Source organism: Microtus oregoni, unplaced genomic scaffold (assembly GCF_018167655.1).
Source record: "Microtus oregoni isolate MIOR12 unplaced genomic scaffold, Mior012 000028F_ref0000031, whole genome shotgun sequence".
Classification (NCBI taxonomy): domain Eukaryota; kingdom Metazoa; phylum Chordata; class Mammalia; order Rodentia; family Cricetidae; genus Microtus; species Microtus oregoni.
In genome coordinates, this window is record NW_024543087.1 from 6342244 (window position 1) to 6604715 (window position 262472).

General features: G+C 40.8%; 3 protein-coding genes across 6 annotated transcripts; 2 read left to right on the forward strand and 1 right to left on the reverse strand.

Annotated features, from left to right (window-relative positions):
* The first annotated feature begins 16824 nt into the window (after positions 1-16824).
* Cmc1 (C-X9-C motif containing 1) lies at positions 16825-85836 on the forward strand. Of its 2 annotated transcripts, XM_041676998.1 has the most exons (4): positions 16825-16962; positions 36766-36855; positions 74196-74286; positions 85554-85836. In XM_041676998.1, exons 1-4 carry the CDS (start codon positions 16944-16946, stop codon positions 85672-85674), a joined length of 321 nt encoding a protein of 106 aa, XP_041532932.1. In that variant the 5' UTR covers positions 16825-16943; the 3' UTR covers positions 85675-85836. The 2 variants fall into 2 exon arrangements, with proteins under 2 accessions (XP_041532932.1, XP_041532933.1); XM_041676999.1 differs by lacking the exon at positions 36766-36855 and having other exon boundaries at positions 16856-16962.
* A 1542-nt stretch (positions 85837-87378) lies between these two features.
* Azi2 (5-azacytidine induced 2) lies at positions 87379-110498 on the reverse strand. Of its 3 annotated transcripts, none has more exons than XM_041676994.1 (8): positions 110176-110498; positions 104674-104894; positions 102698-102823; positions 102147-102246; positions 101040-101188; positions 95968-96062; positions 91269-91387; positions 87379-89008 (listed from the first exon to the last, which is right to left on the reverse strand). In XM_041676994.1, the coding sequence occupies exons 2-8, from the start codon at positions 104887-104889 to the stop codon at positions 88599-88601; spliced, it is 1215 nt and encodes a 404-aa protein (XP_041532928.1). In that variant the 5' UTR covers positions 104890-104894; positions 110176-110498; the 3' UTR covers positions 87379-88598. The 3 variants fall into 3 exon arrangements, with proteins under 3 accessions (XP_041532928.1, XP_041532927.1, XP_041532929.1); XM_041676993.1 differs by having other exon boundaries at positions 110094-110497; XM_041676995.1 differs by lacking the exons at positions 102147-102246; positions 104674-104894; positions 110176-110498 and having other exon boundaries at positions 102698-102825.
* An 81-nt stretch (positions 110499-110579) lies between these two features.
* Positions 110580-222316, forward strand: Zcwpw2 (zinc finger CW-type and PWWP domain containing 2). Its single transcript, XM_041676996.1, is given in 10 exon segments — positions 110580-110680; positions 142666-143043; positions 150011-150170; positions 176572-176686; positions 184427-184473; positions 204532-204590; positions 206207-206274; positions 215439-215536; positions 221769-221838; positions 221841-222316. Coding segments are annotated over 9 exon segments (993 nt in total). The 5' UTR covers positions 110580-110680; positions 142666-142756; the 3' UTR covers positions 221930-222316.
* The last annotated feature ends 40156 nt before the right edge of the window (positions 222317-262472 follow it).

Sequence of the window (262472 nt, forward strand, 5' to 3'; positions counted from 1 at the left end):
AACTTTTAGGTTGTTATCCTATAGCAGACTCAGCTACTGAAGGACTCATCTCTGACAAAAAAAAAGTGTGTGACTTTGTTTATTGGAGTTTTACTGCAAATCAGTATAAGAGCCCTGAGTTCTAAGGGGTCTTTAGTGCTTCCTGTGAATGCTTACAACTGTCAAGAGTTGTCTGTCAGGCTTTGGTCAAGCGTGGCTGTGTCACAGGCTCTTGCTTTGAACTGGAAGCCTTGGGCAGGGAACTGGCAGCCAGGTAGTGCCTATCCTACCATCACCTGAGCCTCCCTCATGGAAGCTTGATCATTTTGGACACTACAGTCACTCTGAGGACAGTCCAGAAACTTCAGACACCCAATGCTACCATGCACACTTGATTCAGGCATTGCGAGACTTAAGGAAGCTATAAGTGAACGCACAATGGACCCAGAGGCCACTAGTAAGGACGTTAAATTGGCGAGGACAGCTCTGTTTGAGGAGGATGTGGGGGGCATCTTGGCTACTGTGGCACGCTTCACGGCTTCTCTCCGTGTAACTGAGAAACAGAGAGGACGCCGATGTAAAGCACTGTGTAGACTTGGCTGGGGAGATAAACAGGCAAAGTGTAGATAGTGCCAGCTGGTGGCTTCTTCTAACTATGACATTTTAACTTCAAGACAAAGTTGAAAGATAAAGAAACTGTTGTTTTGAATCAAATTTAGAGAAAACAGAAAATATTCTGAACTTCTAGGCTTGAAGATGGAACTGTTTTTGTTCCCAGTGTCTGTCTCTCTCCCGCCTCATGTTTTAATAAACAGAAAGAACACATATGCTTTCATTTATAATTTCCTTAGGGCTCCCAATGCCCACCTCAAGTGTGTATGTTTCTTGTGTGTGTGTGGTTGTTGTTGTTGTTAAGGACTACTTCCTTTCCATGCACCATAGCTACACACACACATACACAAATTCTATCAAGGCACTAGGAATGCAGCTCAGTTGGTGGAGTACTTGAAGAAGATGCATAAAACCAGTATAAGATAAACTGTACACAATAGCATACACTTGTAATCCCAACACTCAGAAGGTGAAGGCAGAGGATCAGGAGTTTAAGGCTATCCTTGGTAATAATATGAGCTTGAGGCTAGCCTGGGCTACATGAGACCTTGTCTCAAAAAATGAAAAAAAAATTATATCCAAGAAATGCCTTCAAACAATACTCAACAGGAACCTGGGCAGAGCCAGTATGCCAAGACTTCCAAGTCAACCAAAACTGGCATTAGTAAGCTTCTGGCCTAGCCTTGAAGACACATTGAAAAATCACATCTTTTGCTACATTCTATTTGCTATGAGTGAGCTGCAAGATACGGAAATAGGGAGAAAATGGGGAGAAACAAGAAGATATGGTTTACTGGGGGGACAGTCTTTGGAGGTTCAATACCATACATGGTACAGGGTAGCATGCTACTTGAAGACAAGGGAGAAGCACTGTAGTGTCATCATTCTCCATCCAAATACAAGTAAGAATCCTCCACGTTTTATTTGGTTTAGTTTAGTTTTTGGTGAGACAAGATCTCATGTATCCCAGGCCAGCCTCTAACTCACTGTGCAACTGAGGATGATCTTGAACTCTGATTCTCTTACATCTACCTCTCCAGTGTTGTGATTACAGACACATATAACCATGTCTGGTTTTATGTAGTGATGGGGAGCAAACCTGGATCTTTGTGCAGGTCAATCAAACACTCTACCAAATAACTATGTTTCAGTCCCACTCTTTAGCTATTATGAGCAATTTCTGTGTTGTATAAGTTACTTGGGATTTCTGAAATTCACTTTCATCATTTTGTGAATGGTGAAAATAATATTTAGATATAATAATTAAATTCATTTTATTTTACTTTGATGTGATGATTAAATTCAGATGATGAAGTACAGAACACATTAAAAGTATAATAATATCAATATGTGATAATAGTTATCATTATTCCTATAGGAATCTTAATACAAAGAATTTATTTGTAGAACACAATAACAACAAAACAGATGAAACTGAGATCTATTAACTGAGATAATTTGATTTTTGTTATGGACCCTCAGATGCAGATGTGGGATGTCTCTATGTATCATGTCACTATGTTTTATTACCACTGGCTAGTAAAGAAGCTGATTTAGCCAATAGCCAGGCAGAATTGAGCCAGGTGGGAAATCCAAGCAGAGATACAGGGAGAAAAAGGGCAGAGTCTGGGAGATGCCAACAGCCACTAGGGAATGATGTGAGGTAGCAAGCCACGAGCCTCGTGGTAAATTAAGTATAATAGAAATGGGTTAAGTTGTAAGAGCTAATTAATAATAAGCCTGCGCTAATAGGCCAAACAGTTTATAATTAATATTAAGCCTCAGAGTGGTTATTCAGGAACTGGCAGGTGGGAGAGAAACTTCCAGATACATATGCTCTTTAACAAAGGGATCTGCACTGATAAATGGGTCATTACATGGCCTCACGAAGTGGTATAATCTTATGAGACAATTGCCACACATGCAGTTCATCAATGACTGAAAGACTGAAAGTTGACAAATGACTATGTAGGTAAATGGTATTTGGAAATGGTGAACAGTGCTTTGGAAGGGCACTGAGGCATGTGAGCTCACTTTAGGACACTTCTGATTTTTACTTCTAAGTGTCTGCATGCTTCTAGCAGGTCTCGGTGTTATTCTGGAAAATATTTCAAACATGGGTGCAAAGGAGAAGTACATCATCCACAAGGCCTTCTCTGGCTAATACTCTGTAAAGAATAGGGCAACCTATGATGATACATGCCAGCAATCAATAAGAGGATGGAGCAAGAGGGCCTTCTGAGTTTCCAGCCGCTCTAGGATATGCTGTAGGGCTCTAAGTGTTATTCAGGGGAAGAAAACTTGCCTGCTCTTCTTAAGATCTTGAGTTTCATCTCTAGAATCATGGAAATAGGAGAAATGTCATCTTTTTAACACTGCAGGGAACCATTTTTAGGGAACCAACAATGATTTAGGGTAAGTTAGACATATTTTGTTCTGTATTCGAGGGCCTGTAGACATTGGTTCTACTGTGCACAATCTAAAGGCTGTGCAGTAGGTTTGATGATGCAAGCTGACCAAAGCATCAAGGGTGTGTTTCACAGAAGACATCCCCGAACCCACACCCACGTCTCTTCTCCCCTTTAGTCCTGCTTCAGTAGGTGACTTGCTGGGTCAGCATTATGGTTGGAATAAGCCCATGAGGGTGAGGTATTTCCCTTTCTCCGGAGGCAGACCAGTGAAGATGAAGGTTACTTTTCTGAAATCTCTTTTATAGAAAGGAACCTCTTGTCTTGGTCATATTTCAATTCATACTCTCATCTTAAGCCAAAGTTCTTTTTAGAATGCTTTTCTTTTTTTGAGGCTGTGGACATGTTAGTGATACTACTGGCTTGAACATTCTCAGGAGGTGTCCTATTAGCTCACAATAGGCCTGAGAGCTAACATATCCTACGGTGTGGACATTTTGACCTATAGGGTCATACTAACAAATGATGGCCATCCTATGCACTAGCATGGTGTTGCAAACTCAGATTAGTGACTGCTGCATTTGCAATAATGCCACATCGGAGGCTACCCACAGAACAGTTAGCAATATTAGAATGCCAGGCTCCTTCTTCTGACACTTTCTTTGGTTTTAGATATCACCTCATGTAGCCAGCCACTATTTGGTTCTTATCTCATTTTTCTGCTTCTACAAAACTTGGTGACTTAGCATCTGCTTGTCTAGTGTCACACCAAAACCAAGAAAGCAGTGGCACTTTGGGGCTATGTGTTTATAATTGAAGACAGGAAAGAACTCATCAGAGTTCACGTACATTCACACTGGGAGAAGGCTTGCACCCTGAGAGGTGCAGTGAGAAGAGGGCACTGTCATGGAGCAGACATTATTTGAGTTAAGAGGATGACATTTCAGTTCATTCCAGTCTCGACTCCACTGCGTCTGTGCAGGACCGAAGCTAATGCTGGCCTAGGAACTCTTACTTTCAGGATGGATGAGCATCTGAGGTTATATGAATGAATGTGGTTAAAGTCCTCATCGTCTTCATCCATATTGCCCACTCTTCCTTTGAGACAGGAGCTCATGTAACCCAGGCTGGCCTCAAACTTGCTATGTATCCAAAGCTGGCCTTGAACTCCTGATCCTCCTGCCAATGTCCTACTGCTGCGATGACTGGCATGCATTACCATGCTCTGCTTTCAGTTCCTCTCTTTTGGCATGCTACCCTACACGTCAAGGCTAATTCATTGAGACAGAAAAGTCAGATCCCCTGAGACTCAGTGAGCCAGATTCTAAATTAACAGAATTTATCATTAGGGAAATCAAAAGCCAATTGGAGAGAGCTTATTATAACTATAATGATTACAAGCTCTCCAATTATTGTTGTTGTTATTTTGAGTTACCAGATTTCTAGAATGCTTACTGTATTTAATTAATATTTCAGAGGATGAGTTCTAATTTCTGGCTTTGCTCTACTGAAGCTAGGGCAATTGTTAAAATCCAATAAAGGTTCTGTTCCGTTTTCTAATTTCACGAGAGACTGGCACGCTTGCAGAATGCCTTCTCCCATTCACTTACAGCTGAAGACTTGCATCAAGCTACTCAATTGTTTTATGAAATAGAATTAAAAGTGTAAAGCAGTTAACATTTGAAGGCATGTCAACTGGAAGCACTCCTTGAACTCATTTGACCAAGCCTCTCCCCCAGTTTCTGAAATCGCACCTGTGTTAAGATGTGCACCCTCTTCCTCTGTCTGGTAAGCACAGGTGTGGGAACCTGTGCAATGGATAATTAATCTCTATTGCTATCTATAGTTTCATAGTTAACACTGTCTTAGCAGAAGTGTGAAAACACATTCACACCTTTGAAAATGGATGATTAACTAATCAAACGACAATATGAATGCTAGATAGAATTACAGAAATGACTGCAAGGCAGAGCTATTTATGATTATAACATTCTATTTAATTTTTAAGGGTGGATTGTTCAGTATAATCCGGGCTCCTCAAACATCTGAGCAGATTCTCAACTTTTTAATTACACAACTCCTCCAAAAAGAATTAAGATGACTTCAGATTCCTCTCTAATTATGCATTTTACACTCTAGAGGTTAGAAAGGAAGAGAGGGGTACAGTTCAAGACCACAAGCAAAAAGAAGCCAAGAAAAGGAAGAAGTCAAATAAAAGAGAATCACATTTGAGTGAATAGTCAGTTAGCTTTTCCTCTGGACTTCATTAGTTCCATTTCAAACATAAACTGCCCTGAATAGAAGACGAATACACAAGTCGATCATGGCAAGTTCTCTGAGATTGTCTGATATGCAAAGCTCCAAAGTGGGAGATAGGTTACTAACTTTATGATTTTGCAATTACAAAACTATCTGTGTTTTCCTTTTAAATTAATGATTTCTGGGAAAATGGTGATACCACTGGAGGGGGTCAGACGTAGCCACTGAAGCTCTAGACTAGCATTCCACGGATACTGCATTGAAAGCCTTGAGAATAGCTGACCATGGCCGCGTGTGTTCAAAGGCAAAGGCAAGAGCATAAGGAGGTTCAAGGTCATCCTCAGCTACATTGCAAGTTGGAGGCCAGCCTAGGCTACTTGAGACTCTGTCTTAAAAAAGAAAGTAAGAGAGAGAGAAAGGGATGGGGGGAGGGGGAGAAAGTGAGAGAGGAAGAAAGATAGGAATGAAGAAAGAAAGAAACAAAACAACAAAGAGCCTCTAGAATAAAAATATTTACAAAACTTGTATTTTAAAGGAAAGACATCTTTTGGAGGCACATACCACCTTTTGACCTCTAGTAGTATGTTTCGAGGCTGTCTTAACTCCCCACAGTCCTCTGAAATCTGGCTACAGGAATGTCTCATTATCCTGCTCTGGATTAATGCAATGCTTTCTACCAAGCAGGCATCCTCGTTTACTGATTACAGTCAGTCTTATTAGTGAAAAGACTAAAGTTACTACATAGTTATACTTCCATGGGAAAATTTGATCACTTAAAGCATAAAGACACTACATTCAGTTTATAAATTAGTCATGCACTTCTCTGTTACATATAAAAACGACGATATATTACTTAGTAACAGTTTATATATTAGTGCATACTCAAGCTTATAGTTGTTATTAAATGTTACTTCAACAAGGCTTCTGTCTCCATTTCTTTCCTGAAACCAACCTGGCCCAGGTCGTTCCCATCTGCTTTTACTTCTCAATAGCATCGACACAGCTCAGTACTTCCTTTCAGAAACATTACCATCTCTTGGTTCCATGCCATGCTCCGCATCTCTTCTTGGGAGAACTCCTTTGGACTCTGCATACAGTTCCAGAGACCTTTTGTGATGTACTATTAAGACCACCATGTCCAAACCTCTAATCCTAAACTCTTTCGCCTTGGGTCCACACTTACCTATGAATGCAGAAGGGCACACCCGTACTTAGGCTCTGCTCTTTCGCCTTGGGTCCACACTTACCTATGAATGCAGAAGGGCACACCCATACTTAGGCTCTGCTCTCATCCTCCAAGCCCACCCCTCCATTGTACTTGTCTCTTTCCAAAACTAAGGATATACTTATTTTGTTATCCAAGTAGAAACCTGGGCATCAGGTATCATACCATCACATCTATTCTCTTATTGTATGTGATTAATTCTATTTCCAAACTGTTTCTTGGTTTCTCTTTCCACACATTTTCACTGCCCTACTGTGGTCTGGGTAGCTGCTGTCTGGTCCCACATATCAATCACCACATCCTACTAGCTGGTCTTCTTGTTTCTATCCTTATTCCTTTCTTTTTGTTTTCATAGTGTATTAAGGTGATTTTTCTAACTGAAGTTTGTGAGATACAGATTTGTATTTGGAAATATAAATATGTATTTTTGTACATATTTTTTAAGTTGACATGAAATTATCTGGTGCAAGTTTAAGTAATTGTAAATAAAAATATACTGTAAACACTGATACAGAAAAAGTCCTATAGAATATTCCTTTAGATGTACCCTGCTTTGAAGGAATCCCAATTGATATAAATCACAAGATTTGATATTGTTATCCTCTTAAAAAAAAAAAGCCTATGAACATGCCCGGTGTGGTAGCGCTCACCTTTATGTCAGCACTCAGCAGGCAGAGGCAGGTGGATCTCTCTGAGTTTGAGGCCAGCCTGGTCTACGTAGTGCATTCCAGACCAGCCAGGGCTACACAGAGAAACCTTGTCTCAAAAAGAAAGGAACAAATATAGACAAACTCTTCTCTAGTGGTCAGTTCACTTATTCCTTTGTCCTTGAATTTAACCCACTTCACTTTCCCCACAGATTTCATCTTTTCCTCATTGCCTCTCACACCACAGCACACACATAAGCTGAGATCTGTCTTCATTCCTGCAGCCATATTATCTAAGTATGAAATAATATTGTGCGTGTTCAATTATTGCTCTACATACCATTGCCATATAATCGATGAAAACAACACAGATTATATGTTCAAAAATCCTTATTAAGTGAATATGAGAAATTTCTTATAATAGTTTAGTTCTTAATAACAGTCAGCATTTCAGTGCAGAACCACATCCTTTCACAGGGCCAATTTTTTTCCACTAGTTTAGGTGTCTGTGGATAAACATTACTAATTTCTAGAATAAATATTGAGAATAGGTTATAATTAAATTTTGAATCTTATAAGTTTTGAGAAGCTTTGATTCTATAAATAACCATTTATGTTAAGAAGAAATTTTATACTGACAGTCACCTCTCTATACTTTCCCTAAGTATTTCACTAAAATTTACAAGGTTATAATACTAAAAAATTATGTTAAATTGTCTTTAGTTGGCATCTTGATGAAATAATTCTTAAGTTTTGTGAAAAACAAACAATTGGACATCACATTTTTTTACGGAGCAAGGGTTGCAGTGTAGTACCTGCCTAGCATGCAGTCACCGTGTGGAGCAGGGGATGCATCCGTATAGTACCTGCCTAGCATGCAGTCACCGTGTGGAGCAGGGGATGCATCCGTATAGTACCTGCCTAGCATGCAGTCACCGTGTGGAGCAGGGGATGCATCCGTATAGTACCTGCCTAGCATGCAGTCACTGTGTAGAGCAGGGGATGCAGCTGTGCAGTGGTTGTCTGGCATGCATGAAGCCTTGGGCTCAATTACCAGCATCCCATAGACTGGGCATGGTGATGATACAGCAAGCACAGCACTCAGCAGGTGAAGGAAGGAGGACTAGAAGTCCAAAGTCACCTTCTGGCTATAGAGAGTTGGAGGATAGCCTGGACCAGACAAGACCTTGTTTTCAAAATCAAAAACAAAAATAAACCTTACAAAGTGATATTCAATATTATTCTTTGATTCACACTTAACTTTTAATTTTGGATTATTTTACCAAAGTAATAAATGATAAATTACTGTCAATTCTTTACCCATTAGTTATTTTTCTAGCAAAAAATATTCACAGCATGAAAAATTAAACATTGTGATCTGGATTTGGGGAATGAAGTGCAGGAATTAAGTCCACAGATGATCTATATTAGAAACAGTTCAGTTCTTCATATACTGAAAGGAATCAAAGCCTTTGCCCAGTGTATTGACTTTATTGTTAAAGAGATCTTGGTCTGGATTCTCTGAGGCTCCTTGGTCCACATGATCTCCATTAAAAACAATTCAAATGAGACCCACAGAACATATGAAGAAAGAAAACACACTCTGATGTGGACAATGGCTAAAGATAGCATTGTGCTGATCTACATCTGAGGTAGAGGCAGGCTTTCTATTAAAGTCTTTAGAAAAAGCAGCTTTTCTCAATGGATAATGTCCTGTTCCAATAATTGAAAAGCCCAGTTGAGCCAATTCTTATGAGAGGAGACAACAGCATGTCCTTGGCCTTCATCAGAAAGCCTGCCACCAGACGGAAAGCTCCTAAGTCGGGGCTGCTGTGGAATAATCCTTTTGTACACTCTAAAGATTTGTCACTTGAAATGGTTAAATGAAAAGCTGACGGGTTGCTAGTGAGGCAGGACAACCAAACTAAAGATGTTGGAATGAAGAAGGGTGGAGTCTGAGGAGTCACCAGCCAGACACCACGTGGTAGAACCTAGATAAGAAATATGGGTTAATTTAAGTTGTAAGAGCTGGTTAGTAATAAATCTGACCTACTGGTGGAGCATTTATAATTAATATTGAGGCTGCACATCGATTATTTGGGAATTGGAGGATGGAAAGAGAAGTCCACCTACACAGGGCTCCAGAACCAGGTGTAGGAAGTCATTTCTTGATGCCATTCTGGACAGTTCAGGATGTCATGACTCTAAGGCCGGAGATGGGGCTCTGGTTTCAATCATCTGATTGGTGATTAGAGCCCCGCTGTTCCCATCCTTGGCTGTACGGGGTGTTAACTATGAGAGAGGTCTGCATCTTTCAGGCCTGAGATTATCCAATAAGCTACCTAAAAGCAGTGGTATCAAAATGAGGCTGGAAATGCAAACTTGAAACTTGAGAAAAATCAGAACTCATGAAATGAAGCAGTTGTGCTCCTGAAAATGGATCTGTAAGAAAAAGGCCTCAGTGAGGACCTGGATTCTCAGGTCAAGGATTTTAAACTGGGGAAGTACTAGTGAAAGAGAAAATCATGAATAAATAGAAATAAGTGAGTACAGTTTCAGTCTACTCAAAAGCAGGGGTGGGGTGGGGCTCAAAACAAAAAGACAGGAGAGTGAACAGTAGGGCCAGGTGCTACACAAAGACTGAACATTGGGTGGGAGGAAAGGACCTTGGTGTGCAGATATACTCGTGGCAGTGTAAGCTTGACTTCTTACTTGCCTGAGGTCTTGACAGTAGACACCATCTAGTAAATCTGATCTTATTCTGCAGTGGAAAATGCTCATCCTTGGGGCTGTGAACTATGTCGGCTCTCCTCCAAAGACTTCCTAAAGCATGGACAGTGTGTGATGGGACATTTACCACATCTAGTGCTCTTTTCTGAAACACTCTAAGGGGACCAAACACTTGACCAAACATATGTTTATGAGCATTTCTATTTCTCAAGAGTCAACCCATGGATGCTCAAAGCTCACAAGCAAGAGTTACAGAACATCTAACATGTATTGACAATCAAATCTAGCCATGCACTGGCTAAGATTTCTATAAGTGCTTTCTCCTCTAATATTGAGAACAAATTTAAAATAGCATCTCCCCATTTAAAAAATAGTATCTCAAAAACTGTTTGGTACCCAGTGGTAGAAAGCAGGATCACTATACTTGTAAAACTGAAAGATGTTTAACTTTGGAACAAAGAGATCAAAGAGTCGATACAGGAAAACACAACTCTAAAGAATAATGCATCAGGACACGTGCCACCTTCTGGCTTGTCAGTGAAGATCCAACACGTCAAGAATGAGAAATTGGATCTAGTAGACTGCTCTGACCATCTTACGTTCATGTGGTTTTCCCATCATTTCACAGTGTGAGGACTTTCTCTCAAAGCCAATTTGCTTGGCCCAAGCACAATTAAAACTTTTAATTTGAAACTCGACATGCTGGCATAGCTATTATCACTTGTGTCTAGTGTATCAGAACTTGACAGGTTGTCTTTGTTCAGCTAAACCCATTTAGCTTATATAGGCTATAGACTATCATCTATACTTAAACCCTACCTTCAAAGTGAAAGTAATATGCAAATACAAGGTATATTTCACCCTGAAAGAAAACAGAGTATATAATCTTTCAGGGCTAATAATTTCTATAATTGGGATATTTCTAGGCTAATTAAGGAAGAGTGGGTTTATTCATCCTTCCTGAAAATCCAGCTTATATTGCCCTCTTAATGGTAAGATGAAGAGGCTGTCATTAGCAATATTTCACAGACGAATTGTGTTTGAAATTTTATTTATTTATTTATCTGCCTAGCTTTCCCCCATTTATGATTTCAGAGTGTATATTAAATATTTTTCAGCAGAAATATAAAACACGGTGCCATGCTCTTTGTCTTCTTCAAGTCGAAGGATGAATTGAAGAATGGTGGGATAATAAAGTGAAGCCAAGAGGAAAGTGTTTGCTGGTAAGCCCCGAGAAGTCTCAACCAGGGGCCCAGAGTACAGGATCTATAGCTAAATAGAGCTAGTGGACACAGTTAGTTTCGAAATTCAGGAACCAGTGAGCCAAATCAGATCAAAGTTATTGTTCTGTCCTCACAGAACGTAGAAGCCAGGGAGACAAATGAACAGAAGGCCAGAGGACAAAGTCTGACCCTTAAGATCTGTAGATCAGAGAAGGCCGGAAGGGTGTCAGGCACAAGCATGGGCAGTAGAGCTCTGTCACTGTGATAAACACCATGGCCAAAGAAAGGGTTTGTGTGACCTTGAGGTTACAGTTCATCATGGAGGGATGCCAGTGCAGGAACTAAAGCCAAGAGCTTGAACCAGAAACAACAGAAGAATGCTGCCTACTAGCTTGCTCCCAGGCTCATACCATTCGTCTTATACTGCCCTGACCTACCTTCCTCGAGATGGTATTGCCCACATTGGGCTGGGCTCTCTGACATTAATTATCAACCAAGAAAATACTCCCGAGACACCCACAGGCCAATATGATGGAGAACATTCTTCAGTTGAGGTTCCCTCTCCCCAAAGATTAGCTATCACATATAGAAAGGTGGACACAGATGTCAGCTATGTCGACTCGTGGGTTATATGGGCTTAAGAATGAGACACTAACCAAAACAACTGTCTGCTAGGCTTTCCGGTCAGACCCTAATAAGACAAAAAAGAGCTCTGTATGATCTTACTGTGACCAGAGAGCACATCAATTTAAACTTTCATACAAAATTAAAATAAAGCAACTTTAGGGATGAATTTAACAGTCGCTAACCTTGTCCACTACGTGGACCATCAAAAACACAAACCCCTAAGGCTTGGCCCCTGTATGTAGCATCTTTCACAACTTAGATGGATGTCTACAGTCACACGTCAAAGGCAGTCATAAGCTATTGCATTCACGAGACACATTGGTAGGTTCAGTAGTTAGCCAGGACCCCCATTCCCTTGTCATGGCCATCACACCACAGATACTTCAGACAATAGCATTTGTAAACCAAGCCTCTGTCTCTTTTCCTTGTTCATTGCCTAATCATTCCTTAAGATCTACTTCAAATACCAACATCTATACAAACCCTCTAAAGTTAAATTCATTTCTTTCCTTTTTAATCTCCCATACCATCTTCTATCATGTGTTGTAACTTTTTATTTGTGTATTTGTCTCTATAAGTATTGGAGACCATTGGATTTCCTCAAGGGTAAGGGCTTCAGCACCTTCTTTATTGCTACTTTCCCAGAATGCAGTGCAGTACTTGGCACGGGAGAAGCTCTGATTTGGAAGAGAAGCCAGTGAATTCAAGTCATTTGCCCTCTTTTACAGTACCAGTGAGGGAATATTCAGTATAGGTCACAGACTTCATTTCCTCTACATGAACAGAAGACCCCTGAGATGTTTTTAGTACAGTTGGTCACTGACATAAGGGTGTCACGGCACTGACAGTTCAGACTCAAGATGGCTCAGTGGTTGGGAGCAGTGTCTGCTCTTCCAGAGGTCCTGAGTTCAATTCCCGGCAACCACATGATGGCTCACAACCATCTGAAATGAGGTCTGGTGCCCTCTTCTGGCCTGCAGACGTACACACAGACAGAATACTGTATGCATAATAAATAAATATTTAAAAAAAAAAAAGATTCCTTGTCAAGCTTCTTAGCACAAGACCAGAGAAATCCAGTTACCACGTTATGGTAGCACCCTCACTATCATTTCTGTTGTTAGCTTTTTGAGGTGCTGGAGATTGAACTTGAGCCTTGTGGCTACCATACAAGTCCTCTGCCACTGATCCACACCCCCAGCCCTGTCACTGTTACTTTTAAAGATACTTATTTTCCTGGTTTAAATCATGTGCATGCACATGTTAGCAACTTGCAGGGGAGGCCAGAAGAGGGAGTTGGATTTCCTGGTGCTGCATGACTTGGGTGATGGGAATGAACCAGGGTCCTCTGCAAGAACCGGACATGCTCACTGAGTCGTACCTCCACCCGTCACCATCACTGCCATCATTATTTCTTTTGAGATAGGGTCTCACTATGTTGCCCTTGATCCTTAGATCAGGATGGCCTGGAACTCAAAATCTGACTGCCTCTCCCTCCTGTGTTCTGGGTTTAAAGGCATCTGCCACCACGGCAGGTTCCTCTTCTTACTTCTTAAAAATGAAATGAAATCTTTGACCTGAGAGAAACAAAACAAACAGACAAAACAGAAATCTAGGCAGCTTTCTGTAGAAGCGAGAGATTTTGCCACACCTTTTTCTCCCCTCACTTGAAGTGACAGGGCACACTGCTAAATCTTCTCTGTTCTCTTGGAGCATGTTCACGGAATACTGAGTTAAGCATATTAGAGCCTAGATTTTAGTCCTGATGGCAGGCTAATGCTGAGTAATCAAAGTTTAAAAGAGCACACACAGTAAAAGTAGCTCAGAAGAACAACTTTCCAAACAATAAAAAAGAAGACATAAAAGATAAATTCCACAGTGACACCTGCTCTAAATTATGAATGGGATCGTGAGTCCCGGACACCACTGTCAGGATTTCTAATGGGTCATCTCCTGGGCTCAGAGGATTCGCAAAGGCACGTGTCTTAACTTCACAGATGGGGAAACTGAGGACAAGCAGTTTGACCAATGCCACACTGAACGTTAGAGGCTGTAGATGAATCTCACAGCTGTGACGCTGGGCAAAAGGAGCCAGTCCCAAAGGCTATCATGAATGATTAAAGTTGGAAAAAGATCCAGAATGGGCTAATGTAATCAATACTCACAGAACTAGTCACATGGGCACTTCTGTGGCCTGGGGTGTTACTAGGAAGCTAAACCATGGAATCTTCTAGATCATTAACACACAAGGGTATATTCACAAATAACAACTCATTCACCTGAGCAAAGAGTAGGGATTTATTGTATATAATACACACACACACACACACACACACAATGATACATAAAAAAATTGATTGAGAAAGAGTGAGTTGAGCTTGGTCCAGGCATCCCTGTGTAGTTCCAAGATCTTTCTTACTAGCTACACCTGTTAAATTTTACATTTTTAGGTTAAACAGAGCCTCTTACCCATTTTACCAGGAGAATGAACAGATAAATCACTACATGCAAGTTAAGGGAACAGAAATTGCCAGCTCATGTGGAAACCCATGTTATAGGCTTTATAATAATATTTCAAAATAGTGTAATTGGAATTATTCTACAGGATGACACTGCTCCTCCCAAATACCACAGTCAAACAAAAAGCCCACTTCCAAGTATGGATGCGTCCCTTCAGGTTGTTGGCTGGGTGCCAGAGATGGGCTCCATGTCCCCTATTGACAATGTACTTGGCTGCCCACCAGTTCTTGAGGGTAAAGCCTAGTGCTGAAGATACCATCGACTTTGCGTGCAGAACTTGGAGAAATCAAGCTGGTACTGACCTGGACGCCTTCTCCCTGATGGCCGCCGTCACAGAGCCACAGGAGCTAGGCTGGCTGCCAGAGGGGAGAAAAAGTACCAAGTCTTACCCAGCTGTGAACCTGTGAACTACATTAACGACTCACCTAGCAAGACACACTCATTAGTGCTTGTGCGCATGCACACACACACACACACACACACACACACACACACTAAAAAGTATATGAAAAAGTCCAGAAAAAATTGACTCCAAAGCTATTTTTCTATTACTTAGCCTTCAAATAGTACATATGTTCTAGACTGCTTATGACAAGTTCATACACGCTTGTGCCTATCAGCCTCTTGGCTCTTCTGGTATACTCTTATTTATAACTACTCTTAAATCTTAAAGCTTCCCAAATCTTTCAGTGGGTTTTGAGGCCCTCCTCCTGCATTTCTGTCAGTCAGCAATTTGATTCCCACTCGTTGGCCTCTGTCTTAGTCAGGGTTCCTATTGCTGTGATAAACACCATGACCAAGAGCAACTTGGGAAGAAAAGGGGGTTATTTTATCTTATAACACTTAGGCCATTCTCCATCACCGAGAGTAAACAGCACAAGGAACCCAGAGGCAAGGACTGAACCAAAAGCGTGAAGGAACACTGCTTACTGGCTCTATTCTGCGTGGTTTGCTCAGCCTGCTTTTTTACACACCACCCAGGACATTGCCCCCAGGTACTGCGGGATCCTGTATACGGTGAGTATGTGTTGTTCTCATTGGTTGATAAATAAAACTGTTTTGGCCTATCACAAGGCAGGATAGAGTCAGGTGAGAAATCCAAGCAGAGATACAGGAGAAGGGCAGAGTCTGGGAGTTACCAGCCAGTAACTTACTGCACATAGAAAACAGTAATAATAATGTTTCATGCCACAGTTATGGCAAAACAGTATACAAGTAGTCCCTTAATGTCTCTCGGATGTGTCCTGTTTTGTGTATTCCTAAAAATGACCTTGAAAAAGAAACTGAAGTACAGAAAATCCTTGGAACTTATTTTCAAGTCACAAAGCCAACAGACCTGGCACAGGATTCAAGCGAGGATACAAACAGTTCTGCCAGACTGAATCGGACCAAACTACACCCCTTACTGAGTTATGCTTTCGCATACTTGGTTTGATTACCTGAATATGGGTGCCTGAGCTGTTTTTTTAATAACTCAGTCTATTCTAAAAGATTCAGGCCCTCTGCTACACATCCAGCGAGGTCAATTTGGGCTTCAGGCCAGACTGTCCTAACCAACAACAGCGGAAACAACAAAATGTTGGTTTTTCTAAATCCTTCACTCCCGGAAAAATAAAAAGAGCACCCGTAACAGATTTCATGTGTGTTCCTAAGCACATTTATAAAACGTTCAATCACAGGAACCGATTTCCTGCCTGGCTGAGTGAAGGTTTAATTCTCCACCTTGGCACCTCAGCCTGCAGCTGTGAGGAGGGCCGGTGTGTCCAAACAGGCCCTTAAACGGGAGCCCTGCTGAGCGGAGACCCACTTTTCCAGGCCTGTTCAACCGTGGCATCTTTTCTGCCAACCGACCAGGCGGACGCAGCAGCAGGGAAGGGGGACCGCAGGTAGGTGGGGAGGGGATCATTTTGAAAGCCCCAAATCCCTTTCAGGGAAGAGGCAGCTGCTCGAGCTTTTCCAAACATCTGTCCCTGGCCTTACCCTTTGGAGACTCCAGCGAGCTCATTCATTACGTGGAGATCTGAGGAAGACTCAGAACTGAGGGTCGGTCAGAGAGCAGAAACAGGCCCAAGGGCCACCCAGAAAGTTACTTCTGTCGAGGAGGCTTTTGGGAACTGTTCCTTCCCCTTATGTCAGCAACAAACGACAGCTTTCCAGGACGGTCAAGACCCATGCTATTACTAAATCTGGACTCTAGGTGCCGGGAGTGTGCACAAGACAGAGCTCTTCTGAGCAGGACTCGGGCAGGCAGAGGTTTTTAAATTACTTTTCCTCTGGCTCTCAAGACTGAGGCTGAACCCTGACACGGACAGACGGACTTACATTACGACTGAATGACCGGGACATTAAGAGCCTTTGAGGGAAGAGGCCCAAGCCTCAAATCCCACCTAATACTATAGAAAAGGTAAGCGGTGGACAATCGAGGCCGCCTCTTGGGGGCGCATGCATAACCACGTCCCCTCCCGGGCCATTCCCGAAGAAACCAGCTCCTTCTAGAGCAGGAGTCCCCAGAGAGCAGTCATGCGCAGGCGCAAAGCTCAACGGAAGTAGGAGCAGGGAAAGGGGGCGTGGCCTGGCCTCACGGAGGCGGGCACGCTCCCGCTCGGCTCCTGCGGGAAGCGGGCGGGCGGCTGCGCGCGCAGCCCAGCTCAGGCTCCTCCCCTCCCGGCGCTCCCGAGCCCGCGAGTGGCCGGCTTCTTCTCCGCCCTCCGAGATGGCGTTGGACCCCGCAGGTACTGGGGTCGGCGTGGTTGTGAGGGCCTGGGCCAGGTGCTCTGAGGATGCTCGGCTTCCGCGGTTAGCGCCTCCCTGGGCCCGGCTGCTGGGTTTCCTCCTTCGGTGACAGCCACCCATCTGCCTCTCGCTGGGGCTCTTGGTGCTCAGTGAGGGGCGTTGGGTTCGTTGCGACCACTTCCATTAGCTCTTCAGCGTCTGCTATTTTTTTAATTTTTTTGACCTCGGTTGGGGCACAGGTTCGTTTTAAACAGTATCGGGTGCAGACACTGTTGTCCCAGAAAGAAGTCGAGTTTCATGCTGGTGCAGTTTGATATTTTGTTTCCGGGAGTTTTATGCCTCCTGCTCCCAAGTTCACCCTTGTAGCCCATTATCACAAAGGTTCCATGACCGAATGACCGGATGAAGTCCTTTTCTTGGAAAGGCTCTTCAGACATCTTCCGTGTCGTTTTAACTTGCATAGTTCCACTTGGGTTTACAATAGAATTCAGGTACTCAGGAAATCTTACAGAGCTCACTCCCAGCACATGAAGAGATTAGTGAAAGGGTGAGGAAGTAGAAGGGAAGGGTAATGGGTTAGTTTGTTTATTTTATGGGTAGAAAAACTCAAGGCATCGGTAAGTTAGAGGCTGGCAAACCTTTGGAGATGCTATAGTGGAAGGTCAGGTGTGACCCTCAACTAGGCAGGAAACTGGGTGCTGCACATGAGAGCTCGACACTTGATTCTCAAGCTAACTGTATTCAGTTGTCCCCAAATAGTATTTGCGTGTTGGTTCCTTTGTCTCTTGTTTTCGCAGAGTAGGAAACAGGCATTGAGAGGTTAAGTTTGTGCTATACACTCTCCCTAGCTCGTTACACACTGGCTTTCTCCTGGCCCTCAGAGTTGGATTCAAATGACAGTTTCTCATAGAACTCCTGGCTGTCTAAAGCAAACCTTATACAGTTATCACAGCACCCTGCTTATTTTCCATGTAACGCAGTAGACCACAGTCTATAAGTGTATCTGCATGTATCATGGTGTCTGAGCACAGGCCGTGGTAAACTCAGGCAGTACTATTATTTGGAGCATAAAGCAGTTGTGGAACACCACACGGCCATATCAGTTTGAGGCTAAGTAATGGGACTGGGCTGTGAAACGGTGAGCAGCAGACACAGGCTTTGAAGCAACACCATGAGCAGCGATATATGTTGTAGAACCCGCTGTGTCATACTTAGTTGTAGACTGATGACCTTGACTTAGAGGCAGGAGGTCGTAATGAGGCCTAGGCAAGGGAAGTTCAGGTAAAGTCCGTATAATTTTGGCATTTCACGACCCTGCAAATAATCTAATACAGATGAGAACAAGGAGACTTAGGTTAAAGCACTGGTTCTCAACCTCCCTAATGGTGCGACCCTGCCATACAGTTCCTCATGTTGTGATGATCCCCAACCCTAGAATTATTTTCATTGCTACTTCATAACTAATTTTGCTATTATCCTGAATCCTAACGTAAATATTTTTTTGAGATAGAAGTTTGTAGCTGGGTGGTGATGGTCGCACACCTTTAATCCCAGCTCTCGGGAGGCAGAGGCAGGCGGATCTCTGTGAATTCACGGCCAGCCTGGTCTACAAAGCAAATTCCAGGACAGCCAGGGCTGTTACACAGAGAAACCCTGTCTCAAAAAACAGAACAACAAAGAAACAAAGCGAGAGGACGTCATGCTTGCTGTCCCCAGTTTCTTACCGTCTAGTTACGCGTCACCAATTCAGAACTTGTAGTGTGCTCAGGGTTACATAGCTGTTGACTGGTGGAGCCAAGTTTCCTTCCCAGCTTAGGCTGTCATCCAGGCCTCCATTTTAGTGCTTTTTAGGGCCCAGTATACACCATGTATTGCTCTGTAACCTAGGAAACAGCAGCATAGGACAAACAAGGGCCCCATGCAGTAGATCATCTTAGATTGTGGCAGACACCATGAAGAAAGTCGATTGCAAGGAGAGAGCTACTTTTGCTGAGTTAGGAGCTTTATGGAGAAGTGCATTTGATTTAAAATGTCAAGGATGAGAAGAAGCTACCATGAAAAAACGATTGGGGAGGGACTGCGATGGGCATTCAGAGTGGCCAATGCTTGAAAGCACATTTGAGTGTGTAGAGGGCCAGAGTGCCAAGGCGAGCGAGCCTGAAGGGAAGTGCTGGGAAAGTGGGTCTGAGGTGCACATCTGGCTGCTGAGGGCCTTGAGTTCCAGGGTGGTAAAACATTCTCAGCTATTTTTTCCTTTCGGTCTTTCTCAAATTTTGACTCCAACAGCGAGATGCAGACTGCATCCTTATTCTTGGGTGTTGTTTCGTTTCAACCTCTTCGCACACATGGGTTTATCAGCTATTTTCTGCTGTAATTTGTGGGAAAGAGAGGAGAAAGGACAAAATACCAAGTAAAGCAGCTATGAGCAAGACTGAGCTTTTGATTGTGTTCTTCTTCCTGCCGGAGCTGCACTCCCAGATGTGCTGACATTTAAGTATTTCTTAGGCAGTTCCATTGTGTAAACAGAGTAGAGGAAAAGGGGTGTTCTGCGTGCCCCCTGTTTACTGACTCAGCACTCAGCTTTTTCCCCTACTCTAGTTCCTGTTCTTACAGGAAATTCTCCTCCCAGCCTTCAGTCATAAATGGAACCTTTCACCTCAATAATATTACAAGAGTTTGCAGAACAGCTCATTCTCCTATACTAGGGTTTAACTATTTAACTATATCTTATTTCAGTTTACAGTTCTTTGCAAACTCATAATGCTTTCTATAAACATTGTATATTTTAGAAAAAAATCTAGTCAGATTTAGTGATTGGAAATTCTTGCTTGCTAAATACAGTTTTTTAAAAAGTAAAACTATGACTCACATAAAAATGGATATGTGTTAAAGATTTTCCTCAACTCATTAATTAGCGAAGGAACCAGTATATAGTGAAGATGTAAAAATTAGTCCAAAAAATATTTGAGAGACTAGATACATAGTTTTATAGGTTACAGCCATAGGTAAGAACTTTAATTTACACCAGGTTCTCTTTGGGGCTGTCATTTCAGAAATTATTTCCGTTTCTACTTGACAGGAGTTTTAGAAGTTCGCTCCAGCCCCTGACAAAGTATGAGATACACAGTAATTGAAAGTATCAAGAAAATCCCCTCCTTATATCTTTGCTTATTGTGGTATTTCAGGAAAAATTTCTGCTATTACTGTGTTCCCAGATGACAACCTCAGGCACTTGGGTTCCATAAGTTTGGATTTTTGCTCTCTGTATCACCTTGGAGTGGTCCTGCCTCCTGCTCTCCTCCTTTCCCCATCTTCCCTCCTTTCTCGCAAGGCCAGGGATGCTCCCTCTCAGTGCAGAGTCCTTCTTCACTCTTACTTTCTGAGGATGGGTCAGTGTGCGTCTGTCTGTCTGTGTCTTTCTGTGCCTGTCCTTGCATTGGTGTTTTCTTCCAGGACTCTGTAAGTGGAGAACTGTGGAACACTGCTAGGACTTGGGTGGAAAGAGAGGGGAGGAACTTGCCGACATTCCGTGGGCAGGTTTGTAAAGTTTCTCTTGGAGGAAGGTTGCGGTGACAGCTCCTGAAGTGCTAGGTTTGCGCCCGTTCTTACTTCTTTAGTGGATAGATAGCGCTAGAGGTGCTTGTCCTTAGTATACCACTTGCATTTACTGGGAATTTCACTTTCTCTTAAGTTAAATTTTTTATATTTTTTATTTATTTATTATGTATACAATATTCTGTCTGTGTGTATGCTTGCAGGCCAGAAGAGGGCATCAGACCCCATTACAGATGGTTGTGAGCCACCATGTGGTTGCTGGTAATTGAACTCAGGACTTTTGGAAAAGCAGGCAATGCTCTTAACCTCTGAGCCATCTCTCCAGCCCCTAAGTTAGATTTTTAAACATATCTGAAGAATCTCTCCCCACCCCTTGAGCATTATGTGATTAATTATGTGAAGTGTTAGTCACTGACTGGGAAATTTTCATTTTATTGTCCATCCCCCTTTTTTTGGTGACAGGGTTCTGTTTATTCTAATCTAGTCTTAAATTATTTCTTTAAAAGTTTCATAAGAAGTTTGCCTGATTGTCCTCCCTCTTCAGTCTTTAAACGGTAATAGAAACTCTTCAAAAAATCATATTAAAAGTAATATAGACTGTGTATGGTGTTTCTCATTCTAAGTCCAGTATTTTTTTTTTTTTTTTAGAAATAATATCTATGAAATCTATAGATATGATAGGGAAGCTTGACTTAGAGAGCCCGAAGATTTGCCTGTATGGTAAAGAGCAGTTGTTTCTCATTTATGACAGGATAGGCCACGGCAGTAGGAGATGGTCCATCAAGAAGGCACCTGCATTGTGCTGGGTCATGGACTCATCACCGAATTCGTTAGGTGGGGCACTGACTTCTTGTTTCAGCTGTGGCATCAGCTGTAGGTGGCATCATAGGTTCCGGGATGAGAGAAGTTACACCAGGGATTTACTGACGTGCTTTCAGGCCCTAAATGTTTATGATTCTGAATATTGATCATAAATTGCAAGGGGTTCTTGACTTAGCATAGAAACTTCAAAAGAAAACCCATGTTATTTTTCATTAAACTAAATTAGTACTATTTAATGGCATATTTGTAGAAATATATATTTGTAGATGTCAAAAAAGAGAAATACTTGCCAATACTTATGGATAAGAACATTGATATGAAATTAAATTTCTAGCCTAAAGGGCCGTATTAGATCATTGTATTAAAAGAGTAAGATTGCTGGGAAAGTTTGAATAGAAGTGGTGTGGTGTTGTGTTTTTTTTTGTTGTTGTTGTTGTTGTTGTTTCTTGTTTTGTTTTGTTTTTTTTTTTTGCTGATAATGAACTGTTACTGGGAGTTTTTACAGATCAAATTAAGCACAGTTAATTGAGAATGTAGATTTTCGAATGTTTTGCTGCAGATAAGAAAGCTTATCTGTCTACAATCTCTGATGTGGTACCTAGTAAGTATTTATAACAGTAAATATCCATGACTGCTGGATTATGAAATTTTCTTATGTGTTGTTTGTTAAGTGGTTTCATTGCTTATCTGCAGTACGCTGGCTGTGAGTTAGAGGGTAGTTAGAAAGAACAGCTAGAGAGTACATAGCGTCAGTGAACATATCGCTTGCCGTCATTGGTAATGCGCTGCATGTTAGCATAATTGGGGAGCTTTGGATACTTCTACACTTCTGAAATAACTGTTGGAGCCCGAGCATCAGAGCTTTGCGAAGCCTTCTCTGGTGGTTTTAGGTACAACCAGGACAAGAACTTAGAGTAAAAAAAATCTTCTTTAGTTGGCTCACCCTAGCATAGCAAAATATCATAGACTGGGTGACTCAGAGTGGGTGGATAGCTTCAACAGTGGACATAATATATCAGCTTCTCTTTCTGGAGGCTGGGAGATCCGAGGTGCCAGTTGATGTCGATGTTGGTAAAGATCTTCCACCCTGCAGATAGTTGCTTATGTATCTTCATATGGTGGGAGGGTAGGGCTCTGTATCTTTTGAAAAGCCAATCCTACCTGACGGTCACATTTAATCGGAGGCACTGTCTGCACTCTCTGCAGACGTAGTCACACTCGGGAGAGTAAAGAGCAGGATTCATTCTGTGTAGCTGCTCACCTGGAGAGAGAAGACACAGTGTTATATGGAATGTTTGACGTTCACCGTAGCTAGAGGAACCAGGAATGCCTTTTGGGTTTGTGGTCAAGAAGGACCCTAAGATGCAGAAGTGCTGAGTTAGATTTAAATAATTTAATCTTGATAGTGAAAAATAAGAGAAAGTAAAGGCAGAAGATTGAGCTGGCATTTGATTTTTATCAGTGTGTTTCTGGATAATGTCACAAGACTGCCTTTCCTTGGGTTTCTTCATACCTGCTTCTAAGTGTGTGCGGTAGGATCCGTGTGAAACTATGCTTACACTCCCTCCTTCCCTCAAATAATTATTGTGCCTTGCAAACTATATTAACATAAGCTTTCTTCGAGGTGAGGGAGTAGGATAATATAACTTACAGGGTGGTGGTAAATGAAGGATCAAAGTTAAGTTGGAATTGACATGTTGATGGGACATGGAAATTTCCAAGATGGCTGAGAGCGTGAGCAGAGGGCAAGGAGATGGAGACAGGCATGGAAGCCTGGTGGTTAGCCCTGGCTCCTTAAAGAGAGGCCTGCGGTGATTGATTGACAGCACACATATCAATTGGAAGTACACAGAGACTGGCATGGTCCCATGTGCCAGGATAATTCAAAAATTTGTGAAGATTTCTATGTTTAAAAAAAGGATCTTGAGTAAACCCCCCCATGTCAGCTTTGATAATTTCTTTCTGGCACGCTTACCATTTTCCAGGATATTTTTGAAACATTTAAAATTTGTTTTAGGATTCTTTTAATATGTTAATTTTAATACCATTATTTTGGCAAGTTCTGGTTCTGAAGTAAACTTAAATCTTAGCCAGTTTAATTAGAGGTAAATATGATATAGGTAGTAGGTGATTATCTGGGAATGCTATGTGCTACACACACACACACACACACACACACACACACACACAAAAACAAACCAAAAAGAAACGATGTTTTATCATGGGCTGGTTATGCTTGAGTCTAGATCTGAAAGCCACACCAAGAAAGATGTAACTTGAACAGAAGCTGGCCCTGTGAAGTAAGCACATCACCTCTCAGTCATTTCCTACCCCATTCCAGAGTGTGACACATTCTTTACAGGAATTTTATGAAAAATTCTGAAGTTTAAAAAAGGAAACAGTGGAGATATGGGCAAAGACATTGAGAAGCATTCAGAGTTGAGGATATTCTGCTTTTTCTCAGACGTGTTTGTGAGAAAAAGCAAGTCATTTGGGCAGAATATTGCTAAGCAGGTCACAGGCAAGTTTTATTCCTTTATCAAGTATTTACTTTGGTTCCCTATAACTTGGTGTCATTTTAACTTGAAACCAATGAGAAATTAGGCTTGTATGAAAAGATGGTCTTAAAGTTGAAGTCAATGAAACTTGTGAATTCCTTTAAGGGTTCTTGGTTTTGGTGAGGTGTACAGCTTATTTCAAGATCAGGTATGATCACTACACAAGTCAGTTTCCTGCTCAGGTATACATTTAGGTTCATTGTTGTTAAAGCAATGCTGAGAAGAGACAGGTCCACACCTGGCAGTCTGCAGAGTACTGGGTCCAAGAAATAGGTGCTCCTGGGGCATGGACGGAAAGGAGAATGAGGCAGCAAGTGGCACGGAAGCCCCAGGACGAACATTCAGATCAAGTGTTGTGGGAGACGGCAGAGACAAACACAACTATCTCACTGATGTGGTTTCCATATTGTGTAGAAGCTTGAGCTTTAAGCAGATTTGTTGGTAACCTAGCCTTTCCTATTTCATGTCTTTGAATGCTTTCTGTTTCCTCTGTTTTTCAGTTAATTGGCAGATTGCTTCTCTTGCTATTCTTTTAATTTTTGAAATGCTTCTTCCATAGGATCAGAATTCTATTTAACTTTCTGACTTAAAAAGAAAAAAAAAAGGAAAAAGCAAACCTAGAAGTGTGAAGTTTTCAGTTTTGCCTGCTCCCAAGATGCTTATGCAACCTTCTTGTCCAAGGATTGTTTGCAGGCTTCTTTGTAATTGTAGATGCAAACTTAACCTCACTTGCCAGAGTTCCTTAAGTAGGCACCTGCTCCACATGTGTGATGGTGTCATGGAAGACTGGGTACTGGATCTCATGATCTTGATGTTGCCACTTCATGAGTTTCACCCATGTGAGCCTCCACTTCAAGATGTAATACATACGAAGGGATGCTGTGCAGACTGTAGCCTCATCTGCTCTTGCAACTCAAGGCAGACCAAAATTTAATTGAGGAGGGAAATCTCCCCTTCTGTTAAAGTCCCTTTGTGTTGTCAGCTCAAGTGGCTTGAAAGGAAGATGGGTAAGGACCGCTGGTGCTTAGCTGTCTTGATTTTCTCAGGGTAAGCCTTTCCCCAAGCCTTTCCTCACTGCACTTTTTTTTTTTTTGTACAAGAATTTGAGCAGTCTTGCAAAAAGATCTTGGGCATCCATATTTTAAGGGTGGAGGGAACTGGTCTGCACTTGGTGCAGAGATACCAACTGAGGGCTGTGCTCCTGTGCCGTACTGAGCCCACCTGCCAGGGCCTTTGTCTTCGAGTTCCTTAGGAGCTACTAGTACAGGAGGAACCCACAGATAGACAGTGTTGTCTCATTAAACACTTATCTAATTATTACAGGCATTTTGTTGGTTTTTCTCTAGAATAAACAGTGGCATGGAAATAAGAGTAACTTGTTAGGTTTATTTGTTGTTATTTATTGTTGTTATTATTTTAAAGGTGGTATTATTCTAAATACTAAGTTAGGGGGCTGGAGATATAGCTCAGCAGTTAAGAACACCCCGTGCTCACATGATGGTTCATAGCTGTCTATAACGTCAGTTCCTGTGAATCTAATGCCTTATTCTGGCCTTTGTATGCATCAGGCATGTCTGTAGTACACATACATACATGCATATATATACACACACACACACACATATATACATACACACACATATATAAGCAAAACACTCAATCATATGAAATAAAAATAAGCAAATCTTCTAAAATCTCTTAGTTAAATCAGAATATTTTCTTTACTGAAAAGACAGACCTGGCCCTTCATGTGCCATATTCTTTCCTAGAAAGATTCTGCAGTATTCTGATTTACTTTGCTGTTACCTTGTGGGTTATAGCAAATGCTGTTGTCAGTAGCCTTACAGTCTTATACTGCCGTATTGCAGGAACATGTGAACCTCCAAACAAAACCCGAGCTAACAAATGCAGTCAGTGGAAAAGGTGAGAATTGGCTTTCAGGTGATGATAGAATGCTGAGAAGCTGGAGCTCTGGAAATTTTCCCCAGTGCTGTTATCCCGATTCTTGTCTTAGGATAAATTTATATAGCTACCTTGTAGCGAACTATAAATTTGATAGTTTTTGTAGGGTCTTATACAGATATACAAGACAGGCACACACTACTTATACCAGGAGGTAAGTTTCTAATTTTTGTTTGTAATATTGAGGATAGTTTTGTACCACATACAAAACTATAAATAATAATTGGTATGATGGTTTATATACTATCAAATGAAAAAATTTTTAGGAGAATTTATGCATTCAAAACTATCTTACATTTTTTAAAATTAAAATTTATTTTTGAGAATTTCATTCATGAGTATACTGTGCCACCCCCTTCATCTCCTTTCTCCAACTCTAGAGTTTCTCATATCACTCTAGACTTTAAGCCCCTTCTTCTATAGTTACTATTGTTGCACAGACACCCCACAGCCCATAACAACCCTACTGGATCCAGGAGTGCTGCTAATATGTACATGTGATAGGGTTCACCACTAACAATTGTGTAACCAGTCAGGGACTCATCCTTGGAAAAAATGGATTCTCCCTCTCTCGGAATCCATCGACTTGCCTGTCACTCTTTACCTAGGAGTAGTGCTTTGTGAAACTTCCCTCCATGTTTGCATGTTAGCCTGTGTGACCTTTGCATGTCTTGTGCAGTCACCCGTATTTCTGACCTGTCCAGAAGAAACTGGCCTGTAGCAGGTGTCTTGGTCCTGGGCCCTGACAGTCCTGCCCCCTTCCTTCATGCTCCCTGGGGCTTCTGTCTGGGGATCTTGTCTAATGTGTCAGGTTGAGTTGGACAGCCCGTGGTTGTGTGTTCTCTGTAGTGGTCTCTGTCTGCTGTAAGAAGCTCCTTGGATGAGGATGAGAGCTGTGCTTGTGGAGAGCAGGTGGGGGTCCCCACCCCTTTCTGATTTGACATTTCCGAGTTTGGAAACTTGAAGTGATGCCCATGTAAGTCCAGACTAGTTTCTTTAGCTTGGGAATGTTTAGAAGAATGGTGGGAAGAAATTTTTGCAGCCTTTTAAACGTAATGTATTTGATGGGGATTTGAGAACCAGAGTTCATAACAGAGGTGGATTTCTAGTGCAGTTAGTTCAGTATATACAGTTATGTCTGTTGTCCAGGATTTGATTCAGAAAAACAGTTCCTTAGTTACCTAAAACCATCGCAAGATTTAGAGAGAAAAGAGTAGACTCCCCAGAGTACATACTAAATAAGCTATTCAGAAAGACTGTGCAGGTGAAAGCAAGAGGCGAAACTTTGAAATTGATTTTATAAAGTAGATCAGCACTCCATAATTATCCGGTTCTGTTCAACAGTTACAGTGTTAATTATGATTTACACTGTATATAAGAGACAAGGGGTGTGACAGATAGTCCTAGCTTCATGTACACACAGACACTGACTTTCTGCTCGACAAGGTGTTTTACAAGCCCTTTAAATCCAGCATGTCCACAACAGAATTCTCCTCCCTCCTGTCCTTTATCCTGTCTCTGTGCATGGCCATGTCCCTTCCCTCGGAGGTAGGGAACAAGGATCCCCTTGAATCTTCATTTTTCCTTTGTCCCTTCAGGCTCCACTGCTCTGGCAGGATCCTTTAGGTCTGTTCTTTAATGCCCATCTATACTTCTAGCTTCTTCTCAGAGATAGCTGTTTGCAAATTTTACCCTCATGCTATGGCGGTTTCTAGTAAACCAAGGGAGAAAAGGTAGACACAAATAAATAGTATAGTATAGAGCTTAAGAGACTGGCTCATGAGCCACGTGCTGTGAGGTAGGAACGGCTAGTGACTTTTTAAACAGTGTTGGGACATACAGACAGGAGCAGGACAGAGATAGTAGGTGGCCTACAAAGGTCGAAAACACTTGCACTCTGCCACTTAAAACACTTATCTGTCTTTCTGATGTAGGCAGTAGAGATTGGCTACAGTCATAGGTGTGGTCAAGGGCAAAGAAATCGGGAGAGCAACTTGCATATTTACCATGAAATTGTGGATGAGATGTATGGTGTCCTTGAGAATTGAAACTTATGCTTCAGCTGTCTATAATAATTAAGACAACCTTAGAAAATTGAATCTGCACACACACACACACACACACACATCTTGATAAGCCTTGATAAGCAGTATATGAGGGCTCTAGCAGAGAAACCATCAGTAGGAGGTATAAACTATATCTATGTATTTGTATATGGAGGCATTTAGTACAAGGAGTTGGTGTAGATAGCTGGTCAGTTAGGGATGTGGGCCTTCGGAAGGCCAGGCTTAGGGCTGAACGTCCAATCAGTGCAGTTGCTGGAGAAAGCCTCACGTTCGCTCTTCAGACCTTTGACTGAGTGAAGCAGCGCAATCTTTACAGAAGTCCGCAAAATGCCGTCCCAGCTGCTGCTGGATTCCTGCTCCTCCACTAGCAGGCCAGAAGCAGGTGGCCCACAAACACTGTCTTAGGTGCTTCCTAGCGACTGTCCAGGGAATGGCAGTAATCTCTATACAGATTGGAAACCCCTAATTTTGAAATATGAAATGTTCTAAGATCTGAGACACACAATTTATGGGTGCTCAACCAGTGAAGTCTTTATAAATATTCAAAAAATGATAAATGCCAAATTAGAAGCACTAGTTTGAAGCATTTCTGACGAGGAGCACTCAGCCCTCAGCCTGACCAGAGCTTGTCTGTAGGAAATATAACTGATGCTTACCTTGATTGAAGAGAAGACAGTCATAGGAAATCTTGCTATCAAGATTACTGAAAAAAAAAATCTGTAAACAGAACCTGAGCATCAAAGACAGGAGTCCTAGTCTTGATCTCTGTTTTCCCAAGGAGCATAGAAGATGTAAACCAGCTTAAGTTTGGCTCTGCAGAAACTGGAGAGACAACCTGTTGTCACGTTGCTAAGGTAATGAGAGCGTCAAGAGAGGCTGTGCTGAAATTATGTGACGTAGCACATTATAAAAATCACAGTTTTGCCCGTAGAAATAAAGTTAATAAAAGATTAGCAATATCTTTCAGGAGAAAATCATAAAACTTTGCTTAATTGTCTGACTTCCAATAGTTAGATGTTAAAATGTACACTGAGAACAAATTTTTATTTTTTAAACTATGTTATTTTAATGCCAATGAACCTTAAAGGTCTTGTATTTTATAAATGTGTCTCAGACTATCCACCAGAAATGGCCCTCTCAATCCCCATAGGCAAACATATCCTAAAGTGGGTTAATTTTGCTTGTTCTTGAATCAGTAGCCTATACCCTTGTGTCTGTCTTTTGTTTAACTTAGGTTTTTTGAGATTTATCCAAGTTGAATATTATCAGCATTTTCCTTGGTAATATCAGTGATAGGTTATCAGGTTTTGTTGCTAAGTCAATTTTGGCTAATATGATATACACTTTGTTTTTCCGTATCTTGCTTAATTTCGTTGCCAAATGAATACATAGAAATGGAACACAGGCTGGATGGAGGTGGCACACGCCTTTAATCCCAGCACTCAGGAGGCAGAGGCAGGAGGATCTCTGTGAGTCTGAGGCCAGCCTGGTCTACAAAGAGAGTTCTAGGATAGCCAGGGCTACACAGAGAAGAAAGGAACTGGAGCACAGGCTGAGTGCTGGTTAACCCCTCACGCAGTCTGCATTTCCCAGCGTGTTTCACACTCCCACCAGCAGCAGATGCATGCTTTTCCGTTCTCCATCATTTAGTGTTGCCAGTGGCTTAAATGCACTCATTCTGGTAGTGATGAATTATCACAGCTTGCATTTGGCTTTGCTTTTTTAATCTTTTTGTTAGCATATGTCAGTTGTCTGTCATACTGTTTCATTATGACATTTTCACACATGAATATAAACACATTTTGATCATATCACATTCACATCCCTCTTACTCTCTGTCCCCTTCCTCCTCCTCTCGTTGATCTGTCCTCTGCCCTGTTAGGTTACCCTTGGCATTGTCGTTTGTTTGTGTTCTGGCCAGTGAGTGCCGGGAAGGCGCTGAAAGGAGCACGGGTAAAGGATTGTTCACAGGCCACTTGCATTTCCTTGCTTGTCCCAGGCTCTCTGCTCTCAAAAATTTCTTTACTTTTTAAGCCATAACTTTACTTTGTAGTAATTTAATAATCTTCATAAGAAACCATAAGTTCGTACAGTTTCCGCATACCTTTCCCTCATTTTGCCTTAATGAAAGCTATGTAACTACAGCCCATGCCATCTCAGCTGGTGATACTGCCATGAAAAGGACCAAACTTGGTATTGGAGGGGAGACCAGAGTCCCGCTTTCTAATATATAAAGCCTTGTCATTCGTGACACATGCAAACATATACAGTGTCTCTGTGGTATCAGTATCTCACAGGGGCACAGGGAGAGAGGAAGCTAGCTCCGTTCAGGGAGAATATAACAGAAGAGGCTAGAACATGCTTTTGTGATTCATTGTGGAAGCCAGGGATGATAATGTCATCATGTTGTGGACTCTTAGTCACACTTCCTATTTTGACTAATTTTTCTGTCTATATTTTAATATATGTAGAGTTAAAGTAAGCATGAGCACAATCAGCAGCAGAGTGAAGCATTTATCTAATTATTCGTCATCAGTAAATCTTGGGAGTCAGATATCGGGGTGAGAACCTGAATGATCAGAGAAGAGGCTGAGAAGCCACCAGTAACCTCCTATCTCTTATGTTCCATTATCCAAAAGGCTGAGATCCTCTCTAAGCCCCACCATGCTCTTAGATCTGTTACCATTCTTAATTTTCCAGATTTCTTTTTAATAGCAAATATGGTAAAATTCCAAGGACTAGTCAGTTCTTCAATATGTTGAACATTTAGCTGCTCCTGTATCAGCTGTTTTAATGTCTGTAATTTTTCTGATGTGAACAGCCTGTTCCACCCAGACAGGATTGTTAGTTAACCATTTTAAAGGTAACACTGTTGGTACCTCTGAAAGATCAGCAGCTATTATGGTCTGTTTATGTACACCCTGAATAGTCAGTGAATGTTCTTGATAATGCCTATTAATATTTTTCTCAGAAGCATACATTAATTTATGTTTTGTTTCTGAGATTGGAGGAATGTTAATCTGGGTATTCCATTGTAACAAATCACATGCCCATAAATTCATTGCTATGTTAGCCACATATGACTTTAATTTTTCTCTCTGGCCCTATATACTTTTGGCCTATGTTACACTTTGTTTTACCTGAGATTAAGTTCCAACCCCTAGAAACTGAACATTTTACCTCCCAAAGAGCCCAGTTTGGATGCCAAGATTTTGGTGCATTATTGTTAACGTCTTTTCCTGTGTCTCCTAAACCCTCAATTTCAATGCCACCTACTTGTATTTTTAACTTTTGTCTTAGATCATTTATAGAAGTTTTCCAAAATACTTGTTTTATGTTTTCTCCTGAAAATTTAGTTTTATCAAATGAAACTGTTTTGTTATCCAAAGCAGTATGGTTTTTAACAACAGGCATTAAGTCTTTTAATTGCTCTGTGGAGGTGTTTCCCCAATGCTACAGGGAATGACATGGGGCCTGTGAGAGGCTGATCTGCATCCATTAGTCTAATGTTGGCCTTTACCACATTATCTGCATATTCCAGAAGGTAGTGCCTTCTGTTTGTATTATCTCTAGGAAAAAGAAAACTTTGTTCCTAGAAATGCCTTTTTTCAGATGACCTAGTTTACCATAATTAAAACATCTAATCTTTTGATTTTTAAAAGTTTTTAAGAAATTGCTTCTATCCAAGTATCATCATCAGTGTGAGATCCACTATCAGCTGTATTTCTAATCCATTCATCTGTGGGTGCTGATCTCATCTTTAAAGGCCTAATCACCCTTTTACAAAGGCCAAATGTCATTCTATTTACAGCTGAAGCCAATCTATTAAAAAAATATCAGTAAAGGATTCTTTTGGGCCTTGTATAATTTTAGTAAATGAAACAGTTTCCTTTCCTGATTCTTCCAAGCATTCGAAGCTGCATTGTAGCATAGAGCCAAGGTATGATTATGACATGTAATTTGTCTTTGCAAATCAGCAAGCTGGGCCTCACCAAGAAGCTATTCTTGGGAAATTTCTATACCTATGACCTTACTTCCTTGTTCTATGACCCTTGCGTTGTCGTCTCTCCTCTATGTTTTCCATTCTAACTGAGGGCCAGCTTCCAGTACTGTTATAACTAAATCTTCCCAGTTTTGTGGAATAATTTTGTGGCTCATGAATTTAACATTTGTTTCATGAAGGGTGAATGCACACCACATGAAATGACTGCTTCCCTAAATCTCTTCAAATCTAACACTTGTACAGGACCCCAGGTAACTTCTGAATAGCCTTGGGGGTGCCTATCCTGATGGTTGTTCTTGAATGGTAATTGAATAAATTAAGGTTGTTTTTTTCCTCTTCAGTTTCATAGTACAGTGGTGTGGTAAGTTCTGTTTTAAAGTCCTCTGTCTGTGCGTGGATATTTTTCTTAGTTTCATTAATAGGCCTTTTAAGGATTGTATCTTATCAGTCAGTTTCTCACATTTGTCACTGATATCAAAACCTTTTAAAGGATAAAACTTGAGTTACCAAACCAATAATAATTACAGCTGACATTATCTCAGTCCTGGCTAAGTTGACTATTCCTTCATTTAATTGTTCCATTTTCAGACTATGCATTGTGGAACTATACAGAGACCTAAGCCCAGCATTGTAATATTGTTCCTCATTCTTAACATGAGGAACCCCCCCCCCTTTAAAAAAAAAATCCCTGCCTTAAGAATTCGTAGGTGTCTCACCAGATCTGCTATTGATGACCACAGTGAAGTGTGAAGTTGGCTGTTGCTGTACAGCATGTCTGATCAGAGAATGTGGGCAGTGCACAACCTGGCTATTGCTTTACATTTTCTTCCAGAGTTTCTTCCTAGTCTAAATTACTTTTGAAATTATATAGCTTCACTTGAATCATGCCCGGTGTCTCTTTTCCTGTTCCATCTCCTTTTGAATTTTGAACATAGTTTGTGTCTGTCAATCATGCTAATTCTTTTACTAAATCTAGTAGCTTCCTTGTAGAGATTGTTTCTGATCCTCTGTAGAATTATTTATATTTCATAACTGTAATTGTACTTCTTCCTTTGCAATCTGGAATTTTAGCTTTTTTTTTTAAAACTTTTTTTGTGTTTTATTATACTAGCTAGAGAGTCAAGGATGACACTTAGGTTGGAATTGTGAGAGCTGTCTTCTCTGTCTTGATGTCTTTCTTAGGAAGGTTTAATGTTGGGTGTGCGGGATAAGTTGGGTTTCCCTTTAGAGTTGGATGTTATTATTACGTTGCAGTTTCACTCTGCTCTAACTTTACTGAGATCTTTGTTCTCTTCACATGGAAAATTTTTATGGGGGGGAGGAAGCAAGGGAAAAGAGAAGTGGGGGCACAGAGCGGCCTGGGGGAGGACAGAGGTAGAGATAGATAGAGAGGGTACAGAGAGTGGGAGAAAGAGAGAGAGAGAGAGAGAGAGAGAGAGAGAGAGAGAGATTATTGAGATCTTATTCTATATGGATATTGTATTTCTGCCACAGTGTCTGTTGTGATACAGTGTTTTCCCTATGTTGGGTCCCCTTATGTATTTCACTTACTGATTTTGTATGTTCAGTGAACCCTACAGTCCTGCAATAGATCCTGCTTGGTTATAAGTACCGCTGGTTTTGTTTCTTTACTTTTGACATATTATTATATTCAATTTTCTCATTGTTAAGAATTTTGCATCTGTATTCATAAAAGGGTAGTAAAAGTGATGTGTGTATATGTGTGTTTCTTGTTCTAACTTTGGTTTTGATATTAGGATTCTTCTGGCTAAGATTAATTTTCTGGAGGAAGGGTTTGTATAGAACTTAGTTTTTAAAATGTTCAATCAGCAGAGAAGCTATTTGGGCTGAGAATTTTAACTATAAATTCAGTTTCTTCGGTAAATACAAGATTATACTGGATCTCTTTTCTGTTACGAGTGATACTTGATTTTATGTCTACTTTATTTTAATTGACAAATTCATTGTTCCAAATCTGTAAGTACATACTTGAAATTTGTGAACACTCCCGTCGGTTTTAGTAGGGTTTATCAATTTTTATTATCTTAACCAGTTTTGTTTCATTACTTTTGTTTCTGTTATTTTGGTTTTGCTTTTTATATTATATCATCCCTTCGGTTTCAGGGTAGATGCTCACACTGACTTACTGCTTCTACTTAGGTTCTTAGTAGAACACATTTCCTTCAAGTACTGTCTTAGCTGTAGTATGGAACTTTTTATGTATTTTCCTTTTCATTAATTTTGAAATATTTTATAATTTTTCTTTCGGTATCACTTTAGACCCAGTGGATTACCTAAAAACGTGTTACTGTTTTTAAACACATTTAGAGACATTCAGAGATCTTTATGTCCCTGACTTTTTACTTAATTACATTATTGTCCAGAGGTCAAGCTTTTCTGCTTTTCTTCAGATGTTCAGTGATTTGCTTTATCAGGTTACAGTTTATTTTGATAAGTGTCCTGTTGTTAAGTGGAGTAGTCTATAAATTTTATGCCGAATTACTTGATAATGTTACGCTATTTTACAGTTTTAAAATTTGAAATTAAGGGTGTGTTTGTTTGGGGCTGACAGTACGGCACAGTGATTAAGAGCACTTGCTGCTCTTCCAGAGGACACAGTTTTGGTTCCCATTCTCTACAAGCAGCTCATAACCATCTGTAACTCCAGTAATAGGACTTTTTTAAAAAAAGCATTTAGTATTTTTTTAATCAGTGTATATTCTGGGTTTTTTTTTTTTTGCGGTTTTGTTTTACAGAGGTTACATTATCTCCTATTTCTCATGCTCATTTGTAATGTGGTCTGGATGCAAACTATGGAGTTCAGTTCCTTCCCACCTAAAGAGGGGCATTCCTAAAACGTGGAATCATAATGATGCTGCATGGTTTGGGGGGACAAGATCAGGAAAGGCCACATGGGGTTCATCCGGCTGTCTCGAATTGTATCACCTCTAGACATCCCTTCTCAGATTGTGGTCTCCTGAGCCACCTGCCAAACTGAGAATTCATACGAGACAGAGAGGCCTGTAGGTGACTTACAGTAAACAAGCCCTGCCTATGACCATTCCAGCCCAGATGTCAGATGCAGAGGTGAAGAAAGAATTGATTGTAAACCAGTCCTCTAGTCACAGCTTTTGCGGGTGTTGACATCAACACCAGTCACTGAGCCCTAGCAAAGAAGTCCTCTGACCTTAGGATCCTTGAGCATAAACATGGTTCTCAGTCATTCAGTAGTAATAAGGCGATCACTTGGAATAAACATTTTAGTTCCTGCATCTGAAAGCCTTTAACCTCACTCCTAATTGGGGTTTGACTCTTGCGGTCGTAGGCATAAGGAAACCACCTCTCAGAGACATCAAGTAACTTCTATCATCTTTCTACTCCATGATCCGGTAGACGTCCTGTCCATCGTGCCCTTCCCCTTTGTGGGCACCGTGCCTTTCATTTTGCAGGGTTAGGCATTTTATCCAGCTGCATTTAGACAGTCCTTGCCCCACTTCTGTCTGAGGACTCATGTCTGTTTATTTGTTTCTCTATTTTTTTTAATATTTATTTATTATGTATACAATATTCAATCTGTGTGTGTTTACAGACCAGAAGAGGACAGCAGACCTCTTTACAGATGGTTGTGAGCCACCATGTGGTTGCCGGGAATTGAACTCATGACCTTTGGAAGAGCAGTCAGTGCTCTTAACCACTGAGCCATCTCTCCAGCCCCTTGTTTCTCTATTTTTATTGTAATTTTTTCAACATCCTCTCTCTTAGGTTTTATCTCTTAGGAGTCGCATATTCTTTTATAGATTGTGCTTGGTTTTTCCGTGCCACTTTGTCCTTTAAGCTGAGGTGATTCTTGGATGCTTTGTCCTTGGTTGCCTGGTGTGTGTGTGTGTGTGTGTGTGTGTGTGTGTGTGAGAGAGAGAGAGAGAGAGAGAGAGAGAGAGAGAGAAAGAGAGAGAGATCTTCTCTATAAATACGTAGTTAGTTCATAGCTCCCATACCCAAAAGCTATTGATAGGTTTTTACCGGAAAGAGTTTAGAGGCTCCAAATCTTCTTAGAGAATTCCTGGGGAACTCCCTGGACTTTGGGGGTTAAGTACCTTTCTTTCGCTCTGGCAGCGGATGGTTAGTGACTGTGGGTGCTGCTTTGGTTCTGCATGGGGTAGCACCCACTTTGGCTTCAGTTTCCTGGGGCACTCATGGAAATGCGGCATCTCCTTTAATCACATCTCACCTCCCTTTTGTCTTTTGAACTCCGTGCGGATTTATAAGGAAACCTTTACTTTCCAGCGTGCTCAGAATTCAGGGAGCATGTAGGCTGTGGTTGCAGTTGCTCGTTTGCAGTTTCAGCCCGTGGTGGATGGTGTATTCAGAGGGCTCGGAAATCACACGCAGTTTCATAGGCCTCTGCAGTTCTGGTCTTCCTGTGCCAGTTATAATTTCTTAGGCTGCTTGAACCCAAGGTGGGGCACACTTCTCACGTATCTTTTAATGTTGTGTCTTCATCTATCCCTGCATCTCAGTATCTGAAAATCAAAACATTTGCAAATTACATTAATAAGAATGAGATTCAGACTTTAAATTTGTGCCAAGTCTGAGTAGAATACATTATCAGAGAATGTTATAATAAAATTTATAGAGATTTCTTTAGAAACATGTTGCTTGTGACCTTCCCATTTTCTTTCATATAAAAATATTTTAAATGATTTATAGTAATCACAACTTTATCCTGTAGCAAAAGAGCCATTGAAAACATGTTTGCTCAGGTAAATAAACTATAATGTTAGCATCATGTTCCCCTATCTGGTTATTGACCTGACAGCACCATAAAATCTCTTTCAGAGCAGCATCTCAGACATGTGGAGAAAGATGTTCTGATCCCCAAAATAATGAGAGAAAAGGCCAGAGAGAGGTGTGCCGAACAAGTTGAAGGTAAGATTCATAAATTCATATAAAGATCAAACTCATTTTTAATAATATGATATGAATTTAATCCTCTGCCTCAAAGTCAAGCAGTCAGTGAATTAATATGTATGAGTTGCTTCTCACCCTTCATCAGAAACCAGCATTCCAGGTCTCAGACTTCCAGTCAGCATTCAGTTCATTTACAATTTAAAAGCACGTCTCCAGTTTAGGAGCAAAAAGCCTCCTTCCCAGAGTGTAGTTTACTGAGAAGACCTAGATGTGAATGTTCTGGAGAGAGGCCTGAGAAAGTCAAGTATGCTGCGGGCCTTGGCTGCATCCGAAGCCTGGTCTGGTGTAGCACACACAGGCTCACACCGCGACGCTTTCCTTCCTGTTGACTCTTGCTGGACTTGTTTTGTGGGTTCTCTGTTTTGTCTTGTGTTTTGAAGTGGAAGTTACTTATGTAAAGCACGTACTGTTCCTGTGTATGGTAATTTTAGAAATATTGTTGATTGGTATGTAACACACTGGTAAAACACAAAGTGATAAGAACTGGGACCATCATAGGTCTGTAGTTGATGGGCTGTTAGAAAAGTAGGCGGGAACTTTACTGTAGATAGGTCTTTAAAAAGAATAGACCTCTTGGATTGGCCATCATTAACAAAAGGCAGCAAAATTTTGCTAATGGGATGGGGGAGATGGCTCAGTGGTTAAGAGCACTGACTGCTCTTGCAAAGGACCCAGTCATCTGTAACTCCTGTTCCACCTGATACCCTCGTTTGTCCTGTTGGGCACCAGAAATGTATACCATGCACAGATGTATGTGTAGGCAAAACACTCTAAATGCATAAAATGAGAATAAAGTCTTATTGTTTTATGCTGAGATAGGCTCTTTTCCCACCTCCTTCCCTCCCTGTACCCATAGTCACCTTTGTCCAAGCATGCCAGTGACTTTTAGTGAGATGGCTGCCAGTTTCTCTCTGGGGAGTCAGGTTGTATCAACTCTAGTTTTATGACTGTCAGTTAAGTTAACATGCTAAGGACCTTTTTCTTCTTTTCCTCCTTCAACTCTCGAATCGACTTCTGGAATACAGCGGAGGCAGTGAAACAGGACCAGTGCCTATGGTAGCATTGTGTTGCTCGCGTTGTATGACTTGTGTGACTTGTATATTTGAAATCCTCTATCAGTTTGTAATTTAAAATCATTCTGTGATCTTACTCTTGCCTGAAAAGTCCTTCTGTTACGTTGCTCTTGTTTGAGGTCCTTCTGTTATACTGACTGCTATGCTTTCGTTGGAGACTGGTTGTTTATCCAGCGCTCCTCCCTCCAGCTCCCTACCCCAGGTGTCGGCAGAAATTAGCCCATTGGCACCTGCAGGGGTCAGGACACATCTGGTGTTGGCAGGTGTCACACTAATAATCTCAAGGGGTGGTTTTCCACTTGCCTCATGGGACTTTTCAAAACACAATCTTTTTCGGGGGAGGCAAGGGAAACCTTCAAAGTGGATAAAGTTCTTGGAGGAGAACTTGCGCTACCAGGGAAATGAGTTCCTAGAATCGCCGGTCCAGAGGAGTAAACACGAGTGCATCTGTTCTGTTTTGTGGCCCGTTACCATGGTACCTCGAGTGCGAGGAATCTAACTTAGTTACTGGGTAACTTGTAAGATTGGATGAAAATGCAGAGTAACTGTGTGATTCTGGGTTTCAGAACCGCACTGACTTTAGAAAATGATTCTGTTTTGGTTCCTGAGATGAGAGAGTGAACTGTAAAATATTCGTGCTTTATGGTAACTACTTTATAATGGCAGAAAACAAAACTTGCAGTTTCAAGTTCTATCAAGAGTTATTTAGCATATTAAGATTTTGGTTTTAAAAATTCCATTATTTTACCTAGTAAAAGCATCTTAGTTAGTGGCTGGTGAGATGGCTTAGTGGTAAAGGCATTTGCCACCAAACCTGAAAACCTAAATTTCATTCCTGTCTTCTGACCCCCCAAAATGCATCTTGACATATACACCGCACACATATAAAACATGCACACACACAATAAATGAGTAAATAAATGTAAACCGTGCATTATAGCATCTCAGAATTTGAGATTCATTTAGATTATTTTAATGATTTCCCATTACTAGGGGAAGCATACTGTAATTGATTTCTGAATATTTGAATATTGACTTTTTAAAAAAAGACTGTTCCTAAATAGTGCTTAGAACGTAAAATTATTTTCTGGACACACAATGCTCCTTAGTCTCCATTTGCCGTGTGACGGGAGTGTACACAGGTGTTAGTCCCACAGGCGGTTCTGAAGCAGAGCAGTAAGTCACAGTTGAGAGCCAGGATATTGCCTTTTATGTACTGTTTATATTCTTCCTTGTTACATGATGATAGGATTTCACTTAGGAGCATTTTGTATGCTAATTGTATGGTTTCTGGATAAAGATATAGGAATTTTAAGAAGCATTCTGACTTTCTGCTAAATGTCAGAACATGCTATGTAGGGAAGCTTTTCTGTTTACTTTTTCCCCCCATGTCCTTTCAACCCAGCTGGTTGTAAGAACTGGGTCAGACTGGCAGCAGCTTAGGTTTGTGAAGGAGATAGATGGAAGCCTTTCTAGGGACGGCGAGAGGTGAAGTCACTTTTGGTGAAAGACGGGTGCCTTGTTCTAGTCACCAGCGGCGGTTATTGACAGCTACCCTTCCTATTAACAGCGAGCATTTAACTAAGCGTTTGCCTGTCGAATCTTTGGACTTGATCTAATTTGCTAGCATTAATTAGTTTCTTTTGAGCACAGACACTTGGTACTCACAGCTATAGATTTGGAGGGCTAATTAGGGTAGAAAATGGAACAGAATGGGGTAAGGCATTAACCTTCCACCATTACCAGCTGGGACACTGATAAAGCCCAGAGTCCAAATGGTGGCTATTGATGTGAAGAGCGCCCTGGTGACTATCCTTTCGGACGGGTGCTGTGGACTTACCAGTGCTCTCCCCGTTATGACTTTTAACCAGCGTCTATGATACCTTTGTTATCCATGCACTATTGAGTTTTCCTCTACCACTGTTTATTCTAAGTTTCCCATTTCATTGAGGTTTAGAGCAGTAAAGCTGGCTTTAAACAATAGGTAATGTTTAAAACTGACTATTTCATTTCCAAGTGATAAAGTTTAACTTTAGTATACAATGGTGTGATTCTGTATCTGTGTACCTCCTAAATGCTGGGATTAAATGGGTGTGTCACCGTGCCTGGCTGTAGATGTCTGTAATCCCAGTGCGTGGGATGTGGGGGCTGGAGCATCCAGTGTTTGAGACTAACATATGCTGTAGATGAACCCTGTCTAATGTGTGTGTGTATGCGTGTGTGTGCATGTGCGTTTTATACATATATAAAATAAGAAACACAAATATGGGTTTCTTTTTTGGTAACTTACCGTCTTTTGAAACTTTATTATGTAAAGGCAGTATATATAGAGAGAGATTAGATACACAGAATTGTGATTTTATTAGTGTAAACTCTGACAAGTCTGTAACTTTTATATTAAAAGAAAACTTTGTATCAGTCCTTTTCTGCCAGTAGTATTTGTGCTCATGAATAAAACCACTAGAACAGATGACTAAAGTCTGCCTCGCTGAGTGCACTGAAGATGGGACTGATGGGAAACCCAGTGGCTGAATTTCTAGACCCCTGTCCCCATCCCTAAACCCAAGCAGAAGCCCCTTCCTGAAAAGCTGTGAAGGCCTCAATACTCTTTCATTCATGGTTCTAGGAATTACTAGCTTCGTTTTAAGGAGATGGTTAATTACTTGTTATGTTTTTTTGTTTTTTTCTAGTTTATAATTGATATTTGATATGAATTCGCTGTGTTGTGTCATGATGTTTGTTTTGAAAAAAGTAAGATTTTCCTTTCTATTATCAAGATAAAAAAGATTTTGTTATCAAAAGTTGCCTAGAACACTCTTTAACCTAGCCTTGGGTCTTCTTTTACGTTGTTTTATCCTACATTTGTGTTGTAGTCTTTTTGATCTTTTGGCCAGAAAGTGGAGGTGCCCTCTAAAGGAATAAATGTAAAGCAACAAGAAGTACGACTTGAGTGTGTCCTTGGCACATTACAGCGCTGACATGAAGCAGCAGAGACGCTTGATAAAACGCTTCCCTTCTGTCACCCACATGCAGCTGAAATACATTGCTTTTGGCCAGAGTCTAATGTTGTGTGAGTAGACAAGAAAGAAAACCTGAGTGGGAGCATGTGGGATGGATGTTCTTTAGGATTTTGCCTGTGATGAGTTGTCTCTGCCCAGCTGCATCGCTTGAAGCGTCCCACACCTTTTATTTCCTTTGTGGTCTGACTTATACCATTATTGCCATACCGTGTTTTTGCCATTTGCATCAGTTTTCTGATTTAAACTGACACTGAAGTGGAGCTGTGACCCAGCTTCAGACTGGCTTGACTATATTGAGAAGGTCATCTGTCAAATCACCAGTATAGTGAAGACCTTGTATGTATATAACAATGTTGTTCAAGAGTTACAGATAGGTGTAGAGTCCTACTGATGCTTGTGGCCCTGTGTTAGAGTTCCTACCACCCTGGATTTAGTGATTTGCTCTAAGGACCCAGTATATAGCCATCCATGGTCATAAAAATGATATACAATTTCCAAGACTCTTCTCTGAGTAGAGTCACTTACCATGGTCTTAGCTTTGGCAATGTGGGATTGTGACAATATAGATTAGGTGTTGCTACCAGAGAAGCTTACTGGAGACTCCATCCATAGACAGAAAGCTTTACTGGGAGTTGGGTCTGTGGGCAACTTCTGCCATCAGGTACCATGATTTCAGATTCCTAGAAGGAAAGCAGATGTTCAGCATAAACCATATTGTTTGTACAAACAACTTGAGTTCAGAAAGCCACTCTTACCAGTTGCATAGTGATGAGAACACTCTCCAAATCCAAGTTCTTTGATGCCAGCTAAGAGCGAGCCTCTCCAGGGACAGCTGTAGTATCAGGTGTGCTCTGTTACCTCTTTTCTGTGAATGGACATAATAAAAGTTAATTAGCAGTATGCGTGCCTTTCTTATGAGGCCTCATGTTAGACAGCTGAATTAAGTTTTATACTAACCGAAAAGAGATCATGATGGTCATTGATGGTTGATCTGGTGTTGTTGAATTTGTAAACTCAGGCTTCTCCTGTCAGATTTACGGCTTATTGTAATTGCCGTATGTAACTAGACATAAATACCCTTGGATGTTGTGATTTCAGAAGTAAATGTAACCTTTTAATACTTTTAATATTTAAATGAGAATATTAACAAGGGACTTTTGTCTAAGCAGCTGAACTTAATTCTTTGTTTACGTATTTATTTCTGTGTTTATATGGTGTATAGATGTCTATGTGAAAGGGTATGTGCATACATGTGCAGATTTGTGCATGTGTGTGCATATGGAGGCCAGAAATAGAGGTGGCTTCAACCCTGTTTTCTGATATATGTTTTTTCACTGAGTCTGGAACTCACCAATTGGGTAAGGCCAGCAGGTCCCAAGCACCAGAGACCCTCCTATTTTGCATCCCCAGTGCTAGGATTAATGGCACTTGGCAGCATACCTGGCCTTTTAAATGTGGTTGCTAGGAATCCAAACTCAGATCTTGTTGCTTGCATAGCGAGCTCTTACTGTCTGCCTCCCATAGTAAGCATACTATTTTAAAACAACTGATGTGTGCCATTAATCCTTGAAGGTATGTTTTATTGTGGAAAGTCTACATTTGAGCTCAGTAGCAAAGAAGTGCATGTCTTAAGACTTAACAGTATTGTTAAAATGGATAAACATCATTATAAAATATGACATGGCTTTTCAGCCACTATTTCATTAACAAGTTTTTATTATCCTGGTATTCCTAAACATCAACTTTTAATTATTTTCCTGTAATAGACTTAAATCCTTTCATCTTATGAGAAATTAATCCAAAATTAGTTATAGTCTTTAAACAGTCCTGTGCCCTTGTATTTAAAATCTGCTAAAGATCACACTTTGCTTAAGCTACCTGATGATCCTAATACAGTGATTGCATTCTTCTAGGGATCTAGAGCCTGGCACATGCAAACTTTGTGTTTTGACTGAAGGATAGTGTAATAGAAATTCTTATCTGTTCAGGAATGATAAAGAGACTGTATGGTTTCCACAAAATTCTAGACTGTATTGACTAGTATAAAGAAAACCTCTTAAAGTCATCCTTTTGTGTGGAGTCCGTAAACCACAGTGCCTGAAGTGAATAGATGTTTCCGTGTCCGATTGGTTGTGTTACTCGCAGAGCTTGTGTGGAAGGGCTGTATCATCTGTGCATCTGGCTTTTAAATGGGAGCACGCAGATCACAGTTGCAGCCCAGTAACTCCTAGTTTATTTTTTGTTTCTTTTTCTCCTTCCTTCCTTCCTTCCTTCCTTCCTTCCTTTTTTCCTTTCTTTCTCTCTCCCCTCCTTTTTTTCTTTTTGGTGTGTGTGTGGGGGGGGGGGGGATTGTGAATTATAGAATAAATCTAAGTCACACAGATGTGCTCCTGATGTGTGGAGCTGCGCACCTGTAGCCTCAATGCTCGGGTATTGAGAGAGGAGTGTGAGTGTAAGACCGTTGCTGGCTGTCTTGAGATTGCAGGCCCATCCTGAGCTATGTACTGAGATCTTGGTCCTTTTCATAGGTTTTTTTTTTTGTTTGTTTGGTTGGTTTTTTTTGTGTGTGTGTGTATTGAAAATGAAAACCTGTTACTTCTTTTACTCGTATCCAACATCATGCACAAGTCCTAAGTATATATCATGATGAATTAGGACAGTGAATATGCCAGTTGAGTCACCATTGATGCCATGAAATACACATCATCAGAAGTCAGCCTTCCTCTATCCTTCTCCCCTGAAGTCATCACTAGCAAAACCAGAAATGATAGGGGAGTCAGACCATAGTGGTGGGCCACTCCTCAGTGACCTTGCTGGGGTCGCTGTAACTGCAGCAGCACCAAATGAGCAAAAAGGAGAAGAACCCTTTAATCTTTCTAGAGAAGTTTTTTAGGCAAAGACAGGGGTTGATGTAACTGGAGGCCCTGAAAAGTTTGTGTGTAGATTAAGTTGTCTGCTTAAATGAAACAAAAAATTTTTACAGAAACTTAACAGCTCAAAGTCTTTATGTCACACTGTCCACAGTAATCATAATACAATAAAAACAATTCAGTGCCCACAGGTGCAGGAAGCAGAGATACAGTCTCAAGTGCACTTAGTGAAGGCAGGTAACGTCAAGAGAACTCAGATGTTGAAATTAGTAGACAAGAATCTTAAAACAGCAGTTGTAATGAAGAATATAAAAGAACATATTCTTGTAGCAAATAAAGCAGGAAATCTTAATTAGAAAATTTAAAACTAAGAAATGCACATGCTAAAACTCAAAAATATATCCAGTTAAAAACCAAAGAATGGAAATTACAGGAAACATGATCCTAAAGATCATTAGAACTATTGAATCTAAAATATTTTTACAGATGGTAAAATGTGATTAAAAAATGAAACAAACCTTAGGACTTGTAGCATAAGGTAAGGCCAAGCTCCATGTGACCCCAGTGGTGCACTTACTCCTCTGGCTAGAGCTAAGATCGTTGAACCACTGCTTTGTTTACCTCTACAGGACCAGGAGGAGGGACACATCACAGATCCGAAGGCCAAGGCAGATGGTATACTAGAAATGCCTAACAACTGCAGATTGCAAGTGGCCTAGGTTTCTTTCAAAGGGAGATGGAGTTGGCTAATTGCAGTGTCTCCATGCAGTAGACCACTGCTTAGCAAAGACGGCTGTTCCTCACGGTAACAGAGATGGCTTTTAGAACGTCTTGCTGAGTGAAGTGCACAGTCTTTATAAACAGAGTGGTCCAGGATGGACTGGATTAGTTGATGGGAGTAGGGCAGGTACTGTTTGGAAAGGAACGTGGGGGAGTTTTTCTGTAGCCCTCTCAGTGTTGCCTTGTTGCTGATTGGTACTAAACAGGCGTTTATCTCACCACGTAGTGTGTATGCTTAAGATCTGCTCACTTCATTAACTAGCTAGTGTTCACATCAGCACTGTCAAAACAACTCTACTCACATATGGTGAGAGTTCTGTGGGTAGGAAAACATGCAACGAATAGTGTTGGCAAGGCTTTGAGAAACGTCTTTATGCTGTAAAGAACCGTCGGTATAATATTGTGAAAAGAGGGTAAAAAATAAAATTCTACAAATGGGGTCATTTCCCAACCTAGTAGTTTTTCTAATAGAATTTTATATTTATGTTGCCATAAAATATTCATAAAGATATCTTACATAGCATCATGTATAAGATTACTGCTAAAAACTTAGCTGTCGGCCTTCTACCTATTGTGTACTTTATGGGATAGGAGTTTTGCATACACTAAGAACATACTAAGTCTCATTGGCTTATGGGAAGCCAGTGGTCACAGCAAGATTTCATTCAGGAACTGCACCTGACCACACTGATGGTGAAATCTCCTCTGCTGCTGTCTCTGCATGAAGCTCCACTGCTCATGTGTTCTCCAGGCCACACACTTGCAGTGCTCTCCACGACTCTTTGAAGCCAGAGACGTGCAGACTCTTCACTGGAAAAAAATTTCCTAACCACAGTTTAATTAAATTTTTTAAAATTTAAGAATGAGAAGGGTTTACTAAAATAAGTAGTAATGGACATTTATCATATACATAGCTGTGTGCATAATATAAATATTGACTTAGATATGGCTGGGGGGGTTAGTCCTTATTCTTCTGGAGTCTACAGGAGATAGCACACAGTGTGGCAAGAGATGGTTGTCAAATACTTACAGTTATGAAAAATGCTATCAACAGTGATTTTCATGAGGAAACCGTAGTTATTTCTATGTTCCAGAAATACTGGTGATGTATAAGTTTTCTAAATTTTTTAGCAGTGTTTTTACATTTATCCATTTTTTATTGAAAAAAGGTAATAAAGACTGAATAGACAAGTAAATTTTTTAATTTTTTAATTAAAATATATGGTTGGGCAGTGGTGGCACAGGCCTTTAATCCTAGCACTTGGGAGGCAGAGACAGGTGGATCTATGTGAGTTTGAGGCCAGCCTGGTCTTCAAAGCAAGTTCCAGGATAGCCAGGACTGTTACACAGAGAAACCCTGTCTTGAAAAGAAGAAAAAAGAAAGAAAGAAATTTGAAAATAAAATGTTCCTTTTAATTCATAGAATTAATTCACAAGATTTGGAAAACATAAGGAATGTTGATATGGGATGCCCTTCTGTATGCTGTGAATATGTTTTATTACCATTGGTTAATAAAGAAGCTGATTTGGCCAGTAGCCAGAATAGAGCCAGGCAGGAAATCCAAAGAAAGATACTGAGAAAAAGAAGGTGGAGTCAGGGAAGCAAGATATGAGGTAACACCACAGCCATGTGGCAATATATAGATGAATAGAAATGAGTTGGTTTAAGATGTAGAAGCTACTTAGAAATAAGCCAGAGCCATTGACTAAACAGTTTGTAATTAATATTAAGCCTCAGAGTGGTTATTCCAGAACTGGTGGGCATCAGAGAAACCACCAGTTACGGGGTGTGTCTGTGCATGTATGTATGTACATGTTTAGGTATGTGTGCATCTGGGGGAGAGGCAATGTTAGGTGTCCCCTCCCCTTCCCTCCCTCCCTCCCCCCCCCCCTCCCTCCCTCCCTTTCTCCCTTTCTCCCTCCCTCCCTTTCTCCTTCCCTCTCTCCCTCCTGTTTGTCTAGATCCTCCTGCCCTTGCTTTCTAAGTGCTGGTATTAAAGGTGTGTGCCACCACAGCCTGGCAGTTTGTTTATTTTTTAATAGAATTGGTTTTAAAGACATGCCTTGCTGTGTAGCCCAGATTGTGTTGGACAGCAATCCTCCCAACTCAGCTTCCCAGGTGCTTGGATTATAGGCATGTACCACCAAATACCACCAAGATTGACTTTAATAAATAGAAAGAAGATTGATTTTACAGCAGAATATAGGACCTTGATGACAGTTCTTTAAGTTTTACCTCTGCATTCTTTAAAGCTTGATTTTGTTGATTAGTTGTGGCCAGCAGCCATGTTTGTTTGCCAGGCCATGGTTTCTCCTCTTGAATGGAAAGGACAGGCAGCTCTGGGAGGCCACCAGCTGTGGTGTGGCCTGTCGTTTACAGCTGTTCTCGGTGTGCATTGCTTTTCATCTTCTCAAATAGATGCTCTGTCAGATTGGTTAAGTCTTTAAATTCTAAGAAGCCTTCTTGGCTTAAGAATTGCTAAATAACATTAGCATGCAGCCAGTAGTCCTTTGTCTTGGTATCGCTTTGTGAGGTTTAAGTTACTAGCACAGCTACAGTTTTGAATGTTTAATGGGTGTGAGTTATCCCTTTGGCTGGCGTAGCCATGCTACCTACATAAGCTACCCACCCAAGTTACTCAGTCATCTTTGTAAGAACCCAAGCCTAGCATAGCAGTGCAGGGCTGTACTCAGGCACAAGGGTGCTGCGACAGAGCAGGTTAAATCACTCATATGAACTGAACATGCTGGTTTAGAAAAGTTAGTGCTACATTTAGAGTCTGAAGCCCTCGTTCAGGGAAGTTAGACAGTCACTACAGACTGGATTGTGTCAGTATATGACATAAACTCAAATTTAAGGTAGTTTTATCTTATTCATTGTTTGGGACATTGTCCACAGTCATACTTTGTGTTTAGTGTATATGACTAAATATTTGGAAATTATTGTCTGATCTTATTGAGAGTTTCAGTAACCGTACCTTCTGATGATGATGTTAAAAGTTAAAAACCTGACCCATTCCTTTCTTTGTAATATGGCCATAAGGAGCTGGCCTATAGCCCACTGCAAGTGTTTGATTTCATTAATGCCCATGGTTTTCAGATCTCCTCACTCAGTAGCTCAGGTTGAGTACATCATGGAATTTTTCCATGCTAGATTTTCTTCCCATGTCTTTCCTGATGACATGAATTCAGATGGTGAGCTGCAGCTCGTCATATCCACGCACTAGAACTTATTCTGTCTTCATAGTCTTGCACCCGGGTTAGCTCAGTGGCCTCATCCGTCACTGTACAGACTTATATGGAAATTAAAAACAACAACGACAACAACAGATTTACCATCTGTGTATATACAAGCATCTTTTCACACCAAGAGGAGGATGCCAACGTGTTGTGAGTGAGAAACAATTAAACATTGGGTGAATGGAGCAGTTTTATTAATTTCTCCGTAAAGAGGCACAGAGACAGAGGCTACATGGTAGCATGGTCTTCAGGTTGCCCAGTTTCACTGCTGTTGCTGTCTACACACACTGCAGCTTTGCTTCTCATTGTGGCTGGTAGTCTTGGTGTCTGTAGAGTTGCTAGGTTTTTGGAGTTTGACTGCCCCTTGTTTCATCATGGAGGTTGAGTTACAAGATCATCAAGGCCAGCCTTTAAGTTCTTGAGTAAGTGAAGCTGGTCAAAGGCACTCTTTAACCGTGGACCACCATCTTTTTCTCTTAGAAATTGTATGTCTACTTTTCCTGGCCTCACAGCACATAAATGTCACCTCTTCCAGTCAGTCTCACCCGTGTTTTGTCAGTTTGTTCTTGGATTTTCCAGGTTTTATCAATGGCTTCAAATCCAAATAAACAGAGGTTGATTTCTGATCATTTTAGTTTCTTGTGTATACAGGATGTACATGGATGTAAGTACATAGTTTTTTGTTTTTTGTTTTTTTTTTTTGATTTTTGAGACAGGGTTTCTCCATAGCTTTTGATTCCTGTCCTGGAACTAGCTCTTGTAGACCAGGCTGGCCTCGAGCTCACAGAGATCTGCCTTCCTCTGCCTCCCGAGTGCTGGGATTAAAGGTGTGCGCCACCACAGCCCGGCTTAAGTACATAGTTTATAAATCTGGTGGAGCAAATTACTGTGGCCTAGAGGGAGGGTGTTGAACCAGCCTGTGCATTGTGGTTTTTTTTTTTTTTTTTTTTTTACACTATAATGGATGGTTCTATCATTGGAGATAAGGAAGCACTGGTGGGCTTCCTGTAGGGAGAATAATGTGTGTCATCCCACCTCATCTCAAAACTGCTTATGGTTCGGGGGATAAATTTGTTGTAGTACATATTAGAGAAGCACACTCAAAAAACGAAGAGTTGGTGATTTCAAGTTTTCATCGGGGCCTTAATACATGTGACTGCCCAGGAGTTGCGGTGCGGGACCTGAGACTGAGGCAGGAGGATCTGCCCAGGGAACCCCTGTCTTTGAAAACTGGGTGAGGGCTGTAGCTCAGTGGCAGTGTTATCTAGATGGGTAAGGACCTGCCTTCAATCCCCAGCACGGAAGACATACAGAAAACAACCAAGTATGGCTTTCTTGCAAGTTCCTATGACCCGTGCAGGTAAGTTTCTGGCTCAGTCTGTCATGCTGCTCTATTGATGTGTACATTTTAGGCTTATATATGCGTAGATTTTAAGAGTGTGTCTAAAAAAGTCGACACTAAAATACCATTGCCAACTTGTGAAGGTTGGTGGTCTTTCTGTGTGGTAGTATTTCAGTGTTAAAAAACGTGCATACACACTTTCGTAATGATAAACAGCTTCCTCCTCCCATCAGTATTTTGAGTGTAAGCATTGCTACCTCATTGGTGGATAGTCAGCAGACTTCTTGATTCTTGACTTTGGAGGAAGAACTCTATATTGAGTTATATTGGGGGAGCTAATGTAGGGTTAATTGCTATTGGAGTTGGATTCTTCACCTTTTTTTCCTATAAATTTTAACATTTTATTTAATGAATGTAAAGTTATGCACAGCATTTATATTAAATGACTCGTTAAATATATCTTTCCTCTCTGGCACCTGATTCCTACTGAGTGTTAATATCCACTTTGTGATGTGTATTCAGGAGTAGGCTTATGCACCATATTCCTTTTTCAGCAATTATCATTTCCTTGGTGTTTTCATTAGTGGATAGGACGCAACCCCGTTGGTTTTTCTTTCCATTTCTTTTTTGTTCTAAAGCACAGGGTCCAGGATGTAAAACCGGCCAGGGCATCTGTAAATTGGCAAGGAACTGAACGCAGAGCATGTTCCAAAGTAAAGAGTGGAGCTTCATTGCCCTCTAGGGTTCGCTTTTCACACAGCCCATTTTTACTTTTGTATTTTATATTTCTAAGAATAGGTTTAGTGAGCTCTTTGAGGAGAGAGTTTTGCACCGAGGAACACTGTTATTAGCTATAGAATGTGACTATTTAACACTAAAATCTAGTTTACAGTGTTAGAAGTAAAAGCATATTAATGCTGTATAATAGTAAATGCCTTTGTTTTTAAAGACATGAATTTTCAAGAGTTATTTATTTGGTGACCAGTCCATTATTTAATATACCAGGGAATTAGGTTTGTAATTTGGGTGTGGGGTGGGAGTCATCAGGAAATGTGTCCTTTGGTTTCAGCCACTCTCTTGGGCATGTTTGTCTCAGTTTCTGAGATTACTTCTTCCAGTTTAACATTGTCCGTGAACTCTGTCTGAATGGTTGTTGAGTGCTGGATTGCTGGAGATCTGGCTGACTCACATGGCAATGTCTGCAGTTGGAGAGTGTGGTGAGCGAAGCAGTTTGTTTTGATGTTACTGTAAATACTAGCTAAACATTGGCTGTGCAGGTGGTGCACGCCAAGCCTGTGTGCAGATATGGCAATGCAATGTTTTGAATATTTAAGCATGTGTCTATATTGGATGTGAAAATTCATGTGGTTATTAACCTATTTGGAAAAGATTTTGTGTGTGTTAATTTGTATGTATTTAAATTTTTATCCCCTAGAAGGAAGCTACAAAGCTGCACAGTGGGTTTTTACTGTTTTTGATTTTGAGCTGTGATATCAAGTATTTTAATAAATAGTATATAGCTATATATTTACTATTTATATAATTATATACACACTATTTATATAGTATTTTATATATGCTATTTATGTAGTATATATATGCTATTTATATAGTATTATAGCAATATGTAAATGCTTTTACACTATCTCCATCTTGTGGTAGAAAAGGAGGCCAATCCTGTTAAGACAGTCAGTGCATGTGTTCTTGCCTCTTTTCTTCCATCATTATATGTTAAACATTAGATATTAAGAGTTTATTAAGAAAGATGTAGGTCTTGTCAAGGATCTAATTGAAAATAATTTTAAGTTTTGTAATTAGTATTAAAAAGAAATCTTGACTGCAGGCGCCACATCCTGAGCATGTTTTAGAATGTCGAGACAAGGAGTGTAAACATGTTAATAATCATGGCTAAGAGGAAAAATGAAACTTCAGCAATTTGCCAGGAAAAGAAAGTTTGTGTTAAAAGAATTGCAGTGACTATTTTACATGATGGATCTGTAAGACTGTGTCTTACTGCTTGCTAGAGTGAGTGTTCAAGCTTTTGAAGTAATTTTCTTTTCTCTGGGCTCATGTGGAGCTCAGTGGTGCATTGCTAAGCATGCACAGAGCCTGGTATCAACCCCAGCACCATGAAGCAAGGAGGCTTGTTGGTTTTTGTGTTGTTCTTGTTGTTTTATTCCCGTTTCATGGTTTTCAAGTTTGAAGTGTGGTCCCTCACATACTTACGTTTTTTTTAGAAGTAATGAAGAGTGTTATTGTAGGCTGTAAGCTGCAGCAGTCTGTGGACACACACTGTGAACTGCAGCAGTCTGTGGACACACACACACTGTGAACTGCAGCAGTCTGTGGACACACACACTGTGAACTGCCCCAGTGCCCGGCTCTGCTGAAGAACGCTGCTAGAAGAATGGGTCTCAGAGCAGGCTTGTTTTTATCACTCTGGGTTGCTTTTTAGTTGTTTAATTCTTTAAGGTGGCTTTAAGGTTTTTTTCTTTCCCCTTTTTTGGTTTAAACGGATATAATCTATAGCACAGTTAACTATAAAGTTTTTAAAATATAGAACTTGGAATGCCTTAAGTTATAAAAGAATATATTTTTAACGCTTTTTTCCTTATTTAAGGTATGTTTCTAGCCTCAGTCATAAAAATATTACAAAAACCTTTAGTAAACTTGAGAGATTATGTCTGTTCTAACTGCATATTCTAATTTTTAATAGTTTTGATTGAGTCTGACTAACAGTTATGTCAGTTTTGAAACCACAGTGCTTTGCTTACCCTTTCCTCAGTTTGTTCTTTTTTTGATCCATCTTGCTTAAATTTCATTGTCAATAGTTTTTAAACAAATTGTTGAGCTAAAAGTCACACGTTTCTGAGATTTTGAACTGAGCTCAAAATAAAAAGAACAGTTTTATTCTAAAATAACATTGGAGAGTGTTTGCTTTCTGGAATTTGGGGGAGAATTGCTTGTTGCGTGCGTTTTTGCGCCAGTGTGGATAAAGTATTGTCCAGTTATGTCTTCTCCACATCGGAGCTTTGTCCACAGCACATTGAACGTTGCTCTGAGAAGTCTGAGGCCAGTGTGATCTTCCTTCCTGCCCATCACAAACTCAGACATAAAGAGGATCCTTTCAGGGTCTTGAGTGTGGGAGCTTCATCAGAAAGTGTATCGCGCCAGACCTTTCTGTCTCCGCAGCCCCTTGCTTTGTAGGCGCCAGTTCTCTGTGTTGAGAGCGAGTTTTTAATTGTACTGAACATTAATTGTAGTTTGAAGTGTCTTTCTTCTACTTTAGAGTTGTCTTCCTTAAAGGTTGGAGTCGTTCTTGAAACGTGGAGACAAGGCTTCACCTGCCATATGTTTTTTTGTTTTGTTTTTTTGTTTTTGTTCCACTACTAGTTGGCTGGGAGTCTGGCTTGCACAGCGTCCATGCCCATTCATTGACAGATCTGGTGGTCAGGACCCCTCCAGTCTCGGATGCTGCTGCTCTTGATAGTCTCCAGGTCTGTACTGTCCTCTGAAGCCTGACCTGGGAAGGATCTGCTCACTCCTTGGTTGTTGGCAGCATCTGTTTCTCAGTTCCTTGTCAATTAAGTCTCTTTTCATGTAGCAGTGCATGGCATCAGCCCCTGGCTGAAGAGAGAGCACATAGAAAGAGACAGCCACAGGCTCCTGTGACCTGACCATGGAAGCGGAGTCCTCTCCTTGCTGTGTTCCTTGTCTGGATGGCAGTGGGGAGGTTGGCCCTACTTTGGGAGGCATTTTCCCTGCATCTGTTCACTGAAAATTTTTGACTCATTTTTATAAACCGTTCCACTTGAATTTTACCTATGTCTGTGCTGTCCTCTTTGTTTCTGCTGTGTTTGTTCACACTGCTCGGGATTTATTTTGACTTTCAGTCTCTTTATCTCTTTTCATCTCACTTTTGACAACGGTTCCTGGAAATACAGTTTTCCTGAATTTCTGCTTTTAGTAAGTTCTTACATAGTGTGACATCCGAGCGATGCCACCTCATTTCCCGAGGCGTCTCTGCAGAGTTGTCCTGCTGTTTCTGAAGCTCTGTGAGCAAATGCTCTTTAGCATCCTGCCACCTTTGTCTGATGTCTGTCCTCCCCTGTGGGCTCTCGTGAGGGCTCTGCTGCTCTGTGTGCTCCTGAAGCCTGCGGTGTGGGGGTGGGGGAGCAGGGGACAGCACCATTGTTTAATAGCATTTAGGAGGGAGTTTTCTTTCCTGGTGAGGTTACATTTGGCCTATCCTCTCTAGTAAGTGGATCCCTGAAAGATGACATACCCTGGGTGGTTTTGCTGAGCCCTGCCGAAGTCTTCTGAAGGTGCGTAGAAGTTCTTGTGTTGAGTGGTTTTCTTTTGTTTGTTTCTTTCTACTCTTTCTCAAGACATCCTATGTGCCTGCCTTCAGCACTCTGTTGAGAAGGAGGTGTTCTGAGGATGCTGATGCGTCTGTTCAGGGAGCACTTCCTAGGAAGTGGGATCGGGGCTGAGTTCCGCTCTGTTGACTCTGCCTGGAGTCTGTGAGGTCTGCAGTGCACGACTCTCCTTTTAGTCCAGTGTCAACCTTGTAAAAGCTCCTTTTGTTTGTTTCCTTAAATACTGAGGAAAGGTTTATGCATTTAGTATCCTGTAGTTTTTACTCAGATGTTTCTTCATCAAATTTTGTCTGACCTGTTCTCTTAACACACAGACTATCTTTCTTCATCTGGAGATTTCTTTCCTCCTCCAGTTCCATCCGAAACCTCGTGGCTAGTTAAGCTTCTTGGGTGCACAGCTCAGTGACAATCACCACTGTTTGTAGGATCAAGCCTGAGCTCTTACATTTAAATCGCAAGTTAGTTACATTCCTTTTTTGACCAAATGCTGCCTCTTTTCTTCCCATACATGCCCTGTGAGGATTGGAAGACCTGCTTAGTTCATATTATCCACTGTGGCCTGTCGGCCTCTCAAACCATGACCCCCTTCTCTAGGACTCTCTTCGTAGTGTCAGGTCATCTCAGGATGAGTTTGCAGAAGCCCGGGATTCGGCCGTGATGCTGAAGTTGCTGTTCCTGTCACATTAGGTTTCATCAGACGTTGAATTTTCTCGGACTTATCGACTGACACTCCATTTCTAACGTTTTAGGCTTTAAAAATCTCAGTGCAGGAAGTTGCTTCACCCTTGAGAAGTTGCACTGCACATCTCCACCAGCTTTGCATTGCTTCCAGGATCGTCTGGAGTCCTAGTTGCTTCTCTGCTTGGTCTCTGTATGCAGTTATACATGTGGTGGCTCCTCCGGGACTCTAATGTAAGTGTGACTTTGCGGGAAGAGAAGGATAGTAGTTTCACTTTTGTATCTTTTAATCTCTTATGGGTCCATTTTCTTCTGCTTGTCCCAGTGCCTTGAGCTTGAAATCATGTTCACTGTGGCTCAGGGTGGATGGAAGAGTTGGTTGTCAAGAGGTGCTTTTCCTTTGACAAAGGCTGCAAGTGGAAGGACTCTTCTGGGGGAGGTGACAATGGAATGTAAAGTATCACAAGAAACATCAGCCTGACATGGGCTCTAGAAGCAGAGCTGTGAACTCTGCCATGAACATCCAGGTCAGTGAGCTTGGGCATGCTAAGCTTGAGGGGTTGCTTGTCAGCTCGCTGAGGAGATACACAGCTCTCAAAGAAGTATGGCTTTGAGTCTTAGGTTCTAGGCTTTGAATCAAAATACCGCTTCTAAAGTTGCACCTATTTATTATATGTGGGGGCGGGGAGCGTAGTGTGAGTCCCAAATACCCGTCATGTCATCAGGCTTGGTGACAGGCACCTTTACCAGATGAGCCATCTAACTTGTCAAAATACATCGTTAAAAGATCCCCGTTTTAGTTAGGAGATGGCAGTGCTCGGGATGCAGAGGCAGGCAGATATATGAGTTTGAGGCTAGCCTGGTCTACAGAGTGAGTTCCAAAACAGCCAGGGCTACACAGAGAAACCCAGTCTTGAAAAACCAAATAAGTAAATAAATAAGCAAATAAATAAAGTTCTCCTTGGGCTGGAGAGATGGCTCAGAGGTTAAGAGCACTAGCTGCTCTTCCAGAGGTCCTGAGTTCAATTCCCAGCAACCACATGGTGGCTCACAACCATCTGTAATGAGATCTGGATCTGGCACTGTATCCTGGAAAGTGCATAATAAATTAATTAATTAATTAAAAAATTTCTTAAAAAAAATAAAGTTCTCCTTTAACTTGAGAGTCCATTCAATCCTGCTAAAACTATGTTGATTTTGTTTTGAATATAGCTTTGAATTTGATTGTAGTAGGTAGTCACGCCACAGGACTTTCTTCTCTGACCTAACTCAGTGTCTGTGCATTGAAACAGTCACTGTCAGGGTCATCTGTGGGTGGGGCAAATCTGTAGCCAAGTGCTGTCAACAGTGAGATGTTGGCCTTGTAGCATGAGAGTCTTAGCGACTGTGGTGGACTGGTGGACAGGAAAAAGAGAAATGCTCCTCCTCCCTTGCTATGCATGCCTTTCTGTACAGTTGCTTTATTTGCCTGTAGAACAGTGAGTGCTATGTGTCAAAATCCAGGGTAGGATTCTCCTTTCTGTTATGCAGAATAAGTTCCTGTCTACAGCAAATGCATTTTTATCTATTATCTATTTCTGTTAGGTGGATTTGGAGATGTTTTAATAGGTTTTACAAATGAGAGAGAGAGAGAAAGAGAGATTGGAGCAGTGGTTCTGGTGGCTCTGCAAGGGGGCTGTAGGGTATCCTATTGTGATCTCAAGAATTTTCGATACTAGGTTAGGTATGAAAACTGTCTGTGTCTAGCTTTATGACCAGAAGCTTTATCATTGGTCATTCAGGAGCTCCATGTGGCTACTAAAAACCCTAAAGGCTGAAAACCCAATAAGCCGGATTTGCAAGAAAATTTGCAGATTGCATCGTAGTTAAGAGTATTGAGTGAAGCCACTATGTACAGCAGTGCAGACAACTTTTCCTTTATAAAAGCCTAGGAAACCATAGCTCTAGAAGTTGGTGGAATGGTACTTACAAGGAACGATCGGATGGGTTTATTTTTTTTTTATTTTTTATTTATTTATTTATTTATTTTGGTTTTTTCGAGACAGGGTTTCTCTGTGGTTTTGGAGCCTGTCCTGGAATTAGCTCTTGTAGACCAGGTTGGTCTCGAACTCACAGAGATCCGCCTGCCTCTGCCTCCCAAGTGCTGGGATTAAAGGCGTGCGCCACCAGCACCCGGCTCGGATGGGTTTATATCAGATCCATTTTCTGCTTTGAGAGGCTCCTACACTCTGCTGCAGTGTTCATGCTCGTGAGTTCCTTATTTATAGCTCCAATAACTTCTGTTTTCTACACAGTCTATGAAACATTCCCATCTGATGCTCCTGGCTGGGAACAGTGGTGCCCACCAGTAGACATTTCCATTATAAACCTGAGTTTTTATTCTTTATGCATAGTAATTGGGCTTATGTTATACTGGGCTAATAGCTGAATTAGACTACTTATTATGTGTGTATTTTTGATCCTTAAGATAAGAGCATAGAAAACATTCCTTCTAATGTACTCTATAACAGAGTATATTTAGTTTTTAAAATAGTTTGAACACTTTGTGTGTGAACCAGATTTTTTTATTTTGTATGTACTGAAAGGTAACACTTCTAAAGAATTTCAGATTTTTAAAACAATGGTAGTACTCAGCCTAGTGCTGTTTGTAGTTGGAGTCATTTAAATCTAAGGGGAATATGTTGGGAATGTTTCTCATCCTCCGTTTTATACCTAGTACATTGAAGACTGAAAATAATGTGTTAAAAGAAACATAGCCAACATACAAAATTCCTGTTTCCTAAAAGTAAGTGTGGTGCTTAGCTAGGAAGACTTAAGTGGTTATGCCATCACTGGGTATGTGGTATTTCAACAGATGTGTTATTTTCTGAAGGAGTTATTTAACAAAAACAAGTTAAAAGTGCAACAAATGGACTTGTGTGTAGACCCTGAGTGCTGGAAGTTTGGAATGGATCTTCTATTTTGCAAGCACAAAGAAAATTCTTAATACAAGAAGTTAATGGAAATGATGCAGCCAAGTTAAAGCCAGCATAAATCAGCAATACTAGAAACCTCAGACTAGTTAAGACTATTTCATTTACTTTTAGAAATTTAATAACTCTTTAGCCTAAGCCTTTGAGTAAGAACTTTCATTGTACCCTCTGTCCTGCCTATGGTGTATCCATCACACTGCCCATCTTTGTTTCGCAGTGCTGGGAAGTGTCACCCACAGCCCCATGCTCTGTCCCTGAGCTGTGTTTCTAGTCCCCGGCCTCTCTTTAGAAAATCTGTGTATATTCACCGATTTGGCTCACACAGAGGTCCTTAGAGCAGGCTGTAGTTTCATTCCAGCCCATGAGTCAGCACTGGTAGAGATCGGGCTTTGCTGCTTGGGACTTAGCCCTTAATTGTTTGTTTCCGTTGGAGAAGTTGTGTCAGTGCTTAGTTCCTGATGCTTTTTGTTTAGCAAAATCAAGCAAAATAAGATGAAGTTTCTACATTCTGCAACTCCAGAAATATCCTTATGAATAATATTTTCCCAACGGATTGCTTTTATTACAAACCTTTTATTTTTATTTTTTAATAATGTATTTTTTCTTGAAATTATAAGATAATTACATCATTCCTTCTTTTCTTTTTCCTCCCTTCAACACCTCCCATGTATCCCATTTACACTCTCTCAAATTCATAGCCTCTTTTTCTTTGCTTTGTGTGTGCACGTGCTTGCGCGCATAAGTGTGTGCACATATGTGTGTGTGTACGCACTTTTAAATACATAAATAAAACCTGCTTGTTCTGTACAGTGCTGCCTGTGTGTATGTAACCTGAGGGCTAGCCATGTGGTATTTTGAAATGTAAGTCTTGTTGGCTGAGACACTTGCTAGCACTAACAGCTGTGCCTTTGGAATGGTTGATGGAGTCGTCTGTGCCGTGCTTAGGAATCTAGTAGTCTCGTCTACTCTTCTCTTTCTCGTTGCCCATTTTTCTTTGTAAGTTTTTTTTGGGTTGTTGTGTACAGAATTAGACATTTTGGTATTACTGACTGTGAAATTATATTGTTGGATTCCTTGCTTCTTTAAGTTTTTCCAATGACAGTTCCCTCGGAGGGTACTTCCTGGACATTCCTACCGAAAATGTATCCCATGGCTCCCTCGTTAGCCCCAGCTTCCACTGTCCTCTTGTGACTCTGTGACAGTCTACAGTGCTTCGCTTCCTGTCTGCCTTTGAGAATAAGCTTCAAAGGACAGTGTTCTGATTGATTTCACACATACAGTCCACACAGCCAGAACACAGCTTGAGGGAGAGATATGCTCAGTCTATACTTAATAGAAGAATGAGCTAAAATGTAGAATTTGTAGAGGATAAGAAGTAGCATGCACCAGACCAGTGACTTTTGGCTCTGCCCCACAGCAAGGTTCAAGCCAACATGGGTGATGCAGTCAGACTGTCTCATAGAACCAAATGGGGAGAAAGAGAGAAGGATGTTGTCATCACAAAGATAGGACAGATGTTAGAGGAGGTGCTTGTGTTCAACATGATCTAGATAGTATGCATGCGTATATGTAAATGGCATGTTCATATGCACTTCTTATGTGTTAGTTAAGCAAAGTCAGAGGATACTACCTTCTTTCTTCCATGTTTTTATGATCCACAAAGAGTTGCAGGCTTTACAGAGATCACTTGGGCACAGGACCTCGTTTTCCTTTGTGACTGCTGTTGGTGTCTTATTATGACATCAGACTGAGCGTGAGTGGTAGTTGTAACCTTTAAACATTTCCACGTTAATACCTGCTGACTGCTTGAATGGAAGGCTCGGGTGTTACGTGACAAGAGCAAACAGGACAGTGTCTCCTTAGTCTGCCGACTTGGAGCGCCCTTCTTTGCTCTTTTTCGAATAGAAGAGAGACTGAGAGTCTAGGGCTCATTTTGGAATTACTTTAAAACCTAGGACCAAGCAGGCCAGGAGCAGATTGTTAGAAATCTGAATTATTCTCTCTTCCCAGCTGTTATGAGATGTAACAGGCCAGAAATTATGCATATATTCAGTTAAGTAGAATGTGACAGAGTCTTCCCATGAAAATGGTGATGCTGAGACTCCTTACATGATTGGCTGGTTAGTATTGTAACTGTGGCATATTTTACACCAAGCCCAGAAGACCTAGGAAGAACATACTCTGTGTGACATGGAAAACATGATGATCCTATGCTGTTCAAGCTTTTTCATTTTAAGGAAGCTCTTTTTAGCTTAATGTCAGCAAAGCAGCTGCTGCTTGAGTTTAGTTTGCAAAACACTGAATTATTCATTTCTATAAACAAAACTTCCTTAGTAATTATTTAGCATTAATTTATTTCTATTTATTTCAATCAACCTTGTTGACATTCTGGTTTAAAATTAAAAATATTCTTTGTGGAGTTTCACAAAGAAGACTTTGTAGCATCTACTCTTTCCACCTCTGTTCCTATGGCACAAAAGTGTGTATTTGAGAGATGAGTTATATTGTCTAGTTCCCTTTTAGTCTTTTAATAAAGGTCGTAATAATACAAAGAACAAAGGTGAATTTTTTTCTGTAGTGTTTTCTAAGTTTTCAAGGCTTCCCTTGGCGCTGATGCTAGCACAGTGCTCTGTGCCTGCACATGAGTAGCACAGGGTCTGAGATCTGACATCGTAAATGCATTAGCAGTATTTTAAATATTTAGTCATTTGTGTTCATATTGTTTGATAGACTACTTAGCAGAATAGAAGGCTGAAGTTTGTTGTTTTGTGATCCTTTCAATTCCCTTACCTGCAAATGTAAGTTTGTGAAGTTTAGAAATAAGAGAGTACATTTTTACATTATAAATAAGATTTTATATATAAAATGCATCTAACATTACACTGTAACAGCAGTTCTGTTATATACCTGTACTGTGTGTACAACACAGTTTTGATTTACACTACTCCGAATTATCAACTCTAGTTAACTACATTTAGCCATAATTTTCATTCTAAAAATTTTCAGTTTTTCTAATTTTCTTCTAAATTTTTGAGCTTGCTAACAAACAAAACAGTTATTTCTGATCAATAAACACAGCAAATAATTTGGCTTTACAGTTTGTCTTGTTAAATTGAAAGGAGCTGAAGAAGGGTAAATTCCACATTCTCTCTTACAGTAATGATTATAAATTTATATAAGGTCTCTCTTATTTGAGGATTTGGTGATTTCTGTACTCACCAAGGCTGGGTCACCATGTTTTCCTCCTCTTGGGAAAGCCACTTAGAAATTGGCTTGGTTTCAGGTATGTGCCTGCCCTTTGGGGAGGATAGTTACAAAAGGGATGTGGTCTAGAGACGAGTTGCTGCTTTTGGGCCCATTAGAAATATGCCTGATATATCTTTATTTTCTCAGAGCAATCAATCTCTAATATAACTTTATTCTTAACTACTTGAGCTGGATAAACAGTGAGGTTTGTTTTTTTTAAGAAGTTAAGTTTATTTTATGTCAATATTCTGTTTGCCCTTTATAAGATATATTTAATTACCTTACCCCATCTCTGGGTTCAGATTAATCAGTTCCTGCTACATAGCGGTTCTCAAATTAGAATAAGACTTTAATCAGCTGTGTTAGCCACGCCACGGTAGAGCAGGAAAGCCGCTCGTGGCATATGGAAGGTGCATGCATTTTCTTTTCTATTGTAATTTAAAAGTAAAATCAGAAATATTGATTTCTACTTGACTGGAGAGATGATTTAGTTTGAATATCAGTCTGATGCTAATCAGGTGAGAATTAATTGAGTTGGAGATATTAGATATTCAGTGCTGTTAACTGAGCCGTGATCAATCTAGAGAGAAGCTTGCTGTTGGACTGCGCTTGAATTGTCAAACAGCTCATGCACTGCAATGCAGAATGATCTTTCCATGTTCATCCTCCTTGCTTCTTGTCGCATTAAATGCACCACTAAATTCATTCTAGACACAGACTAATCTTTCAAGTGCAGAATGTTAATAAATCATAATTTAATAGAAAATTAAAAGCATAATAATTTTGTCACAAAATGCTTTTGTTGTCACAATTTTTGTAACATATTATCTAGAACTGAATGCTAAAACCAAGTGATTAAATACCGACTTCTGAAGTATGCTTGTAACATAAAAGAGGAGAAAAAACCCTATATAGTTTTATTTAACTGATCAACATTGAAAAAAGTGAGCAGTAAAGAATTATTTTAATGTTTATTTCCTGAAATAAAAATAGTCAGAAGCATTTCGTTGGTCTGAAATGTGGCATGGGCTTCTCATTTATTTTAAGAGTGTGATAGCAATATCATAAGTGTTGTGGAAGTATAAATGGTGTGATGACACCTCCATAGGACCTGGTTTTAAGGAGTAACATTGTAAAATCTTTACACAAGTCGTAGCCAGAACTAAAAGGATCGATTCGCCTTGTTAACTAGTGATAGTTATACTTACTAATGTCTAATTAAATTTGGGGCACCGTTTCTTTTAGTCCCCTCCCCCCATTTTTTTCTTTAAAACTGTGAATTTAGATTTATTTACCACCAAGGTAGCACATGTTATTGTCGGATTCCTTTCATTTTGGCAGTGGGTGTGACTGTTCAGTTAGAAGAAAGCCTTCAGTGTGATTTTTGAGTCTTTTTACCTTGAAGTAATGCTTTTCACTTGATGAAACAATGCAGACATACATTTCACAAAAAGAAATTTCTAAATTTGTAGTTGAGAACAATGAGTATTTAAGGAAATTAAGCTATCCATTGGAAACAGCCCTGGAAGGTGATGAATGGGGAGTTCTAGGTCTCAGCGGGGTTCCCACCAGGTGTTGCTAAACCGAGACTGGGAAAGGGTGATAATGGCTTCCTCACGCCACTCCCTCGGTCCTGGTTCCCTTTCCACGTCTCCCAGCCTAGAACTACTTTTTTTTTTTTCCTGTTTTAAGTTAACACTTGGTTCCAAGCTTACAGAGTACCAAAATGCTGGACAGACAGTTTGTTCAACTCTTGTCCCTGAGACTGTCAGTGTCCCTGCTGTGAGGGAACCAGAGCTGTGGCTGCACATTCTTCCACTGGCGCTTTGTGCTTGTGTTCTGAGCAGTGATACTCTCCTGCCTCACTAGCATCCTCTCCATCCTGGGGACTGCTAGTGGCACAAGCTCCCTGTGCTGTGATCCTAGCTCCTGGGGCAGGGCAAGGCAGGAGATACTTGAGCTCAGCAAATTTACCGTGGAAACCCATCCTTCAGAAAACAGAAAAGAAAGAGTTGGAGACCAGCATCTGTCAGTGTGCTGTGTGTAATGGCTGCGTGCTGTTTTGTGCTGTAGTAAGAGTTAGAGCTGGTGGGGACGAACAAAGAGATAGGCTATGGCTATGAATATGCTGTTCCTCTAACGACTGCTTGTGTAATGCTCTCTCTGTGGGTCTTCACAAATCACCTTACTTTAGAAACGTGTGTAATAGTTATCTACATAACGAGGCGACTGAAGCTGCTCCTGTGGGTAACGTTGAGGCTCTTGCCGTCGATATGGACACGGAACTGTTTAGAAGTGGCGTGGTGAGTGCTTGTCACCCCAGCTCATTCCAGGGTGGACACCATTCTGTTTTATAAGTAGACCGTGTGTCAGGAAGATGGAAGAAACAGACTCTTTGACGATTTGGTTCTTTGGCTTGGCTTCTCTCTCAGCCCTCCACTTCTCATCATGAGTGATGTTCATGGATGCTGCCACCTGAGAATCTCCTACTTGTGCTCCTTGTCAGTTCCTGGCAGCACTTTGTTGGGATCAGGATGCCCTGCCCTGCCCTGCACTGCACCAAGCTCCTCCAGACTGTGTGGAACATTGGCTTTCAGCTGTGTCTTGCTCTGGTGGCTCCATTTCACAAAGCAGCATTTGGCTCCATTTTAAGTGCAAACACAGAGAAAGGATGACTCTGCATGCCATTGCATATGCAGGCACCAGCCCCGCATGTGAAGCACAGATTGATAATAACTTAATCCTGAAAATAAAAATACTGCATCACATGTAAATGAAACAAAGGGGATACAGACCATGTGGGCACACAGACATTCTAAAAACATACCAGACCAAGAACTTACTGAGCCCTCATTGCATTCCACACAGAACACTGCGGTGGAGACGGGAGCCCATCTAGGTCCCTTACTACTATTGGGGCCTTCCGATACTGCCATACACTGGTCTGTTCATGTGTCCAGACCTGGTGCTGCACCTCACTATTATGGTTTCCGGGGTCCTATCTACCCCACCTCTGCAGCCCCGGTCACTCCAGAGCCTTGCCCCGAACTAGCTTTCCTACTGATTTGGTTAATAATCTAACTACCTGCAGTGGGTTTAGATTCCTGGTATCTGTGCTCTCCTCCACATCCTTGAACTTTGTTCCCTCTTTAACCTTTTACGACCCACCCACGCCGAGAGAGAGAGAGAGAGAGAGAGAGAGAGAGAGAGAGAGAGAGAGAGAAACAGAGAGACAGAGAAACAGAGAGACAGAGAAACAGAGACAGAGACATAATTACTACTTGATATGTGATCTGAGAGCTAATATTAGTAATTAAGATTGAAATTAATCCCTCATCAAGCAGATATCAAGGGAAATTGGACCAATTGGCAAGCACAGTCAATATACTGACGATGTAGCCTGTGAAATTGCCATTATTCTTTAGGGTTTTTTTTTTTTTTTTTGGTTTTTCGTTTTTTTTTTTTTTTTTTTTTCAAGACAGGGTTTCTCTGTGGCTTTGGAGCCTGTCCTGGAACTAGCTCTGTAGACCAGGCTGGTCTCGAACTCACAGAGATCCGCCTGCCTCTGCCTCCTGAGTGCTGGGATTAAAGGCTTGCGCCACCATCACCCGGCCTGCCATTATTCTTTAAAACAATGGTTCTGACCCTGTGGAGAGACACAAATGTCTGTGTTTCTGTCACAGTGTGTGCATGACACACTTCAGATCTGAAATGCAGAGGTTTTCATTTTGCATGGTTGTTATGAGAAGCTTGTGGAAGGCTTGTGCATTTATGAATTTATTCTCTTTGGCCTTTTCAAATAGATAACAAAAGTGTCTGCCACTGTCCCTATAAGTAACCCTTCACCTGTGCTCGTGGCAGGAGCTCTAAGGAAACTTACCAGCTCACAGGAAAAATGAATACAAGAGAAAATCAGCCCATTCTATTCATTTTGGAGAAGCCACTTTCTAATGTGTAAAATTCTCGCTTTAAATATTTGAAAATACCACGTTACCATTCAGTAAGAACCAGCACACAGCCCTGACTCACTGTTTCTGTGGTAGTGATGGGGTCTTGAGAACACTGGCCTGCTGGTCTGTTCTGTTGGCCTGAATGGTGCCTATTTGGTGAGTTCTTCTGCACATAAAGCATTTAGTACAGTGCCCAGCACACAGTGAACAATCAGTGTTGTAGCTGCCAGTGTTGTTACTATCAATAACTTTAAGTGCCTTGCAGGAGAATAATAATGAAATTACATGGGGAAACAGTTTCTTCTGTGGAGCAGTGTATTAAAGGGCTATCTGAGGCCCTGTTTAGCACCACTAGCACATCTTTGGCCTGTGTTCTTCCATAGACCCAAATGCTCTGTGTGCCAGCAGCACGCAGACTGCTTCTTCTGGGAATCTCATTTCTATCTCATTAAATATATATTCTAGCAAACAGATGAGTCTGAGTGTTCCCTTCTAAGTTTGTAATTTCCACAAAGTTCTTGAGGTTCATATTATATATTTATTTATTTCTAACTTTGTTTTGGACAAATTCTATACACAATATGAAACTGAGGAGGTGGTAATGAACAACAGTGTCAGACAGACAAAAAGCATCTACATGGAGTGACTCACAACCTTCCTTAACTCCATCTTCAGGGGATCTGCTGCCCTCTTCTGGCCTCGCTGAACACCTGCACTCATGTGGACACCTTTCCACACACACATACACAAATAAGTCTTTTAAAAAACCTTTAAAGCCGATTGTAAAATAGTTAATTTTTAAAAAAATAATGGAGATATAAATAGTGGTTCTAGTTAGAGACCTGGATTAAAAAATCATTTATGTATATGAATATTCTGCTTGTATACAGGTGTATGTATCTTCCAAGTGTCTGCCTGATGCCTCCAGAGGTTAGAAGAGGTTATTGGATTCCTTTGGAACTGGAGTTACAGGTGGTTGTGACCTATCTACCATGTGGGTGCTGGGATCTGAAATCAGGTCATCTGCAAAAGCACCAAGAACTTCTAACTGCTGAGCCATCTTTCCAGCCGTCAGTAACAGATTTGTTTAGAAATGTGTCTTTTAAAGCTATTCTGTCTCAGTAGATACCTTAGTTCTGGATAACTGTGCTTATAAAATATTGTGATCCATGAAATTCCTTAAGTGAAGAAAAAAATGTAAAAGATCAAGATTAAGTATCTGACTTTTTATCTTATTATTATTATTTTATTTTTTTGTTTTTCAGAACAGGGATTCTCCGTATAGCCCTGTCCATCCTAGAATTCACTATGTAGGCCAGGCTGGCCTCAAACTCAGAGCTCTGCCTGGCTCTGCCTCCCAAGTACTGGGATTAAAGGCGTGCGTCACCACTGTCAGCAAGTATCTCATAGTTTTAGATCCCTCAGTGTATGGGTTATTAGATACTCCCTCAAAGTTTGTTCATATCACAGTAACTGGAAACTATACCTATAGATAATGAAATACACTATAAATTACTGTTTTGTCCACTATCTTAGACTTCTGGCCCTGCCTAGACATTTTTAAAAATATTATTTATTTATTTTACATCCCAACCACAGTTTTCCATCCTTTCTCTCCTCCCACCTCCCATCTGCCTGCCCCCATCCTCAATCCTCTCCTCCATTTCTGTTCAGAAAGGGGCAGGCCTCCCATGGGTATGAACAAAACATGGCATATCAGGTTGAAATATCTTGTTTTCTCCATTTATGATGATTGAAAGTTTTCCTGGGCATATTAGTCTGGGCTGGGATCCATATGTTACTTGGCCTTTTTTCCTTTTCAGTTTTTAATGTTCCTTGTTTTTTTTTTTTTAATATTCTTTGTTTTGATTATTGTGTGGCAAGGGGCTTTTTTTTCTGGTCTTGTCTATTGTATTTTTTAAAAAACCTTTATAGATAGGTATGCCTGTTTTAAGGTTGGGGAAATTTTCTTCTATGATTGTGTTGAGTATATTTCTGGCCTGTTGAGGTGGGATTCTTCATTATCCCTGTTATTCCTAGGTTGGTCTTTTCATGGAGTCCTAGACCTCCTGGGTGTTTCGTGTTAGGAATTTTTTAGCTTTAACATTTTCTTTTACCAATGAATCTATTTTCTCTATCATGTTTTCAGTGCCTGGGATTCTCTCTTCCATTTCTTGTATTTTGTTGCTGATACTGGCATTGTTGGTTCCTGATCATCCATACAGATTTCCATTTCCAGAGTTCTCTCAGTTCTGTGTTTTCTTTATAGCTTCTGTTTCGATTTTCAGGTCTTGAACAATTTTATTTTTTTCTGTCCACTGTTTTTTCTTGGTTTTCTTGACATTATTTAAGAGATTTGCTAATTTCCTCCAATTTTTTGGTTGTTTTCCCCTCAATTTTTTAGAAGATTTTTTTTCATGTCCTCATTAAGGATCCCTGTCATCTTCATAAAGTTATTTTTCAGCTCATTTTCTTGTGCTCTAGCTGTGTTGGAATATTGAGGTTTTGCTGTTGTAGGATAGTTAGGTTTTGGTGGTAACCCTTTCTGTTATTGGCTGTTCTTACACTGGCATTTAGGCAGCTGGGTTTGGGTTGATTATAGGTCTAGGTGTTCAATCCTGTGTTTGTCTTTGTTGGATGGGTGTTTTTTCCCTTGGTTTCTGTTTCCTCTCTGGTCTCCTGGCCTAAATGCCAAGAATTCTGGGAATTGGTGAGTCTTCAGATCCAGTAGGGTGTTTCTACTAGGTTTTGGGGGGCCTTGAGTCCCTGATCCCATCTGGCCTCTGGTAAAGCCCAAGTCTTCTTGGGTCTCTAGATCCGGCCTGGCCTCCAGTAAAGCCTGAATCATTTCCTGGGGTACCTAAGATCATCCTGGCCTGTGGTAGAGCTGATGGGGATGTTCTTTTGAATGGTGTGGAATGTATGCGGGCTTATGAGCTGGACTTGGGGAGGATGATGAGGTGGCAGGGGTTGGGCTGTCCTTTGGGTCTTGGGGAAGTAGTATGCAGGGGTGGCAGCAGTTCAGCTGGTAGGCACCACTTGTCAACTGGTGAGGACTGTACCAGAGCAGTGGGAGTCCTCTGGAGTTAGGGCCAGCACTCAGCAGTGGTGCTGGTGCTGAGAGGTGGGAGGGGCCAGGCTACAGGACAGGAGGGCCAGTCACCAGTTGTGCCTGGTGTGTTCTTTGCCTCCATGGTGAAGTCTGCTGGGGTTAGGAGGTAGGGCCCAGCAGCGGGGCCAGGGACAAGCTGGGAAGGTGTTGGCCTGGGGAAGGAAACGGGGCTAGGATCCAGGGAGGGGGTATAGGTCCCTGGCAGTCAAGTCTCCCACAGTCCCTGTGTGTGTGTACTGGGCCTACTTGACGAAAGTCTTCCTGGGCTGGGGGCAGAGGGCCCAGTAGCCGGGCCAGGGATAGCTGGGCTGGTGTGGGCTTGGGGAAGGGTCACCAGGGATGGAATGCAGGGAGGGATACAGTTCCTCAGTGTTGGGAGTCACCTGGGGTTGAGGGTAGCAGCAGAGGGGTCAGGGAGGAGATGGGATGGCTTTTGCCTAGGGAAGGGTTATGGGAAGACAGAATCTGTTCCTAGACATTTTTTGATGCACCCTTTATTATACATAAGGACTTTTATCAGTAGTTTGTTATATGATCTAGACAGTTTCTTAGAAATAAAATGAAGGTTGTACAAAATATCCATTTCCAGTTTCCAGGGTTCTTTTGTTGTTGTTGTCGTTTTGTTTTCAGACAGGGTCTCTCTGTAGTCCTGGCTATCTTGGAGCTCACTTTAGAGACCTGGTTATTTTTGACTTTCAGAGGTCTGCCTGCCTCTGCTTTCTGAATACCGAGATTAAAAGAGTTTCACATCTTTGGTATTTTGCTGAAGAAGGTCTTGAACACATATTTCATTATGCTTCATTATAACTTAGTCTTTTTAATCTCTCGTTCATTTGTGTTTGCATTACATTAACATTTATTTAATTAAATGAAAATTTATTTTTGTAGCTCATAATTTTACTTTAATAGTTCCTAATTTTTAGGGCTTTTTGGGTCCTATAATTCTTTGTATAGTTTTTATAGTTCTCATTAATTTTCAAAGACTGATAGGGTTGAGTATGCAAGCTCTTTAACATTTAACGTAATGGGAAGGTAGACACTTAAGATGTTAGAATATCATTTTAGAGTCACTTGGCAACAGTATTCTTGCATGAGTATATGCCAGTGCAGGAGGAAAGAAAGATCCTCTTTAAATGTGTTGCTAAACACATGGTAGAACCCTTTACAAAAACGTCTTGAGGTTTCAGGCCAGTTACCGTGATTCCAGAAGAGCTTTGGATAAAGAGAAACGACTGTCGGTACCTCTTACTGAGTAGAACCTAAAAATGCTGTTTCCGTCAGTTTCCACCTTAAGACATTTCCATTCCTTTGGGGAAATGGATATTAAAACAATGTGGTGCTCAAGTGTTCTGTGCCGAACTAAGCCAGGACGGTGTACCAGGCCTTTTCTTCTGGGCCACCAACAAGCTCATGACACAGAGACTTACTAGTTTTGAATGTTGGGCCTACCTTAGGTCTTTTCTTGCTAGCTCTTATCGCTTTGCCTGTTTCTCTATATCTACCTTTTACCTCGGGATTTATTACCTTTCTTCTGTATATCTCACTTTTACTGTTTCTTTATGTCTGCTGGCTGGTGTCTCCCTTGTTCTCTCTTCCTCTTGTTCCTCCTGTTCTTTTTTGAGCTTAGATTTCTCCTCCTATTTATTTTCTCTGCCTGCCAAAACCACCTATCCTTTCTCTGCTGTGCTATTGTCTGTTTGGCTCTTTATTAGACCAATCAGGTGCGTTAGGCAGGAAAGGTGAAACAAATACAACGCATCTTTTCATAATTACACAAATGCAGCGTGAACAAAAGTAATACATCCTTCACAGTTACAATAATATTCTACAACAACTAGATTGTTGGGTTTGTTAAATTTATGAATTAAACTCTTGAGAGTAGCTACTGTGTTTTCCAAAAAGGTCTGGAAATTTGCCAACTAGCATTTTTTTTTCCTCCAGGCAAAACTCAGGATGAAAATAATGTTTCATTTAGCCATTATCTGAGTGGACCAGTTTGGCACAGGTGTGATGAGGTCATAGCATGGCACAGTAGCTCACTTTTTTATCACTGCTATTAAACATGCTGTAGAAGGGAGGCCGCTTGTTGGTTTCTGGCCACCCAGCTAGCTTAGACCTGAAATAATCACACAGAAACTGTACTAATTAAATCACTGCTTGACCCGTTAGCTTTAGCTTTTTATTGGCTAGCTCTTACATATTAATTTAACCCATTTCTATTAATCTTGCATCACCACGAGGTTGTGGCCTACCAGCAAAGTTTCAGCACGTCTATCTCCAGTGGAGGCTCCCTGGCATCTTTCTGCCTCCGCCCTTCTTCCTCCCAGCATACAGCCTAACTTTCCCCGCCTAGTTCTGTTCTTCCCTGCCATAGGCCCAAAGCAATTCTTTATTTATTAACCAATAACAGCAACACATAGACAGAAGGACATCCCACACCATTTTCCCTTTTTTGTTTAAACAAAAAGGAAGACTTTAACGTAGTAAAATTACATATAACAAAACAGGCATCTAGTAAGAATTATAGTTAAAATATTTATATCTACTTTATTTTTATCATAACTAAGGAAAACTATAACTTGAATTCTTCAACTCCATCAGAGACTCCAGAAGGATATGATATTACCTAAGTAAACAGGAAGTGCATTGTAAGCAACTTCCAAAACTCTAGAATTGACAGAGACATCTCACTACCTGGATAGTCACCCAAAGTTTTGTACCATTGGGGCATCCATCTTCAGCCTATAAGCCCATAGTATCCAGCAGACTTTTCCACGAAGCAGGAAATTTCAAAGACAGTTCTGCCTATATTGGTAGTTTTTCAGTCACTTTCTTCTGTATCATGCAGAATGTCTCACTGACTCTTTCATGAAGGATCATCTCACCTTTAGGCAAGTTCAGCAGTCATTTCGTTGTGGGTACTGCATGTCTAGTTCATTAAGCAGTCCAGGCAAGAGCAGTTTCTTGCCCATATGGCTCACCAACTCCATAAGGAGCCTCTTCGATGCCCTCCTTCCTCTTGAAGTAGATTGGTCCTGCCAGGAACAGATGTGTCTCACTGTCATGAAAAGTCCTAATTTCTTAAAACATTTAAATGCCATATTCTGAAGTTCTCTTAATGATTTGAAGAATACCTAATTGAAATACATCCCTATATATCTAAAACACCTAACTAACATAACTATAAACTTGACTATTATAGATGATTATCATCTATTAACCTATATTTCTTAATTATACATTACATTTTTAAATGAGCTGCACAAACACAATACCTTAATCAAGGTCAGGAATACATGTATATATAACAAAATTGGTCTTAAATTTATATCAATAAACCAAGATCCATACCTATGCAAATTATTAATATCAATATCATATCCCCCTTTAAATGTAAACAAACATTTATAGACACTATTTGGGAATATGGGCATAGTTTTCCTCATACTGTTTCCTGCTGATGGGCGTAGTAATTTTTGGGGGTAGTCACATCAATCTCTGGGGGTGTGTGTCTTGTCCCATCAAACCACACCAGTCTTTTCGAGGCCAGCCTGGTCTACAAGAGCTAGTTCCAGGACAGGAACCAAAAGCTACGGAGAAACCCTGTCTCGAAAAATCAAAAAAAAAAAAAAAAAAAAAAAAAAAACCACACCAGTCTGGAAGCAATCCACAGTTTCTCACTCTTTGGAATCCAAAGAAGAACCTCTTATCCAAAGCAACATATCCTTAGACTCAAATTTTTAATTCAAGCCGGGCGGTGGTGGCGCACGCCTTTAATTCCAGCACTCGGGAGGCAGAGGCAGGCGGATCTCTGTGAGTTCGAGACCAGCCTAGTCTACAAGAGCTAGTTCCAGGACAGGCTCCAAAACCACAGAGAAACCCTGTCTCGAAAAAACCAAAAAAAAAAAATTTTTAATTCAAGATACCTTTGAAATATATATGTTGGTTTAGCTAAGCATCCCCCAGAATCAGATGTCTGTCTGCAGTCAAAAAACTCAAAGATAACACAATAATACACATAATCCAGACTCTCTGAATTTTCCATCTTTACGTGGCTTTTTTTGCTCCTTTTAATCTATGACTATCTGTACTCTGTCTCTTTAAAGACTTTACCCCCCTCCTTTTAAAGCATTAACTTTATTTTATGACTCTCTATATTCTTTTTCTTCTTCTCTTTTTTTATGTACATTTGTCCAACACTATAACTCATCTGGATTTGTCTTTATTGCATATCTGTAATTCTTTACTGTCCAGGAGGAGCACCTTTTAAAATGCTAAGCACTTCTTAAAACTTAAGCTATGCCATTACTATGGTATATATGGTACTTCCTGCTTGACCACCCAGTCTGAAACTTAAGCTGCACCATTATTATGATATATATGGTACTTCCTGGTTTCCTGCCCAGTCCAGCATGGTGGAGCCGCTCATGCCTCTGAGAGACATGCACACAGCTCCATTCTCAGGTACACAGCCAGTCCATGTCGCCATCAAGCAAACTGCAGCACTCTGCTTACAAACCCCACTCAAATGCTCTGTAGCCAGACCTCCTGCCTGAAGGATGGCCCAGAAAGCCGGCATTTCAAAACAAGACTTCTTTCCTACTAAGGCTGAATCAGGAAAACCTCTCCTAAAGGAGCCATACCTCTGTTCGCTTCTAGCAACAGAGCTCATCCAAGAAAATGCCTCTAGCAAACCATGCTTAACTCTGGTCTTTTGTGTCTAGAATTAATTTTTATGCTTTCTCAGGTTTTTATGCAGATGTAGTTACCCACGTTGACTTGCCAATTGTTGCAAGGAGCTGCATGTTCGTCCTGGATTCTCAGAACCAAAATAATTACACAGAAACTGAATTAATTTAATCACTGCTTGGCCCATTAGCTCTAGCTTCTTATTGGCTAACTCTACCTTATTAATTTAACCCATTTCTATTAATCTGTGTATCACCACATGGCTGTGGCTTACAGGCAAAGTTTTGGTATGTCTGACTCTGGCAGTGGCTCCATGACTTCTGTCTGATTCCACTCTTCTTTCTTCCAGCATACAGCCTAGCTTTTCCTGCCTAGTTCTGTTCTTCCCTGCCATAGGCCCAAAGCAATTGTTTATTCATTAACCAGTAAAAGCAACACACAGGCAGAAGGACCTCCCCACCAACATGCCAGTTCTTTTAAAGACCCCTATAGCCCAAGTGGTCAATTCTGCATTAACTTCATGGACAGGTTCCCTTTGAGGACTTCCCATGACTTTTTTCTGTGATCGTATCTTATCTGATCATGTCATATCTTATATGACCATATCATATCTATACATTATATAAGTTTGTTTGATCACTGTATCCCTTGGTCCCTTTTCCTGTTCTGCCAGCTCTGTTCAGAATCTAGCAGTGCTGCTGTGGTATATACAGGTGTGTCTGTAGTTTTGGACAACTTCGTGCCAGTAAAACATATCTAATTTAACTCAATCCATTTTGGTTGCTGTGGTTCAAAATATTTTTCACATATTTTAGGTATATAGCTGTATGGAGACTCCTGAAATTATCTGCTTTCTTTAAGCTAATTATACGTAACTTCTATTCCTTAGTGATAGGAAAGCAGAACATGGCTCAAAGGAAGAGGCAAACTTGATCATTTGTATTAAAGGAACTAAAAGCATTGAGACTGTACCCCTACAGCTTCTTTGTGAGACTGACATCATGTTTAACACCTGATGGGGGTAATGACTGACGACTTGACAGCAAAATAGTTACTGTACAGCATAGCCTGGAACTACTAGAAGCACAGTAGCCACCAAGTAGCAGAGCATTGGAGAGGACCGCTGTCAAAACTCAGGGCAAAGGGCACTGGCCTGTGGGGAGAGTAGGGTGCAAGCAGATGAGAGACAGAACAAGTGCCAGGCAGAGTGGCAGTGGCCTGGCTGTGGCTAGGGTGTGGCCCCAGAGACCACAGTGCAGTGTGATTCCTGCGTGGAAACGAAACAGAAACTTATTGTAATTTTTATGGTGTCTTAAGACTTGGTAATGAACGAGAGCCCTGTTACTAGCTATTCAGGCACATTGCAGGATTCTTCAGAAGGAGGAGGCTGTGGTGGTGTCAGAGGGAAGCCTTCAGCTCTGCCATGTGCTGAGAGGAAACATGGATGGACACCAGACACCCCGTCCTGGGAAGTCTTAACTCTTGTTGCTTATTTCCCTTGGAATATGCTCTTCCCATTAGAAATCCTCCATGGTCACTGTAGTCTGTGTGTCTTCAGGCAGCTTCCTGCCTTTATCTCACAGGTCCTCCTCTCACAACCTTTCTATAAAGTGAGCCGTGCTTGTAGTCAGCCCTTACTGGTGTCCATGTGTTATTGAGCATGGACTATGTACAGTCTGGATAATGGATTCTAAGGGAGAAACTCTGTTACAACTTTTGTTTGTTTGTTTTGGGTTTTTTTGAGACAGGGTTTCTCTGTGTTGCTTTGGAGCCAGTCTTGGAACTAGCACTTGTAGACCAGGCTGGCCTTGAACTCACAGAGATCCACCCACTTCTGCCTCCCAAGTGCTGGGATTAAAGGCATGCACCACCACCACCTAGCTGAAACTCTGTTAGAATTTTAAAGTCCTGTTAATGTAATGTCTTTTTTTTTTTTTTTAATTTCAGATTTTACCAGATGTTGCAAGGACTCTGGAGTCCTTATGGTGGTAAAATGCCGGAAAGAAAATTCTGCACTGAAAGACTGTCTAACTGCTTAGTAAGTAGTCACCTCAGTGCTTGTCGGCCAGAGAATGCCACGTAACTCATTGCCTGTTATACGTTCTGTGCCTCTACGTCAACATGTTACTGGTTATCCGAAGAGAGAAAAATATGGAGGAAGGAATTCTTTGGCTTTACATTTGTCAGAATTATATGTGTGACTTTCCACATGGCTTAGCAAATCCTCTTTCTACAACAGGTTTGTTTATAGAATTACTAAAGCCTGCTTTTTGTTCTTTTTGTTTCAACTCCTAGGGAAGGTAGGAAAGTTGGAAAAAATATGAAAGTTATAAAAGTAAATTTCAATTTTTGAAGCTTATCAAATTTAAAAGGTATATTATCATGTGTTTATGATGTGTGTGCATGCGTGTCACAGCATGTATGCAGATGTTAAAGGGCAGCTCTCAGGAATTGGTTCCTTCCCTCCTTCCACTGTGGGATCCAGGGATGGAACTCAGGCCATAGCACTATGCAGCCAGTACTTTCCCTTGCTGAGCCATTTCATCTGGCCTAATCAATTCTTTTTAAAGCAGCATTTTGATATCATAGTGATGAGTATGTCACAGTCATTCCCAAACTCTCTGGCTATGGGTTTTGAGATAGGGTCTGAATGTGTAGCTCTGGGCAGCCTGGATTTCCCTGTGGCCTTGAGCTTGGCCTGATCCCTTTGCTTTTCCCTTTTGAGGGCTGGGATTATACTAGGAGCTACCAGTCTCAGCTTAGTTCCTTAAGTCTTCAAATGAGTGTATGTGGATCTCAGCGTGGTGGGTACACGCCTGTGCTCTCAGCACTCAGGAGACCTCTGTGAGTTTAAGGACAGCCTGGTCTAAGTGAGTTACAGAACAGCGAGAGGGAGGGAGGGAGGGAGGGAGAGAGAGAGAGAGAGAGAGAGAGAGAGAGAGAGAAGCAAATTCCATTGAATACAGGTCCTTTTCTTTTTTATTTGTTTAAATATATATTTATTTTATGTATAATACTCTATCTGCATGTACATTTTTAAGCCAGAAGAGGGCATCAGATTCCACTATAGATAGTTGTGAGCCACCACGTACTTGCTGGTAATTGAACTCAGGACCTCTGGAAGATCAGTCAGTGCTCTTAACCACTGAGCCATCTCTCTAGCCCCCTTTTGTTTTCATCTCCATATGTGTTTAGTATATACATTATTGACAAATAATATCCCAAAATATTTTAGTAAGTTGTTAGTTGATGTTTAATTCTGGCAACCTTTTGTTCCCTCTGTTTTTCCAAGTGCAGCCCTTGAAACATAAAAGTAAGTGTGATGTGATACTTCTTAGGAGAGTAAACTATCAAAATGGCTGAATTATATAAGAAAGAGAAACTGGGGGAGAGGAAGGGAAGCCCAGTTCCTGGGATGGGGAACTTTAGGGTAGTGGTGCCTGAGAAGTGGGAAGAGCCACAGGTACTGAAGGAGACTTGTCCCAGGTCTGTTTGGGACCTGACAGAAGTGTTGTTAAGAGGCTCTCACGTGAGACTGTATGGTTATGGCTCCAGTAGGGTCTGCCCTGGCTGGAGTACTAAGGCCTCCAGAAAACAGGAGCACCTGCTAAACAGACCAGTCAGTCTCAGATGACTGCCTTTTTCCTGCAAGATGAGAGTGGAGAGACCTGCCCAGGGGTGTACAGACCACAGGAGGCTGGTGAAAGTAAGCAGCTCTCTTATCCTAAGCCCTTTAGTTTTGGAAGGGGCGCATACCTTTGCCTTGCTGCATCACACCCAGCAAAGTGTCTTGTTCTCTGCCTCCAAGCCACCCTGGTCCACAGGGACCCTGGGGATGGGAGAGAGACCGGTGATTCTTGAATCCTGATGTCCCGAATTCTTTTCCCACCAAAGTTCTTTGTGCTAGAACCATCTTTGTTTTACACTCCAGCTGGAGCCCTTAAGAAGCTCAAGACAGGGAAACCTTTGGTTTCCTCCTCCTCACAACACAACCTCACCTTGTCTTAGCTCAGCAGGCTTCACTGCTGTGCGTTGTCCTTGAGACTGACAGCGAGTCCTCCTGAGGTGACTGAAGGTCAGCCTACCAGATAACAAAGGCTCCAGTGGGTAAACAGCTCTTACCAAAACAGTTTGCAGGTTTGTGTTCTCCAGTGGGTCTAGGCAATCAGCCAGGATTCCAACCTGGGAGGTTCCTGGACTCATAGACTCATTGTCTGTGGAGGCTCAATTAATCTGCTGGTCATTGAAAGAAACTGGCTCTTCCTGTCTGTGTACAGGAAGCTGGTAAGCAGTGTTAGAGAAAGCTACAAACGTCTGCAGTCCTGGTGACAAGCGCACCACTGCTCTGTGTATTGGAGACACACACTAATGCTCAGCATTTAGTGCCTGAGCATTGAACCCTGGTTATGAGCCAGCTGGAATTTCTTCTATGAGCCTCAAATTTCCCTCGCCCTGGTGACTGCCAGTGCCAGTGTGTGCTTCCTGTGTGACCTTATAAAAGGCACCAGGGCCCTTCAGCGGGAGGAAAGGTGTTGGAGGAGTGGAGTGCAGACCACCCTGCAGTAGCGGTCACCTTCACGCAGTCTGCAGGTGATGCCCCCACGCACCGCAGCCGCCCTTACTAGACGTCCTCAGGTGACGTGAGGCAGTGTGCGTCAAGGCCCACTTTCCCCTTGGCCAGTTTTCACAGGTGAAGGCAGGACACCTGCAGAGCCTTGCAACCAGCCCAGAGTGTTCATGAGAACAAAAACTAAAGTTCTGCTTCCATCATGAATGTTTTACCTTGGCCAGGAAACCGTTCTTGTTCATGTCACACAGGACTTTAACAGTTGTCTGATCTCCCATGGTGCCCGTGCCCATTCAAGATATATTGGGGATATGGGAGGAGTCGGGGATGACCTTTGGACACATGATGCTTGGGCTCCACCGAGTGTCACTGCTCTCAGCTCTAGAGGAGGAACCATGTCTGATACCATTCCATCTTGTTTGGTCAGAAAAATCTTTTACACCTTCTCAGTCTAGAATATCTCATTTCCCCCCAAAAGTACAGTGAAAATTCCAGAGAGTAGAATATTATGATGCATGCTTGTAATCACTGCTAGTTCAAGGCTTATCTAGGCTACATAGTAAAATTCTGGGAGTGTGTGTGTGTGTGTGTGTGTGTGTGTGTGTGTGATGGGAGTGTTGTCCAAGAAGAATTTTAAAAACTCTATGTGGAAAGCCAGTCATGAAATCCATTTATTACAGAAATTACAAAATGGATATTTCCCTCAGGAGTCGTTTTGACTGCTACAAAACCACCCTGAGTGGTACGTAGGTAGCGCGGTGACAGGAAAGTGGAGAGGAAACAGGGTTGGAATAGCTGTGAGTGGTACGTAGGTAGCGCGGTGACAGGAAAGTGGAGAGGAAACAGGGTTGGAATAGCTGTGAGTGGTACGTAGGTAGCGCGGTGACAGGAAAGTGGAGAGGAAACAGGGTTGGAATAGCTGTGAGTGGTACGTAGGTAGCGCGGTGACAGGAAAGTGGAGAGGAAACAGGGTTGGAATAGCTGTGAGTGGTACGTAGGTAGCGCGGTGACAGGAAAGTGGAGAGGAAACAGGGTTGGGATAGCTGTTGCTTCTCCAGCAGTGAAACACTGCTGATGAAGACAAAACAACACAAGACCAAAATCTGGCCGCATCTTAGTTACGAGATTTGGGGTTTAGTAGTAGAGAAGTATTATGAATAGGTGAATGTCTTAAACTCTAAGTGTTCAAATTTGGAAATTGGTTTTTTTTTTTTTTTTTTTTTTTTTCGAGACAGGGTTTCTCTTTGGCTTTGGAGCCTGTCCTGGAACTAGCTCTGTAGACCAGGCTGGTCTCGAACTCACAGATTTGCCTGCCTCTGCCTCCCGAGTGCTGGGATTAAAGGCGTACGCCACCATCGCCCGGCTATATTTGAAATTTTTTTTTTTTTTTTTTTTTTTTCCGAGACAGGGTTTCTCTGTAGTTTTGGAGCCTGTCCTGAAACTAGCTCTGTAGATCAGGCTGGTCTCGAACTCACAGAGATCCGCCTGCCTCTGCCTCCCGAATGCTGGGATTAAAGGCGTGCGCCACCACCGCCTGGCTGAAAATTGTTAAATTGTATATATGTCTTCTAGTCTGGGTTTCCTAGGGGAACAGAACTGATAGAGTTATTCTGTAGAAAAGGGGTCTACTAAAGTGACTTAGAGGCTGCTAGTCCATCAATGGCTGTTTGTGACAGGAAGGCCAAGCATCAGTAGTTGTTCAGTCCCCGAGGCTGGCTGTCTCAGCTGGTCTTTGGTCTGTGTTGGATCCTAAAGAGGTATGTTCCACTGCCAGTGAAGGACAGCCTCTCCAGCAGGATAGAAGGACTCAGCAGGGAGAGTGAGGGCAAGCAGGTGAAAAGCAAAAGCTTCCTTCTACCATGTCTGTTTATGTAGGCTGCCACAGAAGGTGTAACCCCGACTTAGGACAGGTCTTCTGACCTCAAATGATCCAGTCAAGAACCCCCTTCACACACACAGGCAGGTGTGCCCAGCTGCTTGGGTTTTAGTTGATTTTAGATGTAGTCAAGTTGCCAACCAAGATTAGCATCACGAGTTCTCCCTTTGTCAACTTGACACACAGTCACATCCTTATATTTTCAGTTTCCGAATCAAACAAAACCCAGGTCTTCATGACAACATCACCATCCCACGTACAACAGTGAGTCTTTCTCCTCTCCCTTCCCACATGGACCGGCAGCCTTTACAAAGGTAACTGTTCACTGGGGAAAGGAAGTAATCAGACTTTCCAGGGTCTGTTGGATATAGGTTCTGAATTGACAGTGATTCTGGGAGACCCCAAGAAGCATTGTGGACTTATGGAGGGCAGGTGACTGATGGAGTTTTGGCTGATACCCAACTCACAGTAGGTGTAGTGATTTTCCAGCTCTAGGATGTATAACTGGGACAGATAAACTTAGAAGTTGGCAGAATTCTCACGGTGGTTCCGTAACTGTGGAGTGAGAGCTGCTGTGGTTGGAAAGGCCGAATGGAAACCATTTAGAGTTGCCTCTACCACATCCCTAGAAGAAGTGTCACCAGCAAAGACTTGAAAGGTGCAGGCAGTGCTTCCCACCACATCGCCCTTTAACTGGCCTGTACTAAAGACCGCTGGATAGTGGAGAATGAGACTTGGCTGAAAACATTTAATCAAGTAATGTCTTAGTTACTTTTCTGTTGTTGTGAAGAGTCACCATGACCATGGCAACTTACACAAGAAAACATTATAGTTTTAGAGGTGAGCTCATGACCTCCATGCCTGGGAGCGTAGAGTAGAGGCAGGCTTGGTGCTGGACAGTAGCTGAGAGCTTAAGTCTTATCTGAAAGTTGGAAGCAGAGAGACACACCACACCTGCCGTGGGCTTTTGAGGCTTCCAGGCCTGAGTGAGGCACCTCTTCCAAGGCCACACCCAGCCCTTCCCAAGAGAGTTCTATCAATGAGGGATCTAGCATTCAAACACAGGCACTTAAGGGCCATTCTCATTCATCCACCACAAGTATTAACTCCTATTGCAGCTGCTGTACCAGATGTGCTGTCCTTACTTGAGCAGATTGTACCACTTGGTACATGGTATGCAGCTGTTGATTTAGCAATGCCTTCTTCTTGATACCTGTTCATAGGGGTCAGCAGAAGCAATTTGGCAAAGGCAACATTATACCTTTATATATCTCAATGGTATATTAACTCTCCTGCCCTCTGTCATAGCTTACTTCGAAGGAATCTTGGTTTTCTGTCTCTAACACAAAATATCATACTGCTATACTATATTGATGACAATAATTATTGGACCAAGTAAACAGGAGATAGCAACCACTTTGGACTTGTTGGTAACCATATATACATCAGAGGATGGGAAATAAATCCAACCCAATTTAAGGGGCTTCCTCCTCAGTGAAATTCTTAGGAGTCCAGTGGTATGGAACATGTAGATTTTCATTCTGAGGTGAAGGATAAGTTATTGCACTTGGCTCCTCCCACCACCAGGACAGAAGCACAACATTTAGTGTGCCTTTCTGATTCTGGAGAGAGCACATTCTTCACTTGGGTGTGTTACTCTGGCCCATATACCAAGTGACTTGGAAAGCTGAGAGCTTCAAGTGAGGCCTCCAGGCTGTCGTGCAGGCTGCTCTACCACTTGAACCATATGATCCAGCAGACCTGATGGTACTTATTGTGGTAGTGGCAGATAGGGATACTGTTTGGAGACTTTTTTTTTTTATTTTTTTATATTTATTTATTTACTTATTATGTATACAATATTCTGTCTACATGTATGCCTGCAGGCCAGAAGAGGGCACAAGACCTTATTATAGATGGTTGTGAGCCACCATGTGGTTGCTGGGAATTGAACTCAGGACCTTTGGAAGAGCAGGCAATGCTCTTAACCACTGAGCCATCTCTCCAGCCCTTGTTTGGAGACTTTTGTCAGGCTCCTATAGGTGAACCACAGAAGAGACCTTTGGGATCTTGGAGCAAGTATCTACCATCATCTGAAGACAACTATTCTCCCTCTGAGAGTCAGCTCTTGGTCTGGTTTTGGGCCTTAGTGAAAGAAAACTGAGTATGTGGCAGTGGGTCACCAAGTTATCATGCAATCATGAGAGGGCAGCATTATCTGACCAACCAAAACTCAAAGTAGTATAAGCCCAGCAGCGCCCATTTGATTTGGCCCAAGTAGGTTTTGAAGGCACAAGCAAGTTTCATGAAGAATTTGCCCAAATGCCTGTGGTTTCTATCTCCATAATAATATGCATAACTTCTTGCTTCTAATTCAGTAATTAAAATAACATGTTTTTAATTGAACATAAAAACATGTTATGGTGGGGCAGCCCTAGAGCAGCAGAGTAGCAGGAGCTGTCTACACAGAGGACAGCCTGGGCTCAACAGGGTCAGTGAGAACTTAGCTAGCTCTGAGACCTGGGGCTGTCCTCACTGTGAGAAGAGACAGTTCTAGGAATGTTTGGGAAGCACTCTAAATCCATTGAGCAGGGTGCCTAGTGCTCCGTAGGCACTTGGTAAACATTAACCTTTCTGATCCACTCTGGTTTGATAGGTACTGTTTGTTACTGTTTGAATATCTTTCATTTCCTGCTCCCTAGATATAGGAAGCTCGGGGTCTAGTTTGTCATGAGGAGGGAGGGTGAAAACTGTTGCTGTTGGTTTTAGAAGAGAGAAAGCAACCAAAGAAGCAAAGGTGAATTTGATATTAGCTGAAGAAAACCACAAAGTATCGAAACTTTTCTTTGACATTAAGTCCCAGAATAAGTGCCCTTCTTTGTTAATTTCTATGGTGAGCATGCAACTGCAGCTCCCCTTTAGGGACACATTGAGATAATAGTGGTTTGTGCTCCTTTGTCTCTGCTTCTCATCTTCATTCTTCCCTATTCTGTGACCTACTTCTGAGTCCTCCAAAACTGCCGAAGACTAATATGCTCCTCATGGCCAAACAAGCAGCCCTTCTTCTTTCCTCAGCCTTCTGATAGTGAAGCTCTTTGGTTTCCCTGGCAGTGTTGTCTCGTTAGCCACTGTAGTTGGCCTTTCTTGTCAGATTTTCTCGTGGGGTCTGCCAGCTCCTAAATAATGACATGGAGACTTCTTATGAAAACTTGACATTTTGCTCAGACTTGTCCACAACTAACTTTTATAATTTAATTAACCTGTTTCTATTAATCTACATTTTGCCACATGGCTTTTTACTTGTTGGCATGGTTATATCTGAAGGCAACAGCCAAAGTCGTAAGGCCAGCGTAGCTGCTTGGCAGCGATCCAGCAGAGTGGAGCGGCACCACGCCGCCGTGCCACTTGGTTTTCCTCTCCACATGTTGGATATTTATACAATTTGAGGATATTAGATTGAAGGAAAATTTCTTATGAGTCATTTGTGCCTTCTCCCAGGAGTGCTGCTTCTAAGCTTCCAAAGGAAAGTCCTGAGCTACTACCCTTCCCAATTTAGGAAGATAACCTTATCTACTTGAAGGTCTTCCTTACCCTTGGAAGCCAGAGGTCTCTTTATAGAGATAAGAGATATTTCTGAAACATCTATCCTTGTACTTAACTGAGGAACACCAAAGCAGAGATATTGGGCGCTTCAAAGAAATCTCACACTGGCTCAGAACTGAGAGCTAGACAGTTATTTATTTGTGGGGAAAACTTACAAATCAGGATTCTCTGCTTGAACGGTGGATGGAGATGAGATCCAACCAAGAAAAACAGGAATCAGGGGTAAGGAGAGAAGGTGCTGGATGCCCTTCAGTATCCAGGTAAATAGTCTATGAGGCCACGCCCCAGTAGGTGGGCAAACCTTCCTGTAGCAGGAATAAGATAATCAAAGTAAACTTTAAAATGTCAACAGGATTGGATGGGCTGGAGGAGCTGGCCACAGATCAGATTGCAGGCCTCTTCCTACTGTACACTCAGGTGATTATGTGGTACATATAGCAACAAAGTTACCTCTGCCCACACAGAAATTTATATTGATGGGCAAAGAATGGTGTGGATAAAAAGATGAGGTGTCAGAACTTCCCGTTTTAGAAAAATTAGCTTGTGCAGAGCCACTGTGGTGTTTTATGACCAAGGAACAAAAGATTTCCATGATTCACGTAAATAAATTCTATAAAGATATAAAATGTAGACACTGTATTATGCCAGAAATTGAATATTAACTGTAGCAGCTTTGGCCTGATGAGTTTTCTTGGGCACTCTGGCTACTTAGAGTTGATAAACAGCTCGGGACATGGCAAACTGCCCAGGCAGGCTTGAAGATTTTCTGTCTATTGTCCTTAAAGCCCTAAAAGCTGACAGTCTGAGAATGGGCTGTCATATGCCTCGAGAAACTTAAAAGTTGTGTTACGGGGTTGATGAGTAAAAATGATTGTAAAAGATAATTTTTTTCTGTCATGGCTCATCAGTGATGACTAAACTTATGACTCCAGTGTGCAAGAGGAAACCAAAAATGATATGATCTGTATTTTGGAACACATGAATCTCTCCAGGCTTACTAAATTCTGTATAAAGAGGCACTCTTGCTGCTACTCAGTCAGGCTACAGGATTCTCTCAACAATCATGCCTGGCTCACTCCCCCCCCCTCCCCCCCGCACCTAGATTCATCCCTTGTTCTTTTCTCTGCCCAGAAGTCCTACCTAACCTCTCCTGCCTAGCTATTGGCCATTCAGCTTTTTATAGTGCAAACAAATATCATGCAACATTTCCTCCTTTTTGTGTAAAAAACTCTTAACACAGTAAAATTATATATGCAGTAATAACAATTATCAAATAATGATTACATTCATAATGTCTAGTTCATTTGTATTTGGCGATTCAGAGAAATTACTCTTTTACCTATCCTATCTTAGTGAGTTCAAAGTTTTATACCTAAACCACTTTCTAGCCGGGCGGTGGTGGTGCACGCCTTTAATCCCAGCACTCGGGAGGCAGAGGCAGGCGGATCTCTGTGAGTTTGAGACCAGCCTGGCTCCAAAACCACAGAGAAACCCTGTCTCGAAAAACCAAAAAAAAAAAAAAAAAACCAAACCACTTTCTATCATAACTTGTATTGCTTACCTAAAAATACCTTTTTAGACCTTAAAACAGTTTCTTAAATAACTTAAACTCTTATGTCTCTCATTCTTATAAACTTTACATCTTTTATAAGTTTCTTTTTTGACTTTAGTAACAAAGAAAATGATATAACTGTCTTAAGTCTTCAACACTATCAGAGACTCAAGAAGGATATAGTATTACTTGAGTAAACAGGAAGTGTAGAGCAAAAACTTCCAGAACTCTAGAAATAACAGAGACAGCTTCTGCCTAGACAGTCACCCAAGGTTACTCTGTAACGTTGGGGCATCCATCTTAGGTCTGCAGGCCTAGAATATCTGACAGACTGTGAAACAGGAATTTTAAAGGACTGTACTACTTTGTCTTAGCAAAGTTCAGCAGTTGCTTTCTTTTGTGTCCTGCTTGTCCAGTTTGGACAGTATATTGTCAGTAATTGAGGCAAGGGCAGTTCTTGACCTAGTTTTGCTACAAAGGAAGCAAAGTCCATATGGAGGTTCTTCAATGCCCTCCATCCTTTTTTTTGAAGTAAATTGGTGCTGCAAGGAGCAGGCATGTCTCAATGTCATGAATAGCCTTTATGTTATTAAAACACTTTTAATGGCATGTTCTGTGGGTTTCTGAAGTTCTGAAAACCAATTTTATATCTAAAATATATCTCTGATGGACCTTGATGGGAAGAGACAACACTCAGTCTCATTCTGAGATTCCTGGAGGCAGGATCACCATTTCAGATTGAGGTAGAGGTAAGAGCCAGTGGCTGTTTTGCTTTTCTGACCTTCACGTTGAACCCAAATATATCTCTTGGTTTTTATTAATCATGCTTCAGGTTTTATCCCGTTGCATCCCTACATGTAGCTCTTCCTTTGGGCTAGTGTAGGCCTTCATCATTTCTTGCTTGAATACTATTAGCAATCCAACTTTAAAAAACTTGCTGCCCCTTTCAGCCTATCTGCCACAAATTGCCAGCCATTCAATACCTCTATTTGCACAGTTATTCTATTGCTTTTGGGATGGATTGTTATAAATTGGCAGAAGTGGTCCATTATATTTAGGTCCCTGTGCACTGTTCCTTGGGTTCTTTCTGCTGTGTGCATCATTCACTGTGAGAGTACCTTGTACATGTCACTCTGCCCTCACATATGCTTTTCAACATGCCCTTTTGTTGGGTTTCTGTGGCCTTGCAAACTCAAGTTTGTTTTGCTGACACCTCTGCTTCCTTGTGTTTCCATGGCCATCTTTGCACTTTTTATATCTGTTAGGCCATGGGCTCCCAGAATGTAGCATCATTCGTTGTTCTGTTCTGTGATAAGACTAAACTCAAAGCCGGGCGGTGGTGGCGCACGCCTTTAATCCCAGCACTCGGGAGGCAGAGGCAGGCGGATCTCTGTGAGTTCGAGACCAACCTGGTCTACAAGAGCTAGTTCCAGGACAGGCTCCAAAACCACAGAGAAACCCTGTCTCAAAAAACCAAAAAAAAAAAAAAAAAAAAGACTAAACTCAAGACTTTGTATTACTATATGCTTTAATTACAAATTTTTAAAAATCTTTAATTCTATTTTTCTTACTAGTTTATTAATGTTTATTGTGTCTTGGTGACTATTATTGAAAGTCAACTTCTCAAGACTGATTCTCATGAATAATTTAATGTTACTAATGCTTATATTGTATCTATTTTGAAATACTTTAATTTACTCCTTGTAGCTATAATGATCCAGCCTTCTATGAAGAATGCAAACTGGAATACCTCAAGGAAAGGGAAGAATTCAGAAAAACCGGAGTTCCTACCAAGAAGAGGCTACAGAAGCTTCCCACAAGCATGTAGGCAAATAGTGAGTCAGGAAGCCACTTGCAATATAACCCAAAAATAATGGACTGAAAAAAATGTTTGCTCACCTAATCATGAACTACCGATTCTTTTGTATGAAATAAAATTCTTTATTTCAGAGTTCTAGTTTATTAAATATGGGATAGGAGGAAAACTAAATGGAATGTTTTCTGTTTTTTTGTCGTTGTGTTTAAGTTCTTCCACAACTCTGACTGTAGGCACAGAGCTGATGGTCTCAGAATTCCGTAAGTACATTACCTTCTTCCGATCATGCAGGCTGAAGCCTAGCATAGGATAAGAGCCATCAACTCTGCTCATGGCAACTGGACTTCACTCCAACACTGAGTGTGCTACTGTGGGCACCAGTCCCAGTGTCTGTGACAACTTAGCCAGCCTTGCCAGAAGATTGGGTATATAGGCAGGGCTTTGGCCTTTACATGGGCTTATTTGAAAACACAGATGAAGTTAGGTGAATTAATTTTCTGAAACCTTTGGAAAAGTTTCTGCACTATGTTTTTTGATCTTTTCAACTTCATATAATCTCTGATTTTAAGAAGTTGTCAAGTGTGAACTTCTGTAACACTGGGGATTCGGGAGGAGGAACTGTGGTTAAGTTTCTGCTCCAGTGTGTTAGTTTGAGCCTTGGCTGGGCTTATTTATTTATTCATTTATTCATTCATTCATTTATTTATTTATTTATTTATTTTTTCCACCATGTTCTTAAACAGAAAGATAAGATTTAGCTTTGGCTCCAATCCCATGAAAACATTTTTTTTTTTCTCATTCAAATGTGTGCTAAGTTTCACACAGTACTCACCAAAGAACTATTTTACTCCTGTCAAAGAATCCATTTTCTCAGACCACAGAACAGTAAGAGGTGGCCAAAGGCGAGCAAATACAGTAAGTCTAGAGACTACAGAATGGAGAGTCTGTTGCCACTGGTGCATCTTATAATTCACAGGGCCACAGTTCTTGTTTTCAGTGACTCAAAGAAAAGGTGTTGCAGTTGTTGTAAGAAGTGAATGAAGTTGTAACAAGATTTTTGTTGTGTGTCATATAATCAATAGGTATTAGACAAATTGCTTATAGTCATCTCTTGTACCTGCTGCAGATGTATCTTTGGTATACAGGGTTTCAGCAGTTGCACACTCATAGGGCATGTTTATTCTTGACTTACATATGCATTCAGTTTTATTTTGGCCTCAACTCAATACAAGAATCTTTAGAGGTGTAGGTTTTTCTCGGGCTAATAAGTTATCAAGAGGGAGGAACAGGTACTTCTAGTATTGAGTTACAGGTGTGCTTAACTGGATTTCCTTACCAAAAGAAACCCAGCTATTCCAGAAAATTTCAAGGGAAACACTTTGGAGTGTTAGGCTAATATGAAAAGGACTAATAAAAATGCCAATTTTAATGAATCACAAAATACAGATAGTACCATGCCACCTCTTCAACCACAGGGTTGACTAAGTGTATACTTAAGCATTTCTGGCTAGGTAAAAATATTTTGGGGTTCATCTTTTCTAGCTAAGGGTTCTTACACAGGTCATTAACACTTAAACTGTTAAGAGCATTAATCCAGCTGTTGTAGCATTCCTTTTTGATAACTTGTTACTACTAGGAAGAGGGAATGTTTGAGAAATAAAATTAATACCAGACTTTGGAAATATACATAGGCAAGGACATTATTTCACATCCAACTCCATTTTAAAAACAAAAATAATTTTAATTAAAACAATTTCTTGGCATTGTTCAAAACATTATAAGCCTCTGTTTACAAAGGAAAACTTCTAATCTTGGTTTAAAAAAAGGCAAACCAGTAAGCTATATTAGACACAAGACAGATGATGGATAGCTCCACAGCCACATGAGCAATGTCTCTGCTTTATTATTGTCTGTCTTGTATTACTATACAAGATCTGAAATCCTTTAAATCCTTTAAATTCAGGATATATGAAATGCCATTTAGGAAGTCTTACATCAAACAGGTAATACATGATTACTAATACTCTTAATGCTTCAACCCTGAAGGAATTTAGATGAATTTCCACATGAAACCATCTTTGTTATGTCCTTAGTTACTCACAGGTGACTTGCCAATTAGAATGAATTTGGATATATTTTGTAATTAGACAGCACAAAATTTAGTTCTAGATGCAGTTAAATAAAAATCACTTTCTCAGATATCATACCACAGTATCAAAGCTGCTCTGTGTAAGACAAACAGCTGTCCTGCCAAAAATGACCATGACACACAAGAGGCCACTAAAGATGCTGCTCTTTCCACTTCTGACTGCATGTTGTGTAGGGTTATATAGTTTACTCACACACCTTATCATTTTTAACACTTAGGATTTGAATATAGTGGGGAAAAGTTGGCCTCAATGGTCATTAGTTCAAGTCTTAGAATTCAAATTGCATTTTAAAATTGTATACACATTTTACTTAAAAATGATTCTAAATCTTAAAACTTGAAACACAATAGCATAGGTTTAACCTACTTTTATTCTATTATATTTCAAATTCTTATGCATCAGGAAGTCAAAGGAACACAACCTATTCACACTGCCATTTGCTTCTCGATACAATCTGAAGCAGCAGACATGGGTTTTTTTTTATATTAAAGGCTGCTTTTTATTTAATGAGTAGGTATTTAGGCAGGTCACATACTTTATGAAACCATGTCTAGAATTTCCATTTCCATTCTTAATCCAAGAAGCAAAACCTTTTAAGTGTTATTAAAGGTACAACTGGAAGTTTTCATACTGGAAATCCACTATATATAATGTTGTACAGAATGTACAAATGTACATATTGGAGAACTGCAAGGTTTTATTCAAAGTCCACTTCCAGTCTAAATAACCTCTTGGTAAACCAGTGGGAGTTGGCGTCCTCCTGTTCAAATCAAGAGTCCCATCAAATTAACTTTTGTAAATACAGTTCTGATTATGTTGATCCAAGTAATGCAGGGGTGGCAAGTTGGGTAAAGGTAAGGTTTTGTTTTTATTTTCGCCAAATGCTGTCTCACTTGATTTAGGAGGGCTTGGGAATACCCAAGAATTATCTTCCAGAGAATTTCTGCCATAGGAGCTGTGCTCCTCAAAGTCTGTACCATCATTAGGGATCCGTCTCTCGTTATCTGTCCACGACTGAAGAAATGCTTTCTCTGATAAAACCTTTATATCTCCTGGTAAAGGACATGAAGCATAACAAGCAGCTTTGCCATTTGGTGACAAAGGGGGATGTCTTTTGTATGTTGCAGTAAAATTTGTCAAGTGCAATTTCGTGCTGTCTCTCCCAAGGTCTTCAACACATCCTGCTGGGGTGCAGGCTACAAAGGAAGCACAGGCTAAGGGTCAGTTTCCTAGCAGTTGTGGCTGTAAACATGTCATATACTAACTCTGTAACCGACACTAACATGAACACTGCCAGTTCAGTATGTTCATCAGGAAACTGGTTTGGAGATTCTGAACAGATCTGAGTTCTGACAGACCACATACTTACTGCCACTGAGTTAAGGTCATTCCCTCAGCAGCAAGTGGATGTAGGAGTCCCTTCCTGCCATGTCCTGCTGATGCAGTCTCCAAGACATAGGAAGTGTCATCTCTTTACAAGGCAAAGACCAGTAAAGCTCTTGGCCTTCAATGTGGCGAGTTTTAGAGCATATTGGTGCCAGTGGGGACTGAGAAAAGTAGTAGCGGTTTTAAATATATTCCTTTGCTTATTCAAACTTCTCTGTGGGAGAGGGGCCAAAAATAACTTATTTTTATAAATATACTTTGAATTCTTAAGAATCAAATGAAATTTTAACATATATTCAATGGTTTTTTGGATAAAGCTTTAAGTTAAATTTCTTAGAATAAATACAATGATTAATATAATTCTGCTTTAGTCAACATAAAAGGAAATAGGTCTTTCATGCATACAATGGCTTAGGAAAGACCGCTGTGAGTAGTATTTCGCCACAGCCAGTGCAGGCACACCGCAGCATCTTCTACTCTTCTCATTCAGTCTGCTACAGTTGGAAGCTACATTTTTTCTCAACTTAAGGCTGACCCAAGTGGACTGAAGGCGTGGCTGCATGCAACCTAATTATGTGTGGGTGTGGGTGTGAGCATAAGAATGCAGGTACACACACACACGAACATGAAGGTCAGAGGACAACTTTCCGGAGTTGGTTCTTTGCTTCCACTTGTTCTTTCCTCACACTTGTAGGTGAGCCCTTCCAGTTGCAGAGCCATCTTGCTGGGTCAACTCATGTAATTTTAGAAGAAACAAACTGAAACATTTGTGTGGGGGAGTAGGAAGGGTGAATAGAGAGAAAAAACTGAAAGTAATTAATTCTTCTGGGCAGTAGTGATGGGCAGGTCAGCAGTAAGTAAGCCATAACCCTTCTACTTAAAACCATGACTTTAGGGACTCGTGACCCCTGGTCACCTGGACTTAACACTGTCAAAGGAAATGTTCTAGAAACTGACAGTGCAAAGGCATTAAAAGCCTGTGTTCTCAGTCAATTAAGAAGGAAGACAAAATGGAAAGAGTTCTTTTTTTCTGCTGCTTTGGAACACACTACTTCTGATATAAGTTGTACTGACAGCTTGCTCCACACTAGCTGATGCCCTCTAAGGGCAGTCTGACTTCTGCTATCCACCTATGGTGTCTTCATAAGTAAGCTGAACTACTGGAGAACGAGGGAAGGTGAACCATAAATTAGGTTATGCTTGCCTAACACCACATTAATTTGCCTGATTCTTAAGTACCCAACACTGCAGAAATCAAAAAAAACTTTGAATTCCGCCCCCTCCCCCCAATGTGAAACATTTCCCTTACAAACACTCCTGAGAATATTTTTGAAAGAATTTTCTTGTTCTCCTTTAGGACAATCAGAGGTGCAAATAACAATTTTATATTAGATGCTGATCACCTTTCAAAGTCATCACATTCCTTTGAGAAGTAAACTTAAGGCATTGAATGTATACTGTATGCGTCAGACATAAACCTTTCCTGCAATGGGAGATGCAAACACTCACAAGAACAGCGCTGGCAAAAGTGCCCACTACTAAGTTAACAAAAGCTCAAAAGCTTTAGTCAAACAATGCATGTAAAAAGAAAGCAACGAAAAGTTTTTGTTGAGTCTGCCTTCAATCAGACATCCTGTATGGAAAAGAAAGCCTCTAAGAAAATGTCAGGAACTAAATGAATCAGAGTTGTTTTGAAAATGAAGAGCTAGGTCTTTGGTATACTTCGCAGTACTGAAATGAAACTTTGGTTTGGAGTTCTTTTTAAATATATAGTTGTGGTGAAGGGCCAACTAGAGCAAACCTAACACCTCAGCCTTAGACATGAGCAACACTTGGCTGAGAAAAGCCACAAGGGGAAAGAATATAGTACTGAAGAAAAAACACCAGCAACACCTTTATGTGTGAAGCTGACCAGCTAGAGACTGAAGCCGCAGCAGGGAATGGGTGGAGTGGACACACTGCACACAGCCTGTGTATCAGTCATCGGATGAGATTTTGCTAAGATAAAGTAGCTAGCTGATCCTCAGACAGTGTGGCTGGAGTCGGCATCTCCAGCCAGCAGGGACTTGCCTTTCTTGACTGCAGCTGAGGTCTTCAGTTTCCTGAGAAGTTCTGCTTGCACCTGCGTCACCAGGTGTAGGTTAGACATCTCCCTCTTCAGCTCCCAGTATGCGTGCTGCATGTTATCACTAAAATGGAATTTTAAAAACAAGTTATACTAGTCCTTCTTAGGTGTAAAGGGGAATAACTTTACAAGCAAGCAGGTTTATTTTTATATTGTTTTCTGACAATATAAATGAAACTAAATATATTTAATTGGAATGTTTTAAGTGAAAAACACCTAGGGATAACATTGCCCCAATTTCAAGCAATAGCTACTGTAACAAGCAGATTATGATAAACATTCTAACCATTGAGTTTCTTACTGGCTCTTAAAACCAAGGGTTTATTTTAGCCAAAACTGCACAGTGCTGTTAGTAAAATTAGTAACTAGTAAGAAATACGTTTCTCCTTTGTCAATCTGATCAAGAATAAAATTGCATTTATTCATGTCTGGTCTCTGAGTCCATCTTTATCTTTGGATTGTTTTGACACTGTGAAATGAAGTAATGAGGAGATACCCGAGACCACATTACGGCAAAATTGAGGCTTCATGCATTACATTCTTTATGTCTGACTGGGCTGTCTCATACTGTTGGTTCTAAACCAATGTGACATGACAGCACAAGACATTAGGAGTCACATGACTTTCCCCATAACTAAGCAGCAGCTAGAGAAGCAGATTATAGGAAACAGAACTTCAAAATGCCTTTCCATAGTTTTATAATGAAAAGGATTTTATCTCAGAATCTGAAATTGTTTTATATCTAATTTTAAAAGCTTTTATTGTCCATTAAATTCTCTTAGGCCCATGATTTTCTTTAGGTTCGTAATTGCCAACTAAGTGAACTGAAATCTTCAGCACATATTCTTTTTTTACTGCACAGTCATACCTGAATTAGTCAATGTAAGAACTGACTCCATAATATTAGAACAACCACTATTACAGGTTCGAGAGTGTAAGTAGTATGGGAAGAAAACAAAGCAAACACGCTACCTCATGCTTCAATTTTTTTCTGTCTAATAAATAGAACTTAAAAGGGATAACCCTGAAATCTGAATCCAGTATCTAATTAAAGAAGCAATAGGTATTTTAAAACAAGTTAAATTGTGTGAGGTAAAATTTTATCTCTTTTAACAACGTATTTCTACCCTACTTGGGCTGCAGTTTTTGTATTATGAACTATACTGCTTTGAAAAAAAATCTCGCATTTTAAATATCATTATTTATCCTCTGGTGTATTTAACCAGCTCTACATCAGAACCAGTAAACAATGGAGATGCTTTTTACAACTGCTGTTGTATAACGAAGTCTGTCTTCAGTGTGAAGAAGATTGCTGGTTCCATGTAAAATTCTGGACAGTGGATAGTTTCAAAGAGTCATTTCAAAGTTGGGTCCTCTACTGAAACTCAGGCACACAGGCATGAATAATATAGTTTGAAAATAGTTTATTGTTATAAAATGGTGAATTTGAACCTAACTTTAAAAATATTCATGATACTTGGGTACTCAAACACCAAGTACACGTCAAGTAAAAGATGATTATAAAGGTGTTAGTATCAATACCTAAAGTACATGTTAAAAATTCAATTTAATGATGATTGCTTAAAAATGAGGGTAAGATGAAACTACATCACCAAAATTTGTCCTTTGCTCTTAGTGTCACCTACACTAAAACTACAGATTAAAAAGATACGTGGACTGTGGGAGAAATACCTAAGAAACGGCTCAGAAGTTCAAGAGTGTTGGATGGAGGCTGCTTGTGGTTCCTGGCCGCCTGGCTAGCTTAGACCCGAAAATAATCACACAGAAACTGTACTAGTTAAATCACTGCTTGGCCCATTAGCTCTAGCTTCTTATTGGCTAACTCTTACATCTTAATTTAGCTCATTTCTATTCATCTGTATATCACGACGAGATCGTGGCCTACCAGCAAAGTTTCAGCATGTCTATCTCTAAAGGCCATGGCATCTCTCTGACTCGGCCCTTCTTACTCCCAGCATTCAGCCTAGCTTTCCCTGCCTACCTAAATTCTGCCTTGCTATAGATCCAAAGCAGTTTCTTTATTTATTAATGGTAATCACAGCACACAGGGGACTTCCACATCACAAGAGTGCTTACTGCTCTTGCAGAGGACCAGAATTCAGTTCCTTGCATCCAACTGCCTTTAACTCTAGTTCCAGGGACCCAATGCCTCCTCTGGCTTCTACAGGCTCCTGCACACCTATTGCCCCCATAAACATGCAGGTTCACAAAACACATGTACATAAAAAGATACATTTTAAAACCCTAAGATGGGTTGGCAAGTGACCTGAGTTAAACTCCTGGAAGCAAGGAAAGAGTGAAGCTGAGATCAACTGTACTGTTCTCTCCGACCCCCACGCAGGCTCTGAGGCACACGTCCACACTGCCCTCCAATATCTAAGATTGTTACTGTTCACACACAGGCTCTGAGGCACACGTCCACACTGCCCCCAATATCTAAGATTGTTACTGTTCACACACAGGCTCTGTGGCACTCGTCCACACTGCCCCCAATATCTAAGATTGTTACTGTTCACACACAGGCTCTGAGGCACACGTCCACACCGCCCTCCAATATCTAAGATTGTTACTCTAAGATTGTTACTGTTCAAACACAGGCTCTGTGGCACTCGTCCACACTGCCCCCAATATCTAAGATTGTTACTGTTCACACACAGGCTCTGTGGCACTCGTCCACACTGCCCCCAATATCTAAGATTGTTACTGTTCACACACAGGCTCTGAGGCACACGTCCACACCGCCCTCCAATATCTAAGATTGTTACTATTTACAACTCCTCCTCTTGTGGATAACGACATCAAAGCATTATCTTTAAAGTGTGTGAAAATGATTGGTAATTCTATGTGTGTGAACAAATGCTGAAGCCATTATATAAGAAATGAAAAGGCAAGTTATCTCTCAACTTCTCAGGAGGGTTCCAAGTGTTTTTGAGCCTATGCATGGACTGCATACCAATACCACTTTGGCCTACTTTCTTTTTTTTTTTTAATTTTTTATTTTATGTGCATTGGTGTGAAGGTGTCAGATCCCCTGCAACTGGATCTTCAGACAGTTGTGAGCTGCCATGTGGGTGCTGGGAATTGAACCCGGGTCCTCTGGAAGAGCAGTTAGTGCTCTTAACCACTGAGCCATCTCTCCAGCCCCCAGGCCTACTTTCTTTAATGGGTGTATAATCCTAACTTGCTTTAAATGACATAAGGAAAATACATTTTGTGTATATAGTTGCTTCTAAAAAACTTGTATTGCAGTTTCTTGAGTACTAAAATGATAGTCACTGTACTTGAGAGCCCTGAAAAATAACACATAGGAATAATGATGGCTAAGTATTCATTATGTGCTAGGCACTTGATCACATTCTCATACCATCTTGGCAAAATGGCTGTGTGAGCCAGTGTTCTGTCACCTTGACACAGGCTAGAGTCATTGGAGAGGAGTGAGCCTCAACTGAAAAAAATGCCTCCATAGGGTTAGGATGAAGGCAAGCCTGTAGGTCATTTTTTAAATTAGTGATTGGCATGAGACGGTCCAGTTCATTGTGTGTGGGGGGAAGGGGGCACCCTTGGGCAGATAGTCCTGGATTCTATAAGAAAGCAGGCTAGGCAAGCCATGGGGCAAACCAGTAAGCAGCGCCCCTTCACAGTCTCTGCATCAGCTCCTGTCTCCAGGATCCTGCCCTGTTGGAGTTTCTGTCCTGACTCCCTGATGATGAGCAGTGATGTGCAAGTGTAGGCCATGGTGTTTCATCACAACCACGGTCACCCTGACTAGGGCAGGGAAATCTCATTTTGCCCACGATCAGACAGGTTCAGAAGTCAACTCCACAAGATTGCCTTTTCAAAGCTGTCTTACTTAGCCACTCTAAGTACTGATCACACTGCCCTTTTAGGGGACAATATTTTCTTAGGCATTGTTATTATATTTACACCATGTACCTGTAAAGGGGTTAAGGGCCCACACAAATAGGCTTATTCTAAGTACAAATTTTCACCCCTCTATCTGTCTGCATCTTAGGAGAGCATTCTATGTTCTGTTCAGAAAATACTATAAAGTCCTGATCTGTTAACCAACACTATATAACAACCTTTTTGTAAATGAATACTGTTTATGACAAAAAAGGAGAAAACTCATCTATGATTCCACTTTCAGACATACTGTTTTCTTTAGCATTTGAAAATTCACTCCATTACCTTAAAGAAGCGGTTTTCAACCTGGGAGTCCTGACCAGGACACCAGATATTTACATTATGATTCATTACAGTAGCAAAATTACAGTTATGAAGTAGTAACAAAATAATATCATGGTTGGGGTCACCAGAACATGAGCAACTGTATGAAAGGGCTACAGCATTAGGAAGGTTGAGAACCACTGCCTTAAAGGAACTAAAATGGTATTTGTTATAGAAGTAAAAGATGGATACTTTGAAAATTGTAATTTCTCTAAAAAAAAGTCTTTCAAATATACTTGATAAGTACGGCATAGCAGGTCAGGTCAAGCCTACTGGTAAGTAACTGTTGAATCATTTTTATAAATACATGATGACCAGAGATTACAGCCGGCACCCAGAGTATCTGCTCCTATGGTTAAAGCTCAAGCACATCATGAAGGTGGAAAGCACACAGACCTGTGGAGAAGGCCCTGGTGTTGAGTGTGCTCCTCCCTCGACAAGCTTGCTCTGATGAGATCTCTGTCCCGCAGAATGTCTTCCTGAGATGGACCCTGTCATGTGTTTAACAAAGAAAAGAAAGGAATTATTTCAGCTTTCTCAGTTCTTGACCATCACAGATGTTTCAACATCCGCAGAATACGTTTATAATTGTATAAAGTATAAGACTAGATTTCAGACTCAATTTTAATCAAACACCGCCACTATCCCCAAAATGTCCAAATCACTTTCAGTTATTTGGAGCGTTCATGCTTTCATTTTCCTTTTAAATGTGTTTGCATGAGTTTGGAGTCCTATAAAACATACGTTTGAACATATCGAAGTGTAACCCATTACATTACTGTTTAAGGTATATTTGCGTGAATTCTATGGAAAATGGGAGGTTTTGGCATTATTTCTGTACACCCCCCCAAAAAAAAAGCAAAAAATGGACAAGTTACTGTTTTAACCATCGAGCCATCTCTCTAGCTCCAAATTTATTTACTTTTATGTGCACTGGTGTGTTGTTGCCTGCATGTATATCTGTGTAATTGTCAGGTCCCCTGGAACTGGAGTTACAGACAGTAGTGAGTCACCATGTGGATACTGGAAATCAAACCTGGGTCCTCTGGAAGAGCAGCCAGTGCTCTTAACCACAGTTACTGTTTTAAGACATACATTTCCTCATAAAATGAATGACCTGGTAAGAACTTTCCTGTATGTGTAAATATTTTCGTCTTTATTTTCAAAAACTACATAAGAAATTGATTCCAATTTCAGAAAAAGCAATTTTATCTCTTAAAAAACCCAACAAACCCCATGCCTGAACAGTGTTCTCACTTGGGAAACGCTACAGAATTTTATCTTATTTTCCATCAAATGCATATGGGCCCACTGGTTTTATTTTTCTTGCGGTGGGCAGAGGAGAGACTGTCGTGTTTTAAAAGCATCGCATTACATTAGAATCATTCTCAGGAAATGTGGCCGAGGTTTCTAGTTGTCTCCTCGGCCTGTTCTCATCTTCTTCACTGATAATGGCATTTGATTTGGGGTTCGGTACTGTGACGCCAGCTCAAGACTGCATTTCCCAAACTCCCCTGCAGGTACAGCCTTGGCAAGAACTTCTTCCAGTCCCCACATCCTCCAAGCTTTTATTTATTTATATTGTAGGTGTGACACAACAAAACGAAGCCACACCTCTAAAGATACTTTTAAAGAATCTGATGTACTCGTGATCTTCTCTAACAGTCTCACAGGTATTAATTTGTTTATCAGGAGGAACTGCTGGTGTAAGGATGAAAAAAATTTACTTAATACTTATATAACATAAATTATAGACCAGGCATGTGGCTCACTCCCATAATCTAATACTTGGGAGATGAGGAGGACTGCCATAAGTTTGGGTACAGCCTGGGCTACATAGTGAGTTCTGGGCCAACTTGGGATACAGAATAAAGGTCTGTCTCAAAAGTACCATCTCAATGCTACACTTTAGTGTAACAAGGGAAAGCTATTAGGACTTCACATATACCCTACATTTGATGTACTGCAGTATAGGATTTCAAATAGTTTGGGGCCCTGGCTTTACTGCAGTGACAAAGTGCATGTGGACAGCCTGTGGAGAAGGAGAGACAGAATCAGCATCAGGGAGGTCTGACCACCAGCATCGGAGACATGCTCTGGGTTGTTCTTTACTGCTCTCCATAGAATAGAAATGAAAATGATCCTCAGACCCCTTCAGTTTTTGTGTCATAAATTAAAAAAATAGGCTCCTTAGTGAATATTTAAAATACACATTTACTGGAAACCTTCTCTTGAAAGCCAACAATACAAAATAAATATTGTTAGGATAAGAAAATAGTTTTATACTTACTGTCACTGCAGAAAAGGTTGAACCTAGACCAGCAAAAATTAAAATCCTCAAAAGGATTGTCCTTAACATGCAAAAACTCCTTACGGAAGTGAGTAGGCTGCACTGCTGTGAACAGCACTCTTGGGAATTCCCTCAAGGTCCACATGTCCACATGCACTATAGCTTTCCTGGGACCTTCACTACACTGCCCAACACTAGGGCCCCACACTGGTTATTTACTTTAACTCAATGTATTATATCACTGTGGCTGAGTCTGAACTCTCAGAACCAACTGCTCTGAATGTAAATGGCCAGGGTAAGGTGTTGGGAAAGCCCAGCAGAGCCACCTCTGAAATGCTGACCTTCCTAAGAGCAAACACTAGTAGCCAAGTTTGCAAATAGTCAATAGAGAGCTACTAGTATGACCACAAAGGCTGCTGCTACACACCCTGAAGGTATCCTAAACTATGTGTCACATAAATGGTGTCTTAGCATTTTAAAATTATGGGCAGAGTAGACACAGACAAGTTATGAATGTGAAAATAAACTACTTTCTTTGGCTCATTCTTAAATTTCTATATCCAAGAAGATTTTACTCAGATTTAAAAGTACATAAAACCTCATAGTTTTAACTTGGAAACCTTGGGGGAAAGCCACCGGCTCCTGTTAGTTTGTGTCTTAGCATCAGGTGTGGTATTTTTCACAGTAAGACCCCCTGCTGTCAAGAATGCAGGACTAGGAAAGCAGCACAGCCTTCAGGTTCTCTTGCCCCTTCAACACTCCTCCCTACCTCACACCAAACTCTAAAGGTTTCTCGCCTCTCAGAATTCATGTCATCATCAGTTTAAACTGATGGAACTTTCAAAAGGTTCTTGCACTTCTAATAACCTGTTTCTATGAACTGCTAGCATATGATAGATATAAACTAAAAGCACATTTATTCCCTAGCACCACCTAGTGGAACAGAATAAGTAAGAAGAACCACACTCCACTTCCACAGACACTGTCTTTCTGAATTACTCTAAACAAATTTCTTTTTGTTTTAATGTATGTACTGAATACACTCTGTCCATGTACTATGCTAACCTCTTTATACAATCCCTAACTTAACATTTATGAAAAGAGAGTTATTTAATGCCCATAGAAAATAAATTTCTTGAATGTAAATGACATTCCTAATTTCCATATTCAATAAAAAACACAGTGAGGGGCTGGAGAGATGGCTCAGAGGTTAAGAGCACTCACTGCCTGCTCTTCCAAAGGTCCTGAGTTCAATTCCCAGCAACCATATGGTGGCTCACAACCATCTGTATGGGGTCTGGTGCCCTCTTCTGGCCTGCAGGCATACACACAGACAGAATATTGTATACATAATAAATAAATAAATTTAAAAAAAAAAAACACAGTGAGCCAGATTTCTATGATCGCATGGTACTGTTTCTCATTCTATAGTGAAAAGTATATGTATAAAATGTAAACATACTTTATTTATAGAAGCTATCAAATTATTTCCTTTCAAAAAGAGAATACACACTGACAATGATTCCGAGTTTCAAAGTGCCAGTCTTCTCTAGCAGGCAAGCGAGCAAGCAGCTGTTTTCAAGGGACTCATTAGTGGCTGCGGTCACTGAGCTTATGGAACAGAACGCTCAAGTACGGAGAAATGGTGATATCTAGCCAGCCACAAGTTTAAAGGTAGGGCAGTAATGTTTAGTGCAGTCAAGTAACAGAGACAGAAACCATTTGGGCTCTAAGCCAAGTAGACATCAATTTTTGGGGTGCTTTCTTTTACCAGGTCCAGGGTTTCCAATATGGCTTCTCACTGTCCAGAATGGATGAAGTTAGTCAGGTGGAAGCAGAAAGCTCCCGTGCTCTGACATGCGCTCATTCTCAGCGGGCACTGACAGATAAAGACTACATTCTACAAGAGAGAAGTGTGAGCACATCTGCCACATTTGGGGTATGGGTACAAAACTCTGGCTGAGTCAGAGAATGGCAAGCACTCCACTTTTAGAAGGTGACCTCCAGGGAAAAGTAGACAGGAGTCCTTAGCAGTATGTAAGGCTTTGATAGGCAAATAGTTGAGGTGAGGATTTAAATACACAAATGTAAAAATATTCTGGTGCCATTTTTTCATATTCCCCGGCTTCATCTGAAAACTCAGCTGTTTTTGAACCCAGGGTAAATCATGGTAAACAGACTCCTAGGGAGAAACTGAGAGGCAGTCTGCCAGTCTGCGTGAATGGATGACTTTAGGCTAAGCATGCTAGGGTGGAGGCAGTCTGCATGAACGGGTGACTGTAGGTTAATCAAGCTATGGCAGCAGACTTGGCAGATGTTTTTCTTGTTCATTTTCCTAATTCTTGAATTCTCAAATGTTTTGAGTCTTCTGAAAAGAAACAGGCTATGTAAGGCTTCCTTTGTTAGTGGTAAGCTTGTTTTTTCCCCCCAAGAATTCTATAATGATGTCTCTTTTGTCTAAACTAACCAAACTGTTAGGTTAAATAAAATGGAAAAAGTTAAAACTAAGTTCTCTTTAAAATTTTCAGACACATTCAAAATGAGAGGAACCCTATGGAAGGGAAGTTTGGGGAAAATTAAAATAAAAATTAAATTATTGGTGGTTTGAATGAGAATAGTCCTCCTGGGCTAAGTTTAAATGCTTGGTCTGCTGTTGATACAACTGTTTAGGAAGGGTTGGGAAGCATGGCCCTGTTGAAGGAGGTGTGAGTGACACTGGAGGGTGGGGCGGGAGGTGGAATTTGAGGTATAACAAGCCCATGGGATTCCAGATAGCTCTCTTTCTCTGTCTTGCGCCTGTGAATCAGATGTAAGCTCTTTGCTATCGCTCCAATACCCTGCGTGCCTATTGCTATGTTCCCGGACATGATGATCATGGAGTTAAACCCTCTGGAACCTTGACCCCCAAATTAAATGCTTCTCTTATAAATTGCTTGGTAATGGTGTTTTGTCACAACAATAGAAAAGTAACTAAGAAATAGTTCAATATACATTTTAAATCAAGTCTTAAAATTATATTCTTAGGTGAGAATGAATATATAGGATATATGAAATCCTAGCAACAATGAACATTCTATGACTATAATTAATTATAGACCTATGACTTAGTACTTAGTTACACAACCTATATATGATTCACGAAGTGCACAAAGTTCCCAATGTAACAATGCTGAAGTACCATCTGTTTGGCTTTCTGCAGCTCTACTTTGAGATCGTTGCATTCCTTCCTCATGAGCTCCAGCTCTTGTTCCAAACCATGGATCTTCAAGTCACAGCTTAACTTTTCTACCTCCCAGTTAGATGAGGGTGGATTTAAATTCCTCATCACTAGAAAAAAGATAGACAACAAAATAGTTATTTTTGCTTTTAATACCAAATACAGTTCCTAGGTGACACTGGTAAAATATCAGTAAGTAACCAGCACAAAACAAGCATAAATACTAAGGCTCAGCCAGCATCATGAACTCCATCAAAGTTTGCAATTTGACTGACAGAATGCATGTCAAAACAACTTCACTCTTAAACACCTGACTATGGAACTTAACACAGCTGGACCCTACAGTACCTGACTATGGAACTTAACACAGCTGGACCCTACAGTACCTGACTATGGAACTTAACACAGCTGGACCCTACAGTACCTGACTATGGAACTTAACACAGCTGGAACCTACAGTACCTGACTATGGAACTTAACACAGCTGGAACCTACAGTACCCGACTTAGTCCTTCATTTCTCCATCTCCAAAATGTCCCGCCCATCAACCTGCGAAGATCTCACATTGAATTTTTTACTGAAAGGTCTGTCAATAGGTGTTTCTTTTGCTTATCTCACGAGACTGTAGATGGGAACAAGGCTATCATCTCTATTTCCCAGACAAACTTTCCTTTTCAGCATCTCATCTATACATTTCATCAACTTTCAGGAAGAAAAAGATTTAAGAGACAATCAGGCCACTCCATGACAACATGTTTAACTGTGGGCAGTAAGTTCAGTAGGAAGGCCAAGTCAGGAGAACTCAGTGGGTGAGCATTTTGGAGAGGATGGGGTTTTGTCTTTGCTCCTCTACTTTATCATGCACTGCCCTTGAATAAATACATCACATCTTCTGTAGGGAAAGTACAATTTTCAGATAAAGAAAAGTTAGTAAGATATTGTGTGAAAAAAAGAACAGAAAAAATTAGCCTTTATCATACAGATATAGGAAACGGATTATGAATATAACACACAAATGGAAAGATCAATTAATTCTATTAGAATATTCATAATAAGTAAGTGGCATACCCTGCTGAGTTTCCACCTCTGTTCTTAGCTGCAGAAGCTCTACTTCTTTAGACTGTAGCTGTTCATTCAATACTTTCAAAGATTCAGTGTTGTCTTTATTCTAGTTAAGTAGGGAAAATGCCAAATTACAGTCAATAAAATCTCTAGGTTTGTCTTATTTCTTACTTTTTAGGTCAACATTGAATAAATCTCATTCTAACTTTTAAAAGCAAGATGGGGAAAATGAACCCTGATTCTCACTAATCTTTGTTTCTTAGGACATCACTGCTCACTGGATTAAAAACAAAACAAAAACAAAATAAAACGTCCACAATGAGTAATCTGACCTTGTCATACTTTTTTCAAAGTCAGTCAGTGGTGCTAAGAGACTTTAAGTCCTTAACATCATTAAATACTAAGCATTTATTTTTGTATGTTATTGGAAAATATAGTTTTCCATATGCCATGAACATGTTTATTTTAATTAATAAATGTAAATGTTTAACCCTTTAATTCTAAACTTCTTGCAAGACAAAATAATTAAAATATAAAGTATTTTCAAATCAACTTACTATTTTCTCCAATTTGTTCTTCAAGCTGTCTCTCTCGATGCAAACCTCTCGATATGCATGATAGGCCTTATTCACTTGTTCTCGTCCCACAGAACTTGTTTCTTCATCTGCTCGAGCTCCGGCAAGCTGATAGCATGACATTAGGGGAAGAAACCTTCAGTGAGTATTCTGCAGAATCACGTAAGTCCATCTCGTGATGGCTCTACATCTTACTCTAACCATGGCAACGTAAAGATAAAGCCTATGTTTGCCTATAATTAAGTGACTATTGACTCCCATACAATCTCACTAACAAGACAAATATAATAGAAAAAAAACTCAAAAAAGAAACCCAAACACATATGTTTGTTGCTCAACAGTAATCTGTACTTTGTACTATCTGCTTTATAATATATGTAATTATCACACTATAATACAGTAGTCTTGGAAGTGTCCGGGTATTTTCCAAATCTACAGTATCTAATTTCTATCACCAGAAAAGTATCAAATCAGACTCGACTTCTTAAGGAATACACATGTCACTTCATTAAATCTTACATTATTCCAGCAATTGAAATTAATAGATTGATGGTTACAAAGTACAGATTTTGTATGTTAACTATGCACTAAATTCCATGATTTTATTGAAGTTTAAAAGCATAACTATTATGCTAATATATGACAAGCAGACTTAATTACTAAGTTAAAATGAATGAGAAGAAATTATGATAATACTAAGAAATGACTTCCTTGCTTTGCCATTCCACCAAGTGAATAAGTTCTACCAACACCCACCCCTCAAGTTTTTAAATACAGGGAAATTTCTTAAGAACTCATTTCTTGGACTGGAGAGATGACTTGACAGTTGGGAGCACTGACTGTTTTTCTAAAGGATCTGGGTTCAATTTCCACCACCCACGTGGCAGTTCATAGCTATGATTCCAGTTCCAGGGAATCTGACATCCTCATACAGAGACACATGCAGGCAAAACCCCAATTAAATAAATTAATTAGTCTTTAAAAGAAAACAAACTCATTTCTTTTACCATTTGAAGTTCTTGTTTTTGTAAGATAATAATACAAACCTGATTTGAAGAAATAAACTAATTAGAACCTTAAAATGCCAGAAATAAATGTGCAGCCAAGAAAAAGTTTGACATATAAAGTCAAGTTAAGTCTGATGATTTAGACTGCATTTCGGCTACCTCAGATAGTATTAAAAAATGTAAACCTTAGTATGGGAAGTACACATCACGGTCAGCTTCAAGGGTTACTCCTACTTTCCCCAGGAAAGCAAAGAGAATACAGAAGTAAAGGGTCCGTCCAGTCCCGCTGAAGAGCTTGCCAACCACAGCGAAGCAAAGTCATTTACTAGGATCTTACTCTTCTGTACAGACTTGGAAATGCTGTTACAGGCATATACCAGGGCGGGGTGACAGCTCAGTTGGTAAACGCTTATTGCACAAGCGTGCAGACCGGAGATCAATCCTCAGGTTAAAACCCTGGTGGTGTGTGTACTTGTAACCCCAGTAAAAGGGAGACAGTGACTGGAAGATTCCGAGGCTCCCTAGCCAGGCAGCCTAGTCTAATTAGTAACCACTGTGACCTAGTGTGAGATCATGTCTCAACAAAGAAGGTGAACAGCTCCTAAGGAACAACACCCGAAGCTGATTTCTGGCCTTCAAATATATGCAGGTACACATGCGTGTGACACGCACACACACACACACACGGAAAAAAACTGACAACAATACATAGCAATGACAGCAGACAATATGAAAACAAGGAAAAGAAAATGCTGGAACAGAAAATCTTTAAGTTTTGAAATCTTGTCCTACGAGATTACCAAGCACATGGTACAACTGATGCAACATAGTTTAGTGGTGAACAATTCAGAAATTCTTACTTAGTCTTGGAAGACAGATTAGAAAATATTTTAAATATCAAATATTTGGAATTATTCTTTATGTCAAATATAATCAAAAGAAAAAAATGACCTTTTCTTCCAAAGCCCTTATTCTTTTCTTTAAGAAAGAGTTTTCTTTCTCTGAATCTTTAAGTCTCTTCTTGATGTCTTCATATGCGGTGACAAGAGCAAAATGTGAAGCAACAGACTCATCTCCTGAGTACCCTGAGAGTGGAGTCACCGTCTCTCTTCTGTGGGCTTTCTCATGGTCCAGAATGCAGATGTCATCTTCTACTAGTGTGTCCATGGCAGCTATGGAGTCGAGAAAGCAGGGAAGACAAGCTAGATTTACAACGTGAACACTGAGAACAACCTTAAAGCTATCCTTTCAGGGGGAGCACAGGGTAACTGCTATAAGCAAGCTGCCCAGGCTCTAACCCCAAAGAGAGGCAGAGGCCTGGACTAAAGTACAAGATCTCCTTTGAGGACATGCCTCTAATGATCTAAGGATCTTCCCTAATGCCACACTTCTGGAAGGTCCACAAGACCATCACTACCACTGTGGGGACCAGACCATAACAGTTGTGAATCTACTTAACAAGTGTTAAGTGTAAGGGGCTGGGTGACTTAGTGGGTAAGCTGTTATGGCTCAGGAAATATTAATAGCCACTTTTATAATATAAAGGATGAAAATGAATACAGATAAAGAACTTAGATCCAGTACTATAATCTATTACTATTAAGTTCCATAAAAGTATGAAATTACACTGGATTAGGGTTCAGCAGTAGAACATTTGCCAAGCATGTATCAGGTTCTAAGTTGGATCCCTAGCTAAATAAAACATGACTGTAAAATACTATTTTACCTAAAAGAATATTTTATAAAGTTACATATATTATAATAGAGATTATATATAACTATATATAGCAAATCTATCTACCTACCTATCTAATAAATGCTGTGATGCAGTCTAATTTTAAAGGAGGTAAAAACTGTATCCGCACTATTCATCTGACTTAAATATCAAACCTACCCTAATTGGATAGAATTTATTGAATTTGTGTATCTTCTAAAATCAGCTAAAACCAAAAACTAATAAACTGCTATACGAAGACAAGAAATACTTTTAAAGACCTGAGCTTTTTACACTTTTGTTTTAAACAAAGCTCCAAATAATTTAATTGTAATATCTGTACTCATTTTTACTATTAGTCATTCTCTAAGCAGAAATACAAAATAAAACCCACATAACTCAGAATGGCTTTGTACAGAAAAATGATTATAATGTATAGATAAGTAATATATCTGAAACTTCTAGAGCTAGAGGGATAGGGGATGGTTTTCAAAGATGGTACCAAAATGACATTCGTTGACCCTTATAAGGAGGCATTTTAACTAAATTTAATCACACTTAACCTTTTGACAGTTTGCTAACTTCTAGTAGGTGCACAATTTTAAAGACATGACAGTGTGAGGAGGGGGAGCTGAAAGGGGAGTGACAGGAGGTAGGAGACAGACCAGAGAGTAAGTGAGGTTTACTTTTAGGATGAAGAGGCTGTCAATTTTGGCCCATATTCTATAAAAGGTTTTCAAAGATAGCCTAGACACGACACTTACACTCGTTAAGTAGATCCACCACTGTTACGGTCTGGTCCCCACAGTGGTAGTGATGGTGTTGTGGACCTTCCAGAAGTGTGGCATTAGGGAAGATCCTTAGATCATTAGAGGCATGTCTTCAAAGGGGATCTTGTACCTTAGTCCAGGCCTCTAACTCTCTTTTCCTACCTTGATGGGAGTTATTTCTCAGTGCCCTGCCACAATGGGCCACTTACTCCCCCCAGAGGTCCAAAGTCAAGACACCCATCTTAATAACTAAATTTCTAAAATTGGGACCCAAAAAGTTATCTTTTACTTCATAAGTAGCCCATTTACTCGTATTTCACATCAGAACACAAGGCTGAGTCATATAACCACCAATCAACTACTCGGCCCTGTGCTGCTCAGAAGCATCCACTTTAATTCCCAAGGCTCCCTACAATAAGAGGTAGAAAGTCTTATTGCAAGAGAGAAAATTGGCCAGGGTGGGTCAGATTAGTGTTCAGCAGATGCTGTCTTGTTTTAGAGCCAGAGTTACTAATATTTTCCCCTCCACAATCAACCTTTTTTTTCCCAAAGAAAACCTTACATCCATCAAGGCCTTAGAAAACGAGTAGGGAAGCTCACATCTGTATCCCAGCACTTGGAAGGCTGAGCTGGAACGACTACTACCAGTTCAAGACTGCCTGGGCTAGAGAGAGAGTCCCAGGCAGTCTTGGGCTAGCTACAGTATGGAACCTTGTGATAATGTAGCTACAGAACCAGCCAGCTAGCCCACAAGTTTGATGCTTCTGAGTAAATGGCACTAAAGTTAAATAATCAAGCTAATGCTAATATGCAACATTTTAAGAAACTTGCTGGTACGTATTCTTATTTACCATAATTAAAAAAATACTTACATTCCAATAATCTTTAGCAACTTAGTGTCAAGAATAGACAAACACAGTCACTGGACTGCTGCTGAAGTCTAGCAGAGGAGCATCTCTCTAGCATAGAGAAAACTGGGATTCTATGTTAAATTCTGCAAGGTGACAACAGTTGCTATGAGACCGTGCATCTACCAGGCAGCAGGTCATAGCACTCCTCTCCTTCCTTCTGCTCTTAACATGCTTTCCACCTTCTCTACCAGGATGATCTCCGCACTGCTGGTGCTGAGATTAATACAGATGTCTCACGCAGGGCTGGGCATTCAGTCTCTAATTCTCATCACTTTGACCCAGCATGCATCTCGCCAGTGACTGGTGACCACTGCAAAAGGAAGCTTCTCTGACCAAGTCTGAGAGCAGCCGGATTTGCCCATCCCTGCAGCAGGGCTGATCGAGAGAGTTGGGTTGAGTGGTTTGGGCCTGGGGAGGATTGGGAAGCCCTTACCTGCCTGCACTGAGGTTAGGATTAGGTGGGGGTGGGAGTTGGACCTCGTGCTCAAACCAAATACAGGTTTTTCATAAAACACACTGAATGTTGTGATTGTAATTTTTCCCAATAAGAATCCAGACAAGCTCTATGATACAATGGCCTAAGGTTAAGAAACTCAAGTTCTAGTCTATGATCCGTCACCCTGATTATATACTAGTTCACTTCAGCTCTCTGGATCTCAACTTTCACAGCTATACATAACAGGCTTGGATTGTATCATTAAAATACCACCTCCTAATCCAAATACAGAATGGCAACCTGAACAGATAAAAAAAACCTCACAGTTGTGTCAGAAACTGACTGATAAGTTAGATATATTTACACTAAACTTGGCTAGAAAAAAGCTACCAACACCAGAGTCAAGGAAATCGACTTAAAGAGGTGAGTAAACATCTTTATGATCATACCTATGGCGCGTGAAGGAGCTGGGGTTTGAATTAAGGCCTACTGTGCACTACTTTCTAAACTGAATACTGTTTAGAATTCCCACTGGCGGGCTGGAGAGATGGCTCAGAGGTGGAGAGCACTGAATGCTCTTCCAGAGGTCCTGAGTTCATGTCCCAGCAACCATATGGTGGCTCACAACCATCTATGAGACCGGGTGCCCTCTTCTGGCCTGCAGGTGTACATGCAGGCAGAACACTATATACATAATAAATAAAATCTTAAAAAAAATTTCCATTGGCTTCCTATCTCTGAAAAGTTAGGATATTTGAGAACCCACTTCATCTAGGTCAATTAAACAGTGGGCAAAAAAAGATTGTCTTATGGAGGAGAACCAGGAAATAACAAGTGACTCTTTTTCTCATTTTAAATAATTAGGGGTAGGAATGGCTTCTGTTCCTTTAAAAGGGATTCTCAAGCGCCCTTTTAAAAAGATGCCAGCACTTCATCGATGCACCTTTCCAACCATATGCTCTGTAATTCATTAAGTCTCCAAAAGCTTAAGCACTATCAGATATGCAATATGAGTAATTCCATTTTCATGATGATCCTGACTCACGGCCTGCAAGTAGTCCAGAGCCCAGCTGCCATGGCTAAGGCTTTCAAGACTCAAGTACAGCTCTGTCGGCCTTCCCCTCATCCTCTACTGCAGTGCATCTCAACGCAACCAACACCTCCATGAGATACTGTCAATAACTATTTTCTAACAATGAGACAACTTCAATTCAGGGAAGTGCCATTAAAGTTAGGTTGGTCCCATTCAGAAGTTTATTATTATTATTACCGCATCACTTCACTCAGTGGGCACTACAACGACCTGTGCTAACATTAACGAAGCACTTCTGGTTTAGGCAGTTTTACACTAGACACTGTGCTTCACCGTATTTTTTGAAAGAGGTCTCACTGTGTAAGGGGCTGGCCTGGAACTCAGAAACCAGCATGCCTGTTTCCCAAGTGCTGCGATTATTTAGGGCACGTGCCACCCAATGCAATGTGTGCTTCACCTTTTAATGAACTAGGTAGTTCTTAAGAATTCTTTAAATCAAGGTAAAAACACTGAGATGGGTAGGCACATATCAAGTCACAGGTGAGGTAATTACATATGCAAACAGGTTGCCAACTCAGAGCCAGTCCAGCTCTTAGAGACTGTTATCTGGAAAGTGAGCAGTGTACTTCAGAAAAGGGGAAAGCAAGCAGGACTAAGAGGCTTAACCTCTAACTCGTGTTATGTGAACAGATGGAAAATTCAATGCTTACAGCCCAGGGCTTTTGATCTAATCCACTGCCGTTTCCCATGACAGCATGCTGGCTCTTGGATATTAAACGCTCACATTTGCATGAAAACGAGCATTTACGAACCTTAGGGCAATCAGTATTTTGTAGCGATCCAGTAAATAATCCCAACTATTCCCAGTTTGAGAAGAAGGAGTGAGTACCGCGGACTGGGTCACGACATTTTTGGAGAACTAGAAATGAAACTGCTTTAAGATTTTGTTCACTCCAACTAAAAACTCAAACGGGGGGGGGGGGGGGCGGGACGGGGGATGTCTTCTGTATTTAAAGAGCAGAGGCCAATTTCAACCCCAGTGGTCAATGTTTTTGATTATCGTATTATTTTGTTCTGAGCAATTTATGTTCTGATTTGTAGTAGCTTCCATGGGTAGTCTATCTCACCTCTAAGAACCGGGTTCCCGGTGAGGAGGACTGGAGTGCTAGCCTACCTTGCAATACAGCCAAAAAAGGACTGACGGTCACTGCCCAGACGCCATTGACAGTACCCGTGTCCCTTTCCCTTTCCGACATAAATGCCACCTCAGTGCAGGAAATAAAACTGAAAGTATTCCCAGTCGATCAAAGTACGGCCGTGAAGGCTTGGGAAGAGCCTGTGGCAGCCGGGCGGTGGGGATGACAGGGGCTGGGGATGCTACGCTGGGCCGCTCCGTACCGCAGAGGGGCGCCGGGGACAGAAGACGACGTGTGTGTGGCCAGGCGACAGCCACCAGGCCGGTCCAGGCCGTCTGCACCCTCCCGGCGAGCGCGAGCGATCCACTCACCCTGAACCCTGGCTACGTAGGGCCGCCCCCAAGGCCACCGGGTTTCGCTTCCCCAGTGTTTGGAAACCGACTGAAAACAAACCGGGTCGCCAGGGGTCACCACGGGCTTCCGGTTTCCTCGAAGACACCGCCGCTCCCCTCGTCAAGGTGGCCGCCGCAGGTGTACCGAGGGAGTCCCATGTCTTCGGCCGCGGCTCCCGCAGGCCTGTCGTCGGGGGGCCAGGGAGGTCACGGGCGAGCCGAGCAGGAGCGGCCCGGGGCCGCCCGAGCAGGCCCGTTACCCAGCAGCACGCGCGCCAGCTCGGCTGACGAGAGGTTTCTAGAAGGGGCCACGAACGCCCCGCAGCCCACAAAGGTGTCGCCGCTGCACACACCCTGTGAACCAGCGCAGGGCGACGAAACCGGAAGCGGGACCTGAAGGATCTGCGGGCACCGCGGAGCGGCGCTCTGGCCGGGAAGGGCGGGGCGTACTACAAGTCCCATGAGCCTCTGCGCGGGCGCGCGGGGGGGGCGGTGCACCACGAGTCCCGTGAGCCTCCGCGGCGGGGCGCACTACGAGTCCCAGTGGTCTCCGCGGCGGGAGCGGGGTGAGTCGTCGCAGCGGGCCGCGGGGAGGCGGAGTGGAGCTGGGAAAGTCGCGGGCCGGCTGCAGCGGGGCTGAGGCCCGTGTTCAGGGCGCCCTCTAGCGCGTCCTTTCCACTCGGCGGCCTCGCTGGTACCGGAAGGTGGGTGGCTGCGGCTCGGCTTGGCGGCGTCTGGCGTGGTGTCTGCTAACCCGCGAGCTGACGTGCGTCCGCGCTCCCTGGAACCCATGCAGGCCCCGTGTTGCGGGTCGCGCGGCGATCTCCCTGGGTGTCCTGTGAAGCGAGGTCGCTGTGTATTTCCCACGCCCCTCACTGGCTCAGTTGGGGTTCCGGAATCCTCTTCAGTGACGTAGGAGAAGAGGGGACCATGGCCAACTTTGGCTTGTTCTGGCTTCCTTAGAGTTGCCCCCCCCCCCCTTCGCCCCTTGGTTATTTCTAGGTAACAGCCTGTCTTTTTTTTTTTTTTTTTTTTGAGGCAGGGTCTTATGCATCCCAGGGTGGCTACAAACACACGTTTTCCAACACCAGGTGAAGAATGAGCATCCATTAATTCTCGCTGTCTATAGCTGACTAAATCGTTTCCTTTTTCTCGTTTTCCTTTCTTTCTTTCGTTCGTTTTTTCGTTCTTTCTCCCTTTCTTTTTCTTTTCCCCCTTTTTCTTATTTCCCTTTTTTTTTTCTTTCTCCTCCTCTCCGTCCTTCCCTTCCTCCTCCCTCTCTCCCTTTCGGACCTGGAAGGCTTCAAGTAGCCCAGACTGGCCTTTAGACTCTTGAATTTCTTGGTCCTTGTGCTTCCACCTCCCAGGTGCTGGGTTCACACACATTACCAAACTCTGTGCAGCTCTAGAGATTGAACCCGAGGTCTTGTGCATGCTGGGTAAGCATTCTACCTCACTGCCTCTCTTGAGGACAATGGATTGTGTGCTTAGGTATAGATAAGTTAATTACAATCTTGGGGAGTCACAGACAGAAGAAGCCCACAGGCTCCAGATTATTTCCGGTTAACTGTGAGAGTCAGTTATAGAAAGTTAACGTCCATGCCTGCCGACTAGAAAAGCTCATGTTTCTTGGTACATTCTTAAATACTATTTTGTCAACTGGAACCTTAAACGTTGTCAGTGTTCTGTAGGAAGGTCTCAGGATATAACACTGTCTCTGGGTAGGTACCTTTTTCACTGGAGTAGATCTGCATTTGAACAAACAAAATAGATGGACCCTGGCATAACTCGTGACTGTGATGCAGCTCTCTTTGGGGCAGATACTTATTTTTATGATTATACAAGTCTTATTTTGATTAATTAGCTTGCTTGAGCAATGAAAAAACTTTTAAAGTGTTTCTGTTTTTAATGTGTGTGGTGCTTTGCCTGCTTGTGTATATTCATGCAGTACACATGGAGGCCAGAAGAGGGCACTGTATCACTGCCATCAGGAGTTTGCATAAGTTGTGAGCCTCCCTGTAGGTGCTGAGAATTGAGCCTAGGTCCTTGGGAAGAGCAGGCAGTGCTCTTAACCACTGGGCCGTCTATCTAGCGCCAACTTTTTTGTTTTAATTTTTTTTTAAGTGCTTCATCTCTGAAAAATGCTTTAGTATGAATCATGTTTTTAGAGAAATAAAATTTTCAGTGAGTTTCTATATATAAGTTGTATACTGAAATTTCATCATTCCACCCTCTGGATCATATATTCTGTGGTCTGTTCTATATTCTGAATACTGTATTCTTTGTGGACCTTGTTAGACGCGATTCTTAATGTCAGCTGAACAGAATTAAGGTGTCAGAATTGCCACATTGTAAGAGCGGAGTCTTCCTGTTGGTACCGTCCTCAATGCCATGCTGTCAGTGCATTTTAGAAGCATTCTCTCTATATGTCTTACATACAGACAAAGTCTTCTAGGGAGGGAATAGTTTTAATAAAAATATTAAGTATTAAAACAGTTTTTAAAATACTAGCAAAATCAAAGAACTTGGTATATAAGAAAACTTGATGTATAAGTTACTTTTCTCATTGTTGTAGCAAAAAAAAAAATCCTCGGCAAAAAGTGATTTAAGGAAGGACGAGTTTATTTTGACTGACAGCTTAAGGGTGCAGTGCATCATAGTGGGGAGGCATGGAGACAGGTGACTGGTCACTTTGTGGCTGCAGTCAGGAAACACAGAGGGAGGAGTGCCAGTGTTTGCTGCCTTCACCATTCTTATTCAGTCTGGTGTCCTGGTACATTGAATGTTGCTGCTGCCCACATTAGGTTAGCTCTTCCTTCCTGTGTAGCCCAGTCTAGACAGCCTCACCTTAGGCCAGGGCTTCCTTCCTGTGTAGCCCAGTCTAGACAGGCTCACATTAGGCTAGGGCTTCCTTCCTGTGTAGCCCAGTCTAGAGAGCCTCACCTTAGGCCAGGGCTTCCTTCCTGTGTAGCCCAGACAGCCTCACAGACACATCCAGAGGTTGGTTTCCATGGTGATGTTAAATTCCATTTAGTCGACAATCAAGATTAACCAACACATCCCTTGCCAATCTGACAAACATGTCAATTTAAGTTGTAACATTCCATCCCTGTCCCCTAGTGTTTCATTTTCATCTCATAATGAAAAATACACTTACTCTACCTTTGAATGTCTCTATCATCTTTCACAGTACTGACATTGTTCAAAAGCGTAAGGGCAGAGTCTCTTCTGGGACCAAATCATTTAACTGTAACATACCCCCTTTTACATGAAAAAAAAAGAATCAAAAGAAACAAACAAAAACCAAAACATGTACGTCTAGCATGCAATAAATAATTCCACAGAATAAATAGTTCTATCCCAAAAGGGAGGGATAGGCATATTATAAGGAAAAGTCATACCAAAGTAAGATCAAAACCCCTCATGGTAAACACCAAGCCCCTTAGCTCCATGTCCAACATCTGGGTCTGGTGATAGACTCATCTGTGTTCCAAAAGGACTTTTGTATTCCCGACCAGCTCTTCTGCCTGCAGCAACATCGCCTTTCTCTTGGGCCTTCTCTACTTTGTACCAGCGGCTTTTCTCAGCAGACAACCAACCTTCCTGACAATTATACAACCTTGGGTCTCCATTGTAATTTAGGCTTCATCTTCACAGCTTCATGCTGTGGCCAGTGGCTCTCTGAAATGTCCCTCTCAACCTTGCATCTTTTATGCCTGCCAAACCAGTACCATATGGACAGCACTGCCAGTTTTGCTACCAACTGAATCTGACCCCCTTGAACCACAGTTACAACAGCTTATCTGCATTGCTGTGACAAAATGCCTGGAAAAGCATCTTAAGAGAAAATTTACTTCAGACTTTAGCTCACAGTGTGAGGGAATCATGTCAAGAAAGTCATGAGGCAGCTGTTAGATTTATTTCATCCACAACTGGAAGCAGAGAGATAAAACTTGGTGCCCAGCTCTCTTTTTAAAATTTTTTAGTCAAGGACTGTCACCTAAGGGATGATACCAAACATGGTTTGTCTTTCCTTCTCAGTTAACCCAGCCTAAAAACTCCCTAGCCAGATATCTGTTTCCATGTAATTCTAGACCCCATGAAGCTGGCATGAAGATTAAGTATCTCAAGGCTACTAGGAAAGTCTCGGGCTACACAGTGAACTCCAGCTCACCCTCATTGTATCACATAGCTCAAAAACAACATAAAACAAAAAAACTAGCCGGGCGGTGGTGGCGCACGCCTTTAATCCCAGCACTCGGGAGGCAGAGGCAGGCGGATCTCTGTGAGTTCGAGACCAGCCTGGTCTACAGAGTTAGTTCCAGGACAGGCTCCAAAGCCACAGAGAAACCCTGTCTCCAAAATCCAAAAAAAAAAAAAAAAAAAAAACCAAAAAATAAAAAACTAAAAATAGAACTAGCACATGATCAAGTAATCCTGCTGCAGGGTGTTTTCCCCCAAAAGACTGATAATGGGATATGGAATGGGAATGTTCATTTCATTGGTGTTCTTAATGCTAAGATGTGGAAACAGCCTCAGGTCTGCCAATGGTGACTGGACAATGGAAATGTGGTATAAGAAGACAGTGGCATATTGTCTAGTCTTACGAAAGGAAGACCTGTTATTTGCAACAACACAGGTGAAAATGAGAACATTGGGTTATTTAAAATAAGCCAGGTACTGAAAGACTAAAAAACTACAGGTTTCATTTATGTGAGATCAAAACAGTCCCTCACTGGCAGCTGTCCTGTGTACGTCTATATTACATAGATCAGTTACTAAGATTTAAATTTGCATTTAGTATAATTTATAAAGTTTCTATGATTATTTTCTTTGTTTTATTAGTTTTTACTTTACCTTGGAAAAATTTTTAAAGATTTATTTTTTTAATGGTATGCATGTGTATTTATGTGGACATGTACATATAAGTATGGGTACCTACAGAGGCCAGAAGAGGGATTCTGGACATGTGGAGCTGGAGTTATAGGTGGTTGTGAGCTGCCCAGTGTGAGTGCTGGGAACTGAATTCTAGTCCTATGCCGAGCGGTGCATGCCCTTAACCGCTGAGCAGTCTTTCCAGCCCATCCTTGAATATTTCTAAAGCAGTAGACTATAGCTGCTTCAAGAAACCTAGCCTTTAATCATGTTGATGGATTTTTTTCCCTGCTACTTTGGTTTCTCAAATGGGATGAAATCCACCAGAATATTCACTATTGGACAAGATAAAAAATTATTATTAAGCATTTTAGAACTATGCTAGAAGCTAACCAGCAGTATCTGCATAAACTAGCCTCTAAATGATAGTCTCGCACAGATAATAGGCTGTTAATAAGCTTTTGTTGAATCATTAAGTGTAATCTAAAGTTGACTTATAGGCACAAATTTGTTAATTAGGTAAATGAATGAACAGTGAATGTTAAATTTGCATCATAGAGGAGATTAAGGATAAATACACTTTAAAGATTAGATGCAAACTAAATATTTAAGTTCATCATTTGAGCAAAAAATCATGAAAGACAAGATAATTAGCATGTTCTCATTCTGCATTTGTTCTTGCATATTTCAATTTTCTTAGCTACATTTAAAAGGAGTCTAAAAATGAAATCTCACATTTGTTGATTCTTCTGTGTGCCAAGCACTAAAATGGGTTTTTCTCATAGATTATTTTTTGCATCTGTATCTGTTTATGCATGCTCATGTGTAGGCATGTGAATGTCTGGGTATGTGCACTTGCATGTGTGTGTGCACATGTGTGTATGGATGTCTTTCTTGACTTTTCTCTATATTTTTATTAACCAAAACAGTTGCAAGATTAATTTCTTTGGTGTATATTATTTGCACAAAATAGTGGATTTCAACATGACATTCATACATATGTACTCTGTACTTTGAGCATATTGACCCCTTGTTCACACTGCCTTGGCCCCATCTACCCTCCCTCTGGGTTCTCCATCATACATAAACAAGTTCTTTTCTACCTTCATGTTTTCTAAAATGTAGATTCTACATATAATAGAATACATGGTGTTTATCTTTCTGAATATTTATTGTTTTTGTTCTGTGAGATAACTCCAGTCCAAACATTCTACTGCAAATGATGTAATTTCATTCTTTTTGTGGAAGAATACGACTGCACTGCTTATATATGGCTCATTGTCTTTAGCCACTGATTTGTTGGTGGGCTCAGGCTAGCTCTGTAATTTGACTATTGTGAATATATACCTGGGTGTGACCTAGCTGGACCATAGTTCAGGTTTTAGCTTAGTCAAGGAAGCCAGTGTAGAAGTATTACAATTTGAAAGCCAAGTAACCAGTGTTATAGGCTAAATTATAGATTTGGAAAACCCCCAAATCAGGAGCAATAGGAGAATAATGTTAATGTCCCAGCTTAAACATTAAGAAAGTGAATTCAGTCCTCCTTCGCCATTATGTTCTTTTGGTGCTGTCAAGATTTCACAAACTCAAATACTGATGTCTTCTGGGAAAATTTACACAGATCTGCTGCTGCTGCTGCTCCTCCTCCTCCTCCTACCACAACAACAGTGACAATAATACCCAACCAGTCCAATGCCCCAGTCAACAACAGCAACAACAACAGTAATACCCAACTAGATTAATGGCCCAGTCAAATTGGCATATAAAGTAGTTGAACAAACTAAAAGTCTGAGATCAAGGTGTCAGCAAGGTTAGGATGCATTTGAGTTACCTTTCTTGGCTTGAATGGCCATCTTTGTCCTGTTTTCTCACACCATCCTCTATGTATATGTTTGTGTTCTGATTTCTTCCTGTGTAATGATACCAATTGGATTTAGGTTACTCAGATGACCCAAATTTAATCTGCTCTTAAGGTTCTGGGTTACAGGTGAGCTAGTGAATCAACGTATGAATTTGATGGTTGTGGTTGGGAAATAGGAGGATATAGTTCAGTCCATAACAGTGACTTCACTGCTTTTGACTTGTATTCTGATAAAGACAAGTTCTGCAATGTTTTTGATTCTTCTTCCTTTCACAATCTAGGAAACTATTGTCTAGGTTAATAAAAAAGGGGAAGGGGGAGTGCATATACCATTTAAAATACTGAATATTTTAAAGAAATACTGGCTACTGCTATATAATGCTCTTAAGTGTTTTAAAATCCCTTTCTAACGAATGGTATTGAAATTCAGGGAACAGAAACAGTATTCATTGAATGACAACCCATGTGTAATTCTCTGTAATGAGAAGCTGTGGTTGAAGCATTTTTCAAACTATTTTCTATCCTGTGGTAGTTTGAATGAAATTGGCCCCATGATCTCATTGATTGGAATGGTACTATTAAGTGTCACTTTGTTGGAGTGTATGACCTTGTTGGAGGAAGAGTGTCACTTTGTGGAAGATCTTTGAGGTTTCCTATGCCCAGTGAGTCAGTTGACTACCTGTTGCCTGCAAGCCAAGATGTAGGCAGCACCACATCTACCTGCATGCCGCCATATTTTGTATATTGATGCAGTTTTAGGATATATTTATCATATTGCACTATACATTTCTTCCTCGGATCAAGATACTTTTATTTTATTTACATTTTAGGGCCATTGCCCTCATGTGCCACACATTTGTTTAAAGATTGTTTATTTTTTTTAATATGAAGCCTTAGTCTCTTAGTTATTTAGATATGAAAAATTACAGTCAATAGTCATCCATGTTTGTCATAGTTAAACTAAGGAGATTCTTTAGATGCATAGAGATTGTATTCCGCATAGATAAGTAATCTTCAAACACTTCAAAGAATTGTAAAATATGATATTTAAATAACAGGATTCTGTTGATATGAGATGCAATTGCTCCTGGCAGCACCAATTTATTTATGAGAGAATGTTGGGCACTGAAGACACTCAACTTGGAGCTTGTTTTCTTCTTGGCAAACCCAACCACTGACAAAATGCATGGTGTCCAGACTGGATAAGCAGGATACAAGCAAAAAGACTGCCCAAACCTTGCCAAGACATGTTGTAGGAGGTTGCTTGTTTGTTCCCAGGTGCTCAGACTCGAAATAATCACATAGAAACTATATTATTTGAAATACTGTTTGGCCAATAGCTTAAGCATATTTCTAGATCACTCTTACATCTTAATTTAACCCATTTCTATTAATCTGTGTATGGCCATGTTTTACCAGCAAAGTTTTGTCATGTCTGTCTCTGGCAGCAACTCTATGGCTTTTCACTCACTCTGCCTCTTTTCTCCCAGCATTGTGTTTAGTTTTCCCCACTTAGCTCTGCTCTACCCTATCACAGGCTTCTTTATTAACTAATGGTATTCACAGTATACAGAGGGGAATCCCATATCAAAGACAGGGTAAGATGGTTTTTCAAATAGTACTACCTCTGAAAATGGTTTGTCAGATACTCTAGACCTTAGCCAAAATTGGTTGCCCCAACATTGTGAAGGAGACTTTGGGTGATTGTCCAGGTAGCCGCTTGTCTCTGTCATTTCTTGCACCTTTTGGAAGTTGCTTGATTGCACTTCCTGTTTATTCCAGTAATATTATTTCCCTTCTCAGGTCTTTAAACTAGTCATAGTTACCTTCCTCTCATGACTTAGCCAAGCCATTTTTAATATAAGACTTCGACTCCTGAGGATAAGATAACTATTGAAATACTTAGCATATGTTTCTTGCTTGATGTGGTTCATGCTGGTTGTAATTCTAATTTTTATTTATGTTTTTGTCTCTTTCCTGGACAATACTTGATATTTATTCTTATTATATATAATTTTGTATTAGACTTAGAATTCTCTTATTTAGACAAAAGGGAGAGGTGCTGTGGGAATTCCTTCAGCAAGTAGCCTTTAAGATACTGATCCACTTTGGTACTATAAATGTAGACAAAAAGCTTAACAGGCCTCTTGCTGCTGGATTTGGTTCCAGTTCTCAGGACAAGCAGAGGACCGTAGATCACTACTCTTTCTGTGAGTTTATCCCCAAATAAATAAACCTTTGTTATACTCCATTCCGGGCTGCTGTGGAACTCTTTTGTACACCAACACCCTGCCATGATGGTACCTCTGAAATTGGTAGTAAGCAAGCCACCTCAATTAACTTTTTTTTTTAAAAAAAAAAATAAGAGTTGCCCTGGTTATGGTGTCTATATGCAGCACTAGGAAACCCTAAGACATTTCCTAATAAGAGATCTTTACTAACTTAATACAGATTCTACAGTAGAACTACTAGCAATTTTGATGTAAAGTTTATTGAAGTTCTGCTCACTAACTCTTCTGACTACCAAAATACTAGTCAGATCAGATTGGGCTAGCAAAGGCTAACACTACAAATGTTGAGAGTTAATTCTTAAATATATAAGCAAGTCACTTGACAGCATGGTATTGTGTGTCACCACCCCATGTATTAATATTCTATAGTGTTTAATATAATAAGTGGTTTTAAGAAAAACCAGAACTTAAGTATCAAGGGATCTTGGGTGCATTGAACCCAGCACTAATCATGCAATAGCTATGTATGCTATTAAAATGTTACATTGTTCAGAAAAGAAAGTAGTCAGTGTTCCTGGAGTATGTGTCTGTATGACTTTCCATGTGCATAAACAAGGACTCACAGTCTTATGACAGGTGATTTTGCTATAAATTACATGAGTTGATTTTAACTACAGATTCAGTTGGTCTTTGTGAATGTTTTACCTGAGTAAAGTGGGCCTTTGGCTTGTTTTCAAGGACTGTTTCTCCTTCTCGCTTTATAGTAGAAGAAAATTCTGTAAGAAGCAAAGACATGTATCCCCATTCTAAGTTAGCAGGTCTGGTTTTGCTTCCTGTAGTCAGGCTTTTGGACATTTAGATATGTAGCATGATTAATAAAACCCAGAGACAGATACTGGAGTTCAACCTGAAGGTCAGAAAAGAAAAACCTCCAGCCACTGACTCTTACCTCTACCTTAGTCTGAAATGACAATCCTGCTTCCAGGAATCCTCAGAATGAGACTGAGTTTAAGAGCTGTGTCCTCCCATCTTATATTCCTCTCTAGTGCTAAAATTAATGGTATGCATCACTACTGCCACTAAAATCCACAGCAAACTAGTGTGGCTACTGGGATTAAAGGTGTGCATCACCACTGCCTGATCTTGTAAGGCTGACCAGTGGGGCTGTTTTACTCTCTGATCTTTAGGCAAGCTTTATTTATTAAAGTACAAATGAAATATTGCTACACATGTTCTATGGTTAATGTATCTTGAATGTTAGCATTCTCACAAAACCCTCTCCAATGTAAGGCCAAACTGAAAAATCATTGTTTCTAATTTTCTAAATTTCAGGGGAGAAAAATTAGGAACTCAGACATTTCTAATGAGAGGAAATATATCTTCTACTTAAAATTTTGTTTTCTTGCTCCTTTTTTAAAAATTCGGCTTTGAAATTTTATAATACCAATAATAAACACTCATTATTTGTAAATTTTTTTGTCAGTTTTGAGAGACAGGATTTCATGATATAACCCAGGCTGTCCCTAAAATTATTATGTAGTGTAGGCAGAAGTTTCATGTCCTGCCACTCCCAAGTAGCCACACAGAGGCTTAATATTAATTATCAATGTTTGGTCAATAGCTCAGGCTTGTTACTAGCTAACTCTTACATTTAAATTAACCCATTATCACTAAATGCCCCCCCCCCACCTCCAGTCATCACTCAGGGTATGCAAAAAAAAAAAAATCCATGAATGCAGTGTTAGACTTTTTTCTCTGAAGGGAAAAATAAGGAAACACAGATGTTTTTTGATGGTGACTTTTTCTTTACTTTGCTTTGAGAAAAATCTCTGAAAATCTCTCTTGCTCCTCTACATAGCTCTTTATAGTTTTTTAATTAACTCTGCACAGCTTCCTCATTGTTCTACCTAGCAGCCTCCCTAGTTAGCTCTCCATAGCCTCTCTTAAATTTATGTAGTTTTTTTCATCATTCTATATTGCATCTCTCAAAGCCAAACTCTAAACAATTATATGTTACATTTTCAGGGCCTGACTCATTCTAAAAACACATGAAAAATCACACAGTTATTTTCAGGCTGGGGAGGTTGTATTGACTGGCTAGTGAGTAATGCTTGGCCATGCATGTAGCTCTAAGTTGGTGAGCTTCTCAGATAGAAAATGGCATTGAAATTCAAGATTTAACAATAATAATTAGTTAGCTGGTTTCTTAGTGGTAGTATATGCAGAAAGTCCATTATTACACGAGGTTTATGTCTGTCAAAGTTGTCTCAAGCTTGACTTTGAGTCAGCAATAAACATCTGGGAATTTGTCCTTGTGCATTTTCTGTAGGGGCAGCTAGTCTGTTTTGAATTTGTTCTGAATTCTAAACCTATCTGTCTTTGTGACTTAAAGTATTACTTTCTTATGTCAGTCTGAATAATGAAAGATATTCTAGTATGATTTCTGTTCATCAGAATTATACATCCTAAGCAGAAATCATCTTCCTGACCATTCATAGCTATGTTTGTGCCCAAAAGATGGAATATATACACGAGATAAACACACAAGCAGTGGGAAAACACCCATAGCTGTTATTAGGGAAGGAATGTGGCAGTACATGAGATAAATTACAGACAGAAGCAACCAGTCATTTACAGTCCATAACCCATGACTTTACCAAGTCATTTGTCTGGTGGGTAGACCTGCTGAACACTAGTTATCAACTGCTGTATACTCTCACAGCCTCTTGCAACCCATATTTCTTATCTATGCTTTGCGACGTGACTTGGTACCTTTTCTCAAAATGGTATGCCTATCTTAATTCTCTCTGCATCTGATCGTGACTCCTTTGACTCCTCCTCCTTCCCAGCATTCTCCATTTGGCTCTCTCCCTAACCCTATCCTGTCTAGCTACTGGCCAGTCAGCTTCTTTATTAAACAAATCACAGATATATATATATATATATATATATATATATATATTTACACAATGTAAAGGAATATTTCCCTTTTCTGTCTAATTAAAAAGGTTTCAATTTTAACATAGTAAAATTATATACAACAAAACAGTTATTAAATAAGAATTACAGTTATGATATCCAGTCCATTTGTAGTTGGCAAATTTAGAGAAAATATTCTATTATTTATCTTTGTGTACCTAATTTACCTTTTATCATAATTAAGGAAAGCTTATGTCTATCTAGACTTTAACTTCATCAAAGACCCCAGAAGAACAAAATGTTACTTAATGACAGGGATAATGTGGCCTAGGCTGACCTCAAATATTCATAGCAAATCCTTTTTTCTCAGGCTCCTAAGTGCTGGAATTACAGGTATGTGCCACCACACCCAACTTGTAACTTAAATTTTATAGTTGTTTATCTAAACTTGTATGATTCTACATTTGAAAAAAAAGCTGGTTACATACCATCATGTGTACACACTACCTTGTAATGTGTATGAATTCTCCCACAGCCTCTGAGATATAGCACAAAAATCCTTACAGTATTAGTATCTCATGGGAAGAGACACCAGAGGTCCATTCTGGCTCCTCTTGTGCACACCAAGGAAATACCACATGAAAAACTACCATATCTTGGTCACCTAGCCAGAAAAGTCCTTATCAGAAAACCAACCAATTAGAATGCATGTCTTAGTCTCGTCTACATTACTGACTAAAAGAAATGTCTCTTATTTTAGTAACCTGTTCTATGACAGATGGTTAAGGTGGGCATCATAGACTAATACATTGGTCAGTTTTATTTGCTCTCTGTTTGCTTTTTGATTTCTTGCCCATTTCTCTTACAAATCTATTCCATAAGTTTGGGATATGTCCTGTGACAAAAATTTTAACTTCATTTTAAAAATTACATTTATTTTTTGCATATATGCATGTATGTATATGTGTGTGGGCACATGTATGTCACGGCATATTGTGGCAACCAGAGCACAACTTCCAAAAGTAAGTTCTCTCCTTCCACCATGTTGGCCCTGAGGATACAGCAGACCTCAGATTTCTTGGCCCACTAAACCTCTCTTTGTTGGCCTATAGCTAAAATCTGAAGTTCCTTAATAAATCTTTTATTTGTTTTACTTTTTGAATTGGAATTGATTTACAGTTTTAATGTTTTGATTTAAAATTTCCATTATATTATGTTTTTTTCTCATATTAACGATATGTAATTAATACTACCATACAATGTTCCCTATTAAAACCATATTTTATGGGTTGTGAGTTCTTCTATTGTGCTTCCTGTCTTTCATTGTTATTTTTTATTATTATTACCAGATGGTCATCTGTGTACTTAAGAGTCACTGTCATTCCGTTTATGAATTCTTTGTTTACTTTGTCTGATGAAGTCCTAGATAGACTGAGGCAGTTGCTTCTGGGTATAAAAGCTCTCCAGCAACTTTTTTTCCCTGAAGACTTTGGTTAATCCCACCACATACCCTGACACCAACCATCACTGCTTCATTTAACAAAGTCATCAAACCAGTTTCCTCATGTCTGGCCCAACTAGGGATGCAGACCTTGAATCTGTCTCACGTTCTGGGTTGTTCTAGACCTCTTCTGTATGCACTGTGCAGTGCTTGAAGGCCTAACCAACCCATAGATACTTTTAATGTTTATGTGTTTGCATATTTTAGAAGTTTTCCCCTTTATTCAATGTCAGCCATTATGCTTTTGACCAAGTCCTGAACTTTTTCTGCTATTTCTAATGTGTTATGAAATCTAATGCATAGCAATAACTAGATTTTCTTTATCATATATTAAGTTCTCTTTGGAGGTTGGCACAGCACAGATAGGCAGCCTATAATGTTGCTTATGTTTTCTAAATGGTACTAGTGCATATTTTATTTTTAAAATAAAGGGCTGAAGAAACATTATATGTTCAGAATTATGGTCTTGATTATAAGTGAGTTATTATCAAGAAATTGCAAATGATGGAAATAGAAAAAAAGCTATCTGCTTTGGGGAGGGGCCTGCTGCAATCTTAACATCAAGCTGGCGAGTCAGGAGCATCTTGAGTTCTATGATAGCCTGTGTTACATAGGAGACCCTACTTAAAGACAAAACATTAGTCTGAAGAAGTGGTATGGATACTGTTGTTTTTATCCATTCCAGAAAAGATGAACCATCTGTGAGAGGCTGAACTAAAATGGTGCACTTCCTCTAATCACAGTGCTGGGACAGTACAATGACACCTTTCTTCTTCTCCCTTTTATTAGTTTGGAAGAACAATCATTATTTTCCTCATTCACACACAAATAATAAAAACTATTTCTATTATAAGCAGCCACTTATCTTCATTCCTACTCTGTATGTATTTATTCATACTGTCTCATTAAATTCTGATGCTTTTCAGAACTCTTTGGGTATGTTGTAATTTCACCATCTGGGATACATCAGTCACAAAATATATATACATTGTAATAAAAATTGATGCTTCACCATATTTTCTTGGCAATTCTCCATCTTAAAACATCCTTGTTCTATTCAACAATGGGACTATATAATATTTCAACTCAAGAATACTGTATTTTCTGATTTTTTTTTCAAAATCAGCTGCAGCATAACACTAAAATAATGCTCATAGAATACAAATACCTTTGGAAATTTTTTAAAAATAAAATCTACATAGACTTCTCTGGCTCATGAATGTTATTTAAAGACTATAGATCTCTATAATATACTGTATTAAGTTATTAGTTACCCTGAAGTCTTGGTGGTCCCTTTAATAAATTCAATTTAACTAATAATACTTGTTATAAATAAAAATTGCTCTCTGATCCCTTTCCCATCAGTTGGAATATTTAGCCAGTTCCGGGTGCTGCAGTGAAATGTGGAATCAGTGAATTCCAAGATATAAACCACTTTTTTAGGTATTTACAGGTCAGTGTATTATAGAATTGAACATGTCTATCAAATCCATTCATTTCTGGAGATAAAAATGTAATGTTTGTGCTCTCAAAGAACCTGTAGTCTAGTGGTATTGAGTAGGAGCACGCATTAGTATCATGTAAAGCAGAATAATATAGAAACCTGTTGACAGAGGTTTCTGTCCTGCAGCTGTTTAGTCCCAAAGAAACACACAGAGGTCTACACTAATTATAAACTGGTTGGTCTATTAGCTCAGGCTTCTTTTTAACTCTTATATCTTAAATTAATCCATAATTCTTGTCTCTGTTAACCATGTGGCTTGGTATCTTTTATCGGTGAGGCATTCTTATTTTGCTTCCTCTACATCTAGGTGATGACTGCAGACTGAGCCTTTTCTCTTCCCAGAATTCTCCTGTTATGGTTGCCCTGCCTATACTTCTTTCCTGAATACTGGCCAATCAGCATTTTATTAAACCAGTATAGGTGGCAAATCTTTACAGAGTTCAATACCATTGTCCCACAGCACTTAACCCTCACTTTTTTTCAGAACAAGAACTCTGAATTGAATCTCCTTTGTTTAGCTTTTTTGCTGACCATTATTAATAACAACTTGTAAGCAACACTCTAAACAAAGACAAACATCCGTAACCTATTTTTGGGAATATGGGCGTAGTTTTCTCGGCTACTTCCTGCTGATTGGGGCGCTGATAATCTTATGGGGACATAAAGAAAATTTAGGATTATGATCAAGTCCTGACTGGAATATTCTATGAGATATGATTATCTCAGCCAGCAGTCTTGATGCTGTTCTGGATGTAGAACTCAGAGGAAACTCCAACAGAGGTCCCCAGAAATGTTGGATCATCTGGGCCACCTACTCCTATCAGGGATTTTTCAGTGGGATTTCCTTGGTCACACCTGATTTTTCTTAACCCAGAGGGAATCCACAGTATCTCATTTCCTGTGGAAACAAAAGCAAAATCTCTTCTCCAAAGTGACATCTTTTGCCTTAAATTTTTTGTTTTGTTTTGGTTTTTCGAGACAGGGTTTCTCTGTAGCTTTGGAGCCTGTCCTGGAACTAGCTCTTGTAGACCAGGCTGGCCTTGAACTCACAGAGATTCGCCTGCCTCTGCCTTCTGAGTGCTGGGATTAAAGGTGTGTGCCACTAAATGTTTTAAGTCAAAACATTTTCAAAATATATATGTTGGAATAATCCAGCAGCATTTATAATCAAATGTCTTTTAGCAGCTGTTGCTCCTTCCTTCACTATCACAATTCAAAGACAACACAATAACATACAGTATCTGATGTGGGATCTCCCTTTGTATGCTGTGAATACCATTGGTTAATAAAGAACTACCTTAGCCTGTTGATAGGGCAGAACTTCGATAGGTGGGGAAAACTAAACTGAATGTTGGGAGAAAGGAGGCAGAGTCAGGGAGAAGCCATGGAGCCTCGAGACATGCTGAAACTTTGCTGGTAGGCCACCACCTCGTGGTGATGCACAGATTAATTGAGATGGGTTAATTTTATATGTAAGAGTTATCCAATAAGAAGCTAGAGCTAATGGGTCAAGCAGTGATTTAATTAATACAGTTTCTGTGTGGTTATTTTGGGGCTGAGCAGCCCGGGACAGACAAGCAGCTCTGCCTACAACAAATATCCAGATTCTCTGTGTATTTTCCATCTTTATGTAACTCTATTTTAAACCCTGTTTCTTTCTTTTAATTTTTGGTTTTTTGAGACAGCATTTCTCTGTGTATCTTTGGCTGTCCTGGAATTTACTCTGTAGACCATCTGTCTCTGCCTCCCAAGTGCTGGAATTAAAGGTGTGTGCCACCATACCCAACTTCTCTCTCTCTCTCTCCTTTCTTTTTTTCTTTCTTTCTGACTTTATCCTTTTTCTTTTCTCTCCCAAGCCTACATATATTTTTAAATACACTGTAAACCATTTGAAAGTTTTCTTCATCTGAATCTATCTTTACCGTATATCCCTCTTTTTCTGACCACATGAGCCTTTAATTTGCTAAGTGATATGGCTAGGATTAAAGATGTGTTTTTGATGGCTGGGTCCACCCCATTCCCTAGCTTTCTGAGAGTTTAGCCTCAAGGTGGAGGTACTAGCCAGAGCCATGTTTATTGACTCTATGGAGTTTCAAGGTCCCTGCCACCACTAAGAATCATGTTGTCGTCTATTCATAAACACCATTTAAGTGTTTGGTGGCGGGGCCTCTTAAAAGAGCTGTAAGGATTTTGCAGCTAAAGCTGAGTCAGGAAACCTCTTAAATAAGATGTACTTGCCTCTAGCAATCAGAACCCACCCAAGAAATTGCTGGTACCAAGAAGCCATGCTTAACTCTGTTCTTTTGTGTCTAGAATTACTTCCCAAGCTCTCTCAGGTTTTATGTGAATGTAGTTGTCCATGTTGGTGAAGGAGTAAAGGTATAAAGGGAGGGTAGAAAGATTACATAGGGGGAAAAAAACACAACTGTTTGGGCTTATTTTTCACCTTCCAAGGCCCACATTTGCATGGTGAATAAACTGGCTGATTTTGTGTGCCAACTTCACACAGAGAAAGGAGCCTCAATTGAGGATATACTTCTATGAAATCCAGCTATAAGGCATTTTCTCATTTAGATCAGTGGGGGTTGGCTAGCCCATTGTGGATGGTGCCCTTCTTGGGCTGGTGGTCCTGGGTTCTATAAAAAAGCAGGCTGAGTAAGCCATGGCAACAAGACGGTAAACCACACTTCTCCATGGTCTCTGCATCAGCTCTGGCTTCCAGGTTCCAGTCCTCATGCGTTTTTGTTCTGATTTCCTCCATTTATGATCTGGAAGTTTCCTCCCCAACTTGCTTTTTAGTCATGGTGTTTTATTACAGCAATAGAAATCCTAACTAAGACAAGTTGGTACCAGCATAATGGGATACTGCTGTGAAAGACCCAGCCGTGTTTTTGGGAGGATTGTGGAAGGACTTTGGAACTTGGGGCAAGAAAAGCCATTGAGTATTGAGACCTTAGTGGGGTGTTCTGTAAGAGCTTGAAAGATAAGAACATTGAGAATAGTACTTAAACACTCTATCAGGGCCGTTTGCAATTTTAATTTAAGATTCTGTGGTTCTGGTTAGCTGGGGCTGAAGAATCAGCTGTAATTAACAAGATAACAGAACTACTAAAGTTGCACTTTTACGTTATTGGGACAATTGATGCTTGTTAGCTGGAACTAAGAAATTAGTGGTGAGTTAGAAGAGACCAGCAACATTGAGGTGAGCACAGAAAACTGTCTTCCAGAGGCAGTTATGGTTGTCCCTTATGCTGGCAGGACTTGGTAATGTGTAAGAGTCACTTAGGTGGTACTGGTTTTGAAGGGACAAAGGGGTCATGGAGAGGAGCTGAGGTTTGGCACTGTGAGAGGCCAGGAGAGACCATTGATGAAGGTACAGCCTCAGTGTCAGTTGATGACCCAGGACTGAAGGGGTCAAGCAAAGAAGTTAAGACATGGCACCATGAAAAGAGCCCATGAGAACCCATAGTGAATGTGCAGCCCAATTGCAACAAGGGATCCCAGCATTTGGAAATGCTAGTACCATGGGAAGGTGACCAAGAGCAGCAGCAGTGGAGTGGAGCCTGTTGGATCTTAGAAGACAAGCTGTGTGTTCTGCAGAAGGCAGAGGCAGAGAAGTGACCCGAGTCTTTTGGAGGATTCCAGAAGATTGTGAGTGAATCCCAGATAATTTGACATTCAGTTATTTATACTGTTGGAGTTTGGTTTTGCTTGGTTCGAATTGTGATGGCGTCTTGGTTCTTCCCTTTTGAATAAGGTAGATACTTTAATTTTATTTTTAAGGAAGCCCACAGATGAAAGACTTGAACTTTTAAAAGAGATTGAATATTTCTTAAAGAGACTGAAATTTTAATGTGTTTGAATTTATAAAGGCTGTGAGACTTTTAAAATTATTTATGATTTTCATGTGAGATCTTGAGGATGAATAAAAAAGGAAGTTATGGCTTAATAGTGATGTGTTTGTGTGTCAAGTTGACAAGGGGTCAGTTGTGCTGACTGGTTTTATGTGTCAACTTGACACAAGCTAAAGTCATCAGAAAGGAAGGAGCCTCAGTTGAAGAAATGCCTCAGTGAGAAATAACTATATGGCATTTTTTCATTTAGTGATAAATGGGGGAGCGCTCAGCCCATGTTGGGTGGTGCCATCCCTGAGCTGCTGGTCCTGGCTTCTATAAGAAGGTGGACTGAGTAAGCCATGGGAAGCCAGGCAGTAAGCAGCACTCCTCTATGGCGTCTACATCAGCTCTGGCCTTTAGGTTCCAGTCCTGCTTGAGTTCATGTTCTGATTTCCTCCAATAACGGACTATGATCTGGAAGTGTAAGCTGAATAAATCCTTTCCTCTCCAACTAGCTTTTCGGTCATGGTGCTTCATTACAGCAATGGAAATCCTATCTAAGATAGTGGATTATCAGTTTTTGCCATTATCCTTTTAGGAAGTTCCCAATTGCCTCTCTTTCAGACAGCTTCATTTCTACTATTCCAAAGGAGTTCTTATATGTACTTGGTAGTAGTGGTTGTATTAGCTGATTAGCTTGCTTCTATTTCTCCACACTTAGCATTCTTTTGGTCTAGAACTGTATTTTTGCAATAGTAAATTGAATGTAAGACACTTAGCCAGTTTGGCCTGCTATAGAAAATGGTCGTAGATGTAGAGTTTTAAACCACAAATGTTTATTTCCTATAGGTCTGGAGAGTGGGAAGCCTGTAAGGTGACAACTAATTCCATATCCAGTGGGGCTCATTTCCTCACTCTGTGGTATGTAGTAATGAGGCGAGCAGGCCTGCTTTTCGTCTCGCATGGCTAGCTTAGCCCCGGAAATAATAACACGGAAACTGTATTCTTTTAAACACTGTCTGGCCCGTTAGTTCTAGCCTCCTATCGGCTAATTCTCACATCTTAATTAACCCATTTCTAATAATCTGTGTAGCACCACGAGGTGGTGGCTTACCGGGAAAGATTCAGCATGTCTGACCTGGTGGCTGGCTCCATTGCATCTGCCCTCACTTCCATTCTTCCCAGCATTCTATTCTGTCTACTCTACCCACCTATGTTCTCACCTATCATGCCAAGCAGTTTCTTTATTAATTAACCAATGAAAGCAACAAATAGACATATGACTTCCCAAATCAGTGGTTGTTGACATTTCTTAATATTTTTGTATGATAGCAAGTCAATGGGAAAGAAACTACATGCTGTCTGTTGTTAGTGCACTAATTCCATCATGAGGGCTATACCTTATTTGTGGCGAGCTCCCAAAGGCCCCACCTCCCAGTACATGTTTCAAATTCATAGAGTTGTTAGTACCTTCTAGGCCATGGCAGACAGCACTAAACTAGCAATATTTTGTGTTGTTATTTTTCTGTCCTTAACAAATGAAAGACTGCTGAATTGGACTATAATACACTGTTGTAGGGCCCTGGTCTGCCCTTGTTCTTTGGGGTGCATTTGTGAGGACAGTTTCTGGTCAGCTAACTAAGCATCCTGTTTGTTTCTGTGCTCTCCCTGCCCCGCCTGGTGATTAGCTGCAGGGCATTGTCTCCGTTGTTAATATGATAATTTCCCACCTGCCTGGGTGGAGATCCTTGTGCAGCAGTTAGGTAGATAAGGACTCCCCCAAATCTGAATAAACTGGCATTCGGCTGATCTCCCTTTGAATGACCCTGGTCTCTTTGTGTGTTTTTCAATCTCCAGGCCCTTGCCCCACGAACTGTACCGAGGGTGTAACACAGAATCGGGTGTTACACACCGTATTAATTCCTAAAAGTATTTTAGACTTATTTAAAAGTCCCTTCAAATGGACTTTGTCTTGCAGTCTTATATTTCACTTTGTATATATAATAAGTAAAGTAGAAATGAAATGAGTTGGTTAAGGAATTCACTTGATTTTAACTGAGAGACCAAGAAAAGCAACAGTGAAGAGATTTTTAAAACATCTTCATATGTAGAAGTAATTTTGGGTTGGGAAGATGCTCCATTGGTAAGTGCCTGCCTACTGTACAAGTTTGAGGACCTGAGCTTGACTCCCAGAATTCAAACAAAAAGCTTTGCACACCCATATCCCCAGCTTGGGGGGATCCCAGGGGCTTGCTGGCTAGCCAGTCCAGCCCAGTCAGTGAGAGCACAGGGTTCGTTGAGGGTCACTGTAAATGAGACTGAGAGTGAGAACATGCCCATTCTAAACTTACACGGACCCCAAGGTGGAAGCTAAACCTTAGTACACACTCAGTGTTTACTGTCTTTTACCGGTAAGTTTTTTCTTAGTGATCTGGTCCAGTATGTTAAATTGTAAATTGAAACTTTAAAAATTGGGTTTAGTAAAGCAAAGGATATTAGCATAGCTTTACCTTTGTCCGAGGCCTCTAAACTGTGGCTTATTTACACATATAGGGACTGGTCAGTGTCTGTCTAGCATCATTGTGATGACCTTTTCTATCATTTTATAATCTGGTTGTGACAATAAGTTTGAAAACAAGAAAAATGTGTGAGAAAAGTTACAAAAACAATGAGAATTTTGAAAATAATGGAGGATTTTATTATCTGCATTATGAATTCTATTAGGCTGGATAAAATGTATCAAATCCAAATTATCAAGAGGTTTAAGTGGTGAAACTACCACCAAGTAATAATGACATTTTCTTAGTGTTAATTTATCTTTGCAGTATTATCCACTGTAGGCCTGAAGTTCCTAAGAAAATCTAGAAACTTATCTACCATTTAAAAGTAATCTTTTAATCCCACTCTATTTTGTAATAGGCATCGTAGAGGATTTTCACAGACTCTCCAGTCACGTCCTGCTGCAGATGTAGAGTGCTCTCTGCTCTGGCGGTGGGCTGCCTGTAAGATGGGCAGGGTGCAGGGCAGCTGTCTTTCACACCCCTCCCCCGCTGCTCTGCTCACATTATTAATATTGTTTAATTTTGTCCAATATTGCTATTTGTAAATATTCTTAAATGACTCCATTTTCTGAGGAAATTAATTTAATAAAATTTAATGCAATTTGATCTCTAATCCTGTTAAACTCACTGGTCAAATATAGCTCCAGTACACTATAGTGTGGCAAAGGTGAATGACAGAAGGGTGTGTCTGAGTACTTATAGTTATATTACTTCCAGTGTGGCTGACACTTATAGCCTTATAACTCACTCAGGACATAGGATTCGAGTATTAATTGATATTAAATATTAATAAAAATCCTACATTTTCTTTAAAAAAATTCCCTAAAATTTATTATATGTATATGGATGTTTTTCCTTATCTGTGTCTATACAGCACATTTACAAAGTGTCTGCAGAGGCTAGGAAAGGGTCTTGGATCCTCTAGAACTGAGGTTATAAATGGTTGTGAACCACAGCATGGGTGCTGGGAACTGAACTCAGAACTTTTGCAAGAATAACCAATGCTCAGCCACTGAGCAATCTGTCCAAATGCTCTTGCAGAGGATGTAGGTTCTGTTCCTTGCAAACACATGATGACTTACTGTAGGAAAAGTTTTCTTCCCTCACAGCTTCTCTCAAATGGTCACCCAGAGCATTAATAGTAACTGTAAATGCCAGGCTATCTCAGTTGATAGAGCATGAGACTCTTAATCTCAGGGTTGTGGGTTTGAGCTCCACATTGGGTGCCATATGTTGATGGAGTTTCCTGTCCTGCAGCTCTTCTCAAATAATCACTCAGAGGCTTAATATTAATTATAAATGTGCAACCAATAGCTCAGGCTTATTACTAACTAGCTCTTACATTTTAAGTTAACCCATATTTCTTATTTACACTCTGATACATGGCAGGACCTTTATTAGCATGGTATGTTTATCTCCTGCTTCCTTCTGCATCTTGCTGACAACTCTTCTGACTCCACCCTTCCTCATTCCAACATTCTCAATTTTGCTTTCCCACCTAACTTTATGCTGTTCAACTATTGGTCAGTCAACTTCTTTATTAAGCTAATCACATCAACAAATTTTCACAGTGTAAAAGGATGATTCCACAGCAGCTTAACAGCCCTCTATAACTCGAATTTCAGGGAATCTTGTGCCTTCTTATGACCTATGAGAGACATCAGACAGGCACATGGTACACAAATATATGCAGACAAAACATCATATACATAGAAATCCCTTGAATCAACTTGATATTCTTATTCCTTCTAAAATTGTATCTCAATGCTTCCCCTCAGTTAAATTAGCCATAGTGTCTCTTAGTACCTGACTTAGACCTAGAATTTTATGTATATATTTTTGTATTTGATTTCTGGGTTATCAGACCCTCATCTAGTATACAGCATTGTGGCCTCGAGTACCATGTTCACAACTTGCTGTGAAAGCTTATGAAGGATGGCTGATAACATTTGGAACTTACAACTTGAAGAAAAATCTTGGCAAACATAAGTTAATATCTTCTAGTTTTGGTGTTCAGATTTATGCCTCAATACTGCTAAATCTTGTTACACAGGATAAAAACATATCCAGTACTTATGTTATTTAAGTTCTTCATGGAGTCAATGTAAAAGTTTTAAAATACATTTTTAATATTAAACATGCACATCATTGTCAATATTTGGAGCCATGTTGCTTGATAATTTCAAGAGACTTGTAAAACCCAGCTAGAAATAGTAAAAAAATCAAAGAAAATAGACTATAATGTGTACTAGATGGAATAAAAGCTTGTATTCAAAATGAAGTCATTGTTGAAGAAGAAAGGAATTATTTTGAAAATGAAAATATGTTGTAGTTTATATTATGAATTATATCAGCCATGATAAAATTTATCAAATTTAAAATACCAAGAGATTTAAGTTAGACTTAGCAAGGAAGAATGGTTGTATCAGATATTGGACCAACCCAAAATCCTTCATTGACACAAGGAAAGAAGTAAAATAGACTGTATACAAATTGGGCTCTCTCTTTATATCTATATCTAGCAATTTCTGACTGATGATAAAATAATGCACAATTAAATGAATGTTGTTTGGAAAATTGGCTATACAGGTACAAGTAAAATTTTTTTATTTAAATATTTGTGAGCACACAAAACATTCCAGATTGGTTATCTAAATGTAAGAAACAGAGCAATTGAAAGAAATATATGGAAGATTTTATTTCTAATCTTGGAGGTAAATAAGCATTATTTAATAAACAGAAATTTAAGTTCTATAAAATTTTAGCTTTCTTTGTGTTAAAAGTATAAAGTTAAAAAACATGGCAAGCTTTATGATGATGTTTCCAATATATAAAACAAAGAGTTAATATCCATTATATATCATGAGCTCTACCAAATCTCTGAAAAGAAAGCAATACAACCTAAGTCTAGAATAGAAACAAGGTTTTCCAATAAAAGGAAACATGAGTAGTCAATAAAATCTAATTAGTGGTCAGGGAAGTGTAAATTAAAACTGCAGTAAGATAACTCTGTTAATTAGATTTGAAGAAGTCATTGTTGCTATCCATTGTTGGTCCAGAGATGAGGGGATTGGTGCTTATAAACTGGTACTGGAAATTGAAAGTCAGAATAGCTTTTCACGAGGCCTGTTTAGAATTGTCTCCTTAAAATTGTGCAAACCTTTTAATGTAGCATTTCCGTTGTAGACATATATATGATCCAATACTTGAATTGACAAATATGCAATGATGTTTGCTATAGTATTGATTATACTCTCCCAAAACCGGAGAAAGCAAAACAAATAATGCCCCCCAAACCAGAGGCCTTTTGACTCAGTTTGTCAGTCATACTACATATGCTGCAATGATGTAATGTTATGCTGTATAAAGCTCATAGGAATGAAGTGATTTGATATGCTGTCCTCAGAGAAGGTCTATGAGACAAAGAAATATAATTACAAAAGATTCCATGTCTATATTAGAAACATGAATATACATATATAATATGTGAGGTTAATTTATGTGAAGGATGTAGGTAAATTAAGAAAGACTTTATCAATAATTAGGAAAATTAAGCATTTGGTCATATTTGGAAGTTGCAGTTGTTAATAAAAGACTATTTAAATAATTAAAGCCATGAAAGACAAAAAAAAAAAAACAAACCCAAGTCAGTCTTGAAACCATGTTACTTCTTCACAAAGCATAGTTGACAAACTTCATGGTATCACAAAGGGAAACTTTCTTATTTTCTTTAGCGCCAGAGTATTCCTTCCAGTATGTATTTGGTTGGTTCTGATCCATAACTATGAACATGACAGTCAAAAAGAGCAACAAACTGGGCGGTGGTGGCGCATGCCTTTAATCCCAGCACTCTGGAGTTAGAGACAGGCGGATCTCTGGGAGTTCGAGGCCAGCCTGGTCTACAAGAGCTAGTTCCAGGACAGGCTCCAAAGCTACAGAGAAACCCTGTCTCAAAAAAACAAACAAACAAACAAACAAAAACAGAGCAACAACTAGATATATTCAATAAACTTAAATTACAGAGCACAAATAAAAGTATAACATTAAGGCAAAGTTAATAGAAAAAAGTTCAACTAGAAGGGTGTTAAGACCCTTTTTGCTATATTGGACATTTAATCATAGCTGAGTCAGCTTAAGCTTGAATGAAGCTGTAATTTTCTCTTTCAATACATCTAAATTCAAATATTAAGAATAATTTCAAAAACAAAGTGGAGAATTCAGTGCTTGTAAAATCTTTGATTTGTGATGATGTAATTAAAGTTTTATTTATTGTACAAATGTGGTATCACCTCTTTTGATTACATTTTGTCAAATTACATTGCCAGAAATTATACATGTAAAAGGGCTGATTTGGGGGTTTTAAGAATTACAATGTGGTAGACGTAATTTCTGGTAGCCCAGAATCAGTGTTCTAAGGAGGCAATGAAAGTGAGTTATTCAGTGGTCAATATAAGGTTAAGAAAATAGAGTTATTAAATAAATATTAACAAATATTGACGACATTATTTTTGTATTTTATTGGGTCGTAATTTAATAAAAACAAGTTAGCAGAGCCAAGAGAAATTACAGAAAACATACAAACACATACAAAGTAAGCAATACTAGTGAGTCACTGAAGAAACCATAGGAAGAATAAAACTTCTTCGAGTCAAATGAGAATGAAATATCCAGATCTTTGGGTTAAAGAAAACAGTTCTAAGAGGGAAGTGTATAGAAATGTGTATCTATCAGGAGAAAACTGAGAGATACTAAATGAGCTATCCATAGAGCTTAGCCATTATTTTATATCTGCCTTGATTTTTATTGTTTCCCAGCTCTTCAGCTCTATGGATAGCTCATTTAATATCTCTCATACTAAGAATTACTTCTTTGCAAAGACAAGCATGATACTCAAGTCCTTCACCAAGCTGGTCAAAAGAGAGCATCAAGCCAATATGACTAGAGATAAAAAGAACATATTAGAGTGGATGCCCCTGAAACCAAGACCATAGTCAGGAGATTTTCAAAATTTATACAAAATAAATTGGAAATCTAGAAGAAGTGAATAAAATTCTATACACATAAAACTTGAGCCAAAATTTAACCAATAATATATAAATACCCAGATAGATACAGACAGGAACAATGAAACAATAAGACTGTTCCAACAAAGGCTAGCCCAGGCCTGGGTTGAGTCATTGTTGAATGCTTTTGTTTGTCATAGCCAGAACCTGGAAATAACCTAAATGCCCCTCGACTGAAGAATGGATAAGGAAAATATGGTACATTTACACAATGGATTACTACACAGCAGAAAAAAATAACGACATCTTGAATTTTGCAAGAAAATGATTGGAGCTAGAAAACATTGAGTGAGGTAACCCAGACACAGAAAGACAAGTTATCACATGTACTCACTCATAGGTGGTTTTTAAACATAAAGAAAACCAGCCTACAAACCACAATCCCAGAGAACTTAGACAACAATGAGGACACTAAGAGAGACTTACATAGATCTAATCTACATGAAAAGTAGAAAAAAAAGATCTCCTGAGTAAATTGGAAATATGGAGACCTTGGGGGAGGATTAAAGAGGGGAGGGGAGCATAAAAAATGTAGAGCTCAATAAAAAATCAATAAAAAAAAAATAACACCAGTGCTCCCCAGTGTGTTCCTTAAAACAGCAAATGAAGGAATGCCTTTATATTTATTCAACAAAGATAAAAGATACCACACAATAGAAGAGTACAGATAATTATTCTTGATAGACATAAAAGCAAAAATCCTCAAAATCTTTACAATCTAAATTCAATGACATATTTACAAATACTTCATGGTAAAGTTGGTTTAATGCCAGAAATGTAAGAATGCAAATTAGTAAACACAGTAGCGCACATTAGTAGAATAGAAACCACGTATTTCATTTCAATAGATGCAGCAAAAAAGTCTGCAACAAAATTTAACATCTCTTTCTGATAAAGAAAATATCCCTGAAGAAATGATCAATAGGAATAGCAGGATTATACCTAAATATAACAAAAATCATTTACAACGAATATATAACCAACATTATACTGAATGCAAATAAACTGAAAAAAAATTTCCCTTAAAATCAGGAATGAAACAAAAGTATCCATAGTTACTCAATATAATCTAAGTTTGAAATCTTAGCCATAGCAATAACACAAGGGAGAAAATAAGAGGGATATAAAATGAAAGAAGTCAAGTTATATTTGCTGACAATCTGATCTCATCTATGAAAGACCATAAAAGACCCTAAAACATGACAAGAAAATTTGTAGATCCAATATACATTTTCATCAGTGTTGCAGGATACAAACTCTCACACAAAATCAAGAACTTTCCTTTGTATATTTGTTTTTCTGGAAAAAGAACCAACCTTATTAGCTGCAACCATAATAAATAAAAAGTAAACAGTAAATTTCTGAAGAAATAAATAGAAAATAGTAGAAGATGGAAAAGGCATCCCATGTTCATGGATTAGCAGTTAGTCTTGAGAGAATGGCTATATTATTAAAAGTGCTCTACAGATTCACTATAGCTGCCTTTAAAACTCCAATGACATTCTTCACAGTAGTAGGAAAGAATTAATATAGAAAAGCAAAAGACCCTAAATGTTAAACCTGCCTTTGAGGCATCACAATGCCTGATACCAAATTTTAATACAGTGAAATAATAATAGAAAAAGTATGAGATTGACAATTAAGCCAAGCTCATGGCTCAGTAAAACAGGACCAGAAACAAACCTATGCAACCACCTCCATCTAATCTTCTATTAAGAGGCCGAAAACCTAGGTTGGAAAAGAAACAGACTCTGTACTGGTGCTGGGAAAATTGGAAATCCGTGGGTAAAAGATAGAAATAGACTGCCATGTCTCACCTGCACAAAAATCAATTCAAAATTGAACAATGACTTAAATGTAAGACCTGGAACTTTGAAACTGAAGGAGAGCAGAGGGACCCATGTATCTAGGCACAAGACTTTCTGAATAAGACTCCCAACAGCTCAGGAAAGAAGAACAAGAATTTAAATTGCCTCAGGCAGATACAGAGTAAAAGTTCATTAAGAGTTCATCTCACTTGATCAGAGTGACTATTGTCATGAAAAGCAGACAGCATGTGCTGGTGAAGAAGCTGGGGAAAGGAACACTGTGCCCTTGTAGTGGCACTGTAAACTAATGGAGCATACAAGTCAGTGTGCCGGTTCCTCCACAAACTGGGGACAAAGCTGTCATTTAATCCAATTGTACAATTTTGAATGTGCACCCAAAAGGATACAGCCAAGTTTCTATAGATATTCCTGCATACATGTATCTGTCATATTACTCGTCACCAGCCAAGCTATGGGACAGGCCTGGGCAGGACAGTGATAGCTACTGGATCAAAGGAAATAATGTGAAATGGATGGGGGAAGATGGGAGTTTAGAGTTTGGATGGCAATAACCAATGTTCTGAGAAAGAAATTGGGGAAATATATGCATCACTCCATTCATTTTTACCTCAAGAAAAAAATATTTTCTGTGAATAAACCTAATCAAGGAATTGAAAAACCTCTACAGTGAAAACCTGGAACACTGAGGAAGGTAACTGAGGTAGATACTAGATTGAAAAGACCACATGCTCTGGGATTGGAAGAATTCATATTGCGAAAATGCTATCTTACCATAAGTGACACACATTATCCCCATCCAAATCTCAGTGCCATTCTTCACAGCAATAGAAAATAAAACCTTAATTCACAAAGGACCCCAGATACTGTAAGGAATCCTGAGCAGAAAAGACTGGTGCAGGAGATATCACTACAACCAATTTCAAGTTATATTACAGAGCCATTTTAATAAAAGCATCCCAGTGTAGACACAAGACAGATAAGTCAATCAGTAAAATACATGATCTGGACACGGATCTACATACCTGCAATCACTTGAGTTTTTTGATGCCAAAATGATACCAAAAAATATACATTGGACAAAAGACAGCATCTTTTGCAAATGGCTGTGGGAGAAGTAAATATTCCCATGTCGAAGGAGGAAGCTAGATCCATGTTTGTTACCTTGTACAAAAAAATTGATTTCAAATGGATGTAATATCTCAATGTAGGACCTGAAACTCTGAAACCATTGGAAGAAGAAACCAAAGGGATTATTAAAGACATAGGCAGTGGCAGTAACTTCCTGAATAGGGGACCACTCACTCAGGATATAATGTCAGTAGTGGACAAATGGGATCTCACGTAATCAAAGAGCTTCTGCAGAACTATATAGAAGCAATTAACAGAGTTTGCCAACACCCTCCAAAATGGGAGAAATTCTGTGCTAACTATACATATGATATGATTAATATCTAGAATGTACAAATAACAAAAAAAAGCAATTTTTTAGTTTGGAAAAGGATTCAAACAAGTCAGTAAATGGCTAAAAGAGCAGGTAGTGCTCAAATAATGAAACATAAAGTTGTTCAATAAACACATGTAAAAAGCCCAACCTCTTTATCATAGAAATTCAAATTCAAATTGCACTGAGATTTGATCTCATACCAGTAAGAATATCAGTAAGTAAGAAAAAATTCTGGTGAGGATGTGGATCAAAGTGAACCTTCCACTGTGTGTGGGAACCTTACACTGTGTGTGTAAACTAGTGCAGACTCTATGGAAATTGGTATAGAGGTTCTAAAAAAAAGTCATTTTCCCTGTGACCTAGTTATACCACTCCTGGATATTTCCCCAAAGAACTCCAAGACAACATATCACAGAGATTCTTGCACAGCAATATTTGTGGTAGTAGTGGTTACAGTTCCAGCAATAAAGAGACAATGGGGACTAGAGAAGAAAAATCTGGTGCATTTGTACAATGGATTTTTTTTTTAAATCTCTTTTTAAAAAAAAAATATTTATTTATTATGTATACAACATTCTTTCTGTGTGTATGCCTGAAGGCCAGAAGAGGGCACCAGACCTCATTACAGATGGTTGTGAGCCACCATGTGGTTCCTGGGAATTGAACTCAGGACCTTTGGAAGAGCGGGCAATGCTCTTAACTGCTGAGCCATCTCTCCAGCCCAAAATGTATGTTTTTTGTTTTTTTTTTTCAAGACAGGGTTTCTCTGTGGTTTTGGAGCCTGTCCTGGAACTAGCTCTGTAGACCAGGCTGGCCTTGAACTCACAAAGATCCGCCTGCCTCTGCCCCCCAAGTGCTGGGATTAAAGGTGTGCGCCACCACCGCCCCGGAATTCTTTTCATACATAAAGAAGTATGAAGTTATATTATTTTAGGAAAATGTATGTAACTGGAAAATAATATCAGGTGAATTAAGGCAGTCTCAGAAAAAATTGTTTTTGAAAATCATGGTTCATAGGTTTTATGTAGATGTGGAAATTTATAAATGTATGTATGACATAAATATAGACTGGACTCTCAGGAAATAAATGGGACTAACAGGAGGGAGGATGGGTGAAAAAGGAAGGCCATGCTTGAAGGTTATGAGGGGAACATGCTCAACATAAAATATCTACTTCTATTAAAATAATATTATGTAGCAAACATTATGCTATATACAATGGAAAGTTTGAAAAATGCATAGGAAATAAAGATGAAAATGCAGTTAATAAAAAAGTGTTAAAAACTTAGAACACAGTAATCAATGACTAATGTGCATATTGGCTATTTCAAATGCAGTTTGTGGAGTGCAAGTGAGGAGCATGATGGGTAGACAAAAGATACAGATGTGATTAACTTGTGAACTAGAAGGTCTGCTTAAATGATGCTAGTGTTTGGATAGTACTGTTGTACTGATTCATCGCTGCTGTGCACCAAAATGTTTTTACACTTACTTATTTACTTTGTGTGTATGTGTGCACGTGCATATATTAGGGCATGCATGTGGAAATTGGAGGAAAATGTATGGGAGTCAGTTTTCTCCTTCCACCGTGTGAGTTAGGGGTGTCATACTCAGTACACCAGTCTTGGCAGCAGGTCCCTTTATCCACTGAGCCATTTTGCCAGCTCCCACATGACCTTTTGTTTATTCAAAATATACTATTGGGAAATGCATTGTCAATACTTAGTTTCGTCATTAGTATGTATGTCAGTGTTGTTACTGATGCTGAATGGGGAGTTTTAACACACTGCTCTATTCATACATGTAGATGCCTCATAACAAAGGTCCAAGAAGATGCCTTGTTAGTGAGATAAGGGGTAGAACTTTCTAAGGAGAGGGTGTGTAGGAACAGTCTGCTTGTTTGTCCCGGCCACCCAGAACTGAAATAATCACACAGAAACCATGTTATTTAAATCATTGCTTGGCCCCTTAGCTCTAGCTTTTTATTGGCTAACTCCTATATCTTAATTTAACCCATTTCTATTAATCTGTATATCACCATAAGGTCGTTGAGCAAAGTTTCAGCACGTCTACCTCTGGCACAGATCCATGGCATTTCCCTGACTCTGCCTTCTTCCTCCCAGAATTCAGTTCTATCTTCCCCACCTACCTAAGTTCTGCCCTATCAATAGGCCAAGGCAGTTTCTTTACTCATTAATGGTAATCACAATACACAGAGGGGACTCCCACATCAAGGGTGTGTATCTTACTTGTAAATCATTACAGTTCTCATGAGGCGAAACATTTGCTGCATTTGGGTTTCTTGATTTTTAGAAACAGAACAGGACAATGCACGATGCTCTCTGTATTCTCTAGAGCAGTGCAGCTAAGGACAAGACCACAGAGTTAAGAGCCCAGTTGCCTGTTTAAACCTCAGCTCTACAGGTACTGTACCTGGAGCTTAAACATGCTTTTTTTTTTTTTTTTTTTTTGCTTCATTTTCCTTGGCAAAATGGGTATGATACAAGCTGTGTGCATAAAGCACTTGAGACCTGACAGCTGGTAACTTTGTGTGTGTTATGCTCATCCTAGCACCTAGGAAGCTTAGGCAAAAGGGTACAGAGTTTGAGACCAGCCTGGGCTACAGCATAGGATTGTCTCAAAAAGGAAAGCAATAACTTGTTCATAGTGAATGTCAGTAATAGACATTGCTGAGCTAGACTCCAATCTTCTAGTAGATTTGTCCTGTTTTTAATTTCAGAAAGCACTTATTTTGAGGGTAATTTACATGTCTGCTGTGTTTTTGCTGTGGGTCAGCAGAATATAATGCGCCACCTGCATGCCTTCCGTACCAGGTGCACAGGAGTGGGCAGAAAATAGGAAAGAACTGTTTCTCGTGATTTAAATTATATCTCATACTCTTGAATCTGTATTTTTTTATTTTCCAGATTAAATTCACTTCTGAGGAAAAACAAACAAAAAATAAACAGAGCAAAACAGAACAAAAAATAAGCTAGCAGAGTGGTCAGTAGCAGCTCAATGGACCTGGCTCTGGAAAGCAGCGAGTTTGTAAACAGAGTGTGGGTTCAGTGTGAGAATGAAAGCTGCCTGAAGTGGAGGCTGCTGTCTCCTGAGGCTGCGGCCAGGGTGGAGCGCAGCGAGCCCTGGTACTGCTTCATGAACGCTGACTCCAGCTACAACAGCTGCTCAGTCTCCGAGGAGGATTTCCCAGCAGAGTCTCGGTTCCTTGAAAGCGGGTATAAGATTGTCTATTCACAGCTTCCTCTGGGAAGCCTGGTTTTGGTGAAATTGCAGAATTGGCCAACGTAAGTAAGGGATTTACTTGTTGTTTATTACTTATTAATTATCATCACTTAATTACTGATTTCTTTAATTTTTATTACCTTTACTTATTTTCATATGTGTTCGTAGGTCTGTGTGCATGAGTGTGTATGTATGAGTGTGTGTGTGCATGAGTGTGTGCATGAGTGTGTGTGTATGAGTGTGTGTGCATGAGTGTGTGTGTATAAGTGTGTGTGTATGAGTGTGTGCATGAGTGTGTGTGTGTATGAGTGTGTGTGTGCATGAGTGTGTGTGTATGAGTGTGTGTGTATGAGTGTGTGTATGAGTGTGTGTGTATGAGTGTGTGTGTATGAGTGTGTGTATGAGTGTGTGTATGAGTGTGTGTGTATGAGTGTGTGTATGCATGAGTGTGTGTGTGCATGAGTGTGTGCATGAGTGTGTGTGTATAAGTGTGTGTGTGCATGAGTGTGTGTGTGTGTGTGTGTGTGTGTGTGTGTGATGAGTAGATGAAATACCAAGACCGTTTCACTTGCTAGGCTCGCATTACTGCTGAGCTATATGCTTAGCCCTATGCTTTGCATTTGGAGTGGATTTGTCTATTTCTAACTTTTCACCCAGAATTACTCATATTTTTACAAAATAGACTTCCACATTTACAGAAGCCTTGAGGTCACAAAAATTGGGTGTAAGTGTAGTTTCCACATGCCTTCTGTCCACTGAGAATTCAGTCACTCTTCCACTGACACCCCACACCATGTGATTTGTTAAAATTAATGACCCTACTTAGACATATCCTAGTTATCTCCAGAGTTCATGGTGCACATGAGGGTTCACTCTAGGCTTACACTCCGTGTTTTGACAGGAATAATCTCACAGTCAGTTCTTCCTCCTCCATGTGGGTGCTGGGGCTGGAACTCACATCATCAGGCTTGTTGGCAAGTGCCTTTATCTCCTGAACCATCACAGTAGTTCCTTAATTGCCAGTCTCTGATGCTGTCTTTGTCATCTGAGTTGTGTTCACTCTGCTTTCTTAAGTGAGAATTAGGTAATTCAACTCATCTCTTATTTTTTCATCCTAATTTAAACAAAGCTATAATTTTTTTCCAGGAACTGTAATAAACATTTTATTTTATTCATCTTGAAATAGTTGCAAATTCTTTATTGAAATGGGTTATTTTTTGTTTCTAAAGAACAAACATTTGAGGATCTTCATTATTCCTTACATGCTTAAAATATTTTTCATTAAATTTACATGTATTTCTTTATATTTTAGAGCTTTGTATTATGGGTCGAATTTCCAAATATATACTATTTTCAGTGTATAAGACTTAGAATCTATTTAAACTTTCTTGACTTAAAGGCAGTTATACTGTTCACTCTTATGACTGGATTTTGCCTCAGGACTCTATATTATCATTGAGGCAATCTTTTCTATCTTTGGTATATCATTTTCTTGAACTGTTCTCATCTTTTTACACCTTTAAAAATTTAAATATTTCTCCTCTACATAGTTTTTTCTGAAGATGCCAGTTGTTATTTTATTCCTTTCAATTTGACATTAATTTTTGAAGTTTTAAAAAGGTTTTCATTAATTTTAATACTTTTCTATCTTTAACTACTCATTTTAAATGGTTTTCTAGTTCACACATGTACATTGTATCTACTCTGTTTTCTTTAATTCTGTTAAGGCAACTTGAAATCTTAGTGCAATCTTATTTCCTCAAAACCATTCCTCTGTGGCAAGCTTTCATCTTTTGATATTTTTGTCTCATACTATTTTTACCATACTAACTTAGTACTAGCTTCTTCTGGGATCCTGTGGGGATGGAAGAGGCTAGGGAAGTAAGTGATTTGCTGTGTGCCCTGCCTGACCTGGGCTCAGAGCTCTTTCCACCTAGCAGCAAGCCTCAGGCCTCAAGGCCAAGCAGGGCCAACCAGCAGAGGTGTTTGTGCTTCACCACAGAGGGAGAGGCCACCACACACTGCTCTCCACAGTCACAGCTCCTTTCTCCCCAGACTTCTCATCTGTTTGGGTCCAACCTCTTCAGTCTCCTAGGGTACGTCTGTGGTCATCTCCCACTCAGACCTGTGGCAGGGTATCCCTAGGGTCCCTAACTTGTAACTGTTCCTTGTTTTCAGTAACTGCCTACTCTTCCAGACAATGGCTGTCTTCTCTAGTGGTAACTGGACTCCAGGGGTGACAAGAGAAGCAGTGGATTTTTTTCTCCTTGGCCCTGGAGAGCAGAGGGGAAGCTGTGGACTGGCTCCTTCTGTTCTGGGTGTGCTTTCTAGTGGTTCTGGCACCTCTTTGGGAACTATCAATGTCCCTTCTCTCTGTTAGCCCAGTTCTGAGCTCCCTGGAGTCCCATAGGGGAAGACTAATCTAGCAACCAAACAAGTTCCTTTGCTCCTGGTGATCCTGTCCTCTTGGCTTTATTTTTTTTCCCCAGCAGTTTGTTTGTTAGTTTTTTAAATCAGAGTTATCTTTTTTCCTTGGCAATGATCTCTGTTAGATGTTAATGTTCCCAGGATTCCTCAGTGTTGCAGCACATTCAGAATTGCTGTTGCCTCGTTGCAGTTTAGCCTGTTGCTGTCGGTTCGGCCTGCTGGGCTCTCCAGTTCTCTTCTCTCAGATTTGTCAGATGATCCCTGGGATTTGCCCTTTCACCCTTCTTTCCTCTCACAAACACTAGTGCTGCAGGTCCCATAGGACTGTCTCACTGATCTGTTATGCGCATGTGCAGTGGCGCATCACTCAGCTTCATCAAGGCAGTTGTAGGGCAAGTGTAGTGCGGCTGTGCTTGCTCGCCCTGTATTTCTGAAGAAACCGTGCAGGATTGAGTCTGTATCACCACCAACACTACCCTTCTGGAACCTTTGACTAGTGTTCTGAACATTTACACTACAAAACTCAAGTATATTGACGTATTATCTTGGTCTCTATGAAGACCATAGGGAATTGACCATATAAGGAGGGGCTGTGACAGGCCTGTTTTGATATGTACATATGTACAATAGACCTAGTAGTCGATATGTAGACTTAGGTTCTTGCTTTCTCACTATTTTGTGACAAATCGTGAACCCCACACATTCATATTTTGAATGCTGCCATAACTCCTAAGACCTCAGAATGTGACCATATTTGGATGTAGGACCTTTGAAGAAGTGATTAATTACAAATGAGACCTATTAGGGAATGCTTTAGTTCTATTTTGCTGGTATTTTTGTAAGGCAGAGATTGGGGCATGCACATGCAAGACAGAAGGACTGAAAACACAGTAGAAAGGTGGCATCTGCCAGCCTGGGAGAGAGTAAAGCTAACTACTCCTGCTTCAGTCTTGATTGCTGACCTACAGAAGCTGTAGAGAGTAAATGTGTCTTGCTTCTTCAAGTCTGTGATATTCTCTTACAACAGCCCTAACAAACTCATACATCTACTCCCTAACAAATCTGTGACATCTCTGTCCTTTCGTTATGAAGGCTTTTCTGGGGATCAAAATGACAATATTGTAAACATTGTTATTACCTCCCACATTATAATAAACATAAACATCAATTGGTCATATAAGACCCAGTATTTTAAGGGACATGTAATATGAAATTTACTGAAATTATCGTAAAGGGATTTGAGGTTCTCCGTTACTTTTCATCTCTAAGCAAATGTTTGAAAGCAGAGTGAAAGTGTATTTGAAAGCTATTCCCACATCGGAAGTTTGAGGTTTAGTAACTGTATTTCAAGAAGTGAATTTGCTTTTATCAATTAATATATTTGAAGAACAGAAAATTTCACTAGGAATTAGTAACTGAGGCAAAGAACTTAAAATTTTACATGAAATATGTTTAAATCTAGTCCCTAAATTATCTTTAATTTGTGATTACTGTCATCGACATGCTTGAAAAACAGCTGCATCTCCCCTTCTTCGGAGAACAATGCATTTGACTGTGCGTCATTTATGTTCCTTTTCATGAGCTAAGTTGAACACAAATTTAAACTTCAAATTAAGAAACTGAAATCTACTTGCATTGTTTATTCAATGGCACAAATGTATAGAATGATAATAACAAGACAAATTACAATAGTAAAATGTAGAGGTAGAATTAACCCACAAGAAACCGTCAAAAATCTGCTCTTAATGAGGCAGTATGCCAGATCCTCAAGTACAAAGACAGCTGCCGCCCCCAGAGAAACTTAGAGCACAGACTGATGGGGGCTTCATAGGCAGCTCTTAAGGTCAGAACCACCATCTTGCCAGCATCTAGAGTTTCTATTGCTCAGATAACTTGACTCAAGAAAGTTAAAGAGAAACTGATGCAGAATCTTGAAATGTTTATTGAATCTCTTTCTTTCTTTCTTTCTTTCTTCTTTCTTTCTTTTTAAATAAAAGCAAAAGGTTCTCAGGAAAGTAGTACTTGTTGGTCCCATAGTTAATTGTCTCCCACATTCGCATACTAATGAACCTGTAAAGGCACACACAGAGCCTCTTGCTAAACACGGGGAGATATTTCTAAATCATTCTTTTCAGCTGCACCAGTTATTCTACATATTCATAATCATATTAGCTTCCTCTGGTTGCCATAACAAAACAGCACACATTAGCTGGCATACATAATGCAGATTTGCTTTTCTACAGCCTCCAAGTCCTGAGATCAAGGTTATCATGGATAATTTCTTTGAAGGCTCTCTCCTTAAGAATGGCCACTTTCTTGCCATGTGCTCACATGTTCTTCCCTCTGCGTGTCTGTGTCCTGATCTCTTCCCATGGGGCAGGCAGTCTCGGACACAGAGCCTGTCCTAATGAGCTCAATTTTAACCAAGTTACTTCTTGTTAATTTGAGACAGGCTCCCGTGTGGTTCAGCTGGCCTTGGACCACACACAGTCTTCCTGCCTCCACCTCCGCAGTGCTGGCAGTCTGTACCTACAGCCCCATGCCCGGCTTTCTTAGTCACATCATTAAAGATCCTTTCTCTGCGTACAGTCACTTTCTGAGATACTGGAAATTAGGTTTTCAGCATCTAAATTTGGCAGGACACATATCAGTCTTATGATGACATATTTTTAATTTCTCAAACAAAAAGTATAAATCATACATATATTTGAACTTTATAACTCATTAGGAACCACAGCAAGAACTAGATGCCTCTAGAAGGCCTGCCACCTGGTAGACGACAGAGTGAGGGCACAGGTTTTCTCACTTGAATGCTGTTAACTCTCCCACTTTCAGAGCTGCTGGCAGCACTGAGCTTGGCAGGCGCGCAGTGGCCAGTGTTACCATGTGAGAGGGACATAATCCAGATCTTAAGCTGTAAACTTCTGTCAGATCTCTGCCAGGGCTCTATATCACAGGATCCTGACTTGCTTTTCTGCCTTTCCTTCCTGCTTTAATTCCACAGTGGCAGGCCAGATGTTGGAATGTTGGTAAAATATTTAAAACTTAATTAGAAACAGGCATGCTGGTACACCTGTAGTCCTAGCGCTCCAGAGGATGAGCCAGGGGGATCATTTGAGGCCAGTGTGGGAAACAAATTAAATGTGCGTGTGTATAAAATTTTGCTATGGATAAAATATGGATTGGATCCTAACAGCATTTCAAATTAACAATTTACATTTTGCTACTTGAATACAAATTGATCATTTTAATTTCAGATGTGTTTTCTAAGATAGTCATTTTATATAAGGTAACATATGAAATGTATAAGAAAATGTTGATTTAATACACAGGATAAATAGGACACATAGCAATAATTAGCATGCTTTATCTGTAGGCAAAAGTAGCCTTTCTGAGCCAAACATCTACTTCCTGTTACATTTTGAGCCGATGCATTACTTGAAAATTCCAGTTTTCTTAGTCAGTGCTAAATTTTTTTTTTTTTTTTTTTTTTGGATTTTCGAGACAGGGTTTCTCTGTGGTTTTGGAGCCTGTCCTGGAACTAGCTCTTGTAGACCAGGCTGGTCTCAAACTCACAGAGATCCACCTGCCTCTGCCTCCCGAGTGCTGGGATTAAAGGCGTGCCCCACCACCGCCCGGCTAGTTGTAGTTGTGAGCTACAATGTCTTTGCTGGGATTTGAACCTGGATCTTATAGAAGAGCAGTCAGTACCCTTAACCACTGAGACATATCTTTCCAGCTCCTGAACATACCTTAAAAGATTTTTTTAAAGTAAAATTTTGCTTAGAGCTCTGAATATTTTTTAGCAAATAAGTGACTTGTCAGTTGAGTGGCTAGAGGGGAGGAGTAGAGTAGAATGGTGGAGTTGAAGTTGTCTTTTCCGTACTTTACAGTGGCATCACTGTTTGAACTATGAGCTGTTTCTCTGCCTGTCACCTGTTAATCTATCTGTTATCTATTTGCCTATAGCTATGTTTCTATCATCTATCTATAATCTATCATCTATCATTTATCTTGTTAATCTATCTGTTATCTATTTGCCTATAGCTATGTTTCTATCATCTATCTTTAATCTATCACCTATCATTTATCTTTAGGCTATTATTGCTTTATAGCTCTCTGTCATTTATTATTTAAAAATTTTATTTCTTTCATATAGCTCATATTTACTTTTTTGTTTTGTTTTTTTATTTTATATTACAACCACAGTTCTCCCTCCCCCTCCTCCCCGTTTACTTCCCCCATCCCAACCCCATCTCCTCCTCCCAGCTGGTAAGGGCTCCCACGGGAGTCAACAAAGTCTGACTTATCATTGACCCTTTCTGCCTCTCAGCGGCGTTCAAATGCTTCCTGTGGATTCTGGATGTCCTTTCTTTTAGAATTCTTTTTCAACTTGTCTGTGACAGCATAAAAATATTTTATTGCTACAAAGATACAATTTATCACTTGTTTATTATTTTTGAAAGGTGTAAGTAGGAATACATTTATGTTAGTTGTTAAAATTTGAAGAAATAAGTTTAATATTTGATTATGAGAGATGTGTCAGTGACTTACATTTTTTTTTAAAAAAAAATGAAACTTATTTTAACTTTTTTTCCAAAGTTGGCCAGGAATACTTTGTCCTGATCCTTTCAGAGGGAAATATGTGGCCTATGACCAGGATGGAAATGTTGACAAGTATCACATAGAATTTCTGGGTGACCCCCACTCAACGGCATGGATAAGTGCAACGTTTGTGGGGCACTTTAGTCTCTCGCTAAAGGTGGGTGCGATAACATAACAACTATGCTTTCTGCAGTTTCCTTTACTTACTGTCAATTTTTATCTTAGATAATAAAACATATTTACATTTGGATTTATGTAAACAAAATAATGCATAGTATGCTTCTACATTGGAGCATGATTTTTTCAAAGAAATTGTGGGTATAAAATATCAGTGAGAGTTTTAAACTTTTCCAGTGGCAATGTAGTAACAGTCAACTGAAGAGTGCACTTTAAAGTGGGTTTAAGGTTGTCATTTCAAATTCTCTTGAGACCAAGCTTCTGCATCAGTCACAGAAAAGTAATTACAGAGGACAACAACTTTTTCAAATTTCAGAGCATTTTGTTACACTAACTCTTTTGTGCCTTTGCACTCTTTTTAGACTTTAATTTGCACATTAAAATTAATTTATAGGTTGGATTCTCAGGCTACAGATGAGAGATGAGCTGGACCTGTTCCCAAGGAGTAGCTGTAGTGAGTGCCAGCCAGCTCAGTTTTCTGGGCTTACACCGGACTCTGTAGCCTTTTATCTGAAAATACTGGATGATAGACAACAGACTTTCTTAGAATTCATTCTAAAGCAGGGGGAAGAGGGAGGTAAATTTTACAAGGCATTTGAACTTTATTTTTTAACACCGGGCAAAGGATTCTAGCAGTAGATTGTTCTGCCTATAGCTGATGAAATTTTATTTTATAGTTTGGTTCAACAGATAGTCAAATACTTTAGAATCTCCATTAACTATGGACTATACATTTATAATACCTCTATAACATGAGGTAGAAATGAATTTGTCTAGAAAGACAGTGTTCCATGCATTTGTGAGAAAAAGAAATGTTTTTTTTTGTTTTATATAATGAAAAATAATTCTCCCTTTCAGTTCAGTCATGTTTGTTTATGGATCTGCTGACTTAATTTAATTACTGAACTCACAGAAATACTCAGTTGCTGTGAAGCCTCTACACACAAGTTGAAGGTTTCCTTACCAATAATTATTACCCTTCTGGAGACATTGAGGTGTGCTTTGAAAAGAGTTCAAGGCAATGTAGAGTTAGTATCTGAAGATACAGGTGCTCCAGGACAAGCATAAAACATAAGTCCCTGAGAAAATATCATCCCCAGAATACTGGGAAATGCCACTGTTCCGAGTTTAGACTGTAGACTTGTAATTTATATTAGTGTGTTCATATAGTCTTCATTAGACCCCTAAAATCCACTCCTCCCATGTTAAAGAACACTTGCTTCTCTTAAGAGTTCAGTGAGAGCCACGCGGAGGTGGCACAAGCCTTTAATCCCCATACTTGGGAGGCAGAGGCAGGTGGATCTCTGTGAGTTCCAGGTTAGCCTGGTCTACAAGAGCTAGATCCAGGACAGGCTCCAAAGCTACAGAGAAACCCTGTCTTGAAAAAACAAAAACAACAAACAAACAACAAAACAAAGAGTTCAGGGAAAAGATTCTGAGATGATGGACTAGGAAACATTAATCTGGTTTTGTCTAGTCCATAACCACAATGGCAGATCTGTCCAGTGTAACTAATCTGAGCTCTGGAGTGTAGTAAAGGTTTGTGACTTCCAGGGAAAGCTTGGGCTGTATAGAGTTAATTTTAGTCAGCCTGCGAATTTAGTGAAGTATTAGCTACCAGACCATCACCCATCCCTGTATCAGGCAGCTGTTATGCAGTTCCTAGAGAAACTTAGCTCTCAAGGTGAGCTGGCAAAAAGGCCCCTGTCCCCAAGCCTGGGGATGTTTCCTCTTCAGTGTTGCCTATGATCACAAGGCTGCATAGAATGACGATGATGGCTCTTGAGGTTGCCCCCTTTCCTTCCATTTTGCACGCTTTTTTCTCCTCAGCTGAAGTGGCTTCCAGTGTGGTGAGAGATTAAGACACTTCGTTCCTCACCTTGACAACCCCACTTTTTTGCTTTCTCTTTTTGGGGACCTGTGTGTGTACATGTGTGTTTATGCCATATACTTTAAAGGTGAGAATGCTAAGATCCTAGAGAACAACCGCGTGTACGAGAGTTAGAAAATGACTGTGCAGACTGACAGCATGCATGACCTGAGAAGTGCTGTCATTTATAAAGAGGTGGGGGCAGTGGCGGGCCACTCGAGGCCTCGGCGGGTTCCCCTGGCAGGTGGGAGACAACTGCCAGTGAGAGAGACAGACAGGCAGGCCATGCAGAGAGTTTGAGTACAGAATTTATTTAGTGGATTATGGAGGGGAAAGGGAAGGGGGAAGAAGGAAAGGGGAGAAGGGGGGGAACAAGGAGGGGGAGGGAGGGAGGGAAGGGGGAAAGATGCAGCAATTACCTCTTCAGAAAAACAAAAATGATGAAGGAAAGGGGAAGAGGGTCTGAGAGACAGTATGACACCATTCTGTCAGCAGGCGTGTCAGAAGGACAAGAGAGATTGGAGCAAAGAGCATCTGATAAAATAATGGCCTAAAACTATGTAAATGTGGTAGAAGACATACTGTAAATATCCAGGGAACTTAGGCAGGATGAAGACATAGTGGTTGGAAGGAGGCAAACTTGACAAAGGTGAGGAGAAGCTGAACTAACAGGGAAAAGGGACACCTTCCGTATGCACATTCTCAGTCCAGGTGTCCGCTGCTGACTGTCAGAATGCTCCTGGCCCAAAGCAATATGGTATGTATATTCAAATTACAGAAAGGAAAACTGTCAATAAAAAAGCCATGGGGACAAAACTGTCCTTCAAAATTGATAGAAATTAAAATATTCCCAGATATAGAAGCTGAGAGAGCTCATTTCCATGAAATCTGCCTGCGTTGAAACACTCAAGGAACCTGCAGGGTGAACTGGAAGAACCCAGACAGTGCCTTGAAGCCAAGATAAGGAATAATAAAAATCTCAATAAAGATAAACACACGAGAAAACATATAAAAGCTAGTATTGTAACAATATTGTGTAACTCTACTTTTTATATCCTAGATGATTTGAGATTTTTTAAAAATGTTTTAGAGACAAGTATTAATGATTTTTATCTACATTTTATGTGCATAAGAAAGTAATCAATGTAAAGAATAATTAGTTTACACTGTAGATGAAAATAAAAATAATTTTATACCCTCAAGAATTGAAAGACTTGGGGTAGAACCCTTGAAGGAGTGAAACTTGTGTATTTTCAAAGACAGGCTGATGTAATTTCAAATTTCAGTGTTAAGGCCTCATATTTTTAGAAAACTATTTACTGTAACTATGTTTATGAATGTTTTGTCTGCATGTATGCAAGGCATATAGTCTGGGTGCTCACAGAGGCCAGAAGAGGGTCCTGGGAGCCCTGGAACAAGAGGTAAGGACAGTTGTGAACTGCCACCTGGGACTGCTTTTCTGGAAAAGCAGCAAGTGTTCTTAACCTCTGAGCAATTTCTCCAGATCCCACTATTGATGGTTTTAGTTATAGTTTCCATGTTACAAAGAAGATAGCTAAAAAGTGAGATAGCGAGGGTAGATGGCATGGCGGTGTGCATCTTCAGCCTTGCAGTGCGGCTTACTGTGAGCTTGCTGAGGTTTGTCTCATCAGTGCTTATTGGGAACATTTGCCAGAATTGTTCATTATACCCAAGTAGGATTTATCCCAGAATGCAAAGATGTATCCACACATGACAATCATCAGGGCAGTGTACAAAATTAACAGGATGAAGGGGAAACATAATTTCAATTGATGCAGAAAATTATTTGGCAAGGTTCCACACCCTTTATGATAAAACACTCAACAGTTAGCAGTAGAAGGAGCCTGCCTCCACATAGTAAAGTCATTTATGAAAACCCTGGAGTAAGTGTCATGCTCCTTATAGGAGACTGAAGGTTACGCCTGCAGAGGCAGAAGTGAGATGCAGGTGCCTTCTCTTACAGCTCGTTCACCTACTCTTCCTCAGGAAAGAAAGAACAAACATCCACACTGGACAGGAGCAAGAGAAATCGTCTATGTTCACAGAGAGTACAAAATTCTTACATAATCTTTATGGAACACACACACACATGTTAGAAATGACAAGTTAATGAATTAAGCAAAGTGCAGAATACAAATTCAACATCCGAATGTCAGTTGCATTTCTCTACACTAACTATAAACAACCTGAAAGGGAACTCATGAAACCGATTCTATTTATAATAGTATAGGAAGATAGGGATCATTAATCTTGTTCATGAACACTTTCTAGTTCTCTCACTTTTGTTTTTTTTTCCTTTTTGAGTTATTTTGAAGATTTTTTGTTTTTAATAAAGTATATGTGTGTGTGCCTGTGTGTGGGTAGGTGAAAATGATTCCAGTACCTAAAAGACCAGAGGAGGGCATAAGATCCCTTGAAGTTGAAGTTACAGGAAGTTGTGAGTCACGCCGTAGGGATTCTGGGAACAAAACTCAGGTCCTTTGCAAGATAGCAACTGCTTGTAACCCCTGATCCATCTCTCCTGCTCCTAGACTTTTTAAAATATTATTTTTTTTACCTCTGCTTTTGGTATGTGTGAATGTGAGTGCACAGAGAACCAGAAGAGTGCATGGATTCCTTGGGGGTGGGAACTGAGCTCACAGCTCTTTTTCCTTGTAGTAGTGACTGGTTATGTTAGAGGTTGGTTTACCACCTCCTTGGCCGGGATCCTGACCATGTCAACACATAACAGACAGCCCAGTACACTGTGGCAAGCTCCCAGGGTTACTGTGAGACATTCCCCAGTGATAGTACTGTTTCCCAAAGGCCAGTCCTGTAATCTCTTGAGAATTTGCCTACATGGCTCATTATTTTCTTCTAATTTTTATGTCTATAAACATAGCTTGTTATTCCATAGTAATTTATCAAGTAAGAATTCTGTAAATGAAACTACCAAGATGATTAGAACACTAAATATAGCTTGTTCTATGACATGTTCTCTCACAAGTACTCTGATGGCAACATGTGCTATGGATAATTCCAATAATGAGAGAGAGAGACAGAGACTATGTCTAGACAAGGATTGGTATATCCATTTTCTATATGCAGTCTCTCAACAACTTTTCAAGGGTAGACAGCCTCATTGCTTGATACACTTGATCTATGGAGCTGAGGTTCAGACTGTTTACAAGGCCAGCCAAGTGCTAAGTGACAGTGCAGATGTCTTCTTCTCTTTGTGCACTCTGTCAGTTCACACATGTGCAAACAGTGTTTGTTTTATTGTTGAATGTTTGCCCACATTTGCCCTATAGTGAGGAAATGTGCTCCTTTTAATTTCAGTATACATGTTGAATGATGTCAGTTCTTGGCCAACTCTCTCTTCTTCCCTTGCTGCTCAGTATTCTTTAGAGAACAGGAGGTAATGAAGAATGGTCACAATTCTTGACAGAGAACTAGAGTGCATCTCTGTAACTGTGACTTAGGTAGTTTTGAAAATCTGCCAAGAACTTTTGGAAAAGAATCAAGTGGTTGCACTTTTTTTTGTTTGTTTTGTTTTTATTGTGCTATACCTTTTTCTTCTCTCCCTTGCCTTCCTCCTCTCTTCCCTTCTATCCTCTCCTGTGATACCCAACCTTCAAGTTTACTCAGGAGATTATGTCTCTTTTCAGTGTATCTACCAGGAAGGCTTCTTAGAGTGCAGAAGAGTTGTAGACTAGCTGATTGGCACACTCTTCCATCAGGGAGTGGCGAAGCCCCAAACTCATATAACCCTGAGGTTATGGTTGGATATATATTAATATTCTTTTCATTTTCTTTTCTTTAATTCCCTTCTGTATTTTAGTTTTGAAGTATAGTCTAGCCGAAGACTGGAATCTCTCCATTAATTCAACAAAACCTGTGATTCCTAAACCCTAAATAAGGCCCATTGAATGAATTTTGAAATAATTGTCAGAACTACCACTTCTATGTTTAGCTTAGAGAACATGTCCTGTCATGCATTGCATGGCTAACTGTCCTCTTCATGTCTTCATTGCTCTTTTGAATGTCATTAATTAAACACAATTTGGTATTTGTCTGTAATTGTTATACCTGGTGTTCACCCATAAACACAGTGATCGTAAAAAGCCAAGCAAGTGTATGTTAGAAAACAGCAGCCATGTATGTCACTCTCCTTTTAGGCTGAGACCTTCCTGTCCATTAATGCTGCTGCTTTAGACACGACAGGCTGGTCCCGACTTGTTAAAGGCTCAGAACAAATGAGCACACACTTGTTTTCAGGACTCCTTTCAGCCTTTCCCTGTCTCCCACTTCTACCCAGCATTCCTGCCCTCAGTCAGCCTCTCCAGCAGCAAGAGAGAGCTGCAGGTTAGCGGGCACTGGCCTCGAACATCACTCCTGGGAGTGAGTTCAGCAAGAAAGAGTCCAGGCTTGATTCCCAGCATGGCGGTTCACAGCCATCCATAACTCCAGCTCCAGGGGACCCAACACCTCTTCTGTCCCTTGTGGGCGCAGGCATGCATGTACTGCATAGATGCACGCAGGCAAAATACTCATAAAAATTAAATTTCTAAAAAAATTACCTGATGTTAAAGTGTTGATTGTATTTCTGCTTCATTAATTAATATATTACTATTGCATTATTATCAGTTTGCATAGCAGTGTTTATAACTGCTTTTTGCTTTGGGCTTAATTCAATTTTGTAAAATAAAAATATTACAACTTGAAATCTGAGTATATAACATGCTTAAAACTGTACACACTAAAGTTGACTTGTTGACTTGTTTTAAAATTCCCTTTAAAATTGTATTAACACATACATGACATAAACTTTTATCAGTTTAGCTGTATTTAGTGTGCAGCCCATTGGTTAAGTTTTTAGCTATGGATTAATAGTCCTAGAAATTTTTTCCTAGCAATATGAAAGTGTCCTTATTTGGAAGGCACTATACGACACTTATGTATCTTATAATTTCTAGCAGCACTCACCTTTCATACTCGTGTTAGGAGCTTTATGCAACACCACAACACTGTCTTTAAGGCAACAAGCTGCTTGTAGGGAGCCACCACCATTCCATAGTGCACACAGACCTTGGAGCTAGGCTGCCTGCATGCCAATTGTAGCTCTGTCTTAATAGCTATGCAGACACGGCAAGTTGTAAACTCAGCCTCCTTATCTCTGAAGTGTAATAATGCATCCCTCACAAGCTTACGAGGGACTCATTAAATGAGTCATTTGTGAAGTGTTTTCGATGGTGCTTGGTGAAACTACATAGGCTTTAGATAGGTTAGTAAATTAAAAAAATAGTAATAGGCTCTTTAAATAATAGAGCTCCTTTATAAATGAAATATACACTCAGTCAACTTCTCCCCAATGTGAAGAGTTCTTGCCTCATTTTCTGGGACTTCAGAGGCTAAATGGTGTTCTCTTGTGATCTGGACTCTGTTAAGATAGCCACAGCTCTAGCTAGATACCTCACCTGGAGTCGCACAGCAGCACAGCCAGGCCTTACTCAGCCCAGGCGTTATGCCTACAAACTCCAGGTTTCCAGATTCTCTCAGCCTGCTTAAAATTTGCATTGAATTATCTGCTAATCTTCATAAGCATATGGAATTCATAATGAACTATTCTCTGCCAACTGAAAACCCAAAAAAGCCTTCTGTCTGTTGTCTTTAGTTTGGTAGATTTGATTAAGAAATTTCATTGTGCCTTTTCCAAGGTAGTTAGGTTATGCGAAGCTGAGTCTTCCCACTGGCACGCTGGTTCCTCACCTGCTATCCACTAATCTTGAACCTGGAATTTATTTAATCTGCATGTCATATTAGCAATGAGTTGCCATTGTTAATACAAATGATGGCGTTCTGACAGTATAGTTTGTTGTGTTTCTTCATAGTTTGGTTCCCAAACTTCCTGTACACCACATTTGCCAAAATTTATATGCGGACCCTGCTCATTGGAGACTCATGCCCATATCTGTGATTTCACCAGACTCAGTGAATCTCAAGAACCAGTTGATAGTAGATAATCTCCCTATTAAGTAGGTTTTCTCTGTGAGTGATGGAGTCAGACAGACAGGATTTACAAGTGTGTGCTATGTTTCTTGTACTTACTTTGTGGAAGAGTGGGTGGGTTTATGAGGCTATGGTGCTACAGAAGCCAGACAGCTTAGGTAAATTGAAAAGAAAGACTGCCTGCCCTTCTGAACATGGCTGTCCCTGCGACAGAATCTGATTTTCTTCCTACTGCATAGCCAGGCCCTCTCCCCTTGTCTCTCATGTCAGTCTGCTGTTACATTAATGGCAGGCACACATGGGCATGAATGTTGTTCCAGACCATAGTCCAACCTGTAGTGTCAGATGTGGTTTCTCAAGAACAGGGAACCATAGCACATAACAGTTGTCACTTTCATCTTGATAGGAAAAGTCCGAAGGTAGCCAAAATACCGTGTCAATGTATGTTGATGTCTGTATTAATGAAAAGCTTATCTAGCACCCAGTGGACTTCTGATCTGTCTATTGTGGTAATTTTATCTAGCCTACTTTCTTTCCTCCTCCACCTCCACTTCTGTTGTTAGGAGCTGGGTCCCCTCTGCCCCGACTTCTTTGGTTGCAGGGAACATCCAGTAAGGAGTTTTGTCTCCTTCACTCCACCTCCAATGTTACAGGAAGCACTTAGTAAGGAATTGAAGTAGATTTCATGGTGGCATAATTTTCAGTATTTCAAGCCACACAATGGAAACCCACTGTATTCTCAAATTTTCTTCTTTTGTTTCCATTTATCCTCTAGAGCTCACTGCATCCTCACTATCCCTCAGCCTCATATAAAATATCACAGTAAATGCGGCTAGGCGTTTTTATCAACCAGTTCATACTTAACAGTGGTATGGAAAGTAAAGAACATAAATTGGTTTGATTTTTAAATACTACTCAGAATTAGTAAAATTTCTATTTATGTTTAGACCAAGGCACAAGAAAACTAGGTTTTATAAGTAACAATTGTTTCAACTATCCAATGACTTAAATGTGCTTTCTAAGCAATGAAGCTTTGATTATATGAAATAACCTGTTGAAGATGGCAGGTTCCAGATGGAGACTGGCAGTGTGGCTTCTGTGCACATGAGATGAGATGGTGTGACTCTATTGTAGTTTGCATCACAGGAACAAGAACACTGCTATTGTCCAGAGGCCCCACCACTGCTGTGGAAGTCCATTAAGGAAGACAGGGCACCCTTGTGATTATCTTTCTCCTGAATTTCTTTATGTGCGAATGGTGTGCCCAACAGAAGGGAGGAATGAAAGTTTTGATAGAGTGGAGCAGTGCCTAGCATCAGTGAGCTGTGCTGTGGCTCTGAGGACGAGAGCAGAAGCATTGCCATTGATTTTCAAGCCAAACAACATCTTATAATAGTGATAATGCTCTCAGATCCTTACTGGAGATGCAAGTCGCTTGTATTTCTTTAGATTATAAAATCTAGGGCTTATATCTATATGTTTCTAAAGCTATAATACATAGTAAATGATATAAAATCATGTTCAAGGCCAGGTAAGTTAGTATACCTGTATTCTTGGCTACTAGGGAGGCTAGGGCAGGAGGAGAGGGAGGCCAGAGTGGGAGAAGAGAAGCCTCAATCTGAGACTGGACTGCAGAGTGGGTTTGAGGCCAGCCCAGGAGCTTAATGGAAAGTCTTGGGCTGCAGCTCAGGGGTAGAGCACTTACCTAGCAGCCACAGCACCTGAGATCCAACCCCAGCTCTTCGCTGAGTGAGTACACGAGTGAACAAATGAACAAATACAGGTAGAGTCAATATTTGAAGTTGTTTTTGGTGAATTTAGGAGGATAAAGAAAGCAGTTTCTAATATGATTTTAGCTTTTCAGATTTTTAGTACTGTACTTATCAGTCTGAATGATAAATTTTCTACATTTCAGGTGCTTATATTTGTAGTTATTTTTGATATTGATATTAACAAGATTTGAATTAATAGTTTTAAATCATAGAGGCTCTCATTGTATCTAATGAATTGTAATGAGATTGTACCATCCCCCAAAAGATTGTATTAGAAGCAATTGCTTGCAGTTTTTTTAGTTTTAAAATTATGCATTTTATTTTTATTAGCTTTTGAAAGTATACACCTTTTACAAGAAAAAAAAATGGGGCTGGAGAGATGGCTTACTGGGTAATAACACTTATTGCTCTTTAAGTGGCCCTGGGTTCAATTTCAACACCTACATGATACTCCATACAACTCCAGTTCCAGGAGTTCTGACACCCGATCTGACCTCTGGGAACATGAAAAACACATGTGGTGCCCAGACATAAAATGCAGGCAAAACACTCATACACATAAAATAAAGAAAATAAAATTTAAAAATAGATACTACTAAGATAATAGACCCTGAGGTAATCAGTGATCAATAAAGACTTTATAAGTCTGTAGTACACATGAAAATGAGGTTCTGTATCATCCTATTAATTTTTCTTTTAACTTTTACAGGTGAAAAAATCTAACCAGATTTTGTTGTTGTTTTATTTTTCTCTTTTTATTTCAAATTCATTTCAAGGTCTTCTCAACTGGGTTGACACCAATGCAACCTTAACAAAATACGTCTTTACAATATTCAGTATTTACTGAGGTCTCATACTTAAGACTACTAAAGATATGGAATTGAATAAAACACAAATTCAGTGCCCTGTGAGACTTAAATTAGCAGACACGACCCACAGTAAACTAATAAGGAAAGGACACATGTTACTTGTTTATAAGTAAGCAGAGAAGAATTAGGGACAGCCGTAGAAAGGGGAATGCAAAGTTGTAGGGGACCAAGGTGGGGAAGGAAGACTCAACCCGCCTTATTTGTGAGCCTGCTCAAACCCCAGAAGACAGTGTTCTTCCCTACAGCTAGCCAGCACCACTGACTGTTCAGTAATAATTCTTGTTTTGAGTCTATTTTTTCTCTTCTTTCATCTCCAAAAGTAACGAGTTTTTTTTTTTTTTAAATCTTTTTATACCCGTGAATTTTCTGTTCATTGGGACAAACCTTGGGCATTCCCATTTTTCTTGTCTGAGTTCCTTATTGGGGGGCAGGGTGAACTGTTACTAGACAGTCCAGTGTCCTTGAAAGGGACAGATGGGGACAGCAACAGAGAGCATATTTCTTTACTTGAAGGAGGACAGAATTCTGTACTGCCAGTGCCATAGGCAAATGGCAGGACCTTGGAGAATAGCCCAGTGCAGGGAGCTGAGCCCTGTCACAAAAGCACTTAAGCTATGGAAAGCTCCTTGTGTCCAGGTGTAGCAGAGAAAATGCATTTGGGCTATGGATTCACGTTGCCATGGTGGGGGAAGACAATGACCTGCTGTGGCTCTGAAGGCTGTGCGTGTCCTTCCAGTTCAGTATAGTAGCATGTCCTCAAGATACTGAGATCAAATAGCCCATCCTGTTTGGGAGAAGCATGCCACAGATTGGTTTCTTGTAGCATAAATAAGGTAATGTAACACTGCTGTTGGAGCCAGAACCTGAGGTGTGAGGTTTGTCTTCTTCAGGCTCCAGAATATCATAGCTTGATTAATTCTTTGGTGAACAAAAGACCTTTAGGATACAAAGCAACAGAAACTTGGATTTGTGCCAGACTGAAGGATTCTCTCCACCCACTATACTGGGCAGAAAAAGATACACCATCATCTCTTCCTTCAGTTTCCCCTTCATCTAAGCGTAAAGCAACAGCAAAACACATATTCAGCAGTAAACGTCACCAATAAGGGACATTTAGTGTCTTCCTAAAGCCTTGGGAAATGGAAGAATGATAAAAAAAAAAAAAAAGCCTTCAGTTGGCCAATAGCACCCAACTGAAACAAGATTATATGTGGCAGTGGCTTATAAACTTTTAAATTTTGGACGCAGCTATGAATTTTCTCTGACACAGAATGTCGCCTGTCCCTGTCCACCCATCTGTTCAGTCTCAAGCTTTTCTTGACTCTGGAAATTGGCATGCTCACTCATCGTTTCAAAACTGCCTTCTTTAGCTTCATAGTATCATTCCTCCTATTTCCATGACCACTTCTTTTTACTGTTTGTATGTCCGCTAATTCATTTCTGTTATACTAGAGATTGAACCCAGGGCCTTATCGTTGTCAGGCAAATACTCAACTACTGAGATAAATTTCAAAATTTTGAGATAGTCTCCCTGAGGTGTCTATACTGACCTTGAACTGGCAGTCTCATTGTCTTACGTTCTCCAAAGCTGGAATTACATGGTCTAACCCATCGTGCCACTTCCCTCTTCTGCCCTGAGTTGCAGTGATTGAGACATGCAGATGCCTGGATAATAGAGAAGTAATGAAAGGTGTGGAGTTTTCTAGACTCAGCGTCTAGTCTTGATGTTCCATGTTATTAGCATGAACATTTCCTTTGTAAACACCAGTGAAAAGTAATTTCTCTAGGGACTAGAGAGATGGCTCAGTGTTTTAGAGCACTTGCTGCTCTTACAGAGGACACAGGTTCTCAGCACCCACAAGGTGGTTCACAACAGTCTGCAACTCCAGTTCTAGGGGATCTAATATCCTCTTCTGGCCTCTATTGGCACCTAGCACATGTATGATTCCTTGACATACATGTGGGAAGGCAAGCAGTCATAAGCATAAAGTATAGTAAATTATTTTTAAAAATTTGTGTTGCTATGAAGCAAAACTAGTTTAAAACTAAACATTATTACGTATAGCCAGATTTTAGTAAGTGAATTTTTGGACTCTAAACTGTGGACAAAAAATAGTATTTTCACATTTAAAAGTGAGGCACAAAAAGTGCACACACACACACAGAGCCAGAGAGATGATTCTGTGGCTCAGTGTACTTGCTGTACAAGAACAATGACTTTGACCTTGAATTTCAGCACCTATGAACAATCCAAGCCTGATAAAGGCCTGTAGTACCAGCATTATAGGGGTCCAAGACAAAAGGAATTCTGGAGTTTGTTGGCCAATCAGGACACCCATCCTCCTTCTCTGGCTTCTTCACTCCACAGATGCATGCATGCTTCCACATGCCTGCACATATACCATGCATGTTTCTATCACTCACCTCCCCACACACAGAGACAGAGTTTGTGAAGAACAGAGGGATTTGCCAAAACTTAACTCAATTTACATAAGTCTTTTAGAAACTGACATTCCATATACAGATATTTCTTAAGAGAAAACATCAGAATTTTGTGAAAGTTTTTCTACACCTCTTCTCCCCCCCCCCCCCCATATAGGGAAAAAGGTTGTTTTCCTTTACCTCCTGCAAAATAAAGAATTGTTTGCATGAATATGTGATGCATGTGCTCGAGAGCCTGAGTAGCAGTATGCTATTGGTCAGCTTCCCCTGAGAAACCTGTGGAGTGAGGGTTTCTGGTCGTCACGGCTAAAGAGAGATGAAGTTACTGAGAATTGTCAGTACTCTGAATGTGCTTAGGGACAATGATCTAGAAGTGTGACAAAGAGACACCATGCCATCCAAGTAGAAAGATGTGGGAAAATAGCAGTGAGATGCGTTCACGGCAGCTGCTAAAGGGAAGACATTGCCCTGTCCAGGGAGGTGCTACCAGACACTGGTCACAGTATAGACTTAAACCAAAACAATAACAACAAACAAGCAAAAGCCAAACAAACAAAAGACTAAATACATCACAAAACACTGACAATAAAAAATTCTTTGCAACAATACTTACTTATCAAATACTGAAGTCAAGCTGTGCCTAACGAAAAGCATCATCTCTAATGAGTAGCATTCATGGTGCTAGAAGATGCTGTGCACACTACTGGAGGAGAAAGATAACCATCAGTTTCACCTGACTACAAGCCCTGCAACCTACAAAGTAACCTGTCTGCAAGATACTTCTAGTTTTGGGACAGCGACACAAACGTTATGAGAGTAACCAACCACCTTTTTAAAAAAATGAGCCTTAAAAGCTAATCCATGAAGTGGAGCCCATACCTGACACTGCTGAAGTGGTCAAGAACCTGAGACTTAATAGGTCGTGGGCCTAGGGGAAAACCCAATACTAATGACTCCTAATGACATTGCTGTACTCCAAGATGAGTGTTCTCAGTCAGCCCTCAGCAGAGAAGCTTCTCCCAGTAGATGAAATTAGCACAGGGATACACAAATGGACAAAGTGTAGAGAGTAAAAAGCCTTAGAGCACATAGCCCTAAATGTGATGTTTTCATAAAACCCTCCTGCTTCTCAACCAAGGCTCAGGAATTTTGGTGGAACAGAAGCACCTCAGAAAGATTTTAAAAGCCAGAGGTGATGATCCAAGGAAACAGTGTCTTCCAGACTCAACAGGACTGATGCAATCTGAACTCACAGAGACCCTGGCAGCAAGCTTAAGAATACAGGTTCAGGGGGGGGAGAAAAAAAAAAAAAAAAAAAAAGAATACAGGTTCAGGCCAGATGCGTCCCAGCCATGAGATGGGAAACTAGACATATGGGGCTAACTTCTAACCAAAAAGCTGTTTGTATTTGATACCTGTTGTCAAATGGAAAATTAGTGTTTCTCTAATGAAGTATAATTGAACCTATCAGCCATATTCCGGGGCATGCACCATCCCTAGAAGTAGTTGACCAATACAAAACAAACTTCATATTTGTTTTTGTGGACTTTTGTTTGGTTTTCATATTTTTTTGTCTCATTGGTCTTTTGCTTGTTTGGTCTGATTTTCTTTTCTTTCTTTGTGTGTGTGTGTGTTTGAGAGAGAGCACAAGAGAGACAAAGGCATAAATTTAGATGGGTGGATTCTAGGAAGAGCTGGGGAGGGAAAAACTTGATCAAAATAAATTTTATGAAAAAATTAAATTCCTTCAAGTTGAGTCCCCATTGCCAAAACCAAAATGCACTTTGAACACAGGGCCCAGAGAGCCAAACTGGAACTAAGAGACTCTTTTTTACCAGACAAATTTCCATAGGAGGGAAGCAATCAACAGTCTTACCTAGCTATGCTGCCTATACACCACAACAGTGACCCATATGGCCCAGTAAACCTAAGTGTGCAGTTGTGGCATGCAACACGTTAGTGGGAACCCGTACATCTGTAATTGGACTTAAGGCTTGCTCAACAAGAAAGAAATCATGCCTGTACTAGAAACCTAACCAAATACCTGGAGCCACTTAAATCATGGATCTTGGAGGAGAAACTACTACCATCACCTTACCAACCAGCATAAGCCCCAACTACATGCTAAACATCCTTAAACTTACAGATAGGTACAGTTCTCACCCTCATCAAGGAAACTGCTCTCTGCAACAGAAGGAGATCATTACAGAAAACTACGACCAATCAAAATGAAGATTGTGGAACCCAGTACAAATGGCTACATCTCCTGCACAACTTGTGTACCTAAGGCTCAGAGGTTATTATATTTAAAGGACAGAAAATTATGAGAATCAGAGGAAGAGGAAGTTTGCTGTGAGATTGTGTCTCCTAGAAATGTCATATCTGTCATATCTATTAGGTTACATCTGTGAAGTCTTAATAACATGGCTGCCTGAATGTGACCTGAGCAAGGGTTACACAAATAGACATGCTTACCTAGATGGGGGAAATTTTCTTCTTTTTTTCCCCCTTTTTTTCCCTTTTTTATTACTTAAAAAAATACCAATCCAAACTCCCAATCCCTCCCCTCCTTTCAGTCCCCTCCCTCTCCCTCCACAGACTTTTCCTCACCCCTCCAACTCTAAATGAGTACCATGCACCCCGCCCTGTGGAAAGTCCAAGGTTTTCCCTACTATGTCTAGGTTGAGCAAGGTTTACATCCAAAGAGAATAGGATCCTTTGAAGCTGGTATATGCAGTTGAGACACATCCCAGTGTCACTATCAGTGCCCTCTCAGTCTGCCCCAGCTGTCAGCCCCTTCAGAGGGGCTTGGTTGTTTCCATACTCATTCACTCCCAGTCCAGTTGGAGTTGGTGAGCTACCATTAGCTCAAACAAACTGTCTCAGTGGATGACCCCCTCATGGTCTTCCCTGCTCATACTCTCACTCCCTCCACTCTTCAACTGGGTCTTGGGACTCAGTCCAGTGCTCGGATGTGGGTCATTGCCTCTGTTCCCATCTGTTGTTGGATGAAGGTTCTATAGTGATACTTAAGATAATCATCAGTCTGACTACAGGGTAAGGTCAATTCAGACATCCTCTCCTCTACTGCTTAGGGTCTCAGCTGGATTCATTGGGTTCTTGGGCATTTTTCTAGAGCCAGGTTTCTTGCTAACTCCATAATAGCTCCCTCAATCAAGATATCTCTTTCCTTGCTCTCATATCTGTCCTTCCTTCATCTCGACCATCCCATTCACTCAAATTCTTTTCAACCCTCCTTCTCCTCCCCTCTACTCCCCGCCCCCTGCTCCTAAACTTTTGTCTGATTCCCATTTCCAGGTGGGTTTATATATTTTTTCTTTGGGTTCACCTTATTACTTAGTTTCTCTAGGATCCTGAATTATAGGCATGTTGCCCTTTGTTTATGACTGGTATCCACTTATGAGTGAGTACATACCATATTCTTTTTGGGGGGGGGGTCTGGGTTACCTCACTCAGGTAATTCTGTCCGTTTGCATGCAAAATTCAAGATGTCATTATTTTTTACTGCTGAGTAGTACTCTAATGTGTAGATTGCCACACTTTCTTTATCCATTCTTCAGTTGAGGGGCATCTAGGTTGTTTCCAGGTTCTGGCTATTACAAATAATGCTGCTATGAACATAGTTGAACAAATGCTCATGTAGTATGATTGAGAATCTTTTGGGTAAATTCCCAAAAGTGGAATTGCTGAATCCTAAGGTAGATTGATTCCCAGTTTTCTGAGAAACCGCCACACTGATTGCCAAAGTGGTTGCACAAGATTGCATTCCCACCAGCAATGAGTGTTCCCCTTGCTCTACATCCTCTCCAGCATAAGCTATCATTAGTGTTACTGATCTTAGCCATTCTGACAGGTATAAGATGGTATCTCAAAGTTCTTTTGATTTGCATTTCCCTGATAGCTAAGGACAAAGAACATGTCCTTAAGTATCTTTTGGCCGTTTGAAATTCTTCTGATGAGAATTCTCTGTTTAGTTCAGTACACCACTTTTTATTTAGAATTTTAATGTCTAATTTCTTGAGTTCTTTATATATTTTGGAGATTAGTTCTTTGTCTGATGTGGGGTTGGTGAAGATTTTTTTCTCATTCAGAAGGCTGCCTTTTTGTCCTATTGACGGTGTCCTTTGCTTTACAGAAGCTTCTCAGTTTCATTTATTTATTGATGCTCTTATTGTCTGTGCTACTGGGTTTATATTTAGGAAGTGGTCTCCTGTGCCCGTGCATTGAAGGTTACTTCCCACTTTCTCCTCTATCAGGTTCAGTGTGGTCAGCTTTATATTGAGGTCTTTAATCCATTTGGACTTGAGTTTTGTGCATGGTGATAGATAAGGATCTATTTTCATTCTTCTACAGTTTGACATCCAGTTATGCCAGCACCATTTGTTGAAGATGCTTTCTTTTTTCCATTGTATCTTTTTTGCTTCTTTGTCAAAAATCAGGTGTTCATAGGTGTGTGAATTTAATATCTGGGTCTTCAGTTCGATTCCATTGGTCAATGTCTCTGTTTTTATGCCAATAGCAAGCTGTTTTCATTACTGTAGCTCTGTAATAGAGCTTGAAGTCAGGGATGGTAATGCCTCCGGCAGTTCCTTTATTGTACAGGGTTGTTTTGGCTATCTTGGGTTTCTTGTTTTTCCATATAAAGTTGAGTATCATTCTTTCAAAGCCTGTGAAGAATTGTGTTGGGATTTTGGTGGGGATTGCATTGAATCTATAGATTGCCTTCGGTAAGATTGACATTTTTACTATGTTGATCTTTCCTATCCAAGAGCACAGGAGGTATTTCCATTTTCTGGTATCTTCTTCAGTTTCTTTCTTCAAAGACATAAAGTTCTTGTCAAATAGGTCTTTCATGCCCTTTGTTAGTGTTACCCCAAGATATTTTATGTGATTTGTGGCCATTGTGAAAGGTGATGTTTCTCTGATTTTCCTCTCAGCTTCTTTATCCTTTGTGTATAGGAGGGCTACTGTTTTTCTTGAGTTGATCTTGTATCCTGCCACTTCACTGAAGGTATTTATCAGCTGTAGGAGTTCTTTGGTAGAGTTTTTGAGGTCACTTATATACACTATCATATCATCTGCAAAAAAACTAAAGTTTAACTTCTTCCTTTCTAATTAGAACCCCCTTGATCTCCTTATGTTGTCTTATTGCTCTTGCTAAAACTTCAAGAACTGTGTTGAAGAGATATGGAGAGAGCAGACAGCCTTGTCTCATTCCTGATTTTAGTGGAATCGCTTTGATTTTCTCTCCATTTAATTTGATGTTAGCTGTCAGCTTGCTGTGTATTGCTTTTATTATATTTAGATATGATCCTTGTATATTTCTAATCTTTCCAAGACCTTTATCATGAAGGGATGTTGAATTTTGTCAAATGATTTTTCTGCACCCAATGAAATGATCATATGTTTTTTCTTTCAGTTTATTTATATGGTGGATTACATTGATTGATTTTTATATGTTGAACCATCCCTGCATCTCTGGGATGAAGCCTACTTGGTCATAATGGATGATTTTTTTTGATGTGTTCTTAGATTCAGTTTGTCAGAATTTTATTGAGAAGTTTTGCATCCATGTTCATGAGTGAGATTGGTCTGTAATTCTCTTTATTGGTTGAGTCTTTGTGCGTTTGGTATCAGGGTAACTGTAGCTTCATAAAAAGAGTTTGGCAGTGAGCCTACTGTTTCTATTATGTGGAACACTTTGAGAAGAATAGGTATTAGCTCTTCTTGAAAGTTCTGGTAGAATTCAGCACTAAAACCATCCGGCCCTGGGCTTTTTTTGGTTGGGAGGTTTTTGATGGCAGCTTCTATCTCCTCGCAGCTTATAGGTGTATTTAAATTGCTCACCTGGTCTTGATTTAATTTTGTTAGGTGGTATCTATCTAAAAAAATGTCCATTTCTTTTACATTTTCCAGTTTTGTGGAGTACATATTTTTTGCAGTATGACCTAATGATTCTCTGAATTTCCTAAGTGTCCGTTGTTTTTTTCCCCCTTTTCATTTCTGATCTTATTAATTTGGATGTTATCTCTCTGCCTTTTGATTAGTTTGGATAAGGGTTTGTCAGTCTGTTGATTTTCTCAGAGAACCAGCTCTTTGTTTCATTGATTGGTTGTATGGTTTTCTGTGTTTCTATTTTGTTGATTTCAGCCCTCAACTTGATTATTTCCTGTCTTCTCCTTTTGGGTGAGTCTGCTTCTTTTTTTTTTTTCTAGAGCTTTCAGGCATGCTGTTAGGTCATTGATTTTCTTATGTAGGCACTTAGTGCTATGAACTTTCCTCTTAGCCCTGCTTTCATAGTATCCCAAAATTTTAGATATGTTGTGCCTTCATTTTCATTGAATTCAAGGAAGATTTTAATTTCTTTATCTATTTCTTCCTTGACCCAGGAGTGGTTCAGTAGTTGACTGTTTAGCTTCCATGAGTTTGTAGGCTTTCTGGGTGTAGTATTGTTATTGACTTCTAACTTTACTCCATGGTGATATGATAAGACACAGTGGATTACTTCAATTTTTTGATCTGTGAGTGTTTTCTTTTTTACTGAGAATGTGATCAATTTTAGAAAAGGTCCCATGAGGTGCTGAGAAGAAGGTATATTCTTTTTGTTTTGATAGAATGTTCTATAGATGTCTGTTAAGTCCATTTGATTAATTACATCTGTTAGTTCTCTTATTTCTCTTAAGTTTCTGTCTGTTTGACCTGTCCATTGTCAAGAGAGGAGTGTTGAAATCTCCTGCTATTAGTGTCTGGGGCTTGATGTGCAAGTCAAGTTTCTTTTACATATGTGGGTGCTCTTGAATTAGGGGCATAGATATTCAGGATTGAGACTTCATCTTGATGAATTGTTCCTGTTATGAGTATAAAACGTCCTTCTCTATCTCTTCTGATTGATTTTAGTTTGAAATCAATTTTGTTAGATACTAGAATATCCACACCTACTTGGATTTTTTAGGTCCATTTGATTAGAAAACCTTTTCCCATCCCTTTACTCTGAGGTAGTGTCTGTCTTTGAGGTTGAGGTGTGTTTCTTGTAAACGGCAGAATGCTGGAACCTGTTAACGTATCCATTTTCTTAGCCTGTATCTTTTTATAGGTGAATTGAGAACTTTGATATTAAGCAGTATTAATGACCAGTGGTTGTTAGCTCCGTTATCTTTCGGTAGTAGTGTTTGTATGTTTCCTTTCTTTGGGTTATGCTGGTGGGGTGTTATCAGATGCCTGTGTTATTGTGGGTGTAGTTAGCTTCCTTGGATTGTGGCTTTCCTTCTAGTACTTTCTGTAAGGCTAGGCTTGTGGATACGTATTGTTTAAATCTGTTTTTGTCATTGAATATCTTGTTTTCTCCATCAATGGTGAATGAAAATTTTGCTGAGTACAGTAGTCTGGCTTGCATCCATGGTCTCTTAGTTTCTGCAGTACCTCTATCCAGGACCTTCTGGCTTTCATGGTTTTCATTGAGAAATCAGGTGTAATTCTGATAGGTTTTCCTTTATACATTACTTGACCTTTTTCTTTCGCAGCTCTTAATATTCTTTTTTTATTCTGTATGTTTTGTGTTTTGATTATTATTTGGCAAGGGGATTTTTTTTTGATCCAGTCTATTTGGTGTTCTGTAAGCTTCTTGTACCTTCATTGGTATATCTTTCTTTAGGTTGGAAAAGTTTTCTTCTATATTTTTTTGAATATATTTTCTGTGTTTTTGAGCTGGAATTCTTCTCCTTCTTTTACCCCTGTTATTCTCAGGTTTGGTCTTTTTATGGTGTCCCAGATTTCCTGAATATTTTGTGTTAAGAATTTGTTGGATTTAGTGTTTCTTTAACCACTGAGTTTATTTTTTCAATAAAATCTTCAGTGCCTCAGATTCTTTTTTCTATCTCTTGTATTCTGTTGGCTATACTTGTTCCTGTAGTTCCTGTTCGTTTACCCAGATTTTCCGTTTCCAGAGTTTCCTCAGTTTGTGTTTTATTACCTTTATTTCAATCTTCAAATCTTGAACTGTTTTCTTCATCTTTTTGATTACTTTTTCTTGGTTTTCTTTGAGAGATTTATTAATTCCTTCCAGCTTTTTGTTTGTCTTCTCCTCCATTTCTTTAAGGGAGTTTTCCACTTCCTCCTTAAAGGTCTCCATCATTTTCATTAAGTAATGTTTAAAGTCGTTTTCTTCTATATCTTCTGGATTAGGATGATCAAGTCTTCCTGTTGTGTGTCTGCTGGGTTCTGGTGGTACCATATTGCTTTTTAGGATGTTGGAGGAGTTCTTGCATTGGCATCTTCCCATCCCTTTCTTCAACTCTTATGTCTCTTGTGTCCACCAAGAGTTGGTCTCCATGGAGCTCTCAGGGAACGATGCATTGAGGGTGGAGTAGATGGCTGTCTAGCAGACCAGCTCCCTGCTGATGTTAGGAATGCTGAAGGCACCTGGGGAGGGGGACATCTGGCCTTTCTCCTGCATGGAGGTTTTAGGGAGTAGGGGTCTGGGGTCCCAGGGCCACTGTTGTCTCACCTCTTATCACCACCAAGTATTGTTCTCCAAGGAGCTCATGGGAAACAATGTGTTGGGGCGATGGGGGAAATTTTCATGAGGTCTCAACTATAGACAAAGAACTACAGGCAACTAAGAAATGCAAAGAGTGGGAAAAGTAATCTTTCCCAGGGAAGAAATACACACACACACACACACACACACACACACACACGTACACACAAAAGTAACATTATATGTGCTAAGCAGGTTATATTTCTATATTTAGAAATACACGCACACATGACAATTAAAGATAAAAATACATGAATTTGAAAGAACAAAGGTGATACATATGATGGTTTGGAGGGAGGAAAGGGAAGAGATAAATGATATAGTTATTTTAATTAATCTCAAAAATAAAAGCATGAAAAATAAAACACCATGAAAAAGAAAATTTCTTTAAGTCTGCAGAGTACCAACATTCCATAATTGCAGATGAACAAAAACTGTTTCAGCTTTCTTCCTGTTTCATTTTAATACCAGAGGACCAGGAAATTTAAGGGAGAGAGGCCTGAGGCCTGGAGAGCTTCTGGTGGCCTGAGCTGTGCTCCTTGTGTGTGAAGTACAAGAGGTGACTTGAAAAGTAATTTGGAATTTTCTCGAAAGCTTTTATAAATAATAGAAAAAGTATTAAAAATGTGAAATCCAGTTTCATCTCAGCTAATGTGTGATTGCTATACAAAAGTGACCAGTTTGAAAATAAGAAATGTGATACTCATTTTTAATAACATCAAATCCTATAATAATGCCATGGAATAAGTGTGAGAAACAATGTATCAAGTTGACTAAGTAAAAGTTCAAAATCTTACTAAAAAGATAGAAAAGAAGCCCAAGAAAATGGACATAGAGAATCCTTTTTTTTTTTTTTTGGTGTGGAAGATTTAACTCAGAAGATGTCAATTTAATGTTAACATATTCTCAATTTAAAAGGCAATACAAACTAATTTTAGTATTTGTAGGAAAGTGGAATCATGAGTGATGATATTAGATCCATAAAATACACAAGGTAAAATGATAAAAGCTCCAACAGTTAAGGCAGTTCATTACTAATGGTACTAAGTTAATTTGACAGGTAATGGAATCATAGAGCTCACACACGCAAAAGCACTTCCCAGGTCCACGTGACTGTAGTTTCCTGCCTAGGCTGTTGCTATAGCTGGCTCAGCAGCTGTCCCTCAACTGCACTTATCTCCGCATAACCTGACCTCATCAAAGTAGTAAGAATGATTGTTGGGGGCATGAAACAAAGCCAGGTATGGTAGTACACGCAATTCCAGTGCTCACAGTGATACAGGAGATAGCAAGTTCTCTCCAGCCTGAGGTATGTTGTAAGACCTTGTTTCAAAAGGAAAAAGTGGGAGGGGACATTCAAACAGAGGAACACCTCCATCAGAGCTCTGCAGTGGGAGGGGACGTTCAAACAGAGGAACACCTCCATCAGAGCTCTGCAGTGGGAGGGGACATTCAAACAGAGGAACACCTCCATCAGAGCTCTGCGGTGGCTCCTGTTTCACTCTGCACACTAACCAAGCACCTGCACTGGCTTCATGGCCCTCCCTAGCGTGGCCCTGAGTAATTTTCTTCATGACCCTGTCTTCATCATTGTTTCTCAGTCACCCTGGGCTCTTTGATGTATATTGAATATACCCATATTCTGCCTTAGAAAATGTTTCCTCTAGAAACCTTGTTTCTTTTTTTTTAAATTTATTTATTTATTAAAGATTTCTGTCTCTTCCCCGCCACCGCCTCCCATTTCCCTCCCCCTCCCACAATTAAGTCCCCCCCCCCCTCAGCCCGAAAAGCAATTAGGGTTCCCTGTCCTGTGGGAAGTCCAAGGAACCCCCACCTCCATCCAGGTCTAGTAAGGTGAGCATCCAAACTGCCTAGGCTCCCACAAAGCCAGTGCGTGCAGTAGGATCAGAAACCCATTGCCATTGTTCTTGAGTTCTCAGTAGTCCTCATTGTCCACTATGTTCAGAGAGTCCGGTTTTATCCCAGGCTTTTCCAGACCCAGGCCAGCTGGTCTTGGTGAGTTCCCAGTAAATGCAAATCAAGACAACTTTAAGATACCATCTTACACCTGTCAGAATGACTAAAATTAAAAACACCAATGATAGCCTTTGTTGGAGAGGTTGTGGAGAAAGGGGTACACTCATCCATTGCTGGTGGGAATGCAAACTTGTGCAACCACTTTGGAAAGCAGTATGGCGGTTTCTCAGGAAATTCAGGATCAACTTACCCCTGGACCCAGCAATACCACTCTTGGGAATATATCCAAGAGAGGCCTTATCATACAACAAAAGTATATGCTCTACGATGTTCATAGCAGCATTGTTTGTGATAGCCAAAACCTGGAAACAACCTAGATGCCCTTCAATGGAAGAATGGATGAAGAAAGTATGGAATATATACATATTAGAGTACTACTCAGCAGTAAGAAACAAGGACTTATTGAAACCTTGTTTCTTTGATTAGGCTAACTCCCAAACCTCTTTCAGGTCTTGGTTTAAGAGTCACCATGTCAATGAGCTCCTCTACCCATCCTGGCCCTCCCACTCCGCATGGGTGATCACCCTTACTCCCTCCTACCAGGTGGGCTTTTCTTTTCTCACACAGTGTGGTGGAGTGTTTTTTTCATACAACACACCATCGGTGAGTTTTGTCTACTCACTAATAGATTCTAGGGGTCTACATTATGTTGAATCAATTGATAAATAGCACAAATTAGAGAGAAATTTGAGAAAGTATATATCTATTGATATCATTGTAAAATAAGTGCTTGTAAATGCATACTATACTTGTAGAAGAATAGCAAAAGCATTAATGTACTGAGTTCTTGGTGAGCAAGAATTTCAAGAATGAGAAGAATAGCACATTCATAATCACTAGAACTTGAAGTTGTCACATTTTATTAAAAAATTTCCAGAATTTCTAATTCTGGAATTAAAAATTCTTCTTAAAGTTGAGGCTCAGCTATTGGGAGCCATCAAAAGTGTTTATTTGTTCAGCCACAAGGTGTTCTGTATCTACCAAAAGTTCTTAAAGAAGCCCTGACAATGTCACAGCTTTCTGCTTCTCTTCATTGTCTGTCGTTGTTATTGCTAACAGTCGTGAGCTCTTTCCATACAGGTAATAGCAGAGCATCTATTCAGTTTTAGGAGGAGATTTTCTTCACTACACAACTTCTCAATGTCATGATAACATCAGTGCTGCAGAGATAACTGCGATAAAAACTAGCATATATATTCTAGATAAGGTCTGTCTATGTAGCATTAACTGACCTAAAACTCACTATGGAGACCAGTCTGACATTGAACTCAGAGAGATCCACCTGCCTCTGCCTCCTGAGTGCTGGGGTAAAAGTTTTATGTCACCATGCCCACCCAGATAGTAATAATGTAGAATTTGCAGTGTGAAGGCCAGCAAGATGGTTCGATGTATAAAGATGCTTGTCTCCAAGCCTGACAACCTGAATTTGGTCCTCAGAACTCACATGTCACATGGTGCAAGGAGAACCAGACCCTTTACATTGTCTTTCAGCTTCCACACATGTGCTGTGGTTCACCACAAAAATATGTAAATGTAAACATTAAAAAGTACAGTAAACAAAATGAATTGCCTACATTTTCTTTCATCTTTTTAAAACTGAGAACTTAGTAAATGAATGAAATTTACATATTATGTGTGTGAAAGTATATTTTATTTGATATTTTCTTTTACTGCTTGAATTCTGTACCAGTGGTTGCCCAGAACCACAGTTAAGAAATGTTTTTCTGAATGTTCACAGCACTCAGTGAGGTGTCAGAGCAGAGGGACTGTGCAAGTCACAAAGGTCAATGCGCCCTGTCTCCACGGGCCTTTGTGTATGGGTGGTGATGGCCATGACACATGCCAGAATGTAACAAATCATTAAATGAGTGCATTGGGCATAGTTGGAGCTGATAGTTGATATTAATTTGGGGACTACAGAAATGATGTGGCTTTGTGCACAGTTTCTTTCTGTAAGTTGAGAGGGGGTGCTGTAGAGGTTGGAAATCATGTTCAAATACTACACTATCCCTTTTATCAAAGACTAGCCTAAGACCTCTGTGTATAGGTGCTAAATATATATTGATAGTATAAATATCTATAGTCCCCATAATGGCATTTTCAAAAAAATTGTGTCGTGCATTTTTATCAATTGTAGAACTGAAAGACATGAAAATCTTCCTAGTAATTAAAAATCTTTGGAAAAATTGCTGTGTTAGATGACTAATATTTTTAACTCAGATTATTTTGTTCAGTTTTTAAGCATCTAGAAAATATGCTGTGTCTTGTTAGAATAGCATACTCTGAAGTCTTATTATTCTAGAAAACCATCATCTATTTTCTCAGATAATACTCATGAATACTCAGGTGTTGGTTGCTCATACTCACATTTTATACATGGAGAGGCTGGGTGCAGCACGTTTAGGAAATGTGTATATGTGTTGAGTCTGCCACAGTGCCCAGAATGAATGCAAATAGAATTGATGTTTTTATTCTACAAATATTGTTTTGTCATTTCTCCCACTCTGGTATCATTCTCTGTCACATAGAGTGAGGTTAGTGTTACTCCAGTCAGCTGTGCTCATGTTGACTGCTTGCTTACCCTGGGAGCATGTGAGATGCATCCTGTCATCTTAACGAGATAGTTATTAACTTGCAAGATTCTCACAGCACTGCTAAGTTTTAAAAAAATGAAATAATAGTCAGATACTAACGCCTAAGTGATAATGTTATACAGTGCTCAAATTAAACTCAGTTCCAGCAAGTATTTAAAGTATAGATTCTAAAACAAAATTAATATTTAAAGTTAAAAGTTACTCATTGTCTGCATTTATGTATTTATATAGACTGCAGAATGTACACATAAAAAGAGGTGGTATAGAAGTGCCCTTGAGGAGGCGTACCAGCTCTACAGGCGTTCTCCTGAGCAAAGACTAGACGTGTGCTGCCTGTCCAAACGGGGTATGTGTAGTTCTTTCTTACTGTCCAGTCAGAGTGCCTGGATGTGTGCCTGCTAAAGTATGTATGCACGTTTAGAAATCTCTGTCTTTTCTTCAAATGTGGTTTCTGTTTATTGTAAAAGAATTTTCAAGTGAATTAATAGCAATATTTTGTCTTCCAAAATTATTCTCAGTGACTAAACTTTATTTAAACGTGGGTATTGTAATTAGTTCTTCCCGGTATTTTATTTACTCTCGGACTGCATAGACCATTACTTCAAAGCATATAATTCAAAATTGAGGAACCATAGATTTAAAATGTATTCCTAGTAGAATGATTTTACATGAATGTACTAGAGTTTGTATTTTGTTTTATTTTTGAGAATACTGTGTTTTCAAAATACTTGATTTTAAAATAAATTCAAATCAGGGGTGAGCTATATAGCTCACAATTTAAAATTTGTTTTTATTCTATTTCCATTATCTATATGGACACACCATGGTGTGCTTGTGAAGGTCAGAGAACAACTTTAGGATCAATTAACTAATTTTGTTGGGTGGGTCCTAGGAATCCACCCAACTCAGGTCAAAAGACAAGCTCCTTTACTGACAGCCTCCTCACAGGCTCACAAACATTTTAAAATCAAAATTATTTTCCCCTCGCACATAACTGCATTTTACTTACGAAAGTTCCTCCTCACTCATCTGATCCAACTCTTCCAGGTCCTTCCTTTCCATCCCTCCCCAACTTCATGATACACACACACACAACACATACACACACACCTATGAGTCAGTCAGTGTTGCTTTCATGCACAGAAATTTAGGGTTGTCCACTGTACACTGTAGCATTAACAATCTATTCGGGGCTTTGTCCCTGACTGTTGTAAGCACCACGTTTGGATGACATCTGTTGTTATTCACTTTTGATGGAGTTTATGCATTCCAGGGTAGAAGCGTGAGGATTAGAATTACTAAGCAAAAGGAACAGAGACACGAGAGAAATAAAAGACAGAAGCACAGAACAACATCAGAAGGGAAATTCAGTGAGTACTGAATTTGCCCATGTTTATTCTACATGTTTATATACTTCACTCCAAAAGGGGAGACTTCATTGACGTGATATAAAGAATAGACCAAGTCTTCTGCAGGCAGCCACTCTCTGGAACCTCCTGCCAGTCTCCTTGAAGGAACAGAAATAGACTTGAATTCTCTGGCCTTTGGTCAAAGTAGAGTGGATCCACCTCTACACTCAAAATACTAATTAACAACACTCTAGGTCAGGATCCCTTGTTTATAGCCACACCTGTTGTCAACAACTTTGAAAGAGTAAAAATAAGCTCAAACTCTCTGACCTTTAGTCAAGGTAGAACAAGACTCACACATCTGGGACCCCACACCTGGCAAAACCATTCTCTCTCCTGGCATCTGACAGATACCTCTAGCTTCTCAACTAGGAGTGGCGTCTCCTGATCTTCCCAGTTCATGCTAGGGTGAGCTTGTGCAAGTCTTGTGCAGGCTCAAGGCTGTTTAGAGTTTATGAGTACAGTGACCTGTTGCATCCAGAAGACACCATTTTGTAGCAGTCCTCTTAAAAGCTTTCTGCCCCCTTGTCCATGATGTTCCCAGAGCCTCGAGGGAGGGATTGTGACATAGGGGTCACATGTAGGGATAAGGAGTCCACAGTACCTACTCTTTGCATCATTTGTGTTCTTTCTGTTAAAATCAGTCTATTGCAAAAAGGGAATTCTCTGATGAGGACTGAGAGCTGCACTAATCTATGGGTGTAAGTGTTTAGAAGGCAGTTGGATACTATATCAGCTTAGCAAGATGACAGTAGCTGATTCTCCCCTAGGATCCATGATCTCTCTGCCTGCAAGTTTTTTGGCCAGGTTTACTGTACCAGGTGTGAGTTTCTTCCTGTTGAGCAGGCCTTATCCAACCAATGGTTGCTGGTTATTACCTAAGACATCCATGCTGTGGTTATGCCCATAGGTCTAACTTGCCAGGGGAGTTCACAGCTCCACACTGGACCAACTGGTAGTACCTTTTGTCTCACAGCCTAGCAGCTCACAGTACTATGAAAAGCTGTCCCTAAGGAGGGAATCTTCTACATTGGTACCAGCTTGATTTCTCTAAGTCCTGTGACCAAAGCATGTGGCATTTTCTGCCATAGGTTCTTACCATCAACTTCTGCTGAGCAGCCAAGTGTGGTGTCAATAGCCTCCTCAATCTTCTTTAAAAATTTTATTAAAAGTGAGGTAGTGGTGGTGCACTCCCTTAATACCAGCACTTGGGAGGCAGAGACAGGTGGATCCGTGAGTTCCAGTCCACCCTGGTCTACAGAGCAAGTTCCAGGACAGGCTCTGAAGCTACAAAGAAACACTGTCTCGAAAAACCAAAAAGAAAAAAAAAAGAAAAAAATTATTACAAGCATAATTTAATGCTTTCGAGCTTAATCTAGTGTTTTTGTTATATATTATATTAAATACATCAGGCATTTTCACCAATACATCAGGTCCTTTCAGGAAACATTCTTGAATCATAGATGTTGTGATTTATCATGCTTGGCCTTTAAATTCACTCACTTGAATGGCTGGCTCAGTTGGCATGGGACACTTAAGATTACGGTTGTTCTGGGAAATAATTGTAATAAACTCAAATATATGTGCAGTGATTGCAATAATTTTATACCCCACGCAGCCTTGTGTCTATTACCTTAAGTTTGAAAGCAGGGTCCTTCATGGAAAGATCTGACCTTCAACTGAGCCCTACAATAGTTAAGAGTTTTATATCCATTGGAAAAGTTTACTGTATATTCTTGGTAAATTTGTATGGGAAGCTTTTGATTTGAGAAAAACACAAATGGCAAATAGTGTTGCTCTGGTTGCTCTCGGGCCAGAAGAGACCCTGACTACTACAGACGTGACTCCTTCTTTATACTGAAATGACATTTGTTAGCAGCATGGGTTCAGCTCTGTGTTGTCACATGATCTACCCATGTGCAGCCAGTCTTTTTGTTCAACCACAACAGGCTTTAAAACATTTTACCTAAGTAATACAATCACTTAGCTGAAGGGGATTATGTCTTTTCCACTAGCACTGACTTGCTCTCTTGGTGGTATGGACTGTCTTGGTCATCAGTATGCTGGGCAGCTCGTCTCCTGTTCTTTGACATTTCCCCTGTCCAGAGAGCATCAAGAACAATAATTCTCTGGTTGGTTCTGTAGCAAAAATGCTAAAAGTCTTTTGACTAAAAGTCGCATGACTTTTATATGTAGAATTTGATGTAATTCAGCCTGACTTTTGAGAGCCATGACCTCAGGACTTCATTTTTGTCCTTGAAGTAGCCAGTGCAGGAGGCAGAGAGGTATCTATGGGTTATGTCCTCACCAACACAGGATTGCTTTTCTAAACCTGCAGTTTCAGCTTTGAAAGGATTGATTTAACCTCTGAGTGTGCTTAGCATCCAGCATGGAGTTGTGTACAGTATTTAGCTTCTTATTGTATCCAAAAATCGTTTTCAAAGGTTAGCCAACATTTAGATATTTCACTATAGGTAAGCAGTGTAGAGGCAGCTTGGAGGCTTTCTTCTGACAGTTTCATACTCCAGCCTAGAACTAACTACTTTAAACACGTAGTCCATGTTCTTTTGACCTGCAGCAATTGGTTTTGATGTGGGTTCTTTATTAAAATGGGCATGGCCATTAGATGATATGTATAAAGGACTCAGATTAAGGTTCTGCCTTAGTTGCCCCTTTTCTTGTTTGTTTTATTTGACTAATACTCCAGCTTAGTAATTCTTTTAATGAAGCTTGAAAGCTTGATTATTCTCTCTGTGTGCATGTGTGCATGTGTGTGTGTGGCAGGATATCTAATACAAAAGCTTCACCCTTGCTAGGTGCTCGCCACTGTCTGCTCAGCCCTGTGCTCTACATCTAGAGTGGATTTGCCTATCTCTACTTTCCCCCATAATTACTCATGCTTTTGCAAAATAGACTTCCATGTTTAGAGCAGCCTTAGTTTCACAAAAACTGGGTGTGCGTGTAGTTTGCATATGCCTCTATCCACTCAGAACTCCCCTCTCCCTGCTGGACCTCACACTGGGGTTTGTTGTAGTTAGTAAACATACATGACTCATCCTACTTATCCTCAGAGTTCATAGTGCACACGAGGGGCCACTCTAGGTTTACACTCTGTGTTTGACAGGTATAACCTCATGTGTCTGTAGTGATATTTTACTTATGTTCAATAAATAAAGCTTGCCTGAAGACCAGAAGGTAAAACTAAGCCACCAGAGGCCAGACAGTTGTGGCACACACCAGGCTTTGGGAGACAGAGGCAGATGGATCTCTATGAGTTCAAGACCACCCTGGACCATACAAGATCAGTGCAGAAACAGATCCAGGTGGCCGTGGCTCACACCTTAGTCCAAGTCCTAGGGAGTCAGATGCTTTTATTCCCAGCACTAGAGTGGAATATAAGGCGAGATGAAACTGGATCTTGTGCTCTTTCAGTCTGAGGATTTCTTAGAGGTAAGAGTTCTCTAGTGGCTTGGCTGCTTTGCTTTTCTGATCTTCAGGTTGAACCCCATTATCTGATCTGAGTTTTTATTATTCATGCTACTGCATCTATCATCATCCTACTTTGGACAGTATTTCATGGCCTTAAAAATCCTAGTGTTCATCTCTTCTCCCTGCCAATACTCAGCAACTTTTCCTGCCACTGTCTCCATAGCTTTGCCTTTTCTGAATGTCTCATGATTGGAATCATAAATAAACCTTCCTTCTGCATCGGCTTCTTTCCTATAGTAATATACACTTGTTTCGTCTTTGCATGAGTCTGTATTTTATTCCTTTTTAGTGCAGAGTAATGCTCTACTCCTGTCCGTATCACAGTTTCCACCATTCATCTACCTAGGAACCTCTGGATTGCTTCAATTCTAAGTAATTACTGATAAATGCCATTTTTGCATAGACATGAAATTTCAGCTCCCTTTAGTAAACACTTAGAAGTGTGGTTGTAATACTGTGTTGGAGATGTGCTGATTTCCAACATTGTGTTAGCAGTGACTGAGGATCCCTGCTGCTCTGCATACTCTCAGCATTGCGTTACATTAACATTCTCCAAGGAGCCACCATCCCATGTGTGGGTCCTGTTATCACTGGTGATCAGTACTGTCACATGCATATTTGCTCCTTTGGTTTTCTTTGCTGGTGTCTTTTCAGGTCTTTTGGCCTTTGGTTATTTATTTACATGCCAATCTTCCAGCCTTAGCCTCCAAATGAGTTTAGGAGTGAGTGCAACACCATGCCCAGCCCACGTCACCTTCTTTACTTCTCTCTTCTCACCATCCCTTCTTTCCTCCCTTCTTTTCCTTTTTTATTTCTTGTCTGCCTTCATTTTGATCAGTTTTTCTTAATATAGTCTCAAGCCTAGAGCTTCATCACCAGGCTGCATCCTTTTACTGATGAGGTGACAAAGACATTGTTCATCCTGCTGCCCCGTCTTCCACCCTTTAGCATGTCTTTTCACTCTCAGAAGTTTCCTGTTTCTTTACATCTCCTGTCTGTTTTCTGTTGTTTGGCTCTTAACATTAGGTTTCTTAGCATGATAATAACAATTAGTTCACGTTATTCATCTGATAGGTCTACCACACCTGCCATACAGGTTCTGTCTGCCTGCCTGTCTGTCTGTCTAGCCATCCGTTTCTTGCTCTCTTCAAAGTTGTTAGTTTTTTTACTTTTAGCTTGACCTATAAATTTTTATTGAAATGTGGTGTGGTATACTGGATAACAGACTGTAGGTTCAGCTTTTAGTCAGCTGGACAGTGCTAAGGTGCGGGGTTGAGGAGCATTCTCTAGTCCTAGTATTAGGTCTTGATTTTAGGCTGTGAACTTGACAAGGCCCCTCCCCATGTTTTTCTTCTTTATGCACTGAAGTGCCAAAGGACAGCTGCTGGGGCTACAGTTGTGTAGTTACTTCCCCCCAGTGAGTGAGGCTCGGAAAAAATTCCAGTTCATTGGACAGTAGCAAAATAGCTGCTTTTGTGGGCAGATCTCGGTAAGAACATCTGCCAGATGTCAGGGTGAGTTTTCTCCAGCATCCCCATGAGAACTTGGTGGCTCTCCAGGAGGAAGAACTCACAGAAACCTTCCAGATCTCATACCCTGCCCATGATGGATTTTGTTTCACAGGTTTGTCCACATTTAATCTCCAGGGGTATGCCAATTAAGGTTCAGATTTTTCTTACCCTTAGACTGTTGTCATGTAACATACGGTTCACGTGTTTCTGCTCAGGTAAATCATAATTCTCTACATTGATCTGTTTCTCCAGATTGGGGAACAGAAATGTGCCCCAAGAACCACTCTTCTTTGATGAATCTAATTATGGATTTTCAGTTTAGCTCTTAACTTGAGATGTGGAGGCAACCTTTAAATTCCTTGTGTACATGACCAGAAACTGGCCTGTCTTTTGTCTTTGGAAGAAGGTACTTTTAGCTGCCACATTTAAAGAAGCGCAAAGTCACAGTTTACCAAGGTCATGGACGATATTAAACAACCACTGCATATGAATTTTTATTATTAACTTTGACAACTATTGCAGTCTTACATAATGTTTAAACATATGCAGAATATCAGAAAAGAGGTGGTGATTTCTCAAAGTTGGAGAAATCACTGGCAATAGTGAATAGTCTGTGTGGACCTGAATGAAGGAAAATGATTTTTTCTTTTTTGAAGGAGGGTTATCTTTAGTGTTAGGGGGATACAGGAAAGAAAGAGGACGCTGAACATGTGGAACCTGGTGGTAAGTATGAATACAGTAACACACTTCCCTGGGCATTTGTTTTCTGTCCGTTCTTACTACTCTTTGGTAACTTCATACATATGTACAATGATACATGACCATACATTCCCTATTTCCCCTTCCACTACCCCAGTATGTCCCAACATCTCCCCCTTTAACAAGTTTCCTTCCAACATCACTGTGTCCAATTAGTGCTGCCCATAAATGCATGTGGACCATCCACTGGGCACAGGTAACCTACCAGTGGCCACATAGTCAGGTTTTATCAACATATGCAAATGTCTATATTGTAGTACCAAAATAATATCCTGGAATATTTTCCATGAGCTAGGTGGTTACTAAAGATTCTGGTCTCAGTGGTAGTCTGAGAAATGGTACCAATGTCCACACTCTTGTGGAATCTTATCTGAGGCAATGTTGGTACCTCAGTGGTCCCAAATGGAGGCAGCAGACATCGTGGACAGACTAGGGGCTTGCAATCAAATGGGTCTACTCTATCAGTACAGCCACAGCAGCGTGCTGGAGTATCAGTTTCCTCAGTTGTACAGGGAAGATGGACTGCGTGCTCTACCATGTTATATAGATTCAACAAAGCAGTACAGTTTATGTGATGTTCTTATCCAGTGTCCAGCAGATGACAGGTGTGCAAGTAGAGATGCCATGCTCTCAGTTCTAGAGTCTATGTACTCCAGAATACATAGACTCACCAGGAGCCAGAAATTAGGCAGACTTGATGCTAACTAATAAAATCAGGTAAGAGTTTCTTCTTGACTTTATGGCTTTTGAATGACTGATGAGGTGAATTTATTGGTATTTATTTAAGAGGGCCACTGAAAACAGTCCTGTTACTAATGTGTGAAAAAGTAGAAAATTGTAGTTTCATTTTCACGCATCTATTTGAACAGGAAGAGGTTGAGTTCTTTTTTAAAGTAGACATATTATATTATTTTGCAGATAGAACGAAAGCGGGTGCCAAAGCTGCTGTGGTGGCCAGGAAAAGGGTAAGACTGAAGGCTGTGTGTCAAAGTTAACTTCAAATTCTGTCTTTTGAAGAAAGGCAGATTACATAAATTACATCATAAGTAATCTGATTTTTATTCTGAAGGTTGGTTGAATATGTATTTGCTTTCTTAGGCTGACCATAAAAACCATTTGTGATGATTTCCATTGATTTTAGAATTAGGGCAATAAAAACACAGATGGACAAGGAAGCAAGTATTTTTATTTAAGTCATATTTCACATATAAACTTATAGCAGTGTTTATATATATTGTGTTACTGTATCACATGAGAAAATTAACTTTCTCCTAGAAAGTTTAAACAATTAAAGTTTATAGCTTAATATGGTGATTAAACTTTAGAGAAAAACATTGAGTATCTAGAGTTCTGGATAGAGTATTTTAATGGAAGCTTTAAAGCCAAGTACATTTAAAAATATACTTTAAAACATTAACACATTATTTTGAATATTATATGTGGAATAATGTCAAACTCTATTTACTGTGCAAAATATAAGTAAGATAGTGACATTCTCGTGAGAGTGTCCCATTATAGGAAATCACTGATGTGGAACGAGAGAGTACTTACAGCATACACTTGGTCATGTGGTGCATCTAGGTTTTCTCTCATAGTCCAGGAATAGACCCTGTGTGCACCCTGGGGCTCTGCAGACTGTACAAGGCAGTGCAGCCTTGCCACTGCACAGTGTGGACAGAATTGGTTATTTCAGTGTCTTCTAATTTACATATTGAATAAAAAGTTATAAAAATATTAACTATTCCTATGTATCATTTCCACTTACCATTGTCCCACAGAAGGACAGCATTTGACTTAGAAAAATGCTACTCATTATAAATACGAGTGTAAATGTCATATGAAACACATTATTTCATTCAACTAACTAGTAAAATGTCTTGAGAACATGGATAAGTATATAAAACATAATTGTTACTGAAAATATAAAATCTAATGTGAGGGTCTACAGCTTCTGTTCAGAATGCCTATTCTGTCTAGAAGATCATTCAGTTGTATAGACTTTGGGTCTTGTTAATTTTAGTGTGTGATGTTTTTACCTGTTTGTAAGTTTCAAATACTAAATTTTATAAAAGTAACGTTAATAATAAAAATGGCAAAAAGCAAACCAAGAGAAAAATGTAATGTGTGTCTTTAAATGCCAAACATGAGTCAGTTCCTGCTTTATTTGCTGCTCTGACTCCTCCATACACTTTTCATGATGAGGATTGCAAGCTGGGCTCTGGCTGGAGACTCCCCTGTACAGGACTGACCAGGGATATTTCCCATGATACCAGGTAGAAGCTTCCTCTGTTTAGTCATCTGTCACTGCATGGTCACGATGTGGTGTGCTCACTCAGCACTTAGGATGCATGTATCTTTTGAAATAGGAAGGCATGGGCTCCTTCTCAGGCCCATTCCGATGGAGAAATCTTACGATGATGAAGCTGAGGCGCACAGGTGTCTGTGACAGCTTCCAGGGCTCACTGGGCCCCATCCCACGTCTCCAGAGGCTCAGCCCAGGCTATTTCCATTCATCTACTTTTTACAAGTCAGACCCAGGAAAAATGCCATTTTTGTCCATTGACAGATTTTCAAATTTTTATTTTTCTTAGAAACTCACCTTTATAAAAGCATAAATCACAGGCAAGCAAAGAAGGAATACTAGTTGAAGCAAAATGGGAGATATTAGGAATTTGTGCAGGTACTTTAGGTTATATTAGTTTAAAAAAAACACAAGTAAGTTTGTTGAGGAGAACCTGGAGCATTAGATACACTGAAGTGCCTGGAACAGACTGTGCAAGATGTGCCTTTGTGGATGTGCAAACTTCAAAATGTAGTTACTTAGTGTACTCATAAAATAGTACTGAAGCTTCTTATATTACATCAACAAAGTATTTACAAGTGTTATTGTGGAAAGGGAAACTAATACGGACTAAACATATTATTCTTGAAATTACTGAAAGATTTGCTTTACTCAACATAACATTTTCAGCCACACAGTCAAATGGATCCAGCTCAAGTCCTCAGTCAGGCTTGGCAGCGAGCATCTTCACACACTGACCCATCTCTCTGGTGGCAGCGAGCATCTTCACACACTGACCCATCTCTCTGGTGGCAGCGAGCATCTTCACACACTGACCCATCTCTCTGGTGGCAGTGAGCATCTTCACACTGACCCATCTCTCTGGTCCTGAGTACTTCTTTCTCAAACTCTGGCTGACTTTAGATATTTCAAATCTCATCTCTGTCACTGTCATTTCCATTTTAATTATCATTACTTATTTTTCCTATATTTATTAGACATTATATTCCTTCAGAAAACTTTATCCATATCTTTACCCACTTCCCCTCTCCTCATCATTTGTTATTCCTAATTGATTTGTAAATATGGGCTCACTCATTAGTTCTCTAGATTTTATCAGTGTGTTACAAGTTTTTCAATTGTTTACCAAAGTGTTTAACAGTTCCGGTAATTTTCTTGTCTTGAAGTCTTCAGGTTTTGTGACCTGTTGTAAAACATTGCCCCTTCACTTACACACATTAGAGTTTGTGCTTGACTTTACGGTTCCTCTGTTGCTCTGGCCACAATGAAAAGGCATTCACCAGTATAACTTCCCCTCATGCCCCATGTCCAGATCACTTCCTTAAGACTTTTAGAGAGACTCCTGGAGACATGACATGTTCTTCTTTCTCAGCAACAAACAGTAGAACAAAGATGCTTTTGCCAGTTTAGTCATATTCTGTTGTTCTAATTTGTATTTCTCCAAAGCTAGTTGCTTTTGACTTCTTAGTATTTTTTTTACAAATTTACATGATCTAGATATTAGTAATAAAGCTATTCATTTTTCCTCAGATTTCGCTCTGTTATATCACACGCTTTTCCTTTATCCCTAGAAGTACAGATAGTAAACATTTGTATGTAGACACATGTGCTTTCTACTTTGATTATTATACTATTAAAAATGTATCGGGGATAATATGGCGGGAAGGTGGAGAGTGGCATCTAGAGTTAGACTGTGAGTCACAAATTTCAAGTCTTATCACTTGCTGACAGTGTGAGCCAATGTTTGCTGCTTAATTCTCTGACCTCCGGTTTCTTTTTACGTGAGAATAAAAGTATTGCAGAACAGTGTCTCTGACTGTGTTGCTCCACTGTTTAGTGCTTTGAATGAGGGCAAGGCTTTATAGATACGAGATGCTGAGGGAAAGTGAGTTTGTGTTCACATGCTATGTGAGTACAGGGTACAAAATGCTACCTGCAGCTTCCTAATCAGCTCTCCCAGTGCTGTCACTGGATTGTAAGCAGTCTGTCCATTCCCCACACCCTATGATTGGTGCACATATTCCTTTAACACAAGGCATTTAATGTGTTAAAATATCTGTTTCCATATCTAAAAAATATCTATTTCCATAATCTACTCTTTATATTCATTAAGCAAGTTCCAAACTGTTTTATTCTCTCCGTCTTTTCTTTGATATGTGAACTAGTGACCCTTTATTACCTCAGTCTTTCGAAAACTTTTATTATTCTTGCCTGTTGACTTTTCAGATGAACCTTAAAATTATTTTTCCAAGAATTATTTGGTCAGAGGAATACTATTGAGATGGTGATTGGTGTTGTAGAAAAACCTTATATGTTAATTGTGGAGACTGTGTTTATTGTTCAGTACCCACTCATGTAGAAACTAGCTTGTCTCATTCAGCCTTCTCTAGTTTCCAGGGAACAGTCTTCTGTCCCTAATTAGGTTGATGCCAGCTAAGTTTCACTGGTTGGAAAGGATTTCCTTTTTACTTTATCCCCCAACCCATGTAGTGCAATCCTTATTAGTCTTATTAAATAAAAACTCGGAGCCAGATATCAGGGGGTGAAAGCTGAGAGATCGGAAAGACAGCATCCAGTCACTAGAGTTCTTACCTCTCCAAATGCTCAGGCTGAATAGGCAAGATCCTGCCTCTATGAATCCTCAGACTGAATGCCTTGAGCTCCTGTCTCCTCTCGCCTTATAATTCTCTCTCTGCCCAACCGTATCACTCCTGTCTCTACCTCCCTAGCACTGGGATTAAAGGCCTATGGCTAGCTCTGCACTCTGATCTTCAGGCAAGCTTTATTTGTTAGATCACAAACAATATATCACTACAAACCCATGTCTTTTCTTTCCTTTTTGTTTATACACAGACATTATGTATGTGGGTCTTTTTCTCCTAATGCACAGTGAGCTCGAGCATACACAACCAGTCAGTGAACCCATGCAGGAACAGTCAGTCTGTGAGCCCATGTAGAAACAGTCAGTGAGCCCATGCAGGAACAGTCAGTGAGCCCATGCAGGAACAGTCAGTGAGCCCATGCAGGAACAGTCAGTGAGCCCATGCAGGAACAGTCAGTGAGCCCATGTAGAAACAGTCAGTGAGCCCATGCAGGAACAGTCAGTGAGCCCGTGCAGGAACAGTCAGTCTGTGAGCCCATGTAGGAACAGTCAGTGAGCCCATGTAGGAACAGTCAGTGAGCCCGTGCAGGAACAGTCAGTGAGCCCATGCAGGAACAGTCAGTGACCCCATGCAGGAACAGTCAGTGACCCCATGCAGGAACAGTCAGTGACCCCGTGCAGGAACAGTCAGTGACCCCGTGCAGGAACAGTCAGTGACCCCGTGCAGGAACAGTCAGTGAGCCCGTGCAGGAACCGTCAGTGAGCCCATGCAGGAACAGTCAGTGAGCCCATGCAGGAACAGTCAGTGAACCCATGCAGGAACAGTCTGTGAGCCCATGCAGGAACAGTCAGTGAGCCCGTGCAGGAACAGTCAGTGAACCCATGCAGGAACAGTCTGTGAGCCCATGCAGGAACAGTCAGTGAGCCCGTGCAGGAACAGTCAGTGAGCCCATGCAGGAACAGTCAGTGAACCCATGCAGGAACCGTCAGTGAGCCCGTGCAGGAACAGTCAGTGAGCCCATGCAGGAACCGTCAGTGAGCCCATGCAGGAACAGTCAGTGACCCCATGCAGGAACCGTCAGTGAGCCTGTGCAGGAACAGTCAGTCAGTAAGCCTGTGAAGGAACAGTCAGTCAGTGAGCCTGTGCTCACACAGTCAGCCTTTACATCTCAGTCACTTCCTTCTTGTTTTCCTTGGTGCACTTTCCCATGGATCATTGTTTCCTCAGCGTTGCTAATTGATGTGTCCTGTCACTATATTAGTCTGCATTATTGCTTACTTTAGTTTTCTCTTAGTTGTTCAAGAACAAATTTTTATCAAATTGAGTTTGAAGATCAAATTGTCTTTCATTAGTGATCCCTGAGCCAGTCAGCATGTCATCTGTGTGTGACAGAATGATCCCACTAGTCCTCCAGCTGAGCAGCCCCAGACTCCTGTTTCCTTCCTTGTGTGGTTAGGCAAAGCAGGTTTCTTCAGTGTGCTGTGTGGCTACTTTCACAAGTGATGCTATAGCTGCTGGTTTGATCTGTTCTTTAGGGCTAGTGCAGGAACTTAGACCTCAAAAATGGTCACTCAGGAATTTTTCCTAACCTTTGATTGATCTTTAATTTTTTTTTAATTTTTATTCAGTTATAACAGAATGAAACATACAGATAAAACTGCATCTACCTAGGGACTGTGTTGGTTGTCTGTGTCAGGAAGACCTTAAAGAAGAGATTGACTGTCACTCCATTGTTTCAGGAGAGATGTGCAGAATCAGCTGTTCTGTGCAGGGAGGCTTGACCAACAGGAGGCTGAAGGGTGGTATAGGACCCCAGCTTGTCCACTGGTGACCAACAGTAAGCTGAGGGGTGGTATATAACCCCAGCTTGTCCACCTGTGACTAACGGGACCTGAGGGGGTGATGTAGAACCCCAGCTTGTCCACCTGTGTCCAACAGGAACCTGAGGGGTGGTGTAGAACCCCAGCTGTCCACCTGTGACCAACAGGAACCTGAGGGGTGGTATAGAAGCCCAGTTTGTCCACCTGTGACCAACAGGAACCTGAGGGGTGGTGTAGAACCCCAGCTTGTCCACCCGTGACCAACAGGAAGCTGAGGGGGTGGTATTGAACCCCAGCTTGTCCACTGGTGACCAACAGGCAGCTGAGGGGGTGTTATAGAACCCCAGGCAGTTTCTACCCTCAAAGGCCCATTTCAACTGGGCTCTACTTCCTAAAGGCTCCATTGCCTTCAAAATGGAACCATGAGCTGGAGCTGAGTCTTGAAGACAAGAACTGTGGGGAACCTTTCAGGTGGAAACTCTACCAGCCACCACCGCAGTCAAAGTGGAGACTGGCCCTTTACTCCAGATAGTTTCTCTGTGGAGTTTTAAAGCAGAAGTGTGCGTATTTGATGTGCACTTACTTTTTCTAAACACATATATTATTAGAGAACTGTGTTCTTGTCTCTCGAAGTCATCAGTGACGCTCTCACAGGCTCATGCTGCCCTCAGCCCGTGTTCACAGCCTTCCAGAGGGGTGGTTGTGCCTCAGTGACCAAACTTGGTTAAGTTTGCAAGATGTATGGCTTGCTTACAGGAAATCTATAGAATAATAAAGTATTAAGATTAGACAGTATGCTATTTACTCCCAGATTCCAAAGCCAGGTCCCAGTTATGTGGGCAGGCAAAATTTCCTGCCTCAAAGTATCCACGCCTGGTTTCAATGATGATATTTGCTAATTAAAAATCTTAAAAATATCTTCTTGGGTTCTTTTACACATTTTAAACCTTTACTCACATTTGACTTTCAGCCCATGGTTCTGACTTCCTTGTAGTTCTCCTTAGGTGGCTGGAGTGGGTGGATTGAGCCTAGAGGAGCTGGGCAGTGGGGTAGCAGAATGGTGAAAATTCCTGTTTCTCCTCTGGAGACAGGTGGCAGTTAGTAAGCATAAGGGCCATGCCATTCTTCAAGTTCACAGATGGAAAAGGGTTTGTGGCAGCAGCTGGCTATAAGGGGCAGTTTCTTCCCCGGGCTGTTGTGCTGCCATCTGTGGACCAAGTTACTCATATGAGGGATGCTACAGGAAATGGATATGGAGATGCATTTTATTTGTCTTAAACTCAGGTTTGTCTTAGTGCAGTACTTTAGCTGAGTAAGTCCAGGGTTTAGTTCTGCAGATCTGGTCTATGAACAAAAAGAAATTAATGTTCAGCCAACAGTAATTTTCTGTTTTAAGAACTGTTTTCAACCTTGGCACTGAGGATGAAGCTCAGGTGGTAGAGTGTTTGCCTAACATGCATGAAGCCCTGGATTCAATTCCCAGCACTGCCTAAACTGGGCAAGGTGAGCATACCTGTAATCCTAACCTTGGTGGGGGGGGGAGGGCAGGGCACGAGAATCAGGATTTCAAGGCTATCCTTGGCTACTTAGTGAGTTTGAGGCCAGCCAGGGCTGTACCAGATCCTGTCTATAAAAACTGTTTTGGTCCTTATACACATAAGAAGGCATTATTTTTGAAAGTCACCTTCATAATAAGATTAACTTTTTTTTACTTTTGTTCTTCTCTGTATAATATTCATTTAAAGATTTATTTAAGATTAATTCACTTATAATTTGAGTAATTTCATAAAATTTACCCTGTAAATTCATGGGTTTTCCACCCATGGCTTGAACTAGCTGTAGGTAGAAAATATATTTAATTTGTCTGTTGGGGAGACTTGTATTCACCACCCCTTCTTCAGCTTCATCAAAACCAAAAACAGTAACGGCTATTTGTATAACGTAAAGTAAAAATTTGAGTAATGAGCTTATGTTTCATAGATCATAGCTATGTCCCTAGATATTAAATAATCTTTTTGTGCTCAATTGTAGCAACTACTGTTCAGTGTCAGTGAGAATAAATAGAACTGATCTATCACAGAATTCATGTTTATAATATATTATGGTTTATAAACATTTAGCTTCTGTATAAGTCTACCAGTGACTTTGAGGTATCATTTATCTTTCTTTTTATTTATATAGTTAAGGTCTTCAAATGTTGAAAAAAAATTTTCCCATGTAAAGTACATAGCAGAAATCCCTACACCAGTGTACACTGAAGAACAGTCACCAGACCACAGGGAATCATGTCCTGTCTTTCCTCCCATAAGCTTATGGGAGGGTGACCTCTCTTAACTTATCAGAGAGTTGGGTGTGAAGTATTTGATCCTATGTCTTTTTATAGTGTAATTGGTAGGATTCTGTTTATCCTATCCAAAAAGAAAGTTCTGGGTTTTGGATTTAGAATACTTGACTGTGATCTCCACAGGTTGAGGAATCACTAAGTATTCTTACTGTTCAGATTAATAGGAGAAAAAATAGTGAGACACATGACACTCTGAACATTCATTTTTTTTTGTTTGTAAAAAAATGTAATACTGTACTACAGTCTTTAAATGCTTTCTGTACAGCAGGTTTTAACAATTCAGTTTAAATGCGCAGATTTCAGGAAGTTTCCCTAGGAAAAAATGTCCTCTGCCAACATCTTGCCTCTCTCTTTCCCAACATCCCTTGCTGAAATGGCCAGTGGTTTTAGGAAAAAAAAAACTGGACAGAAACAGGGAATGTTGCAGCTGACTTGGATTTCTGTAGAACCTCCAGCTAGAGGTCAGCCGAGCAGCTGTGCCACAAAGCCAGCTTCCATGGCTTTTTTCCCTCCCTGGGTGCCTTGTTGACGTTAGCGCTTAGCATTCCTAAGAGTTTATAGATAAGAGAGAAATACGAATGAAAAGCCACCCTGAATTTTTGCATTCAGTCCCTGAACAGACATTCTAAAAAATTTAAATGCAAGACTTTAAAATCTCTGAGTGAAGTACTGAGTCAGAGCGCCCCTTGAAGTGTTTTACTCCAGTCTCACCCTTAGCCACAGTTGAGGTGCTAATAGAAAATCCTTCATGGCTTCTGTTCAAGGTGGGACTGGTAGCCAGCTTCTACTTTTAGAGATTTCCTTCTGTGCCTCTGTTCACTGCTTGGCTGCACATTCTAGTGTTCTGTCTGGTAAGACCCTTCACCAAGGAAACCTGTGGAGCTTAACTGCAACTGCAGAGAGCAGGAGGCAGCAAGGTATTCAGGAGTCACACTGCCAAGCACTGGGCTCTGATGCTGTGCAGATGTTATGGGAATGCCAAACTCTACTGAAAATTGACCTGGCTAGCATATAATTGATGAGTAACATATATGTTAGAAACAATAGGATCATATGCTTTAAAAGAGCGGCATCCAAACTAGGGACAGCAAGTGAGCATTTCAGTCCTCTTCCCTCTCAAGGAAATGCTGAGGGCAGTCTGTCTAGACTGGAATGTATTAGCTGTGCCCTTCAGATACTTGGGTTCACCTGTGACCATCATTTATACCTGCTGCAGGAAGCTGGTTTTCATCCTTTCTCTGCGCAGTCCTCTTTGGCATCTTTTCCAAAGGGAAATGGGCATGCTAGCTTTGCAAACTTCTGTAGGATATCTTTGAACAAAGAGTTTGTCTACATTATTCAAAGTAAGCAGATGCACATTTGGAAAGTTTGTCAAGGTAGCTAGCTCTTTAGTGATTTCTGACTGACAATTACCCTCAAGAGAAGCTTGTGATAAATACTTATGCCTGCTATAAGGACAGAACACGAGATCTAGACTTCACACCTTCACACGTAAGGCAGCTAGAAAATGTGTTTCTTTTGTTTGAAACATGACACATTTTCATTTAGATGTCAGGTGACTTAGGGAAATGGACAGTGTTGGGTCAGAGCATATAAAGTTAATGTAAGCACAATTTGTAAAGGTTTTCTTCCATTTGGAATTTAAAGGCAATTCTGCCATTTGCCATTCCAGTTAACAAATCTAGTTGTGTATCTGTGGGTATATGTGTATATATACATATATAAATATATTCAGTTTTTTACTCTTTCAGTATATACCCATGTTCTTTATCCATATATACATATAAATATGCATATATATTTATAATATATAATATGTACATATATTTCATTTTTTATATAAAGCAAGAAAAGAATTAATACTTTGGTTTACTTCAGGTCATTGGCACTTACATGCTATTGCATTTTAGTGGGTGGCTTTTTTTTTTTTGAGTCTTTAAGCACTTATTTAAATGGGGCTTCTGAGTCAGTAGGCCTAAAATGGATGTGAGATTTGTACTTTTAACGAGCTCTCAGGTGTTGCTACCTCAGTGTCATTGTGTCCCTTACTCTGAGTGTCACTAGTGTATACGACAGGAAGACTAGCAGTCCAACAGTGGGGACAGAGTTAGAAGAGATGGAAAACATAATTATTTCAGTGTTTATTTATATGGTGTGGGAGTCCTTCTGTCTGTGTGTTGCTTTTCTTGGTTAATGAATAAACTGCCTTGGCCTGTTGATAGGACAGAACTTAGGTAGTCGGGGAAGATGGTACTGAATGCTGGGAGGAAGAAGGGCAGAGTCAGGGGACGCCATGGATCTGCTGCCAGAGATAGGTGTGCCAAAACTTTGCTGGTAAACCATGACCTTGTGTTGATATACAGATTAATAGAAAAGGGTTAAATTAAGATGTTTTAGCCAATAAGAAGGCAGAGCTAATGGGCCAAGCAGTGATTTAATTAATACAGTATTTGTGTGGTTATTTCAGGCCTAAGCTAGCCCGGCAGCCGGGATGAACAAGTGGGCCCTCCTCCTACATTTATAGTATCTCGAATAGAGATCTCCAAAGATATATCTACCCAGAGCACCAGAATGGGACCTGATTTGGAGTAAGGGTTTTGATAAATATAATTACAGGAAGGATCTTGAGGCTGTGTGATCTAGGATTAGGTAATGTTGAAACTATACTACTACCCTCAGAACCTCCACACTAAATTGTTAAGTTTAAGTTTCTTCAGTTCTATTCAATAAACAATGGCAATAAAATTTAGAGCCTTGCCTAGTGTAAAATAATATTTAAGTAACTGGAAATTTCAATTGGTAAATAATTGCTGACATGTGATTTGATTTAATCTTCCTCCGCATGCAGAGTTATCATTTCAAAACAAAATTTGAAGGTATTTCTCTTTCAGACATAAGCTAGATATTGGAGTGGTCGAGGGGCTCATGGGAAGTAATAGTAAGGGCAGTGCTCACACCAAGATTGAGATTCTGGGGTGCCCAGCTAGACACAGAATGGGACATGGGGCAAATACTTAGTTCAGTTTAGAGTCTGCATGTGTTATGTTCCCATGGGTTCATATGTTTGAACATTTTGTCCCCTACTGGTAACACTGTGTTAAGAGATCAAGGGGCCACAAACATAGGGAAATTAAACAGTGCTCACCTGAATCATCAATGGGTCAAGGAAGAAATAAAGGGAGAAATTAAAGACTTCCTAAAAGTCAATTAAAATGACCACACAACATACCCAAATTTATAGGACACAATGAAAGCAGTGTTAAGAGACACTTACATAAAGAAGCTGGAAAAATCCTACAGTAGTGAATTAACAGAACATTTGAAAATATTAGAACAAAAAGAAGTAAACTCACCCCAGAGAATTAGATGGCAGGAAATAATCAAATTGAGAGCTGAAATCAACAAAATAGAAACGAAAACAGTACAAAGAATCAATGAGACAAAGAGTTGCTTCTTCGAGATAATCAACAAAATAGACAAACCTTTATCCAAACTAACCAAAAGGCAGAGAGAGAATATCCAAATTAACAAAATCAGAAATGAAAAGGGAGAGGTAACAACAGACATGGAGGAAATACAAGAATCATCAGGTCAGATTTTGAAAACCTGTACTCCACAAAATTGGAAAACCTGGATAAATATCACTTACCAAAATGAAATCAAGACCACATAAGCAAATTAAACAGACCTATAACTGCTAAAGAAACAGAAACAGTAATCAAAAGACTCCCAGTCAAAAAAAGCCCAGGACCAGATGGTTTCAGCTCAGAATTTTACAAGATTTTCAAAGAAAAACTATTACCAATACTCCTCAAATTGTTCCACATAATAGAAACAGACAGAACATTGCCAAATTCTTTTTATGAGGTACACTTACCCTGATACCCAAACCACACAGAAATATTAATAAGAAAGAGAATTATAGACCAGTCGCACTCTTGAACATTGATGCAAAAACTAAATAAAATACTGGCATATCGAATCCAAGAACACATCAGAACCATGATCCACCATCATCAAGTCAGCTTCATTCCAGATATGCAAGGATGATTCAACATAGGAAAATCTGTCAACGTAATTCACCGTATAAACAAACTGAAAAATAAAAACCACATAATCATCTCATCAGATGCCGCAAAAGCTTTTGGTAGAATACAACATCCCTTCATGATAAAGGTCTTGGAGAGAGCAAGGATACAAGGAACATACCTAAACATAATAAAGGTGATATATAGCAAGCCAACAGCCAACATCAAACTAAATGGAGAGAAACTCATAGTGATCCTACTGAAATCAGGAACAAAAAAGGTTGTCCAGTCTTTCAATATGTATTCAGTATAGTTCTTGAGGCTCTAGCTAGAGCAATAAAACAACAAAGGAGATCAAGAGGATACAAATTGGAAAAAAAGAAGTCGAACTCTCACTATTTGCTGATGATATGATATTTTACATAAGCGACCCCAAAAATTCTACCAAGGAACTTCTCCAACTCATAAACACTTTCAGAAATGTAGCAGGATACAAGATTAACTCAGAAAATTCAGTAGCCCTGTTTCACACAGATAGAATAACAGAAATATGTTAATTTAACTAGTCAGAGCTAGTTAATAAGCCTGAGCTAATAGGACAAACAATTTGTAATTTTTAAAAAAAGAGAGATCTAAGGGCCATTAGATGGTGCAACTTTGCTGGAGGAGGTGGTTCCATGGGGAAAGGAAAGTTCCTGCTTTCTGTTCTGCGAGAAATATGAGGAAATCAGGAATCCCAGCTATTCTTGCTAACATAACTTGCCATCAGGACCACCTGCTGTGAAAGGCTTTTTTTTTTTCTCCTCAAATCATGGGAGAAAACAATCCTTTCCTCCTGGAGGTCTCCTTATCAGATATTCAGTTACAGCAATGGGAAAAGGAAGTAAGACTGTTAACTGTGGAATGTGTAATAAAGTAGGCGAGCAATTTGCCTCCTCTAACACAAACCTTCCTACTTTGTAGTAGCTTTTTAATGGTACTTCTTCCTATTGATACTTATGGAGTAGTTTCATTTTGTTATAGTAGTTCTATTTACTCTTGTAGTAAGCTTTTTATTTCATACTCAAATATAATTTAAGCTGATAGTAGTCACAGTAAATAACACCTCTATGGTGTCTTTGATGATACAAATCAATGACATATAACAGAGTAGTGGAATGAATGTTTGAATATTACCATGAGCGTAAAGGTCACGAAAAGAAGACCCCTTAGCCTTTAGCATTGCTTGTGAACTCCTCAGCGTTCTTTCGAGTTGCCTTGGGTGATAACTTAGTCATTTGAGCTGCCTAATAGTGCTTTCAGACTTACTTAAATTGTTTATTACACTTAACTCTTTTAAATGTTCAATGTAAAAGATACTTCTGGCTGCCAAGCAATTAGTATATGATGTAAAATTGTTCTATTTTATGTAGTTGATTTAAAATCAATAAAATCAAAGTTGGTGAAGCAATGGGTGGAATAGACAGCATGGTCTGAGACCCTGCTCATGCTGACAGATCAAAGAGAAGAGCCAAGAAACAACAAGAAGCTAACAAACATTTTGAGAGAGAATCACTTTGAAGTTCTTCACAGCAGTTTAAGGGCAATTTCATGAAGTACACCAAAAGGCCAAATTAAAAAAATATACATTTTATTACTATTTGGGGAGACAGGATCTCACTGTGTAGCCCTGGCCGGCTTGGATCTTGCTGTGTAGGCCCTGATACCTCTCTAGTGCAGGGATTAAAGGCATACACCACCATATATGATCAAGTTGAATTAGGGAAGTTGCTGAGCATTTAACCCAGTGCCTTGCACATACTAAAGCATATGTGCTACCACTGAGCTATACAACAGCTCAACACGGTGTAATCACTAACCTTCCTGTTCATGTGCTGATGCTCCTGTTCATGCCACTTTTCTTCTAACCTTTATTCTCCAATTTATGTCATATCTGCAAGCTTGCAGGGCATGGCAGGAAGTCTGCATTATCTAACAAGAAGAAAAGACTATGTGATCCAAATGACACAGATGACAGACAGCTTGTTACAAAAAGTTTCACGAGAGAATGGACTGTTTTCTGCTTATCAGATGAATGCTTTATTGATGTGGGAGTGTCATATATCAATCTGTTGATTTCATTGGTTAAGTAATAAAGAAACTGCTTGGCCCTGATAAGTTAAAACATAGGTGGGTGGAGTAAATAGAACAGAATGCTGGGAGGAAGAGGAAGAGAGCTCGGAGGCCATGCTCCCCTCTTCCGGGCAGACGCCATGAAGCAAGCTGCCAGGTCAAACATGCTGAATCTTTCCCGGTAAGACTGATGCTACACAGATTATTAGAGATGGGTTGATCGGGATATGAGAATTAGCCTGTAAGGGCTAGAGTTAATGGGCCAAGCAGTGTTTAAAAGAATACAATTTGTGTGTTGTTATTTCTGGTGTAAAGCTAGCTGTGTGGGAGCCGGGCGGGATGAAAAGCAGGCCCGCAGCTCCCACAACACTTTATTAGTTGTCATACAGGGTTTGATTTCACATCTTACGGTTTACTCCGTGAAACACATGTGTAAAAGAGGGTTTTCTATTTATTTTTTCACCTTTCCTTTTGACTTAGTAGGTAAATTTGTAAATGTTTTTTATTTGCAAACAATATATATTCTTTACAATGTACAACATGTATGAATTTGATTAAATTATTTTTGTTGTTTATTTCTTTCTTTGTTATTTTTTCCTGTTGTATGATTTTTAGTTAATTATCTAATTTTGGTTTTGTTGTTGTTGTTGAGAAAGAGTTTCTCTGTGTAGCCCTTGCTGGCTTGGAACTTACAGAGAGAGATCTACATGCCTCTGTGTCTCAGTGCTGGGAATAAAGACATGTGTTACCACACCCTTGTTCTAGTTTTAGAACAATGCAAATTCTACTTAATTTTGTATGACTTTACTTTGTATATTTTGAAGCTAAGATTTTTAAAAATGAGATTGTCTTTTAACACTGAGTAATAAGCTTTCTCCTTAAATTATGCTTTTTGAATTCACATCTACCACTCCTGTCCTAGCATTAATATCACCAGACTGGACATTAGTAATAATTATGAATATATTATATTCTAGCTCCTTTCAATTTTTCCATGTAGTGTGGAGTGGAAGGTCCTTCTGCCTATGTGTTGCTTTTATTGGTTAATAAATAAAGAACTGCTTTGAGCCTATGGAAGGGAAGAACAGAACTAGGTGGGGAAAGCTAGGCTATATGGCGGGAGAAAGAAGGGTGGAGTCAGAGAGAAGCCATGGCGCCACTGGAGATAGACACTGGGAACTTTAGCTGGTAAGCCATGTCACGTGGCAATACACAGATTAATGGAAATAGGTTAAATTAATATGAGGGCTAGCCAATAAGAAGCTAGAGCTAATGAGTCAGGCAGTGATTTAATTAATACAGTTTCTGTGTGGTTATTACTGGTCTAAGCTAGCCTGGCGGCCAGGAACCAACAAGCAGCGCCCTCCTCCAACAGTAGTGAATTTTGTAGTTTATGTTTGTTAAGTTTTATTTTATATGTCATACAAGTCACTATTTACAAGTGTAAGTGCAGTGGATTTTCATATATTAAAAGTTGTGTAATCAACAATGCTATTTAATTTTAGGCTAATTAATTAATTTTCATTCCTAAAGCCCCATGTGCATTGGCAGTCTGTCTATATTCTACCCTTCCTGGCAGTTACTCTTCAACTTTTTGTCTCTGGATTTTCCATCTCTGAACACTTCAGATAAAAGGTGACATACAATATAGCTGGTTTGTCTGGCTTTTCACTGTTCACTTAGCATAATGGTTTGAAATTTATTCACATAGTATTATTTTTAGTGGCAGATAGTACTCTGTTATATGGATATATAGTAGTCTTCCCCATCACTATTTATTGAAGATATATTCTGAGACCCTAGAAAAAGCCCCAAGTTCAAGATAGTTGAGAAATCAGTGTAGCTATCTTTTTCTCCTATGCCTACATACCTGTGATAAAGTTTAATTTATAAATTTGTCACAGAAGAAATGAGTAAGAACATAAAAAGATAGAAAAACCAAAGCAACCTGATGTAATAAAAGTTATACCAATTTATAAGTCATGTCTAGAATTTTCTATGTAATAGTCTCAGACTAGTTACTGTGGAACTTCAGAAACAAGTTACGAATAAAGGAAGACACTAGCATGCCACACTTTTCTCATCTGTTGGTGGACATTTGGATTGTTTCTACCTTGTTAATAATGGCACTAGAAACATTGTATGTAAGTTCTTGCTTAGATGAATGCCTTTATTTTTCCCCAAGTGGAACTGCTAGGTTACAGGGTAACTTTATTCATGGGGTTTTGAGGAAGTTTTAAACTGGTCCACAGTTGCTGCACACCTCCACAACTCCCAGCCAGCTACGTTTCCATCTTTTACCACAGACTTGTCAGCATTTGGTAGGTCTCTCTTTCCAGCTATTCCACTGCACATGGAGTGGTATTTCATTGTGATTTTAATGTCTCTGATGACTGATGTTATTAACCAGCTCTTCATGTGCTTACTGGCCATTCCTGTATTTCCTAAAACAAATGTCCATTCAAATGTTGTATACATTTAATTGACTTGTTTTCTTATTGTTTGATTATTATATACATAATTTGAAAATATCTTTTCTACTTTTATGAGCTGTTTTCTCTCTTGGTGGTGTCCTTTAAAACCACAGAAGTCATTAACCTTGATATCATCCTATTTATCATTTCTTTTGTTGTTTATGCTTTTAATATTACATATAAGACACCACCAACTGAATTCAGTCGGTGGTTTGAATGAGGATGGCCCCTAGAGCTCATACATTTGATTACTTGGTCCCTAGTTTGTGGGACTGTTTGGGAAACATCAGGAGGTATGGTCCTGTAATAAGTGGTATGTCACTGGAGGGAGGAGTTTGCGGTTTCAGACACCTAAGCCCTTCCCAGTTTATTCTCTCTCTTCCTCATGCTTGTGGATCAGATTTAAGCTCTCAGCTACTGCTCCAGCACCATGTCTGCCTACCTGCTGCCTTGTTTCCTGCCATGATGATCATGGATGGACTCTAACCCTCTGAAACTAAGCAAGCCCCCAATGAAATGCTTTCTTTTATAAGTTGTTTTATATGTGATGTTTCTTCACAACAATAAAAAACTAACAAAGACACCAAAGTTATAAAGATTTACTTCTATATTTTCTTCCAAGACATTTGAAAGTGGTGTCTCTTACATTTAAACCTTTAATCCTTTTAAAACTAATTTTATATATGATGTGAACTTTATTGTTTTGTATGTGGTTACTCAGCTGTACTAGTTCTATTTGCAGAAGGAACTGTTTTTCTTACATACTCATTAGCCCGATTGCTGAAAATTAGTTGACTACCAATATAAGACTTCATTTCTGAACTCCTAACTACATTCCACTGGTCATGTCTTCTGTTCTTATGCTGAAACCATATTGTCCTAAATTATCAAATCTTGTCTTAAGTTTTGAAATCGGAGTGTGTGATCAAATTGGCTCTTCTTCTAAAAGAGTGTTTTGACTGTTTTATAGTCCTCACATTTACCATTTGAAGTTTTCATTATTTATTTTTGTACAGAAAAGCACTTGGCACTTTGATGGTCATGCTGTTATGTCTTAGAGTCCCTTAGCTCAAATTGTACTGCTTTGCTTTAAACCAGTCGAAGAGATTGAATCTATTTGAATTACTTCTTATTATAAATGTAACTGGATAAGATCTAATTTGTGTTTTCTGTTTACAATGCTTTTTTTCCTTTTTTCTTCTCTGCTTCTCTTTCTAGGTTCTATCATATTGCATGTTTTTTAAAATTCCCTTTTTTGCTTCCAACTAGTCTAGATGTTATACAACACAGCCCTCTTCTTTGGAGGGCTATCCTTATGTGCAAACATATTAATCTTCAATTACTTTTCTGAACTCCTGTATCACTATTTTTAAAATTCTTCCATTGGCCATACATGTCCTAATTCCACCTCTATTTTATGAATAATTCGGTATCATTTATTTACTTTCTACCCTGGTCTGATTCCTTTCCTTCTTCCGTTTTGTTATCTTGGACTATGAATCTTCTTGTTTTTCACTTCTTTACAATTAGTCCTTAAAAAAAATCTCGGTACTAGGAATCTAACTCAGGTCTTGTGTCTGCTATAAAAGTTCCAGTTTTGAGCACTATATCCAGCATCAGTTAGGCTTTGGGAGGAGAGGGGATCATGGTTCATTTATTTATTTTCTCTGTTTTGATTAGTCCTTTGAGAATTCTGTTGGATGTGTTTTGATCATCTTCACCCCTTCCCCAGCTCTTCCCAAATCCATTCCTCCTTTGCTCATGCAATTTTTTATCCTCACTTTTGTCACTGTGGGATTTTATTAAACCCATCAAGTTGGTACTGTGTGTGTCCTTGCTTGTGTGACCTTCCACTGATTACCAGTAGCTCTTCATGCAGCTCGGGGACTTCTTGCTCACTTTCCCTCTTCATGCTGGGGTCTGTCTGGCTTGAGCCTACATGGGTCTTGAGTTTATTTAGATGTAGATCATGTTTAGTAATTTACTTCTCTTCAGTCATTTTCATTCTTGTTTTTAGGTTAAATCTTTGCAGCATATCCTTTAGTAGCTTTTTCAGAAAAATTATATATTTTTTCTTTCTTTTCTTTTTTTTTTTTTTCAAGACAGGATTTCTCTGTATCTTTGGAACCTGTCCTGGAACTTGCTCTCATAGACCAGGCTAGCCTTGAACCCACAGAGATCCGCCTGCCTCTGCCTCCTGAGTGCTGGCATTAAAGGTGTGCATCACCACCGCCCGACTGAATTGTAGTCTTAAAATTCTCTTTTATTTTGAAAGTTCTAATGATTTTCTGATAATGAGGGAAATCAATAACTGATAAAAAGCAAACAATTCCTAATTTCTCCTCTATTGAACTATTTCAGTAGCTTCAGACAGCACAGACCCAGCTTCCCACTTGAGTCACACTTGTTTGGGGTGTAATTTAATTGATGCTACTTTCCTGGGCACTGCTGTTGGTAAGGCATCTATTGCAGCTGATTGCCAGTGCTCCAAGAACAGACACTTTTGATTTCTAGGACTATACATTCTTTTTGCTTGTTTTTAACTTCATGTCAACTGAACTATACATTGAAAACATTGCTTAATAGGGTTTAGTTTTCCTGTGCATGTCTTTAATTTTAGTTATTCTTGACTAGTGAATGTAGTATATGAGATCCAATCTAAGTCTTTACATTAATTGCTTGACTTTTGTGCTTCTGCCTCTCCTAGTTTGGAATTCTAGGAGAATCTTTGGGCTGATTATTTGATTTGGAAAATCTAATATTCTCAGAGACATAACTTTGGATTTTTTGGATGTTTTCTATATTTCAGAATCACTACTGTTGCCATCTAATGTGGCAGGCCAGGTATATACAGCAACCTGCTTTTGTGCTCTTTCAAGTAAAGTCTTGCCTGTTCTGTTTACAGTCAGAAGAATTCTGTTGTATCCAGGCCTTATCTGACAGTGACACAAGAGGCACAGAATTGGGGTGCCTTGCTGCATGTTGTTGGGGCCACTACGATGTCAGCTCTCACCCATGTACCTTCACATCTACATGCTTCTGTTTTCTTAAAGCTAGGTGTAAAATCTTAAATAATGATCTTATTATTTTTATGGGTTTTTTGAAGGTGCATATGAGAATAAAGAGCAGCTCCTTATCTGGTCATCCTACTATTCCTGGAGGCTGGTGGGTTGATGCCTTCACAGAGACCATGTAGTGGAGGCTAGACAGAAAGATCTTGTTCAGGGGTATGGGCCAAAGTTTCTCTTCAGCTAAATTATTAGAAGCACATAATACCCATTTTAGTATATTGAGCAGATCTAGAGCAATATACTAATTCATTTTTGATGTTTCTTTATAGATGCAAGTTTCCAAAAATAATACTGAAAAGAAAAAGCCCAAGGTTAGAAAGAGGAAAAGGTATGTTTTGTGAAATTAAAATACTAGAATACAATTGAGATGTATAAATTGTATTTAATTATTGTGTGACATTTTCCCTAATTTTTTTCTTCACTGGGTAAACCTTGTGCTTAAACCTTTTTGAAAGAATTAGCAAGCTGGTAGTTAGAAGTGCAGAGAAGTTATGCTCTCTTTTGCCTGGTCTGGTTTTCCAACAGGGTTTCCACTTTGTAGCCAAGGCTACTCTCAAGTTTACAGTCCTTCTGTCTCAGCCTCCCAGATGCTGGGATTGCAGCCACCATACTTGGCTGAAGAAATATTATAGTTCTATAAAAAACGTTAAGCTAGAACTTTTGAAAGGTTATTATCTTGTAAAAAGGTTTTTTTAAAGATTAAAATAGGTAAGACAAGTCGGGGTCAAGTCCCCATGTTAAAGTGATAAGACAATGATGATAAGTTTCAGTGTTTCTCATTGAGCTAGCCTTAGCATGTGATTTTCAGTATGTGACCACGTGTTCTAGGATTCCCACTTTCAGATAAAGACTGATGCTAATAGTCCTCCTCTTGCCATATCTTTGCAGAAGAAAGCCACTTTTAAAATTAATTATTTACACATTTGCTTCATTTTATTTTGTTTTGTATGTATGATGTATGTGGGACATGTCCATCTGTAGCATATGTGGAGGTCAGAGGATAAGTGTTAGGGATCAGTTCTCTCCTGCCATCTGACAGGGTCTTGGTAACAAACTCAGGTTGTCATCTCTGTGCAAAAGTATCTCCACCCACTAAATAACTAATTCTTTTTTATTTTTATTTTCTTAGGTTTTTCAAGACAGGGTTCCTCTGAGTAGTCCTGGCTATCCTGGAACTCACTCTGTAGAAAAGATGGCCTTGAACTCACAGAGATCTGCTTGTCTCTGCCTCCTGAGTCCTGGGATTAAAGGCGTGCGCCACCACTGCCTGGCTAGATAATTAATTCTTGAAAATGGACATTGATTTCTTTGTCTCAGTTACACACCACAGTAATCACATCCTACACACCACACACATGTACAGATATCCTCGTTTAAGAGATGAAGAGACATGGCTTGCAGAACTGATTCATGGGAACTTCTGATTGGCAATAATGCATTGGCACAGATGTTTTCTGGCACTTGTCAGGAGCACAGTGTGATGGGAAAGAATGACTTTACCATCTGACAGAACAGGTTCTGTCATGGTCAGTGGTTTACCTATGGTGCCAGACTTCTCATTTCTTTTTGTAGTTGCAGTTCCTCAACCTCTTTACATAATGAGAACAGTAATTACATAACATGTTTTTGGGAGATAATTGCATGAAGAATGCCTGTGCGACTGCTTGTTGAATTAGCTTCCCTATTGGGGTCACAGTGGCTTTCTGCACTGAATTGTGCTGTGTGAGACAACCAAGAAAAAAAACACCAAAGATTGAGACCTATAGAGTCACAGAATTCAGTTATTAAGAAACACACATTTGCATATATGCAGTAAAATAAATATATACATGTGTGTATATGTACATGTACTTACATGCATATGTATGTATGTGTATGTGTGTATACACACCCTTATGTGTGGGATCGCTTGTTTGAAACTAAATCTGTCAAAATCTTTTTCAGGAATGCTGCTTTAAGATGCTCTGTTGAAAATGTTTGTTCTGATGAAGCCTTATCAAAGGAAAACATGGGTATGTGAAGGCCTGGGATGGCTTTAGTTTCTTTGCCTAGATATAATTTCAAATGGTTGTTCTAAGTAGGGTTCATGGGGTTTCACAGAGACTGAAGTAACAATCATGGAGTCTACATAGGTCTGCACTAGGTCCTGTGTATACATGTTATGGTTGTTGGCTTGGTGTTTTTGTGGGGTTGCTGACAGTGGGAATGGGGTGTCTCTGACTCTTTTGCCTGCTATTGAGACCCCTTTTCTCCTGTTGGATTCCCATACCCAGCCTTGATGTGAGGGTTTATGTCTGGTCTTTTTGTATCTTGTTGTTCCATGTTTGGTTGATATCCCTGGAAGGCCTCCTCTTTTCTATGGAGAAACAGACTGGAAGAGTGGATCTGGAAGAAAGGGGTGGTGGGAGCACTGGGACCTAGGAGAGGAAGCTGCAGTCAGGATATATTATATAAGACAAAAATGAAAAATGTAGTTGTTGGCTTTTAAAAAGCTATTGTACTTGCATACAAGTTTAAGATTATTAGGTCATCTTGGTGTCAAATGGGAAACTTTTCTATTTTCTTTAAGTTTCTGTCTTCTTAAGTAAAATTTCTCTGAAGTTGCCATATATTTAATGTTTTAAAATAAATCACTGACAGCTGTAGAGGAAAATTCTAGCAACTGATCTTCAACCTAGACCTCTCCATCCCAAACCTATTGGAATCCAAAGAAAGGGGGAAATGGACCTCATAAGAGCCTGGGGCCTTGTCAGCGGAGACTGTTCTTTTGTTTCCCACTGCCCAGACCTGAATAATCACACAGAACATATTAATTACAACATTGTTTGGCCTATTAGCTCAATATTAAAATGGTGGATGTACCATTTTTGTCAGCTCTGGGGCCGCCAGGCAGGAGCTGCACTCAGCAGTCCAGCCCAAAGAATGAGTGTGCAACACATAAACACTTTTTATCTGAGTTACAGCCAAATCTGCCTCTCGGAGCACTATGCAGCCTGGAAACATCTCTGTATGGTGGCAGGAATCCACCATGCTCTCCTGCCTGCCCAAGTCTGATTCCGCTGTCTGCCCAGGCAAGAAGAGCTGAGCCACGGGCGTGGTCTTACCTGCTTTCCTCCCAATCCCGAACAGGCACACAAACACCCAGTCCCACAAATGCTCCATAGCTGGAGTTTGCACCAGTGACAGTGCCCAGGAAGCCATGTTTTAAAATGGAGCATCTTTTTTTTGGGGGGGGGTACGGCTGCTCTGTCAGGAAATTCTCTCTGCAGCACGCCACCAGCAAACAGTAAAAAGCTGTGTTAATCTCTCTCTCTCTCTCTCTCTCTCTCTCTCTCTCTCTCTCTTCCCCCCTCTCCTTTTTAAGCCCTCTCAGGTTTTTAAGTGGATTTAGTCCATTACATTGGGCGCCAATCTGTAGTATGGAAGAGCGGTGGGCTGCGTCCCACCGCCCAGCTAGCTTAACCCCCAAAATAACCACACAAAAATTGTATTAGGGCCGGGCGGTGGTGGCACACGCCTTTAATCCCAGCACTTGGGAGGCAGAGGCAGCCGGATCTCTTGGTCTACAAGTGCTAGTTCCAGGACAGGCTCCAAAACCACAGAGAAACCCTATCTCGAAAAAGCAAAAAAAAAGAAAAAAAATTGTATTAATTAAATTACTGCTTGGCCCATAAGCTCTAGCTTCTTCTTGGCCAACTCTCACACCCTGATCTAACCCATTTCCGTTAATCTGTGTATCACCATAAGGTCGTGGCTTACTGGGAAAGATTCAGTGACTCTGACCTGGCGACATCATGGCAGCTCGGCTCCATCTGCTGCTTTCTTCCTCCCAGAATACAGTTCTGTCTTCTCCACCTATCTAAATTCTGCCCTATCAGGCCAAGCAGTTTCTTTATTGATTAACCACAGAAAGCAACATAAATACAGAAGAACCTCCTACACCATATCCCCAGCCTCACCTCCACCCAGCACTAAGCAACCCATACAGAGACAGAATGAAGGTTTGACAGTGGGGATTGTGACAGGACAAGTAGAAATGATATCTGTACAATAAATGTGAAAGCACAGAAAATGTCTGTGACAGTCAACTTCCATTTTGGAGGCAAAGTGGGATCTGAATTGAAGAAGGCATAGAGAAACCCAGCCCTTCCTAGGGCCATTTGTCAGGGATGTAAGAATGGTTAAGCAGTGTGAGAAGAAACTCCATTAAGCACCATAGAGAATGTTAATTTCAATGGCAAGTCCTTCACATTCACACACTCATTAATAAGTTTTCCTTCTTCCTATGAATAGCTTAAACTCTTGAGAACAACCACTGGAGCAATGCTGTGGTTGGTTACAGAATGACCCCAGAGCTAATGTTTCCAGCATTGGTCCTCAGCTGGTCTTGCTGGTTTGGAAGCTTGTGGAAAGTTACTAAGGAGGGCACATCTGGAGGAAGTAGATCCATAGAATGTGCCCTTTAAAGTTGTACTAGCTTCCAAGTCCTCATCCTGCTCTGGGGCTCTGCCCTGCTGCATACTCCAAATGTTTACCAAGCACCAGGCTGAGCAAGCAGGATCTGAAACCCTCTGGAAAGTTGTTTTCGTCACCCACTTTGTCACAATAAGAAAATTAAACCAGGTAACAGTTGTTAGATCCCTTCCCAAGTGGAAACTGCCAGCCAGGTGGCCTCCAAGACAGCCCAGTTATTTCAACACCCGCCTCCCACCAGCACTATGAGTAGCATTTGACTCTAGCAGCAGGAAGTGTGGCTGCTGACCCCAGGACTCCTGCTCCAGAAGGCTTCACTCCAGCGTGACCATCCTAGACATTCTGTATGGGTCTTGGGAGACATCACTTTTAAGATAAGACAGTCTGAGGTAAAAAGAAGCATTTTGCTGATGAGTGAGAGGTATGCTTATCTGTGGATATAGGGATAAGTATAAGAATGCAGTTAGGAGTTATATGGGTTGAGGAAAGTGATAATAGTAATTTTTCCTCTAAGATACATGACCTCACTAGACATGGCAGTTATGATAGTTAACACTATCAGGCATGATTTTCCTGTAAAGATGTAAAAATACTCAACTAATACATTTTAATTCTCCACCTTATCATCAGCAATTAAGAACATCACCGTCTAGACCAGTCCATCGTGCCCTTTCTCAGCAAACAGTGATTCTTTCTCATTCTTAATACTCCTTGGGACTAGGAATATGACTCCATTAGTAGAAAGTTTACCTAGCAACTATGAAGCCTAAGACTCCAAGCCCAACATAAGCTTGATGTGGTGGCACATGCCTCTAAGGACATCCTCAGCTACATAGGGAGTTTTAGGCAAGTCAAGGATACCTGACACCCTGTGTCAAAGACTAAATAATCACTACCTATTGCAAAAAAGAACCTTAAAAGACTGTGGAAGTGCCCAACCCAAAGTGGAACCTTTATATCACACCCATACATGCAAGGCTCAGGGATCATGGAAGAGGGGACAGAAAACTCCCAAGAGCCAGAAGTGCTGGATGACTATAAGGAAACTGCTTACTGGACAGAGCTGGGCAGTTACCTGTGGAATAATCCTCTGTACACTGTGAATATGTTTTATTCTCATTGGTTAAGAATGCTCCTTTACACTGTGTAAATATATCACTGTGATTGGTTTAATAAGCAAGCTCACTGACCAATAGCTGAACAGGATAAAGTTATATGAGATAGCCAAACTGAGAATAATGGGAAGAAGAAGGAGAGTCAGAGGAGTCACCAGGAGACATAGGGGAAGCAAGACTTGCTGGAGGACAGGTAAAGATATGAGCCACGTGGCAAGACTTAGATTAATAAAAATGAGTTAATTTAAGTTCTAAGAGCTAGTTAGTAATAAGTCTGAAATATCAGCTGAGGATTTATAATTTGTATTAAAGCTCTTGTGGTTATTTGGAGTGACTGCTAAGATACAGAGAAACTCTGCCTACAGTTACACTTATGAATTTAACAGCAGTTTGAGACACCATGCATAGGACAAGTGCAGGCACTCGACAGACACAATCCAGAATGCAGAGGGAGGGTGGTCATGATGACATCGCATTCCTAGCTAAGGAGCTGTAACAACTGACAGCTGTAGTGGGGGAGAGTCAGCTTTCTTTAATGGTATGGCCAGGGTGGGTAGACACCACCCTCCAGTGAAGGCCACACATACCAAAGTGTGTACACAGCAATTGGTTAGAGAGAGAGAGAGAGAGAGAGAGAGAGAGAGAGAGAGAGAGAGAGAGAGAGGAGGCAAAGTTGGGTGGGTAGAAAGGTGGGATGGATTGGAAAGGAGTGGGGGAGGCAGTGAATTTTTATCAAAACACATTGTACAAAAATCTCAACAAATAAAAATAAACACCCACTAGCAAGCAAGGAATAACAAAACTTCTCAAGCTTTTTAATTTCTATCAATATTTCTGTGGATTCCCTACTGCTGAAATTCCTTCCCTTGGGGCAGGGTGTGATATGAGCAATGCTGCTCCCTCCTCCAAAGTATGGTTCATCCTGGGAACACAGGCGTTTGCTGTGCTTACAGAGCGTGCAGAGGGTGTTACTAGTAGGAGCATGGGTGGCCCCAAAGCTGTCATACTGGATAGTTCACCGAATGTGCTTGATGGCTTTTCCATAGCTGCAGGACAGAGCTCAGCTTCTCCCAGTATTTCCCCACCCTAAATACTCTAGCCTGAGATCCCAAGGCCTTGTGCAGTTAGGGCAGCATTGTACAGAAATTCCTGGCCACTCAAAGTTCAACGACCCTTCCTCCCAGAAAGAGTGCCAACCAAAAGGCTTCATCATGATAGACTCTTACAAAAAGGCTTGATGACCTCATGAAGATGGCAGCAGTTGGCTAGCCCTTAGAGCGATCTCTTTCCAAGCATCCATATCCCATTTCTTTATGGTATTATGGGTCTCATGTTCAGTGATGATTGCTTGAAAGCCGATTCTTCAAAAAGGAGAGCTGGTGGGAAATAAATCACATTTATTCAAGGGCCAATTCATGAATATAAAGGGTATGCCAGCATCAAAGCACCCACGTAGAGAACTCAGATATACACAGAGCTTTTATTACAGGGGGAAGGAAGACAGAACAGTGTGCTCCTGTGAGAGCTGTCTTACGATGCTGAGTGGCCTCTGTACTTCAAGGGCACATGTCTCCTTCTCTTCTTCTCCAGCTGGTACATCATTGGTCCCTGGCCTTCTGGGGCTACTTCCTGTTGCTCACTAGACAGTCATTCTTTTCTTCAAATTAAGCCTCATAGCAAGTGACATGTTTTGTGTTATTTGACTCATAGAACCAAAGGACAAGGAAGATTTTTTCATAGTGTGGTATAATCTGAAGGAACCAGGCCTTCTAGGTTCTATAAATGTAGAGAGATTATTTAACAACTAACACCTTAATTGTGGACATACAATCCTTATATTTTCTCCAGAGCCAGCAAGTCTTTGCCCATTTAGTCATTTCAGTGTAGCTTCTCTTTAGAAGATGTCGAGCAAAGGGAAGAGAAATATCCTTTCAAAGGACAAAGTGCAAGGGAGCTGCTGCTCAGTGGCGTCCAGAAAGGATGGGGCCAGTTCTTCTTTCATTACTAGGAGGTAGCCTGTGCCCCAGTTCTCGGCCCCAATTGTTTTGCACACTCAGATGATACAATTGTTTGTCTTCCTGCCTCAGATGTACTGTTATGTATGGGATCTCTCTCTCTCTCTCTCTCTCTCTCTCTCTCTCTAATTTACTCTCACTCTGTTTCTTCTTCCCTCCCCCTATCCCCATTTTCCTCCTTCTCCATTTCTACTCTTAACAGTGAATTGAAATAAGTCAGGAAAGTACAGGCTAATCATCACAGATAGGAGATGATTGGTTGTACAGTCAGCAAAGGCATCATTCTGTCTCCAGCCTTGGAGGATATCATTGACCAATTCTGATAACTGAGTCTGTAGATTACAGGAACTACCATTTCTTGAGAATTGTTTTTGAATTTCAGTTTACAATATAGGAAAACTTATAGAAAAGCAAGCCTCCTGTAGCTCTGGAAGCAGAAATCAACATCAGTCAGGCTGTTAAGAGTCCTGGCCAGTTGATGAAGCCCTCCATTACTCTGTCTACCCTTTGATCAAAAGGCAGTGCAGACACTTTTTCAGATTGTTTGCAAACAGAGATTCCAGTGAACTTGGCAGTGACACATGTCATCATAACCTGAGTGTGCTTTAGCCTAGTGTTAGAAATGTGGAGATGTTTGTTTGGCAAATTTCTTTATAACGGAGCTCAAAATCCATCTTTTCAACATGACATTAAATTTCAATGTCAGTTTCCGAAGATTCGCAAAGTAAAGTAGGAAAAAAGTGTAAGGGGAACTGGAGGATCAGCCTGATGATTACCACAAACAGTTAGTTACCCATGAGTTAACAGGAACAGAAAAGAGATGCCCCACTGCAGCTGTGGAGGTGGCCCCAGGGGCAGAAGCACTTGTGGCTCAAGCCTAACAATAGGAGTTGAGTTCCCAGAAGGCACGTGAAAGCTGCTTGAGGTGGTGCACAGCAGGAGTCACAGCATGCCACTGAGAGGAGGGAGGGGCAGGCGGGAGACAGAGGCTAGTCTAGAGTATGTAGTGCGGACCCTTGCTTCAAGCAGACAAGAGAGAAGCTCCTCTGCAGGCTGTCCTCTGACCTCTACAGGCATGCTATGGCACTTATGTATCTGCACTTGTGTGCTTGAGTGCACCTGTGAACATACACGCATGTGCACGTGCACACACATAAATATAAATGAAAAAAATATATACTAAAATTGAATGTTAATTTCATTCAAAAAGCTTCAGTAGGAGCATACATTTCTCTAGAAAGTTTGAGTTCAGTAGACATGGTACATCTATGTTTTAAAATGAATTACCCAGGTGATTCTTAGGCCCACCAAACTCTTGAGTACTCCTGAGCCAGAATGGACTATTCTGTTGTCTTCAGCTATTTCCAAAGAAAACGGATGGTTTGTGGTGGTCACCAACAAGTCAGTTGCAGTTTTTGTTTGTTTTGCTTTGAAGCAGAGAACTCATTCCTGAGGTGGGAGAAGCTTTTTTCAGGTTGTTTCAAGACTAGTTGTGACTGGTCAGCCTGAGGCTTGCTGGGCAGAGTCATGATGAGGAGGCTCCTGGTCTAGCCTGAGGCTGGCTGGGCAGAGTCATGATGAGGAGGCTCCTGGTCTAGCCTGAGGCTGGCTGGGCAGAGTCATGATGAGGAGGCTCCTGGTCTAGCCTGAGGCTGGCTGGGCAGAGTCATGATGAGGAGGCTCCTGGTCTAGCCTGACTTCCCTGAGTTCCTGCCCCAGAGCAGACACACTGTAGGTGTGTGTTTGAATACAGAGATGCTTCGGCAGAGATGCTGGCTGGCATATTGCTGCAGATTGTAATGTGGAAATGCAAAAGGGAACCGATTTTTCCTTCACTGTAGCAGCAGCCACAGGAAGATTTTCCATTTCCTAACTGCCCTGATTTCAGTCAATACTGCTATTAATAGTGCTTTATCATGGATCTCTGTGAGTTTGAGGCCAGCCTGGTCTACAGAGAATTCCGGGACAGTCAGGCTGTTACACAGAAACTGTGTCTGGGAAAACAAAACAAAACAAAATAGTACTTTATCAGTATTTAAAATTCCCTTTCTTAGGTTCCGCCTTGGTACATTTAAATGTTCCTTGAACTTCCAGCTGTGCTGGGCAGTATGACTGTTGGTGATCTGTCAAGATGGCAGAAAATGGAAGGGGGTATGTCAGATGCAGGGATCAGAGTGGAAGTGGAGGGACATGGCATCCCCTCCTGGTTTGCTGTCTTTCCACAGGCTTCTCAGATGTCTCATCTGTCTCTGCAAGCTACAAACAGCAAGCTACTTGTGTGCTATTTGCTTTGATCTTTGCTTCAGCAAGACTCTGTGTCAAGTAAAAATGCTGTTTATTTAGGTGGAGAATTCAAATGCATATTGTTCATCAGGATTCAATTCTATCATTATCCTAGGCTGTCTTTCTTAAGTGGTTAAGATAGACATTTTTATCTCAGTATGTTCAACAAAGCAGTAAACACCTCTTCCCTTATTTCACAGCAAAAAAAGGCATTTATAAGCATAATGTTTTCTCTTTCAAATCAGACTAAGCAATTTGCATATTTGGATAAGGATTGGATGAACTAATGGGGTTCTAGCAATGGCTCAGTGGTTAATTGTCATGCAAATGTGAGGACCAAGGGGATCCCAAGACACCATGAAAAATGTCAGTGGGCATCAAACTGCTAGTAAGAGTAGCTTTCAGGGAGCTCTGGGTTTGACTTGAGGGAGCCTTCCTCCCCCAAGTGAATGAATAAAGACCATAAAAGAGCAGCGGAAGATGACTCCTGACAGGAATGTCGGACCTCCACAAGCACCCACAGGGAGTGCATGCTCACCCTAGGGAGGCACTCTCTCCCTTGGAGGGCCCCATGCACAGGAAAGTGAAAAAGAAGGATGAGCCTGCATTGGGCCCAGCCACTCAGCTATGTGACTTTTTCTGTTAAGCATCAGTTTTAATGTCACCCATGGAGGTGAGGCATTCGGTCGTCTTCACCACCACACTCCCCATGTCCTTGCTCTCCTGACTGTGTCTTTTTCCTAATAATCCAGTTGTCCACTCCAAATGCTGGTGGGTGTGGGGCCATTTCCAGGAACGTGGTGGGCCTATGGGGCCACATTCTTTAAAGGAAACTGAGCCCTCTATCAACTGTCCATTGCTCTTGGTTGTGATGTCTGCTTTTCAGACATAATTGAGTCTCATGCCTGGGACCCAAATAAGACAAAAATACTTCTAATGAGCTTCTTATATTTCAAAGATATTTTATACTCTATGCATATCAAAAAAATTACTTATCCCTTTCAAAGAATTTTAAAAATTTCACCTGGAAATTCATAATAGAATTTTGCAACAAGCAGGGGTCATATATAAAAAACAAATGATAACAGAAACTAAGTATGTAAGAAAAAGCCAAAAAGAAATCTGTAATTTTTAAGTTAACTAAAGCTAAAATTTTTTAAACTATGAACATTTGTTTTTTTATTTTTAATCCTGTAGTATTTAGAAGAGCTATTTCTGGGTAGTTAAGATTTTGAATTAGATGGAATTAATCAAAGATGTAGTTTTTACTATATTCATGATTTCCTTTAGTTGTCTCTGAGACAGAAGGTTTACTGAAAGAACTGGAGAAAATGCTGCAGCAGGTACAAGAGCCCACAGCAAGAGCTAATGAACCAGGACAAGAACAGGTTGGTATGAAGAGTTACCATTTGGCAGCCTCAGGATCTGTAACTGACTCTACAGTTTAATTATATAAGATACCTTTTCCTACATCTGAAATTGAGGCATTGATTGCCACGATGCTAACAAACCAGTAGCTGTTGAGCCATCAGAATATAGGCTTTCCTAGGAGAAATGTGTGTATAAGCAGAGATGGTCATTAATTTCCAGTCTTCGGGTTGGGACGGAGGATGAAGAGTAGTCCTGTGGCTGAGGTGGACCATTGTAGAGAGACCTTGTATTAGCCATTGTGGCCATAAACTGACAGAAATGACTAAAAGAGAGTAAGTCATCATGGCAGGGAATCGTGGTGCAGAGCTCTTCATATCCTGGTGAGACGGGATGCAGAGGAAAGAGAATGCAGGAAGGGGCCAAGAGAAGATAGAGCCCTATGGACACATGTTGTGGTAACTAAGGGTTCAGCCAATAGCCTTGGGGTACCAGCCTTAGGGCATCAGGGTAGATGGAAATCGGGGTAGCATAAGTAGCAAACTTACATAGAAATATGATAAACCTTCCATGGTTGGATACAAATGGTGTCAGAAATGATGCATTATTTGAAAAGTGATTCAAATCAAATTAGAAAATTATAATTTCTGATTGGAATATTTTATTGGCTTGATAGCATTAATGTTTTAAATATTCTGTTTAACAAGCATCTTTTTTTTATAATTATATGCTGCGGTAGCTGTGCAGTTCTTTGTATATGTAGGTATTAGATTAGAAAAACTGATAAGATCATTTAGATGCACATGCTTGTTTTGACGTGATTTGAAGCTTTTCAGTGTATAGATGGAGGTGGTAAAAAGTTTGCCAGGATTGCTCAAACATCTTTTTGGTCAAACATAACTGTTAATAGATTTAAGAGCACTTATTCCAAACAGAGCAACTACTTTTGAATAAAGCAACTGTCTAGTACTTATTTTATATCAACTTTGATTGCATTTAGGAAGTGAGTTAATGAGTAGAGAATCTCTAAGTCAGGGTCAGCCTGGATATCATATTGAGATCCCCAAACCAAACCAAAGGTTTAGTGGCAGAGCCCCTGCCTTGTCTGCTGGCCCCAGCACCACAAAGCAAAACAAGTATATGTTTTGCTTTTGTAATGTTTTAGTCTTGTTTCTAGATAAAAGCTATATGAAGCATATATATTAGAACAATCATGTTGATGCGATTCATTTAGTAGATCTAGTATCATGTAAACTATATTTGTCTTAAAATGGTCTTACTCTATAGCCCAAGTGCTGGGAATTTTAAGTAAGAGCCACCATGCTTGGCTAGTCAGAACCTTTTCATTCCCTTAACAGGGACTAGCATGATGTTTGCAGCACAACTTTGGTACACTGCCACTGAAATATTTTCCAGAAACCCCTAACGGGCTATTCTTGAGTCACCAACTCTGGAGACATTATTTCAAAGGTCAGATTATAGAATGCTATAAGCCCTATAGATTCATTGTAGATAAAGCTGTGTTCAAGCCATGGTTAAAACAATGTTCAGGCCGGGAGGTGGTGGCACGCCTTTAATCCCAGCACGCGGGAGGCAGAGGCAGGCTGATCTCTGTGAGTTCGAGACCCGCCTGGTCTACAAGAGCTAGTTCCAGGACAGGCTCCAAAACCACAGAGAAACCCTGTCTCGAAAAACCAAAAAAAAAAAAAAAAAAAAACCAAAAAAACCCCCAATGTTCAGAAGTTTATCACTAGAGGCAGGAGAGATGGCTCAGAGGTTAAGAGTACTGACTATTCTTCCAGAGGTCCTGAGTTACCTGCACCCACATGATGGCTCATAGCCATCTGGAATGAGATCTGGTGCCCTCTTCTGGCAGGCATGCGTATGGACAAGAAGCCATACCCTAAGGCTGGTACCCCAAGTCTATTGGCAGACGGAGTTCCCAGAGCACTCATGATCCCTACTTCCTAAAGCTAGGCCCCACCCTGCCTGTCGCTACCTCCTACCTGTCACTACCTTCCTCCTGTTAGCACCTTTGGATTGTGACCTGATTAGCTCAGCTGTGTTACAAGTCTGTTAGCTCAGAGCCCCCATGGTCTATCTCTAGAAATGCCCATACTGGCAGACATGCTTTCTAAATATCATTAATTCTGTGGAGGTTTCTTAATCCAGTCAGGCCGACAGTCTAAGATTAACAGCAAAAGACTTCTCCCATTGCTTGTGATCTTTCCAGGTAAGAGAAGTGAAGGAGGTCTCTGGAAAAGGGGAGCAGTTTGGTGGGACCCTCCTTGTCCAGTCGTGCTGAGACAAGTGCATGCCTGGCTATCGTAAGACAAAACCTCAGTGTTGACAGCAGAGCAAGAGCTCCTGGTTTTAGCTCCTAGATTCAGAAAGCCGTGTGTTCTCACTGTCCAGTATCTGCATAAATGAAGTGAGAATCTGTGGTCATAAGCTCAGGCTGTTTATAACAGGCAGCATGGGGTCCATCAGTGTAATAAAAATCAGTCTCAGTGTAGACACTTGACCCTATGGTGTAGTTGTTCTCTAAATATTACAACATGAATAGCAGCTAGAAGTTACATAAGGTTTCATTAATTCTTTCAGATACATAGTGTGCCCAGAGTCAGAAAGCACACCAACTGAATCTCTAGTGTAACCGTTTGAATTTAATTGCTTTATTATTATTTATTAGTAACATAAACTTAATGTAAATGCCGGTTCTGCTACTGAGTTTTTGTGTCACTTGGTAGTTATTCTTCCCCTGCTCTAGAGAACTGTTTAAGAATTAGGTAACACAAATTGGGGTATTTGTCAGAGGTGACAGTGGGCAGTGGTAGTCCAAAGAGAAAACCAACTCTTGTAAGAGTTCATCTCTTGTTTCATACATTTTCTCTTCGGGCCAGTACATCCCCAACAGTAACAGCACCTCTCTCTAAGAGCTGGGTTTAGAAATGGGCAGGTAGTTTATAGGTTTGCCAGCCTGCCAGTTTCATTTAGATCCTTAGCAAGTACGAAGACATGATCTGAGCTTTTTCCATCTGTTATTGAGATAGGGTCTCCCTTGCTAGTGTAGGTTGTCTGTGTACTTGAGGCTGGCGTCAAACATTAATCTGCCTGCCTCAGCTCTAACTCCCAAGTGCTGGAGTTGTAAGTGTTCAACACCATGCCCAGCTAAAGATGAATCTTTAACACCTTTCTTACTGAGTTAAAAATTAAGGACTGCATACAGAATTTATCATCCTAGAGATTAGTGTGTTAGAGGAAATGAACATCAGCTCCTGCTGAGTTGGAAAACACAGGAAGCTTTCTCAGGCAGCTCCAACAGCACAGCTCTACCTGGTTCTCCGGATTGTGAATTGGCTTTTAAATTCTCCACAGCGGCTCCTTTATAGATGACTTCTTCCCACGTAAGGGCTGTGCTTGTAGGACAAGATGTGTAGAGTGGTGACATGGGTCTTACACATGTATAATTTATATACAAATTATTCTTTTCTAGCAATTATGGCTTAGTTGAACACTGCATGGTTTTATGCAATGTGTTTTGTGGTTAGTTGGTTTCTTTCCTTTCTTCCTTCCTTCCTTCCTTCTTCCTTTCCTTTCCTTTCCTAGTCCTAGTTTGTCTTTTCAAAAATACAACCTGGATGTTTTTAGTGATATTCTGAGTTTTTATAGCCACAGAATTAGCTTCTGGTTTGTCATTAGTAACTTGATGGAATAAAAATAACCTTTGATTTTTCTTTTTCTTTCTTTCTTTCTTTTTTTATTTTTTGGTTTTTCAAGACAGGGTTTCTCTGTAGCTTTTGGAGCGTATCCTGGAACTAACTCTTGTAAACCAGGCTGATCTCGAACTCACAAAGATCCACCTGCCTCTGCCTCCTGAGAGCTGGGATTAAAGGCATGCGCCATCACTGCCCGGCATGATTTTTATTTCTTATGATAAGATACATAGTTTTAATACAACCCAAGTAAGGTCTTCTTTGTATAGACTCCTGTATTGTTCTGTGCTTTCAAAAGGTGTTTAGGAACAGTGGAAGTTAACTTATTTTAACTTACTGCCAGATGAGTGCCTCCCACAGGCTGCTCACAAGGAGCACCTGACAGGCCCAGGATGCTTAGGGGGTTTTACTGTTAATGAGGAGAGCAGCCATGAAACCAGCCATTGAAGCAGTAGCAATTTCTTTCTCAAAAGTAAAGAAATGATTACACACACCACTGGGATGTTTCCTCTTTTTATTCTTTCTGCAGAGAATTAATATTTCTTTTACTTAAAACTGGACTGTGTTATATGCTTGTATGTATGGTGATGTAAATATGTGTGTATGTATAAATGTTTAAAAGATGCCCTCTTATAAGCTAAACACACCAAAGAAAGTCAGCAGATAACTCCAGTGTCCAGACTATGTTGTCTCTGAGCAGAGACTGTGTGAGCCCTTTTCAGAGGTGTAAACTTGCTGTTTTCTTCATTGCTGCCTGTCAGATTTCTGATATTTCCTAAGCACTGGTGCCAGCAATGAGATGGAACGAGCATACACCACAATTATAAACTCTTTCCTATGTGCTCTGCCAGATGAGTATCCTCATCTGAACTTTCTTCCCAGGCATGCTCTTCTTTATCCAGTATTAGCACTGTTGACCATCCATGTCTGACTTGGCAACATGGAGAAATTAATCAAATTTTTAAAAATCCACCTCATTTTTCAATGGATAATTCATATGCAAATAAGGTTTACTATATAATTGTTTGGATTAAAGCTACATATTATATTTTGAACTACATGTATATTCTCATCTTTCAATTACATGAGAAGCTGGTTTAGCTGTAGTGAACCTTGAAACTGAAACTCATGTTAGTATGTGTGTGGGCAGAGTGTTTTCCTACTGCCCTTCCCAACTAAGCCACAGAAGGACTTTTTTGTGGATAATGAAGATATTCACAAAAGACTGACCACAGAATATGTAATTGAAACTATTTTAATATATATTCCATATGATATTTTTAACAAAAAACAAACCAATAGAAAAAATTCAGGTTTAGTATGATCATTCTGTTGCAAGGTTTAAACTAACAAATATAAGAGGAGAAGAGGGACAACCTGAGCAACAACTTAGCCTTACACAAACATGTTTAATAGACTTCATACTACATACAGACCATATCACCTGACCACCTACACAGAAAACGGTGCGCACTGCTCTGCTGGAAGAGAACTAAGCTCCTCAGTAACCAAGTAGGTCTGCTGTAGTTGTGATGATCCGTATAGCAGACCTCTGTAGTTGTGGTGAACTGTATAGCAGACCTCTGCAGTTATGATGATCCTATAGCAGACCTCTGTAGTTGTGATGATCCGTATAGCAGACCTCTGTAGTTGTGGTGAACTGTATAGCAGACCTCTGTAGTTGTGGTGAACTGTATAGCAGACCTCTGTAGTTGTGATGATCCGTATAGCAGACCGCTGTAGTTGTGGTGAACTGTATAGCAGACCTCTGCAGCTGTGATGATCCGTATAGCAGACCTCTGCAGTTATGATGATCCTATAGCAGACCTCTGCAGTTATGATGATCCTATAGCAGATCTCTGCAGTTATGATGATCCTATAGCAGACCTCTGCAGTTGTGATGATCCGTATAGCAGACCTCTGTAGTTGTGGTGAACTGTATAGCAGACCTCTGTAGTTGTGATGATCCGTATAGCAGACCGCTGTAGTTGTGGTGAACTGTATAGCAGACCTCTGCAGCTGTGATGATCCGTATAGCAGACCTCTGCAGTTATGATGATCCTATAGCAGACCTCTGCAGTTATGATGATCCTATAGCAGATCTCTGCAGTTATGATGATCCTATAGCAGACCTCTGCAGTTGTGATGATCCGTATAGCAGACCTCTGTAGTTGTGGTGAACTGTATAGCAGACCTCTGCAGTTATGATGATCCTATAGCAGACCTCTGCAGCTGTGATGATCCTATAGCAGATCTCTGCAGTTATGATGATCCTATAGCAGACCTCTGCAGTTATGATGATCCTATAGCAGACCTCTGCAGCTGTGATGATCCGTATAGCAGACCTCTGCAGTTATGATGATCCTATAGCAGACCTCTGTAGTTGTGATGATCCTATAGCAGATCTCTGTAGTTGTGGTGAACTGTATAGCAGACCTCTGTAGTTGTGGTGAACTGTATAGCAGACCTCTGTAGTTGTGGTGAACTGTATAGCAGACCTCTGCAGCTGTGATGAACTATATGACTCTTTTTGCAGCTGTCTCAGTGCCACCTGGAAGCTCCCATGGACAGTCCGTTTCAGAGCTCCCATGAAGAGGACTGTATGATGACGATGGGACAGGACTAAAAGCTGGAGAATGTATTGAGAACATTACTACCAGTTTAAAAAAGATAGATGCCTTCATATCTGAACTTTAGGAAGCTAATCAATTATTTCCAAAAGTTAATTATAAAAACACTAGCAATCTTATATTTTCCTGTCAAACACTTAAAAATTTTTAGTTAAATAGGCAGACAAAATAAACATTTCTTATAAATTTATCCTTTGTCCATGGCCTTGGGAGCCTATCAAGCGACATTTAAGTTAGGATGTTGGAATTTTATATTTAAAAATCCTAATGTTTGTATTTGTAGATATTTTTGTTTGCTTTGATTTAGAATTTTTTGTTAAACTTATTAACAGATGCTGTACAATAAGTATTTATGCCCTTCTTCAAATGTGACTATTAAAATGGCTGCCTGGTCTGTTACCAGTCTCAGAGAGAACTCAAATGTAACACATGTAGAATGTGGCTTTGTAGATGTCTGGATATTTTAAGTTATAAGAAAATATTTAAGATATAATTATATAATAAAATTGTTAAAGGACAAAGATGTCCATTGTCTCGTTGTATTGGAAACAGGTTTTATTATTCAACATGGTTCCCAGTCAGCAAGTCTCTTTGGAATATCAGAGTCCTGGACACTTCTCTGTTGACTCAGTGTCTCTGTAGGTGAGGTTGGGAACATGTAACTGAAAACACAGCGAGAGAAGTTAGCTTTGTTCTGTATGAAGCCCCTGTGCCACAGAGGAGTGAGATGTGCACCGTTCCTCAAGGGCTCCATGAGCAGTGCCAGTGATGTCTGTATGTGAAGGTAAGATGGTGGGCCACTGACCAACATGGAGGTGAGTGTTAGAGATTTAATGTGGGTTCACTAGAATGAGCTTTATCAGGTGAGAGCCTCAAACCATGGGCAACCATGAGCACGCCTTGAAGAGGAAGAGCCCTGGGAAATCAGCGGCATGGTGTCACACAGTAAGCTCTGAAAGGACAGACAGACCCTTCAGGACCAGAGGACAAAGGCTTCCAACTCACAGATAGGACAGACAGACCCTTCAGGAACAGAGGACAAAGGCTTCCGACTCACAGATACTGAGGCGGGTGGTCTAGTTTCATTCCCATGATGATGTCTGACCTATCCTGTGTGGCAGAAATCAGGAAGGCATTGGTAAAGACTAGCTGTAACTTCAGGTTATTCCTGGTCTAAGGAGTGGGAGCTGAGCCTGCTCTCAGCTGCTAGCGGGAGGGAGCGGCACAGTCTGCCTTGTTATCAACTCTCCTCACTAGGGAGAAAGGCAGGGAGGGTGCAATCTGACTCTGAGATAGAGAAAAGAAAGCTGCTGAACGGGCTGTAGCCCACCAGTGAGAGAAAGGGGAGCCAGTAGGTAACCTTAGTGAGTGGAGGGCAGGGTGTGAAGAGAGTTAAGGACGGACAAACCAGGCATGATTTGTTCAAGGAAGCCCTTGACATCCCAGCAAAGGGCAGCACTTTATGTGCAGAAGATTGAGTATGTATGGAGTTAAACTCCAACCTGAGTGTAGGGACTGACTGTGAATCAGATCGTTCTGGGACTGGCATACATGAGAGGGCAGCAGACAGATGTTACTGTGCCAGCTTGTGTTCCCGTATCTGGGGGAATCTCTTGCCCTGATGTCTGCCCAGATTGTCAGCCTCCACATCAAGAACCTTAGGGTTGCCAGCAGGCAGCCAGAAGTGGCAGGTGAGGTGTCTGCACAAAGTCTTATTAAACTCTCAGCTGCCTGGGAATAATGTACCACGGCAGCAGAGTTTTAAATGGCAAAGGGTCTCTGCCTGTCAGAGACATTAGAGGTAGATACTTTCATTTGTCCTCCATGAGAGCTTAATATCATTTCCGTCTGTTCAAGTCGACTTATAGACCTCATTACTTCAAGTTCATCGTGCGGCCGGAGCAGCCTCTTTTATTCTATCTGCTCTCAGAATCCTGTTGGTGAAGAGATAATGCATTTTTAACCAGCTCAAGCAGCTGAAAGGTCTGGTCTGTAGTGCATCCAGGCAGCTGCTGCTGACGTCTGAGAACTGTGGGCATGGCAGAAAACACCCATTTTTTGTGTAGGCTCCTAGAGGTGAGGGCTAGATGTGTTTCCACTTTATGGACCCCTCTACCTAGACTGTAGCAAAGACCCTGACTTGCATGTTGACAGATATCACCTTTATATTGGTTAGACGTTTCCTGCCAATCTAGCAGGAACATTGGCACTTTGTGTGTACTTCAGTCACCTTGGGTTTGGCCAATTTCAATGAGTCTCTTTTATGTCTGTGGTCAGCTTCAAATCTGTTTGCTCGCGACTCTACTGACCTTTCTAGGCTCCCTCACCAGTCTGGGAAGCAGACCGATGCTTGGTGACTGAGAGCATTGTAGGTGGGGAAGTCAGGGGATTTGACTCAGCTTCATGTTTCCCTCAGTGTTTGTAGCTGGCGTTGAAAAGAAGGCATGTAGGTTCACTCTGGGAAGAAGGATTCTGGTTTCTGCTGCTTACCTGGAGGGAGACTAAGAATGAGAGATGGGTTCAGGAAAAGGTCAGAGAAGCACTTTGCTTCTGGGGCTGCTTCCCAAACTCTTTTTGTCTCTGTTCAGTTGCTGAGGGAGATATCTTGACCAAGGCAACTCTTATAAACAAAAGTATTTAAATGGGGCCTTTTTTATAGTTTCGGAGTCTTAGTTCGTTATCATCATTTCAGGGAACATCGTGCTGGAGCAGTAATTGAGAGCTATATCTTGATCTGCAGGTGGAGGGGGGAGAGGAGAGAGGAGAGCCTGGCTTGGGCTTTTGAAACCTCAAAGCCAACCCCACTGACATACTTCTTCCAAGGCCACACCTACTCTAACAAGGCCACACCTACTCACCTCTTAATCCTTATTCATTCAAACAGTTCCACTCTCTGGCAACTAAGCATTCAAATATATAAGCCTATGGAGCTGTTCTTACTCAAACCACCATACAAGCCTTCATCTGGGATTTGATTATCTGAGTCACAGTCCCATCCCTTGCCCAAATGTTGCATGCCCAACACTTGCATCACATTGCGAGTGTTTATCAAAACCATTGTTGATCAGATCTTGAGGCAGAAAGGCACACCTTTAATGTGGGCTACATCTTCTGCTGCTGTCTATATAAGGACATGGATGAAGGGAGCTTTTCTTTTGCCTGCTTGTCTTTGCCAGCACATACATTCCTTCACTGGGGATTGGAGCCTGCTTTTTCAGGATTCCAGCGTGTAGAGAAGACTAGTTGAGCCACCCATTGGAATAGCTGGACTGCAGCCTGTAAGTCTGTCATATACATACACACACATACACACACACACACACACACACACAGATACACACACACACACTCACACATATATGGAGAGACAGAGATTTATTCCATAAATTCTGTGATTCCAGAGAAACCTGACTAATACAGATTTGATCCATCCTAATCAGGTGGTTCACTCTATGGACTTAGAATCATTGAATAGATGAACAAATACAGTCTCTGTTATTAAGATGCTTGGAATAGCTGTCCTAATACAAACAAGGGTTGACTCTTATCAACTTAGGGGCCCCAGTTATACAAGTTCAAGTCCTCAGCAGTGCCTAAGCCTTGAGCTGTTCTCAACTTAGTTCTCACCTGTTTGTGATCCTGTGTGATCCATTCCTTAGTTCAGCGCAGGGTGGGCAGTCTCCTTAGTGTTTCTCATTTTCTGTTATTTCTATTATGCTATATCCAGTCAGTTTTCTTCCACAATGAATAACGCTGACTTTCACAAACCATTAAGATGGAAGACTGGCTGGGTAGCCTCAAAGGCTTAGTCATTTGCATATGAGTGATTCAGCTGCCACAAGAGTAGTACAATTGATTCATTCTCTCTCTCTCTCTCTCTGTGTGTGTGTGTGTGTGTGTGTGTGTGTGTGTGTGTGTGTGTGTAATGTCCATGTAGGGGGAAAAGAGGCCTCCTGCCCTTAGCCAGTACCAATTTGAAAGCTATGGGAGTTTGCTTTATGGGAAGGCCATCAGTCAGTCCCAGTAAAGCCTTCATATGACAAGATCTTAGGCCGACATCCTGATGCAAGCACCCAAAAGAAGGTAAACTAGAATTTCTCAGCACTTTCCTTCAGACTCCTGACCCACAGGAGCCCTGTTAAGCATAAGTGTCCCTTAAGCCACTGTTGTCAGGGGCTCATTTATTGTACATAAATAGAAAATTAATAAATGATGAGCTCATCTCACCAAAAAGGTGCTACACATCTAAAGGGAAAACCTACTTTTCAGAAAATGACCTTCTATGATACTGAGATAATATTAGTTTCAATAAATAATGCTGATGTTTTATAATGAACTCCCAATCAAGCAAGAAATATTTATGGAACACCAGCCAGATGCTCTTCTTGGGCTATGGAAAGCAGTAAACAAAAGGACCCCATAAAGTTGGGGTGATAGCCCAGTAGTAAAATGTGGCTTCAGAAGCAGGACAACCTAAGTTTGATCCCCATAACCAGTGCTCCAAAGCCTGGGTGTAGTGGTGCATTCTTACAGCCCCATCAGTAGGGAGGCAGGGGCAAGAATCCCTAGAACTTGCTAACCAGATTCTTAGCCTACTTGTCAAGCTCCAGGCTAATGAGAATGAGAGACCCTGTCTCAAAAATCAAGGTAATAGCTCCTGAGTAATGGCACTCAAGGTTGGCCTTCGGCTCTGAAACTCACATGAGCACACACAGATGTACACACACACACAAAGGGAACAAGTGAATTCTCATGGGGAAGACACGTGGTAATAAACAAAAAAGATAAGGTCCAGCCCAAGGGAAATGTGAGGCAAGAATGGAAGAGATAGGAAGTGCTTTTTTGAATGTGGGATTCCCTTCAGTATGCTCTGTATGCTGTGATTACCGTTTATAAACAAAGGAACTGCTTTGGGCCTATAGCAGAGCTATAGGGGAACAGACTTAGGAGGTGAAACTAAGCTGAATGCTGGGAGAAAGGAGGCAGGGTCATGATAAGCCATGGAGCCCCACCTGAGCTGGATAAAACTTTATCTGGTAAGCCACTGCCATGTGGTGATACACAGATTAATAGAAATGGGTTAAATTAATATGTAAGAGCTAGCCAATAATAGAGCTAATAGGCCAAGCAGTGATTTAATTAATACAATTTCTGTGTGATTACTTTAGGGATGGGGCAGCTAGGAACCAACAAGCAGCCTCCTCCAACACTTTTTATGTCCGAGCTCCTTCTCTAATGACACCTGAGCAAAGATCTATGCATATATCTGGGAAAGAGCATCCCACAGTAGAGGGAACCATACATGCACAGCTCAGGGACTTGGAAAGGTTTGACACAGGCAGAAAGGCAGTGCCTGATGGTGAGTTCACTCTGCTCGAGGCCTCACTGTTGCAGTCACTGAGTCTTCCACGATTGCACCTTTGTCATTTGGATCTCTTTGGGCAGAATGGTAGACACTAGTCTACATTAAACAGACCTGTTCAGGAACATTTGTCCTTGTATAAAGATGAACACAGCCAATGAGTCAATATGGGCTAATGTTTATAGAGGGATTAAAGAATTAGGAAAAGCACCACTTGTAATCTTCTGTTGTTTCTGCTCCTTGCCACTTTCTGCCTTCATTAAGGCCATTAGTACCCATTAATAAATTATACAGTTTTGTGATAACATGGATATGTTTGAGGTGACTGACATGGCATGAAAGAATAAAATTCATCCAATATACATTTATTAAGATGTAAGAAGATGTCACAACAACTAATGAGGTTTCCCTACAGAGGAGCTAATAAAAATTCTACCCTAAGTGTCTGCCATTTCTGTAATAGGCTTGTCTATTTTTTTTTGTCTCATTACAAGTGAGTTTTATGATAGATGAATGATGGATGCTACCGTGATAGCAGCATGGTGGTGATCACCAATAAATGACCACTCAAACATCTGAATATTTCATCTTACATTTTACCCCAGATAAACATCCATCAGGCACAGTGGTATAGTATAGGCCTTTGACTACATGTATAGGCAGACTTGGTAATTTGTTGAGACCCTGTCTCAAAGAATAGGTGAAGGGCTTGGGAAGTATCTCAGGAGTAAGGCTCTTGTCTATCAGGTACAAAACACTCTTTAGTCCCCAGTACTGTTAACCATGTAGACAAACACATGGATAGCACAATTTAAGCTTCCATTCAATGTCCCAGGTCATTGTGTGACTTGCACTGCTCAGATGGTAGTGGTCGGCATACTCTCTTTACACATATAAACTCTTGAGTTTTCTTTCTTCTTCCCTTTTATAAACATTATCTTGGAAAATTAATGAACTGTTTTATTTGCATATTAACTCAGAAAGAAGGGCATGAGAAAAGTGGACTGAAGTAGAATAGAATAAGAGATACAGATAGAAAGATCAACAGATGCTTACACACACACACACACACACACACAGAGAGACTCTAGAGCTTGAGTGACTGATTAAATGCATGTGTGTATATGTATGTATATATGTATGTGTGTTGCATGTATGTATGTTTGTGTGTGTGTGAAGAAACAGCCATGGAGATATAGCCAGAAAGTAACAAAGACAACTGTTTGACTAGGATTTACTTGTAGGAAGAAGTGTCCATTGTTATTTTTTCTAACATTTCTACAGGAAAAACAATTACCATACATTTTTTCCTTTGTCATTAAGAAGAGTCTATTCAAATTGTAAGCAAGATCTTAGAAGTAACTGAACAGACGTGCACATAACAAACAGTTCACCTGGAGACGAACTCTTGTACATTTCATTAAAGCAAATTAAAATGTATGGTGCAGCGTGGTTTGCAATTAGTCTTTCTCAGCTATAAATACTTCTATAAGTTATGAAAACAATGAGCTCTTCAAATCTGTATCCCAGTTTTTAAAATTATCCTAATGATGCTTAGGCAAAGGCATTTAAATGTTTTTCTTTAATACATATTTAAATTTTGTTTGATTCAAGATTTTTTTCTGGCAAAAACTTTGTGATTGACGCGAAAGATGAGTTGGAGGTCTCATTATTCAGTTTAAACCAAACTCAGTGTGTATTCATGTTGACACATTTTACTCTTTATCAATAATACTTAACATCTGCTAAACCTCATTAGATATGCCTGGTTCTCTCTTGAATGTTTCAGTTTGAAATAAAACCTTGTCTAGCAAACTAGGGACTACGATTTGTGTTTCACAGACAAAGAAACTGACTGGTGACAAGGTTTTGTCACTCAAGGTCCGATGAATGAGATGAAATTAAAGCTTGTATTGACTTCAGAAACATGCACCTAGGTCCAACACGAAGTTTTGGACAAATGAAGCTACCAGTGCATAAGTTTATCACACAGGACATTGATACAATATATGTGGCAAAGCACAAAAGACAGAAGGCCATATTCACAGTATAGGGGCTTCCCAGTGATCAGGAAATATGGAGAGAACAATCAGTTTCCCTTTAAAGATTATTTTACTTTTACTTTTGTCTATGAGTCTGTGTTTATGTGAGCACAGTGTCCATAGAAACCAGTAGAGGGTGTCAGATCCCCTGAAGTTGGAGTTACAGTTAAAAACCACCATGCGGATGCTGGGAACCACAGATTCTCTGGAAGAACAATGAATGCTCTTAACTGCTGAGCCATTTCTCCAGCAGGTGATGGAGAACTCTTTGTGTCAGCTTGAATGACTTTGTAGTACCCAAATGTTTGGTTAACATTATATCTGGGTGTGTTTGTAAAGGAGTTCTTTTTATCCGTAGCTGTAACTTGACTATTTCACAGGCTCATCAAGGTAAGGTACAAATTGTGACCCAGGAGGAAGTAAACTATACTCTTAAACCAAAACCAAAGCTATTCCAGCTATCTAATTTATACAGCTAAAACTGGAAACACATTTGGAAGTGGCCAGTGGAAGTGTGGGATAAAGGTAGGAGGAATGGCTGGGCAGTGGTGGTGCACACCTTTTATCCTAGCACTTGGGAGGCATACGTGGATGGATCTCTGTGAGTTCAAGGCCAGCTTGGTTTACAGAGTGAGTGTCAGGACAGGCTTCAAAGTTACAGAGAAACTGTGTCTGGGATGGGGAGGGGGGAAGGTTGGAGGCACATAATTTTGGAACAAGTTAAATTAATTGATATGAACTCACTAAGCAAATATTCTGTGTTTAATATTGAAACTGAAGCTAGAAAGGGGAGCTCTGATGAAATTTATGACTGATTAAAACTTGACCACAAAGTGTAATGAATGAATGAAATTTGTGCCCTGGCAGTGCTGAAGCACGTATGGTATATGGCAGTTCTGTTGAACTTGTCTATATTGGGTTTCATGGCCTAGGCTGATGAGGACAACTGACCAGGTCTCTTCCTCAAGAGGGCACCAGATCTTATAGATGATTGAGAGCCAATATGTGGGAATTGAACTCAGGACCTTTTGAAAAGCAGGCCCTTACCTGCTGAGCCATTTCTTAGAAATGCCATCTTCGAAATGCCCAGACATGCTCTGCTTGAATGTAGAGGAATAAATTCAGTATCTAAGAGAAATTGGAATTTGGGCACATACATTCTAAAGATAATTTCATTTAAGATGCTTCTTACAACAGTACTTTGTGAGATAAATTTGTAAATGACTTCCTACCACTGTTGAAGATGTCCATGGTCACTTCACTACAGGCCTTGTCTTATACAGAAGATTCCAGTGGTTGGGATTAATGGGATCCCAGAGATGTAGAGACCTTGTAGCAGTACCTAGCCACCCAATGCCAGGAAGTCATGTTTACCATAAAGGATGGGAGAACAAAGCAGTGATCATCATGGACTATTAACTATAGTCTTTGTTCTAGCTGGCTTTAATTATCATCTTGACACAGCCTAGAATCATCTGAGAAGGGAGTCTCAATTTTGGGATTTCCTAGATCAGATTGGCCCATGACTATGTCTATGGGGAGTTGTCTTGATTATCAAGTGTCTAGCCCATTGTAGAAGGCAGTATTCCTAGGAAAATGGTCTTGGACTGTATAAGAAATCCAGCTAACTAAGCACAAACCTACAAGTGAGCTGTCAAGTAACATTTCTTTATGGGTTCTGCTATGTTTCCTTGGCTGTGTTGAGTTACCTGGTTAGAGGTAATGGCATGGAATGGCAAATAGGCCTGGCTTCAAGTTCCTGCCTTGACTTCTTTCAATGATGAGTTGAAACCTGTAAGAGAAAATGATACCTTTTCCTTCCCATGTTGCTGTTAGTTAGAATGCTTACCATGGCAACAGAGATATAATTAGAAGAGTATTCTCAGAAGGTAGATAGGACCTCTACTCAAGTTTTACTTAATCTGTCTAAGCTCAAAAGTTTTAGGTTAAGTCAATTAAATTGTGAATCATAAAAACAAACTTACACCTCTTCATTTAGTTCTCAGCCCTTAGCAAGTATACAGAAGGAGATACTGGGTCCCTTGAGAAAAGACTCTAAAAGATTGCTTAAAATGTGCACCATTAATCTATCTCAAATCCCAGAGGAGCCTATGGATTCTTACGAAGGTAAATTTCCATTTGGGGAAAGGGGAAAATGAGATGCCTTGAGTATTGTGAATGTTAGACCTGAACTGACATAAATCCTGGGACTCCAGACACCACTGTGGCAATCCTTTGGAGGTCAGGTCACCAAGAGAGGCAGGTCCACATCACAGTGAGCTCATTGCACACCCGAGTCCACTTGTTTGGTTAGAGTTACTCCAAGATAGTTTATGATATTTGTAGCTATTGTGAAGGGTGATGTTTCTCTAATTTCTTTCTCAGCCTTTTTATTATCTGTGTAAAGGAGGGCTACTGATTTTTTTTTGAGTTAATCTTGTATCCTACTACATTGCTAAAAGTGTTTATGAATTGTAGAAGTTTCTTGATATAATTTTTGGGGTCACTAATATAAACTATCATATCATCAGTAAGTAGTGAGAGTTTGACTTCTTTTCCAGTTTGTATCCTCTTGATCTCCTTTTGTTGTCTTATTGCTCTAGCTAGGACCTCAAGAACTATATTGAATACATATGGAAAGACTGGACAGCTTTGTCTTGTTCCTGATTTCAGTGGGATCACTATGAGTTTCTCTCCATTTAGTTTGATGTTGGCTGTTGGCTTGCTGTATATTGCCTTTATTGTGTTTAGGTATGTTCCTTGTATCCCTGCCCTCTCGAAGACATTTATCACAAAGGGATTTTCTATTTTGCTAAAAGCTTTTTTGGCATCTAATGAGATAATCATGTCATCTTATTTTTCAGTTTGTTTATATGGTGGATTACATTGAAATATTTTCCTATGTTGAACCATCCCTACATATCTGGGATGAAACCGATTTGATCATGGTGGATGATGGTTCTGATGTGTTCTTGAATTCGATTTGCCAGTATTTTATTTAGTGTTTTTACATTAATGTTCATGAGTGAGATTGATCTGTAATTCTCTTTCTTAGTAATGTATTTATGTGGTTTGGGTATCAGGGTAATTGTAGCCTCATAAAAAGAGTTTGGCCATGTTCTGTCTGTTTCTATTATGTGGAACAATTTGAGGAGTATTGTTATTAGTTCTTTGAAAATCTTGTAGAATTTTGAGCTGAAACTATCTGTTCCTGGGCTTTTTTGGTTGGGAGACTTTTGATGACTGTTTCTATTTCTTTAGCAGTTATAGTTGTTTAATTTGCTTATCTGATCTTGATTTAATTTTTGTAAGTGATTTTTATCTAGAAAGTTGTCCATCTCCTTTAAGTTTTCCAATTTTGTGGAGTACAGGTTTTCGAAATATGACCTAATGATTCTCTGGACTTCCTATGTGTCTGTTATGTCCCCCTTTTCATTTATGATTTTGTTGATTTGAATATTCTCTCTCTGCCTTTTAGTTAGTTTGGATAAAGGTTTGTCTATTTTGTTGATTTTCTTGCAGTACCAACTCTTTGTCTCATTGATTCTTTGTATTGTTTTCTTTGTCTCTATTTTGTTGATTTCAGCTCTCAATTTGATTATTTCCTGCCTTCTAGTTCTCTTAGGTGAGTTTGATTTTTTTTGTTTTAATGTTTTCATATGTTCTGTTAATTCACTAATGTGGGATTTTTCCAGCTTCTTTATGTAAGCATTTAGGTTATAAACTTTCCTCTTCACACTGCTTTCACTGTGTCCCATACATTTGAATATATTGTATGGCCATTTTTATTTAATTTTAGGAAGGCTTTAATTTCTAACTTTATTTCTTCCTTGACCCATTGATGATTCGGGTGAGCATTGTTTAATTTTTATGTGTTTGTGGGCCTTCTGAAATTAGTGTTGCTGTTGAATTCTAGTTTTAAGCCATGGTGATCTGATAAGATATATATAGGGTTATTCCATGTTTTTTTTTTTTATATCTGTTGAGGTTTGTTTAGTTACTGACAATGTGCTCAATTTTTCAGACAGTTCTATGAGGATCTGAGAATAAGTTATATTCTTTTATGTTTGGATGGAATATTCTATAGATGTCTATTAAGTCCATTTGAATCATAACATCTGTTACTTCCCTTATTTCTCTGTTAATTTTTTGTCTGACTGAACTGTCCAGCAGTGAGAGTGGAGTGTTGAAGTTTCTCGCTATTAGTGTGTGGAGTTTAATGTATGATATACACTTTAAAAGTGTTTCTTTTACATATGAGTGTGCCCTTGTATTTGGGGCATAGATGTTCAGTATTGAGATTTCCTCTTGATGGATTTTTCCTGTGACTAATATGAAATGTCCTTCTTTGTCTCTTTTGATTGATTTTAGTTTTAAGTCTATTTTGCTAGATACTAGGATAGCTATACCAGCTTGTTTCTTACATCCATTTATTGGAAAATTTTTCCCAATTTTTTACTCTGAGGCAATGTCTATATTTGAGGTTGAGGTCCATTTCTTGTATGCAGCAGGAGGATGAATTCTGTTTTCTTATCCAATCTGTTAGCCTGTGTCTTTTTATAGGTGATCTGGGTCCATTGATACTAAGGGATATTAATGACTAGTGATTGGTATCTCCTGTTAATTTAGTTTTTGTTGTTAGTGATGTTAATTTGTGTGTTTTTTACTTCTTTGGGATTTGCTGTTGTGAGATCATCAATTGTCTGTGTTTTTGTTGATCTAGCCAACTTCCTTGGGTTGAAGTTTTCCTTCTAGTACTTTTGTAGGACTGGGTTTGTGGCTAAATCTGGTTTAGTCATGGAATATCTTGTTTTGTCCTTCTATAGTGATTGAAAGTTTTGCTGGGTATAGTAGTCTGGGCTTGCAGACAGTCTCTTAATGTCTGCCTAATGCTTGACCAGGACCTTCTGGGTTTCATTGTCTCCATTGGGAAGTCAGGTATAATTGTGATGATAGGTCTACCTTTATATGTTACTTGGAATTTTTTCTTTACAGCTCTTAATATTTTTTCTTTATTCTGTATGTTTAGTGTTTTGATTATTATGTGGTGAGGGAACTTTTCTTTTTGATTCAGTCTATTTGATGGTCTATAAGTTTCTTGTATCATCACAAGCATATCTTTCTTTAGGTTGGGAAAGTTTTCTTCTATGATTTTGTTAAATATATTTTTTTGTGCTTTTGAGTTGAACTTCTTCTAAACCTATTATTCTTAGATTTGGCCTTTTCATGGTGTCCCATATTTCCTGGATATTTTGGGTTAAGCTTTTGTTAGATTTAATGTTTTCTTTAACTGATGAGTCTATTTCCTCTATGGTATTTTCAGTGCTTGAGATTCTCTCTTCCATCTCTTGTATTCTGCTATTTATCTTGCATTTGTGGCTCTTGATCATTTTCTTATGATTTCTGTTCTATAATTCCCCACGCTTGTATTTTCTTTATTGTCTCTAAGTTTCCAAGTCTTGAGTAGTTTCTTTCATATGTTTGATTGCTTTTTTTTTTTTTTTTGGTTTTCTTTAAGGGATTTGTTGATGTCTTCCATGTTTTTGTTCGTCTTTTCCTCCATTTCTTTGAGGGAATTTCTCATTTCCTTTTTGCGGGCCTCAAACATTCTCCTGAAGTTAGGGTTAGGTCATTTTCTTCTGCCTCATCTATATTTGGTTGTTCAAGTCTTGCTGTTGTAGGGTCACTAGATCTTAGTGGTGTCATGTTGCTCTTTGTGGTGTTGCATGTGTTCTTACCTTGTCTACCCATCTTTTCCTCTAATTGGTGTACTTGGGGCTGCCTGTGACTCTGGTGATCAGTCTTCCAGGTGCTAGTGGCTCCAAGGCTCAGAGAGTTGTTCCTCTTGATGCAGTCAGTACCACAGTTTCAGTTACTCTGTTGGTCAGTTCATGTTCCTGGAAGTCGCTCGGCGCTCCTGGGATTTGCTCCACTCCCATTAAGTTCACTGTCTCAGGCCTGCTCTGGCCTGGGATGCAGGCTCAGACCTGTTTCTGTAAATGTCCTTGGTCTGGATCTACTTCTGCAGAGGTCCATGGTTTGGGGTTGGTCCTGCAAAGGTGTCTGTTTCTGATTTACTCCCTCAGAGGTCCCCGACTTGGGTATGCCTGAACCCACAGAGGACCTCACTCAGGCCTACTCCCTCAGAGGTCCTAGACTCACTCCCAGACATGCAGAGGTTTTTGGTTCCTGCCAACACCCTTGGAAGTCCCAGATTGATGCCAGGATCTGCAGATGTCCTGGCCCAGGCCTACTCCCTCAAAGGTCCCAAACTCATTCCTGGACACGCAGAGGTCTCTGGATCCTGCCTACACCCTCATAGGTCTCTGACTCATGCCTGGAACCACAGAGGTCTCTGGCTCAAGCCCACTCCCTCAAAGGTTGCTCCTCTATGCCTACTCCTGTGGAGTTCACTGTTTCAGGTCTGCTCCAGCCTAGGTCGCTGACTCAGTCCTGCTTCCACAAATGTCCCTGGTCTGGATCTACTCCTGTTCCCATGGAGTTCAATGTCCCAGGTCTGCTCTGGCCCAGGTCGCTGGCTCAATCCTGCTTCTATAGAGTTCGCTGGCTCAATGCCTTTCTTTTCTTTTAGTGTGTGTGTGTGGGGGGGGGGGCTGATGAGATGGGTCAGTGGGTAAAGGCAACTGGGTCTGATGACCTGTGTTCAGTCTTGGGAATCTACCATGTAAGAGAGAATTGACCTCTACAAATCATCACCCGACATCCACATGCACCAGCACTCCCTCCTCCCCACCTCCCCAGCATACACAACATAAATATACATATTTAAAAATGCTATCACTCCAGGCATCCAAAAAGCCAAAATGACTTCATCTTTACAAACAGAATTAGAGTGACCCCCTCCCCCAATAATGGTGTGGTTTGTTCCCTCAGAGAACTATGAAAGCTACTCTGAGGTATTATTTCAAAACCTCACAATAGCAGCAAAAGCAGGAGATAATCACCACAGACCCTTTCCTGAAGGAAAGTCATTCTAGTTATTAAATTCTTAGAAAGAGTAAACAAGAGTGGGGATGAAGAGGACTCAGGGAATGTGGTTTGTCTGTATTTTAAAAGCACATAGAGGACCCCGTGGGAAACCCTGTGGAGCACACAGGGCATGATTGAGTCCTTACTGGAGAGTTAGGATCCAGAGACACAGAGCATCTGTTTCCTGGGTAGAAAAGGATCAGGCGCCAGCTTACACAGAGAGGCAGCCTTTTATAAGGACGTAGCATCCGGAGGTCACACATTGCTACTGATGTCAGCTCCGCTGAGGGGAGAACACCTCAGAAAGGATTCCGTCAGTGCTGAAAAGAAAACAAACATGAGGGCAGCATTTGGTTTGATGATCACCTCATCTTCTGGACTGCTGACGTCATGTTTGGTACCCAGTAGAACAAAGAGAGGCAGATCACTACAGAATCACTCCCCATATGTGTCCTGGACAGATGGCCCAGTGGTGGCAGCAATCCTCTTGGAAGCTTTCTGCCTTGAGCACCAAGAGGCTTAGGTCCCCTGAGATACTGTTCCATTTGTCTCAGGATTTGGATAGGCAGAGGTGCAATAATTTGGAGCTGTTGCAAGTTACGGGAATCTGAACATGAGCCACAAACTTAACTTTTGAGGATCTGACTCCTTCGCTCTATGTCTGTCAGCCTCTGCTGGGTAGCAAGTCACCCCAGACCTCTGGCTAAAACAAAAAGCATCCGTTACTGTGAGGCACATATTTGTGGGTTGTCTGTTCCTCTCTGGAATCACTCTGCATCTTTGGGTTGGATGTGCACTCTGATGTTGGTGTAGTCTGTCATCCTGGGACAGGGGATACAGGCAAACATATCATTCTCATGGCAAAGACAGAGATGTACAAAGGAGTAAGCAAAACCATTCATGTTTTCTAAATCCAAGGCACAGATTTACATACCATTGTTTCTGTTCCCTTCAATTTGGCCTAAATCTCACACTGCACAAAGATGCAGCCAGTAATTTGAATATACTGCACACACACACACACACACACACACACACACACACACACCCTTTATGCTGGTATTGAGTTGAGGTCTTATATTACTACCTTATGATAAGAGCCAGAGGGAACAATCAGAAGGCTTATTGTCTTTCAGTTCCCTTTATCCTGTGAAGATATGCTGTGTTGTACACTACCCAGCCTTCTTAATTTTGTCGCAGCAGTGCAGACAGATTAAGATGCAGTAGAGATGGTGCCTGAGAGGGTGGGGGTTGCCATGAAGATGCAGTAGAGATGGTGGTGCCGGAGCGGTAGGGGTTGCCATGACAAATTTCTCTTTGGAAACAGGTCCTGGGTAGAGCCTGGCACAGCTGCACTGCTCAGCAATAGACTTTGTGATCGCAGTCAATTCCAAGGCTACTTTATAAAAACCTTGCCTACTTCTGCTGTTCTGCCATTACACATGCTAGAAAAAGCCTAAGCTATCAAGATCTGGGTGGGAAGAGGGGTTCTGGGGGAGCTGTGGGAAGTCATGTCATCCTTCGAGATTTTCTAAGTGCTTGTGACCAGAATGCTGGACTGTCATGTGGGGGGAAATAGCCATTCTCATGTGCTCATAGTCCATAGCGAGGGGCTTCTTAGGGAGTTTGGAGGAAAGGCCGGCTTTCTTACGAAGGGGGAAAGAACTTGGTTGAATTATGTCAACGTCTTAATGTTTTATGGAAACAGAATTGAAAGGCACCAAATAAGGGTATTAGGCAGAGGGAGTCTCCAACTGTGCAGAGTACCACATTGCTCCTCTTAAAAAAAGAAGAAAAATAAGCAAACTAAAGGTGGACTCTGTAGTTAAAGATTTAGAATTGTTTCAGCCTGGAAGATTATGATAAATGAAAGTGTGTGCTTGGAGAGAACACCAGGAGCAGCCAAGCTGCTCTTGGTTTCATAAGGTTAACGTGGGTGGGAGGAGCCAAAGAGTAGTCACCAAGACAATGGAAGAATGATCCCAAAGCATCCCCTGCTAGCACAGGCTCAGGTACCAGGGTTAGGGGGAAGCTTTATCAAAACAGAAGACCTGAGCATCTGTAGGACACTGGCATTTTCTGTCCTGCTCTGCCCCACATCTCTGTTCCTCACAGTCTGGGGTTATGATCCATGGTCAGCCCAGCCTTGACTCAATAACACCCCCTGTCTCCCTAGTGCTGCAGTTAAAGGTGCGTGCCTCCACTGTCTGGCCTCTGTGGCTAACTAGTGGCTTAGCTCTGCAGTCTGGACTTCAGGCAAGCTTTAGTTGTGAGATCACAAACAAAATATCACCACATATTAAAAACATGTTATTTTATATATTGAAAACATTAAATAACACTATAATAGAATTTTTAAATAGAAGGTTGTACAAAAAATGGAAAATTTTCAGATTTCAGGTTATAAAACCTCTCCCTCCAAAAATATTTTTTTAAAAATCACTCTTTCTAAATGGGCCAATATAAAAAAATGCATTTAGTGACCAGTGGTTTCTCATTCCCAGCATACGAATGATCAGCAGAAAGAGAAAGAAGGCCCAACCTCCACGGTCACTGCCTGGGAGAAAACATATGGAATTCTTTGGGCCGCAAAACTGGCTCTTTCTGCTTTAGTGTCTAGAAGGTTCAATTCTTATCCATAGTAAGAAAAACAAGACAAAATGAACAAAGAGGAACCGTGGCAGAGGTGTAAGTAGGAAAGTCTTAGCCTTACGTCCTCTTTCTTGACTTCTGCGCCCTGGGTCTACCCTCTATTCCCTCTCTAAATGCTACACTATACTTACACTTACGATTCTTTACATACAAATGTGTTTACATTGTAAGCCAAGAGCCGCCTATGAGAATGAGCATGTGGTTTTCATTTTATCAATTTTTCCCTGAATATTACATTTCCAGGCCCACCCATTTCTTACAAATTTCATTTTCCCCTTCAACTGAATAATTTGATCACTATAGATTTTATAATCACCACTTGTCTTTACCTGACCTATTTTTCTAACTTTCTTTACAATTTTATGTAAGCCGATTCCCTTCGCATGCTAACCCACTTGTTTCTTGGTTATTGTCTACTCAGTGTACTGATGTATGAGACTTTCAGTTCTCCTGCACATCTCTTGCTGAGCTTGGTTCTGATTGCTCGTGTGCAGAGGGCTTTCACTAAAAGCATTAGCCAAAGAACTGGTTCAAGGAAACAGGCTTAGTCAACATGCCAGTTGGATATGTAATAGCGGAAGAGGAGGAGGAACCAGAGGAGGCTTGGCTATATTTTTGCAACATCAGGCAATTACTGGATCGGCTGCAATAAATGGCCAAGGTTATGGCACCCATAAAGTTTAATTTGCATTTGGAATATTCCGACATGTTCACTGAGAATGCAAAGCAGGCTCTGCCAGTTTGAGAGCAGCTGAGCGACAGTGCATCTTGGAATCTCGTTGGTTCACACAGAGGCACAAGGACAATGACTTGCTGGTGTGTGGCAGGCCTCAGCTCTCGCCTCTCTGGGCAGGGCATACAGAGCATCAAAGCAGATGGTCTTCCTGGGCTACCCTTGGAGGAGACAGAGCCACCAGATGGTCTGATGTGGACTGTGACTGGGCTACTCTGTGGCTGCTCAAATTATCTGGGTCATTCTGGGGGCTGATGTAGATGGTCAGAAGACTGATTAGATAGCCACAATTGGAGCCTTTGGTATGAGGCTCAAAGTGACTTGTGGGGTGGGGCCAACCACGTTCTATTCAAGCATGGTGGTGTGAGCTGAGCTGGTCTTGTACAGAAACTGGAATTAGATGAGAAGCTCGTTGTCAGAGAACCACAGCACACAAACAGTCGCATTTCCAGATCAATGCCCAGCAATCATAGAACGAGGGGCAGCAGCAGCTCCGGGGCGCCTGCATGCCCTTCCCCACTTCCCTCTCAGGAGCTCATAGGTGCAGAAGGGAGGGAGCTGGGGATTGAGTCTTTCAGATCAACTGTGTGTTGACCATTCACTATACTCTATTCACCATACTCTATTCGTTTCTGAGGAGATCACACATCTGGGTTTCCAGCAAACCCACCTGAAAGCCAGCTGTTGGCGACGCTCTGTTCTCATCACTTAGGCCTTCCAGATGTCTGCTGCTCCATGTCTGCTCACAAGCATGGCAGTCATCAGACTTACGTCCATATTTAATGAATCAGGTAGAATTTTAGGATCTCAGAAGAGATAAGAAAAGCAGAGAAAGAACAAGAGACTGGCAAGAGTGTTGTGACATTCTGTTTCCTTCGGATGAAATGCCGAGGTGACCCTACATCATCCCTTGGCACAGTGAGGTTTGTACTTGTTGGAGCTCCAGAGCCTCAGGGTTGTCTTCTTTGCTCTACCTGAATGATGATTTGTGGGTAGAGAGGGCATAGTCAGGTGTGTGTGCATGTGTGCATGTGCCGGAGCCTGAACCCCTAAGCATCAAGCCTCAGAGTGTCAGAGTGGGACTGTCTTGGAGCCATTTCTTTCGTCACTGAGGGCAGGAACTGGAGACTGTGTGGGCCATCCGTGCAGAGCTCTTCCACCTTGTTTAAGAGGCAGATGAACAAGTGCAAATTCACCTCACATCTCTCATACATGGGTTGACAGAACAGCTTTTAGAATAAGGATTTTAGCAAGAAATCTTTGTTTGGATACCCTATATAATAAGGCAAAACACACAAGCAAACAAACTCATTAAACTTCATAAATGAGTGTATAGACCATATTAAACATTTTAAAATTATTTATTACAATATAAATAACTCACAGAAAAGAATAACATAAGACGAAAACTAAAATCATCTATAAATACAGTAAGACTTTGGTATATTCACTTCTAGGAATCTCTCTCTCTCTCTCTCTCTGTGTGTGTGCGAGAGATAGATAGATAGATAGATAGATAGATAGATAGATAGATAGATATCACTAAGATAATGAGCGGAGAAAGGAGGAAAGAAGACAAATGCTGACCCTGGTTTCAAAGGTCTCGTCTTTGGTGCCCTGGCTCTGTTGTCTTTGGGCCTGTGACCAGGAAGCATTTCTTGGCAGGGAATATGTGGAGGAAGAAGCTGCTCACCTCATGGCAGCTGGTAGACAGAGAGGAAGGGAAAGGGGTGCCAGCACCCCATTAATGGTATCCCCCAGTTACCAACTTTGTTCTACTGTGTCTGGCTTCCTAAACACCCCAGCATCTCCCAGTAGTTGTATTACTGGGGTCCAAGCCTTCAACAAACCGAATCAGTATGTGCAGGACTTTTTGAGAAGCACGTTAAAGAGTGGGTCATTGATGCAAGCCTTCGCGTATGCACAGGCACATACATGCACACACATAGGTGCGCACGCACACGGGGATTCTCTTCTATTTGTATCATTCTCTAGGGCTTCCTTAAACAAAATCCCACATATTGTGAGTCTTGTCCACTAGAACTTTGCGTTCTTACAGTAGTGAAGCCTGAAAGTTCAGGGTCAAGGAGTGGGCAGGTTCCTGTCTTTGGCTGTCAGATCTCCCTGCATCCTCATTTGGGTTTCTCTCTGCGCACATTTCTGTGTGTCCCTCCACTTGGAAGAACACACTCATCCTGCATTAGGCCCTCACCTTCATGACCATGCTCGACTCAGTCTCTTTCCCCCCCAGACACAGTCATATCAGAGGCTGAGAAGTGAGTCAGACCCTCCCCTTCATCACCTTGCTCGAGTCCGTCACTTTATTCATGAGAGGTTGGGGCTTGCTATGGCTTCCAGAAGGAGCGCCCATCACAGGCTCATACATGTGAATACTCCATCCCCAGCTGGTCATGTTGTTTTGGGAGGTTCTGGAATTTTTTTTTTTTTAATTTTTCGAGACAGGTTTTCTCCGTAGCTTTTGGTTCCTGTCCTGGAACTAGCTCTTGTATACCAGGCTGGCTACTATTTTTTTTAAATATTTATTTATTTATTTATTTGTTATGTATACAATAGTCTATCTGTGTGTATGCCTGCAGGCCAGAAGAGGGCACCAGACCCCAGTACAGATGGTTGTGAGCCACCATGTGGTTGCTGGGAATTGAACTCAGGACCTTTGGAAGAGCAGGCAATGCTCTTAACCACTGAGCCATCTCTCCAGCCCGGTTCTGGAATTTTTAATAGACAGTGAGGCCCAACTGGTGAGCTCTCCTGTGAGTAGACCACACTGCACAGTGCACACGCACAGCGCCAGGTCCTGCCATCTTGTTCTGGCTGCCACCTCTTCTTGGCCGTGATAGACTGCATCTTCCCTCCCCAGTGTTGCTTCTTGTCAGGCATTTGACTGGCAGCAAGGAAGGTAGATAGTGCAGGCTGGGTCTTGAGTTTTGGAGAGACACTGTTCAGTCCACTTAATAGCACACAGCGATCTCCCTTATATGCTTATTTAGACTTAAAATCCATCTGGATGACAGACAGAATTTCTCTATTACTTTAATTATTTAAAATAGGAAAGAAGTTTTATGCTCGTTAATATCATTGTGTGAACATCTACTGATAAAAACCAATGTGTTTCTATCATTTAAATTTGTTGTGCTTTGACTAAAGCATTGAAATGGAATTTATTTATTTGAGATAACATCCTCTCTCTCTCTCTCTCTCTCTCTCTCTCTCTGTGTGTGTGTGTGTGTGTGTGTGTGTGTGTGTGTGTGTAGAGGTCAGATGACAATATGCAGGAGTTGATTTTCTCCTTCTGTTGTGTGGGTCCTGGGGATTGAACTCAGGTCATCAGGCTTGGCAGCAACTGCCATGACCCAGTGAACCATCTTTCAGTCCCAGTATAACTAAACGCATATTACAAAGATAAAAACCATTGGAGAAAGAGCAGTGGTGAGAGACAGTGGCCCTTTTAGTTGGATTGCCCCAGGTTCTCCTGTAACCTGTATATGAACCATTAGGAGCCCTGGGACTTCAAATTCTGATTACCAGTCAGCAGTAGTTCTCAGAGCACCAACAAATGTGTGGATCCTGATCATCCAGCTGGCTATTCCTAATTGTTATCAGGCCTGTAACTGTCTTGGGCCTTCCAACACCCTTCCTGTGAATCCGTAGCCTCTCACAGGTATATACGGTCTCTCTTAGCTTGTTCTACGTTACTATAACAGAATACCTTAGGTGAGATAGTTTACAAAGAAAGATGACTGTTGTGGCTTATGGTTCCCAAGGCTAGGAAGTCCAAGATGCCAGCACTGGTATTTTCTTGACCTCTGTGAAGGACGAAGGACCTCATGTTGCTTCAACTGTACCTGAAAGCAGACAAGCAAGTGGGCACACAAAACAGAGATATAAGCAAGGAGCTTGTCTTAGTTAGTGAAGGGAATGGTATCTGCTCAGGACCCCCAAGACCAAGTTCCCAGCACAAAGGAGATTTATTTCCCCCAGAGGGACAGAGGTCAGGAAATAAGAGACAAAGTCAGGGTATAGGGGAAGGGAACAAGGGAAAAGGGACTGAGGTATTTATCCCAGAGGCAGAAGGAAGGATTGCCTCTGCTTTGACAGGAGACGAACATGGCCCATACATAAATGGCAGCTTAAAAAGATAAAAGGGGGAAGCCTGTATTAGAATGATGTGTTTAATTTTAATTGGACAGATTAATTAGCCCCGAAAGGGGGCTCTTTTGATTGCTGAACTTCAGTACTTTGATAGCTGGACCTTGGCAGTCAGCCTCAGGAGGAGGAAGTGGCCAAATAAGGTAAAAGACCTTGGTGGCTAGCTTTAGGAATCTAATGGTTTTTAGCAAGGAAGAGAAAATGAGAGAAGGGCAAGGTCTGCCACAACCATGTTTGCCATGCCCAGGTCAGCTAGAGTCTCTTTATTTAGGAAATCTATCACTGCAATGAAACACCGTGACTAGAAAAGCATGTTGAGGAGGAAAGGATTTATTTCTAAACTGCTGTGCATCACTGAAGGAAGTCAGGACAGGGATTCAAACAGGGCAGGAACTGTATACAGAGGCTGATGCTGACGCAATGGAGGGGTTTTGCTTACTGGCTTGCTCCCCATGGCTTGTTTATCCTCCTTTCTTATAGAATCCAGAACCACCAGCCCAGGGATGTCACCATCCACAGTTAAGAAAATGCCCTACAGGCTTGCCTATAGCCCAGTAGTATGGAGGCATTTTCTTAATTGAGGTTCCCTCCTCTCATCTGACTTTAGCTTGTGTCAAGTTGACATAAACCTAGCCAGCACAGAGCCAAACTCCCACGAGACTGAGCTTGTTCCTATGATACAGGCATTAAGTTTCTCATGATCACACCATGACCTTATCTTCTCCACTGGGCCTCACCTCCCAAACGAAGAGTAAAGTTTCTAACACGTGAACACTCAAGTACGTGTACAAGTACCGTGTAGGTGAAATAAAGTAAAGAACAGGGAGAGGAGGAAATGAAAGGAGAAGAGAATAAATGAAACGAATAAACGAAGGAGTGAATGGAATCAGCGAAGTTCAGAAAGGAGGCAGACGGGGAGGAGCGCTGTGGGGGAGGAGCAGAGCCTGGTATTGAAAGACATCTGACTGTCCAATAAAGAAAAATGCATAAAATAAATGTTGGGAGAGGAATAAAAATAAAAACAAAAGCTTTTAAGCTAGAAGATAGAGTGGGAATCCTGCTAACTTTTAGTAAAAGAAGAAAAGTGAAGTTGGGAAGTGCAGACTCTATGAAGATGTGCATGCAGTTTCTACCTCTAAAATGGAGTCTGCCAGGCAGAGGCAGGGCTGGGGGCAGCTGAGCTGGAGGACTCTTCTGTCATTTAGGCTGTTGCTGAGTCTTGACTGGACAAGTGCCAGACGTTCCGCAGAGCTGTAATTGTGTACCAGGAGCCTCTACTGGCCACAGTTAGCTTTGCAGTCTATGAGGCAGTGCAAATTTGCCCATACTCCCACGACTCCAAAATTCATACCTTATGAAGTGATTAATTTCATAGACAGGGGTCATACTGAACCTGTCTGGAGTGGAGGAGAGGAGCAGATCTAGTGCTGAGAGCTATACAGAGGGGCTAATGGTCACGCTGTTTGCAAAGCCCACTAAACACTTAACACCCTGCTTGAGGGATGAGACCATGGAAATCCACTATCCTGTGGATGCTTCAGAGTTCCCAGTGCAACCAGCAGAGAACCTTTCATCAGAGATGGCTGTGGAGATTGTGCCACCCACTGATATCAGGCTTGAGTAATGAACTTCCTGACACCAAGGCTGGAGCTAGGTGCAGGATACCTTTGTTGCCTGAGCTGAGCACCCTGCCACCTGAACTTTTCAATGTGTTGATTTAGGGCTCCCTTGCTGTTGACCACTGTCCTGTGGCTGTCTCCCAGGCTGGCTTACCCCCAGGCTCTTCAACTGTGAGCCCACAGGGTAGCTCTGTCTTAAACAATAGGTTCTCTCTCATGGTGGTACCATTGGGAGTGATGAAATGAACCTCTTCCCTACTGCTGACCCATTCCACTGGTGAAGCCATTGTCTTTTCAAAATCAGCAAGTGGATTCACTGCTATAGAGAACCGTGGGCTTGTCCTGTAGGTTGGGCTGTCTGTATCTCTTCAACGGGCCTCTGCCTTACCTTGGGATGTGGCTTCTGATTCCTCTCCCTCCAGTTGGAAGCCATGACTGAAATTCGGTACAACTCACACCTTTTCACTGTATTGGCTTTCTGCTCTTCCAGATTTTCATCTGGCCTATCTCCAGCGCTGTGTTTTCTGAGACCCTTCTAATCTCTCCGTAGCCCCCACCCCAAGAATGGAATCTCTTCTGTGTGGTCCTGAATTGTCTCATTACACCATTTTACTCTGGAAACCTTCAGTCTTCGTCTCTTTTTATTTCAAGTAGAATTTGTTCACAGAAACATTTGCGTAGCAGGGTTATTTTACTACGTGGGTAAAGGAGGGGATTTTTATGTCATGAACTGACAATAACTCTGAGAGGAAGGAAGGGCCAGCTCTCGGGGCTCTGACCTCTCCTGTGCTGCACACCCTGCTCTTAGCCCTTGTTATTTACCCAGAACACACACAGAGCCCACCTCGGGGTCTACTGCCTTTCTCTGCTTTCCACATCCCTGCAAGTCTTTCTCTGCTTTCTACATCCCTGCAAGTCTCTTCCTGTTTTGCTTCTGTTTAGGGTGGGGTTTTGTTTGTTTGTTTTGCTTTTCATTGTTTCATTTGAGACAGGGTCTTGAGTGGCTCACACAGGCTTCAAACTTGACAGGTAGCTGGAGATGGCCTTAAATTCCTGGTCTTCCTCCCTCTATCTGATGAGAGCGCTGGGATTGCAGGTGGTCACACAAGTCTTTTTTAATGGTCCAAGATGGTGCTAAGCATGCCACAGTGAGCGGGGAATTTTATCATCAGAATGACGTCACTGGTGCCTGGATTCGGGGCCCTGCAGTGGTAGCATGAAACCTGTTCTCAGAAGCCTCCTCTTGGCTTCACCAGCTCACCATGGGGGTCTTCCAGGAAGGAAACTCTCTTCTCAGAAGGAACTCAAGTGCTGGCTGCTTAGAAGATAGGATTGTTCCTCTGCACAAATGGCTCACCCTAACCTTCCACTCAGAGTGTGTGCCAATTGCTTCCTTGTCCGATTACCTCAGGGAACCGTTGTGCTCGGTGTGAGAGAGGTCCGTGTGGCTGTTAAGTCACTAAGATGGAACAAAATGTGAAATTTTGTGAAATTTTGTTCTCCAGGCACACTAGCCACGTTTCAAATAACAAATATACAGGTACCAAATGAGACAGCACAGTTACATTTCTACTGTACTTGAAAGTTCTATTGGGCAGAACTTTTGCCGAGCTTCTGGGTGGTTCCTAGGCCTCTCACTAACTTTTTTTTTATTCATTTCTTTGACTCACCTTACTCCTTTTTAAACAAAACTATAACAGACAAAATGTGCTTTGCCTAGAAGTGAAGGTAGTAAACTTAAAAAGTGAAATTAAATCCCCAGCTCAGCAGGACAAACCAGCCCCCATTATCCCGTGATTGACTCCCATCAATAACATTGGGGTACTTTGAGCAGTGATGCTCCGTTCACAATGGACTGCATAGCTGATTTAGTTAAGTGATGTGGAGCCAGTTTGATGAAAAGAAAGCAATCCCACTAAAGAGAGAGACAGGTCCAAAGAGGACAGGAGTGAAGTAAGCTAGGGCCAGGTCAGACTGCCCCTCAGTCACCAAAAGCCCCTTGAGATAGGAGTCTTTCCTTTTCTAAGGATCACAGCATATAGGCCAGAGCCTAGCGTGTGGTCATCCCTGCATAAGGAATTGGTCAATGTGTAAGTGAATGCTGACCGGAGTTGGTCACTAGACTTATTTCTTGTGCCTCAAGTCTACATGGGAAGGTGGGATACTGGCGAGTGAGAGTGTGCCTTCCATTCCTGTCCCTTATCAGCCAAGTGGCCTTTTGTCAGTCCTTTGATTTGGGTGGTTCCCAAGCTCTTAGTTTGTGAAAGAATGAGGCTTTTTGGGGGGATCTCCCAACTACTGGGGTTTTTGTGAGGCTTCAGTGGGGTAACAGGACACACCCCTTTGCAAATATAGATGTCATTTTTCTGCTCTCTTGTTAACAGTGATCAGCATAGTAGGGGGTCCTGACTAGAGGCAGCAGGGCCTATATCTATATAGCTTTCCATGCTATAGAACAATATCAATCTGACTGTTGATAAAATTTATTTATCTCTCAGCTAAAAAGATTTCTTGTTTCCTTTAGCTCATCCCTTGATCTTCTTTTGGTTCCTTCATTAAAAAGACATGAATAAGGTTCCCTGTGCTTTGTGCAGGAATAGCTAATGGATTAGGTGTGGTGAATGCCAATAACAACAACAGGCTGCTCTCAGGGCCTAGAGTCTGCCACATCAGCCCCTTCCACTTTCTTCCCAGTGTGTCATTTGACACCACACCTGACAACATCCCAGTCTCATCCTCAGCAAGTGGTGTCACCAAAGTTAGCACTTTGTCATTATCCATTGAGCTGATTTTGAAACTCTCAAAGGGTTTCAAAGCAGGACCAGCAGCATTCGGCCACAGCAGTTACTCTAGGTGTTCTTCCAGAACATGTGTGTGTCTATGTTCACTCTAAATCAAACCCACAGTCTGCAGCTCTAGGTGTTCTTCTAGAACACACGTGTGTGTGTGTGTTCATTCTAAATCAACCCCACAGTCTGCAGCTCTAGGTGTTCTAGAACACATGTGTGTGTGTGTGTGTGTGTGTGTGTGTGTGTGTGTGTGTTCATCCTAAATCAAACCACAGTCTGCAGCTCTAGGTGTTCTTCTAGAACACATGTGTGTGTATGTTCACCCTAAATAAAACCCACAGTCTGCAGTTCTAGGTGTTCTAGAACACGTGTGTGTGTGTGTGTGTGTGTGTGTGTGTGTGTATGTTCACCCTAAATCAAACCCACAGTCTGCAGCTCTAGGTGTTCTTCTAGAACACATGTGTGTGTGTGTGTGTGTGTGTGTGTGTATGTTCACCCTAAATAAAACCCACAGTCTGCAGCTCTAGGTGTTCTTCTAGAACACATGTGTGTGTGTATGTTCATCCTAAATCAAAACCACAGTCTGCAGCTCTAGGTGTTCTAGAACACGTGTGTGTGTATGTTCACCCTAAATAAAACCCACAGTCTGCAGTTTTAGGTGTTCTTCTAGAACACGTGTGTGTGTGTGTTCATCCTAAATCAACCCCACAGTCTGCAGCTCTAGGTGTTCTAGAACACGTGTGTGTGTGTTCATCCTAAATCAAAACCACAGTCTGCAGCTCTAGGTGTTCTAGAACACGTGTGTGTGTATGTTCACCCTAAATAAAACCCACAGTCTGCAGTTCTAGGTGTTCTTCTAGAACACATGTGTGTGTGTATGTTCATCCTAAATCAAACCCACAGTCTGCAGCTGCACCACCCTTCATTGAGGCCACAAGGCCATACGCATGCAGAGAGGACAACATACGTGTTGTCTTTCTGCATCACAGGGTCCCACTCTATACACAGGTGCCCATGCCTCTTCTGTAACCGTATTCAGTCTGCCTAAAGCCCATTTCTGTCTTATTGTCTGTGAATCTTGCTGACATCACTGCTGGAACAGCAGCTGCATGCTATCCTGAGGTTTTCACTCCTCTGTAGGAAGAAAATGTCAGAAAGTTAAGGTTGAGGGAGACCAGGCAAGCCCCCGTCTTTCAAACACCTCACAGTACTTGAATATGTCTCATCTAACTACATTTTCTCATTGCTGTGGCAAAAGCAACTTAAAGAATGAAGGATTTTTCCTTGGCTTGTGGTTTAAGGGGATACAGTCCCAATGGCAGGGAAGGCACAGCACCTGGGATTGGCTTGTTGTAAGACTCGTCGTGAAGGTGGCCAGAGGGTCACTCCCTCTACTGAGAGTCCACCTCCCAGAGGCTCCACAACCTCCTAAAGCAGTGCTCAAATATATGAACCTATGATGGCCATTTATGACCCAGACTACACAGTTCCACCCCTGGGCCCTCTACGTACTTGGCCATCTCATAATGCAAAATGCATTCATTTCAAAACTTCAGAAATCTCTGTAGTCTTAACAATCTCAGCATAATTTGAAAGGCCAAAGGCCAAATTCTAAAACTTATCTGAGACTCAAGGCAGTCTCCTAACTATGACCTCCTATCAAATATGGGAAGGAGCACATGCCTTCAATATGCAAAGACACATAGTAAACATTCCTATTCCAAAGGGGGAAACAGAACAGCAGAAAATACATGGCTAAAGCAAGATCAAAATCCAACAGAGAAAATGCTAAACTGTTGCCCCATGTCCAGCACTGAGGGCTCCTGATTGTACTGTCCAAGCTACAGTGGTCATGAGCTGCCCTGCCCTGCCCTGTTGCTTCTCTCTCGGACTAGTTTTCCTCCATGCCTGCTTGCTAGTCCATGTTCTCTGCTGCTTCAGTTTTGTAGTCCCCATTGCAACTTTGAATTCACCTTCAGACCTTCACCCATTGGCTTCTTGGGGCCTCTCTGCAGCTCTTTGCCTGCTGTTCATGGCCTGGCTTCAGTGCCTGTCTAGAACCTTGGTGTAAGCTGGTACCTCTTACATTCTACGTGTCTGTTAAACCAGCACGATGTGCACGATGCTGTCAGTGTGAGGTCTAACCTATTCCCTACCACCACCATCTTTTGCTTCTCCACAGAGGCAGCAGCCCATAAGTGCCTGTGTAGCTGAACCTGGCCTTGGGGACCCCTCCCAGCCCTCCATCCCAGTGCTGTTGGATCAGATGGACTCAGAGCCTTTGATTGGTGGGGTCTTGCCCTCAAGTCAGGGTTCCTGTTACCCCAGTACACACAGCAAACTTCCAGTTACAGGTGCTTTTCCACTGCCTTCTCTGTCTGCAGCCACTCTGAGTATAAGTGTGCTCACTCCCATGTTCTAGCAAAATCACACATTTTCACACCTTTGTGTCAACTTTTTGATTAGAAATATCTGTGTAAAATCTCATGAGTTGTAAGCATGCCACAGGCTGGGTGCTGTGCTGTATTTAAATTTCCCCTGCCAAATAAATTAGTTTATTAGTTTTGAATTCAGCCTCCATACTTCTAGGACACGGACAGCAAAGCATATAGCTAGATTCTCGGCTGAAGTGTGACACACATGGCCTTCAGTCCAGGCCTCAGTGTTGTCCTCATTCCCTTCTGCAGCTTCATGAGCCAGGCTTTCACTGTCTGCCTTTCCATTGCCTCCCAACCTTCCAAGCTCTCTTCATGACCCAGTAAGCTCTACTTCCAGCATTTCTGGGCCTCACTAGCCTGAAGATCCAAACTGTTCCACATTTCTCTACCGGCTCCAAAGGCTATGAGTCACATGTCACCTTTATCACCATGGTGACCCCACTTCTGGGCACCTATTTTCTGTATTTGTCACTTGGCTTGCCATGCGGATCAGATATCTGACAGAAACAACTTCAGGGAACAAGAACTTGTTTGGACTGGTGGTTATGTGGATACAGGCTACTGTGATAGGAAAGGCATGATGCTCACACTGGCTTGATCCTCAGTGCCAAGAGCTTGTGATGTAGCTTGTTACATGGTGCCAACCAGGAACCAGGGGAGCTTGGGCAGAATGCAGGGCTGGGTCAGAACACTTAACTTCCACCCTCCAGAAACCCACTTCTTACTGGTAGAACCTCCTCCCAAGGGTTCTAGAACCTGCCCAAATAGTAGCGTCAGTTGGGGACCAACTGTACAAATGCATGAGCCTACATAGGATATTTCACACTAAAGCCATAGTAATCATGCACTCATTATTCAACCTATGCTTGAATATATAATATCCATTAACTTAGAGTTAATAAAAATGGTTCCAATTATCTTATAAATGAGTTTTCACTCCCTAGTGTAGCAGTCCTGGGTTGCTCCTTTTAAAAACAATCTCTTTCAAACCTCACATAGTGCTAGAAGAATGCAGCAGAAGTCTGAATAAAATAAAAGGAGGACAGGCCACAGGTTCGGCCCATGGCCACGGGTACCACTGTAATGAACAAATACATGATGTGGAGATGGGAGAGGAGAAGTTGGGCCATTTGCACTGTGAAGAGAGGCAGATCTGGAGATGCTGAGAGGCCTGTGATGCACCTGAGCCCATGGTGGTGTCCGGACCTGTGCTGCAGCTGAGGGCCATGTCTGGGTCATTGACCCTGCCACAGCAGGGGTCTGTGTCAATGTCCATGGCCTGTGTTGATGTGGGAGGTCCTTCTGTATATGTGTTGCTTTTATTGGTTAATGAATAAAGCTCCTTTGGCCTATGGCAGGGCAGAATATAGCCAGGCTAGAAGAGATATATAGAGAGAGTAGGCAGAGCCATTTAGCTGCTGAAGGAGGCAGATGCTATATAGATGCCCAAGAAGCAAGAGTTAACAAACCATGAGTCTTGTGGTAAAATGAAAAATAATAGAAATGGGTTAATTTAAGATATATGAGCTAGCTAGAAATACACTTGAGTCATTAACCAAACAGTGTTGTAATGAATACAGTTTCTGTGTTATTATTTGGGTCTGGGTGGCTGGGAAACAAATGAGCAGCCTTCATTTACACGGTGTTATTACCACACAGTGGTATGTGGATGTCCTGGGTCTACGCTGTTGTCTGAGGACATGATGATGACTGAATGCCATGCTGAGCTGACCCCGCCCCTTCCCCTTGCCTGGGCAGCCAGGGAAAGCTGACACTGGTGGTTTGGATGTGGGAGGGCTGACGGGTTGATCACTTCAGTTTTCACCCAGGCCCAGATCTAGGGCTTTGAATTGGCCACACCCAGCACTTACTCCACCTCTGAGCTGCTGGAGCTCGTGAAGGACACAGCAATAACGAGATGCCAGAGAGGAGTCTCAGTGAGGGTCCAGCACTTGATGGTGTAGCAGACGCCAGAGGCCTCGAACCAGACCGATGACCCACTGCATGAACATTTGCAAATAAAGCCATTTGGACAAAAGGATATACTATGTGCCGCACCTAATGATTGCTGCAGCTTCCATAGCAAGATTTATTGCTAATTTCAATTTTTTATTTTCTTATGTGAAAACAAAAGGTTACAAGGGTAGAGAGCAGATATGGAAGGACTAGGAAATGAGTGGGGTTGAGGTGCATGATGTGAAATTCCCAAAGAATCAATAAAAAATGTGAAAAAAGCGGGGGGGGAGTTGATAGAGAAAATCTCCCCTAAGAAGCAGTATCAGAGGCGGGTCACTGTTCTTGTTGGCTCCATGGGTCAGCAGTGTTGGCACCAGCCGCCTTTGCTGGGGCTATCCTTGCTGATGTTCCAGACCCCATGGCTATATTCAATGAAAGAACGCTGGCGTCTATATTTTTATGAGTATAAAACCAGCTTTTTCCTCAGCTTTCCATTTATATTAAACTGTTGATGATGACCATATCACTTCCACATAGCTGACAGCGTGACAGGAAAAGCTGATAACAAGACTGCCATGTTTGACTTCTCCCAGGAGTCCTTCAGACCCAGGGACTCTGGTTATCACGTGGGAGGGTTAGTGTTGACTTCCATCTTGACAGGTCCTGGGTTCACCCCAGACCGTCCTCTGGACTGTGAGGGGCTATATTGATTAGGTTAATTGAGATGGGAAGATTGGCATGAAAAATGGCAGCACCGTTTCCTGGGCTGCGGACCTAGACTATGTAAAAAGGGGGAGCAAGCTGAGCACAATGAGCACAAGCATCCTTTGCTCTGATCCCTGCCTGTGCGTGTGATGTGCCCACTGATTTAGCCTCCTGCTGCCTTGACTTGATGCCCCTGCCATGATAGACCTGTAACCTTGCACTGTGAGCTGAAATAAACAGTTTCGCTCTCTCGTTTACTTTTGTCGGGGTTGTTTAACACAGGGCCTGCCTCTCTCGAATGTATTCACAGGCTCTCAGGCAGACAGGCAGGAAGGGTGCTGCTCTCCAGAGGCTGCTCAAGGGGTCACAAGGCAACCTCCAAGCTGAGGGAGGGTGATCAGGAGAGAACCCCAAGAACCACTGCTGAAACAGTGGGAAGGAGAGAAGGAAGGTGAGGCTCGCACAAGTCAGTGCTATGAGAAACAGCAGAGTCCTGCTCAGCACCTCTGTGAGACACCCCGAGACATGATTAGACCTTTCTGACTACTTAATCAGTCATTGATTAGGAGGTGTTCCTGGGGACATTAAAGACCCTGTTTCATAGCATCCCAGTTGTGGACTGACCTCCCCTCTCAGGTCTTGGGTGTCACCTGGATTCTTGGGCATGGAGAATGCTGAGGAACCAGTACTGTGTCTGCTAAATTTGCATCCCTGCTTGCCACACTATTTGCGAGTTAGTTGTTCTGTAAATGCTTGAATCTAGTGAAGACCTGCTTACAGTACTGTATGGACTAAATGACCTTTCCAGAGAGAATTTCTTGATACAAACCACAACAAAACACATGGCATTTGCACTGTGGTCTTGATAAGTTATATAATGCATTTTCCCGAGGGCCATGACCCTCATCTCCCTCCCTATTCAACATCACCATGTAACTTCTTGTTCTTATCAAAGGAATCAGTCAGTACGGGAACATCTTGTCCGTGTTCACCGTGCGGTCCTTAGGAAGTGAGCTGTTTTATTTAATGAAGTGTTTGGTGTTCTGTTTGGTCTTTCGAGCAGACATGTACTAAATAGTCCATTTGTTGCTTGAAGGGAAAAAAAATCAAAAACCAAACCCAACAGCCCTGGCTGCCTCTCTTTCTTATCACAGAGCGGTGATCTGCTGGCATAAGCTGTCACATGTGATACCCGTCCCTGACCTTGTCTTAGTAATTAAAACCAGGAAGTGACTGTCTCAGAGGCTTCTAAGGAGCTATTCTTAGGCACCTGAAACATAGGAAGGAGAGAATCACTAGCTAAGGCACGCTCCCCTCCTGTGAGGCCCTCTCTCTGCTGGCACTGACCACTCCACCGTACCCAGGGGCAGGACATGATTAGTTTGTGTCAATCAGACTGTAGCAACCCCCAGCCACGGTGTTCAGTTCACAAGAGTGTGGGTGACTAATTTAGTTCATTGAGGGCGAGACCAGCCTGCCACAAATATCACACAGTAAAGAATGACTGAAAAGTCCAAGAGAATAGAAGTGAGATAGTCAGAGCCCACTGCACACTGCTGCAGAAATTGGATTACCTCTGCAGATCTCCGCTGCACAGATCAATACATTTATACATTTTCTTTGTTGTTGAAACAGTTTAAGTTAGTTTCATCACTTACAACCTAAAATATCTTTATTGGAGGAAAGTAGCTTGCCCTCTTTCCTTCCTCCAGCTTTGACTTGACCTTACATTTCATTCTGGATTCTCCTTTTGTTTCTCTGGGTTCTGTCACCTTGTACCGTGGCTCAGCATCTCCCAGTAATGTGGTTAATTCTTAAACATGGAAAGATCTAATTGCCCAGCTTACTAAGACCTCCACAGTCATGGAAATCATTACAAGAAAAATAGCTTAATACCAAAACAGCATCTTTTGATTGCTATCTCAAGTGGATGTTTGTTTGCTTGTAATTCTACAAAAAAATGTCAAGGAAGATACGTGGAAGTGTTTCAGAGTGGGCAAAGTTTAGAACTGGCATTCAGGGTGCAAAGTCTTCAACCTGTGGGTCGCCACGCCTTTACAGCTTGAATGACCCTTTCACAGAGGTCACATATAAGATATCCTGAATACCAGATATTCATTTACATTACAATTAATAGCAGTAGCAAAATTACGGTTATAAAATAGCATTAAAAATTATTTTGTTTGGAGCTACTACAGCATGAGGAACTGTATCAAGGGTCACAGCATTAGAAGGTTGAGAACCACTGCCACAGATACTCAAGATTCTTTTATCTACATTGATGGAGGAAGGTCATTGGCTAATAAAGGCACTGCCCTGGCCCATTTAATTGGTTAGAGGATAGGTGGGAGGAGAAAACAGGACAGAACGCTGGGAGGAAGAGGAAGTGAGGTCAGAGACTACACAGCTCTGCTCTCTCGGGAGCAGATGCCTCAGAGAGAGACGCGATGCCCCGCTCCTGGGATGAAGCTCCGACCCAGGATGGACTAGGCTAGAATCTTCCCGGTAAGACCGGTTCTCACAGATTATTAGAGATGGGTTGATCGGGATGTGAAAATTAGCCTGTAAGTGCTAGAGCTAAAGGGCCAAGTAGTGCTTAAAAGAATACAGTGTCTGTGTAATTATTTTGGGGCATAAGCTAGCCATGTGGGCGGCCGGGTGTGGGGGACGCAGCCCTGCCGCCCCTATTACTACAGATGGCACCCAGACGTGTGGACAACTGAATCCACTGAAAGCCTGAAAAAGCTTGGTAAAGAGTAAAGCATGTTTTCTTGGTAGCTGCCATTTCTCGGTTCTACTCTGCTTGCTAGAGGCAAGCAAGCGCTCTCATCTAAGAGAAGCTTCCTGACTCAGCTTTAGCTGCAAAACCCTGCAGCTCATTAAGAGGTCCTGACACGAAACACTTAAATGATGTTGACGAAAAGCTGAACACATGCTTTTCAGTTTTCAGCCGTAGCAGGAAAAAAGCTGTGCCGTTTAAAAATGCCAGCTTTCTGGGCTGTCCTGCCAGGGCAAACTCTGACTATTTGAGGCAGGAGGGCCGGCTACCGAGAGAGAACTTGAGTGTTGTCTGTTGTAGCTCACTTGCTGGCAGGGACCTTGAAATGCCATACAGTTGTTGCAGTAAACATGGCTACAGCCTGTATATCCGCCATGAGGCTGGAAAGCTAAGGAATGGACTGGATCTAGCTGGCAAAGCCACGCCTTTAATCCTACTGAGATCGCTTGGTAAATTAAAGATTCATGTGGTCAGAAAAAGAGAGATATACAGTAAAGAGAGATTCAAAGACAGAAAAAATTTCTGAATGGTTTAAAGTGTGTTAAAAATATATGCAGACTAAAATTTAAAGTTCTTAAAGTAAAAAAAAAAAAGGAAGAGAGTTGTTGTGTGTGGTAGCACACGCCTTTAATCCCAGTGCCTAGAAGGCAGAGGCAAACAGATCTCTGAGAGTTCAAGGTGTAGTAGCTTACACCTTTAATCCCAATGCCTGGGAGGCAGAGACAGGCAGATCTCTGAGAGTTCAAAGACAGCCTGGTCTACAGAGTTACTTCAGGTCAAAGATACAAAGAACCTGTCTCAAAAAGCAAAGAGTTAAAAGTAAAAATAAACTAAATAGAGGTTAAAACAAAGCTACACAAAGATGGAAAATACACAGAGAATTTTGATACTGTATGCTATTACACTCTCTTTAAATTGTTTGAATTCTGAGGAAGGGGCAACAGCTGCTAAAAGATATTTACTTATAAATGCTGCTAAACGAATCCAACATAGATATTTTGACTTTGGATCTAAGGATATGATACTTTGGAAAGGAGTTTCTTATTTTGTTTTCACAGAGGATGAGATGCTGTTCATTTCTTCTATTCCGATTTGGTATGATGGACCACGCCCTCCTGAAGGGTTGGTGTGAACGCCTTCAGAAAATTGTTTCACTCAACTGCCAACTGAGATGAAGCTAGCACACAGGTTATACCATGAAAGACCTAATTAACGACGCCCCCATTCAGCAGGAAGCAGTTTGGAGAGAAATAACTGCGCCCATGTTCCCAAATATGGTTTATAAACGTTCTTTTACATTTAAAGGGGGATATGATATAGGTATGAGTAATTTGCATTAGTATAGATTTTGCTTTATTGATAGAGATTTTCGGTCAATTTTGTTATATGTATAAGTGTTTCTGATTTTGATTAAGGTATTGTGATTGTGTAGTTCATTTAAATATGTACTGTATAATTAAGAAATATAGGTTGTTAATGGATAATCATCGATAATAGTAAAGCTTGTAGTCATGTTAGTTAGATTTTCTAGATATATAGAGATGTATTTCAGTTAGATAGACATTCTTCATGTCTTTCAAAGATTACAGAATAGGACAGTTAATGTTTTAATAACTGAGGACTTTTCATGACAATGAGACACTCTGCTCCTGGCAGCACCAATCTACTTCAAGAGGAAGATGGGCATCGAAGAGGCTCGTTATGGAGTTTGTTAGCCATTTGGGCAAGAAACTGCTCTTGCCTGGACTATTGCATAAACTGGACACAGAGAAACCGCAGAGAGAGGACTACTGAACTTGCCTAAGGTGAGATGATCTTTCGGGGTTCCTGATTCATTTTGAAAGAGTCTGCGAGACATTCTGCAGGACACAACAGATAGTGACTGAACTGACTTTGAATTTTCCTGCTTTATGGAAATGTCTGCTGGATACCATGGGCCTGAAGGCTGAAGATGGATGTCCCAACGGTACAAAAGAACTTTGGGTGACTGTCCAGGCAGCGAGATGTCTTTGTCATTTCTAGAGTTTGAAGTTTCTTAGTTCTTGTTTACTTAGGTAATATTATATCTTTCTGGAGTCTTTGATGGAGTTAAGAATAGTTAGTTATAGTTATAGTTTTCCTTAGTTATGATAAAGATTATTGTAACTTTTACTTGATAACTGTTTTGTTATATGTAATTTTGCTATGTTAAAGTTAAAGCCTTTTTTTTGTTTAAACCGAAAAAGGGGAAATGATGGAGGAAGGTCATTGGCTAATAAAGGCACTGCCCTGGCCCATTTAATTGGTTAGAGGATAGGTGGGAGGAGAAAACAGGACAGAACGCTGGGAGGAAGAGGAAGTGAGGTCAGAGACTACACAGCTCTGCTCTCTCGGGAGCAGATGCCTCAGAGAGAGACGCGATGCCCCGCTCCTGGGATGAAGCTCCGACCCAGGATGGACTAGGCTAGAATCTTCCCGGTAAGACCGGTTCTCACAGATTATTAGAGATGGGTTGATCGGGATGTGAAAATTAGCCTGTAAGTGCTAGAGCTAAAGGGCCAAGTAGTGCTTAAAAGAATACAGTGTCTGTGTAATTATTTTGGGGCATAAGCTAGCCATGTGGGCGGCCGGGTGTGGGGGACGCAGCCCTGCCGCCCCTATTACTATACTACATATGTTGAGTGATCATGTTGGTTACTTTAGGTGACTGTAACCAAATACCTAACAGAAGCAACTTGATGGAGGTGAGATGTGTTGAGGAAGAAATCTGTTGGGGGCCATGATGTATCATGGCAGCTGAGGCAGCCCTGGAGGAGGAGCAGGAAGCAGCTTTGGGCCTTCCACTCAGCATATGGAGCCTGGATGGAAGCAAACTGAGCTACAGCCTTAAAGCCAGTCCCTAATGATCTGCTCCACCAGCTGGTTCTGTGACCTCTAAACACTGCCACCAGCTGAGGACCAGATGTTCAAATACTAGAACCTACAGGGGCATTCCACATCCAAGCCGCGGCAGTCGTGGGACCTGGACAGTGTGACTTGCAGTAAGTCACACTAGTGTCGCCCCTTACTCCGCTATCAAAGAGAGCCCATTGGCATTCACAAGCACCAGTCTAATGCAACTGTGTGTGCCCAGTATGCACTAGTAAGTCCTCATCATCGTCCAAACAGCACAGGAGGGAGGGACCTTCCTACACCAAATGGGAGAGCTGAAGTAGGGCAAGAGGGCTTTCCTAATGCAGTGGGTTTGGGGAACCAGAGGAAGGGCTAACTCAGGGAAACTTATTTAAACTGGGAAGCCCTTAAGAGCAATTGAATTCTTATTAGTTGGACAAGGTAGAGCTGAAAGTTTGCTGAAGGACAAGGGAGACCTGACTTACCAGTAGTCTATACCCCCAGCCATTTTTATTTCAAGACAAGGCTCACCTTAATCACCCAGGCTGGCCTTGAACTCACTCAGCAGCCCAAGAAAGCTTTGAACTTGGCAATCCTCCTGCCTCTGCTTCCTGAGTAGCTGAGATTGCAGATTCACACCTCCAGACTGCCATCTCTGTGCTGAGAGTTCGGTCTCAACCTGAAATGGAATCTCGCCCTCTGTGGCATGAGCGGCCCTCAGACCTTCCCAGGGGATCCGCTCACGTGTTAAATTTGGGATTTAGAACTGTAAATGCATCCTCTCCTCTCCTGAAGGATACTTACAGACGTGACTAGGAACATTACAGACTCCACATAGCTCTGCCATGCGATCTCCCAGCACCCCAAAGCTGTCAGATACTTCCATTCCATTTCAGTGACAGTGACAGTGACCGTAGGAGTTACATCATGCGGGGAACTTCACAAAGTCACAGGTCTCCTGGTCGTGGAGTGAAGATTTTCACGTTCTGTAGCGGACTTCCGGGACTTGCCTTCCTAATTAACCACCCCTGGAGCTTAGCCACCAGGGACAGCAACACATGTACATGCTCATCTCTTTCCTGATACTGTGTCAACAAAAGCATATGAAGTTTTAACTGTACAAACATGCTAGCAAGATGTGAAGCATCAAATATTTAAAAGGAAGAATCGGAACTGTAAGTAAACACATGGGAGAGGCATTATTCTCCTAGCTGCTCCACACAGAGGTTATTGCTCAGAGGGTGTTTGATGACCAGACTGAGAGGGGAGGGCAGAGCAGGAGAAAAAAGCACTGGAGGCACGACATGAATGGCTGAGGTGGACTCGGTCATCTTCTCCGATATCTTTTCTGGGGTCAGTTGTTGGGTGCCTGTGAGGTCCCTATTGACACCTGTTGCTCTGGTTTCCTTTCCATTGCTGTGGCAAAATGCTCTGACCAAAGCATCCTGGGAAGGAGATGGTTTATTTGGTTTAGACTTCCAGACCACAGTCATTGATGAGGGAAGATGTTCTGGCTAATCTCATGTCAACTTGATGCAAGATAGTCATCTGAAAGGACGGAACTTCAGTTGAGAAGAATGGCTCCATAGATCCAGCTGTAAGGCATTGATGGGAGGCTCCAGCCCCACCTTGTGGCTGGTGGTCCTGGGTTCTGTAAGAGAGCAGACTGTGCAATCCCTGGGGATAAACATCCCGCCTCCATGACCTCTGCATCAGCAACTGCCTCCAGACTCCTGCCCTGTTTGAGTTCCGACCCTGACTTCCTTTGCGCAGCAGTATGGAAATGTAAGCTAACCAACCCTTTCCTCCTCAACTCGCTTTTTGGTCACAGTGTTTTGACACAGCAATAGAAACCCTGACTAAGACAGAGAGGAAGGAAGGAAGGTCACAAATTCAAGGGAGGAAAGTGGAGTCAGGGTGGAAACCATAGCAACCGTGCTGGCTGACTCCTTTATTCCCTCGTTCCTAACCAGTTTTCTTAGACAGCACAGGACCCTATGGTAGCGCTGCCCACAGTGGGCTGTGCCCTCCCACAGAAACTGACAAGCAAGATGGCTTCCTGTAGACACGCCCACAGGCCAGTCTGCTCTGGCAATCCCTCAATGGAGACTTGCCTCTCTGATGATTCTAGACTGCAGCTGACAATCAGAATTTGCTGGACATTTGTCATGGAAATAGCTAATAATACAGCATGGCCAGGCATCGCACTTACTGCTCACCTTGCGTCTAGGAGGCATGGCTGAGTGAACAATTTTTGTCATCAATGACCATCCTCCTAGCATAAATAAGTGGAGATCTCAGATGCAGAAGCACCCTGCAGTCCTCATTGGGATGCCAAGCAGCAAACCACAGGAAAGAAGTGTTGGCCGAAACGTGGAGAGGTTGGAGCTCTTTCATACACTTGTTGGGAATGTAAAATAGTGAAGCCACTTGGAAAATGGGATGTCGGGTCTTCATGTCATCCAGGATTCTCACTCCAGGTTCTTCACAGAAAAGAACTTCAAGCAAGAACTCAAAAAGACATTTGTCCACCAACATGTATAGCAGCGTTAGTGCTATAACTCAGATGTGAGGGGAGCCCTGGTGTTCTTTGAAAGACCAGTTATAGAGTGAAATGTATGTGGCTATTACATTAAAAGCTTGTGGTGTGTAAGTATGTGTATCATATCTAAACATATCTATACGAATAGCATATATTATAAAATTCTCATCCATACTATAACCAAGTTTTAGTATGTGTATATAGAGGAACCCTGGGAACACTATGTTAAATGAAGCCAGCTTTGAAAGGGTAAGAACCGTGCGATCCCACTTAAACACAATTTCGAAAGAAGACAAAGTCGTTGAGAAACAAGCTGAGTGGCCCTTACTGGGCTGAGACACGGGCACTAGGGAGCTGCTAATGGGTCCAGAGGTTGCTTTTGCAAGAGAGTTTTAGGGATGGATAGTGGTAATGACACCGTGAATTCACTTAGTGCTGCTGATCTATCCACCTAAAAGGATGAAAATGATACCTCTTATTTTCTGTCAATTTTAGCATGCTTTAAAACATTAGGTGTCTATTAGTCAAATCCCAGTCAGGGAATCACACAGCACTCTTTCCCTTCAAATGGAAGAGACTGTGACATGTCCTGATCACAAAGGAGAGGACCACCAGGATGGAGAGACCTCCCAGCCTGAAGTTCACAGACAGGAAGTTCCAGAATCTAGACGCACAGTGCAGGAGGATTGCTGTCCAGTGATACCCGTAGCCTATTTGACCGGAGAGATAGCCATGGGAGCTATGAGCCAGGGCAGGCACAGGAAGACAGCCATTGGGAGATTGCCCTGTGGTCACCCACTACTGCCTCCCATGGACCAAAGTCACTACAGGGGAGTTAGCAAGAGTGCCCCAAATTGTCGTTTCCTGTGACAGAGGGCAGAGGCTGAAGCCCAGCTAACAGCAGGACATGCATCCGAGACCAAGCTGGCGACACACCTGCACAGCAGGCTGTGAGCAATTGCTTT

Bases quoted from the DNA above. Each gene is read 5' to 3' on its own strand.
- Cmc1 (XM_041676998.1), top strand. The intron at 36,856-74,195 runs GTAAGATTCATA...TTTTAATTTCAG, and splicing joins GTGTGCCGAACAAGTTGAAG to ATTTTACCAGATGTTGCAAG. The intron at 74,287-85,553 runs GTAAGTAGTCAC...TACTCCTTGTAG, and splicing joins AAAGACTGTCTAACTGCTTA to CTATAATGATCCAGCCTTCT.
- Azi2 (XM_041676994.1), bottom strand. From the start codon at position 104,889: ATGGACACACTAGTAGAAGATGACATCTGCATTCTGGACCATGAGAAA. The intron at 102,824-104,673 runs GTCATTTTTTTC...TCATGCTATCAG, and splicing joins TAAGGGCTTTGGAAGAAAAG to CTTGCCGGAGCTCGAGCAGA. The intron at 96,063-101,039 runs GTACTTCAGCAT...AACACATGACAG, and splicing joins TGCAGAAAGCCAAACAGATG to GGTCCATCTCAGGAAGACAT.